This window comes from Pezoporus flaviventris, unplaced genomic scaffold, assembly GCF_033815535.1.
Source record: "Pezoporus flaviventris isolate CSIRO_AGI_PZ_B2104156 unplaced genomic scaffold, CSIRO_AGI_Pfla_v1 ptg000025l, whole genome shotgun sequence".
NCBI classification, from domain to species: domain Eukaryota; kingdom Metazoa; phylum Chordata; class Aves; order Psittaciformes; family Psittacidae; genus Pezoporus; species Pezoporus flaviventris.
In genome coordinates, this window is record NW_026892573.1 from 19,380,449 (window position 1) to 19,643,832 (window position 263,384).

At 40.4% G+C, this 263,384-nt stretch overlaps 7 protein-coding genes and 1 long non-coding RNA gene across 13 annotated transcripts in view; 3 read left to right on the forward strand and 5 right to left on the reverse strand.

The window, feature by feature from the left end:
• POGLUT3 (protein O-glucosyltransferase 3) overlaps positions 1-5,655 on the forward strand; it is a 13,811-nt gene extending 8,156 nt beyond the window's left edge. For all 4 annotated transcript variants that reach the window (XM_061457755.1, XM_061457758.1, XM_061457757.1 and 1 more), the window contains 3 exons: positions 470-664; positions 1,678-1,782; positions 2,611-5,655. In XM_061457755.1, the coding sequence (XP_061313739.1) occupies positions 470-664; positions 1,678-1,782; positions 2,611-2,736 (426 nt within the window). In that variant the 3' untranslated portion in view covers positions 2,737-5,655. The remainder of the gene's footprint in view (positions 1-469; positions 665-1,677; positions 1,783-2,610) is intronic.
• Positions 5,656-24,103: 18,448 nt separating this feature from the next.
• On the reverse strand, positions 24,104-85,071 carry ATM (ATM serine/threonine kinase). 2 transcript variants are annotated; one of them, XM_061457764.1, is made up of 63 exons: positions 84,937-85,071; positions 82,777-82,878; positions 82,582-82,694; positions 81,213-81,358; positions 80,638-80,802; positions 78,408-78,573; positions 77,882-78,120; positions 76,868-77,031; positions 76,326-76,495; positions 74,538-74,909; positions 73,788-73,982; positions 73,360-73,455; positions 72,131-72,356; positions 71,391-71,522; positions 70,642-70,767; positions 70,440-70,529; positions 69,282-69,453; positions 67,898-68,097; positions 67,334-67,416; positions 67,070-67,225; positions 66,647-66,722; positions 66,365-66,495; positions 65,019-65,139; positions 62,746-62,922; positions 61,813-61,982; positions 61,264-61,510; positions 60,555-60,670; positions 58,935-59,061; positions 57,781-57,980; positions 56,677-56,851; positions 55,962-56,126; positions 55,540-55,672; positions 54,476-54,571; positions 53,000-53,171; positions 52,489-52,630; positions 51,656-51,823; positions 51,127-51,298; positions 49,914-50,001; positions 49,431-49,586; positions 48,410-48,521; positions 47,554-47,642; positions 47,356-47,458; positions 46,155-46,303; positions 44,578-44,682; positions 43,930-44,049; positions 41,700-41,934; positions 40,942-41,109; positions 39,543-39,662; positions 38,328-38,545; positions 37,367-37,574; positions 35,418-35,531; positions 34,863-35,021; positions 33,623-33,761; positions 33,195-33,277; positions 31,599-31,739; positions 30,711-30,827; positions 29,127-29,276; positions 28,262-28,427; positions 27,301-27,387; positions 27,107-27,221; positions 25,519-25,582; positions 24,719-24,855; positions 24,104-24,593 (listed from the first exon to the last, which is right to left on the reverse strand). In XM_061457764.1, exons 2-63 carry the CDS (start codon positions 82,846-82,848, stop codon positions 24,413-24,415), a joined length of 9,195 nt encoding a protein of 3,064 aa, XP_061313748.1. In that variant the 5' UTR covers positions 82,849-82,878; positions 84,937-85,071; the 3' UTR covers positions 24,104-24,412. The 2 variants fall into 2 exon arrangements, with proteins under 2 accessions (XP_061313748.1, XP_061313747.1); XM_061457763.1 differs by lacking the exons at positions 24,104-24,593; positions 24,719-24,855; positions 25,519-25,582; ... (54 more) ...; positions 78,408-78,573; positions 80,638-80,802 and adding an exon at positions 80,873-81,102 and having other exon boundaries at positions 81,172-81,358; positions 84,937-85,069.
• A 39-nt stretch (positions 85,072-85,110) lies between these two features.
• Positions 85,111-111,139, forward strand: LOC133271560 (protein NPAT). 2 transcript variants are annotated; one of them, XM_061457760.1, is made up of 18 exons: positions 85,111-85,288; positions 89,292-89,410; positions 90,780-90,840; positions 92,134-92,206; positions 92,653-92,693; positions 93,571-93,801; positions 94,284-94,368; positions 96,097-96,223; positions 97,085-97,176; positions 97,260-97,347; positions 99,069-99,165; positions 99,688-99,819; positions 100,626-102,308; positions 103,953-104,068; positions 104,157-104,265; positions 105,279-105,336; positions 107,409-108,564; positions 109,849-111,139. In XM_061457760.1, the coding sequence occupies exons 1-18, from the start codon at positions 85,252-85,254 to the stop codon at positions 109,924-109,926; spliced, it is 4,383 nt and encodes a 1,460-aa protein (XP_061313744.1). In that variant the 5' UTR covers positions 85,111-85,251; the 3' UTR covers positions 109,927-111,139. The 2 variants fall into 2 exon arrangements, with proteins under 2 accessions (XP_061313744.1, XP_061313743.1); XM_061457759.1 differs by lacking the exon at positions 109,849-111,139 and having other exon boundaries at positions 94,287-94,368; positions 107,409-108,694.
• Positions 111,140-112,417: 1,278 nt separating this feature from the next.
• On the reverse strand, positions 112,418-128,857 carry ACAT1 (acetyl-CoA acetyltransferase 1). Its single transcript, XM_061457762.1, has 12 exons — positions 128,739-128,857; positions 127,174-127,221; positions 123,926-124,043; positions 122,899-122,994; positions 122,338-122,438; positions 120,623-120,766; positions 117,444-117,594; positions 116,798-116,893; positions 115,569-115,682; positions 115,107-115,171; positions 114,009-114,166; positions 112,418-112,787 (listed from the first exon to the last, which is right to left on the reverse strand). The coding sequence occupies exons 1-12, from the start codon at positions 128,793-128,795 to the stop codon at positions 112,667-112,669; spliced, it is 1,269 nt and encodes a 422-aa protein (XP_061313746.1). The 5' UTR covers positions 128,796-128,857; the 3' UTR covers positions 112,418-112,666.
• A 5,905-nt stretch (positions 128,858-134,762) lies between these two features.
• Positions 134,763-167,295, reverse strand: CUL5 (cullin 5). Its single transcript, XM_061457765.1, has 19 exons — positions 166,928-167,295; positions 160,286-160,395; positions 157,885-157,984; positions 156,331-156,507; positions 154,823-154,964; positions 153,661-153,806; positions 153,504-153,584; positions 152,172-152,265; positions 147,650-147,780; positions 146,799-146,906; positions 146,133-146,197; positions 144,376-144,508; positions 143,720-143,851; positions 142,945-143,068; positions 142,011-142,186; positions 141,731-141,892; positions 140,912-141,030; positions 139,576-139,699; positions 134,763-138,398 (listed from the first exon to the last, which is right to left on the reverse strand). Exons 1-19 carry the CDS (start codon positions 166,949-166,951, stop codon positions 138,204-138,206), a joined length of 2,343 nt encoding a protein of 780 aa, XP_061313749.1. The 5' UTR covers positions 166,952-167,295; the 3' UTR covers positions 134,763-138,203.
• Positions 167,296-176,716: 9,421 nt separating this feature from the next.
• Positions 176,717-189,813, reverse strand: RAB39A (RAB39A, member RAS oncogene family). Its single transcript, XM_061457800.1, has 2 exons — positions 189,491-189,813; positions 176,717-180,643 (listed from the first exon to the last, which is right to left on the reverse strand). The coding sequence occupies exons 1-2, from the start codon at positions 189,811-189,813 to the stop codon at positions 180,217-180,219; spliced, it is 750 nt and encodes a 249-aa protein (XP_061313784.1). The 3' UTR covers positions 176,717-180,216.
• Positions 189,814-210,706: 20,893 nt separating this feature from the next.
• On the forward strand, positions 210,707-232,069 carry SLC35F2 (solute carrier family 35 member F2). The gene is made up of 8 exons (XM_061457766.1): positions 210,707-210,884; positions 216,793-216,968; positions 217,528-217,655; positions 222,544-222,703; positions 224,358-224,514; positions 225,272-225,324; positions 225,978-226,132; positions 230,972-232,069. Exons 1-8 carry the CDS (start codon positions 210,745-210,747, stop codon positions 231,188-231,190), a joined length of 1,188 nt encoding a protein of 395 aa, XP_061313750.1. The 5' UTR covers positions 210,707-210,744; the 3' UTR covers positions 231,191-232,069.
• Positions 232,066-236,462, reverse strand: LOC133271565 (uncharacterized). Its single transcript, XR_009744189.1, has 2 exons — positions 233,761-236,462; positions 232,066-232,152 (listed from the first exon to the last, which is right to left on the reverse strand). It is a non-coding gene; the product is annotated as an uncharacterized LOC133271565 (long non-coding RNA).
• Between the last annotated feature and the right edge of the window lie 26,922 nt (positions 236,463-263,384).

Below are 263,384 nucleotides of genomic sequence, written 5' to 3' on the forward strand. Positions count from 1 at the left end.
AGTTCTGTTCAAGAGATTAATATATCAAATGCTGTAACAGCCAAGAACATTTACTGCCAGAGCAGTACATTCATGGTTATTTTTACTGTAATGTTTCAGATTATTTTATATATGTTTCAGATTATTCTACTTAAGTGCATAATTTTAAATCAGAATAAATTTAATCTTTTTTAATTTAAGTATAGATTAGTTTTATTTCATTCCCAGCTTTAATAGAATACCCCTGAGGCAGTTCATGTGACACAAACATTCTTGACTGTCAGTCTTGGGTTGAAAACAAATCTTTTTTTTTCAACTATGTTATCCAGAACACCTTGAAACTACACCTGATTAACATTAAAACAGGTTTGAAGATGAGAATTAATAAACCCAATTAAGCCTTGCCTCTGAAAATGAGCTTTTATACAGTCAATGTTCCTGTTCTGATTCACATCCTTTCATCTTTTTTTCTTCTATCTTCATATTGTAGTACAAATACCAAGTGAATGTAGATGGGACTGTAGCAGCTTACAGGTTTCCATACCTCTTGCTGGGTGACTGCCTAGTATTGAAGCAAGATTCCCAGTACTATGAACACTTTTATATTGGATTGAAACCTTGGAAACATTATGTTCCTATCAAGAGAAACTTAGAGGACTTGCTGGAGAAAATAAAATGGGCTAAGGTAAGTTCCATTACTAATTCAAGTTCAAAGTGATAAACAAATATGTAAACTATTTATCTTAATATTCTCTTTTTCATATGCATGAACTTGATATTGAGATCCTGGGATAAAGGAAGTACATTTTGCTGTTAATATAAGCTGGGAAGGCGTTATTCAAGTAACCACCTCTATTGAGGGAAATGCTTAAGAATTCATTTTAGGTATATGCAGAAATGTTTAGTGAGTCAGAGTCTTGGTATACTGACTAATGCAGCTAATCTTCAAAGAAACACCCAGAATCCTAGATACCATATAAATAATTCTATTATCTTTTTTAGGTCTTGACTAGAACAGAAGTCACTGCATGTTTGGTTTGAATGTACCAAAAATTGCTGCTCTGTAACATGCTCAGAATGAGACCATTGTGTAACCAAACAAACCAATATCATTGTGAGATTGAAAACACCATTTGTGCTTGAAGTTTCGCTGTCGAGTTAAAAAACATAGGAGAAGTTTATATTCTGAGAGTACTGTTGTTCATCATAAAGAATCAGATGAGAATACCAAAAGCTTTCATACAGAGACCTAAAAAACTTGGGAGTAATTACATGAATTCAAGTGGAGTTATTTTTTTAAAGGAAGGCATCAAATTGGATTGTGTATGAGAGGACAAGTGCTGTGGCTTTGTCTTCTGTAAAACTAAGTATGTCTGGGAGATGTTGGACCTGATTTTGAAGAGGCTTGTGGCTTGGACAGAGCAGTACAGCAGTAATCAACTTAGTTTTCCAAATGGTGCAATTACCTGTTGTATGAAAGCTGTTACTGATAGCCCCAAGGGAGCGGTTGTGACCATAAAAGCAATCTGGTATTTTTTTAAAATCTGCAGTTTGAAATGTGCCTTTACAGTCTACCAGTAATTGCACATAAAGTTGCAGATTTGAATAGCTTCTTTAATAAAACTTCTAATGCCAGCCAGGCTCTGAGTAACTCGCTGATTGCTCTATTATTCATTCACTTCATCTCAATTTTTGCAGGAAAATGATGAAGAAGCGAGAGGAATTGCTAAAGAAGGACAATTAATGGCAAGAGAATTACTTCAGCCTCACAGGCTTTACTGCTACTATTACAAAGTGCTCGAGGTTAGTACAGTAGATCGTTTTTATTATTTTCCCCAACTGCTACTGGTGCTACAAACTTCATATTCAATCAGCAGCAGGCATGGTTCATATTATTCACAGTTCAGTTTGAAGAACTTTCATAAAACTTACTTCATTAACTGACATAATAGTTGATTTACAGAATCAGATGCTATGTTCTTTTGCCCCATCCCCACAGTCCAGACCTGGTTTCAGTGTCACTTGATATGTGGTTTCTAATAGGCATAGGGGATAATCTGTACAGAGCTTTCTTCCTTTTTCCCTTCATGCGTAACTCATGAGTTACTGTGCTGTATTACAAAACAGTGAATATATGAAAAAGAAGTTCCAGAAGTACAACTAGTAGGGTGGTAAGGGGTGAAGCAGGCCGAACAGTCATTGCTTCCCAGGGAGATGCAAATCTCTGGTGAAAGAAATTTCTGTTCTCTGAAAGTACTAATTTATTTTTCCTGTTTTCCTGTGCTGGGTTAGATCTCAGCCTCAGCAGCCACAGGTTGGCACAAAGTTTGGAACTGTTTAGTGTACAAAAATGATAGCATTATCTGTGTAAAGTGGTTAGAGGCACAAATAATGGCAATATTGAAATTACCATTAATAATAGGACAGGAGAAGACATTAAAGGAGGGTTTCAGAGGTAATGTAGCCTATTAGTAGGTGTGTTATAAAGACACCTTGTACACAGGTTGTAAACAATGACATAAGGAGCCTGGATAAAGGCAAGCTTGTGAGTGGAAGGGAGGAGGAAAATTCTGTTTCATGAATTATACGTTGGAGCTTATAGCATCCTTAAATGTTGTTTACATATTTCAGAAATATGCCAAACGCCAAGCCAGCAAACCTGAAATACGGGATGGAATGGAACTTGTACCTCAGCCTGATGACAGAGACTCAGTATGCAGCTGCCACAGAAAAAAGCCTTTAAGGGAAGATCTGTAACTGTACCAGATGAAGAAAATCACCCACTTACAATGCAAGAATTCAAATAGGAATTAAGCTGTGAAATCTAAGACAATTATGCACTAGCAAACATTCTTACTTATGTATTCTTCTTGTCTTAACATACTCTTTTTCACACTGACTCTGCTCTACAAGGTTGGTTCCCACAATTTTGTAACCTTGACCACCACCAGACAGATACTGAACCTGTAATGGGGAGCATCTAGGGGTTTTGTTTGATGTACTGCAGCATCAGGAGGAAGAGCAGAGTGCTGCTTTTGTTCCAGCTGGGACCTAGTTACCAAAGTTTTATGAAGAACCAGTCATCCACAAAAGATCTTCCATGAGTCAGTGAAGGTTATTCTAAAGGAGCATTTGCAACATACTAAAACAGTGTTATGATTTCTTCATACAGTTTACCTCAGTGTTAGATTGTTTCTTGTATACAAAACAATTTTCTAACTAGACAAAGAAAGTATTTGAGATTTACAGATATCAAATCTGTTGTTGTTTTGAGATTATTTTGTGGTCTATGACAGATGACAGAATAAAGAACATGATAGACTATTTATCAATTTCAGAGGGAAAGGAAGAGGAGGGGGAGAGATCGGAATAATATTTTATAAGCACCATGGCTGTGAATTACCAAAGTTAAATGCTGATTTAAAGCAAACTGTGTAGCTATAAAAATCAGAGGGCTTTGAGTGCCAAGACACCACTGTGAAAACCTGTTCTTGCCAGTAACCATGTCTGTGAATATAGGCACAGATCCACAAAAGGACTTAAGAACTTCAGGTGAGACCAGCTGAAATACTGGTGCCTTAGTTTAACAATACAGTCTACAGTATTCAAGGCTACTTGAATATTCCCACACTGGAATTTGTTAGCAGAATTGTAGACTGTAGGTTTAACTTCTGTGTAGAGCTAACCATCTTTTCACTTGGATTCATGAGCTACTCTCTCCTGTGCCTGAGTCCCTAGAGGGATATTAGCCATTTTCTGAATTTAGTTCATACCTAACCTTATACTGAAATCAGACAGTAGATCAGACTTCATTGTTTTGGTTCAAACATGACAGAAAAAAAACTGTGCTGCCTTTTCTAAGAGTCTGAGTGTTAGAGACCATACTAAGCAATTGGGAAGTCAACTGTCATTATTGGTTTGATTCAAAGCCTTTTTTCCAGAGTGCCTTAGCTTCAGTCTGGAGGTCTTCAGGTCTTCCACTGAAGTTGTGCAGCCGTGAAGCTAAGGATACAAAATTCACAGGACCAGAAGGAGCTGGTCATACCACTGCAATAAAGTATGCCTTTGGGTGTGGGGAAGAGGAAAAATGCTAGTCCTGGGTGCAGCTCTCAGTACCTCTGCTGATTTTTACCCAAGGTTCTCCACTTCAGAATGCATAAACAGTCCTGTAAGGAGACACCAATGCCTGTACCAAGACCAATGCCCACAAGCACCCATTTTTGTCCTCTGCATTTTTGGCTTGGCTAATGTAGCCTGCCTGAGCAGCCTCACACTCAGGTACACTCAGATAATGGCTTAGGAATAGGATTGTCTTAAGTCTGTGGAGAATTGTCTTAAGTCTGTGGACTTGTCTAATTGGTGCACAAAGTCTAGTGCTCTGCACTTCATGCAGGCTTCAGTCTCGGTTCTACACTGCAAATTACTCTTACAAAATACATGAAACAACATTTCTGCACTACAACAGGAAGAAAGACTAGATTTTTCAGTATGCTAAATACAGAAAGAACTTCAGGTTTCTGAAGAGGTTCATGCAGCTCTCCATCATTCATTTATTACATTATGCCAGTTAAGAAAAAACCTGGAACATGTGGCCCTGCCCATCATTCTCTTTGTTCTGGTTCTAACAGTATATATAGTGGTTGTGTTTTTATTTAGCATGACAATCAGTCCTAGAATTTCAGGCTATAAATACATGTTCAGCTCATCTGCCATAATATTTTCTATACCAAAATTCAGGAACAGGGTTCCATTGCTGAAGATGATACTAAAAACTGAGTATGTGCTCCTCTTCCCATCTCTGTATACAGTAATTTTTACTGTATGATATAATCGTATTTTGTGATATTGTCTATTTTACCATGTGCCTTTTATATTCACCAGTATTTGTGGAACTGGTGTGCTCCGCAAAGGCAATTAAGCAGACCAGATGGTTGACGGCCCGAGGTTTTTTTCCACCTCTCACACATGTATTTCAAACCAAAAGTCCAAAAACGATCTGTTTATATTTTTAAAATGGGAAAGAACAAGGGGAGTCATGACTCATACTTTAGAGTTCTTTGGAAATATCTGTGTAGGAAAGACTGTCTTGAAACAGAAGTCTTTCAAACTGGAAGAAGAATCAGTTAAAATTTAAATGGTCATGAATTCAAATAAATGTAAACATTTTATCCCTCCTTTCTTCCCTCCTAAGAAGAAAGAAACAACACCTATTTTAAATTCTCCTCTGCCAAAAAACCCTCCTTATTTTTTTAGTAAACATCACTTCAAAGGAAAGACTAGTTTGTCACAGAATGTCTTAGAGATGCTTTTATAGCTTAGAGGCAAGAAATATCCTGAAAAATACTAATATATGCATCTTCCTTCCAAAATTAAAAAACAGTAGAGACACAGTAGAACTTTCATTAAAAATGCTTAGTCATTTGAGAAAACCTGCTTCAATTTATAACTACAGATCTTCCAAAGATAAAAGGTAAGGCAAAGAAGCCTCTCCTCTTTCCACTGGTGGTACTATATGCAATTTAAATTATAATGAACAGCAATTGCAACAATTGCCCCTCCAGGCCAGAAAAATGTCAGATCTATTTTAGTTTGATGACAGGATGATACACTTTAGGCTCGTGTGTTACAGGAATTGCTAAATATTCAGTAAAACCTGTCTGTACAAGTAAAGTGTAATACATGCATTATGTGGTATTTTTAAGGAACATACATACACTAGAGTTTCTGTTATTCTGTAGTAGTTCTTAAACAGCAACTGAGTAAATTTCTTGTACACCTAGCAGTTCACGGTAATTTTAAAAATAGTTACCATAGCACAGTACAGTAACTTCAGATTTTAATGCAAAACATAGGATTTAAGTCAGAGTAAAACCTGTCCTGTTTTCATCAATGGCAGTCATTTTTAACACACTCTAGAATTTATCACTGATGATGGAGACACATTTATTTGTTTGAAATAGTATGTCCTGACGTCCAGGGCCAATATTTTCAAACACACGAATTCACATAGAAATGGTCTGAATTAAAAAAATGTTGGTCATGCAGAGCTTTTACTGCAGGTTCCTTACTTTCAAATCTCTTTAACCTAAACAGTAGTTTCATACACTAAACACTCCAGAAAATTAGTCCTTTTGTGTTATGTCATATACATGCCCTAATATATTTAGCACCCACATTTGGAAATACTCACCCAACCTCAGTTTCATCTTGAAATGAGAACTAGTAAATCCTGGTCTGTTGAACATAAAGGAAATACAAATTCAGTACATTTTTAGACTGTCTTTTTTGAGATATACCTGAAGATAACTAATACACTAGTTTCATGAAAGTATTGTGCCAGGTCTGCCTTGTAGATCCATAATTAAAAAACCCCTATAATCAAAGCTTGCCTGATGGAATGTTAGATTCAAGCATCCATCCTGGGAAGCATACGCCCGGCATTTATTACATTAGAAAGTAAATTATTTAGTTAGGGAGGAGAGCTGACAGGGAAAATATACATCACCTGTTTGAGCATGTTTGAGAAGCTTGCAAAGAAATGATAATAAAGAAAAGAAGCATTGCATAAACCTAGGATATTATCAGCTCCTTTACTGCTTCAGCTTTTCAAAAGCATTCTCTGCAAGTGCAGTGATGAACTGCAAGATTTTATATGAACATGTTATTGTTTAAGTTCACAGGATTCATCCACTAGAATCTCCTTGTCTGGATACTTTTATAGCATTTTAGTGAGGCTATATGAATACTAATGCTTGGCTTTTGTTTGAGTTGTTAATAATGTAAGAAAATCTGTACTATAGAGTGTTATGGCACTAATTTTGTATTTTGCTGTAAGAATAAGGGAAAAATGATTATTTTGCATGTCTGTTTGAAGACATTTGAGACATCTGTAGCATATACATTGAGTCCCATCATGGAGTTGTGATAAGCGAGAGGTGTATTAGCAAGAGTGTTGCCAGCACATCAAGGGAGATGTTTCTTCCTTTCTGTTTTGCAGTTGTGAGTCTGCAACTAGAGAACTGTATTCAATCCGGACTCCCCCATACAAAAAGTACATTGATATAGGGAGCAGATCCAGCCAAGGACCACCAAGGTGATAAAGGGGTTGGGGCACATAAAGTAATAGGAGGAGCTGAGTGAGCTGGGTTAGGTCAGCCTTAAAAAGAGAAGCCAGAGGAAAAATTACCGTGCTGAACTGTAAAGGGAGGGTGTAGGAAAGATGAAGCCAGACTTCTCAGAGGTACACAGCAGAAGGCCTGCAAATAACAGACACAATATGCAACATGGGAAATTCCAATTAGGTAAAGGGAAAAAATCTTCACAGTTAAAAATCCCAAGGAGATGAAGCTTGGCGTACATGACCTCCAGATGTTCATTGTCCTATGAACTACATTTCAGTCACAGACCAAGCTTTTATCTAGTCACATAGTAGGAGGATCCAGCTCCTGAGTGTCTCCAAGAGATAATTTAGTCGTTCTGTGCCGACACTTCTGACACTGCAGTTATGTCTCCCTTAATAATATTGAATTTGCAGATATTTTAATGTTGGCTTACAAGGCTGTAAATTATATATTAATATATGTACTACAGCTGAACCCAGGATATACATATTACCACAATATACCATAGTTATGCAGTACACAGAGAATTCAACAGAAATAGGATACACTGATTTGGCACTACATGCTTGGACTGATTGAAAGTGCAAGACCTGATCTTTGAAGATGCTGAATATACACTTAATATGTATGAGACAATTACGAAAGATTCTGGGTACAGTTATGAACCATCAAAGTAATTTTAAGGAGTCGATGGGAATATTAATATACTTTATAAGTTACACATACACTTAAATGCCAGCATACTCTGTAGGTCACTGATGAGTGAGCATGACATATTCCCACCCTACTCCCAGCACTAAAAGAAATTAGTCAGGATCCATCTGTACCACAGATATGTAGCAGAGAGATAGTCAAGACAAATAAGCAGAATACCAGAAAGGCCCGCGTGAAATGGGACAGAGCTCTGCATGGTTACCTTCCATGGTTACCCATGAAAATACATTATTCTGGCTAAAAGCTGAGCAATTGAAGCTGTATTTGTGAGACTAATTTCCACTACAGCTTATGTAACTCGAACGGGTTGTTCAGCATTAGCAGATGTTGTTGTTTACCTTTGGGTCAACAGTAACCACACTTCCAGCTACTCTTTCTCTCCCAAAATGTCCAGCCAAGTTGTTACACCACTCTGACTGTAGAGATACGCCAGCTCACAACTGATAGCCAGGAAAATACAAAATGTTTGCTACCAAGTTAGCATCCTGTACATGCGACACCTGGTTTCATCTTGCATGTTACTCCCACCACATTTTTTCACTGTTGCAACAGAAAGAGGTTTGAGTATTTTATTAATTCTGCTGAGAGAGTGAAAATGGTTTAGAGTGAAAATTGGCTTTGCTTCCAAATGATGATGGTTTTGCTCGTATGTTCAAAACCATCAGCTGTTACCTCAAGAAGAAGGTAATTTTGTCAGTACACTTAATTTTATATAATGAATTTTAAAAGAATTACAAAAAATAATATCCAAAATCACTCTGGTGGTAAAAGTTGTTAGTCTTTAAAAAAAGATGGCTGTTACAGATACTTCGGTCTTTTCTCTCTACTGAAAGCAAAGCATGAAATGAACTTTATAAACAAAGTTTAAAGGGCTACTTCAGAAATAGTCTATACTGCATTACTGTACACTAATAGTTAACTCCAAGACAAGGTAATTCACAACAGTGAAATTGAGTCAGGTTTATACAATAAGATTTTATCTGCTAAAATAAAAGATAAAGAAGAGTCAAGAGACATCAAATTTCTGACATAACCACACAAGCAAAATCCTATACACAGATTAAACTCACTCTGGCAGGTGTCCTTAAGATCATGAACTTATGCTGTTTGGTAAGGTGAGTTCTTTAAAACACATCAGGAATATATGTTGCTGATAGAAGATGCATCTCTGCCAATAAAGTCTGCTTTCTTCTGCCCTATGAACAAAGCTACTTGGATGTGGACTAACTCCTGTTGACCAACTCCAGCATGCCTTTTCACACTACAACCACTCCACCTTTTTTGTAGACTTCAGGATGTCCTCCATTCCCTGAAAGGTTCACTTGTGTCTGCAAAGTAATCAACAGCCACACTGATCCAAAACTTCCTGTAACTGAACCTGAAGGGTAGGTGTAAATTTGAAATACCTCATTTCCACTTGCTTATCTTTTCACTCTTAAAAAATACCCAAACAACAGGCATTTAAAGTTGGTAGAGATCACACAGATATGATTTCAGAGCATATCATTAATGCTTGGCAATATTTAAATGCAAGTAGTACATATGTAAGATGCACAATAATTCCCAGCATTTCTTATGAAAGAGTTTCTAAGACTGCAGGAAAATGAATTTTCTTGTGATAAAATGTATCAAATAAAAAATATTTCCAGGGTCCAGAAAAACTGCAACTTTTTCCTGACTATTAATAATACTCTATGTATAGTTAATCATTCACTGGAATTAAGACCATAGTTATCCCTATTTACTCTTCTACAGGATAACAACTTTCATCCATCACACTTCCATTCCAGTCATAGAAACATACAATAGCAATTGGATCTTTTATTTCAAAATGAATAGCAACACAGGAAAATTGTGTAAAACTTGACCTGATCAACAGGCAACACGTGCACTGGAAGATGCCAACTTGAATGAGGTCTCCTTTAGTGATACCTACTATCATACTCCTGTTTATGAACCAAATGAAATGAAATCTTGGGGAAGTCCTTCATGAAAACACTGCTCTAAGTATCACTAGCAGATTCAAGCATGAATCTGTTTGCTAACCAGATCTGTTCAATCTAGTGATCGAACTACCATCATAAGCAGTAGGTGTTTTCTCATTCTAGTCATAGACAATATTACTCCGAAGCAAATTCTTCTGCTCCTAAGTTATCACCTATCATATTCTCAAGCAACTGTGGTCCACTGTCAAATGTGTTTGCTACATTAATTTAATATTACGTTACACCCTGCTTTGATGACATGCACTAATGTGTAATAGTCGTCAAACTGGATCTGTTAAGTATGTTACTAGATGCAGTTGTCATCAGTTCCTTGATGGGTTGTCTTGTTAAGGAAGTCATTATAAAATCACTTCTAATGAGGAATACAAATGATAGTCCCATAGAAAGGCAAAATTATGGTCCCATTACAGTAAATGGCATAGGATTTTTGCTGAGTGCATTCATATTTGTAATAAAAAGTAAGATCTAGGTTACTTATTCCAATGAAAAAACTATGTGATGGAAATGCACCTACTGTTCTTTGGCAAAATAGAAGCTAGCTTTAACATCTTTGGGTTCGAGACACAGGCTATCTTCTAAGCAGTTTCCTATTTCTAGGGACTTAATACTTTGACAAGTTGTCCCCCAAGGGAACTGATTTAGTTCCCTTGAATCACTCCATCATGTGTCAAGACTAGCCAAAAACCTAAAGAAAGTAGGAAAATCATATGCAAAATTGGCAAAGTTACAGAGAAGAAACTTTAACTGCTTTCCAGTTAGGGTTACTGTTACACCATCGGTACGATTTTAACAATCTATAACCAGATGTGAAAAGCCTAATGAATGTGGCTGCTAAAACTATGTAATTTCCAGGGCAACAGAAGCAACGTCAACGTTCACTGAACTCAGAAGACTGGCCCTTGAAAATTACATCATATCAGACTGTAGTCTGCTACATGTTTCTGAGAATAAAATGATCTGTTCCTAAGGAATTCTCAGTTCCACAGAAAAATGAGAAAATATGGAATGATGCTGGTCACTTCAATAACCTTATTTAATAAGTGAATAAATTCAGACATTTTGGAGGCTCCTCACTTAAAATGCTTTGGCTTTTACTTTTATCTGGCAAAAATCCTCCTTCTCTTATCGAAAAATTATCTATTAATGAAGAATCAATTGTTCATTGGCTGCTGACACAGACTTTTCTTTGGAAGAGGAAACAAGTAAAGCAAACAAATCCTAAGTGGCAAAATTAGCTCTCGGGCTTCACAGGAACACTTGTTGCTGGCGTGGAGCTGGCAGATACTCCCTTGGTTAGCTCCTCTTGATCCGAGAACCACAACACCTCTCCTTGCATTTCCCTGTTGCCAAGCAGAATTCACTTATAGTAGTGAAACTAGTCCCTATATTTTCAGTTAGGTTGGCACCTATTATATTACAGGGTCCTCTTCATCCCTCCATGAACAATGCCATGTATTTATCTTTACAGCTACCTGTTCATGTAATAATGTACATACATTTGTATTCTTCCTGTGTTGTCAAACTAATACTTGTCTGGATTTAGTTTTGCATTTTAATTTAATATGAAATTACATGTAATTACTTTCTTTAATAGATTTTAATTTGGAGCACTGATGAGGACGAAGGCCTCTGGCAAAATCCGGCTCTTAAAATTGGCCTGAGCACCTTTCAAAAGCTATCTGTGGGTTACATAGTTGGGCCTACTTTCAAACAGAATTTAGATTACTTACAGCTTTTTGATCACTGTTTCAAAGTCTTTGTCTTTGAAACCAAGTTGCAATGTCAACTGATGTCACTGATGTAAATCAAGGGTTGGTTTCTGCATGTGCTTTATGTCTTCTTCATTCAAGGATTCTGAATCTCGTTCAGAGTACCGGCAAAAGCTTTCGTGAAACAGTATCTCCTGGCTTATTCAGTACAGGCATTCTTTCTTCTATCTATCTGATTTTATCTATGTAGCTGATCTAACAGCATTAATTATGCTTTAAAGATACATTTTAAAAGTTATTTTTTTGCTCTTGATAAAATAATACAGGATAATATGCTACATGATAAGAAGGATTAATAAATACAAATGAAATAAAGTCTTTTCTTTCTCCGATTAAAACTGCCATTACCTGGGACTGCATCTACAGTGTGAATATGAAAGTCATCTGTCACTTTACTGACAAAGTCAGTGTAGTATACTTATCTACAATATCTAACTGATCATGGGACAATTTAGTCTATTGAGAAATATAGGGACTGATCAGGTTATCAAGCAGTCTCATTTAAGAAACAAGAGATTCTACTTATCAAAGTGATCAGCATTGTATGAAAATAAAAATGGAAGTACACATTCTTTTAAAAAGGGATCAATTGAGAAATTCTACTGAGTATCTTCAGCTGTCATTGAAATCAGTGACAAAACTTACCTTGTTGGCAGGGAGTGTTATTTCCTTCTTCTAGTTCTGTAAGAAGTGTCTTTACTGGCAAATGCTCTGACCACACCACCCAAGTCTTGGAAGGCAGACGCAGGGACTGTGAGAATGAAGAGCTTAGGCCCACTGTAAGAGAGGATCTGGTTCAAGACCATCTTAAGAACCTGAACGTGCACAAGTCTGTGGGACCTGATGAAATCCATTCACGGGTCCTGAAGGAGCTGGCGAATGAAATTGCTAAGCCACTGGCCATCATATTTGAGAAATCATGGCAGTCAGGTGAAGTTCCAGACAACTGGAAAAAGGGAAATATAGCCCCCATTTTCAAGAAGGGGAAAATGGATGACCCAAGGAACTAGAGACCCCTAGTCTCCCCTCTGTGCCTGGCAAAATCTTGGAGCAGATTCTCCTGGAAGGCACATGAAAAACAACAAGGTGGTTGGTGACAGCCAGCATGGCTTCACTAAGTGGACATCCCACCTGACCAATTTGGTGGCCTTCTATGATGGGGCTACGGAACTGATGGACAGGGGTAGAGAAGTTGAAATCATCTACCTGGGCTTGTGCATAGCATTTGACACTGTCCTGCATGTCTCTAAACTGGACAGACATCAATTTGATAGGTGGACCACTCAGTGGATAAAGAACTGGCTGGATGGCCGCACACAAAGAGTTGTGGTCAATGGCTCAATGTCCGGCTGGAGGCCAGTAACGAGTGGTGTCCCTCAGGGATTGGTGTTGGGACCGGTCTTGTTTAACATCTTTGTCGCTGACATGGACAGTGGGATTGAGTGCGCCCTCAGCAAGTTTGCCGATGACACCAAGCTGTGTGGTTCAGTTGATATGCTGGAGGGAAGGAATGCCATCCAGAGGGACCTTGACATGCTTGTGACGTGGGCTGGTGCCAACCTTATGGAGTTTAACCATGACAAGTGCAAGGCCCTACACGTGGGTTTGAGCGATCCCAGGCACAGCTACAGGTTGGGCAGAGAAGAGATTCAGAGCAGCCCTGCGGAGGACTTGGGGGTGTTGGTTGATGAGAAAATGAACATGAGCTGGCTTCAGTGTGTGCCCGCAGCCCAGGAAGCCAACCGTATCCTGGGCTGCATCAAAAGGAGCGTGACCAGCAGGTCAAAGGAGGTGATCCTGCCCCTCTACTCTGCTCTTGTGAGACCTCACTTGGAGTACTGTGTACAGTTCTGGTGTGCAGTTCTGGTGTCCTCAGGACATGAAACTGTTGGAACAGGTCCAGAGGAGGGCCACGAGGATGATCAGGGGACTGGAGCACCTCCTGCATGAAGACAGGCTGAGGAAGTTGGGGCTGTTCAGCTTGGAGAAGAGAAGGCTGCGTAGAGAGCTCATAGCTCATAGCCCCCTTCTGAAGGGGGCCTATAGGGATGCTGGGGAGGGACTATTCATTAGGGACTGTAGTGATGGGACAAGGGGTAAGGAGTTAAAACTTAAACAGGGGAAGTTTAGACTGAATATAAGGAGGAAATTCTTTCCTGTAAGGGTGGTGAGGCACTGGAATGAGTTGCCCAGGGAGGTGATGAACGCTCCATCCCTGGCAGTGTTCAAGGGCAGGTTGGATGAAGCCTTGGGTGACATGTTTAGGTGAGGTGTCCCTGCCTGCGGCAGGGGGGTTGGCACTAGATGATCTTAAGGTCCTTTTCAACCCTAACTGTTCTATGATTCTATGATTGTGACAGGGAGGGCATTCACCAATGTTTCCCTTCCTGAATGTTCAGGATTCAGTGATAAACTCTTGAACTATTTAGTAATAGAAGTATTATACTAAACAAATATCAAATTAAAACAAAAAAAACAACAAAAACACCACTTTTTTTTTTTTGCTTCTCCTGTTGACAGAATTCAACAGAGTAATCAAAAGCCCTAAATCACACATGCTCAGTTTGGTCATCAAACTTTGGTACATGTTTAAAAACTAACAAGGGAGAGGGAATTGTGTGGTTTGCCCCCTGTGGCACCCAGCAGTGTTCAGAAGAACACCGATTTCTTTGTAGTCTGTCTTTTCAAGTGCTGAAAACACAAAGCAGTCGCATTTCACTGGATTCGTTTTCTGAAACAATTGTCTTTAAGCCCTTGTAGCTGTTTCTGGTAAAGAAATGAGAGTTCAACAAAGTGCCATGAAGATGATGAAAGAGCTGGAGCACCTTACAGATGAGGAAAGGCTGAGAAAGCTGGGACTACATATAATGTATAGAAGTATCTGAAGGGAGGGTGTAAAGAGGACAGGCTCTTTTCAGCGATGCCCAGTGACAGGACAAAAGGCAACTCTGAAAGCACTTTTTTTTAAATTTTTTTTTCCTTAATGTAACTTGTTCTATTAAGTCTTGGGAAGATAAAAATCTCACAATCCATACAGGTGTAGCTAGGGCACCATTCACTGGCTGCAGCATGAGTGCTGCTTTTCTCATGCTGACTTTTATATAAGTTTGGAGTCTGGAAGTGAGGTCAACCTCACTATCTCTACATGTTTCTAGATTTCAAGTGGGATGCACTAGTCAAATGAAATTAAGTGGTCATATAGAAACCTTTGGCAACTCTTGGCGAAAGCAATTTTTACTACAAGTTCGCTAAGGTGTGTCACCTCTAAAGAACACAAAAAAAGCTGGTAAAGCAGTGTTGCAGAGGCTGAGGTATTGAGACCACTGATATGCTTAAACAAAATTTATTTTACAAAACTGGTTAGAACTCTGTCAACATCTGGTGGAGAACAGATTCTATGATTCTATTTCCCTGCTCTGGAGGAGCCTTCTGTGGCCCTGATCTCAGCTGGCTGCAGCCTTTGGCGGAGGGGGCCGAGGTCTCTCCCGGACCTATGGCACACCGTGCCCGGGAGTGCTTTGCTGCCGGACGCTGTGGCGGCACCCACCTCCCCACCAGCTCCCTGTAAGTCACCCTATCCTCCTCCGGCTCCTCAAGGAAAAAGGGAGATTCCTCCTCGCATCCCCTGCGTCCTGCTCCGTGAAACGCCGGTCTTACCGGTGCTTCCTTGGCCCAAGGCCCGCCTTAACTTTGGAGCATACTAACAAAGCTCTTACCTCCTCTGCTGGAAACCGCTGTTCCTACAGGCTGCCCTTCAGGGACCGGAGAGCGGGGCTGGCGACACGGACACGGAGTGCTTACTGTGGGTTCGAACACTTACTGAAACCACCCTTTTTCCAGAGGGGCTGCCAGCGTACCTCTGGCCAGCGGAGGACGCCGCAGCTCCCGAGAGCGCTGGCCCGGGGACGAAAGACCCTCAGGAAGCATTCCCCACGGGAGGGGGAGAAGGTCTGGCCCGGCCCGGCCCGGCGGACCTGCAGGGGAGCCCTCATCCTGCTCCCGCTGCCACCGTGGCCTGCCCTGCCCACCGGTTCCCTGTGAGGGAGCGCGGCAGCCCGGCCGCCGGCCGCTCTGAGGTGGGCCCAGGCCTCCGCAACCCCCCCGGAGGCCCGGCGGGCGGGAAGCACGTTTGTTACGGGGGAACACGGGTATCAGCTTGTGAAAATCGTAGAACCATAGAACGGTTCTGGTTCTGCAGTGTTTCTGACGGCCCTGCTCTTCCGCTAGTAGACACAGATTAACCCATGGATCAGTGGGGACTATGTCTTTTTCTGATGTAGTCCAGTGTTCAATTTCTCTTACACAAATACAACTTATCAGACCACTTCAAAGACTGTGATAATTAAATTCTGTAAGGTTGGACATGGGAAAATCTGTTTTCGCCTTTTTCCCATAATTGTAAAATACACAGACTGGTTTTTTGGGTGTATTTGCACATCTCTACAGGACATGCATATATACAACAAAAAACATACAAGTTTCAGAAGAACAGATCCTCCTTTTCCGACGAAGAGCATTTACCCTCAGGAGATAAAGGCTGAAGTTCCACAGTACACTGCAAAGTCAGTTACTTACATACTACTAGTGACTTGTTGCGTTCTACTAGTGGCCTGTATCATTGTTTTCTGTTTGTGGCATAGTATTGTAAACCAAGGCTCATTACAGTAATGTAAATCAAACAGTACTTTTGCTTGCCCCCAGTCTTTTCTGGGTCCCACAGTTACAGATACTGTGAGGTTGAAAACTGAAACTATGATCTAAGGGAAAACAAAGCTGAACATCAAAGTAAAGACAAGTGAAATAAAGTGAAGAAAGAAAGGAAGAAACTAAGGACACAAAAGGCAGCTGTCTTTTAGAGTTAATTATAATGGACTGGAACTCATTTCTTACAAGCCTCTTGAAAGCAGTTTGATAATTATAAAAATATTTATAGGCCAAGTTGACTTCCTTTGCTTATTCCTGGGAGACTGTAGATGGTGTATTCTTTAACTAGCTTTGTCTTCTTGCTAGAAACCTCATTATGTTTTGCATGTTTTCTAGTTTCTCTAGTAAAAGATCTAAACCTGATCAAGAGCTTGTTTTTGCAAGTGCTACCAAGTAATTGAAACAGAGTATTCACAGTAACATATTGTTTCGAACTTAATTTCTCAGTGGGATGGGAGCATTATAGATGGCTATTTTTCAACTTGCAGGCAGAGTTGCTAGGTGTTGCAGCAGATGCTTTCATCACGTTCAGACTAGATGCTGTAAGTATTTTATGGTATGTCATATTCACTGTGGTATTCAATCTGGATGCACAAAATCCCCACTCTATGAAAGCATTAAGCAGATTTGCATACAATAAATGTATTCAACTAGAGCAAGTTAAGGTGGATTAAACTAGATTCCTAAATCCACAGTCTCTGCAATCCTAAGTGCTTGTCAGGCTAATTGACTCAGAGACTTGTGGGCTGTCTGCTCCTACTAAGAGCACAGCATTTTTACATCTCAATCAGGTTTTTTGTTGATTTCAGTTGAACCTGTTTTTTTACGACAGACTTTTAGCAGCCAGATTTATTTTCCCTGTCTTTGGTCACTTAGCAAAGATACATCAGCGAGGAGCATAGTTGATCAAGGTCCCTGTGTAGTCAACAAGAAGAAATCATTATCTTTTTATGGCAATTAATACATTAGCTGTTATAAAGTTGCTCTGGGGAAGTACCTTTCTAGTTCTGGTAGCTACAGAGTGAACCTGTGATTCATAGGTTCCTGACTTCAGTGCTACAGTGAGATTTGAAAATGGTATGAAATGCTTACATATTCTTTTACTTGTAATGTCATGTAATGCATCTGCTTTGATTTAGGCATAAAATACTTGCTTCTTGATTTCTGATATTTAAATTACTTGAGATACTGTAGCCCTACTTCGTGCTTCAAGTTTTTAAGGTATTTAATGAAGAACTAAGAATTACGGCTACAACACCTGAAATTGCTGGAAGGAAGCTAATTTATTGCTAAAATTATTGCCCCCAGCTGTCTGGCATTTTTACTAAATTTCTGCTTTTCTTCCATAATTATTTGGCTTCTGTTTTAAACCTTCACATCCTTATTTAAGTTTGCCTTATGAACAAAACATCATTAGCGTACATTAGCCTCAATTATACATGAGGCTAATAAAGCAGTAAGCATTACTTGGACTTCTGTTCAAGCTGTAGTATAGAGGCCAAGGCAAAAGTTAATTTATTTTTACAAGGTGATACCCTTCAGCAAGAGTTAGCATGGAGTAAGGAAGAAGTATGCAGGTAGGAACTACAGAACCACTTCATAACTTTCTAGAGAAATAAATTAATGTATGATCTGTACAATGAGTTAGAACTCCAGGTGAGAGTACTCTTGAAAGGCAGGTATTTTGTGGTGGACTCGTCATTGCTGTTTAAGGTTCAGCATTTATTTCTGAAGTTCAGTGATCATTGCTCCAGACACAGATAGTTTTCATCTTTGATAAAATAAGCCAATACTAGGCCAGGTATGTTGACACTATCTAAGAAAATTGTCTTTCCATAGTGAAGTATCATATGTAGTTGTTGCCATGAGCCCTCCTCTGTAGCAATATGCAGCAAGGTAATCAGTCAGATCAACCCCAAAGCTTTAGCAGTCCATTAAAGTGTGGTTTAAAATACACAACTCTTGCAGTCACCAAGATTTCTGTATACTTTATTTATCCTTTTGAATTACTCTAAGGATTAACTAGTGTTACCATCTTTTATTGTTGGCATGCATAACAAAAGTTAATCAAGGTTGTAATACGACTGTATGAGCACTGAATGTATTTTAGGATTACATTTGTTTTATTCTTGACTGCACTTTTTGAAGAAAAAAAGACAATCTTATGAAGGCAAATGCAGTTCTTTGCAGCACTTTCCTTCTGTTTATATTTAGCACTTCCAGTATTAGGAAATGGGTGTCTTTTTGCACATAACAAAAAACATTACAAAGGCCAGACATCAATACATGGGAGTGATCTCATGACTCCTTCAGGAAAAACAGCTGATTCATATTATTCCACAAGGATAAATCACTCTGACTGTAAAAACAAAATTGAGCCTGCTACAAGGAGGCCCTAATTTTCTTCTTAGAGGATGATAAAGCATTTTAAAGTAAATTCTAATTAGTTCATAGAAATACTTGGAAGACCAATGTCAAAAATAACGAGTTATTCATAAATTGGATATGTTAAGTGCATTGTGACAGCCAGCATTTAAAGTAAATGACCTATTTTATATATGGTACATGTTGTAACAGCCTCCTCCTCCAGCTAAGCAATCCATTAAACTCTTCAGTGTATAGTCAGTTGGATCACTTGCATACTGAGACAGTCATATTTCTAATAAAAAGTAATTGGACAATGCAATAGGATAGAAATGTAGATTTTTTTTTTTATACCATCAGATTAATTTATTAAAATGATTTTACAGACATATGATTTCTTAAAGCATTATTTAACTTCAGAAGCTTCAAGTATGCCTATAATTAAATGACGAAAAGTTCTTTCACAGTAGCAAAATATAAAAAGCCCCCTCAGCTACATCTGTTACGCAGATGCTGTAATGAAAACAGGAAACGAGTGAAGTAGTGGAGAGACAGGCTGAAAGCTGCATCCAGTAAGGCCTTCTGAAATCAAAAAAAAGAAAAAAAGATACTTTGAAACTATTAGAATCAAGACTCAAAGTTGGGATGGAAAGCGGCTGAGGCCAGTGGGAACAGTGCAAACACGGAGGCCACAAGCTTACTTCTGTGTTTTACATAAGGTAAAGCTGGTAATTTGGAACTGAATGATGACAGAACACTTCTGCTTTAAGTAATCATTATATATCCTGAGGAGAACCACACTTTCAAAGGTCTGTTTATCTTTCTCTATATAATGTCTGCATTAAAACAATACCTCATGTATAGTCATCATTTTAGGTGACCTTGTGTGTAAATGATAGAATTAGGATAAGCAGATAAGACATAAACAGCTGTGTGTCACATGGAGGTTTGCACCCACAGTGGTTTTCACAGACCTAAATAAATTGATTTTAAACTGGTTTTAATTACACTGGTAGGACTGCTGTGTGCTGATAGGGCATCAGTTAGGCCTCAGTTTCTGTGTTTTGACATAGCCAGAGGGCTTTTAGTGTGCATCATCTACTTACATATTGTGCAATGTATAAGTGTGTTAACAAACATTACTGACTGATTAAGGTAGTGAGGCAAGTCAAGAAACCAAAACAAAATTATATAAAGAGCCAGATTCTCATTTGCACTTACATAATTGAAAATGCTTGATGAAATTAAGGACTTACAGCACTGTCTGGAAGAAAATTGGCCAACAAACTGATTTTGTGAAAAACAGTATTTTTTTTTTCACAAAAGCAGAGAAAATTGAGCTTATGGACTGGAAATGTTGTGTTCTGGAAATACAAATGGCATAGCAGGAATGAAGCAATTTCCCAAAATGTAGTTCTGTTTCTGCAGCACACCTAGAACTGGTTTTATAGAGTTGGACAGCTATTACGCATATAAAGTTCTTCAGCCTGTAATGCCTTGATCAGCATTATGGAATAGATTTTTCTGGATGGAAGGATTAATTTCTTAGTATTTGGAAAAACTCTTTTATGCTGTGTGAGATGTCAGCACCTGGAATGCCAAAATGGCGGTTCCTTAAGCTTGAGCAAAGTCCATACAGTTGCAATTTTGTTGCATCATTTAACAAGGGCCTGTAGAGTAATTTTTACACATCCATTATATAAGCATATATATATTACTGAAGTATCTACTTAAAATACTTCCATCTAAAAAAACCCAAGCAAACTACTCTAGAGTAGGTTGCTCCAAGCCCCATTCAACCTGGCCTTGAACACTGCCAGGGATGGGGCACTCACAGCTTCTCTGGGCAACTTGTGCCAGTTCCTCACCACCTTCATGGGGAAGAATTTCTTCCTAATGTCTAATCTAATCTCCTCTCTGCCAGTTTAAAGCCTCCCTTGTTCTGTCACTACACGTCCTTGTAAAAAGTCCCTCTCCAGGTTTCCTGTAGGGCCCCCCTTTAGGCACTGGCAGCTGCTCTAAGGTGCCCCTTGAGCCTTCTCTTCTCCAGGCTGAACAGCCCCAGCATTCTCAGTCTGTCTTCATAGGAGGTGCTCCAGCCCTCTGATCCTTCTATACATAGCCGCATATTCTTATCATCCCTCCTTCTTTGCTTCAAGCACACATGGTATAAAGCACCTAAGGCAAATAAACAAGCTCAGATCTTGCATGTTGTCTGTTGTATGGCAAAATGGATGTGTAGAATGAGGAGCTGTTTTGGATGTAGCAGCAGGAAATCTGCAGGGCAGACAAGGGTGTAGTCACTTTGCATCACGTTTTTTGTGGATACATACACAGTAGTGAGGGAAGAATGAGGGAGCAGGGAGAGAAGCTATGTGCACCTTTAAAGATATCACTGACATTATTCACTATAGTGCTCTGAAAGCTGACATGTACTTAAAAGTGTTGTGGGCAGGACAGATGATGAGAGCGTTTGTTACGTGAACAACATGGTAAGTCTTCTCATATAATCAGGATACAAGTAAGATTTTGAATTGTGTTGGGAAGAGAACCTAAATGCTCATTTTGCACACTTCCCAGCTTCCTCGCTGAGGCTTCACTCTTCAACCTACCTGCTGAAATGATGAGTTTTATTTAATGCTAATATTAAAGTGTCATCATTAAGTGCTAATATTAGGTAATCTCTCCCCAAGAGCTGTTTCAGGCTGTCTACAGGTTCCACAAGACACCACAGCTGCCACACACGGTTGCTTTGAATTCACAGGGGTGAAAGTAGTAGTCAGAACCTAAAGAGTCATCACTTCCCAATCATGCAACCAAATTCCGCCCAGGCAGATTTTGGAATTGCCCATTTACGAAAGCAACCCTTTGTCATTGAAGAATTACCACTTGTACACGCATGGAGTAACAACATTCATGAGGAGTACAATTAGTGACGATGTATAAGAGCACATTATCCCCTGAAAATATGAAACCTAGCTTTTCAGTGCATTCAAAAAAATACAGTGTTGAATGCTTTGTATAAACTCAGGAGTTTCACAGTAGCATAGAATAGTGACCTAGTTAATTCAGAGTTACTGAGAAAATGATTTTGGGTTGTTTTATCTGTAAGAACAAAAGGAGTTTTCAGATCTGCACTCATGAAGGCTGACATCCTTTTTAAGTATCTCACCAGGTGACCTGTTCAATAAGATTCCTATTCATGGGACAGCTTCTTGCTGATGGAAAAGTTCAGTCAAGGTACATAATTCAAATTGGTTTACCTGCCAATGCTTCACTTTTTCCACAGTTCATACTCCCGAGGACATTTCTCCAACAGATGGTTCAACAGCAAAAAGCCCATTTCAAATAAGTATGTTCCCATTTAAAAACTCTTCTCCTATCATACTGGATCACAGACTCATTTTTCTTAGAAATTCTCTTTTCCAAATGTAAATGTTTACTGTTACTAAGATGCATTCCAAGGATAAAGAAAAAAAAACCAACCAACTTGTCTCACTTATTTCCATTTTACTATTACAGTAAATACATTCGAGGCTCATGAATACTGATCTACCTTACCATCAGTAGCAGCATTAACAGCATTTCCATCCAGGTTTTATTTTTCTATTCTTCTACAAGGAAAGTGTGTACCTATAGAGGATACATTTTGCAAACCATTTACTTTCTAATTTTGACTTCTAAAAATTAAGGCATTACTGGAGTAAAAAGAAAAGCAGTCGCTGATGGTTGCTATTTGGCTATATGAGGCTTTGCACTGATGACAATTATCTCAAGAATGTTAGATTACTCAAAACAGATCTCACAGTAACAGGACTGTGTCACACGGATTTTGACAGTGTTTTGGAGACACTAAAATTTGTTAATAGGTCAAACTGGTTTCATATGTTTGTCAGCTAACTGGCTTTCACTGCTACAGGGGCTTACAAGTAATGTAAGCAGGTTTAAAGTACATTTACAATATCTACCTGCATTTTCATTTGCATTTCAATCAGCTTTAACAATGAAAATGTACAGACACTCAAAATTTAGGCACTAAATACGGCATTAACAGCATTGCAGAGGAATAATTTTTTCCTCTGAAGTTAGACTTTCCTGAGACAATCATATTAATATTAATGGTTCCCCATTTGCTGGAAGTAAAAAACCTAAACTGCAGCCCAGCATGACAAAATATTTAAATGAAGCAGCAGTAACTCATGATGGAGGGAAAGGATCTGTCATCTGCTTTTATGCACTATTCATTCATATGTCACCTAGGAGTTCTAGTATTAATTACTGCAAAAATGCCTAAAGAACTTCCTCTACAAGAAGCATGAGAAATATTTCCAGAAATGCTACCAGATTTTTTATGTCTGTGCTTTTTGTTTAGTCCTTACCTACCTGCCATTCTGTAATTGCTTGGTAGGACTTTTCTCCCTTTCCTAAGTGTCATTCAAAAGAGTATGTGCTCTGTCAGTTAAGTTTCATCTTCAGAGAACAAATCACTGTACCCCAGGACGACAGTTCTTCCCCACAGAAAAGCCAGGATGCACTTTCGGTGCCAAGGATCAACAGAAATTTATGTCAGCTTCATGAAAACATAATCACATGAAAACAAAAGATTCATCTTGCAGTGTTGACATTAACTTATAAAACAAAGACAAAGCATAAAAAAATGTGGGAATACTGTACAAATAAAAATCACTGAAATGCTAATTAGAACAGAAATCCTTCACTATACTCCTGTAAAAAGCATAAGGTGCAAACTAAGGTAATGTCAGAGTATGCCAAATTTTATTCACATTTTTATATATAAAGACGATTCTGGAAGATTTATTAAACATACTAGCACGGCTGTTACTTGAGTGGATTCTCCTATTACCTGTATTCATTGACTATCCAATTACAGTAGGTATTTTTATTTAAGGAGTAATGTATTCTGTGCAATCAGAATGGGATTTTTGTGCTCAAAATACAACTTCAGTGTTTCCGACAAGAGTTTACTGCAGATATAGAATGACTGTTAGAGGCTTTAGAGGCATATTTGGTATGCTGAGCTTCATTGTACAGTCAGTCTATTTTATCAAGGAAGCCTGAGCTACAAAAGCTAAATATTCATTGTTTCATACTACTAACAGTATTATAAAAATAAAATACCAACATAATTTAATTTACAACAGGAAAAAAAAGCAGCGGTACTATACTTGACTCGAAGTTTGTATCTATATAAAGAAACATCCATTTAACTAAGCTAAAAACCAAAAAACCCAACCCCAAGAACCCTCAGCTCCTTAAACATTTGGTTCTTAGGTTTTCTTTTATATTCACTGTAGCATTATCTTTCAGGTATAACCCCCCTTTTGAAATGTACTTTAGGTAGTTATTGCATGACTCCTGGTTTTTAGATCATCCATTCTGCACGGTCACGTAACCATACAGAATTATTACACACAAGGCTCCAGTGATGAATCTCAGGCTTTACAATTATAACACACCCAGTATGCCCAAGCAAAGTTCTTGCAGATCACAAGAAACATCAAACCCCTGCTTCATGCCTTGTGCTGTATGGTGAACATAAGTGGACAAAAAGTATTTTCTTGGTAACAGGTTATTGAAGAAAAAAAATCTCCAGAACATCTGCCAAACACTGATGAGTAGAAGCCTCATGGTTGCTCCTGCTCTAAGTTTAAACTGTGAAATACCGACTCAAACTGTTATGACACTTGCTGCATAGAAATAAGTTTCTTCTAAAAACGTGCTGGATCCTTCCAAGTCACACCCAAGGTTTCCATCCAAAAAAGAGTTGGCTCAGATTTTTGGGATCCATGGCCTGCTGTATGAGGAGGTTCACCTGTCCTCCCACACTGAGCACTGTTCCATCCTCAACACCTTTCAGCTTCTCCTGAAGTCTCAGCAGAACACGCTCAGCCACTTTGTTAAAACTCTGGTCATCTCTGCTGACAGAATGAAAAACCAGAAAAACAAGTGCACTTGGTACGGATCCTGATCAACATTCAATAGGAAACCACAAAGCAAGGTGATGGGGCAGGGGGCACGTGGTAAGAAAGAAATCTTGCACCTGGCTTTTCTTTTACATTCTTGTGGATCAGCATTGAGTGTGGAGTTCATGTCAGCCTCATCCTCTGGTCGCTGCTGCAAATACAAAGCTTTCAAGGGGTTGATGGTCCAGTGGAAAAGAGGATCATAGAGCAGCACCTACATGGTAAATAAACATCTATTTAATTTAAATCGTTCATTTCAGCTAGTTCAGTACCCAAGCAGGAAGAGAGACACTCCTAATGCTCACACTAATCACAATATTAGGAGATGTTTTGGGGTTTGGGGTTTTTTCTTAATCCCATAGAATTGAGCTAAATTGCTTGGTAGACAATCCAACAATTAAATTCCATCTGACCATCTGCAGGTACTGGTGTTGTTCACCCCTGACTCAGTTTTGCCACTCAGTCCCATCTCAGCAATGAAAAGGTCATTTTTTAATGCACTAAAGACCATAATTAGTTTTTAATGCATAGTATAAGCTGCTTTTAAAAACTAATTCTCTTTGTGACTTATGCAAAGAGGATTTAATTCAATTGGCACTGCTCATGCTAAGAATGTTGCACCATGGCTAGAAGCATTTAGATACTGAACAGGGAAAACTGCATATGCCTGAAAAAAAGAGTTCCCATAGAAAATGCAAACTGGTCATAATTTTACTGAAGATTACATTCACTCACAAATCTGGCCAACACTACTGCACTCAAATTCAATAAAACCTCCCTACATAAATATTTGGTATAGCAATGCATACGAAGACAAAGAGATGAAACTAAAGATATTCTGGCAGGTTACTATCAAAAAGAATGACAAAATGCTCACCTCTACAATAGTCAGCAAAGCTTCTTGGTTATTTCTCATTACGGCCATTGTTTTCTCACAGCATCTAGAAAACATTTTACTGTATTTTTAGGTTCTTTTTGTCAAAAAAGAACAGTATTTTTATCATTTAAATTATGGATATTTGTACCCTTTTTAAAGGATTTCTAACATATGAGTAACTTCTCTGATACTTCCAGTTTTGAAAAGGAAAAAAAAAAAAAAAGGAGAAATTTAGAAATGTAAGACCAGAAGGAGACTGGGTAGTTCATTGATTATATTCCCTATGGGAAAACGATTACCTGTTTCACTATCTCGATATGTTTCTACCTGCAGAATTAACCACCAAGTTAACACAGATCCTTGGCTGAAGGAAAGCATGTGAGAGACTTGTGGGGCTGCTCTACACGAAATGAGCAGATCCAGTGGGCAGACATTAAGCTATTTCTGAAATCTCTCCAATGAGTTTAGTTACCAAAGTGGTAAGTAAAATTTTACATGCATTCCCGAGCAATCTAAACTTGCGGAAGGAATACGAAACTCTGCCTTATGGGACAGGTATTCCAGTTAAAGATGGATTAGGCCTCCCATCTACTTCAGGATAAGAACACACCCAAAAAAGGTAACTGACTGTGTTCACACCCAATCCTGAGATGACTTGTTTATGCACTTACACCTACACTGTTAGTTACCAGCCAGTCTGGCTGAGGCAGAAACAGTATCTGCACCAGTGCCTTTCATACTGCATTTACTTCAGCTGGAGCCAAACAATTCATGTTTTTCTATATCATGGGACACAGGTTTCAAAAATAACATGAAATTATGAATTTGACAGCATCATGTTTAGAATATAAGTGGTAGTGACTGTCCTTCACAGGACAAAGGTATATTAGGAACCACTTGTTAACGGTAATTACTACCATACAAAGACAATACTTACACTATGTACTTTTTCAAAGACATGAAACCTGGGGTTTGCAAGCACTATGTTCATGAACATCAGGGATGTCCTGAATGAGAGAAATGTTCTGCTTTTTAGGGCTCTCTTGGGTCATTTCCCGGAGATAGGGTGGAATTTGACAGAAACTCAGCCCTTTTGGGATGTTTCTGGTTTGCAGCTCAAACCTGTCGTGGGATTTATATTTTGCACTTGCAAAGTGATATCAAATATATGATCCAAAAGAGGAAAAAGACTTCAGGATACAGAAAAATGAACAGAAATAAGAGATAGAACAAAATGGTTCAAAGAAATAGTTCTGAATAGATAGTATAGTTCTGAAAGAAAAAAAATCTGGCAGTCTAGATCAAGTGACGAAATTTAGCTGTAGAACCTTTGGAAGCACTGAGCCATCCTTGAATTCCACAAGAGGGTGACAATAACCCATTAGTTAGTGAAGAATATTAGGAGTTGGGTAACAATAATGAACTTGCAATTGATCATATAAATAAGAGCATAAGAGTTGAAGTAACATTTAGCTTGGATACCATCAGCAGAATGATATCCAAGGCACAAAAACTATTTAACATGTCACAATCCTAACGCCAGGTGCTCTGCTACCTCCTCCCCACTGTGTGATACAGGAGCACTTACCTTCTGAAGACTCCTTCTACGCCAGTAATACCCATTCCATCCACAATGTCCCTGGTTAATCTAAATGGAACAGTCTCTGGTGTGGGAAGGATTTTACCTTGCTCAAAAGCAACCCCTAAATGAAAGGATAATAAATGTTTTTAAAAATGTTAAAGTACAGAAAAAAATACAGTCCTCTTGCCTGTTCCACTTACCCAAATCTATATGCACTAGTTCTGCTGTTTGTTCATCTATCAAGATATTCTGAATATGTCTGTCTCCAAGTCCAAGGATGTAGCCAACTAAAACAAAAAGGTAGGTGCTGAAACCATAGTTACATACCATAAAAACAGAGGTAAGATTTAACAGAGAGGATTATTAGGATCACAGTAACACGTGCAAACAAATTAAAACTGCGAATATTTCTTCACCCATGTATACGTATTACTCCAGTAAAGAGCAAATGCCATTCCACAAATCCAAAAAGAAAAGGTTAACTGGATGCAATTGCAAGAAGGTTATTCTCATACAGACATGTATTGTTTTGGCTACTCCACAGACTTCTTGCCCATTTGTCTCCATGGATAGGTTAAGCAAACAATTTCACAGCTTTCAGAAAAACCCAACAAATCAAAGGCATAAAGCAAGTGCACAACAAATTAGGGTTTGTTATTATTACTGTACTGCAATTTGTGTTTGCTACTGGTTTCCTATTAGCTGATGGGCACAGAGAGCAGTAACATTTCCTACAAAAATCTTTCATCTCAGTTCTGCTAAACTGTTGATTTACTTCAAAGTAAAAGATTAAGCTTTTCAACTCAGTTAAAATATTTGAGGCTACAGATGAAATGAATAAATGATAAATCGAAACATCAGAGTTAGGTAGAAACTTTAAAAAAAACCCAACTAGAACCTAGAAATACAAACCACCAGAAATACAAAACCGATAAACACAGAATTTCATTCTGTATTTCTACTGCAGAAAGGGAGGGTGGAGAGAAATTAATCAGAAATCTTCATTACCAAAATAATGCTGGTGTTCTTGCTAGCTTTTTTTGCCCCTTGCTCCTCCTTTGCTTACGTGTGACAAAAGCAGAACAGCCATTACCTTGGAAATGGTATAAACCCCTTGTTTACATAATCTAAAAAGCTAGTGTTAATAATCTAGTATCATACCTATAGAAGATGTTGCCACACTGCGGGTATACGCCAGTCGTTTTTCAAACCACACAGCTGGATCCAGGAATTTTTCCATGCAGAAATAACGAAACACAGGTTGGAAATTCTCACAGAGTTCCATGAAGATGATGTATTTCTCCTCAGAGCTTTTCTTTTGTGCAGCCTTTAAACACGTAAGAAATATTTTCCCCATGACTGACTGCTCTGGAAGGCAACCACCTCTTCCTTTGAAAGGACTATGCTCCTTTTTTTCTACTCCCCTCCATCAAATGCTGTTCTCAGTCCTTTCTCTGACCTATGCATTACTGTCTTTTTTACAGCAATCACTAATGCACCTATCACATTTACTAAACAACTCTGTTTTCATACATAACTCAGAGGCTACATGGAAAAAACACATTCCTTTTTCTTTGGTTGCAGTTGTATGTACTTTATGCGCATGTACAGGTAAATGCATCTTGTTGGGAGCTATTTCCCTTTGCAACTCTGCTGGTACCTTTGCCTATCTGATAGTTTCACGTCACTGGGAGAATGTCGCTCTCACATGCACAAGCTGCACAATGCCAAAATTAAATATACTTTTATCCTGTTAATAGTATACAGATATAAAAGGAAATAATTTCTTGCACCATCATGGCTTTATAAAGTAACAGGCAAACCTGTCTGCAATTTTCTTAATGTCTGGTGAGGTGGTTTGTGGAACTAAACTAAACTAAAAGTCTGAAGATCTCTTAATTGTCTATCTATGCCACTGGTCACACTATAGTACATTGAAAGAATAGTATATAATTCTCCATAAATTTCAGCCCCCAGTAAAGAATGAGCTAGCTATTTTATTACTTTTGTAGTTGTTATGACTCACCATCATCATTTTCTGACAGTGAGAGCTGGAGTAATCTTTTGGCCTGTATCTCTTGTGAGCTCCCTCTTTGACATCCACAAGGAAGTTCCCGATGGGTGTTGTTCTTGAGCACCACTCAAGAACACCACTTCTCTGAGACAGGGGAACCACCTGTGAAAACAAAACCACTGCTGCATCAGGGAGGGTCATACACTCCACCGTGAATATACATACTGCAAAGCATGGATGTGTATTTCTGGGGCTTTTTAAAAAGGCAAAAGACCAAAACATACAGCTGACCACAATACATGTTTTAAATACACATGTATACACATTTAAAATACACTCAAGGTTTTTCTCCCAAATACTTGCATTTTTTTCCTGGCACAGAGACCCTTCCACTGCCTACTTGACTACAGTATTTCTACTCAATTTGCATGTTTGTATCAGTATTTTAGATGACCTCAGAGTGCCCAGAGCTTGCCACGTGTGACTGCGATCATACAAGCATTGTGCGAACAAACACATAGTACCTGCGTGAACATACTAGGCTCATCTCTGCTTCCCACCCTTCATAACCGCCTGTAATAGTTACCTCAATTGCTGTAGCAAACAGAACTGGCCAGAACAAAGAATCTCCTGTCCTAAGAGAAACAGCTACTGACGGTTCCTTCAGTTTTCTTATGAAGGTCTCTCTTATCATAGAATCATAAAATAATTAGGGTTGGAAAGGACCCTAAAATCATCTAGTTCCAACCCCCCCCGCCGTGGGCAGGGACACCTTACGCTATGCAACACCCGTTCTCTTTTTCCCTGCCCCCATTCATTTTTTCACACATAGAAACCTGAGTCTTCATTGAAAATTATTCAAGAAATGTGACTCTAACTCCACCTGTGAATTCTTAAAACTAAGCCAGCAATTCAGAATAGCTCCTTCAGAGATTCTGGAGAGCACACTTCCCATTTGTCAAAGACAAGAGCTTTTACTTAGAGAGTACTTATTCAGAGGTCACCTTCACAGCTATTATTATAATCCAAGCACATAAAAAGGAAGGAGGAGAGGAAAGTTCCTGTTCAAACACATTTTCTGCATTCACCATAAGAATTTATTGCTGTATTTCCAATTCCAATAAAAACAGTTCTGCAACTCAAATTCTGCATGAACAGACCCTAGATGGCTCTTCTGGATTTTCTGGATTCAACTGTAAGGCATACCACAAGACTAAGATTAATTATTAATTAATCAAGGAATACTGCAAGACTAAAATTAATGAGAATTCGTAAACAACTTGTATGCTCAAGTAGCAATTTACAATTCAAGGACAGTGCCTGCTTTAATTTCTTTTCAATTATAAGTTAATTTAAAGACAGCTTTGAAGAATATTGAAATATATATTAGGCATTAGAATTTTTTTCTAAGGATTTGGGAAAAAATTGTAATAATTATTTTAATGACTAAATTGTACTGTTTATTGCATACTTTAAGGAGTAGTGACTATGTTAATAACATAAATAAATACACTTCATGTCAAAAAGAGGAGACTGAGGAAATATGCTTTTATTGGTAGTGCTTATTCCTCTGCTGCAGTAGCTGATCATGGTTACCTTGTATCTTCGGATGGTTAATTTTCTCTTGCGTGTTTCAGTGTTTTGCTGGAGCAATGTGTTGCACATCTGGAAAACCTGTTGCATAACAGCATCTTGTCTCAAGTCATCATGCCCCTTTAGAGTAAGCAGAAAAAGCAGTTAAAGAACACTTCCAGCATTCAACTGCTTGTTCAGTAACTTTAGAAGAATTATTTAAAAAAAAATCCACAAACCCCAATTTACTTTTCCACTTAAATCAGTTGTAATAAAATGTTATTAACATTTTTTTTTTCTCTTTGTTTTTCTAATAGTGCTCAGCTCCTTAAGTGGAACCATTATCACCTTAAATCATTGCCTTTTTCTTCTGTTTTGGACAAATGCTATTTGACTAAGGTTTCAGTCACCCCACCTGCTCCGGTACCCTTCTGAAAACCAGGTGTTTCATTCACAACATTCAGCAATGCAGCACACAGGTGAAGAGGCAGCTGTTGCTACTGCAGCTCTGATTACTGGATGCAGATGTAGCAATGCTTGCCTCTCTTGACAACTTTCAAAACTACCCATACTAAACAAAAAAGCAGAATTCTCCAAGCAGCTGCTGAATCCTTACATTCAAAGACAGATAGAATAAAATCAACTCCATTTCAAAAGGTCTCACTAGTTGAGACATGACCACACAAGTTGCAGGTCTGGGAGTTGTCAGGTAAGCTACTGTATATTACATACATTGTTGAAAAAATAGTTACAAAAATATTATCATTCTTCTTCTATGATTATTTATATTAAATTGTTATATTACTTATTACTACCTTGTAATTTCCTTTACTAAAGCATTCCTGAACTGAGAAAACTGAACTGTGAAAAGCCTCCTCATGGCACAGAATTCATACAGATGACAGAACCTACCTTCACCAACTGCCTCCTTTCTTTACCATCTGATCCTACACAATCTATTATTTTAGGCAGATTCACGCCTCCTGCTAAGTGAAATTCTGGCTTAAAAGACTTTATTGTCACCAAATTTTCATATTGTCCTGTGGGATCCACCTGAAATTATAAATTAGTTTAAAATTAATATAAAATCACTAAATGGTTTGGGATGGAAAGGACCTTAAGATCATCTAGTTCCAACCCCGGTGCCACTGGAAGGGGAACCTCACACTAGACCATATCACCCAAGGCTCTGTCCAAACTGGCCTTGAACACTGCCAGGGATGGAGCATTCACAACTTCCTTGGGCAACCCATTCCAGTGCCTCACCACCCTCACAGTAAAGAACTTCTTCCTTATATCCAATCTAAACTTCCCCTGTTTAAGTTAAAACCCATTACCCCTTGTCCTATCACTACAGTCCCTGATGAAGAGTCCCTCCCCAGCATCCTTACAGCCCCCCTTCAGACACTGGAAGGCTGCTATGAGGTCTCCACACAGCCTTCTCTTCTCCAGGCTGAACAGCTTCAACTTTCTCAGCCTGTCTTCATATGGGAGGTTACCTCCATTTCTCTCAGAGAAAGTTGTAGGAAGTTGTTTGCAAACCTCATTAGAATAGTAGGTGTTAAATATTAATATAAGCACTGCATCATCTATAAGGATAATACCCACAAAGACTACAAAAATATACTGAACAAAGGAGTGAGCTTGATTCCTCTTTGTTTTCCTGGTAGGGAGGACACGGTGCTGCAGACAGCCAAGCTCTAACAGAATCTCAGCATGTCCCAACTGGCTTTTTCCCAAGAAAATGTTCATGTACGGTTGGAGGGCATTAAGTTTACATTAGGCTGCAGATGGACCCAATCTACAATCCTAAAACTGTTACAGTCTACAGGATCCGTATTTAATCTGTGGCCTGAGGGACTTCAGGGAAGTTTGGCTGCATAACATTTGAATTTTAGGTGCCTGGCCCAAAAAGCATCTCCACACTCCTGAAAATGGTATGTATCCTCAGTAGAGTGTGGGGCATCTGAGTGCCTATACACTCATCCCACCAAACACTTAAAATGGATTATTTACCATTACTGAATGGTAAAAACATAAGCTGGCCATTTAGGAACAGAAGAAGCATATCTATTAATTCTCACTCCTTTCTGAACAAACTCTGAGCTAGCACATACAAACCAGGATATTCACATTCCAAAATAGTCTCTGTGATTCAGGTAGCCCATCACCCCTTCTGACAATGAAAAATTAGTCAGTGATAATAGTGGCAAAGCCATCTTCATACAGTAAGGCACAGTAAAACACTATCCATCAAATATGATACTTAAGGTCAAAGTATTCTAAAGTCTAAGGAAATAGGATACTTAAGGTTAAGGTATTCTAAAAATCTAAGAAAATCACCTCACCCTCATCTCCCACCTGACAGGAAAGTAGCCCTGGTTTGCTGCCCTACAACAAACGCAGGAATTTGATGAAGCGACAGATGTCCTGACTACCACTATAAAAAAATTGAAGTTGATTCTACAATTTGGCATTATAGTGTATATTTATTTCAGCTTCAGTCACCTTAATTTCCATGGTAGGAACCACAACATCATCCAAGTCCTTCAGTTTAACAATTGGCTGGTTAGCAGGAATACTTATTGCTTCTGTAATTAAAAGGAATTCATGTTTTTAAATTCAGAACTACAAACATACATCAAAGTTCACAAATACCATGGATTTTGAGACCCAGAACCTCACTGCATACTTATGTTGAGCTGACGAAGATGACCACAGACAACAAGAGTTGTCTGGAGTTTCATACTTGGCGTATGAACCTCACAGTGCAAGTAATTACTATGACTTTTAATCCAGACTAAGTTTATCAAAAACAGGACACAGTGCTAGCACAGTACCTCCTTTAAATAAATATCAGTATTTAGAAATATACTTTTAAATAAAAGAAAATATAACTTCTCTACTAAAAAAAAAAATGTTTTTCCAAGACTTACTTCTTTCAGATTTCCATGGCGTAGCATCTATATTTGCTAATATGATGTAAGCATCACAAAGTGCTTCAGTATGTCTAACCATACGAGCTCTCGTTTTTCTTACGATATTGATTATATTGCTAGCGGCCTCCATTCTGTCCTAGAAAACCCCAATGGAATACAAACATCAGATCTTGCAAACTACACCTTGTAATATTAAAGATGCATCATAACATGCAGTCAAACAAGTAAAATTGAGACACATCCCATGAAAACAGTGAACATTGTAATAATGGGCAGCCCTTTGCGATGTGAATAGGAATAAAGTGAAGAAATGTTCTGTGCTGTCTAATCTGAGATAATGAGTGAAGTAAAATATTACTGGGAATGGAGACAGTGCACATCTGTCCAGACAATGTGCAAAAAACCTGCAAAAAATTCTTTAGGAAGAGGGACAAGCAGTTTTGGGTGTTCTTCCACCATCTTTCTGTTTCCATTGTTTCCTCCCAACTGGAGAAAAAGCCTGTATGCAAAAGGCAAAAATCTGACCGTGTATCCCTTCTGTGCCTAACTCTGAGACACTTGCTGGAGATGAGTGTAATCCTACTCCTAAAGAGTGGGACCACAAAAAACAACAAATCTGAGAGCAACATGAAAAAGGCCACATGAAAACATGGTGAAAAATTGTATCGGGGCAGGGAAAACGGTAATGACAAACAACCATGCCAGGTCTGTAGAGATGGGGTAAAGAAGGGGCATTAATCTAAATATGAGATGATTCCAAAGACAGGTTCCAGCAAAAATTAAGCCCTAACAACTTTAACGTGAATCCATAGTTTGGTATAACCCATCATCATGGCTTTTAACATAAAAATGTCATATAAAGGAATGAAAGATACACTGCACAAGATTAAATACTTAGAACAGCTGTTATCACTCAAAGCAGAAAAAATACTCAATTCAGTATTATTTTGTGTATTTTTAACAATAAACCCACTTAAGTCTTTGTTGCATCCAAAATGCCTTTTACAGAATCACACATCAAGGACATTTATCACAAAACTCTTTGCTGTTTTTTGCAGGAAATGTTAAATATGTTTTGTTCAATCCCATAATTACTCCTTTCAATAATAATGACCAACGCATGCATAAAAGTAGGTTTTCTTATTATTAAAGCACTTTTTTCCTCCTACTACTCTTTCTTAAAAAATAAAATGAAAGGACTGAATCTCATTGATAGAATAGAAATTTTTGTAGTCACCACATCAAGCTGGGAGATATCTTTCGGTGCATTTTTCATTAACTCATTTCTTCTTACTGCATTTCGTTTTGTGAAGAGTTCATCTTTGTTAGCATTTGACAAAGCTAGTATTATAAACAAAGTATGATGGGGATGATCCAGTGAAATTCTAGCTATTAGCTGTGGAGAAAAACAGTAAGATCCCATTATTGAAAACTGTGAAGAAAAAAAAAAAAACCACATTAAAAATTATCAATTCCTTTGAACTTCTAAGTTTCCTAATAAGAAATAAGAAGTAAAACTTAGATTGCATTTCCACAGCTAAAATATGTTCACAGCATACTCCTATACCTGCATATGACTATTCTTAAACAACAAGGAAATCAATTAAGTAGCAAGAAAAATGTCCCCAGTCCTCTTCCCTCTATACTGATTTTGCAGCACTCATTGTTAATACACCTTTATCACCTACATAACTCCTTTAGCTGTAATTGCACAAAGGAAGATATGTATCATTTAGAAGTATGCATGATGAAGCCAATTAACTTATCTTTAGCTACAACAAGCATAAATTACATTATTCAGAACTTCATGAAATCCTAGACCACCCATCAACTTGGTTCCCATCCGAGCAGCCAGCTGGTACATCAGAGGCAAGAACTTGTATGAAGGGATCTTCTTTGCATTTTTCTGTAGTAGAAAAAAATGAGTTAGAAAGCTGTACAAAACACAAAAACCCCTGTAATCACAAAATACCAGGTAAGGGCTAGCAATTTTGGTCTTGCTTTCTTTTATAAGCTGGGAATATTCATTGCTGTATGACCAAATGGCAATCCAGTGAGTATCACATCATCTTGGTCTGTGTCTCCTAAATGCTGCAAGTCCTTAGTAAGAAAACTATTTTCTATTCTATCAGAGCAGAGCTTAGATATGCTGATTCAGAATTCATTTCCAGATTCTTTGTGGCAAGAGACAATCCTAACTAACAAGTACAATATAGTTTAAGACATGGAATAATTGTTCGTCAAAAATATGAGTAAAGAAACACTTTCTATTTTTCAAAGTTAATTATAACACAAAGCAATTATACAGACCTCTGTTATAAACAATCATTCAGATTAAGAACTATCAGATTTCCTGCATGATTCTAGAAATGATAGAACCAGCTTAAGAACTGGCCCTACACCAGGAACTTTGCTGGTCCCTGGCTACTATGTTATAGAGACACTCTGAAAGTATATCCTTTCACCTAATATTATGTACAATATTAGCTAGAACAAAGTTCTAAAGGATGCTGGAAGATGATCGTCTTCCAAGGTTTGTAAAGAACAAGGTGATAACCGTGAATTACAGCTCTTTGATGAAAAACTAACTGATAAGCAATGACTGAAAAAATTAATTTTTGAAGGAAAAGTTAAGGAGATACACAGGAAAGCATACTGCACAGCACTGTATTTCATCTTCTAGAAACAAGGAGGACAAGAAGTTATGACCAGTAATGAGTGGTGTCCCTCAGGGGTCGGTGTTGGGACCGGTCTTGTTCAACATCTTCTGCTGACATGGACAGTGGGATTGAGTGTGCCCTCAGCAAGTTTGCTGATGACACCAAGCTGTGTGGTTTGGTTGATACCCTGGAGGGAAGGAATGCCATCCAGAGGGACCTTGACACGCTTGTGAGGTGGGCTGGTGCCAACCTTATGTAGTTTAACCATGCCAAGTACAGGGTCCTACACCTGGGTGGGAGCAATCCCAGGCACAGCTACAGGTTGGGCAGAGAAGAGATTCAGAGCAGCCCTGCAGAGGACTTGGGGGTGTTGGTCAGTGGGGAAATGAACATGAGCAGGCAGTGTGCGCTTGCTGCCCAGAAAGCCAACCGTATCCTGGGCTGCATCAAAAGGAGCATGACCAGTAGGTCGAAGGAGGTGATACTGCCTCTCTACTCTGCTCTTGCGAGACCTCACCTGGAGTATTGTGTGCAGTTCTGGTGTCCTCAACATAAAAAGGACATGGAACTGTTGGAACAAGTTCAGAGAAGGGCCATGAGGATGATGAGGGGACTGGAGCACCTCCTGTATGAAGACAGGCTGAGAAAGTTGGGGCTGTTCAGCCTGGAGAAGAGAAGGCTGTGTAGAGAGCTCACAGCCCCCTTCTGAAGGGGGCCTATAGGGATGCTGGGGAGGGACTATTCATTAGGACTGTAGTGATGGGACAAGGGGTAAGGAGTTAAAACTTAAACAGGGGAAGTTTAGACTGGATATAAGGAGGAAATTCTTTCCTGTTAGGGTGGTGAGGCACTGGAATAGGTTGCCCAGAGAGGTTGTGAATGCTCCATCCCTGGCAGTGTTCAAGGCCAGGTTGGACAAGGCCTTGGGTGATATGGTTTAGTGTGAGGTGTCCCTGCCTGTGGCAGGGGGGTTAGAACTAGATGATCTTAAGGTCCCTTCCAACCCTAACTATTCTATGATTCTAAGAAACATGGATAATACCATGTCAAAGCATAAGGAAAAGCAACATCAGACATATACCTTCATCAGTTCATTGACTCTATCAACTCCAGAATTTTCAAGCCATAGAGAACAGAGTCGAAAGATCCACATATCATGTTCTTCTCCACTTAGTAAACAGCTGATATAGTTCTCCACTGCTTTACACAAGAAACGTTTACGATCCTCAGTTAGGGCATGCATGGCACATTCATCCAGTTGAAGTTCTCGCTGAACTTTCACTGTATATCTGTGTAAACAGAAATTATTTTTAAGCAACAAATTATTTCTTAATGAACTTGCAGCAGGTCTGTCAGAAGTTCTGTCGCTAATTTAACATTTTTTAACTTGTTTTGTATGTACAAGCACAATAAATTAGACAACTGAGAAACCAAGTTGTGGGAGCTACTCCTTTAGTGTATGTTCACACAGACCCACCACTTTAAGTAAATTTTCAGTGGTTTTGTTTTTTGTTTTAATGATTTAATCTCAGTGTTGGGTCATAAATGTGAATATCCAATACCGATCACTTCTGTAAGGACTTTAGTTTCCAACAGCTGAAGTTCAATTTTTTCTGCTCATTTGCAACTGCATTTACTAAATCTTCAAGAATTCTGTATTAAGATGAATTCTACTTTCATCAAATGTGCAACGGAGAAAAATCTCAAAATTATTTATTTTCACTCTGTAGTATTCTGTCAACTGAACAGATCCAGGGAATAAATGGGAATTCTGGGCCACGACCATCCGTGCTGTTTAATTGTTGTAATTCTCCTTGGCTTAGTTTTCACCCACACTACCTACCTAGCACTCTCCTAGACCATGTTCAAGCACATTTCAGAAACTATTTGCAAGAAGCACTACAGATTTGGCCACTATTTTGTGCAGAAGGAAAAATTCAGCTGTAGAGATGTGACTCATGCTGTACCAGTTGTTCAGAGAATTAGTAAAGATAGAGCCTTTGACAGCTCCATAGTCACCACCTCTCCATTTGAATGCTCACCTATTTGTCTCAGCTTTACACTCCTTGAGAAGAATGACCTCCTCCTGGGCCTTCTTCAGTAATGTCTGCTTATTTTCAAACTCTGAGGATTTCATGTAATTCTCAATTCGCTGGTACTGATTATCTGAGAAACGAGCCAAAGACAGGAAAGCCTTCATCTTCCCTTTCTTTAGCTCATCACTGCTGTCTCCACTGTGGCTTGAAGCAACTTCCACCGCCTAAAAGGGAGGTTACAGTAACGATGAGACTGATAATCAAATTAATAGTGCTGCATAATACTTGATTAAAATCATATTATCAGAGAAAACCAGAATGCTTGAGGTTGGAAGGGACCTCTGGAGGTCATTCTTTTCAACCCCCTTGCTCAAGCAGGGTCATCTGCTCAAACAGGTTATTTAATGTTGCCTATGATGGAATATGTATGCATATAAAATAAACCTACCAGCTGAATATTTTTCTCTTTGAATTTAATCTTTGAGGAGTGTTTCAGTGAGAACAGTCTAAAAGATAATGCTGTATGAAACAGCTTTAATAACCATACAGAAGTCTCCTACAGTTATCTTTTAGAGTAACTAGGCATGAAGTTTTACAATGGTTTTACAATAATTTTACAACTTATAAGATGGTAAAAAAGGCAGTCGCCAAAGTGCAAAAACCAAAAGGAAATTCTATGTGAAAGTCTTTGATTCAAATCTTCAGAGTGAAGAAAGCATGTACAGAGTAACAGAGAACAGCAACTATGGAGAGTTTCACAAGTTAGCATGAAATAAATTCAGAGTGGACGAATATTAATAAAAATATTTCTATTACTAAGAGTTAAAAAAATACAGTATATAGAAATACCGGAACAAGACTTTCCAGCACTTGGCGAAGAATATTACAAATACAATACCCATACTGAAAAGACAGTAAGTGAATCATCTTTCCTGAAAGGGAAAAGATGGGGATGGAGTGGAATAGAGGAAAGGAAAAGGGGACTAGTAGTTGTAATCACTGCACTTCTAAACTAATATTAAACATAATTTTTACTGTGAATTTTATAAAGACATTCTAAATATTTTATAAGATTCAGTGTTACACAATACTACGTGAATACTTTTATAAGACGACGTATTTTCAATCCAGAAAAATAAAGGCTGCATTGAAAAATGTATTTAACACATATTTTAGCACAGCATTATCTTCAAGACTGTATATTTCAAAGACTGGATGCACCTTTTCTAAGTATTTCTGCATGATGACTGTAGGGTTTTCCAAGCATGTTTCTGCTAACCAGGTTCCACATAGCCTCAGACACTCTGTATATATCAATTTCAGATGAGGATCATTCTCAACCTTTAGGAAAGCAAGTTAGAGGGGAAAAAAAGAAAAAGAAAAAAAGAGGGAGACATCAAATAAAAATACCTTTTGCATATGAGGTAAGCAATTTACAAAGCTTTTAAACCCTTAATATAACTCAATCACTTGGGTCTCTGAACGTAATGTATCTACAGAGTCATTTACCATCCACATCTAAAGTAGTCAATAACCTTAAATCACATTCACATCCTATGTGAGTAAAAAAAAGAACATATTTTTAAATACCTGAGAGTTTGAACAATGAAAACCAGAATAAATCAATGATAAAATGTAATAAAAATTAAATAAATTCACAGCATGTTTCCAGGATTGCATTTGCTAATGTTTCCATTTAATCTGAAATACCACAGTACATCCTGTAGGAAGCATTCAGGAATTGCAGTAACTATGTGTGACCATTAAATTTTTCAGGCAGACCTCTACACGGAAACTTGATTAAAAGTGCTCCAGAAAGATGAAGGAGCAGGTTTCCAAAGAGTATTTTCCAAAGGTCTACATAAATTCGCAGATTAAATAACTGAACTGCTAAAAGAGGTATAAAAGCTTTTGCTTAAAACTGCCTGAGTGGCAGGTGGCAGATGTGACACCAATATTTCAACAAGTTCCAGGAAAGCACACATCAGTAAGACTTCAATCAGAAGTGGACAAATTAGCAAAAAAATATTGACTATTAATTTCCAGCAAGAGAGATGCCATCACTTCTTTGGGCAAACTGGTCACAGTATTTATAGGTAAGGAATTTTCTTCCTATATCTTAATCTAGTGGCTACACTCTTGGTGATGTTCACCTTCATAGCCACAAAGACACGCTGAATCATTTTAGCTTGCTGTTCACTAGGACCAGCAGGTCCTTTCTGGCAGTTACACTCCAGCCAATTAAAACCCTCCCTGTAATGCTGCTTGAGATTATTCTATCTCAGGTGAAGAACTTCCTACTCATCTAAAGCAATTCCTATTGGCACAATTTTCAAAACTATTGAGGTCCCTGTGACTGGTGGCTCTTCCTTTGAGAATCTCTCCAGTCACCTGTGGTGTTCAAGATACTAGTCTTGAGGAGGCAATGAACAGTGAACACAAACACTGATGATGATACCAAGTTATGCAGAAAACAAGGACAGATGAAGAACTGTAAGCAAAAAATAAATGACAATAAATAGAATTAAAAAACCTGATGAAATTACAAGCACAAAAAAAAGTGATGCATGAAAGGGGGAAAAGAGACTTCCCGTAACTTTAGAGATTATGTAACACGTACCTGAAACCAATTTGCATCTAATTTTTTTATCATACTTTTAAGAATATTCAGTGCAAGACTCTCTTCCTTTTTAGCCCAGAAAACCTGAGCTTCTTCTAGTTGCCAATCAGAAACTCCATATCCCGTTGGATTGTGTTGCTTGATCTGAAACATAGCCCTTTCTGGAAGCTGAAATTGAAAAACACTATAATCAATTCTTTAAGTTAAATACATGTATCTCACAGCAAGTTTTGTTTTTAAACTCCATCTTCCTTTGCTCTACTTGTGCAGCATATTCTGCCTAGCCAATTCTAAGAATTTATCTGCAGCAAAGAGATGAAGTTATTCTCCTACACTTGCAGAAAATCCTGATTTGTAACAAAAATGGACTATGGAATTAAACTTGACAAACCCCAAAATAATGTATCACGTTCTTTCTGCAGCTTTACTCTGGAACACTACAGCAGTATGATGCAAGTGGAAGCTGGATATATAAAGCTGCACTAAAATAAAGTACTAGAGCTATAAGAACATTCTTCACTAATATTTTCTTTTTGATATTATATTCCTCATAGAGTAGCTTATAGTTATGAACAAAACTTGGACAACACAGCCATAAATACAATTAATGAATTAAGTTCTACATAGTTTAAGTCTCCAACTAACTGACTATTGAATAAACTTAGAATACAGTTCATCGTTGGTACTGTTGAAAAATGAAGTTCTTTGGAAAACTAACAAACTAAACATCCATCACTGATCTTTTCTGCAATTCGTACCTGAGTATTTTTAGCAGTTCTTGCCAATCTAGACAGCTCCACTAGATGTTTGGTCAGGATGTCTTTAATACATTCTCTTTTCATATTTTCATTTTCTTTTTCAAGCAAGACTTCCAAAACTACAGTGCGCAGAGCCATGACAGGTTCCTGGAAACGGAAGTCGCTGTCCTTGAGAAGCTGGGACTGCCTCTGCCATTTCAAATAAGTATCATTCAGTTGTTGAGTAGTAACAGACCTGTAATTGCCACCAAAAGAACACAAGACCTGTTATTAATTCTTGCTAAATATTAGTGAAATGCAAAATAAGTAACAAAAGTAAATTACTGAGGTAGTTCACAATCTACAGTTCAAAACCAAGAAACAGTCCATCAAACCCTAGAAGATTAATATGCAGAATAAACTGGCAGGTAAATGCATCAAAAACTGTTGTGGTTAAAGGTCTATCAGCAATGGGAATTGCCTTCAAACACAGGACTACTGAAAATACTAGAGAGCAAGATTCCTATTGTATAATATAGGTCATATATGGATTAAAATAAGCATATATTCTAGACTGTGATACTGTAGCTGTGTAGGCTCTCCTTATATGTATTATTTTCTTAGACAATTCATTAACTGCAAATAGCAATGGTTCATAATGTCCTGGACATGCTAAAGGACTGTAGGATAACTATTAGCTACTAGGCTGATTAAGGGTCTGTAGCATCTCCCGTTTGAGGAAGGGCTGAGGGAGCTGGGCCTGTTCAGCCTAGAGAAGGCTCCAGAGAGATCTGATCAACATATATAAGTATCTGAGAGGATGGTGTCAAGAGGATGTGGCCAGACTCTTCTCAGTGGTGCCAGGTGACAGGAGAGGAGGCAACGGGTACAAACTAAAACACAGGAAATTCCACCTGAACATGAAGAAAACCTTTGTTTCTGTGAGGGTGGTTGAGCACTGGAATAGGTTGCCCAGTGAGGTTGTGGAGTGTCCTCCCTTGGAGATATTCAAGAGTCATATGGACACAATACAGATTAATGTGCTCTAGGTGACCCTGCTTGAGCACAGAGGTTGGACTTGACCTCCAGTGGTCTTTTCCAACCTCAACCATTCTGTGATTCTGTGAAACTGATACCACTACAGCAGAAAAATTCCAACATTAATAGCATTAGAGATATAAATACTCTCCTATGATTAAAAAATTATATTAAGAATTCAGGTAGTATACTGATATTAGTAGTGTTCCTGAAGAAAGTGATTCAAACTGAAGCAACGTTCAATAGATCTATGAGTATCACTAAGGAAACGGAAAACATTTTTAGAAAGGAAACTAGAAGAGAATAACTCAGTTACTTTAGTAAACCAAAGGCTAGAAGACATGATGGCTACCTTGGAGTATAATAAAAAAAAAAAAAACAACCAAAACCCCAATTATTTTATATTAGTATTGGCATAATATCATATCATAGAATAGTCAGGTTTGGAAAGGACCTTAAGACCATTAAGTTCCAACCCCCCTGCCATGGGCTGGAACACCTCAAACTAAACCATGTCACCCAAGGTTCTGTCCAAACTGGCCTTGGAACACTGCCAGGGATGGAGCATTCACAACTTCCCTGAGCAACCCATTCCAGTGCCTCACCACCCTCACAGTAAAGAACTTCTTCCTTATATCCAGTCTAAACTTCCCCTGTTTTAGTTAAAACCCATTACCCCTCGCCCTATCACTACAGTCCCTAATGAAGAGTCCCTCTCCAGCACCCTTATAGGCTCCCTTTAGCTACTGGAAGGCTGCTATGAGGTCTCCACGCAGCCTTCTCTTCTCCAGGCTGAACAGCCCCAACTTTCTCAGCCTGTCTTCACACGGGAGGTGCTCCAGTCCCCTGATCATCCTCGTGGCCCTCCTCTGGACTTGTTCCAACAGCTCCATGTCGTTTCTATGTTGAGGACACCAGAACTGCACACAATACTCCAAGTGAGGTCTCACGAGAGTAGAGTAGAGGGGCAGGATCATCTCCTTCAACCTGCTGGTCACTATAATTAAAACTAAATCACAAATAAATCCAGTCTGGAAATAAAGAGAATCTAGATTTGTCTTCACATAGTAAAGCTAAAATCTGTATCATTTTAAAGACGAGGTTTGAGATGTTCATAAGCGAATTTGTTGAGGTGATTTTATTTTTTGTGCTAGACTCGATTACCAAAAATCTGAGAACTCAGAAAGGAGTATGAAAGAAACTTAAAAAATACCTGGAAAACAGCAGACCTGTATTTTCCAACTCCCCAATTAGCTGTAGTCTGCAAAGAGTTGGATATAATGAATAAACAGACTCAAGACTGCCTTTGCACAGCTCTTCTACTTCATTCACTCTATGGATTTAATAGAGAAATACTAAATTAGGGTTTTTTAATATTCACAAGTAATTCCAAATATCCATAACTTAATTTCCTTATAGTGAACAGAATTTAACCAGCAAAACTATTAAGTTCAGTTCAGAATTATTCGTATTACCATAAGAGTTCAAAACATTAGTTTTTTAAATAACTGAAAACACTGTAAGCATATATCAACTCCAAACTGTAAGTGACAGATCAGCTAGAGTAGTCAGCAATCAAATCCACTTAAGATGACCATGAAGTAAGGGATGTAGGCCACAGGAAATGCATTTTCAATTAGCACACAAACTGTATATGCACAGAAGACAAACTGAAGTTAAAAAAAAAAAAAAACAACAAAAAAGCTTAGAAACAAAGCTGCACTACAGAAATATTCATTAATTCTATGCACAAGTCTTCATTTAAGCCCATAAAATCCCACAACAGTTTTTTAAACGTAACTTGTGACTACAGACACACATTCCATCTCTCTCTAACAGCACAATATTTGCATGCAGTTACCTGGCATCTTTAAGACCATCATAGAAAGCAGAGAATTCCTTATCTCGTAAAGACTGAAGAGCATCATACAGTGATTCGTGGTACCCTGGTCTTCCTGTGTCATCGCTTAGAAATAAAACAAAAGTAACATAAAATAAAAGGAAAATGATAGTTCTTTTGCAAAGAAGTCCATTTTACCTTTATAACAAATATTTTCAGTAGTACATTTTCTGCAGTTGGATGGATTGCTGTCTTGCATGATAATCAATAATAAGTTTTAACTAAATTTAGTATTTTACAAATTCAAGATGTGCTTTTAAAATAAAGAAAAAACAAGAACTGATAGAATGTTCGGAATACATACGAGATGTTCAAGGTTGTATCAAAAATACGGCACAAAACCAACTGCACAGTAAAAAAATTAATCATAACATTTCTCACAATGTTATGCTAAAAGATACCTATAATGGTATGTATACAACTTCAGTTCAGGATGTACAATTTTTTACATTTAACTTCAGAAATACTTATAAAAGGAATAAATAAAGAAAATCAAAAGGCTGAAAAAAAACCCCACTGAACCCAGAGTTCAATTCAATTTTCTCTTTGTCCTTTTCACTTTTCCTTCTGCTTCTCTCAATCCTCCTCTTCCATGCCATCTCATTCTCTCTCATCTAACATGTTATTTTTTTGATCCTGTATTAAAACTGAATATTCTATTTGCATAAGAGGTTCATAACCCAAGAGGTTTACACAAACCCTAATCCAGAGACAAAGTACGCCCACCTATATGAATTTTGTTGTGACTGTGGCATGACACATTTGACAGGATATGTCTGTGAAGTCTTTCAAGTGCTTCTAAACAATGATCTAAAGACAGTGCAGGAGGAAAGAATGAACACACCAGGAGCATGTTACCCAGACCCATTTCTTTGTACAAGTCTTAGGAGAAAAATCCTCCATTCTCCCAACTATTAAAAGTTAACATAGAAGGAGTTACTGAAGACCCCATCACATAACTTCTGCTTTTGGCAAAAATGTAACAGATCTACTCTGTATTCCTCCTAAAATGTGTGATGATGTGACTGTATTAGGAAGGCTCAGAGTTCATACTAGATCCTGGCCAGCCATATAGAGTAACTAATGCCAGGGATCCAACATTACACAAGAGAGGAGATTGCTCCTTACAAGGGAGGAGCCATGAATCAACACTGGTGTTTGCTTATCCAGGTCTTGATAACCTCTTGTGGCTTACCAAGTAATATTTTCCCCATTTGCTTATAAATTAAACATTTAAAACTATTTCTCCCTCATATGTACTTGAGACATATCTATCTGAGTCAAAATGGAAAAAATTCAGTTTATAATTATGGACAATCAAAAAGAAGAATCAATGTGTACAATTTCCCAAGAAAAAGGAAAGTGATTTGCTTAAAGGACAGCCAGGTCTAAGTGAAAAAAGACTACTTTTCCATTCAGTGATTAAGATAAATTAGGTGACCTGCTTCATAGAAATGATATTCTACGTTATCCTTTTGTTTGGAACTGAAACCATTGCCTTTCACTTAAAGAACTAGCAAAAAAGTAAGTCAATTTACTTGACAGAAGAGATATGGTCCCACTGCATAGTCCTCCATGCTGCCTGATAGCGTATTTCCTGTAGTTCTGCACTCCACTCAGTGTTTTCATGTTCCAGTCCTTTTAAATACGTGGAAAGAGTGTGGCGAAGGCCAAAATTCTGCAAAGCCTGGAATTAACAAAATTACTGAAAGTTGGTTTTCCTCCTTTAATAAATGGAACTGGTTTTTTTAGAAGGCTTTGTTTTACCTTAGGAAACAAAAGAAGCTGTTGGGGGCAAAGCAGGACCATAAGTATTTCTAAACTCAGCACTATATAAGGTGAAAACTTTTACACAAGAATGACTACTAATCACACTACTGATAACTGCAAACCCAGAAAAAGAGTTTTGTTACTACTGTGGCTGGCATTTTTTTGAAATAAACTTCCATGCTGTCTTTGAAATGAACTATCTGCTCACATTTCTCCATTCCATCATTCCTGGGCAGTAAGTCTAAACTGATTTTACTTCTAATGAACTTTTATTTCCTGGGGGGGGCACTTGGAAAAGTTTCCCAGCACTCTAAAACTACTAGCTGTTTGCAGACCATAATGACTATAATTATGACCACTTATCCAAATGTGTGCAGCCATTATGAAGGAGGGACACGTGGAAGTTTTACAATGATACTAAATTATTTGGGGTAGGAAAAGTACCTTAGGAAAATGAAATTAGGAGAAACACAGATATATCTGTGTGATGTTATTACAGAAGTAGTGTAAATATTTTTAGGATAAAAAGTCAAAATATTTTTAAGGGCTCGAAACAAGACAACATCAATTCTATTTATTTATTCTATCAGAAGTACCACCGTTTCAGTACAATAGTTGCCATAATGGAGAGGTCTAAAGAATGAGATAGCAAAAATAACTGCTTACATTACTTTTTATATGCTGTCATTTTAGGAGCTGGCCAAATTCTGTATAAAATTAAATATACTTATTTTGAAATATTTCACAAAAAAATTCACTACCTAAAATAGGGACTACGGGTGAATGACAAGAGGACTAGAAGCCTTCAGGTTTTCAGGACAAATATTAAATTGCCTTATGTTATACGGCTTGTAGGCCTACAAGAGTGGGCTCTTTTCGTCCTAAAACAAATTTGCATTTACTACAAATGACTCTCAGTATGATGGATATCAATTCTTACATTCATTTCCTATTATAAAATAAAATTACCTCTATTATTCCTGCCTGGTGAGTAGACGGTGCGAGGCTTGCCTCAAGGTCATGTGTTACAAGGGCTTTCTCCCAAACTGCTTCATGCTCATACGTTCTTATCCTGTTGTAAGTTAACAAGAAGTTTTCAATATAAGTTTCTTACTAATAAAGGAAAGCAATGACTTTAAAGAACATAAGAACATTAATAAATTATACCGTGCTAATGGCTGTAATATTCTTCCTCCACCACAACCATACAGACTGTCAGGTTCTCCAATGCTTCTATATATGTCCATGAGAAGGTCCTAGAACATGTGCCATAAACCAAAGAATTAGTTCTTTGCAATCAGTTCAAGTGAGTTTTATACATAGCATATAAGTTTATAAACACTAGTCCTTCCATGTAACATGGTGCTATCATTGCTTAATTTTCCTTTATCATTGCTTATTTTCCTTTATCTGAGCCTGGTACCACCACAGGAAGACAAGTTTTTTCGCCTAGCAAAGCTCCTCAGGCCTATCTAACTTTTCTGCAATGTTACTAAAAACTAGCACTTGACCTTAAGCGGGCAGGTTGAAAAGCAAAAGGCAGTAACACTGAATGAACATCTGACATACCAGCTAACCCATGCACTTTAAACATATGCAAGCACAGTTCTGGAATAATGAACTAAGCAGTAACTTAGACAAGACTACCAGATTTTATCTATCCAATAAACTGGATAATACCACTTCGGCTTTGATTATTACAACTTGCTACACCACTTGCTGACTTTTTATGAAAATATCTCTCTGACAAAACACACTGAAAAATAGTCACCTGGTTACCACCATGAGGTCAGCTTTTTCGGGAACAGTCTGCTTTGCTGCCATTTAAAATGCATCAATTAATTAGCTTCAGAAGAACAAATACTCCATTTAACTGGAAAGGCCATTGAGTCCACTTTTAATTAGGAGAACTTTCAAATACTGTTTTTGAAGTTCAACTAGATCTGACTTCAGCTCAGATGAAACCTACTAATTGTACTTCTATGAGAAGACTGCTTTCAGATTATGAAGCACACACATTTACCTGTAAACTTAGGCCAGTTTCTTCTTTGCTTTTTTCATTCAAAATAGTAATAGTTGTTTTTTGATCTTCTTCTTCTTCAAATGCCAAACTCTTAGCTGCTTTAAAGGAAGACCTAAAAGAAATGTTTCAACCAGTAAAGTTAAATGAAATTTCATACAAAGAACTAAAATTCTGAAACAACACTTAAGCCCAACACACTGGGCCCAAATACAAAATGCAAGATCAGGCCTGTTGTATCCTTAGGTTATTCAAAATGGTTCTCCACCAGAATAACAAAGTAATCAGCTGAACTATCAACATCAAGGGATTTCAAAATCAAGGTGTTTTGGGGGAAAAAAAAATCCCACGCCACCTTATAATATCTAATCTTATTAAATCACACTGCTTTTGTGAATGCCTGAAGCAAGAATGCTCTTTTGGGAAAGAATAAAAGCAACCACATAATATATATGCTTATCACCATACTTTTGTAATACATTCACTGCCTTAGAGCTATTTGTTGCCAAAGCGAAGCTAGCAAACTAGCTCCATGTTTTAATCTTGCTACAACGGAAGACAAATATAACTGTCTATTACAGAAGAAATCTCTTTCTACAAGGATCGTTCAGGTCTACCTACGCAATTCTGGTATTCTGTGAATTCACTTCTGGCCATAATTTAACTACTGGAACACTATTAATTATGTGAAACAGAATCTGAAAAGCGTTCAACATAAAAAGTGAGTTTCAATACATTTAGTATTCAGAATCACTACCTTTACTGAAGTTTCTCCAGAACACACACTACTAAGAAGACATTCCGGTTAGAAGTCAAAATGACACTATTTTGAGTGTGTCAAAGCTAGCAAAATTAGCAAGGTTGGGATCACACTGGCAGAAACATTTTCGATGTCAATAAACACACCTACAGAATATTTTTAAAGTTTCCTTGACTTCTCATGGAATAAAATACTACTGGGACACAAAACCCATGATCCATTATACCCAAAATGTCAAAAAAGAGAATTTCTCAAGCATTGTACCTTTCTTGCTGTTTGTCTCTATTTATCTTGTCCGCATAGATTTCTGTGTAGAGCAAGGCTGTGAAGTGAGCAGCACAAGACTGTGCTGCTATAGCAACCTCAAGATAATTCAGATCTAGCCAGAAGCTGTCATCAAAAACTGTACCTGAAACAGATCTGATTAAATAAAAACTTCAAGATTGCTGTAACAGACCTCTCTGACGCTAAACAAAATAAATCCAATCTAATTATAAAGCCTTGTAAAGGCTAATTTTACCTTACTCCCCTCAAAACCCATACCAAAACCAGAAAGTTTTTAGAGGAATCTTTCAGCCTTTAAGGCTAGCCACATCAATTCTGTAAGAAATGCAAGGTCACTACTATATCCTCAATTCTTTGAAAAGACACGGTCTCTACCACAACCTTGTCCTTTATCTACAGTGTCAACTGATCTCAGACAGTCATAATTAAATTAAAGCAACATTTTGGAAAGCTATAATTTACCTGTTTTGTCTTCTTAAGTAATCAACAACAGTAAGCATGGCTCGCCGAGATACTTTATCCAAACTTTTAAAATTATGGGTTTCTTGGTCTGGGATATAGATTTCAAAAGAAAAAACATAATGAACTTTCATCAGAACAGAACCATTTAAAAAATAAAAAGGTGTATTTCGTACTCAAGAAAAACATAAAAAACCTTGCTTGGACAACATTTCCAAACTTAAAATTAATAGTTTGTCACCAAATGTACTTCCTCTCCTTATATGATGTTAGTGACATTACAGCAGTTTATGCTGCAACTTTCTTTATCAAATTGTCTTTGTATTAATAATGTATATATTCTATCGCTCCTTATAGAATTCAGAGATCATCCAACACCATTGCACGCTCTTCCCTTAGGCCTGAGACATGTAAACTTATTCCAAAGCCACAGAAATACTTTTTAGTAGCTTTATTGTAGACTTTATAACATGTATGCTTGTACAAAACCCACTATTTCCCACATACAGACACATACTTTTAAAGAATTTATATTTCCATGCCTTGCTCCTAGTTTTCAAAAATACCAAACAAACAGATGGCTACAAGCTGTGTTCTGGTCATTGGGTTAATAGTTTTTTCCTTTTTCTGGACATTTTTAATTAATAAATCACAAGAAGCAAGAAGCAGGGAAAGCATAAGCAAAGGTTTGATTAGTACTATGCTATAGTAAGATGCAGAACTACAAATCTGTGTGTTCTTAATAAACAGAAATGAACAATGCTACCAAAGACCTTACAGAAGGAACATCACCTCCTTCTTTGTACATCATCTCCCATGTGCTTAACATATATAGACATATAGTGGGGACATGTGACTACCAGTTCCTAAAGCATCATGACATTTTGCTCTCCAGAGTCAGAGAGGAATTTAACTGCCAACTGGTCATTTTGAGTGGCAGTCCATGACTCAGTCTCGCAGCACACAACATTGGATGACATCTAAATTCAGCAAGTAAAAACATTATGCAGTGGTGAATAAGGAAAGAAGCTATACCGAAGAAGCTACTTTGGTGCTGCCAATGAACAGGCATCTCCACCAAAAAAGATCAAACAATTGGACAGAAGCTTCCAAAATCCTGTCTGCCTGCAAGTGCACATCGTGTTTGATGTCAGAAAATAATCTTTTCACAACCAGAATCCTTCTTTCAGATGAAACAAAAATATTATGACATTACCTGAATCTGAATTTGGAGGTGTAGACCTACTAGATGAGGCAAATCTGCAACAGGCTGTAAAAAACTTCTGGATATGAACTGACAAAAGATTTCTCCAAGATTCATCTGAGTCATGAAGAAGGATATCATGAATCAAGTATGGAAGCAAAGTTTGACACAAGTCTGTTTTCACCTAGGGAACAATCATGCACAGCAGCTGCTAAGAAAAACAACCAAAAGCCTTTCTTTCTCAGGTTATACTCAGACTGACAACTACTCAAACAGCTATTGCTTAAGAACATGTAGTATGAAAAATGTAAACCACTCAATGGAGCTATGCTGGCATTGAGTTATGTAAAGTTCATCTATGTTTACAATTGTCTCAAATCTTGTATTTCAGGAGTGTATTTTTTAGGTATTTGCAATATCTGACTATAAAACACCACTATTAATGTTAAGAAAAAGTAATAACTCAGTAGCAGAAATTACTATTTGCTATCAAGATGATAGCATCACATATTGCATACATGTACATACACATATACCTCACCTCACATAGCGGCTTCATTAGCTGCAGAACTTCATTCTGCACACCTCTACTGTCCAGTATTGAACTAGTCAGGCGCTTGATCCAGGTCTCATGACTTTCTCCCAGAGGAATCCATAAGTTTGCATCATCCAAAGATGCCTCTGTATCATTAGCAGGTACTACAAAAAACTAGAAGAAAAAGAAAAAAAAAAGAAAAAATTGCAAATGGAAACAAATTCTATGCATTTGAAAAAAGATACTGCTATCTGCACAGATTAAAACATATTAAATATTAACTGTGCTTTAACTGATTGACAGTATTTTTTCATGTAAATTTAACGCAATTTTTCATGTAAATGTCATTTTGTTCATGTAGAGTTTTCCAAGGAAATATGAAAATATTAGAAATAAAATTTTACTGTTAACATCAATAAGGCCACATTAGACATCACATTTAGGTTATAAAACAAGTTTGAAAACTTAATTATTCATTATTTATGGTTCTTTTTGACCTATCTTCCATTGACTTTTTGTAAGAAATGATACTGGAATCCTCAGAAAGAATGTATTACATTACCGAGTAGATAATCAAAAATTGTCTGTCTCATAATGAAAGTACAGAGCTTTCTAATGCCAAATTGGTAATTTCCTATGTGAAGAAGCCACAAATGCTGAAACAGAAAGGAGAAACTGATGGACAAAAGCAATCCCATTTGCAGTCTGACTGCAATCTGAATTTTACATTCAGCAAAGCCTATCCCAAAAATATTTTCAAATTTACTTTTTTAAAAATATGTATTTTCAAGTTTTCTCTGCCCCATATCCATCTAAATAAGGTATATCAGAAGAAGTACCTTTTTCCTAGATATTCTGAAAGGCTGTAGATAGATTAACATGGGATCAGCTTTATTTTTATAAACTTCCCAAAATTCACTGCCAGACTTGGTGGCTAGTATGTTTTTCAAACAGGAAACAGCAGCAGCTCTAACATCAATACTGAAAGAGTACAAAATGTTGTCATTAATTTCATTCAGATATTTTACTTTTAAGATCACTTTTATAAATATAAAAAATAAGTAACTCTGCAATCTGACATGTCTATCAAATCAGAAAACTGTGGGCTGGGTTATGCCACTGCATATTTTGTTATAAAGCAAAGCGTCGGTATTTACTCCACAGCACTGCTATTCTCTGGCTCAAGCCCAACTGCAGAATTTCTAAGAAACATCTGAGCTTGACGGGATAACTAATCTAAGCCTTGAAGACACACACCATTGGACATTAATTCTGAGGTGATTTGAGCAATGCACAACTTAGAAACTCCCATTAAGCTTTGAACGAAATAAATTAAGCAAGTATACTCACCAGTTATCTGTTAAAGCAATATTTATTTGATTTAACATTATGAAGACCCACTGAAGTCTCCTATCTTCAAGTAAGTCCACTGCTTTAGAATCCAGTGCATTTTCAGCACGCTGAAGAGCTATGGTGGAGAAATCCATTGGACCAATTTCTCCCAAACAACTTCCAACAGCCTCTGTAAATGCAGGTAATTTTATAATCTTATGCATGCTAAAACAAGGTCCCACCCTAAAAGTTGCAATTAATACAAACTAATTTTGGAACTAAGATTACTATGGGGTAAAACCTGCAAACGTTTATAATCACTTGAGGAACTTTATGATTAAAATTACATGCATAAAAATTTTGCAGTTTAAGACTCAGTTAATATAGTTATGCTCTCTAAATTTTCTAGGAGTGCCTATGGCTCTGGGTTTTGCAGTTTAAATCACATATGGATTTTATATCTGCCTGTGTCAGAAACAGGTAACTGCAAAAGGCCACTAAGAGACACTCATTTTCATTCCCTAAGGATATGATAAACAGTAGCCTGTAAACTCAGTGAGAATTAACCTACATTTCACATAAAATGATGTATCAGTGTGCTCCTCACTTGTTTTCCAGAAAAAAATAGTGTACAGAACCACGACTACATACAACAAAAAATAAAACAAAACTGACCTTAAAAACAATTTAAAAAATAGGTGTTAATGTTCGTCAGAAAGAAACCAAAATCTATTTCCCTGCTCTTCCCCCATAATTGGCAGGTGTCTTCAAAATGTTTCTATTATCTACAACATTGTATTAGCCACCAAAGCAAATAAAGAACACACTGAAGATACTCAGACTGTATTTTTAACTAAATTTAATAAATCATCTAAGAAACAAGAATCACAATGCAGAAAAAGCTGAAACATACAGCTTGCAAAGATGCTGAAGAATGTATCATACTGAAATCACTGCGAGCTTTGGGTGCTCACCATTTCTAATTATCAGTTATTAGTCTTTTAGACAAGTATCTATTAAGGAAATGTTCTCATTACTTGTGTTTCTGTCTAGTTTAGACATCTAACTTCAGTAAACATCACCTTCATGGAGGTACTCCCCGCTTGGGGAAGACGGGATTTGGGTATTAGCTCCAGTGCTCTGGATCAAACATTAATCAGGTACTCAGTAAACAGTGAACAATTTTAGTAACACATAAGAGGCTCCAAGATAGAGAATTTTCAGTTCCTCCAAGACATGCTTTCCAAATTTTCAGATAAGCTCTCTTCAAATTTTGCTTACTATTTCTCAACTTAATGAAGTAACCCACATAACAGCAGGTGACTCTTTACTTAGAAGAGACCAGGGTCTAAACTGATGAGAAATTAAGTTATTAGTCAAGAAATTAAGTCATATGCAAAAAAAGCAATGGGAAGTAACATTGAAAGTGGTCACACCTTCAACCTGGGGTTTGCAATGGCAGCCCTAGAATGCCTGTGGGACTAAGGAACTTACCTAGCACTGCTTTTTCACCTGTATGGTTAACTGCCATCTTGGCCAGCTGCAGTAAGCTCACCACCAACTTCACTACTACACAATCTTCTGGCTTTTCTATCATTCAGAAAGAAAAATAAACCCAAAAGTCTCATTGTGTATTTGTAACGTGAACGTATAAGAACACACTGCTTTAGAATCTTTTATCTATGAATGTCAACATGCCTTATTAATGGTGAAGTTGGTATTAAGCAGTACATTGAAAAATTAAGCATTTTGTCTTACTGATCATGTCTTGAAAAAATTTTTATGCATTTGACTATGCCAAAGAATACCCAAAACTAGAATACACAAACGTTATTATTTTCAGTATTTTGATGCAGAAATGACCATTAAACACATGAAATATCAGTATCAGCATAAAAATATTACTTGAAACAGTAAAATCACACAATGTGACTCCACTGACAGCACTTAAGCCAATATCAATGTTTCTGTTCTAATCACAAAACCAAGGAATATCCAAAAATAAAGGTTTCTGCCAGAAACCTCACAGAATTTGACTAGCTTTCTAAACTCCCAAGACGGGTACTTCCCTATATATCTGCTGCCTGGCTGAGGTCTCTTTTTTTGAAATAAGCATTTTGCCTTTTCCAGGAACAGTCTAGGAAAAAATATGATGATCTGCCAATGGAAAAAAAGAATAAAAGTGGTACTTCTTTTAAAAAAAAATCCTGCTGCCCTGTTGATTGGAATGGAAACATGGAATCAGGCTTTATGTTTGTTGACATTTTTATAAAAATGAATACACGGGTCCAAACTGCAGTAATTTCTTTCTTAAATGTCAGTTTTCAGAATACCATTTTATAGCCTTTACCAGTGACTATTTTTTTTAATTCTTTTTAACAGCTAAAATACTTCTACTAATGTTACAAAAGCGCTTCATAGACTTTAAGGCAAAATGAAGGCAACAGGTTCGTCAAGCCTGTCCACCTGCCTCCAAAGGAGTAAGAGTAAGTATTTCTTCCCAGGCTTTGCCCACGATAATTTAATATATGATAAAATACAACAGTAGATGTCAGTACCCTGGAAACTTTTCAGGAGATCCTTCATCTGATCCTTATATTGTTCCAATTGTTTGCGTAAATCATACAGTCCTTCAAGTCGTGTTAAAGGCAATGAATCACAACCACCAACTGAGAGAAAGTGATTAATTTCCTGCAAAGCAACATTTTGTATTAAGCATATACAGCATACAAATAAAAGCTTCAAGTAAAAAAGTGGCTCTCAGTAGTACAAAACGTGGATATGAATAGATGCAAAATAAATGGAGACCTACAAACACCTTGGTGTCTGAAACTGGCAAGAGAAAGAATCCCCACCTAACTTTAAAACTTTTTCAAGATTTATTTTTTCTCTAGCCATATCTACAGCTAGAGAATTTCCTTTTGAAAGTTTGCATTACAGAAACCACTCTGCCATGAGATATATTTTAAAATGTAATTACCTCTAAAAGAGAATATGGTCCTTTACTGTATTTTATTTTCTGTTGAGTTGCTCGCAAATCTTTAAAAGCAGGATATTCAGGAAAAGGATCTAAGCATTTGATTGCTTGGTAGAGATTTTCATTATCCTTGTTATCTATCACCAGATACTTCAACACGCCTAGGACCTGAACATAAAAAGTAAATGAAAACCAAAAAATACAAACATTTTTGAGCCTTGTTTGTGTGGCAAGGTTTTGGTAGCTGGGCGCTACAGAGATGGCTTCTGTGAGTCGCTGCTAGAAGCTTCCCCCATGTCCAATAGAGCCAATGCCAGCTGGTTCCACCACTGACCAAGGCTGAGCACACCAGTGATGGTAGTAGTGCCTCTGGGGTAACATAGGTAAGAAGGGGAAAAAGTTACTGTGCAGTACCAATTGCAGCCAGAGGGAGAAGCGGGAGTACATGAGAGAAACAACTCTGCAGACACCAAGGTCAGTGAAGAAGGAGAGGAGGTGCTCCAGGCACTGGAGCAGAGATATATTCTCATGCAGCCCATCGAAAGTCAGGCTGTGTCCCTGCAGCCCATGGAGGTCCATGGTCGAGCAGATATCCACCTGCAGCCTGGGGTGGGCCCCACACTGCAGCAGGTGAACATGAGTATAGATACAGCTTTAACGACAGTGAATATGAACTGAAAAGCTAATAGCTAAGGAACAAGCAGCAACTCAAAACTACCTGTTCCTGAATCTCAGGCTGTTCCACGGCAAGAGGTATTAGGGTTCCTACAACAACATGAAGGTGGCTGTCCAGGGCATCACTGCAACATGTAACTGCTGTGTGGCAAACGTGATGAAGAAGATCACAACAGAGTGAAAAGCTGCGCATGGATATGTCTCTGACAGTTACAGGTCTGTCACAAGAAATAAAAAGTGAAATTAAGGAAATGCAAATTGTCATTGTCTCAAGTATTAAACTATTATACAACAGGAAAATATAGGGGTAAAGGGGAAATATAAATAAACTTTATAGGAGGAACTGATTCTAAACTTTAAAATATATCAAATCTATCAGCTCTAGGGATTTAGCTCTCATGTCTTGCCTGGAGTGGCCTGACATTGGACATGGTCCTACTGCAGCTTCCTAATACTCAAAGAGGAGAATGGCTATTTCTTCCCTCATCTTGCTGGCTACACTATTACCAGCACAGTTCAGTACACAGTCAACGTATGGTAATGAAAGGCATGCTGCAGATTCATCCAGCTTGTCCTCCAAGACTCCTGAGTCCACTTCTGCAAAGCTACTTTCTAGCCAGTCAGCTCTCAAGCCTTGACTCGCACATGGGAGTATTCCATCCCAAGTGACAGACTTCAGTGTTCATTGCAATAAATATCATAATAATGGGATTTACCATAAATGCCATCTCTTTTCAATATTCCAGGGTATGAAATGCTTCCAACAAGCAAAGGAATCAACTTACACGCAAACCAAATGACATTTAGATGAATAACTGTCTTGGAAATCCAAAGCTAAACCTCAAGGAAGAGAGTATCTCTAGTCCTTACGAAAGGTAACAATCTCCATCTAAATCTTAAACTTGAGGAAGTACCAATTTTCTCGATCTGAACACACGCATGTACCAATTTTTGCTCATTTTGTTAGCTACTTTTTGGTGAGAATGTAAACGTCAATACTCTTTATTAATTCAATAAGCACATTTTGACATTTACTTTGCACTTAAGTCCGCGATCTGAGTATTTCTCCTGTATCCTTCTAAGTCCCAAAGATGCCTTCTGTCATCAAAATCAGTCAGGAAGAACAAGATGAAATTAATGTATTTACCTGCTATTAATGTGGTGAATCAGGGTGTAAATTACATCTCGGAGGACAAAAGCCCATGCTCCTCCTAAACCATCTTTTATCTCTTTAAGTAGAAGACTAACAAACAAGTGATAAATTATAAGAGCTCTGTGCTTCTTGTAAATGTTGGTTGTATCTGACGCATGCTTACAAAGGGCTAGAAGGATTTTCTGGAATGAATCCTAAAAGTAAATGTGTGTAAAAAAAAAAAAAAAATTGTAATACCAATACAGATGTCCTTTATAAAAAAAAAAACAAACACTTTCAGCAATAGCTATATATAGATTTTTTTAAAAGACATGGGCAAAAAGGCTTTATTATTTTTACTCCTTTAAACAAACAGAAGACCTTGACTGAAAGTCATTCTCCAAGCAGGACTGTAAGCCACATACCTCCTAATTTTCTTTTTCCTGTGTCATTCCTCCCTTCCCTTCCCGCTCCCCTCTCTCCCCTGCCCCAAGAAAGGTTATGCAAAAAACAGTTATGGTAGTTTTCACTAACAGGAAAAACATCAAATGAAAAACATTAAAAACCTGAATAGTGCTTCAACCTATATTCTTTCAAACTTAATGTTCAGTTATTATTTCATAGAATATACCAATACAGATCGCAACTATAAAAAGTAACTATCTTCCAGTAGTAGACAGGTTGTATTAAATTTTAAAGAATTTATTCCACAAGCTGGCAATATTAACTTTTACATTCAAGACATTTAGACAAACATGGTAGAGAAAAGGTTTTTTTTCTTATTGTGAGACTGCTTATGGATAGACAAAGTAAGTTGCATATGCAGTAAAACAGTGTACTTTGAACAGATCTTTTGCATCTGAACTATGTCTGGTACACACAGATTTCCCCACCCTTTAAAGTAATTTTCTCTATTTATACAATATTTGTTATTTTTTATATTTATATAACACATATAATAGTTCAAGCATGTGATTTGCACAAGGTTACTGTGTCTCTGAGCTTAGGACTTCTTCCATCTCAGAAGACAAACAAAGGAACAGAAAGGTTTCTAAGGTTGTATTTTTTATCTCCTATATACATGCCAAAAATGTCCAGTTAAACCAAAATGTACCCATAAAAGAAATGTTACATTCTACAGAAAAACAAAATCATCATTACATACTTACAGGGCTTTTAGAAAGAACTGCTACAAGATTTTTCAATTTGCTTTTATGACAGTTATTAATATAGTCCAAGGTTGCCTTAATCACATAAGATGGAAAATGAGGAGGATTAGGAGCAGGATCCAGTTCCCTAAATGAATAAAAGAGACTATTTTTTTTTTTTTCCTTCCCAAAATCAAACCCCATGTAAGTAAGTCTCACTGAATAAACTCATAACTCCTAGGAAATCTTTTCTGCTTTCAGTAACTAAGTAACCAAAATCCTACAGCAGAGTGAACTACATCTTATTTTTTGCTGTTTCCTTCTATGCCAGCTTTATAAATTGCACTTTCTTAACATTATTTTACTGTTTTTTGAAAGATCCTATTTCTAAAAACCCACACATTCATCTCATCTAAGCTACCTAGTAGGAAATTATAATTGCAAGTCATGGAAAAAGGCTTCTGCGCTTTGCAATTATGGGAACAATTTGCTTGAGAAAAAAGTAATCATGAATCTTCCCATTAAAAATAAAGTAGTTGACTCTGCTGGGACCTCAAAAAGAAATGCATCATGACAGTACCAAACCAGCAAGATCTAAGCTTCATTACTCTCATCCTTACCATTCACTTCTTGGAAAGAAAAACTTCAATTGCAAGCAGACACCACAGTTAATAAACTCACTGAAATTTCTTTTATAAAGTTCTGAAATCTTCAACCATTTAATTTTTAGCAGAATTTCATAGAAAAGCTTTGTTTTTTTCAACTTTACATTTCTACAATAATAGTATCTTCTTCAATAACTTCAGAAAGTGTGATATTTTTCCACCTCGTTTGTATCTAAACAAAAAAATCTGTAAAATTATGTCCAGACGCAATTATGCGAATAGTGGTATTTTCGTAACAACAAAGCCCAAAAAGCTCAGAAAAATGAAGATATTTATGGCATTAGAATATTTCTATCATTTATTTGACATTGCTTAAGCAATCTCCTTACCAATGGCAAGAGTCGACACTACAAGAACTACTAAGAAACGTTTCACTTCACTTCTCAGTGACTTCTAAACATTTAAAGGCCTTTAAAAGAATCATATAAATTTAGACATTAAAAGCTAACCAATTTTACATTCGAATTTGAACTAATTTAAATTGGCATTGCCGTAAGTCCAGCTCACTAACATACAATGGCATTCCCTGGCCCACCTATTCATTCTTTATAAAATCACAGAATGGTTTGGGTTGGAAGGGACCTTAAAGTTCATTTAGTTCCAACCCCCCTGCCATGGCCAGGGACACCTTCGACTAGACCAGGTTGGTCAAAACCCTGTCCAACCTGGCCTTGAACACTTCCAATAATGTGGCAGCTATAAATTCTCTGGGCAGCCTGTTCCAGTGCCTCACCATCCCCTCAGTAAAGAATTTCTTCCCAATATCTAACCTAGCTGTAGTATTATAGAGGTTCTCCTTACTGATACTGGGGAGTAACGCTGTGAGAAAGCATGCCTATGATACATCATTACTAATGACAATAAAATACATGAATTCTCAACTTCAAGGCCACCTCTTCTTATACATGAAGGGCACATTTTAATGCACTATATTATACAAACACACTCAGTGTTTAGAAAATACACAAACACATACCTTATGTATTTACTTAGCTGAGCTCCTCCTTCTGGAGCATCAGGTGGTTCATGTAAGGTCATCAACAGTTCAACCACAATCTCTGGCAAGTTATTATGTGACAAATTGTCAATTTGCTAGAAGAGGAAAAATAGTGGTTTAATGAGAAAAAAAAAATTTCAGCTAAAATAATTTAACATGTCTTTTCTGAGAAAACCCTTATTTTCCTGTATGGATTTTCTATTCGTTCAATCATCCATGCCATACAATTCAATAAAAAATTAAGCCTGGTAAAGTCTTATCTATCGCAGTTGCAGGTAGAACAATTTACTTTCCTACAGTATCTAGAAGAAAAACCATTTTACTACCTGACAGTTCTGAATATAGTCTGCCTCTAGAGAAGATGACTCCTCATAAAGCATTAATAAAATATTTTATGAGGAAAACATGACTTTCTTAAACACATATATGACCAGTAAACTCAGGGTTGTAAATGAATGGTAAAAAAGTTATTACATTCTGAAAAAAATTATACTTCAAGTCAACTGTCTGCCTGAAGGTTTCTATTGAAGAGCTACTTGAAAACCCTGGGATAAAAATGTGGCTAGCTTGGTTGTATTAAAATAATAATTTTGAACTTGAGCTATTTGTACTTTCACAGAATATAAAGAAGTTTCTTTCAAATCTGTTAAATGCCAGAGCACTCAATTTACAGATTTAAAATGGATACCTGTTTTCCTAAGCAGTTTTCATCCTTAAGCATGTCATAGACTTTAGAAGCTGCATCTCTTTGCTCTGCTACTTCACTGTTTCCATGGCTTTGATAGGCAAAATACGGGAGGATATTCACAAGTATCTTCGGAAAACAGTCTCCTAGCACTTGCCTCCAGTCTTTTTCAATCTTGTTGGCAAGTGATTTCACTTCTTCAAATTGACTTCTAATCACCAGGTGTGGAACCAAAACTTTGTAACAAGACCTACACATAGTAAATACATTTCCTGAGTGTCCTTGTAGTACATTTTCAGAAGTCTCAAGTGCCATACAGCAAACACCATCCTCTACTGCATAACTGTGTGATTATAGTCTAGCTACTACTATACAAAAAAAATTAAATCTTGCCAGTACAAATATAATACAAGATACTTGGAATACATTTTAGAAGGTCTCAATATGTCACATTCCAACAAAAACCTCATGTATTAATACATTTAGAAACTTGAAACCTCTGTCATAATTGTAAATAAATCTAAATAAAATGCTTTCATGTAACAAATTTACCTGTAGAATTCCTCGAGGCTAGTGTGGTTCAGAAGAACATAAGGAAAAGAAGACAGGCTATATCCACTGTCATTTATTTTCAGCCACTCCATCACCAAATAGTCTAAATGTGAAGTCATGAAGTCTTCTATACTTTTATAGCCGAAAATATCGGATACTTTTTCCAAAACCTGTGTATGAAACAGGATTGCAGAAACAGCATGCAGAGTACACAGTACTATGGCAAACTGGCAGTACTACACCTCCATGCCCTCCCCAGCCTTTTAATGACTGTTTTTATAACTCAGCTCCTCTTTAGAATAAGCAATTTATCATTTGTATTGCTGTATCTCAAAATAGTTCAATTAAGAAACTACAACTACCCAGTAAGAGGTGGTACACAAAGAAAGGACAGACAGTACACATTTTGAGGGTAGAGACTGTGTGTAAAAACAACAGGCAACAAATAGAAAGAAAGCATAAAAAGGACAAGTGCACTAAAAAATGACTGGCATGAAAGGCTGATGTATAAACAGCAATTACTTCAGCACACCCTTGTGAACTTCAAAATTAAAGTACACAAGATACATACTATCTTCCAATACATTGCATTTATTTTACATGTTTTAACACTGGAAAGCTCATTTTACTTCCACTGGATAGAAAGATTTATTTTTTTTTTTAAATGAGATCTGCAATCTTCAATGTATAAAAATCTGTACTTCAGATACAGATTTTGACATGGAAAATTTACAGTTAAAATTGCTTTTATGATGTCATTATTTCTACAGAAGTCATTAAATATAATGACAAATATATTCAGATATTTAAGTCCTACACTAGTCACACTTTTACAAAACTTAACTTTCAGTACTGACAAAAGCGTATTTTACCATTCCAATTTTAAACTAACCTAAATTTAGAACCTAAGTATAAAAGGAAGTTTATACTTGCCTTTTTCACAAGGTGAGGTTCTAATCCATTCTCTTTCATAGACTGGCAAATAGCAAACAAAGCTTGCTTTTCACAGACTGGACTGCAGCACAGAACCATGGTTATAAGCATCAGCAAAGTAGCTTTTCCATTACACTGTTTGTCCAAAAGATCTTCAGGACTTGCATCACCTCTGATCTTCAATAAGAAATAATGCACTCATACAAATATTCTGTTAAAGCAATCTTCTAATTAATAAATACAATCATAGAATAGTTAGAGTTGGAAAGGACCTTAAGATCATCTAGTTCCAACCACACTGCCATGGGCTGGAACACCTCAAACTAAACCATGTCACCCAAGGTTCTATCCAACCTGGCCTTGAACACCACATTCACAACCTCCCTGAGCAACCCACTCCAGTGCCTCACCACCCTTACAGTAAAGAACTTCTTCCTTATATCCAGTCTAAACTTCCCCTATTGAAGTTTTAACCCATTACCCCTCGTCCTATCACTACAGTCCCTAATGAAGAGTCCCTCCCCAGCATCTTATAGCCCCCCTTCAGATACTGGAAGGCTGCTATGAGGTCTCCACGCAGCCTTCTCTTCTCCAGGCTGAACAGCCCCAACTTTCTCAGCCCATCTTCATACGGGAGGTGCTCCAGTCCCCTGATCATCCTCGTGGCCCTCCTCTGGACTTGTTCCAACAGTTCCATGTCCTTTTTATGTTGAGGACACCAGAACTGCACACAGTACTCCAGGTGAGGTCTCACAAGAGCAGAGTAGAGGGGCAGGATCACCTCCTTCGACCTGCTGGTCACGCTCCTTTTGATGCAGTCCAGGATATGGTTGGCTTTCTGGGCTGCGAGCGCACACTGAAGCCGGCTCATGTTCATTTCCCCACTGACCAACACCCCCAAGTCCTTCTCCACAGGGCTGCTCTGAATCTCTTCTCTGCCCAACCTGTAGCTGTGCCTGGGATTGCCCCGACCCAGGTGCAGGACCTTGCACTTGGCATGGTTAAACTTCATGAGGTTGGCATCAGCCCACCTCACAAGCATGTCAAGGTCCCCCTGGATGGCATTCCTTCCCTCCAGCGTATCAACCGAACCACACAGCTTCATCACAGTGTCATCGGCAAACTTGCTGAGGGCACACTCAATCCCACTGTCCATGTCACCGACAAAGATGTTGAATAAGACCGGTCCCAACACCATAAAATAATTTAAAATTAGGGGCATTGGCATAAATACTGCTGAAAATGTTGCACACTTGTAAGAGAAATGATGGAGAGACTCATAAAAGAAGCCTCTTTTCTGCTCCTGATGCATATAGGAAAGAACTATGTTGTAATTCAAATGGAGACCTTCCCTTATTAAAGCAAGGTGCTGACAAACTGATAAACACTGAAAAGTAACAAGAAACTGCAATGAAAGGGCAGAAGCTAATAAATAGCAAGCTAAGGTGACAGAACAGGGAGCCAAGGCAACAGACAGACAAGACAGCAAAGAACTGGAGGCGATGGTACAGAGATACGAAATGAGATGACAGAGAGATAAGGCCTCAGCAGCAAGCCCAAGCTACAAGACAGCAGACAAAGGGAACAGAGACAAAACACAGCAGAGAGACATATGATAGTGTGACAGAAAAAAAAACAGAAAATGTAGGTGATGTAGATGACTTAGCAAGGTACCAAGGAAGGATGAAAAGTTAAGACACTAATAGAAAAATTAACAGTTAAAGAAATTTCACAGTAACATACTCCATGGCACTTCTAGCGACTGCAGTGAAGTAAAACCATTCTTTCATCTTAAATTTCTTCTGACTAGTTTAGATTTTTAAGCAAATTATGGTTTTGTGAAAACCACTGCTTTTAATACCACTGGAAACATGATCTTACTGGAGCTTATAAATCTGTTTTTATATTATGTGAACACATAATTGAATTTACATTGCCTCTTATTCACTCTATGTCCTCTAGAATATTGAGGCTCCATTTTAATTTGACTCTCAACTGCTACAGTACACAAACCTGCAACAATAAATCGTATGATACAAAAGAGCAGTCTGGAACATACAGTAAAAAAGTTCAGAAAGTTGTAATATGTGCTAAATAGTGAGTGACTGGATGCGTAAGGAATTTCCTCACTACCACCTTTTTTCAGCAGCACCTCAGGATATCATAAGCCCAGAAGAAATTATGCTCTTGGAAAATAAAACATGATCTTTTTGAAATGACCATCTTATTCATAAAAAGAAAACCAGGTAAAACTAATGACTAGATGTTGGTACCAGATTTTTCATTCCTTCCTGAACTCTGAGATACGCATTCTCAAAAGCTTTTTGCTGGAGCTTCAAGGGAAGAGGTTTTGACATTCCAGAAGAATCTCTCTGCTTCACATCTTGAAACAAACTTTAAGAAAAGAATAATAATTATTAGCATAACATTCAGACCACAGAATTACTGCATATTGTGCACATCAAAAAAGCAGCTTCCAATTTTCTGAATATCACCATTTTCTTCTTAACTTTCTTGTACAGCAGTCTTTCCTTCCTCTGCCTCAAACATTATCAATAACACTATCTGTTAGGCCAAAATGGTAGAGAATAGCCTGAAAATACAGTTCTATAAATAACTATGAAAGTTTCACAACCTCTGCCAAGTGCAGGAAGCCAAACTTCAGATGTCCATTGTAATGCAACATCTCATGTCATGAATTACTTTGGGAATACGAAAAATGTGTCTGAAAGAATTATTATTATTTTTTTGTAGATAGAGGCCCAACCCACTTTGCTCTTTGTAAAAAAAATGGCAACATCACAGTGGATTGGACAAAATGTTACTCTAGCCATTTATTTCTACATGACTATTAGCAGATACCTAAGAAAGATCACCATATGCTTGCCTTGTATGCAAAATAATTTCTTGAATATAACATTCGTCCACAGATGCTCTAACCAGACCATATTATGATTTTCTCTTTCATGAATTTGTTGCTTTTTGAATCCCTCAAAACATTCAGACAGTTGAAGAAGGTAGGATAACACTCAGGATAACTGAATGCTGTATGAAGAAGTAAACCATATTTTCTTAGCAAGAAATTTTCAAGAGAACATGTTAGCTTCACTTGATGTCCCCTAGTCTTTAAACTGGAAAAGACTCCCAATCTTCACTTTGTTCCACTCCTGATTTTGTAGTTCTATTATACCTCCTGCATTTCAACTCTTTTTGTGCTAAAGAGCTCTAGTTTATGCAACCAATAGCTATGCATAAAGTTTTTCATAATTTTGAACATCCCTCCTTTACTCCTATTCCAGTTCAATTATATCCTTTTTTATGCATGAACAACTATATATATATATACAAAACCTAACATCCTTTGAAAAGCTTTCTATGCTACACAATGCACATAATCTATTTCTAGAGGATTAACTATTTCCTGTTCAAGTTTTGCATAATAAACCTAGTGCAAAATTTGCTCATACATAGCTTTATATATATACTGTTTATCTCTCTCTACATATACGATTAAAGCCCCAGAAGTACTGAAAAGAGCAGCTGTAGAGTAGCAGAAGTAACACTCAGTTAAGTGAAATTAAGCATTATTATCATCAGAAAAAAAGAGCTACATTATCACCTGGTAATTGACTTTGCAGCAAGAATGCGAACTTGATGGTGGCTATCTGCGAGAAAATGGGGAAAAGCATCGCTCACAGATAGATCTTCATTTATCACATTAAGGATCGCCCATTTGCAGTAAGGATCAGCCTGAAGAATATTAACATTGTGGTTTAAAATATACAGAAGATCTACAATAGAATATATACTAATGTATACAAAAGATCTTCAGATACTGTTTTCAGGTACACCTTGAGTATATACTTGACATGCTAATGAATGCCAGAAAATCTGGGATTACCTCAAGCAGGGCTTTCATGCACTTTAAAAGGGCCACTCTTACTGGGGCTGTGCATTTCCCTCCTTGAGATAAATGCCTAAAATAAAGAAGATTTGAATAAATGAAAATATTTAAATAAACTAAAAACAGTTCTAAGAATAAGTCTGACAAGTTTCTGCTGCTCACAGTTCAGTCTTTTGTGCTTAATAGGCAGTCTTTGTCAATATACAACAGTGCAGAATTTACTGTTCTAATACTATCTTAAGGACAACATGATTCCTTGCTACAAATACAACACAGAAAATCTAGAAAGTTAAATGCTGGATAAAAATATCATAGGATACCAAAAGCAAGACAAACAATAGTACTATAGTCTTCACACTGATAGCAAAAGTTAAAATTTTTATGCCCAACAGACTTCTGCATTAAACAGACAAAACATACCAAAAGGCTCCAACAACTGTCAAAAATTGTCCTCGCGCATGTCTTGTCTTTTCAGCATCTGTGTTGGACTGGGCCAACTGTACTACTATAGGAAGCAAATTATTCAGAATTACTTCACAAACTTCTTGATCTCGGCGGTACAAAGAACACAGGGAACTGTGACAGAAAGAAACAAAAAGCATCCTGAAACACTGAACAGCTCCCAAATCCTCTGGCTGTTCAACTAAAATAGCTCTAACACATGCTGAATAGTTTCTCCCTTACGAAAGAGACTGAAGAAGCATATGAACATCATCTTCAGGCAAGAGGTGCTCTTCAATAGGGAGCTCCTTCAAAAGGACCAAGTACTGGGGAACAAAAAAGAAAAAAGAACCAAAATGGAAAATAAGTAGACAAAACTCTAGCACATTTTCAGTAACTCTTACATGAAATCATGCAGTAAGGATACCTATTGTATAACAGATCTTACATGTTAGACTCTGACCATCTTTTCATGCAAATACTGTCACACAGTAATATGGCGCATGAAATTTTTTGGTTTGGTAGTCAAAAATATTTCCTTTGTAACCTAAAACACAGAGCCTATTGTACCACTATTTCTAACTATTTAAAAATTAATTAATGATAAAGACAGGATGTTTACACTTATCAACTCTTTATTTTCTGGCCTACAACACACTTCCAAACACTAAAAGTAGCTGGTTTAATGTCTTCTCAGGGGACATATAACAAGACAAAGACAAGAATACATAATTGACAAGAATATGCAAGTTTAAAACCAGTACAAATACAGAGATGGGTCTGCTGTAAGAAAAAACTCACGCTCACCACATGCAGGTGCAGTGGCTTAGCACCGTCAAAGACACTGCCATCAGTAAGCATTAACAGCTTCCTCCGTATATCAGAGACTCCAAAACTCACTGTTTGAATTTGGACTGTAGTTACACAAATACATAAGAATCTCAGGATTTCAAGGAGAAGTAAATCCTGCTTTGTCAACTGTTCTTCAGCTAATGGACTCAAAGCACCTGAAAATAAGATTTTCATGTAAGAAATGCTTCTCCAAGGACCATAAAAAACCAACAACAACCTGATCACATTTCAGGTCTTTACAAAACTAATTTATATTTCCAGAATAGATAGAATACTAGCAACCTTTATATTTATTTGTTATTAAGAAGTTACTGTATCAGTAACAGCTTCTTGAGTGTGTTTCCCACTTTTTCAAATGCTTTCTCTAAAATGGAGGCTTTTAATTTTTTTACATATGGCTGATTTCTCCATCAAGGTTACAGTCTGCCGAGTTCACTATCTACAACTGTGCTCTTTTGTGCTGTTAACTATAACTCAGGATGTATTTTAAACTACAGATTCAAAGCTTTCCCAAAATTGAAACTATTATAACGAATGCTACGCTAATACCCTCATTGAAATGTCAATTATAGCCTAAACAAAGTAGTTTCAAATGCAATTTTTCTGTCACATGTAGAACTCTTGTAACTTTCTGCAATTGCAAACTTTATATATTAGAATTATTTATTAGATGGTTCGAGAAGATACATCATGAGATAATTCAAAATGATAGGGAAAACAGACTAGCTGCTGTTTGTGGCATTAATAAACACCCTGATTTCCTTCTCATTCAATAATAATTGGAAGACATAGTCCTGATTATAAACTAAGATACATACCATTTTAAGAAAGAACTTAAAAAAAAAAGAACATCAGAACTTGTAGCTCCTAACAGGATTCATGCTCTTGTACCTCTGCAGGTCCAGAGATACAAGAAAGCCAATCCTGTCAATAACTACTTATCAGGAAAAGGAGAAAGTTAAATAGGAATACTTTTGAGAAAATTAAGCTCAGTCTAATGACAGAGAGAAGTATCCTACAGACACACCTTTCAGTCTCCTCTTTGCCAACAATTCTGCTTGACATTGAACAAGTCTGCCAGCTTCTCTGCTTGCATTCTACTATTTATAAAATAAAAAATAAACTCCCTTCTAAACGAGCTAGAACAATTCATGAATATCTTTAAAACACTAATGACGTACAAAAGAATTATTGTTTAGAAAGTACTTGGTTCAATCAATACCTGCTTCAACTATTAATAAAGCAACACAGTTTTGTATCTCGCTGTCTTTTAAGCAAACAAAGAGCAATCTGTAAAAATTAGCTTTTGTAAATAGTTTTGGACACAAAGAAGACTTACCTGTTACATTTTGCATCTCACTAGATTCACTTGTATCACTGATGCCAGTCACAGCAGGATCATCAAACAGATCATCAGATACCTGGTTATCTCCTTCCATTATACTCTCCTCAGGATCATTACTGACTAGATCCACTTCTCCCAGTATGCTTGGTTTTCCAGTAAATGTCATCTGACAAAAATACCACATACTTTTAAAGTTGGTGTAAGACAAGGAAATACACTACTGTTTCCCAGTGACCTAGAATGGCTGAATTCAATATGGGCTACACTGAATTGATGAATTTCAGCCTTTGGAAGAAATCAATCTTCTACACATGTGAATTCTTTGATTTGAACTATTCTCTTTAGGATAGAAGCTTCCTAAGCCAGGTACTAGTCTCTGTGTTTTAGATGGTGCCAAGGATATTGTCAGTATCTGAAAAACAATTCTCCCTATGAGACTCTCAAACTTCTCACTACATAATTACAGAGAAATTACAAGAATGCATATGACATTTTCGAGGGCAAATTAAGTACTGCTTTCCCTACCAGATGACAAGCTAACAGAAGGTAAGACTCTCAGCTTCTCCTCATCTGAAAAAAAAGGATTTTGCCTACTCAAATCTGATTACAGGACAATATGCCAAAACAAGACATTTTAAGAGTTGTGCTAAACACAATGATGTGCAACCGTATTACTTTTTTCAGTGAGAAAGGAGTCATTTACAGTTAGATTCAATATCTACAAAATAAACACCTTCAAAGTGTTCTAAGGCACATAAGTTCATGAAAATACAAACGAAACAGAAGCTTTTAGAAGTTTAGAAGTGCATTAAAGTGTTATATGTTATAGAAATTCTTCCCGTGGCATAAAACTTCTACTTCAATACAGTATTAAATAAAATTCCAAAAATAACATACAGTGGTTTCAAACGTCAGTTGGCATGCTAACCTTCATCAAACTTTATCCATCTGCTCTCATTTTTCCCCTATGCCTGTGTTCAAATGCTAAATAGAAAAGTTTCCAGTTAGAAATCCTCTATAAAACTCAATGTATTTTGGTTCAGTTTTTCAGTAATTTGGTTTTCCTCCAAACTATTATAATGCAAAAACAATCCTCTTGCAGAAGAGCACTGAATTTAGAAGCAGACATCAGAAACAATGGAAAATACTTACCAGATTTTTGCAAGTATCTACAAGGTCATTCATAAATTTCGATGTTAACAAACGCAGGAATATACCAGAGTGCATTTTATTAGCACTGTTCTGTAAGAAAGCAAGATAGGTTAATTCATTTTTTTCAGGTACCATATATATGATATTCACTTCATGATCCCATTAATGAAGAAAGAAATATAAATTCCTTGAAAAGCTTTACCTTCACACAATTGCATAAGCATTTTGTACACTGCATTATCAAAGTCCTCAGTGAGTTGATCTGGGCATCTTCATTTAGTTTGTTGTTAGAAAGAGAAATGCTTTCTCCAGCATAATGAATGAGAGACTAAAAATACAACAGTTAAAATACCAGTTACGTTCCTTTATCCATTGGTACAGACACAGTGCACACAGAGACAAAAGGTTATGATTCTCACTTATACACTCTCATTCATATAGCTTTATATGAAATACACACTATATAGCATATAGTGTGTATTAATGAGTTTTGACCTTTTTTCTTTCTTTGATTTTTGTTTCACACTTTCTGTTCTGTGACAAAAAAATGGCCCAGACCTGTCTGTAACACTGACACTTTCATTACAAAAGAAAAATATAGCATCTCTCCATGATGTGTAAGTTTGAGGTTTCCATATTTAGGCAAGAAATAACTTCTGATAGCAGTAGTAGTATCAGCAATAATAATAATTATAGCTGTCTTCGTACCAGTTGAAACCACCAAATGATCTTAAATTCCTGCATGAAAGACCTAAGGACATGTCTACATGTCCATTGTTATTTATTTATATTTAAAAAGGGGTGACTCAGAAACGTATCAGTATTTAGAATACTTTGCCCTGCAAAACTGATGCATTATTGGTGTACTGACAATATGAATAGAATTTTTAAATTATTTCTATTTAATGGTTTATTTCATTTTTAATAGCTCCCAAATGCATTGCCGCTTACCTTAGCCTTCTGGAACAGCTCTGATTTACAGACATCCTCTTCTTTAAATATACCAGTGTAGCAATAGCAGCCAAGAACACCAGTCAAGAGACTGGCACATCTGACAAGGTGTTCTGCTGTAACCACCTTAGACTAAAACACACAGTATAAATACCAGTGGTTTATCATGAAACTTCTTCATCAAAACACAGAATTGTTCAGAGCTCCTACCATCTCAGTGGCCTCTTCTGCATGCATGAAGTGCCTTGCACTGGGAGGCCTAAAACTGGATGCAGTATTTCAGATGCTGCCTAAAGTCACTGTTAATATAACCCATACTTGCAGTTTTCTTTTACAACTAGTCCTTTACACATGCTGTGTTTTTTTACAAAACCTAAATATTTGAGACCTCTGTGTCTCAGGCTATCTTGGCTGAAAACTGGCAAGGGCTTAAAGCATTACAGGGGCACAGAAACTGAAACCAACATCACAAAAAAGCAGGGCAAGTGGTTTATGTGGCAACTTTTCACACATTTCCACTTCTATACAGCTTCTGTGTATTCCCATAATTTTGAAAATAACATCATTGGCAAAATATCCATAAAAGAAATGCAGACTTCTCTATTTTGTATTATTGGATATAGTTTTTAAAATGCTTGTTGTTCAACTTTTCGTGGCAAAAGGAATTAAAATCTATGTACTTTGGCCTTGAAAACACATTGTTTAGAAGCACAAAGATGTAACAGTCATTTCCACCTTACCTTAGAAGCATGGATGCTTAAAAGCTTTTCTGCCATTGCTAAAAGACATTGCTCCAATGTTTCCCTAAGATTCTGGTTAACAGCAAGTCTTGAACCAGTCACATTTTTATCTGCAACATTTACTGCAAAATTAGTGAAAATATCCATTTCATCAAATGTTGTCTGCAGATACAGCTCTTCAACATCGGAAAAATTGCTTTCTTCTTTCCGTTGCAAGTGCTGCACACTTCAAGAGGAGACATAATTCTTAGCGGTCAGTATACAACTTACAAGACTTTAAAACCATCATTTATATACAAGGAAAAAAAAAGCAAAATAAAGTATTTTATCTTTTTGTGTTTCCAAACTCTGGTTGATTTCTAATTTCTGAGGTGACTTTGATTTGGCAATGGATACAACTTTAGCTCTATCTGAAGAAACTGCAGGCAAAAGTGAAGTCTGCACACGCATCCTATGTTCTACTGTAGTTCATATAGCAGCATCTGTTTTGCATTAAGATGGCTGACCTCAATCTACTTCACACAACTGGCACAGAAATTCAAAACCACCCTAAAAATAGTATTTTTAGCTTCTAGTAGGAAGGTCTTATATTTCATCAGAACAAGTTATACACATTTTAGTTTATTAGGAGGAAACTGGATATAGTCCAAGGGCTTGAACATATGAATCACTGAAATATGCAACAGCATTTGTAAGACTGACTCTGACAGAATCAAGCAACGTGAGGCCAGGGCCACAAATACAGGTGGAGTGGCATGAGGATGTATGAACAGTAAGCATCTAGCCAAGTTTCCACTTAGCATTAATCTTCAAGAAAAATCTTTAGATATATGTTTCCTTTAGAATGGAAGGTAATGTTATAAAGCATGAACAGGTATTTCTATAAAGCTACAAATTATTCAAAAAATATAATGAGTTGATATACCTAGTGTACTTATGGATAAAGAGACAAATATTTAGCTAAATCGCTGAAGATAAATAATACACATAGCCCATATAAGGTATTTTGTTCAGTACCTGAAGCTTTGACTGTCAGCAAAAGACTATTTTAACACACGCTTAAAGCATCTTAACAAATCACAAAAGCACTGTTATTTTCATGGGGTCTCAAAGGTGTTATACAGAAAGATGCAAAAGAGCTTGAGGAATTACGCATTTCATTATCTCTGCCTGCTAAACTGACAAATATAAGAAGCTTAAGTATCTATAAAGATTGATTAAAAACATACCATTTAGCATCATTTTGGAAAAAAGTCATGGCAGCTCTACAGTTCTTCACTGTAAGGCTCACAAGAATCTTTTGTAATATAAGATGAGGAAAATCACTGTAGAAAAAGAAAATCATTTTGTAGTTTCTTGCCATCAGACAAGCTCTTGGGATTCCTGAAGTACACCCAACAATTCACCAGATCAACTGCATATCTTCGAAGCAGCTTAAGTTTTCACTTAAGGTTTTAAACATAGTTCAAGTATCTGCTGTGCTATGGACAGATAAGTAAATTACGGCCCCAGAATGACATTCCACAATAACCTTACAAACTCTGTAAGCTCTACCAAAGCACTAATATTATGCAATTCTGTAAATCCACTTTTTCCTGTGTAATCTCCTGTGTCACAGAGTGAACTTACATATAAAAATAGGCCACAAAGACTTTACCTGCAGAGCACAGGAGGCAACTCTGCACATTCTTCCATTTCTTCTTCCAAACAGCTGGACAGTAGCCATTTCATTATTGCTTGCCTTAACACGGAACCCAGATTTCTTTCAGAATTATTCTGTTCCATTCCTACATCTAAATTTTCTGGCACTGAATAGGCAGTCATCAATAATGATAAGCAACATACAGCAGAACTGTAACAAAAAGAGAACACAGGGCATCTGTGAGAAACAATGTGGTACTTAGCACTCTAAAGCGAAGTCACTACTTCTACATGCTCAGGGAGCATCAAGTATATAAGCAAGTTATTAAGCACACATACTGGAAAGCTCCTTTTTAAAAAATCTGTGGTTTCAAAAGCCACATTTTGGCTATTACAGACATTTCCTGTCTATTTTAGACTGTTTCCAAATACTCATTTCAGAATCAAAATCTAGAAGAAAACGTACTTTTTAACTTCCAAAATCAACTTTTCTTTCACTTTCCATTTGATGTTTTTAGTCATTTTACATTTGAAGATGCTTGCCTCTTCTCCTCTGCCTGCTTTGAGATTTATGTCTGAAATTTATGTATTTATGATTACCTGTATTTATGCCCATTTCAAATGCTTAAAACACAAATTTGTACAGTTCTTGAACAGAAATACAGCCACAACAATAATGTTATTTTGAATAATACAGTGATTTTGGCTGCACAACAATAGCAATGTGAATGAGACACAAAAATATTATCCTTGCTTCCCATTTTACCTTGAAGGCTTACATGCAGGTCCTGAAAATATTTTCCAGAGTTCTTTATCTGTCACAACAAGATTTCCTTGAATCATAGCTCCAAGTAGCCCAAAGCTCTCCACTTCAATTTGCTGGAAACTAACACTACGAATGGTAAGAGACCAAATCTTTGCCCAGATTCTCTGGAGCTCCAACTTGTGGATACTTTTCAAATCAGTCTTCCGGTTTTGACACAAAGCCATCTCTCTAAGACACTTCAGCACATACGGGGTCCTTTCTCCTCGGCGCTGCTGAGGCAGCAACTGGTGAAGTACACTGAGTAAGGGAGGTAGCTCACTGTTAGGAAGACTCAGGGGATACTTTGATACTAATTGAGCTGTAATCTGTAACCTTGAAAACACAAAGTGAAGCAATTAATATCAAACATATGTAAATCTGTGTCTTCAAAAGCAAATGAACAAAGTGTTCTCCAATTGTCATTTTACATTTATACTTTCCAGTATTGAGCCTATTTGTTTACTAACAAAGGTTAAAGATTGTGTATTAGTACTGTTTTCACTTGTAAAGCCTGATCACCTTGCTTCACTATCACCAATAATTCCTTACAAGCCGACTTCATTGATTTCTGACTACAAGGGAAGAAAATTTCAGGAAAAAAAAGATTTTTTTTCCTTCTCCGGGACTGGCCTGTTATACATTCTGACCCACGGGGTAGCCTTAAGGGTGAAATTACATAAACAGAACATTACAGCAACATCTCTTCAGATAAGAGAAGTAAAATTCATCAAATGAACAAAATGTTAAGCTGGGCATGGTACGTTGGAAGGATGCTGCTCTTAGCAATGGTTGCAACTCTACTCAAATTACAATACTTGTGGTATTTCTTGGAGATGGCCACCTCCACACAAATGGCATGTTAATTACTCAAAACAGGCACTTTGCCTCAATACTGAGAGCAATAAACGCACATACCTACACACACAGAAACCTGCCACCCCAGCTCAGGACTCAGATCATAAGCAGCTGCACTGCTGTGGAGCCTTGTACAGCACTTTTCCAAGAAAAGTCAGAAAGACAGAAAGGAGCACTAACGGAAAAAAACATCTGGTGTAATCTATTGCAGCTAAAAAGTCAACATTTTTGGGCTTAGGACTACAACTGGTTAGTTCTGGAAAAGTCTAGCTGTGGTCTTTTAGCTTGATTCCCTGTCAAGCTCTCTGCTACAGAATCCTCCTGCAGCAGTCAGTGGAAGACGGTATGTAGCTATACCTCAAGGGCAGAAGACCCTCATCAAACAAAATGATCCCCTATCAAGGTCCAAGCTAAGGTGCTAGGCCTTGCCCCTCAACAGTTTTTAGGCCAGATATTATGACAAACTGTGTGAACCAGCCCAAACTGTTAACGGTTGCTGTCCTGTGACACAGCCAGCTTAAGAAACCAGTAAATCTCACGTTCACTTCCCAATACTAACAAGCTGGATCACATACACAACACTTACATAAAGAATGGCAATATCTAGAACAAGAGACGAGGAAAAAAAAAAAAATCAGAGGCAGTAATATCTTATACACTACCACACAGTTTACCAGGCCTCATGTTATTTCTTAGGAAACCAAAGACACAAAATTTTTACAGCAAGAGTGCCACAAACACTACTCATTACTTTCCAAATGCTGTGATAACCTAATCTGAGTGCTTAGATCTATGTCTGCATGCCCAGACACTTCATCTGAAAGCACATTCAGAAGTATGTAAATGTAGAAAGATGTCTGTAGTGATATTTATTTCACGTAAAGATGGTATTACCAAGGTATGACATCAAAATCCTTCTGGGATCTTTGCAGGTTGTCTCGAATTATCTCCCAGCCTAGTTCAATCCTCCTGCGCTTGCTTGGTAAGGTTTCATCATTGGGCTCTCTTTGTGAAACAGCATAAGACTGGGTAACTTCCAGAACTTTGGTATCCTCTGTAAAAACCTTTTATAAAGAGAAATAAAGAAGTATGCAAATAAAAAAAAAAATGTAGGGAAAACCGAAATGATAAGATAAACTGGTCTATTTTTTACTGTGCATAAAGCCTCTTAAGACGCAATCAGAATTATTCTTTACTACAACAGAACCTTTGTTTATAGTCTAATAAACAACACTAGTGAAATCTAGTGTGATTTAGGAGCCACACACTTCTAAACTGCACAAAAATTAATAATTAAACACAACAGAACACAGACAAAAGGTACTAATACATCAGTAAATGATTCTGAGGAAATGCTAAAGCCTATTACTCTAAAAAAGTAAAATGCACAACACAGCAAATAAATAGTCAACTTTATATTCAAATAAAAACGTTACCTGATGACAAATATCAGCCATTAATTCAATCAAATTTTCCTTTACAGTAATATTACGTGAGGCTGAAGAATACTTTCCTCTACTGCTGATGAGATTTATTTCATTCACCAGCAGATCATACAGGTTATATAAGATACTTTGCCATTTTTCTGAGTCATATGCACCTGTACCTGCAAAATCAATGAAAAGATAACCTGTACCACATTGTATGGATACAATATGCAAACCTACCTGTATGATGTAAAATACACACCTACCTAGACGATGCAAAGTACAGCCAAAATCAGAGTAAAGCACAAAAAGCTTAACAAATGCAGACATGCAAAACAAGCCTTATAATGGAGAATGAATAAAATAAAAAAGTGGAAAAGGTTAAAGAGAATTTAATCAGTGTATACAAGTAATTAGGGAAGGAACAAAGTTTGTAATAAACAGTTCTTTTTCTAACTGGAAAGACTACTATGATATGCAATGGATAAATTTGGACTGATTATAAACTCTTTGCCATTTGTAGACAATGTAAAAAAAACAACACCTTTAAAAAGATGCTGCAACTGAAATAGGCCATGACAGACAAGCAGAGTTACTGAGTGATCTTCTGTGAAAAATTTTATACAGTAAGTCAGATTTAGACCATAGTAGTAATTTTTAGGCTTAAACAGACCTCGTAAGATATGACCACATGTGACAATCTAAAAACAATCCAAAATATTCTTTCCCTTCCCCAAATATTGTATGCTTTGATTCTTTAAAATCACCTTTTGATTTAAAAAATTTAAACCCCAACCCTTAAAGGACTTAATACAATTAATATTCTCTTACTGCATACAATTTGAAAACTCATTTTCACTTTCACTCAATATTAATCTATAGCATAAAACTACTGACAAGTAATCATCACTCCCATTAATGTTTCCAAGACTCAGTATCAAAATTCAGAAAGCTGGCACAATTCAAACAATCGCATACAGTGATAGAAAAAACTTCAAAAAACTCAAATAACTTTTGCTGTACCTTTTCCCTGAGCTTTTGCACCCTTTGGATGATGAATATGAACTTGGAAACGAAACAACTCAATTATTGACTCCTTCAGGGAATCCTTTGGTCTATATTGAGTCCATATATAAAGGACTGTAGGCAAAATTTCTTCCCCTAATTTACAAATCCGTATGCGACAGTTGACAGCAAACTTATTGCAGAAGATATTCATTGCTCCAACAATATGATCCAGGCCTGCAGCACTCTTCTCTTGCCTGCAACATAAATCTAACACTCAAACTTCCAGAATAAATAATCTCATTTCTTTTCACAGGAATTGTTTAAACATGAATACTAGCAAGTAACTATATTTAGAATATTATTTGCCCACTAAATCCAGAAGTTAATATTTTCAGTAATTTATTAAATTGGAATTCAAAGACAGAACAAAATATGCCTGAAGAAGTATTACCTGCTATTATGCAGGTATTATCCCAAATACTTAAAATGAGCTATCTTTATAAGTAAGTATTAGCATACAAAAGGAGCACTTGCAACATACCTTGCACACTGCATTGCTTTTGAAAAGAAGATAAGCATATCAGAACTCGACCCATCAGTTTGGAAGCAGTACCCCCTTGCAAGTGTGTGAATTATCCTAGCCACCAAGACTCTATTAATCTTCCCAGAAGGTTTGAGGTACAATTGGCCATACAGGACCAGCAACTCTGCAAACATATTAAAAAAAAAAAGTCTTTATGACATAATGTGTAAATATGTTATAAATATAAAAACATGTATATGCATATATACTACAGAGGATTACATAAAAATGCTGGAAGCAAACTATTGCATTGAATACATAGAAATGATCATTCTGAATTGAGCTGCATTTCGCTATTCACAAAAGTTAACAGGGCAGGGGGAATGTGCACGTGGGAAATAAAGCATGTAGTCTACACTGGAAGTAAAGTTATATTCATTCTGAACTGTGACACAGTCTGCTTTGTGTTACACTGAGCAAAGTACCTACCACCGCATGATCAATTTGCACAACTACTTCCACGCTCAATTTCTACTCTACATCAAGTAGAGCAGAGGCTCCATTTGTTGCAGAATACACAATAAAATACTTGGAAACAATTTACAGCCACACATACACTAACAAAGAATTTGGTGTAAAAGGAGTAGGTAAACCAATCAGAACAGTTGAAACTGAGGCTCCCCCATATTTCCATTACATGGAAATTCACACAGCTTCGAGTTTCTTTTAGTAAGATTAAGTTCAGCTTCTACTGGCCTCACAGGACTCCTTTGATAATGCGGCCAATATGACAGCTTGTCATAATTTTCACAAACACGACTATAAACATTCAGAAGCTCAGAATTTCCAGCAGATAAGAGCGCCTTGTGAAATCAGTACTTGTTATCTAACTTTGGCCAAGAACTGGAATCCATGTTTACTCTCAACTGCTGTACCGGATCACTGATTTTGTAAGTAGAAAACAGACTTCTCCATTGTACTCCAAGAATTATAAACAAGGTGGAATTGCTAAAAAAGGTTATGATAACCTTTACAAAGCTCATATCTCTCCTTTAATAAAAGCAAATTGCTTCATTTAATGGATTTAAGTCTGACTTCCTCTAGATTTATGACCATTAGTCCAGCCTCAGTTCAGTAACTGAATTCAACTGTGCCCCTTAAGATCTAATGCCAACATTTCTTCTGTCACTTTTCCAAGCTTCCACCCATACACAGATTCAGCAAACTTCTGTGTTCCTAACCTACCTAACTGCCACACAGTAACTCTCATAGGCTCCTCATGCAATCTGCACGTATACTTCCTGTGACACTCAGTCTTAGCTTCCCTTCTGTGACTTCTTCAACATGTCTTTAACATCCCTGGTTACTTGTCTCATTCCCTACCCACCTACCATCAGTTCTACCCAAGTACCCAATTCTTCAAATGCCTTTCCTGTCTAGTACTTTGAATTCCAGCTTCCAGCCTCCCTATCTGACCAGCAGGCTTACAGCCCTTTGTCTTCTACCCCACTCACTGGCTCCTCGTCACGGGCAGCTTTCCTATGCAGTTGAGGCTTCAAGTTCTATATCCATGGTCAAATGGTACCAAATTCTTTAACTTCTGAGATCTCACCCTCAGGCTCTCTAACTACCAAACCACACCTCTCAATCTGAATGGTTCCATTTCATTTCATCTGTATTTCCACTCAGTTCAGGTTACATGCATTGCCATCACTCAACTTTTAAATCTGCTTTTATCTATTGAAATCTTAAGCTTTCTAGGTTGTCTTTTTTTTTTATATATGAAATATGTGCATATAACAACAGTGACACAACAGGCTTTTTAGGACCTTCATAAGCCAACAAAACTCTGATAATAAAATTCAATAGTAATGCTTTATCAAACCTACACCAGCCACTACCTAATAAATTGTGAACAGGAGCACATTTGCAGCGCACACATTCCATGGATTTGTTACACATATTAAGCCCTGTGGAGACCATGTGTTCATATATTAACTCATATAGAACCTGATTCTATATGAGTACACATGCTCAGCAAGCAAGAGGCAAACAGGATGAAAAAGAAAAAAAAAAATCAATTCCCAATCTTTGCTGCTTTAATTCAACTGTAAGCTTACAAGGCTGACACTTTTTTAGTCCACTTTTTGTGTAGCACCTCACACAACAGGGCATAAAGAAAGCAAAATGTACCTAATCATGCTTCTATAATAGGAAAAGACATTTGCTGTACGCTTAAAAACGTTACCTGACCACTGCTTCTGGGATATCTCACACCAATATTTCCTTACTGAGAGAATATCTTTAAGGAGTATACTACTACAATCAGATCCACATGCAGCACAACTTGTTGGATCTCTTATAATTTCCAGCACATAAATCAGAAGTTCCTGACATTTCAGCCTGGGTCTTCCTATATGAAGAAAGAATGTGAGATTGTAATTAACCTAAAGTGTACCAAATAAATCTGAGTACCAAACAAATTATTTGTAAATGTTTATTTAAAAATAATAAAAAAAAAAACACCTCAACAGTTCAGAAACAGTTCTCTTAGGAATCACCTAAAATAGCTTCTAAGGAATAAATTACTTACGAGAGGACAAAACAGTTATATACCCATTGAATAATTAGAAAAAGGCATTGTGAACATCAACAAGGACAGAGAAAGAGCACAAAGGACTGATTCACATCAAGATATTTAAATTGTGAACACCTGGAAGTGTGTGAACCCTACCCTGGTAACTTACATCAGAGTAAAAACTCAAAGTTGAAAACAAAGCACCAAAACAAAAAAGTAATTCCGTATGAACAGATGTTACTGACTTTTATTAGCACATCTGATTAAATATTTGACCAAGCTTCCAACTTCTTGCACTTTTTTCTGTCTGGTAGTTTGGGTTGAAGCAGATGCATTTGGTTTTGTCAGCTGCAGGTTTTTCATTTCTTTCTGGAAATACTTCTGCAAGACACTTCAAAAACAAAAGAGATTAATTATCTGCACGTTTATGACTAAACAAAAATAGGCAATTACAGTTTTAGCCTACAGTGTCAGTGCTTGTTCTTCTCACAATTCTAAATAATGAAGACTAATTGAAATATATTACAGCTTTAGAATGACAGAAATAATCTATTAAAGGAGCTGTAAATTCTAAAATAATCCAGAAGCACCTTAGAAACCAAATTTTCCTTTAAACTTTGTATAATGCTAAACATACAACTTATAATTAGGGAAAAAATACCCAATGACAAGTTTTTCTATTTAAGCTGCAACATTGTACAACAAAACAGTAAGAAGTATTCTTCACTGTTTTTACTGGGGAAAAACTTCCAAGTCCTATTTCACTATTGTTAAAAATTAACATGATTACATTTTAGATCTAAAAATAGACTTTTCACTGGCTTTGTCGCTAGCAGTTACTGTCAATTTTCTGGCCTCCTATTTATATTCAGTTCAGAATCTGTATTTCTGTATTTCTCCTGTGCATTTCTAATGTATTTCTGGCCATCTCAAAAGAAACATACAAAATTTATCAAATACCTCTTGTGGTATTACTGGTATAGCTTTGAAACAAGAACTACTCCAATGCTGAGCAATTAAAAACATAATGGAAAGCTGACCAGCCTATGAAAGCTAACACTTCAGAAGCACTTTTAACATGAAATTTAATACTGGGTCCACTTGCTCCAAGAAGAGATTGCACAAACACTCAGACCAGTCTCACAGTACACCTAAAGCACATTATATAAGAAAAGGGACTCTACAAACCTGAGCCCAGCTTCTTTAATTCACAAGCCACACTCCTTCCACTGTATCTTGAAGAACTCAGGAACACAAAACATTCTAATGAGCTATCTACAATCTACATATGAACTACACATTGAAATTCAGATGCAGAGGATAATTTTCAATAAAAGAAAGCAACTATTATTTTTTGCAAGAAAAAACAACCAATTAATTAATGATCAGTTTCCTAGCAGTTAAGTTTTCTGCATGTGTTGCATTTTGGCTATTTTAAATTTACTTCCTTCAGAGACTAACACAAGTCACTTCTTGTTTACAAGCTGACAAGAAGACTAAATCAATCTGTAGAAAGATCAGCATTAAAAGAGTCCCAATAAACAAAAGAATGATGTTTCAAATAAGAAAACTGCAACCATTAAAAAAAGGAAAAAAAAAAACAATGAAAACTACCTAAATACAGCATCCCAGTTGAGCTGCTTTCCTTGTTTAGAATCAGAATTCCGGTCCAGCTGGAGAACTGTTTCAGAATCACGGAGAAGTCGCTTGAAATTTTCAATTTCCTTCTGAAAATGTATTTCAAGAAGAATTATTAATGATTCCCTTCACTGCTAATTGAGGCACACACACCAAAAGAAAACTTGTTACCCTTCGCTCCACAGCTTTCTCATTTTCAAGACGACGACAACAAACAAGCAGATTGTGTAATGCAAGACTCATGGTTCAGTTTAACAGAAGGGTCATTTGTATCTGCAAAGAGAAGAAAATGATAAAACAGTAATTATTTTATTTTATACAGAGCCAAGTCAACCAGTCAAAAACATAGCTATGTGATATATTTAAAATTATAAAATGCATTCACTTGGAAAGGACCTTAAAGATCTTCCAGTTCCAACCACTGCCATGGGCAGGGACACCTTCCACTAGACCAGGTTACTCCAAGCCCCATCGAGCCTGGCCTCGAACACTGCCAGGGATGGGGCAGTCACAGCTTCTCTGGGCAACCTGTGCCAGTGCCTCAGCACCCTCACAGGGAAGAATTTCTTCCTTATATCTAATCTAAAACTACCTGTGTTCAGCTTAAAGCCATTCCCCCTTGTCCTGTCATTATATGCCCATGTAAAAAGTCCCCCTCAGGGTTTCTTGTAGGCCCCTTGAGGTACTGGCAGACTGTTATAAGGTCTCCCCTCCAGTATCAAAAATAACCACAGTGCCATTTCACTGAAAATCTCATTCATGTCTGGGTTAGTCTTATTGATCACAAGACTGAAGCAAAATCTCATGCCAAGAATATAACCTATTCCCAAATGCAATGGTCAAAGAATAACAGCAGAAATCCCCTTCACATGACTGACTTTCTCCCTTTTTCTCAGTGTTAAGAGTAGAGTTGGTCAGGCAATATGGAGTGACATTTTAAGAAGATTCAAATGACACAGAGCTGAACACACTCAAACAGCACTTTCAATAGCCAGCTGTTGTCAGTACCTGTCTTAACCTCATGCTGCCAGCAGAAGGCAGCACTTTGAAAACTCTTCCTCTCTCACACCACGTTTTTATAGGCATGCACTACCACATTGACAAATCCTTCTGGACTCAATATGCCAAAGAACGCTCAAGTATCAATCATAACAGAAAACAACCTTTTTCTTCTGTAGCAACTTAAAATGATGCCTCATCTTCCTCAACAGAGGCTGGAATTAGCTAGATCCTGCATTTCTACTTTACATAGAATTATGCTGACACAGAACACAACAGTGACATTGTACACAATTTTTCTACTTCTCCTTTTACACCTTTAAAGGAGACCCAAGAGAAACTCAGTCAGAAAAAGATAAGACAAACTCAAGATAACTCCAAGCACATGCTGCTGAGGCTTCAGCAAGCGACTGAGAATAGGCATTCATGATACACAGCACTGCATCTTGTGCACGTAAATGTGAATATAAAAACACACATTTAGAAAAGCAAAACCTGAAGTATCTACTGCCTTTTATTTATTGCTTTTGGCTTCAGTCAAGATCTGGCTGGGACTAAGTATAATCAAGAGATACACTGACTAATAGGTATGTATGAAAATAAAATGTAAGCAGGAACGCTGGCTGTACAGTACAGCTGAACTCATTTAAGTGATGAAATGAAATTAAAGTTGATGCTTTTGCTGAAAGAGAAACTGAAAGGAGGAAGTAACATTTTAACACTAACAGTGTCTAAAAAGCTGATGGGCTGAAAAATGGTGGACCAAGAACTGTAGCAACATGGGTTTTATGTTGTAGGGTCTGGGTATCAAACAGGAAGATGTTAGTCCTCTAGTTTGTACTTAAGGGCATTTCAACAGGCATAATAACAACAGTGAAAAATTCCTAATACTGAATCCATCTACTATTTCTCTTACCAGTTACACAGTTTTCCAACTACCCATTATGACCACCGTCACCTCCTGGTAAAGACCACGTCGGTCAAGGTGCGCACACATCAGTAGTACATAAATCACCGCCCCCAGGCATATTTCCCCCCCCACCCCCAGATGCTCCCGCGCCAGAGCACGGGGCGTTACACTAACGGCCGCCATCAGGCCCCTCCCGCACGGGGACCTCCCGCTCCGGTACCCCCGCAGCAGGCGTGAGGCCCCTCAAAACAGCGTCACGACGGCCGCTGGGCTAAGCCCGGGCCCGTCACCTCAGCTGCCCAAGGGCGGCAGAACTGGGCTCACCACCCGAGAGGGCGCGAAGCCGGGCAAGGGAAGGGGAGGCCGAGCAGCCCCTCAGGCGAGAGCCGAGGGTCGGAAGAGGGGGACAGGAGCGGGCCCACCTCCGAGCGGCGTGGCGGGCGGTGGGAGCCGGCGGGGTGGAACGGGCGCCCGCGGCTGCGGTTTGCGACCCCCTCTCCTCCCAGCAGCGCGTAGCTGGGAGGTGCAGGGCAGAGCAACGTGCACGGACAGCAGCGGCTGCGTGCGGACCTGGAAGTGGATGAGCGGCAGCAGCGAGTTCCGGCGGAAGGAGCTGGGCCGGCGCTAGCAGGCAGTTTCCGCGCCTTCGCCTCGGTGGCGGGGCGGCTGAGCTGTGCCTTCAAGGAGCGGTGCCCACTGCCTCCCGCCTCCCCCCGTTCCCGCTGCCGCCTCGGGCCATGTTGCTGCCGTCCGACGTGGCCCGGCTGGTGCTGGGTGAGTGAACGATTGAGCCAGCGAGGGCGGGCGGGGCCGCCTCTCGCCCCTGTGGCGCGGCGGGTCTCCCGGGGCGGGGGCAGGCGGCGGCCGCGCCATGGGGTCTCCGCTGAGGACTGTCAGGTGCCGGTAGCGCCCTCGGCGCAGCAAGAGCACGGAGCGCCTGCGTCCTTGACCCTCGACCGCGCCGTGATCGGCTCCCCTAGGCCGGGGTTGTCGTTGCTTCTGTCTCCGAGGCGTAGCCCCATGGCAGAGGTCTCTGGGCTGCCCCCCTCTCTCCTCTGGCCCAGTCTCCTTTGGGAAGCAAACACAGCTCGGTCTTGAGGAGCTCTGGGGCCTCTGGAATCGCCGTGGGCGCAAGGGACCCCGCCCGGCGGTAACTGCTCCTCAGCTGTGACTCCACGAGAATGTGGTAGTCTCTGGTGTGCACGTACAGACAGCTGTCTGGTGAAGGAGCTGTTAAAAGTATGCGATTCCAGAGGAATATAAGGTGATCCAAAACATCTTTTATGAAGATAGGCTGAGAGAGCTGGGACTCTCAGCCTGGAGAAGAAAAGGCTCCTGGGAAGCCATAGAGCAGCTTCCAGTGCCTAAAAGGGCCTACAAGAAATCTGGAAAGAGATTTTTTTACAAGGGCATGTAGTGACAGGACAAGGCGGAATGGATTTAAACTGGAAGAGAGGAGATTCAGGTTAGATATTAGGAGGAAATTCTTTACTGTGAGGGTGGTGAGGCGCTGGCACAGGTTGCCCAGACAATCAGTGTTCAAGGCCGGTTTGGAAAGGGCTGGGAGCAGCTTGGTCTAGTGAAAGGTGCCTGCACCCATAGCAGGGAGGTTGAAACTGGATGATCTTCAAGGTCCCTTCCAACCCAAACTGTTCTGTGATTCTATCAGCACCTTTTGGCACAAGTTGCGAGGATTACCTGGCAGCTTGTGTTGAGATTCGGTTTTCAGTTGTCCACATGTTTTTGAACACAAAGCCATTAAGCCTGTATCTTTTCTTCAGTGTTCCACTGGCACATTTTAGTTTTAAATATTACCTGAAGTGTTTCTTGCTACTGTCCTGAGAAGCAAGGCTAGTAAGAGGTGTGATGTTTTTATTATTAGGAAGTAAGAGATGATTGTTAGAAACCCCATGTGTTTTAATAGAACACTTAAAATCATAAAAGAGAGGTATCTTGCTGTACTTTTCTATTAAAAATATGGCTAAGTTACAGGTATCTGGGTAGAAAACCTCACTCATATGCTTACCAGGGACTTTATACAACTGAGCAATATTAAGTGCCCTAAGGATGATCCATCCTATCTTGTTTCTGTTGTGGCATGGTGCGTGTATCGTATCTGTCGATCTTCTTAGCATTTAAGGTTGTAGAACAGGATATTCACTGTAACTCTTTCTGTCTTCTGATAGGGATTCATCTTCTATGAGTCATCTTTGAATTTGGGTGGATAAACAGGATTCCCAGTGCAACAATTCTTCCTTTTTGTTTTAATCTTTTTTTTTTTCCCTCTGTATATAGTCTTTCTGGTCCTGTGAAGATTGATGAATATTGGTTTAACAAACAAAACTAAAATACGATGAGCTCACCCATAGAAAAATACATAAGAAAATATATCTTTTTCTAATTACTACAAAAGTGAATATGTACTACAAGTTAGATGTGTGTCATTATGTTTCTTAAGATAGTTCAGAAGGTACTGTGCCTTTTGTGCCCTTAATTTGGTTTTGGTGACATTAAACATTGTGTACTGTTATGCCATTATACGATGTGTGCACAGGAGCTCAGTTGCACCGATCTTAATTTAGGCATTTTTAAACTTGGGAATGCCTTATTTTGCAAGAAATTGGTGTATGTGCGAACTTTCCCTGTATGCAAGCATTTGGTCATGCCTTGCAATACTGTAGTAGTAGGTTCAAGAAAGAAAAATTCCAACACTATGTAAGTGTCTACTTGAGCTTGACTGTAAGAAAGCTGTACCAATTGTCCTGGTTTCAGCTGTAACAGTTATTTTTCTCTTTCTTAGTAGCTGGTGCAATGCTATGTTTGGCTTCAGTCTGAGAACAACGCTGGTAACAGACCAATGTTTTAGTTGTTGCCCAGTAGAGCTTACTCTGATCAAGGACTTTTCAGTCTCATGCTCTGCTAGTGAGGAGAGGCATGAGAAGCCGGAACGGAGCAGAGACAAGGACACCTGACCCAGACTAGCCAAAGGGGTATTCCATACCACAGCATGTCATGCCCAGTATATAAACTGGAGGGAGTCACCCAGAAGGCCCAGATCACTGCTTGGGTCGGGGCTGAGTATCGGTCAGCAGGTGGTGAGCAACTGTACTGTGCATCACTTGTTGTAAACCAGCTTTATTGTTGGTTTTTTTTTCCCTTCCCTATTAGTAGTAGTAGTTTTGTATTATGCTTTAGTGTTCTTATCTCAGCCTGTGGGGTTTACATTCTTTCGATTTTACTCCATCCCGCCTGGGGGGGGAATGGAAGAAGTGGAGGAGTGAGCGAGCAGCTGTGTGGTTATGAGTTACCAGCTGGGCTTAAACCAGGGCAGTCCTTTGTGACACCCAGCAAAATGCTGAGATAACAACAGATCTGACAGAGTGTGTCAAAACCATGACACCAACACAGATGAAAGCTTCACCTAGCCTAACACCCCATCTCCCATCCTGGCCAGCAATGGATGGTGGATAAGCATAAAACTGGCATATAATTGTGTTTTCCCAAAACACCCTTTCAGCTTCCAGCAATTTGTGGCTTGAGAGTTTTATAGCAAAATGTATTTGAAAAATTAAACAGGACAGCCCTTCCTTTTCTACAGGTATCGCAAATGCTTTGTGTCAGATAGGCCAGCTCATACACTGTGATTAAACTCACGGTAGTTATTCCCAAACTGTGTTTAACTTTCAAGTTTGCGTATTTGTTGAAGATCTGAACAAGGGCTTATGTGTCTGAAATATGATCTGCTTTTTCCAGCTATGCTTGTATCTGCTGAAGGGTATTTCTCTTCATACAGACTTAATGCTGCATTTTCCTATAGGCATTCCTGAACTGACGTGGATCATTCTGGGGCCCCATTGAAATAGATATGCTGATGTATATGTATCCTGCATTGTATAATTAGGCACATATTTTATCCTCTCTTTAAAACATTGCATGTTCAGTTCTGCTACAAGCAAAAAAGAAGAGACATTTTCCTTTGTGGTTCTTTGTTCTAGAATCCTTCATTCAGATTGGTCTATTTCTATCTTTTAATGTTTAGAGTATTTGAAGATTAAAGCAGGTCTTAAAAAGTTTGATTAAAGCAGAACATATTTGCTGAGGAATGGAATTTTGGAAAAGTAAACTTTTTCAGTGTATGTCCTGTTAAGGTAAGTTAGGAGTCTTGGGGTGTGTGCAGAGCACAAGTTGCAGCTGGTACATCTATTCGAAATGAAAATTACAGTTAAGTGGGGGGAAACATTTTGCTGTTACTGATTTTTGCACAATGCCTTTTTTTTAATAAATCTTACACACTGTTGTAACAACTACACACGTTTTACTTGTTTTGAAACAGGAGGATGTGTGGAGAGCTATTGTTACATAGCAATGCACTTTATTAACAGAATGTTAGAGAATTCAATTTAATTATCAGACTGAGTTGTTCAGCCTGTGCGAGGGTTGGTTTGTCAGCCTCCTGAGCCAAGAACTTTCATTTTCTCGTCTGTACAGTATTGTTTGTGCTAAAGATCAATCAGAAATTTTTCATATTGCCTCACTTCCAGTCTTGACGAGATTGTAAATCCTGTGTGGTATCACTAATATATTTGTGCTCTTTCTGATTTTAACTATTACAGAAATATTTTGATAGATGTATCTTTTTTTAAAATAATCTCCCTATCCTTGACAACATACAAATCTTATTTCAACGCTGCATGCAGCTGGTTGTGTTAATGCTTTGATACCTATTGAGCAGGAGTAGTGAATAAAATAGCAAAAATTTCCATCTGATTTCTTGCAGGGTATTTACAACAAGAAAAACTTCTGGCTACCTGCCGTGAATTTATTTTGGAAAGCTCAGATTTGAAAGAATATGCAGAGCACTGTACAGAGGATGGGTTTATTCCAGCCTGCTTGCTGGTGAGTTTGTATTTGCAAAGCAGAAAGTTAAATTGTCTTGCATCCATGGGAAAGAAAATTGAGATATCTCAGTGTAACAAGTATTTCTCAAATGCTGCTTAAATTTTTTAGTTAGGTCATGCCCTCTGGGTTTTGGGTATTTTTTTTCATCCTGTGGTATTAGCAGTTACTTGGTTTCTAGTTTTTAATCTTACTAAGAAGCATTTAAGTGTAAAATATGCAAATTGGTTTCAGTATGTTACATTTGGTCTGCTTTATAGCTTTGAGGCTGATTTATGGAAGGGTGTTGCGAGAGTTTTATTGATTTCAGGGCTGCTGTTGTAATTTATTAGAGATCCCTTTTCTATCCTAAACAACCATTTCAAGTACATATTAATATTGAGGTAAGATACCTCGGCTTTATCTTAGGGTGCCAAATTCTGTTGACAAAAATTGATTCAGTTCAACTTCCTCTCTGGTCAGTATCATCTGCTTTGTCCCAGGTGATATGTGGAACTTTGGGTTTGAATAAATACAGAGTGTATCTATCTATGTATGTACATAAGTACATACTGCATACAGGGTAATTAGATACTTTGCATTTTTAGTATATACAGAATGGAATTTAATACAGCGTGCATATTACAGGGCTTAGATATTGTTAAGTATTAACTTTTTAATGTTTATGAGTGCATCTTCTTCCTGTTTTCAGTTTCAGTCCTCTAATACGTCAGTTAAATATGTGATCTGGGATTTTGTCCACAGTGTTCAGAATTTGTGGAAATCTCCTCCGAGATCCAAGGTTCTGATGCATTTATTCAGAGCAAGCCACTGAACTTACTTTATTTACAACTTTTTAGTGTACTTTGGGAGTTGGAAGTGGCGAACTGAGCCATGGCCAACAAAAATTAGAAAAACCAAATGTAAACAAATTACCTGGATTCTTAAGGAAAAATTCTCACTAGCAGAACAAGTAAATATGATAGGAAAGTGTGACTTTTAAGAATTTTACATTAGACAGAAGTTCTCTTCATGTTTGCATCCTAACACATGTTGTGTTCCAGCATGATACAAGCTCATTATTCTGTTACAGCTGTTCATCATCTTATTTTGGGGGTTTATTCTTAACAGCAAAGGTGAGTGGAGGTCATGCAGCTCTAACTGCCATATCAGTGTTGTGCAGAGATGCAGCACTTCAGATTCTGTGTTCATAATGGCATTTTGTTCTGTAGGTTGCCCTCTGCCTAGCTTGAGACCAGCATAAATTACAGTTCCTGTGCTGAGTGTCAGCAGGGTGTAGTATCCTAATGAGCTGCTTAAATATAATGTGGTACAGCAGATGAAGTATAAGTTACAAGTAAAGGTTCTAAGACCAGTATTTTTTTTCCAGTCCCTGTGTGGAAAAAACTTGACGACTATTCTTAATGAATACGTAGCCATGAAAACAAAAGGTAAGCCTTGAAAATGAGATTTTGGTTTATTTTTCTTATTGGTTCGTTGTGAACTCCTTGATGAAGAGGCAACATCTTCACCTGTATATGGACATATATTTTCAGTTCAGCACACACCATATATTTTCACTTCAAATTTGAGCAGAACTTCTAAGGTAGTAAAGTACAAAGATGTAATAAAATGTGCAAATGGTATGGGTTTATGCTTGTAAAATTGTGCTGTTTATAAATAGGAGGGGGAGATGCTGATTTCCTCTCTCTGGTGACCAGCAACAGGACATGGGGAAACAGAACGAAGCTGCATCAGAAGAAGTTCAGACATCATTAGGAAAAGATTCTTCACTGAGAGAATGGTTGGTCACTGGAACAGGCTCCCCAGGGAAGACGTCATGGGAACAAGCCTGTCAGAATTCAGGGAGCATCTGGACAATGTTCTTAGTCATATGGTTTAGGTTTAGTTAGTAATCCTGCAAGGAGCCAGGGGTTGGACTAGATGATCTTTATGGATCCAACTTGAGATATTCTGTGATATAACTGGGAAGAGTCCTATGGTGTGAAATCTTTCTTGTCTTGTTTTTAAACTAACTAAAATAATTTCAGAATAACTTACCATTTTGTATGAATATTGAGGTGGAGTTAGAGTGTTTCCTGATTTTAAATGCAGTTACTGAGCTTCTAAATGTTTCCGAGTCTAGCAATTCTTTGGTACGTGTTGTATGATCAGATTGTAGTGGCCCTAGTTCTAAGACTTGCGATTTAAGACTTACCATGTTTGGAACATTTCTGATTGTTTTTTTCTTTTCACACTAGGTTTCATAGAAATGGTAGCTAAGACACATACTTTTTTCAAAATACTTTGTACTTGGCACCTTGAAAAACATTATAAATTGATCTGCTTACGTCTTTCCATTTTTACTTTTAATATTCTCCACTTCAAATATACCAAGTGATTTTTTTTTTTTTTTTTTTTTACCAGCTCTGGTGACACCTTAAAATAAAGCGTTACTTTTAAAGGCCTGCCTGCCAGGTTACAGTTTTCAAAAGCACTCAGGTGATTTGGAAATATGAATACCCTTTCCAGAAGTTAATTAGGTTACATTAGCCTGTGTATGCCCATGGCACTGTGTGCAGATTCCATTGAGAATTATAATCATGAATGTCTTCTCCAGTTTCATTTAGGCTTTCAAACCCAGGAACTGTATCGATAATAATGATTTTACTTTTTCTCAGTATGTGTCTGGTTTAAGCATTTGTAATTTTGTGTTTTCTTTTTGGTTTTATGGCTTATTTTAGAAACAACAAGTGAAGTTCCAGCAATGATGTCATCTCTGTGGAAAAAATTAGACTATACACTTTCTCAGATCAGGTAATATAGTTTTGAAATAAAGACACTAAAAATTCACTCTGAGTCCCTATGTTGATCATTTCCCTTTATCATTGTATGAGAATTGTTTTGCTCCCTATTTCCTCTGGTGAAAAAGATAGGTATGTGAGAGCTGATGGCTGACATTTCAAGGCAGGACCAGCAGATAAGGAGGGCATTAGTTTGAGAACATGCCTTCCTGTAATAAAACAATACACTATGACTCATTTAGAATCTGATACCATTGTGGTTACTTGATCAAAAAAATGTAAGCTTCATCTGAAGTATCTGTGAACACTGTTTGAAAGAAAGCAATCAGTAGATTGAAGGTTTCTGAAGTAATGTGAGGTTGGGACCAGACTGATGTAATCATGATAGATACTGTCTCCTTGTGTAGCTGAGTGTTTCTGTTGTGCTCCTTTTATTGATGTCACGTACTTATTTTTTAGGAGCATGCAGAATTCCACAGGATTTTCTGCTAATCAAAGGAGTAAGTAACTGTTCCAATTCCATGGGATCAGTAGGCTTTATGTTCAGATTATGTTTTGCAAAAAATGAGGGAATGCTACAGTAATGTAGCCTTGCTCTTAAAATGTCAGATCTCTTCTGCAGCGGGGCTTTTTTCAGCATGTCTAATATCTTCAGTGCAGTCTGGGTTACAGTAGTGATCAAGGAAGGAAAACAAAAGCTGAGCTTTTTGCAAGGCACATCAATTCTCTATATAACATTTTCTTCTCTGCTGAAAATCTTTTAGAAGTTTACAGGGTTAAAAGTTTTAAAAGCTGCTGTTTCAGTCCTGAAGCTGTTGACTGAATTTGTGGTTCTTAGAGGAACTGAAAACGTAATCAGTCTAATTATGATGCAGTTGCATTTCTGTAGAAGGCAAATATAAAAACATTTTACAATCTTGAAACAATTTTTATGCTTACAAACATGTAGCTGATAAAAATATTAGAAGATACTTGTTTTATCTAAAATTGTTTCTGATAAATGGAAACTTATATTGGTTTAGCTGTTTCATTTAGTATCAGTTAATGAGTGATATATTCTATAATAAAGTGTATTTTTGCTATGATTTATCCCTGTAAATATTTAAGCAGTGATACAAGCATGCCTACTATGTCTATGGAAGTTGGCTGTACTTGTTGAATTAATTTGAATTATTTTTAATAACTTCTTGAATTATTTACAGGCTCAAACCTGTAACACAGAAGACATGAAAGGGTGTTGGTTGCTTTTTGAGTTTCATGAGTTAGTTGTTGTACATAAAAAAGTTTCTGTGGAGTGTCCTTAATCAGGTCTTGGAAAATCAGCAATCTTTTCAAATTCTTGTATCGTGTATTTCCATCTTGTCTTATTATCTCCAGCACGTACAAGAAGTGGAATTGTGGAAATGAAAAGACAGAGAATGCTTCAGCAGTCAGCTCCTACGAACTCCGGATTGTTATCAGTAGCCTGTCAGTCAGGGCTGCAGAATTCCTCTTCTGTTATATCTCCGCAAGTTATTCACAGGCCAACAATAAATCAAAGCATATCACAGACAAGACTGAACACATTGTTTGTGCACCAGTCACAAACCCAGGAAAACAAGGGCAGCAGTAAGTTACTCATATTTTTAACCTGTTTTTTTTTCTGTGAAAAATCTATGAACATAGATGGAAGTTGTCTGAAATCAGGGCTTACCATCTTCCACCAAAATAGTTCCAGAATTCATGCTTTATTCCCCTAGCTCTTCAGACTGGTTCAGATGATTAAGAAAAAAGAGAAATGGCTCTTGTGTACTTGCTTGTTAATGTGAGTACAGAGATCAGAAGTACATTAATCTGTCATTCTATCCTGTGGTCTCACCCTTAACCCAAACACTTGTTTTAGTAGGTAGGGATGATCCACATCAAGTGCATGGTTTTTTTCAAGATACATTTAAAAATAATAATTTTCATGGTAATACCAAATTATTTTTATGAATTCCCAAGAAAATTGGTTGGAGCATAGTAAGTAATGTGTAGATATCTGTAGTGCTTTGACAGTGTCACTAGAAAAAGTACTGGCATCAGGGTTGTTTTTTTTTCCCTTTATGAAGCAGGAGATTTCATCCACATTCAGGTACCAGCATCACAAGAACGAAAGCTTCATTCAAACTTGCTCTCTCCAGGAAGACGGAAAAGGTAAACACGGGGGTTTTTTGTTGTTTGGAATGCTTCACGTTTAAGATCCACTGAGAGTGGCCAGTGTGTGTGATGTTTCACTAAGGAAAGGAAAGTTAAAGAACTTAACATTAGACAGTGTCGTGGTTTAAGCCCAGCCAGTAGAGCCACACAGCTGCTCTCTCACTCCTCACTCTTCTTCCCCTCTGCTCGCAGAGGGATGGGGAGTAGAATTGAAAGAATGTAACTCCCATGGGTTGAGATAAGAACAGTCCAGTAACTGAGGTACAACAGAAATCTCTACTGCTACCACCAATAATAATCATGATAAGGGAAATAACAAGGGGAGAGAATATAAAAATAAAACAGGAAAGTTAAAAAAACAGTAAACACAAGTGATGCACAGTACAGTTGCTCACCACTTGTCGACCGATACCCAGCCTGACCTGAGCAGAGATCTGGGCCTTCTGAGTAAACACCTTCCCCCCGAGCCCCCTTTATATACTGGGCATGATGTGCTATTCCATACCTCTTTGGCCAGTTTTGGTCAGGTGTCCTCTCTCTGCTTCCTCCTGGTTTCTTGTGCCCCTTGTCACTGGCAGAGCATGAGAGACTGAAAAGTCCTTGGTCAGAGTGAGCGCTACTGAGCAAACAACTAAAACACCAGTGTGTTATCAGCATTGTTCTGAGACTACAGCTGAAACTGCACTGCACCAGCTACTGAGAAAGAGAAAAATAACTGTTAACAGCTGAACCCAGGACAGACAGAAAGGAGGCTGTTTGTGCTTCTTTATTGCCTACAGCTGGTCTTTACATTATTCCACTAGTAGACGTAGGGAAATAATTTTGGATCTTGAGACTTAGTGTTCCTTCCAAAATATTAGTTATAAAAATTCTCAATATTGATTATAAATGTGCATTTTTTCTATTTTTAATGTAGAAGAACTATGGGCTTCAGTAAATTTTGTCAGCAAAAACTTTCATATTCACACTGAAAGTGGTGTAAAAAAGCCTGTTTTTATGCTAGCTTTCCTTTTTTGTCTTTGCATTCCAATATCCTTTTAGTGAATTGACTGTTCTTGTGTTGCATTTGTTGTCTTTATCCCTGACTAAATCCCAGTAGGTGGTTTTGCGTATCATTTTTCTTGATCCTTACTCATATATACTCTTTCCAAGTCCTTTTCTATTGCTAAATGATTTTTTTTTTGTATTTAAGTGATTTTAGTGCCCTTGCTGATTGATGGTTTCAGAAGAGTCTATACCCTGATCTCATATAAAAACATTACATTTCTTTTTCATCATCTAAATTCTTATGCAACATAACATTTGTTTGCTTCTTTGACAATAGCTGCTTCTTGAAAGGTCTTTATTTTCAATTGTGATGTCCAGATCTTTTTCTTGAGTCACAGTTAATTAGAACCTGTGACACCAGTTAGTCATGTTTACTAGGAGGGGAAAAAAATCCCAACTGAATAGTGGGCTTAGAATTAGAATTCCATTTGCCATTGTGCTGTTTATCCACAGTCTGCATATTTGTTTGTAACCTCTGTGAAGTGGGGGACAATGTATGCATGTGCATAGTGAGTCGGGTATTGGCTTTTATTGTATTTCCAATATGTAGTTAATTTTCTGTTGATTAAAATTTGTCATTTGCTGAGAAGGAAGAGAAACACTGGATTTATTGACCATTAGGTCTATTGTTTGCTATGTTCTCACAAAATACATCATAAATTTCCTGGAATGTTTCAGTGAATCTCAGAAGAGGAAAAGTATTACAACATCTGGACCTCTTTCAGCAACTAGAAGTTCTCAAGACACTGATGAAGTAATAACAGAAAGTGAGCCTCTTGAAGAATTCATAGATGGTAACTTCCCAGTGAGTATATACTTATGGAAGGTACTTACACTTACGAAAAAAATTCAGACTAAAGGGAAAGAAAAAAAATTCAGACTAAAGGGAACTATGCTTACAAAAGGGTGAGTGTCAGGATGATGGACCTAGGTTTTTTTCAGTGATGTCCAGTGACAGGACAAGGGGCAATGGGTGTAAACTGGAGCATAGGAGGTTCCATGTGAACATCAGGAAAAATTTCTTTACTGTGAGAGTGGCAGATCACTGGAACAGGTTGCCCAGGGGGGTTGTGGAGCCTCCTACGTTGAAGAGATTCAAGGCCCGCCTGGACAAGTTCCTGTGTGATGTACTCTAGGTTACCCTGCTCTTGCAGGAGCGTTGGACTAGATGATTTTTTGAGGACCCTTCCAACCCTTAGGATTCTGTGATTCTGTGAATTAGTCTTCTATATGTTGTTTATCTTGGGTTTTATAGAAATTGCATTTAGAAGATAAAGTTATTCTTTTGAATTTGAACTATATTCTGTGTAATAAGTTAGTGAGAATGGCATGGCTATGTAGAGGTTTTTTTCCTTGATATATTGGCTTTGTTAAGATACCTGTAAACTGTTACAATATGGTAATTTTGTAGAGAATGGAAAACAAAGCAGAATAAACCTTGCTGTACTTTAAGAGTAGAAGTAGAGGAATGGTTTTTGGTACTGTTTCTATAGCAATGTCATGCAGTCACAGGTTGGCTGTCTCTCTGTTACCAAGAGTGTTCTCTTTGTTGAATTGACTTTATTGATTTTTTATTTTTTTTTATTACCACTAAGTTGGAGATCCATGCTTCTTCTCTAGTGATGATAAAAATAGAAACCTGACCACTTAAAACTGTGTTTTCCAGCAACTGGTTATTGAAAATGCCAGAGAAAAAATCTTGAGCAACAAATCTCTTCAGGAGAAGCTTGCTGAGAACATTAACAAAATCCTGGGCAGGTAATAAAATGAATCTCTAAATTTCATATGTATTCTGATTTGATTTATTTTTGTGTTCTGAACTAATGAATAATGTGTTCCAGTGATGGCAACATTGCTCAGGCCCCTAAACAGACAGACAGTGGTCCCTCAGAACAGGAGACTTCAATTGATGAAATCCTTGGACTCCAGGTAGGTGTAAATTGCCATGCTCACAGTTTTTTATAAGACCAGGCACATGAGGATGATAAATTATGGGAACTATACTGAATCTCTGTCTACTGTCTAATATCTGAGATTGCTCTCCTCTTTCTCTTCTTTCTTTTTATTCATTTGCTTGTTTTACAGTACTTCTAAGCTTATCTAACGTCTAGCTTCTGCCCAGGGGCAGTTCCACAACTTCCCTTGCATAGACATTAACTCATCCTGTTTGGTAGTGGGCAGGTTCCAAGAGCTGAACTAACAGGATTGTTTTGAGCCAGTTTAGCACTCTGAATTCATTTCCAGTGCCTGTACAAGGCAGCACAAGCATGCAGCAGAGTTAAAAGCCAAGGGAGTGGGACTGCTTCTGGCAGTGGTTAGCTGTTCACATTACCCTCAGACTGAAATTTAAGTATGCTTCCCACAGTTGCCTTGTCACTGCATCTTTGGTACTGGTAGTTGGGGATCAGGTTCTGACTGGGGATCTGATCAATAGCCTTATAAAAAACAAGGGAATTTAAAATATCTTGGCAGTCTCCAAACATTTTTAGTCTAATCTGATACTCTGATTTGCTGCAAGATAAACATGGAATGTCTAGTATAGCAAGAGAAACTGTCTTTGGAGACTAAATAAGGATGCTTTTTCTTCAAATTTAGTATTTTCTTGCTTTTGGAGGAAGTGTACTTTCTGCAAACTAAACTTCTGGTGTTTTTCCTTTGTGCTCCTGTAACACTTAACCTGGCAATCACAGAGTTATGAAGGGCTCTTAATGAAGGTATAATCTTCATAGCCCTCATGAAAAAGGCAGGAGAGTAGAGGCAGTTGCCTGCTTATGAAGTAGAGGTATCTGTTTTTTAAAAGCTATTCTTCTGTCACATGGTGATTTTTAGGTCAATTGTTGTGAAAATACATAGCTGAAAGCTGTATCCCATTTTTTCTGAGCAGAAAAAATCAAAGCAGTTTCTTGGTTTAGTTAGAGTAGCTGAGACAAAATAATCAAGTCTGTCATATGGGATATCCACCCTTAGAACCACCGTAATAAAAGACTGTACAGAATCTCTGGGAAGTCAGGAGAAACTTTGTATTTGAATGCTAGAATACGTACCGAGTGCTCTGCTCATTTTCCTCCTGAGCTGCTACCAAACCAGTCAGCTTGAAAAAGGACCCATAGAGCAGCATCCAATGTAGTTATGCCTTCCAATTCTATTCCACAGAAAAGTAGTTGGAAGTTATAGTCTACAACTTGTAATGGGTAAAGGAAACAAAACTTGGCTTTGCTTAGTATTGTCTTCTAGACACATGCATAACCAAAAAATGCAGGTTAATTTAGGGATCTTTTTCCTCAGTGGTTGGCTAGTGCAGGCTTATGGCATTCATACTATCTGCATAAACTGCCCAGGTGACCTGAGATTTAGACCTTCTTAAACAGTGCTGATCATTATGAAGAGAATACTCCAGTGTGCATGTGCAGGGTGTAAGGTCTGATGAAGATGTTTGAGGGACTTTATTTCTTAAACTAAGTCACTAATATTTTGTTTAACAGATGTTAAATTTGTGGCAGAAGTATTTCCAGTGTTAGTTTTTATGTTTCGGTGCTGAGCAGAAGTAATAGAACTAAAAGCAATCTGAAAAGAAAACAGTTCTTGTTTGTTTTCCTTTTAAGTTACGGAAGTAGGTGTCTGACAATTCTTTATGTCTTGTCTTTTCTCAGGGTGAAATCCATATGTCAGAAGAAGCTATACAGGACATTCTAGAACAGACAGAATCCGATCCAGCTTTTCAGGCACTCTTTGACTTGTTTGATTATGGTAGGACATATTATACTCAATTGTACCATTAATATAAAGCATCATGAATGATGGGTTTCCCCAGGTATTGCTTGAAGAAGCGAAAGTAATTAAGCAAGCCTCTTTTGCAACAGGAATGGACTGTAGGGCATCTGCAACCCTCAGTTCAGAATCAGATTTTTGTATTTATATATGACTGTAAAGTACAGCATTTTCTTGTGGCTGAAATTCTGGGTTTGTGCTGGTTCAGTGATTGGTTTATTGGTGTTGCTTTAGATTCTTCTGGTCTGAAGGATGATAGTTCATACTTGGTCTTCTATGCTGTTGCACATTTTTTCTATCTGTCTGATCAGGGATATCCTTTTATAAAAAGGACATTTTAGTGCTATTTCTGGATTTGTAATGAATATAGACAAATAGTTCTTTGAGTGTAGGATTGCGTTTCTTGAGTATGAAATCTCCATGCTTCATTTAAAATGTAATAATTGCATTTATGTGTAAAGGCCATATTTAATCATTCTTACTGCTTTCTTTTTAAAATAGGAAAGAGCAAAGTAAATAAGAATTTACCTGCTGGTATTTCTGGTCAGAGTGGAGTAGAAAATGGAATCCTGGTGGATGAGGATAACCTGGAAACACTTGAAAGTTCTTTAGGAACAGAAGACTCTAGTATATGTAGGTTGTTGTGTTTTAGTTCGGGTTGTTTTTTGGTTGTTTTTTTTCTTTAAGATCTTTTCTAGTCTCTTTTCATTATGAAAATATTTTCAGACAACTTGTACATTTCCAAAGCTTTTTATTTTCAATGGTAATATGGAGTCTGACTTGTACATTGCATGAACATATGGATATACCTGTTCTGTTAGAAAGTTTGTCAAATTTAACAGTAATCCATCAGTGTACTTGAAAGTTGTACTTGATAAGCTCCTAAATGGAATCAAAATACCTGCAAATCTGTTTTCTCATTCAAAATAGAGATGCTTTGCAATATTCATTGTGGAACACATAAAGTTAATATCTTACATCCAAGCATATTAATCTTTCTATTCTGTAATGTATTGGTTAATTAATACACAAAAAGATACTTGCTCTGGACAAAAGGTGCATTTAGTCTGTCTACCCCATTCTTAGCAACTGTCCATCAGCAGCAACTATTCAGCAAAAGCCTGTGAGAAATAGAGCCAAAGGTCTTTATCCTGAAATGGCTTTTTGTGCTTGTGGAAGTCTGATTTATTGACTTAAGCCATTTGCTTGTTATTTGTATGCTTACTACTTATGTACAAACTGATTTACCAGTTTGCCTAATATACATAGCTATCCATTGCATATACTTTCTGATTAGCTTGAAAGTAAGGATAAGTAGCATTATTCCCACTTACCAGTTCAATGAAGACTGTTTCACATGAAACTAAGTTGCTTCTAAAGCACTGTAAAAGGATCATCTGTTTGATAATTATGGAACTAATTTATTTTTTGGTTTACAGGTGATAATTCTAGAGAATCACTATCCTGTAAAGGTTTTCAGTTAGGAGAAGCATCATGTGCCTTGAAGACCAGCATTAACAATGATGATACAGCTAAGAAAAATACAACTAGTGACCAGCTGCATGGGAATTGTGGACCAAGGAAGCAGACTGAAGTACTTAAAACCATTACCCCTGAACATATTGGAGAGCTTGAAATCGCTTTTGACTCTGTGCCTGGTTTGACTGAACCTGACAAGAGACAGAGTTCTGATAGCAAATGTAATGAATGCTGTGGAGATTCTTGTGATAAAAAAGAGTTGCCTGCATTAGTATCTGAAAGTGAAAGAGCTATGGAAATTGGAAAAGGACCATTAAGTCATAGTGCTCAAAGTACTCCTAATTTAGAATATGTTCATTCTGGTAGTCCACAGATGTCTTTGATTTCATTGGCAGAGGGAAGTACAGCCAGTGAAAACAGAGCACATTCTGGAAGTAAATGTCACTTATCACCAGATACATCACTATCTGAAAAAATACTTACTGAAAGCCCTTCTAATGGGAGCCCTGGCCACAGTGTACTGCTGAGAAAAAACAATTCCTCAATTTCTAGCCCATCAGCAGATGCAGGAAAGGAACACGACACAACAAACGGTACAGCTGCCTTACCTGGTATTTTACAGGAGAACTCTGTCCATCAGGAACAGAGTATGCAATCAGACTGTGCTGCAAGAGCTGCAGTGAAGGTTTCGGATCTTGACAAAGCAGAGTTGCAGCTTGAAGTTGTTGATACCTCTAACAAAACTTGCTCAAATGATCAGCATACGCTTGATAAGCCTTGTAAGAAATATTTAAGCTTCCCTTCAGGACTGTCAAGCTTGGAGGGAGCACAAGGGGAAGTGCAGGAACCTTCATCTTCTACAAAAGTAGATGCTGATAATGTATATTTATCTTCTGGTGATGACGCATGTACAGAAATTTCTGTAGTACCCAATGAAAATACTCTTACTACATCTGAAATATGCCGCTCTCCTCTCCCAGAAACAGCATCCTCAACAGATGAGTCAGGTACTGAGGCCAAAAGTATAAGCGGCGTATCTTCTAGTAGTCAACCGATGGATGTTGATCCTTCTAATATAATGTCCCTCAAGATCATCATCAGCGATGATCCATTCATTTCATCTGACACCGAGTTAAATAATGCTGTTTCCAGCATCACAGGAGAAAATTTGCCAACTATAATACTGTCTTCTCCAGGCAAATCCCCAACCAAAACTGCAGGCCTGTCCAAATGTCTGACTTCAGAAGACACTGAAAAAAATGTGGATTCAGATTTGACAGAGCAGAATCTTCTTGTGCTTAGACCTAAGGATCCTGTGGTCACCTCAGTCAACACTCAGAATGAAGACTGCACTGTTTTTTCAGTTGCAGGTACAACTAACCTTTCCAAGGAAGGGGGATTTATACAGTTGATGCCAGCAACAAGCACAGCTTTTGGGAATTCAAACAACCTTTATATAGCCACCTGTGTGACTGATCCAGCTGCCTTGGGCACAGCAGTAACACCGTCAAATGTAGTTGTATTGCCTGGCAATTCTATGCCACTTGCTGCCCAAGCTCCAGCAGTACAACAGTTACGGACTCCTCCTAGATCCAGCAGTACATTTGCAGCAAACCAGGCTGTCTCCCCAAACTTCGCACAAGGTAACCTCATTGTTAGAAAATGAAAATGTGGCATTTATATAGTGGTTTTATTCCTTTTTTGCATGAAAAGTAAACCATTTTTTTAAACACTGCTGTATCTGCCCCTTGAAACTATCCAGGAGTTATTATGTAGCTTGTGAGTACAGTAGTTGCTACTAAAAATGAAATAAAAACTACGAAGAGTCATCAACCAGGCTGCTTTGAAAGAAGTAGTCTTGTATTTCAGAAGCTTACATGATACAGTTTTAACAGTGATAAATTTAGGAAGCATATTTTGGCTTATACAAGAAAAGATTTTGTTGTTTTGGCTAAATAAACCATTTTTGTTTGTTTTGTTTTAATAAGTTTCATGTTACAAATTGAATGCTGTGTTACAGGTATCCATGTTTAGCTTTGATAACTGGCTAGATACAGATGATCCTTCCAAAATTACTCACTTGTTTTGTTTTATTCAATTTTCCAAGAACCTCTCCTACATTTAGACAGTATGTTCTGAAAGTATAACATTTTTTTCTTTCCATAATGTAAAATCTCTCCTAGTGCAAACATTTTTATTACCACAGCAATAAAAAAAATCAGTGCTTTTTAAGGTGTGAAACCAAACTATAAGCCAGCTGTGTTTACACATTTAGCTTTCTTTCCAAAACTAAAAACTTGTTACACTGATCTTTGAATTTCTCTGTGTAGTGATTTGATTGTGCTCCACTGCGACAGTATGTGCAAGACCTTGGAGCACTGAGAGGCATTTTCTGTCATGGGGATTTCTTCAAGCAGCTATTACCTTCGGTTTTTTTTCAGAGAGAGAGAAACACAAGTTTGCCTTTTCTTCTGCATGTGATAGTTTTCCTGGTAGTGCTCATTTAACTGAAGAGCAACATGGAATGAATTTTCTGTTCACTTTTGGAATTTTTCTTCCACTTTTCAATGAATGTGCTATAATAGTTCCTGTATGTCTGGCAGCCATACGCTAACAACTTGTTAGAATAACTGAAAATAACTATTTTAACAGCAATTTAAATAGTTAAATAGGGAACTTTGGCTTCAGTATTCCAAATTAGTTTTATTATGCTTTTTTTTTTCCCAGTAATTAATCTCAAACCCACTAATTAACTAAACTTTGTGTACTACGTTTAACACCTCCTACCAGCCAGGAATATCCATGATGGATCATGGATACATAGGGACAAACCTATCCCAGCATGTTGTGTGCTTGTAAGCAGAGGGTGTTATGGGTACACTGGAAGAAAAGAAACATAATTCTGGTAATAACATTTGAGCATCGTAATTGTAGAGGGCAGGATGCAAAGAGTTGTTTGTTTTTATTAAGCAGCAAAATGAGCTTTTGATGTTACTGTTTGTTATAAACCAATTCAAAGTTCAAGCCTTAACATGGGTTTGTCATACTTTAAGCTTCATTTTGAAACATGTCTTAAAAAGGAAAACAGACTTTAACGAAAGAATTCAGTATAATGTTACTATTCTCTAGTAGTAATGTATAGTAAGGACAGTGAAGGCTTACTAAAAAGCCAGAGCTTTTCTTGCCACAGGTTTGAGCATGCATTGTTTTAAGAAAACCTGTTCTGAAGCTTTTCTTTTCAGTAAAGTGTTGTTTCTGTACAGTTGTAACACTTTGATGTCTTTTAGGTTCTGCCATTATAATTGCATCTCCAGTGCAGCCTGTTTTGCAAGGAATGGTGGGAATGATACCTCTCTCTGTAGTAGGACAAAACGGAAATACATTCTCGGCACCTGCCCGCCAGGTAGCTCATCACAGAACTTTTCAGAATTAAAGCTGAGGTGATCAGGAATCTTGAGATAAATTATAACAGAATATTTTGATTCTTAAAGGTTCTACATATGCCTGTGGCTAATACAGTGTGCAACAGAAGTGTCCCAAAACTACCCATCCCTCCCAAATCACAAAAGATTCCTGGAGCAAGAAACAAGACTAATACAGGTACCTGACTTGCCTTCTTGAGAAGGGTGCAAGAAAAGGGAGGGGCTCTAAAAACATGTCAGTTTTATGCATACCACTGCTACTCTGCCGGGTAACTGCTGGGATGGCTTTGCAAGAGGCCTGTATCTACAGTTAGTGACTGCATCTGCTCAGTTTACAAAGAGCTCCCAGCATATAAAATAATTCCAGTTTGGGATCAAGCTTATTTTGCAATGTAATGTTTCAAGGCTCTAATGCAGTTTCTGAAAATTTAATTTTCTTTATATTTCTGATTATTTTTAGTCTTGTTGGTTGTAAGTACTGTTTACTGCTGCCATTGAAACCAAGCCACATAGTAACAAAGAAGTTACTGGAAGAGTCAGCAATTCTAAACATTTATTAAGGAAAATATTTAATAGAAGGGATGCATATACACTCTGCTGCCTGTTTTCTCTTTGCCATTTCATGTGCTTGTGTATATTCATTTCATTGACATCTTGCTTCTTTAAATAGGAAATTGAAACAAGACTGGAGTTTGATTCATTTCTCAGTGTTGGGAAGGGGGTGAAGAAAAATAATTGAAAATGGAAAATAATGAGTTGTAAGGACAATTTATGCTTTAGCCTGTCTACCTTTTTGAAACAGAGACAGCTTACACATAAAATGGAACGAAGCTGCAAATGAAGAAAAAAGCTGGGGTTGTATAGTTAGTTCTGCATTATACTTTGCTGATGGATAACTGAGAGTTCCCTGCAGTTATTTCCCACTTGGAAATCCCTGCCATGTGTTTGTGTCCTGGGTTTTGTCTTGCCAGGCCTACCTGTTAGGTGTAGGCAGCAAACTTCTTGTCTGTTCTTAGTTGGTGACCTTTGCTAATCTATTAATCTGTAAACTTGAAAATTACAAAAATAAGGCAGAATTCTGTCCTGGGTTTTTCTTTATTGGTTCTCTGTCAGGTGAAATGTCATTGTACTCGCTGTGAGGTGATTTCCTTGGAATATTGTGGTTTATTAACATTTCATCTGTTGTTCCAGGAAAACTGGTACCAAGCGTAGCTGAGCCTTTGAACCACGCAAGTTCTCGAACACAAAGGTCAGTAGAGCCAGCTATTCAAACCTGCTTTCTTCTTCCTGCCATGAATTGCTTTGAACAGTACTGGTGGAGAAGAGAGCAAGTTTTATTAATGGTGGCACAAGCACCCCCTTTATTTCTCCTGCTCTGCTAAGAGCACTGGAACATATGTGTGCTAGTACTGGTGCAGCACGTGCTAGAATTCTGGTGGTACTGTTCCTAGGCTAATTTTGAATGGCTTTGTGTTTGTTTCTATCTCAGTTGTCAAATAAAAATTGTTTGAGGGGAGTGCAAGCAAGGAGCAATTGCCTGTTACATTTACTGGGAGATTTTAGTGACTAAAACCTTTTCTTTTTTTTTTTCCCCACCTTTTCAGATGAGTATTTCCCACGTTTTGTAGTACAGCCTCATTGCCTTTACTGCTCTCTGGCCTTTACTGCTCTCTGGCCCAAAGCCCATAGAGCTTGTTAGATTGGGTTCTGCAGCTGTGTGTTCTAGCTGTGCAGATTAGAGCACTGCTTGGTCCTTTAAAGTGAAAAGCCAAAGGAAAGATGGTGAGGAGAACAGCATGCTAACTTTGTAAGTGATGAGTATCACTGAAGTGCTAGTTGGGATAGGTACTCGTTTTCTGTTGGGCAAGTGAGAGAAGAGAAGGCAAGGCTTCAGTAATAACTCTCCTTGTTGTTAATGGACTTAAGAAACGAGAAAGTTGGAGTGAGCAAAAGTGAAGGAGAAGATAAGAAGCTCAGTGGAAATATTAGACGTGAAACATCCTTTTATTGTTTAAAAATAAAACATACTTTTAAAAAATCTACCTATTCAGAACTCAGTTAAAATGTCGGGGAAGTGAAAAAAACAGGAACAATAAAGTCAGCTTATTAAAAAAAATTGTATCTCAATGTATACAGTGTATGTGCCTGGAAAAACTAGCAATTTTTAAAAAGCCACAGAAGCAAGATTTTGGATAATACCACTTTGATAATTCAGCTTTCTGTTAGTTGTAGTCAATCTCCAGACATATGTTTTGCAGAACAAAGAGAACAAAATGTTCCCTGTAAAGAGATGTCATTTCCCATTTCTACTCTCTACACTTTCTGCCTCATCTCAAATTTCACAGAAATAGAACAAACTGTTCCCACCTGTCCTTTCTTTACTACCCCAAAGGTACCAGAGTTACCATCCCGAAGTTAATTTGCTATTTCCTCTTGCAAACCATAAAGGCTGATCTGCACCGGCGTGTAGCAGAGATGAATATGAAGAGGCTTTTCTTGGAAACACAGTGTAAGCAGGAAGAGGGCACAGACATAATAGTGGTATGAGCTGACAGAACAGTAACATCCTTCTCTTGATGTCAGTACAGCGCAGTGGTGGCTTTTTCATACTCATTTGGCTGGTTGTCAGGTGCAGACCCAGCCTGAGGGAGTTTGTGTGCTCTCGCCCAGATGCCCACTGAAAACTTTGTGTCTTGCTCTGTGTCCTGTCACCTACAGCAGTGCATAGGGGAGAGTACATCTGATGATACTGCCCAGAGTTATTCTGGCAGCCTCTTGGCAGCTTCAGCTCCAAGGGCTTCCAGAGCCACAACCAGTACTCTGGGGTGGACTATCTTGTCATGAATGCACTGTTTGTTTTGAACTCAAGTGAAGTACCAGCATCCAGAAATACCCCAGGGTAAAATGTTCCCAGGATTAATTACATTCACTTCAAAGCCTCCTTGTTTTGGTTTGACCCTGGTACTACTTTTACTTGATGTTCCTAGTTCTTCCATTGGAATTAGTTTCCTTTTATTTGGCTTTTTCTCAGAGTTCGTCTCAGTCATCTCTCTTTCCAGGCTGAAGAGCCCCAGTCTACCTACTTCTTCTTTGTACAGGCTCTATTTTGTACTTTTCTTGTCATCCTTTTTGGCCTTCTCTGAGATTTCTGCGGTTGTCATCCCTTACTCCTGGTGTTTGTGTGTTGATAAAATACATTTAGAGAATAGTGAGAGCTTTAAGCAGGTGTTTTGAGGGGCAGGTGAGGACTTCCAGCCAGATGAAATGGACTTGACTAGTAATAACAGGTATGTTGCTGAAGTGTTTTCATCTCATTTTCAGGACTGGAAATTCAGACAAGCTTATCACTGCAGAGCTAGGAAGGAAGGTGGAGGAGAACTTACCTGTTGCACCAGTAGAAAGCACAAGCTCAAGTTCAAGACAAAGTGAAAGCCACAGAAGAGTGCTTTGCTTTGATAACGTCCTACCCGCTGCAGGAGGAAACACCCAAATTCAGACTACTAAGAGTTTATCCCAGAAAGAAAGAAATGAAAATACTGTATTTGCTGTTGACTCTGCATCATCCTCTGCTAAGACACAGGTAGCAAAGAGAGAGAAAGATAAAACATTGCCTAGAATTCTCTGTAAGCCAGAAGTTGGTAGCAACAGAAGCGCATCTGCAAAGGAGCTGCAGCCTGAGCGGAAGGCATCAGCTGCAGGGCTTCCATTAGATCCCTTCCACAAGACTACAGCAAATAAAGAAAATGAATTACAAAGGGATACTGATGAAAAACAGAAGAGCCAGGACACTGCCAAACTCTCAAATGGCCAACAGAGTGTTAGCTTGTGGAATGAGAAGACAGTTGCTTCAGTGCCAGAGCTGAACAAAAAGCAAGGTTCACTGTCGAGTGGAAATGGCAAATCCTCAGTGTCTGTTTCTTTGTCTTCGAAGGAGCCAAAGAGAGAGACACCTAAAGTTTCCAGCCAAGGCCTTTGCCTGTCAAGCCCATTCACTAAGCAGTGTGTGGAAATGCTGCAAGACATTCAGTGGCACAGCCCCACTAGTAAAACAGTTGAGAACGGAGAATTGCCCGTGCCCCGTACGCCATCTGGAGTCGGGGACAGGCACACAGATGATACTACAGACAGCATGCGGACACCAATGTGTCGGCGCTTCAACGAGGACAGCACCACCCCTAGAATCATGGTGCCTCCGGCTACACCAGACCTGCCCGCCTGCAGCCCAGCCAGCGAAACAGGCAGTGAGAACAGTGTCAGCATGGCTGCTCACACGCTCATGATCCTGTCCCGGGCAGCCATTGCCAGGACTAGCACTGCAACCCCCCTGAAGGACAACACCCAGCAGTTCCGATCCGTAAGGAGTGCAGTAAAGAAAAGGAAACTGGAGGACTTGAATGAAGGTGAGAGAAATTCTCGTTCTGCAACTAGGAAAGACCTTCAAAGCTCTCCAACGCCATCAAAAAAGAAGAAAATAAAGGCAAGTGCTGGCATTTACTTGTTAATTCTAAACATACATTGGTTATTTATATAGATATTTATAAAGAAATGGTTCAGAGGTGCTAGTCCAAATCCCAGATACTCCAGTTATATTTGTCAGATTTACTAACTTTGCCTCTTCAGCCTCCTCTGAACTAACAGTTTTCTTAAGATTAGAATAGCCCAAATACAAGAGGGATGTGGACCTCTTTGAGTGAGTCCAGAGAAGATTATCCAAGGGCTGTGGCACCTTTCCTATTGAGACAGTCTGAGAGAGTTGGGCTTGTTCAATCTGCAGAAGAGAAGGCTCCAGGGAGACCTTAGAGCAGCTTCCAGTGCCTAAAGGGGCCTACAAGAAATCTGAAGAAGGTCTTTTTAGAAGGGCATATAGTGACAGGACAAGGGGGAATGGATTTAAACTGAAAGAGGAGAGATTTAGCCTAAGTATTGAGAGGTTGTTTGCCACTGTGAGGATGGCGAGACATTGAAACAAGTTGCCCAGAGAGGCTGTGGCTGCCCCATCCCTGGCAGTGTTCAAGCCCCTCCTGAGCAACCTGGTCTAGTGAAGGGTGTCCCTTGCCTGTGGCTGGGGTTTGGAAGTAGATGATCTTTGAGGTCCTTCCAATCAAAACTATTCTGTGATTCTATGACAGTCTTCAGATACCCACAAGTAAACTCCTGCTGGCACTGCACATACCTATGGAATCTGTTAAATGAGTTTCTGAATTCTTAACTTCAAACTATGTTTCCAGGTGGAATGTAGGAAATAGGACAAACTCAAACTAGGCCTTGCTAGAATTGAAGCCATTCTTGCATCCCCATTTACCATCAGGACTAGGAATCCACATTTTATGTATTCCCTGTCCCTGCAGTCCATAGCACCATTCATTTGACTTGAGGATTTAATGACAAATAGCAAAGATGAGTTGAGAAAAGGTGATATATGCAAAGAATCCAAAAGAAAACATGGTATAGCTTTGTAACTCACCGGGCTTAGAGCACACTCCTGAAATACTGAGAAACACTGACTTACTCTTACGTACATGACAAACCAGAAGCCATGCCCTCCTGAAGCCTGGATTGGCTCCTGCTGGACCAGAACATGCAGCTACTCTACTCCTGTCCCCTAACCTGACGGCATACAGCCATTCCCATGTCTGTTCCTATGTGAGCTTGGTGCATTTATGTCTACAGCACAGATGGAAGGCTGAGGAAGAAAGCGATGCTTCTTCAGTAGCCCCAGGCTCTCAGTATTTAACCTAACTGTTCTCTTCCTCTCCTACAGAAAAAGAAGTTACCAAATTCTTTCCCAGCAGGCATGGATGTGGACAAGTTCTTGTTGTCTTTGCATTATGATGAGTGAAAAAATAAAGAAGCTGGGCTGTGACTGTTCAAAGCCAGATGGTATTTGCCGAGGTTTTGAATGAGAAGTTAATTCTAAAGGGTGAGTTGCACTTTCAGTGCACTGGAGTTTCACTTTATAGCAAAATCATGCTGTTCCTGAAGCAGGTTTCTAAGTGTAAATATCATTGAGTTGGTCTGTGTTTGTTTCTGAAAAAGCACTTGCGTAATTATAGAGCCATTTAATTTGCAAAGTTGTAAATTTGTATAAATGTACTGTAAGAAAAGTTGTATGTTTCCTGTTACACCACGTTGTCTGTGTTCTGCTGCATTCTCTACTTCCCCATCCAAACCGCTTAGACAGTTTGGTAAAGGCAGTGTTTGTAGTTCACTGTTCTGAGACAGGGGCCACTTCCCATTGTCTTATTGAATCCAAAAGGGATTTAATCTTTGGGTGAAACCGGCTTGTACTAACCCTCCCTCCTAACTGTCAAACCCATGCTGTAAGGCTTTGAATGAGTTAACAAAAGTGCTGGTAACTAAACATAAGGCCAGTAAAACCTCCAAACATATTTCTCATCTAATGAAGCTCTGCCCAGCCAGTTATCCAGGTAAAGCTTCCATTTGGATGAGCCTCTGTTTGCAGTGGTGGCAGTTGAATGCAGAAGCTGTTTCCAGACAGTGTGCTGTGCTGTTGGGTTAACTCCCTTATGCCTACCCCAGTGTATGAACACTGAACCTGTTGCAACAGCCAGACAAGCATTTTGGGGTGTTCTGTTGCAAAAGTCGGTTCTTTTAACTGCCATTTGTACTGGTGAGTTAGCGTTTGTTAACCCCCCTTGTGCTTTCAGCCAGACACAGAAGAATTGGCAGCTAATCTTTCTGTTCAATGTAGAATTTTTCTACAAACTCTTTTCCAAACAGGCCCAGGAGAAGCCCAGCCTACATTTGAGTAATAATTAGCATGGGTAAAAATTCCCACACTAGCCTTGCTCCAGTACTGCAGGATTTTCTTTACTGGTATTTCCTTCTTTGTTCTCAAATTGCTGAGGTCTTAAAAAGTTGCAAGTTTTCTCGTAAGAGATCTGTACAGCGACAGGGCAATGGTTCAGATAGTATACAAGGATTCCTAAGGAACCAATATATTATGCAGTAGATGTTTATATTAAACCCATCCAATAACTGAATACTGCATAGCGTTTACAGCTTGAATAAATATTTTTGGTTTAATAACAGCGTTGTGTGTTGCTTAATGTTTTGTACATCCATGAAGCAGCTCTAAGGAGGCTCTATAGACGAGTCACGTTGATCGGTCATTTTTAGAGTTCAGTGTTAACCACTATGGTCTAACAGCAACTGTCAGAGGGGCTCAGGTTAGCAAAGAAAACCGTCTTAAGCATAAAAACTGCGTAATAGTTTTCTGCCAGTTGGTAGGTGACATTTGTAAACAGCTTTGCTAGTTCTTTGAGACCTGGCATAGCTCATACATGGGACAGCTGCTATCCACCATAGTATTTTTCAGTTCAGGTAAACTTGTGATACTAAAGTGCATTATCACTTCACTTTCAACTGGAAAAAACATCTTCAGTTCCAAGCTGCTGTCACAGGGCAAAGAATTTTAAGCAGAGCAGGTGTCAGAGAGTGAATGAAGGTGTTTTCTTATCATGAAGCATTTAAACCCCACTGTTCATCTGCTCCCTCCACACATACATTCCTTCCTGAAAAAAACAGATCCCACTATATCCCAGTCAATGTATTTATTCCCCTGTTTCATGGAGGAGCATGTAAGTGGGTGAAGATGACTTCCTGTTGAAATCCCTGTGAAAATTAAGAAAGCAGCTGTCATAAATCCCAGCTAAGAAACTTTGAAGTGTTTGCTGTTTGTCCCTTGAAGAAAAGGTTAGGGGAAAGAGGCTTTATACTGGGGCAATAGTCAAGTTTTGCCCCCTGGTAAAAAGACAACTGAGGAAACTCCATGGATTGTCAATGACCTCTTGAACACAATTCATTCCAGGACAGTATTTTCCTGTCTCTTCACACCTGCAATACAAACACATAACTCATCTCTGGAGTCAGGAGTGCAGCAGGTGCTGGGGTGTGCCTAGGGAAGCAGTAGTAAGGGCAACTGTACTCTTCCAGTCCCAGTCTGCCTCTATTTGAAAACAGCTGAGAGAACTGACATCACAGGGGTTTATATGAACAAATATGGAGCAGTAGCATCTTCAGCCCTTGTTCGTACTTGCATGTGTAATTTACAACACTGTCTCTCCTACTTTGCTTTGCTGCTGCCCCCAGGGCAGCAAGTATTACAGTAGGGCTCTTTGACTTGGCTTCAAGGTACATAGCAGTAGAAACCCAACCCTTGAGTAAAGTTACTTTTTCCATGAGAATCACTCAGTAGTTAAGAAAATCAAGCAACAAAACTGCAAAAAAGCAGTAACAGCACAAACTGAGTTACCAAGAGCATTCCTTTTCAGTGGCACTTGAGAAACCATACATCAGTGACAGGGAGCCACAGTTAACAAACATTCTTTATTGTCAGGTCTCAAGCCATTAACATAATTGGACATTTTTTTGACTGTATAAAAACTTACTACTTTAACTCAGTGTAAAAGCTCAGTTGTCTGTATGAATGATAGCTTAAGAAATTTTAGAGTAGCAGTTATGGAATTCATCCACTTATTTATGAATAAGATGTAACAGGTACCATTCATGCTTTGATCCGAGAGCATTTACAGCTTTGTTTTTGGCACTGGTTGTGCCTACAGCTTCTGTATCAGAATTGCAGAAGCACCTCCTCCACCATTGCAAATTCCTGCAAGGCCATATTGTCCTTGTTTCAATGCATGGGCCATGTGAACAACGATTCTGGCTCCAGACATTCTAAATAAAAGAAAAAAAATGCATATAGCTTAATTTAAAGGAAATTCTTAATTTGACCTCTGCAGGACAGTTGGCAGTACATAGAAGTGATGCACTGGAGGGGAAAAAATACAGAAAACCCCTTTCACCTCCATTCAGATGCAATAGAGGTTATTTTTCTCAAGCTGTACCAGAAAGATTGTTACATACACACACACAAAAACTCTGGTTTATCTAAAGTTTCTTCTGGAAAAGGAAACCACCATATGTTATCAAGTAGGTCTACAGGTAGCAAGGCTCTTTCAAAGACAGTAGTCAATGTACCACAGAAACCAAACAATAGTAATAATTAACATCAGTTTCTTACTCGCTCGATACACTGCAGTGTCCTACTTTGATCCCCCTAATGTGTAAAATCAGATATTTAAATTGTGTCATTAGACTGACAAGATTAGCTTTTAAGACAAAAAAAAAACAAAACCATATTCCTCTCTCAGAAGCTGATATTGCAGAGACGTCGTTATGTCTTGCGGGATTAGGTTGTGGCCAGAGCATTTTATGAACCATGAAGTACTCCTGCTTGTTCCTGATGTATAACACAGTTACTTCATACCTATATTTAGTTAGAGGTTTCCTTACATGCCTTGACAGTGGAGCATGATCACTCTTAGGGAGAACTAATGGGATAAAGTCAAGTCATAAGTTACAACTGCTGAGGACACAACAGGTGATGTGACTCCTCTAACCAGAGGATGCAACCTCAAATGACCCACCAACATCCCCCAGACCACCCCATCTGCTGCCCCAGGTGCTTGGAGCACTGCCAAAAAATGCTTTGGCAAGACCTGGAATTTCACTTTGCTCAGGTAGGAAAAATACAAGTCCCTGTACCCATATCCTTCACTATTTTCACAAGTTTACCTGTAAATTTGATTATCTACTTGATGGTTTATTCTATCATGTTAATGGTGATTTTGTTTTAATACTTCCTAAACCCACACAGCTGTGGTAACAAGCAAGCTCCTTGTAAAAGTAGGTGATAACTAACAGTGAAGAAAAAAATGGGCTTCTGTTCTTTTCAAGGTACTCTGAAACACGCAGTGCCTGAGTTAAGTCACTACATACTTGACAGCCAATTTCTGTTTCCCTTCCTGCTTCCATTACACTTGAAAATGAAGGTGTGTCAGCAGTATGGCTAGAAAATAGTGCCTCTGTGTGTAAAAACAGTGCTCCTCTGCTTACCCTATAGGATGTCCAAGAGAGACAGCACCTCCATTCATGTTTACTTTTTGTGGATCAATACCCAGCATTTTAATATTGGCCAGTACCACAACACTGAATGCTTCGTTGATTTCCCACATTGCAATATCTTCCTTTTTCAGGCCTGTCTCACTCAGAATCTAGAAATAACAACAGAAATAATTACTCTGATTAAAAGATTGGGAAGATAATTACAGAAGTAACTAGGTCGGTTTTGAAGTGGGTGACTCAGGCTGTCCATAGTCTGATTCAAGTTCACATTTTGCAACCTCTTTCTTTGCCAGATGGGAAAAAGCAAAACTGGGAGACTGAAGCACAAACTTGAGCTTTCACAAAAGAAGTGGGGAGTACCTTATGTTAAGAATATGTTTTCATCACACACACACCAAGACCACTGGTACAGAAAGTGCATCTAAACTGGTGCAGTGTTGCCTCAGACCACACACTTGCCTTCAGTTCCTTTTTGAACTTGGCTGTTCATTTTGTCTATTTAGCCATAGTAGCTGCAAAACTTCAGAAGTATGAAATAAGCCCAAGGTTGGTGAAAGCACTATAAAACAACCACAGAACCATAGAATCAAGAATCAGCCAATCAATGAGAGAATCATAGAATCCAGAGTACCTGGAAAAGACCTTTAAGATCGAATCCAGCCGTTACCCAAGGACTGCCAAGTCCACCACTAACTCATGTCACTGAGGGCCTCAACTACACCGTTTGTGAACACTTCCAGGGACGGTGACTCCACCACTGCCCTGGGCAGCCTGTTCCAATGCTTGGTCACCCTTTGGGGAAGAATTTTTTTCTAATATCCAGTTTAAACTTCCCCTGGTGCAACTTGAGGCCATTTCCTCCTCTCCTATCACTTGTCACTTGGGAGAAAAGACCAACCCCCACCTCCCTACAACACACTTTGTGGTAGCTGTAGGGAGTGATAAAATGAACCTCTGAAAAAGGTGTTCTGTGTATTTATGTTGTAATAATTTCAGTCCTAATTAGAGGAAGACCCACTGAGGGATGAGCCAATGATCAGTGCTAAGGAAGTCTGCTGGGTTTCAGAAACCCCTCAGTTTTATTCCTACCTTGGGAACTGCATATGCAGGCGCAATGGGGAAGTCAATAGGATCAACAGCAGCATCTGCAAAAGCTGGGAAAATGGCAAAAGCTATTTCAAAACCTTTGGTTTTTACCACACATGATTTTTACTTGTGCAAGCAGCAAACCCAGCTAAGAAAAATTCTGAACAGAATGGTCCCAAAAATAGATACAGCTGAAGTTTAGTGCCTTAAGTGAGCCACATAATAACGTGTTCAGATTTTTAATGTTATTCCATATAGAAAATTCTGTTTATGGTCAACAGCTGCTGGCGCAACAATTGAGATTGCTAGAGCTGTCCCGAGAAGATATGGCCATCATGCCCAAGGGCTCACCTGTTCTGTTGCAGGGATATCAGGTAACCACCTGAGCAGGACTCCCAGTCAGACAGTAAACTATGGGAGTTGTTTCCAGGACTGTACTCAAAGACAGGAAAAGTTACCTCTTACCTACTACCCGTGCCAGTGGTTTGACATTCAGTCTCTTGGCTGCCTCTGTAGTCATCAGCACCAAAGCAGCTGCTCCATCATTCAGAGTACTGGCATTGGCAGCTGTAACAGTTCCTGGAACAGGTAAAGCAATGTTTAAACTGAGGAGAAAGCGAAATACAACTTACATACATTTTGTTAACAACTTTTGTAACCTTAGGCCCTTAAATACAAGGTCTTGACAATATGGTGATACCTGTTGCACTGAGTTTACTAAAAATGAGTGTTGTTTAGTTTGGGGTTTTTTTGAAATTGATTAAACAAGTAAATTACATCTATTTGTGGGTGGTGGTTTGGATCATCCCTTCCGTGTCAGCTGCATTACTGCCATTAACACTGAATTAACTCAAAAATGGTTGTGAACAAGTGGCAAGTTGGTACTGGCAACTGGTACTGGTCCAGAGAAGGGCCGTGAAGATGCTCTGAGGGCTGGAGCACTTCTCCTATAGAGACAGGCTGAGAGACTTGGGCCTGTTCAGCCTGAAGAAAAGGCTCCAGAGAGAATTTGTAACAGTCTTCCAGTATCTAAAAAGGCCTACAAGATAATCTGGAGAGGGACTTTCACAAAGGGCTGTAGTGACAGGACAAGGAGGAATGGCTTTAATCTGAACAAGGGTAGTTTTAGATTAGATAATTAGGAAGAAATTCTTTACTATGAGGGTGGTGAGGCCCTGTCACAGGTTGCCCAGAGAAGCTGTGGCTGCCCCATCCCTGGCAGTGTTCAAGGCCAGGTTGAACACAGGGGCTTGGAGCTACCATTTGAAAGAAACTTCTGGTCTAGTGGAAGGTGTCCCTGCCTGTGGCAGGGGGTTGGAACTGGATGAGCTTTAAGGTCCCTTCTAACACAAACCATTCTATGAACTCTATACAGGCACTCCACCTGCCACGGAAACAAGGGCTTACATCTGGTAGAGGGGAAGGCAATAGCTACATAGAAACCAATCTGTTCCAGTCATGTTACAGTGAATGTCCAAAACAGAGGTTGTCACTGGTTTAAGTTCTTGGACCACCTTTTAATCCAAACTAAGTGATGCTGTGGTGAAGCATCAGCTGGTTATCTCAGATATTTGAAAGCTAATGGACTACTTACTGTTCAGCATTCAAGCTCTGCGGACTGGACTCTTGTGGACTGTAAAAAAAGAATCCTTGCACTCAGTAAGGAATTAAGCAGTCAGTTTAACCATATTTACCATTTTCTTTTTGGAAAACAGCTTTCAGCTTTGGAACTTTACTGAAATCAACACGTTTGTATTCTTCATCTTCATTTACTTCTGTGTCTGGTTTTCCTGAAATTCAGATTTGGTTTATTATTTCACAGAACAATCCATTATTAAGACATTCCAACATAGTACTTTGATTAAATGCTGCCTTATTTAAACAACCTGTTTCAGTTAAAAAAAAACATAAACACATGTAAAAATGCATGTCAAAAACTGAAAGAAAAAATATTAGTCCTTAATCCTATTTATTCATAGCAAATCCATTTATAATTCCCAATGGCTGAATGAAAGGGACAAGGAACACATCTTTATGGTAATTACAATGGAAATTAAACCACAGATGTCCTCAAGCCGTATTAGCTATGTTCAATAGCCAGTGTTCCACCCATATAAAAGAGGAAGAAGATACGGCATGTAACACTAAAGAACATTAAAGAAACCAAAACCAGATGACACTGCCTGCAGCTCACCAGAATGCCTGCATAACAGAACTCTTAGCTAATCCAAAATCAGTGTTCCTGGGATCCGCATATCTAAACACCACACTTTGCACTGAATACAAAGTTACAGCCTTTGATGAGAGACACAATTCATCTATCACACCTTCCTATGGTACCTTTCTTTGAAACAGTGACAGGAACAATTTCATTTTTCAGTATTCCTGAATCCCAGGCGGTTTTGCTTTTGGTGTAAGAGCCTATGGCATAAGAGTCCTGTTCCTCACGTGAAATGGTGAACTTCTTCGCAGTGTTCTCAGCACAGTTGCCCTTGGAAAAAAACAGGCACGTTAGGTTTGGTGTTTCTGGAGATGGGAAGTAAAAATGTAACTGAAAAAACTCAAACAGCAGATTTCCAGAACTGAATGGGACTAATATCTGGTGTCCACTTCTAATTTATAGTCATAATCAAACAGTAACTTTTGGGTTTGGAACACAATCTTCAGATTAAGGAAATGCTTTCTGGATCCAGATTATTAAATTTGGTTCCATGAAGGAACCATCCCATTTTTTTTTAATTAAAAAACTGCATGCAAAGTAAGTTGTAAAGTGTGTGGGGCTGACATCTTCAGAGGCTGAAGGTCTTTGTTCAGCCACAAAAGACTCTGTTCACATCATCTTACTGGTGTTTTCGTTCCATTACTAGCTTGCCTATTCCAAAGGTTAAGAGAACAGCTCAGCACACAGGGCTTGATCAGCCTTCAGGGTCTCATACTCTAAAAACTGTACAAATAAATGTATATACCTTTTGGCAACTAACTGGAATGAAGCAAGTAGAATGAAACAATCTTATGTTATGTGCAGGTCAAGCACAATGATAATTTACAATCATTATTCATCACCAATACTGCCTAAATACCTGGTGACAAAAACCGAAAGGCACTCAGTCAACCTGAAGGATTTGTTCTTTAACAGGTTTTAAAGGTTTCACCTTTAATTTCTGTAGAAAACTCAATGAATCGAGAAAAAACCCTTTAATATCACATTCCTCAAACAAGCAGGTTCACTTCTATGCAGTTATTCAAGAACTTTAAGCCTCTGTGGCACCAGCAGCTTAGTCTATTGCCAAAGCACAGACCAGAGTCAGTTCTTAATGCCATTGGGTGGGCCTTCCTGGATATTATCACACAGACTGTTAAGGTGTTCTGAGCAACCTGCAGCTGCTATAAAGACAAAAGGTTCTGAAGTATTGCCCCAGTCTGTTAAAACTCTGTGTATTAAAACCAACTCCTAGAGTCTCTCCCCACATACAGGAGCTAGCAAAGCCACTACCTCCATACCTATAGAAATCCTCACAATCAAAACCTATTCTAGCTGAAACGCAGGAATGGATTTCAACCAACAGTCCAGCCAGAGTACCCTATAATGCAAAACAAATACAATCCCACATAGAAGCAGTGAGGCCTGTATCAAATTTGGTGGCCTTCTATGATAGGGCTAAAGAACAGATGGACAGGGGTAGAGCAGTTGATGTCATCTACCTGGACTTGTGTAAAGCGTTCAACACTGTCTCACACGACATCCTTGTCTCTAAATTGGAGCGACATCAATTTGATGGACGGACCACTCGGTGGATAGAGAACTGGCTGGATGGCTGCATGCAAAGAGTTGTGGTCAATGGCTCAATGTCCAGCTGGAGACCAGTAACGAGTGGTGTCCCTCAGGGATCGGTGTTGGGACCGGTCTTGCTCAACATCTTTGTCGCTGACATGGACAGTGGGATTGAGTGCGCCCTCAGCAAGTTTGCCGATGACACCAAGCTGTGTGGTTCGGTTGATACGCTGGGGGGAAGGAATGCCATCCAGAGGGACCTTGACACACTTGTGAGGTGGGCTGATGCCAACCTCATGAAGTTTAACCATGCCAAGTGCAAGGTCCTACACCTGGGTCAGAGCAATCCCAGGCACAGCTACAGGTTGGGCAGAGAAGAGATTCAGAGCAGCCCTGCAGAGAAGGACTTGGGGGTGTTGGTCAATGAGAAAATGAACATGAGCAGGCTTCAGTGTGCACTTGCAGCCCAGAAAGCCAACCGTATCCTGGGCTGCATCAAAAGGAGCGTGACCAGCAGGTCAAAGGAGGTGATCCTGCCCCTCTACTCTGCTCTCGTGAGACCTCACCTGGAGTATTGTGTGCAGTTCTGGTGTCCTCAACATAAAAAGGACATGGAACTGTTGGAACAAGTCCAGGGAAGGGCCACGAGGATGATCAGGGGACTGGAGCACCTCCTGTATGAAGACAGGCTGAGAAAGTTGGGGCTGTTCAGCCTGGAGAAGAGAAGGCTGCGTGGAGACCTCATAGCAGCCTTCCAGTATCTGAAGGGGGCCTACAAGGACCGGAGAGGGACTATTCATTAGGGACTGTAGTGATAGGACAAGGGGTAATGGGTTAAAACTTAAACAGGGAAAGTTTAGATTGGATATAAGGAGGAAATTCTTTACTGTGAGGGTGGTGAGGCACTGGAATGGGTTGCTCAGGGAGGTTGTGAATGCTCCATCCCTGGCGGTGCTCAAGGCCAGGTTGGGCAGAGCCTTGGGTGACATGGTTTAGTGTGAGGTGTCCCTGCCCATGGCAGGGGGTTTGGAACTTGATGATCTTAAGGTCCTTTCCGACCCTAACTATTCTATGGTTCTATGAAATGCATGGATCACAGCAGAATATTCTCCAAGACGTTTTCCTGTACACCAGCAGAAACACTAACAAAGCAGTCAGTAATGTCCCACAGTTGTGAATTACTATAGGCAAAGGTCAGAAATACTCATAAACTGAAAGTAGTCATTCTCTTTTCAAACTGTTCTTCCTTTGTGCTTGTTCTTCACTACCTTCATATCAGTTGTTTTCCAAACCCAGCCTGAACTTGCAGTTGCTGCCATGTGATGAATAAGCTTATCAGCCAACTCAAACCTTCCAACAGAAGATATATGTACATTGCGGGAGGGGAAAAAGTAGGACAGCCTCCTGAACTGTACCAAATACGTACCCTCAAAGACACCAAGTAACTTGACTGCTGTCTCCCAAAGACAGAGCAACAGCAATATATTAGTTGCAGATTATTTTTGTTTTAATCCCTGCTCTAGGCTATTCAGACTTCAATCAGGGACAAATGAATATTAACACACAGTGTCTTCTATCTATCCCTCCATTACAATTCTTACAGGAAGCCTGGAAATGGAAGACTTTTTCCTTCTCTGATAAAGTTATTCCTCATTTCTAGGTTGGCTAAATAAAGCAGTTTCATAATGATCATAAGCAAGCTCTTTAAAGCTGCACCAGGTCTTCAGTAGTGTACAGGAATATTTACCATATGGATATGGTTATAAGCATCTGTCAGCCCATCTTTTACTATCAGGTCTTCCAGCTTTACTCCTCCATAAGGCGTTGATCCTCTGCTCATTGTATAGGGAACATTAGACATGCTCTCCATTCCACCAGCAACCATCACATCCTGCTCAAAGGAAACAAGTTTAAATTAACAATAATGCAGTGTGTTCTCCGTAACTTCTTGTAGAGACAAATATTAGCAAAAACTTAAAAATGGATTATTTATATTTCTGAGGAATCTTAGAGAAAGGGGAAAAGAATCTTCATGCATTTAAAAAGAAACAGCAGGAACAACAGCTGAAGACAGTTAACCCACCCTGGCGGAACAACTGGATTTTTGTCTTGTGGAGCACCTCCCCTGTGAAGACAGGCTGAGAAGATTGGGGTTGTTCAGCCTGGAGAAGAGGAGCTGTGTGGAGACCTCATAGCAGCCTTCTGGTATCTGAAGGGGGCCTACAAGGACCGGAGAGGGACTATTCATTAGGGACTGTAGTGATAGGACAAGGGGTAATGGGTTAAAACTTCAATGGGGGAAGTTTAGATTGGATATAAGGAAGAAGTTCTTTACTGTAAGGGTGGTGAGGCACTGGAACGGGTTGCCCAAAGAAGTGGTAAATGCTCCATCCCTGGCAGTGTTCAAGGCCAGGTTGGACAGAGCCTTGGGTGACATGGTCTAGTGTAAGGTGTCCTGCCCATGGCGGGGGGGGGGGGGGGGGGTGTGGAACCAGCTGCTTACCTCAGCTATACTGTTATTTTCACAAAAGGGACAAGAAAACTTAAATACTATACTTTTGTTCTAAACAACAAAGACCAAAAAGTAAGTACATTTCTCACTTAGAAACCACTTACTTTATAAACCAAAAATACATACTGAACTGACAATACTTTCACTTCAGGGAAGGGGAGATGTTGCCAAGATGCTTTGAGTATGGAATTAAACACAAAACTGCAACGTCTTTCTTCACATTCACACTTCTCCCACACTTTGCTGCACAGCATTTAGTGACTTGCTGAACAAGGTGTTCTCCCATCGTCCCATTAAGTAAGACTATTTTCCCCATCGTACTGAGCATCTTAGAACACAGTTGACAGAGACAGGCAATTCTCTTCCATCAACCTCTTCAGTGAAAATGCTCAATCAGCAACAATAGATTTCACATCTTCTAAAACAATAAAAAAAGCCTAAAACATCTTTAATGTAATTGGAAACACATTGCTTTAATATGCATATTGAAATTACTGAAGTGTTAGAAGTGTCTGAATGTCAAGATTAAATGTGCTTCAGCAAAAATCAAATCTATAAAGATATCTTCAATTTTGCAAACTACAAAGCTTGAAAATTATGTTTTAGGGGTTGGGGAAGGGCTTGGAGAAGGGCAATAGGAAGAACATGTAAATATCTCCCGGCCCCTCAAAAAATCCACTTTATCTGCTCAGCTCAAAAAATACACCTGACAATTTCCTAACTTTAATATTTCTTCTTTTTATTCTTTTTTTCTCTGCCTTAAACCAAAACACATTTAAGTGTCTATAAAATTCAGGTTTTGCATAAGCAAAACAGAATCTGGCTAATTAGCTTCCTTATCCTAAGACAAAAGACAGACCCAAATCAAAGATCACTCTCATTAGTAAGACAGGATCTACAACATCAGTTGTGTGGGTTTCTTCCATAATCCAGCACTAGAATTCACCTACCTGACTCCCACACATCAGGCTTTGTGCTGCCATCATGATTGATTTCATTCCTGAAGCACAGACTTTATTGACAGTTGTAGTAGGAGTGCAGATTGGCAGACCTGAGTAAAGAAGTTGTACAAACAAACAACTGTATTATTTAAAGGGTAGACTAATACCTTACTGATGTTCAAGCAATATTTCATGTGGGACCAATTTTTATCTAAGCCCAGGGTGTCCAGCTTGCACTATTTAGCCTGCCAGGGCAATTCCCCTACTCTCACCCTTAGTTACTATCTTTCCTGAAGAATCCTGTTTCTCCCCTTCCAACACAGACTCCTGATGAAGGGGCAAGCAAGTGAAGAATCAGAGAGACAAGAATATCAGCAAAGCGATTCCAGAACTATTCCTCCTCCTGAAACCCCAACCCCCGCCTCTAAGGAGTATTAAAGACTGAAAAGTATAAACAGGCTGTTTTGGAAAAAGTCTGGGCACAGCTCTGCTTTAACTCGCAGCTCAGTAATGGACACTGTCTACAGAAAGACAGAAAACCTTTAAACCCAGTATCAAGAGAATGAATACCTGCACCCAAGACTGCTTGTCTTGCTGGAGCTTGTCCTTGTCCAGCCTGCAAGACATTACCCATATACGCTTCTTTCACTTCCTCTGCAGGGATACCTATAAAACAAAATTGTTTCCAGCCAGGACTCTTTGCAGAGAAGATGTAACTCCCTACTACCAACCCTCCCATTGAAGTTTTCTACAAAAGACTGATGAAACATGCCATCTCCAACCTGTGTACTAACAATACACAGGACCCTTTTAGGTGCATCCCAAAACACTACCCTCATGTTCATGAGCCATGATGAACTGGTGACCCTGCAGGAAAGAATTTCTTTGTTACCCTACAGAACAAGCTACAGTTAGCTAACTAAAGCAAACAATTCCAAGTCTCACTAGTCACCTGAGAAGCTCAATTTCCATGGTTAAAGGCAGAAAACTTTCTACCTGCCACAATTACATGTAAAGAAACAGTTTTGTTTGTTTAACAGGGGCAAGCCAAGGCCACAGGTAGCTGCCAAGAGGCCTGCTCTCCCACTGCATTTCTTGCAACAACCCTGGTGTCCAAGTTCCTCTAATATGCTGTTTCAGGAAGAGCCAAATGTATAGAAAATTAGCCCTCCTTTCCCCCCAAAAGGCTTTTTTGCCAATTTGAATCCATCAATGTACTCACAAGGCTGTCCTAGAAGTGCCCATGGAAAAAATGGGCAGGGAAAGGAAGGGCCGCTGGTTTCAGCAGCAAGTAGCCTCTGCATCAGCTTAGTTGTGTCATAAAAACCACACAAGAAAAACAACCAGCATCTTTATTCAGATTTAGATTAGCACAGATATCCCTAAGCAATATTCTGCTCTGAGAAGCAGCACTTAATTCGGACTGAAACAAAGCCCAACACTTTACTTAAATATCATTTGTGGATAAAGACTTAAGAGTGCCACAGCATCAAAAAAAAACCAGAACCTTCAGTTTACCAAGCAATTTAAGACACACTGATACTGTTTGGAGCCACTTGAGCTCTTGTTTGCCACAAAATAAAACATTTACATATACCTGCTCTGTCAATTGCTCCCTTAATTGCAATGGAACCAAGTTTAGTGGCTGGCAGTGATGAAAGAGATCCTTGGAAAGATCCAACTGGTGTTCTTACAGCACTTGCTATCACCACCTCCTAAGAGGAGAAGAATGGAGCAGAAGTCACAGTGTCTCTCACATACGCACATACGTACCAGTGTTTTTTAACTATATCAACTTTTACTCTTTCATTGATGTCACAACTCCCTTTTTATCCTGCAAGTATTTCAGAGAACTAAAATAAATCTTTATTAATGCTTGCAGCAAGGGAAATAAATATAAGGAGACTAGTGTGCAGCTACAGGACTCCAACACTGGGACCGTGGAACTGTGGTGGTATGGCTCCCATGGCTGAAGTGCTGGCATGCAAGGATATGGGCTTTTTAGGAAAGACAGGTGAGAAGATAATGGGGTGGGGTCTTGTCCTTGGTGTGACAGAACAGCTGGAGTGCATTCAGCTTCAGAGAGATCATGCCTGCAAGAGTCTCAAAGGCTCTGGAGCAGAGTGGTGGGAGGGCAAAGAGGCTGGTTCATGTTCAAGGATTACACCTCCAAGCTCAAGAGCAGTCCATTCCAAAAAGCAGTAAGTCAGGTGAAAATGCCAAGAGGGCTGCATGGATGACAAGAACTCATACACAAAAAGGAAGCACACAGAAGGTGGAAACAGGGACAGGAAACCTGGCAGATACTGTCCAAGCATGCGGGGACAAAGTTATGAAAGCAAAAGCTGAAATGGAATTGAATCTGGCAAGAGATGTCAAAGGCAATGAGAAGTGCTTCCATAAGGATCAAGGAAGCAAAAGGGCATCTATGGAAAAGTTGGGCCTGCTGCTGAGTGGGGCAGGGGACGTGGTGACATGGAGAAGGCTGAGGTACTGAATGCCTTTTTTACCTGGCAAGTACAGCCTTCAGGAATCCCAGGCCCCACAGACCAGGGAGAGGCTGGAGCAAGGAACATGTACCCTTGGAAGAAGAGGATCAGGTCAGGGAATACTTAAGAAGAATACTTAAACAAATTGAACATAGGTAAATCCACAGGCCCTGCTCAGCAGCACCCACAAGTGCTGAGGGAGCTGGCTGATGTCTTTGTAAGGTCACTCTCAATAATCTTGGAATGGTGACTGCAATTGTGGAGGTGCCTGAAGACTGGAGAGAAGCAATCATTACTGCTACCTTCAAGAAGGGCACGAAGGAGGACCCAGGGAACTACAGGCCAGTCAACCTCACCTTGATCCCCAGGAAGGTGATGAAACAACTAATGCTGGAAACCATTTCCAGGAACATGAACAAGAAGATAGTCATCTGCGTGGATTCACAAAGAGGAAGCCATGCTCAAACAACCCAACAACCTTCTTCTGCAGTGAAATGACTGGCTTGGTAGATGGGAGAAGAGCAGTGGACATTGTCTGCCTAGACTACAGAAACACTTTTAACACTGTCCCCTGGAAGATCCTCATACAGAGGATAATGAAGCATAGGCTAGATATGCAGACAGTAAGGTGGACTGAAAGCTTGCTGAACATCTGGGCCCAGGAGGTGGTGATCAATGGCACAAAGTCTGGCTGTAGGCCAGTAACTACTGGTGTTCCCCATGGGTCAAACCTGGGTCCACCCCTGTTCAACATCTTCACCAGTGATCTGAATGATGGGCAGTGTTTGCTGGTGATACCAAACTGGGAGAAGTGGCTGATACACCAGGGGGTTGTGCTGCCATCCACAGGGAACTCAACAGGCTGGAGAAATGGGTTGACAGGAACCTCATGAAGTTTGTCAAGGAGCAAAGTCCTGCACTGGTGTGGAGTAACCCTGGGCACCAACATATGTTGGGAATTGCCCAGCTGGAAAGAGCAGTTTGGAAGAAAAGGTATTTGGGGTCCTGGTGGATACATGAGCCATGAGCTCTTGCCACCAACATGCATACAAGGCCATGAGGCAGCAAAGGGCCCATGCAGCAAAGAAGGCAAACGGCATCCTGGACTGCATTGCCAGCAGGCCAGGGGGGTGATCCTTCCCCTCTACTCAGCTCTGGCGAGGCTACACCTGAGTACCGTGTCCAGTGCTCAGCTCCCGGGTATAAGAGAGACCTGGGAATACTACAGAGAGAGAGTTTAAGTGCCACTAAGACGATTGAGGGCCTGGAGCATCCATCACACAAGGAAAGGTTGAGAGAGCTGGGACTGTTCAGCCTGCAGAAAAGAAAGCTCAGGGGCACCTCACCCACATGTATTGATACCTGAAGGGAGGGTGCAAAGGGAACAGAGCCAGGCTCTTTTCAGCGGTGCCCAGTGACAGGACCAGAAGCAATGGGCACAGACTGACACACATGAGCTTTCCCATGAACATTTCACTGTGACTGAATACACGTTGCCCAGGGAGGTTGTGGAGTCTCCATCCTTGGAGATATCCAAAAGCCCAGATTCCAGCAAAACACATAAGCAGTAGTTTAAGACACGGTACGACATTCAGCTCTATACCTAGTAGCCCCATAAAACAGATTTATTCTTAATTTGCTTCTTTGCTTTTTTACTACATCAACGTGTCCACCTGCTAACCCTGTGAGAGCAGCATGAGGAACTGGCATCAAGATGATACACATTTCTGACCTCTGGCTGCTCCAGACAGCAGCATTTAGAAGCAGCAATGAAGACCTCCAGCTGTGCTGGTTTCTGTGGAAGTTAGACACAAAGCTTTACAGCATCTCACCACGAGTTCTTTATTTAGAGAGAAAGGCCAAGAAAAAGAAACTCTACAAAAAGCATCAAACAAGCAAATAAAGAGACAAATTATACCTGTTGTAAACTAAGAAGGGCTGCCTGGTTCTGTAACCCCTTCTTCATCATGATTAACTTCAGTGATAGTAACATACTTGTCCTCATCTTTTACATTGTACCACCAAGTTCCAGGACAACATTCAAATAACCTAAAGGGGTCAGCTGGCATCAGCTGTGTTTTCCAGGAACAGGCAAATAGTTGCATCACACAGCAGTTAGCTGACACACTCTGGCCAATGTTGTCCCACACTATCTAACTATTAGCAAGCCATAATAAAAAAAGAAATCTGACTTTTATTCCAGATTTTGCATTGAAGTGTGACTTGGGCACAAGTTACATTGTTTTCAATAGGGATTTTTTGGTGATAACTTTTAAAAAAACTTCATTGATTAAGAAGCAAATTTAAACCAGTGATTTATAACAGTCAAAATGTACATCAGATGCTTTGTACTTACATTTAAAGTACGTTGTGATGCATAGCCACGGCTTGTGTACCTCAAAGCCTGAAAAGAAGAAAGTCCTCAGAATTTCACATCAAGAAAGGCAGTGCCATGACATTTTAGTAATGTACCATTTTCATAGAAGTCATTATTTAAAAAAATAATATCTAAAAAACACTGGAAAAATACTGAACTAAAAAATCATAACACCTCTCTTAAAAGGCTTGTTATTTTACTGTAACATCTGTGATAAAAAACTCTCTGAAAAATAAACAGGCACTCCTTTAAAAACAAAACCCAATTCATTTTGGCCAAGTCTGTTACATGCACATACAATGTATGTCTAAACCAGGAAGTGAGTGGTGCTGTCTTGGAAAAGTTTACTAGTCCCTCTGTCTGCTTCTCTGGACTTTGGTTTATTCATTCCTAACATTAACTTCACTGCTTTTTAAACAGTAGCAGTTTGCATCTACAGCTTCATTTCACTGGTGTTTCATGAACAAAAATGAGGATAATGAACTCAGAATGCTGCAATAAAAGATAACATAACCAAGAAAAAAGACAAATCAACTGAGCAGGCTAATTCACCAGCTACTAGATTTATCTAAATATGCAGTGTAAAGATACAAATGTCTATCTGTAGGCATTGTTACAGATGTTAACAGAATAATCTTTCAATTACTGCTTTAAACCACTTTGTTAGCCACTTCCTTAGACAACATTTCAGTACACTGGAGACTTCTGGTCATTACTGAATTACGGTTAGATAAATACTAATAGAAATAACCACTTCAGGACACCACAAAAACACCACCAGTTTTATAAATCAAAGAATGCCTTCTGCCATTGTATCCACAATGTGGGAATTTAGTTTGTTTCTCCCTTCATTTGACAACCTTCAACCAACAAAAGACAGATTTCCCCCCCCCCCCCCCCCCCCCAGGGCAGGCGTGGGCAGGAGCACCCAGCACCGCACCTCAGCCGCCATTCTGATGGCCCTGCGCGATTCCTCTCCTGGCCTTGGCTAGAGAAAGCCTCTGGCAGCTGAAGGCCTCTGACATCCCCACCGCTGCGCCGGGTAACAGGCGGATACAGGGGCCCTCCAGGGCCCCGAGCTGCGAAGGAACGGGCTGCAGAGCCGGGGGAGGGCCCTGCCCAGCGGCTGCGCCCCCGTCGCGACAGCCGGTCGTGAGGCAGTGGAAAAAAGCCACTCTCAAAATCGCGGCTAAAGGTCCCGTCGGCTTAGCGCGGTGCCGGCGCGCGGATGAAGCGTGGGGAGCCGTCTTCACCGACCCGCCGGCTCTGCGGCGACACGGCCCACCCAGGCCCGCAGGCCGCGGCCAACACCGTTGTCCCGGCCCAGGCCCCGCGGCAGGAGCCGGTCCGAGCTCCGCTCCCTCCCGGGCCGGGGCATCGCTCTCGCCCTCTCTCCCGCCGCTCTCAGGGGTGAGGTGGTGGGGGCGCGGCCCTCCCCGCCGCAGAGGCAGTGTGACCTTGGCGGGGCCGGGACCGGGCAGGGAGGAAAAGGAAAAGGAGAAGGGAAGCGAAAGGAAGGGCTAGAGCGCGCACCGCCGCCTCACCCGCAGCAGCTCTGCGGCCGGGCGCCGCCACCCCCGGATCGCCGCCGCCACCACCATGCTGCCACCGGCCGCCCCCGTCACCTTCACCGCCGCCCCCTCCTCGGCCTATAGACGCCGACACTCCTCCCCTCTCCCAGCTCCCATTGGCTCTGGCGCCGGAGGCGGTGCCAATCGCGGCCCTGCCATCGGCTGGGCTGGAAGGCGGGCCTCAGTGTCCCCGGCGCAGTGAGCCCGAGCGGTGCGAGGGGGATGTCGGTGCGTGCCCGGCCGGTGCTCGGTAGCTCCTGCCGTCGCCACGGGCCTTCCGCCCTCCCTGGTGACAGGGAGGTTTCTTTCGGCTCCCGTGCTGCGGATTAGGGACCGGGGGGAGCGGGGCAGGCAACCTTGGTTTTCGTTCTGAGTAACTTAGTAAAGGAATGAAGGGGGCGTGGAGGATCCTTGCGGAGCGAGAACCAGCGCTCAGGGTTGTCTGCTTTCACCAGGGAAGGGAAAACAACGGTGAGGCCGCGCTCCGCCGGCCCTTGGCCAGTCCGCGCGTCCGCGTTAAACTGAAATGAGGCACAGAAATGAATCCCCTCGGGGAACCCGTGTCAGAAACACACCTATGCAGTTACTAGGTCTGTGGGATGCAGGTGCTGGAGTGCATCAGGGCCTTGCATGCCCTTGTGCTGTAGCTGCGTGCTGTCTTCACAAGAGCCAGCAACTTAATTCCCATTAACTTCCTCCTGTCTGGCCCCGGCATAAATACCTACCTGTTACCCCAGAATTCAAACCTGGCTGCAAGCTGACTTGGTAGCTGCCTTTACAGAGAGGCTGATACCTGCTTGACTGCAGATCTCAGGATGCCCATAGTGGTTCCACAGTCTTACACTTTGTTTCCCCCTCCTCATGCTCTCTGCTCTGGATTTCTAGATGAAGGCCAGTATTAAATCTCTGCAGCTGCCTGCCTGCCTGACAGTGCCCCTCTCTCCTCTGTCTATCCAACATGCATTGAGCTGGGCCAGGAAAAGCCTGATCCTTCCTAGTCTTGAGCTTTACATCTCAAAAGAACAGGTTCAAAAGACAAGATGACGTCCCCTGTGTCTGTGCTGCTGCACACTTTGTAGGACAAGCAGCTCTGTATTTGTTTCTAATCAGTTTTGCTTACCTTCTCAGCCACTTTTGATTCCTGGAGGAGTCTGTTACAGTAACCCACAGCTGACAGCTACATTCCCTGGAGCTGGTGTCTGCAAGCCAAGTAAAACAGCATTTACTTACTCCTTCACTTCAGCCCACAGCTGAAACTCCAAAAAGCATTTGGACATAGCATGGAAACATAAAATCCACTAAGTTGGAAAAGATCTAAGATCATCAGGTTCAACCATTACATCTGAAAAGCAGGAGTATCTCAACAATTTGTTACTATCCACTTGCTATCTTGACTGTTTTGGTTTTTTTTTTTAAGTAATTTCTTTTCACATTGTAAAGCAACATTCATCAAAACTGCTTCAGCTCATTTTCTGTTCTCATTCGTTTCCCTTTGAGAGAGGATTTCATTTTGTCTGTTTTCAAAATTAAAATACTTCTTGCTTTCCATGTGTGTGTACAGTTTCTCTGGACACATGGCAAGAGCCTGATGGGGACTGGCACAGATGGAGGAAGCGTTTGCACCCTGCTTCCTTGGCTGTCGGCAGCTGATGGTCTGAGTGTTTGACCAATCTAGTCCAGCCCTTTGGTTTAGAGCCAAAGTTATCAAGTACAAGCCAGAGATAACACAGGAACTCACAAATATTGACTCAGGAAGATCTGAAGATTTTACCTTGAAAATATATATGTATCATGTAGGAAAGACATCCAGCTTGGTTAGATGAGGATATTTTTCAGACAAGTAATGCCAAAAAACATATAGAACAAAAAAAGAGGAAGCTCTTCTTTAACTTTGCCTTTACTCCTGCAGTATAAGGCCCTTCCTGCAGTATAAGGCCTGGTTACAACCTGCTTATGCCCCAGGACTAACATTCCTATAATCTCAGCAAAAAAGACACAAGGACCCTCCAAGATGTTAACAGGCCCTTTACTGGAGCTCACACAAGAAAGAAAAAGAGGCTGGTAACGTGGGAACTGCAAGCCATTCTGTTCCTGCTGTGTGGATGAGTAAAGAAGAAATGCTGATAGTGCACCTGGGTCTTGAGCAAGCCAAGGAGTGTTTGTGTGCATGGGTGCAAGGTCAGGATAGAAAACCACCTGGGGAGTGATTGCTTATAGAATGGAATATATAGTGACTGAAAACAGTCACTGTGGTTGATGTGGTTTCTGTTTGGCTTCGTAGCTCAGACCTGTATCTGTATGCTATATATCACCATGCTGTAGTGAATAAAGTAGAACTGGTGTGTAAGCACGAGGTGTGTGTCTGTGTGAGTGTGTTTAGCTTCTTGCTTTGCAGACTCTGCAAGTAAAGAGAATCGTACTTCCCTTCAGACACTGTGACCCCTGAGATGTGCAACATCTCCAGCTGGGGCACAGCCCGTGGTGCAGGTCCTACATGAAGAGGTTTCCCAGCTTTCTGGTCTTCAGAGCTCTTTTAGGATCTTCTGAGAAGAAAATAATTCTGTCCATCTCTCCTACTGCCAGAGGATGTTCACCTGAGAACAGGTGGCTTTGTTTTCAGGTAAAGACAACACGCAGGTGGTGCAATTGCCAGTGCCAAGAGGGAGCTCCTACAGGTTCCTTAGTTACAATTAGCTGGCCACATATTTTCTGTGGTGGGGGGATAGGTGTAGCACAGGAATGGCCAGAAAGCCAAACTGCGTCCAGGCCACATCATGGCATAGCTGTGCTGTAGGGTAGCCTACACCTTCCCAGATTAACTGGTATGTGGGCCACTGACTCCTTAGAGTACAACGGTCTGCTGGTTAGGATAGTGCTGAAATACGACTACTGTACAGAGCATCCTGTCCCTGGCTAAAGGATGAGCAAGGACGGGCAATTTACCAGTTTTCAGCAAGGTAATGATTGACTCCATGGAATTCAGAAGATACAACACAGCACTATAATAAAATGATCTAATTATTCTGCAACTTTGAGTCTCCAAGATAGCAGATATTCTTGAAATAACATCAGTTTAAAGGAAGTTGAGCAAGAACTCCAGTGCTGAGAGAAGTGAAGAAAAAAGAAATGTTCCCTCCCCAGAGTCAATAAACACATTTCAGGGTACAAATCTCCTAATCTCATGCAAAAAAAAGCCCCCAAAAGGTAAAGAATGCCTTTCATAGGCCAGGCAAAAATCCATTGCCGCCAGCATTCCCTGTGCGCACAGGAGCACACTGGGACACACGGCAGTGCTGCCCATCTCCCTGCAATTTGGGCTGCACTTTCCCCCACATCTGCTTCTTTACATGGCACCCCCCATGACCCCATACTGGCGGCAGGGTGCCCAGGCCAGCCTCCTCCTCACCCTGGCCAAACAGCAGGAGGAATTGGGAAGAAACCCTTTTTCCTGTGGGATTTGTGTCCCTGCCCATGACGCAGTGGCCAGGGGCTGCTTGCTCACCTTCAGGAGAGGGTCATCACTGACAAGGGTGCTCTGCTGGGCGCTCCCCAGCGATTTACAGATTCAGTCCTGGTCCGGTGATCTTCATACATCTTCCTCCTCCCCTCCTGCATCTGCTACTACCTCTAGTCTATTGGTTGGGGGTTTTAGTTGGGTGTGTTTCCCCCATCTCCCCCACCTCTCCTCTGTAGTCCTTTTCCTCTGGGAGGGCTTTAAGATGTTTCAGGATAATTAGTATTTAGAATTCCAGATCTTAGATTGGAATCTAAGGAGATGAGCACCCCCTACAGCCACCACTTGAGGCTGAGCATAAGAGTCAGGGCAGTTTCTCTGGACTTCCCCAGCATCCACCTTCACTGGTTAGTGATGAATTTGCCTAGCCCCTTTTGAACTCACTGATCCCCAGTGTCCCCTGGAAACAGGTCCTCTGTCAGCATTTTAGACCAATCTTGTGCTGGTTTTACCAAGCAGCCCTAATGATGATGTTACAGGGTTCCGTGAACATGTTTCTGCCTTATTCTCTACCTTTCTGCTTTGTGAAGCTCAGTCACGCCCATGTTTGGATTCTCTCCCAGCTGAAGCCCTGGCCATTTCCTTCATGCCACTTGGTGCAGAAGCTAGTGAATAGCTGCTGGCAACCAGGCACTCTGCTGCCACTACGGCTGGCTGCAGCACTGGGGGATACACCTCAGCCAGGAGCATATTTCACACCTCCTCTGCTCCTTCAGAAGTGATGGCTCAAGCCAGGGCCCGTCTGTTCAGTGCAATATATCCTGCACTTTTACATGGGCTCAGCCGATATCAACTGCCTGCTACAGGAGATGTGGTAAGTTCTTGAGTGCCTTCAAGAAGCAGAAATCAATGACTGCAACAAAGGGTAAATCCTAACCTGTGTGTATATAATATTAGACTGCGGTCTTAAAAACAAAAACCACAGTGCACTGCCTTCTTCAATGCGTTCAGCAGCTCTGCGCACCAAGAACAGCTGTAACAGCACTCATTTCAAAGTCACTAATTTTCAGTGTTCAGTCTTTCAGACTATTAAAACTAAGCACACTGTACGGCTCTTCCTCAGCTCAGGAGACGAGATTTGTTTTGATATGTCCTAGATCAGCAACTCAAAGCAGCAGCCTACACATCCCCAAACATTCTCCCTTACAGGTGCATTTCAGATCACATGTGGGACTTGGAGCACAATATCCAACTGAAAGTACACAGCAGATCTCCATCACTACAATAAATGAGGGTGAAATGAAGGCACCATGTCTGCAGCTACAGAGAAGTTGAGAGAGATGTTTTGAGCGGAGCACAAGTCCTGTGAGGAGCAGCTGAGGGAACTGGAGTTGTTCAGCCTGAAGAAAAGGAGGCTCAGAGGGGACCATATCATACAGCAAGGTGGTGCTGGTCTCTTCTCCCAGATTACAAGCCGTAGGGAAAAGGTCAAACTGGCCTCAAGTTGTGCCAGGGGAATTAGGGAAAATTTCCTCACAGAAACGGTTGTCAAGCACGGGAACAGGCTGCCCAGGGAAGTGACTGAGTCACCATCCCTGGAGGTGTTCAAAAGACGTGTAGATGCGGCATTTAGGGACATGGTGAACTTCACAATGCTGGGTTAATGGTTGGACCTGACACTATTAAAGGTCTTTTCCAACCAAAATGACTTGATGGTTCTATGTTGACATGTAAAGGAGAGAGAAAGCAAACAAGCCATGTTCTTGGTTTGTCAGAAGAATGAAGCAGGTTTAGGGTTTGGGCGTTTATTTTTTTCATACTTAGGTCAATGATTCTACCTAAATAGTGATACATTTACACTGGTAGGAGTTGATTCCGCCAAGGAACTCCTGTGGCAAGAGGCGTACTTCTAGAGAACAACTCCACCTGGAAAACCATTGCTCAGAAAGACCGCACTGCCCTAACAGACTAAACACACCTTTGAAAATAATGTCAGTCCCCATCAACGTCCTGCCTGCAGGAACAGAACAGTCACCCAAAAATAGCTTTGTATCCTGTACAAGTAGTTCTAACCTTCGCATATACCAGAAAGCACAAACCACTGTGGGCAGCTGGTGCGCTCTGGAAAAAAGGAGTTGAAATGTAAGAACAGATTCACATTGAAAGGCAAGGACAGTCAGAGAAGAAACATTACATTTCGTTACAGTGAAAGCACCAGTCAGGCCATCGACTGGCCTCACATCGCTGTTTGTCTACTGTTCTGGCACGGCAGGCTGTGATATGCTTGAGTTGAAAGACTACAGCTCATCTTTAAATACAATTTGGAAGACTAAATAGCTCTACATATAACCTCAAGTACTTGAAAATTCAGAACAAGAAAGGAACTGGAAGTCTTTACCTTTCTTTTTAGTACTCTGATCATAAGAGACTTGGGGACCTGGAATCAGGCAAATTTCATACAGTAGCATTTTGCAGGAGCAGCACCTGAACTGGACTTAAAACTTTTGCAGGGGAAGACACCAAACCAGCTCACTAAATGAACAGTCTTTTATATTACATTTTTATTTTGCAAGAAAATAAATTATACAACTTAAAAAATAAAATTCAAAAATTAAGCAGTACATCAAAATAGTTCAGCTGGACTGCCATACAGAAACTACCACCATTCAAAATCGTACAGCATTATTATCTTGGTAGTGGCACACATTCAAAATTGGAAATACCATACGTAGATAGATATTACAACTCAGGAACTCAAGTTTGCTCAACACTCCAGACTACATATAGTGTATATGACAGGAGAGCTCTCGGGTGTTGTTTATTTCACAAATATGACTTCAGAGATAGCATCCCAGTCATTTTGATGACAATAGAAAACAGCTGAGAGTTCAAGATAGGAAATCTTTCTGTAAAACTATCAAATCTTTTTTGTGTGCCAACTGTATTTCTAAAATTTGCACTTTACAGGACAATGGCTTCCCAATGCAACTAAATGCAACATGTGAACATTCAGAACATTTGGAATCAGTTAAAAAGGTGAAAACGAGAAAGTCACATTGTCTTTTGGAAACGCAATGTCATTACAGTCATAACAAATGAAAGGTAAATGAGTAGGAACAGAAGGGAGGGCCACCGACTATGGAAAGAGAAAATGGAAGACTTCAGAATCGAAACTGAGATCCTCATCAAGTTGCTGGGACAGAGAAAGATTTAACAGTATTTCTTCATTAAACCCATTAAAAATGATTTTTTCGCTCCTCTCTTCTACACCAGATTTCATTCCATAGCTATTCACCGTGGCAGTGTGCATGGCAACATGCTTTTCAGATGCAGCACCTCTTTAAGCTAGGTCTTTGGACATATATATTCATAGCTAAAAATTGCAGCCTTAAAAGTGCGTTGTTGCCATATTGCAAGTGAACAATAGTTCATTTTCATTTAGGTCTGAACTTTGCCCTCCCCAGAAGAATAGTTTACCCCAGGTATCTTCCTGTGCCCCAGGTGATACTAGTTTTAAGTGCATATTGGTGAAAGTGACCTGATGAATGATGCTAAACATGATTCTGCATCTTGAACAAATTTGCTGGTGTGAGTCTCAAGAGTCAATAAAAAACCCGACATCTATTTCTGGTATAAAGAAAAACAATCATGTCATAGGCACATTACCAATTCTATTTCTGCATCCCAGGTGTTGAGAAATGTAGAGATTAGGTTATATTGGTTCATACTTATCAGTTGAGGAAACATGCAGCTCTTTAGCTTTTAGCAACCTGTTGCTTTCTACACACTCCAGCTCCCTTGACAGCTATATGAGATGCAGCCTCTTAAACACCTCTCAAATCTAAATCAATGGCTTCAAAATTGGCATCATCCCCTTTGCAACTCTTTCTGCATGACAATTTCACACCTCTTGTTCTCTGGTTAAGGGCTGAATTTTTATGTTGAAGAGCATGCTCAGACTGTCCTGTCTTCCCCCAGTAATCCCAAGTGAGCATTTATTACTTCTAAATTACAAAGACTGAAAGTCTTGCAGCAGGGTCTTTTATTAGAGTTTCCTAATGTTCAAACAGTTTTTACCAGTTAACTATACAGAGCACCACTTGCTTTCGATTCTGAACTGCAACACCATAGGGTCAACATAAAAAGATGCAGTAGTTTTAAACAGCATCTATTTTTGAGTAACCATAAAAGCATGTAACATAAGCTGTCGGATTTCAATCAACTGAAACTGGCCAGGTCTCGGTTTCTCTCCATCTTTCATTCTCTCAAACCTGCACTACCAAACCCCTCCTACTCAAATAGATCTCCACGTACACACTGTTCTTGGGCAGTCACACTAGCATTTACATTAGTAGTAGAGCGTGTAGCTTGTTTAAGGGTCCAAACAGCCACCCCTGCAGAGTCTGCTGTCCAGCCACTTTTACTGTACACTTTAATGAAACCACGTGAAAGCAAAACTCCTCTTAACCAACTGGAAGGTTTTCCTTTTTGACTGAAGTTAACTGTATCTTTTTCCCCCTTTCCATTGAAGAAGATGAGACTTTTAGATACTGTACTTGAACTGGTTAATTAAAAAACATTCTGCACACTTGTGATTTATAGAAGAATATTCATACAGAACTGAGTAGAGCGCAACTTACCTTTTGTCCCAAGACAGCAACTCTGCTCCCGTGACTCATATTATCAGTCCAGCACATGCTGGGACATTTCAGAGGAGCAGAGAGGCAAGGCAGTGCCAAACGACTACTTCAGATGATTGAAAATAGAAGAGGTAACATTAAAAAGCTGAAATTCCTGATGCATATTTGGCACTCTCTCTGCATACACTAAACAAGGTATTTTTCCTTGTTTTTTTACCATTTCCATTAGAACTGTATTTCCTACCCTGCCAGTTTAAAAAATAAAAAGCAAAGGGTTTTTCATATAAAGATGTTGACTTCTAAGCAAGAAACCAGCCCAACAGCATTAACCTTGCATGTATATGAAGTTACCAGTGAGGAATTAGTCCAGAGATCTTCAAGTGTTACTTTCTTTCTGGGGTAGTTGTGCATCAATTACTCTTTAATGCATTCAGGTATATGTAGTCATACTTAAATATCTGCAATATAAATATTAAATGTACAAGTAAATACACTTAATATTTCTGCTCGGTATAGCAGGCCCAACCATGAAAACTGCTTTCAGAGTGAAGAGAAAAAGTTTTACCTTCCCAAAAAGGATTGTAGCAAATACCTGTCCAAATCAGGTAACAAATAATGTATATCCACGTGTTTACAGCAAACAATTTAAAAACAATGATCGCTTGCTTAAGGAAAAATATCACTCATGACTTGGAATTACTTTTATGTCACTTCTGTGTCAATTTTTAAAATCCAGTTACTAGATTGAAGCACTGCTCTAGCCAACAGGTTTTAACTGTAACAAATACATATCAGTTGTGATGCATGTGTTTGTGTCTCTCAAATGTTATTACATAAAAAGGATCAAAGGTAGACAGTACATTATTCTCTTGATCCAAAACACAAAAGTGAAAGTGCTACTTCTAGTCCTAATTGCATTAAAAAACAAAACAAAAACAAACCCCACCCCCAAAAAAAAAACCAAACCCAAAACAAAACTAATAGCAGTTCCTCAGTGCATGAATATTTGAATAGTTTTTCCTTGTGCAAGTACTGGTCATCTAAAAACCCAAACCTGTATTCTTCCTGGTGGGTGTAAAACAAATCTACTTTAAAAAGTTCACAATGGGCTCTTCATGAATGCAAGTTTCCCACAAAACAGCATGCTGTTAAAAGTGTGCAACATGAAGGGAATGCCATCATGCTAGCTGAATGAGATTGGCAAAATATAGTCCTCTGTAAGGTAAGGCAGGGATTTTAATGCGTAACGAAAGTCAAAACAAGTCCTTCTGCAGCACAACTGGTGCGGCTGTCTGTCCAAGCACCCTTCTGGCTGTGTCCTCAGCATCCCGCAGAGTCCTCCAATTATGCCATATATATGAAGGTGTTGATATCCGACTCATCTCTTCTGATATATTTGTGCTCTATAAGCCACTCAATTTGCTCTTTTATCATTTTCTTCTGTGGCAAGAACATGTTTTTCAATATTTCTACCAGTTCAGTCTGAAGCTGGGCATTAGTAATTTTCTTCCGCATTTTCATTATTTGGATGATAGCCTCCTGGAGGGGACAACAGGAAAAATGAGTAATGCTTTTCAAAATGCCTGGGTGAAGTGACAAAGTGACCACAACATAGAATCATAGAATAGTTAGGGCTGGAAAGGACCTTAAGATCATCTAATTCCAACCCCCCCTGCCATGGGCTGGGACACCTCCCACTAAACCATGCCAACCAAGGCTCTGTCCAACCTGGCCTTGAACACTGTCAGAGAGCTCCTGGTAAGGCAGGGCAGCAAGGAAATCTGTATTTTTTCAACAAAAATAAGACATATGCTGCCTTTCTTAGCCTAAGTAGATACTGATATGCTTTCAAAGAATTTGATTAAGGAAAAGAAATGAACACTTGCAAGATGCAAGAGATGTAAGTGCAGTCAAATCTGCAGTTAAATCTTATACCTAGAGTGTGAATTGCTCACTAAACCCTAATGTTAATTCAGTCTTTGAGCAGAAGTAGCCATTTCCAGCAAGTATGGCCAAGATGTTGAGTCAGGTGTTACAATCCACACGGTGCATGGCCTGGAATCTAATTTGACTGATTAGACCTGCATTTGAAGGTAAGATGAATTTTTGAGACTCCAGTATAGGTAATAATCTCTGATGTCTAGAAAAAAAAATAAATCGTTTTTTTAGAACTGTCAGCTCAAAAGACCTGACTCAAGTACAGCCAACCACAGAGAAGGAAGCTGCAGTCTGTATGTCTAAGATGGACTTGTAATGCCTCCCTCTAAAGACAGGGCCTCTCAAAAACTCATACTGCTACTATAAAGTGTGCTCCCATCTCTCAGATAACTCTACTCTCTTCATACAGAGCAATCAGAGATCTCAAGACCAAGAGGACTGTTTGCTCCTGCTGGTGGCTCAGGTTAGTCAACTTTACCATTTGCTGCTGACACCCACAACCACACACAGCTGTACAGCTTGCTTTGAATCTGCTTTGTCCTCTTTAAAAATTATGCCCTCGCACATCAGACCAAGAGGCTGACAACTACAAGTGCACAAACACACAGGCAAAAATCTGGTATTCACAAAGGCTCTAAGCTAAATGGCAAAGGTAAGTTCCAATGGGATTCAAAAGCATTTGTTCCATACATCAACATTCAAACATGGAATGCATGCAGGAATGATAACACAACGAAAGAAACAGGGTCATTCTATGTTCCTCTAGCAGTTTACTTGCCTGTGTTCGTAATATTCTTAGCTGGACTATTCCTTCGTTCTCCTCTTCCCGCATTCTCTCTGTAGTAAGTTGCAATCGACCAATCAAGTTTATCTTGCCCCTTTTCTGAACTTTAGCATTTTTTCTGAAAGAGTTGTATTGTATGAAAATAAGCAAAAAATACATTTTCAATGAAGGAATTCCTGTCAAAGTGAAACTGTAGCAGCAAGAAGTGCCATCACACATCAGATATTTACAGGCTATCAGCATTGCCGCTGTGAGATGGCTGGATCATAGCTCAATGGCAGCGTCTCTGATGATAAAAACCTGAATATACCAGTATCAAAAAATCCATCAGCTGAAACTGGCAGCGCGCAAAGTGGAAAAGTTACCAGGACTGTGTTAAATGGCAACATTTCAGAGAATTAGATTTAATGATAGAAAACTAGGGTTCTTTGGAGGAAGTTTTTAAAACAAAGTTTAGGAAAATGGACTGGTTAATGGTCCATCAAAAGAACTGTCTGTCTAGCAGAAAAAAGGGCCAAAACCCAGCAGGTGTAACAAAGAAAGCTGACACCATTTCTTGTGGGGTTACCCACAAGCTTTCTGTACAGCCTGTCCCTTCTGTCATTCCCTCCCATCATTTCCTAAAGCTCATGATCCTGATGGCACAGACAAACATCACGGCTCTGGGCAAGAAACTGAACCCCAAGAAAGCAGATTTGTCACCACTTTCTCTTCCCACAGATCCAGAGGTCCAGCTGCTACGGAGAATGAGGCCCAGATTCTAAGACTACTAGCAAGGAGCCAGTTCTAATCATAGTCACTGATAGTAAAGAGAGGCAAAAATCAAAGTAAAACATGCTGAATGTAGTTTTTACACTTCAGATGTTCTCTCTTTATACTACCTTATGCTCTGAGGGATTTCAAAGCACCAGTAAGAGAGCACTGCAATTCTCACTGAAATAAAGACACTCCTCTAGTGCTGCTTTTGACAGCATAAAATATTATTATGCAGTTTCACTCCTTTTTTTAACATACCATTTTCTTTGGAAATTCATTAGAACAGGAAGACAGCAAAGCCTCCAACTTTGCACCTGATCGCTAAGTGACCCTAAAAGACATTTTATTTCAGAGATAGAATCATAGAAACACGTGTCTGAAGGGGCTGCTGGAGGTCAGCTAGTCCAGCCACTTACTTGAAGCATGACTATTGCCAAAACTAAGCGAGGACAGGGCAGCAAAGCATGAGTCTAGCTGAATCTCGGAAGCTGTCAAGGGCAAAGGTTAACTTGAAGTGAATTCCTCTAGTTATAAAATTGTAAATTGTTATTTTACTTTTCAAACATCATCTTACATTAAACTGAACTCCTGGTTCACCGAGAAGAGGGTTCCTTCTGTAAAGTCTTTGGGTGAATTGACTTGAGGTTCATACAATAAAACCTGACGTTTCAGCTTTGGAAATGCTACAAGAGACTACAGAGAAAAGGGAGGGGGAAAGAATGAAAATAAAACACCAGACTTTCCAAATTAAAAAATTACTTTTTAAGAACACAGATCACTGCTGTGCAGACTGTAGTGAGGAAGCCACATAGCTGTTTGCAGCTGCTAGAGGGCAACATGAAGATAAAACCAGAGAGCAGACACAGTTTACCCAATCTCCTTCTGAAATAGGTTAGCATAAATTACAATCACAGAAAGCAGCAAAATGCAGGAACTCACAGCTACCTAAGTGGTGTTAAGTCTGACTTACGTGATTTCTCTCTTTATTCTTGAGCTAAATGATTAAAAGTCTGAGAGAGCAAACACTGAAGTTATTTTAAAGCAACATACATTTATCAGGTGCTGCTGATTTCCCCGAGTTAGACCAGTCCAACTCCACAAACCACAATCATAACTGTGTGCTTTAGTCAGTATATGGTCAAAAGGCTCTTTTGTTTCCAAAAACTTAAGTTAGATAATACTGGGTAGAGAAAACACGTTAATGTAAAGGCTGTGTGCTCAGCAGCAATGTGAGGAACCGTTGTCACAACTGATTAATTAGCATGAAAGGTATTCACATTTCAGTTTCAAAGCCTCATCTGACAGTGCTTTAAAAATACTAATCCAGTATTTCATAGTACTGGAAAAAACTCCAAAACCAAGCAGCAATCTGTTTGAAGAGAAAGGGAAATACCCATAAAGTCCTCCTAAGTTCTGCATCAGGGAGTTCAGTTGCCAGTTTAAGATTTTCAAAGCTGATCTTCTCTCTAGGTCTTTGGTTCCATGCAAACAGCACAGCTAGCTGAAATGTTGTTACCTCCAAGTCATATTGGCCAACCTCGTTCTTAAATGTTATCTGTGAACAGAAAGACAATTTTACATATAAGCCTTTCTAGATCACAAGCTTTCTTACTATTATAAATACACAGAAAATACAGTCATTGAGACTGATACACCAAAACCTACACACTTACAATTCCATTAGACATGAGGTGGTGCCAGTGCAGTTTTCTACCACTGTGATTCTTTTTATAGAACTCTTCAACTTCTGGGATGAGATCCTCCAGCTCCGTGGGCAGTGAGACAAACACTTTTTCAGAACTTCGGGACCAGGCGCCAGCATTTAAGATTTTAATATTCACAGAGTCAGCTGTAAGACAACATTGGGTGATGTGACTCTCCAGGTATAAGAGACAGACAAAACAAAGTAACTAAATGCATTTTTTTCCTCCTCTAAATACAATTATGGAGGACCAAGTTTTCAGAAAGTCGCAGGGTGTCACCTACTTAAACATGAGGGTACTCCATCTATCACTGCTGGCTTTCTGCCAGCAACGCTGATTGGAATCTCTGTTGTTTTGCCTTGCCTCTGCAGAGCTCCTTAAGCCCTGAAGCAGCTTTATAGCTGATGCTTGTAAGCACTGCTCAAGGGTTTTCAGCAGTAGCAGGTCCAAACCTGGATGTTCCTCAACCTCTCTCATCAGTGAAATTTAATCTCAGAAATGTGATTTAAGCTCTTCATAGCGTGCATCCAGCTCTCCTGCTGGCAGATAAAGGAGGAGCACAGCATGAAGCACTCATGAAGAATGATGAGGGCATAAAAGAAGGGAGTAGTTCAGGCATTCACCTGGTTGATACTGATTCAAGCCCCTGCTTGGAATTTATTTACAGGAGTAGGGAATCTATCTACAAGATTGCTTATAATGAAAACCCACAGTAACTTACTGATAATGATGATATAGCTCTAGTGTCAACTGTAAGAGAAAGTAGAGTCTACAGACACTTTCAATCTAGGGGCAACAATGCCCTAAAGGCTACGGTCAACCCATGGTTGATTTAACTCAATATTCAACAGAATTATTTTTCACTAAGAGCAAGGAAAATTAGCAAATCATGTGAAAACCATACCTGGTAAAGCAAGTTTATTATTTTTGTGCATTTCTTTGAAGGCTTGGTTCAAGTCTTCAGACACTTTGATATCCTGGAACATTCTAGCCAGCTTGTTTACATAGTCTGCTGGCATTCCTACTTCCTGTACAAACAAACAGAACACTAAACTATGACACAGACAACTACGAACAAAAAGCTTTACTTGAAAAATAAACTAAAAAGAAAAAATGAAGAGCATGAAAGTACACAGGTATCAACAACAGAAATATAAATGCAATGCAATATAAAGGGCTTTTTTTTTTCCCCATGGGTCATAGCTAGTTACCCCTTCAGGGCATATGATGATTCTTTTAAAGAAATCCAAGTGCTGAAAAGCATGTGCATGCATTAAGGAATCAAGGAATTCAGAGATTTGAAAGGATCATGAGGCATGCAAATCATTCTGATTTACATTCAATTTCACAATTAGAACACATCTCCAATTAATTTACACACCTACACAAGTACTCTGCATTTTGCTCATTTGCATACAGAATATATAAAGCCTTCAGATAATCAGATGTGAAATACTTTCAAATCTATCACTATCACTATTAGGATTAACAATTATTTTAGAAAAGAGCTAAACTTTTGCTTTCAGGAAGTACTGCAATGAAACAGAAGTAGAAGTAGTCCTAAGTAGCCTGCAGTTTAAGATAGAACTCACCTAAGCAAGAGGGATATCAAGAGTGTAAGAGTGGGAATTAGTACCACAACAAGAGGCACAACCAAAGAAAGATGTCAGGCTACTTACTCTGAGCCATTCCACCATATTCTCCTCAATTTCACTATCAGCTGATATATCTAATATCAGTCGTCTTGTTAAATGAGCTTTGTGATACCGCATGAAAACATCTTTATTCTGTACATATTTAAGGACCAAAAGCTGTCAAAAAAGTAGATTTTAATATATTTGTGTTATCAATCAGACAAATCTTTGAATGCTGATCTAATGCCACTGTAGACAATGAAGAAGAAAAAGGCTACTTGATGTTGCCTTAAGAGCAACTGTGTTAATACTTTTCAGAGGCATCAGTTATGAATCTCTCACCACACCTCCAATTTCTTCATTTGCCAACCATCAAGAGCCTTCTCTTAAATCAGAAAAGACATTGACATTGGTATGTAAAAGTCTCCTGTATTATTTTCTAACTAATATTAGTTACTGTAATACATGACAGTCTGATATAGGCATTAATTTAGCATGTTCAGTTTGTGATCTGACAGAGACATGAAACACTGTCCACATTACAGGTTTTAAACACACATAGGCTGAATGACATAATAATCTCTTTCCCCTGTTATTACACCTTGCATAACTGTTTTTGAAGATCAAGGCCTCCACCCACACAATGAAATAACCCAAATCCATTCTTCAGAATAATCAAGAAGTAGAAAGCAAAAACATACCACTTCTTTAAGTTTTGCTTCAATTTCTTCAGAGGTTAGTTTTTTGCTTAGTGGTGTTTTTCTTAGCAACATGTCACAGTAATTAGCAAGAAGCTCAGGGCATTTGGATTCAGGCTGTGTTTTCAATCCAACACTAAATAAAAAGAAGAAAAATGCATCTTCAAAACGTATAAAATCTTGCTATTCCAGAGTAGTCACACTGCCAACAAGACAGACCACTCTTTCCTGATCACCTTGGCAAGGATCCTGGTGGTGAATTCATATCCTTGTTAAACTAATAAAAAATTAGGGAAAACTCCCTTTTCTCCTTGAAAGAATAAATTCTACCAAACATTTTCAGACAACTTTTAATTTTAGAATTCTAACAATGAGGGATTACATTGAAATTACAGTTTGAAACAACTAAACATTGCATGGCAGTAAATGTTCCAGTAAAGGATTAACAAATGCTGCACTGAAAAGCCCCCATCATCCTGTCAGTATGCTCCAAGGAAAGTCCCAAGAACAGCTTCCTGCACTGCATTTCACAGACTGCAAAGCCCAACACATCTGTCATACAGTAACAGGATAAAATTGTTTTAGAACAGGTATAAAAGCGGGCTGGCTGCTTGGAAATTAAAAGCAGGTTAAAGTTAAACAAGAAGATGCTACAGTAGACAGACTTGTTCCTCAAAATGCATGCACATGCAAGCACAAGGTCGTGTTCTGCACCCATGTCTAGACTGGTGAATAAAACAGTGCCAAGGACCAATCCCTATTTATAGAGTCAGACGGCACCAACTACACTGCTACTCTTAAGGGCCCAAACCAAAGGCAGCAAGTAAAATCATAGGCAAGTTGTAGGGATTCTCAGGAACTGGTGTTCTTGCTCATTCTCCCACCCTGCCATCAACTAGTGTAGACAGTGCTGTATCTCTTCAGACAACCTGCCCTTTTTAACTCATGAAGCAGCTTGCAGTCTAGTGACTTCTGCCCTCCTAAATACCATTTGGAGTAAAAGCAGATCAGTGGTCTTTTGGTTAATACAAGTCAGAACCCTCATTTAAACAATGTGCTCCCAGGGATTTCTGAACAAATCAGACTATACATATAAGCAACCCCAACCACCTAAATATATACAAATTCTTACCCAAGTGCACACCACATATTAGGTGTTAACAATCAAATAACTGTTTGCTACATTCTTTTGGCTGAGTTAGAAGAATGGCCAGAGTAAGCATGGTTTTCCTTTTGGAGTCTCAGGAGCCTGCTAATCTACTGCAAATTGTTTAATCTAACCTGGTTAATCCTGCATTGAAACAAAAATGTAACACCCAGCCAGGCCACACTCTCAGCTGGTGTAAGAGGAGGTAGGAAACAGCTCCTGGACAGTTACAGATTAATCTGCTACAGTTATTCCCATAAAGATTACTGCCTCTGTTTTCCCTCAGGCTTCTACTGAAGTTGCAGCAGTTATACAGCTCAGGTTTTCGGAATTCATAACTTGGGAAGGTATTGTTTAATTAAGCTAACAAGCTGACTTATTACTTTACTATAAAAGAATAGATCCCTAGTTACTGCAAATAAACTTGAGTTTAAACAGGCTGCTATTCACTGAAGAGTCTTACCGGAGAGGTTGATAAGGAATCTGAAATTCCATAACATAAAACCCACAAAGCACTTTTAAACACAGTGTTACTTTCTGAAGGCATTTTAAGAGAAGCTCAAACTTTCAACAACTTTAAAATCTTGATTCAATTGAAGTTTGCATGTCTTACCCCTTTTGCTTCAATGGCAATTCAAGTTTAAATATTGTAGCATCATTCACAACTGCTTTGTACGCCTGAAAAGTAATTACAGATTATTAGTGCTTCACTCAATTTCTCTCTTAAATATACAAATCACAAAGGTTTTATATCTTTTTTAGATTACTATAACATTATTTTTTTTAAATTAGCTCAAAGTTTGCAGATTTGATTTTCAACGTGAGAGTTTAAATCTTATGACTTAATTTCCCATTAACTGCTGTTCTGTGTTTTCCTCATTTCCATTAACATCCAATTCCCTTTAAGCAACAATTTAGGAAGTGACTGCATAGAGCAGGTTGCATATCTGAAGTCATGAAACTACACCCAAACATGTATTAAGTTCTAAACATAAATATATTGCTGAATCAGACATTGAAGTGCTCAACATAAAGATCATCTGCTGTGCTCTACAACATCACAAAGCTGAACACAAATGCAACTTCATGCATGACTACAGCACAAATTAAAAGCTAATCAGTTTGAGGCAAGTGTCTTCAGTATTTTCAGCTACACTCTTCCTTGCGTAAGAACAGCTTCTAGATTTAACAGTGAATGGGCACACAGATTTCAGAGACATCATAATATGAACTACACCAATTCTTAAACTGAAAACAAATGAACAGCAGAAATACATACCTTATCTCTTGCAGTTAGAAACCTTGGGTCATCTTGAAACGCTTCTTTAACCAACTTACTAAATCGATTAAATAGTGTGAGCAATTGCTCTACGTATTTCTCAGAATCCTAGAGTGGCAAAAATCAAATTAAAAAAACAAGCTCTAGAGAATTCAGGGTGAGCTTTCATATAATGCCCTAATCTATACTAATGTAGTATTCTCAGGCCTGCGTACTACAAATGAGCATTTTATCTTGGTTCTTTGTATTGAAGAGCTTTACAGCATCTAGGTGTCAACACAGACTTTCAGATAGTATTCCAACATATAAGCATATATATAGAGATAAAAAATATGTAACTTTCAAATATTTTGTAATAACTTTTAAAATAAAGCATGTTTTCAAGGACCAATAAAAGGCACATCCTAATTGCTGTACACACTCAGGCCTCCTAGACCCAGACAAAAAGATGATAAAAGGCTGAAAAAGAACAGTGCGGGGAAAAAATGTCTAATATCCACACTGAACAACCCCTTGAACTTTGAAAGTAAACTGCAAATTTCATCAGCAAATTAGAATGCTTTTAATTAAGATGCTGACATGATCCTACTATGTAAATATCCCATGCACTTCATTTATAACCTTTTCTATACTACAAATTTGATTCATGTTTTAAAGCTACAACTGAGAACAAAAGGAATAAAAAATGATTTTTAAGACATCTAAAACTTTCAGTGGGTCAAAATTTGAAGTTTAAACATAAAATCTTAAAAAATTATTTCAATTCACATTATGTCCCCAAAATAGAGAGTATTTTAACTTCTGAAATGTTGGTTTTTCATTGTTATTTTATTAAAACCCAATAAACTTACAGTAGTAATAGTTTCAGCAGCTGCTACCATATCTGCAAGTCCGGCACTAACAATATGTTCTTCCAAGTCTTTTAGCATAGGCTCTATGCCATTGGGAACTTTATCCATGAGTGAAAACATTAAATGCAACTCTGAAAGATACAAATACTGATAAAGCCACCGGTCAAAGACCTGTATAAAACCAAACATACTGCATTTCTGCAAGTATCTCCCAAGCAGAACACTGAATATGTACTCAACAGATAATCCAATTCACCCCTTAAAAGGAAAGATGTTTTCAACAGTGTTCTAAGTCTGGTCCCAGAAGGAAATTCTTCTGAAGGCAAAAAGAGGTATTTATTACAACATAATACTTGCTTATGCATGCATCATCATAAGCTTGAATAAAACCCACTAAAGTCAATCGCAATTTGGACTTAGTCCAGGTTCTCAGTATAACTGCCTTAAAATCCCTGGCAAAATGGGAGTCTCTTAGTTGGAAGCCTACAGGAGTGTATGAAGGAAATTGTATGGATTCAAGTTATTTTTGATTTTTTTTTAATTAAAGGCCAACAGAGCTGTCTTCCATATCTTCCAATGCCATCTACAATGTTTTGTTTTAATTAAAAGCATGCCAAATTCTAAAGTAACAAAAACTAAGGTAAACCTTTCTGTTTTCCCAAAGAGTTTATTTCGTTTTTCTGAAAGTTACCAGTTCAAAAACTTTAAAAACTGATCTGGTTTACTTGTCTGCTTTTTGTGGAGGTATTTCAAGACTGCTAAAAACCCTTTTCAAAAGTACTGAAACATCAATAATCATCTCATAAAAGCTTTCTACAAAATAACACCTGGATTAAGGTCACCAGATTGTTTTAGAAAGACCACAGACATTTGAGCTAAACACAGCAAAGGACTCTGCTTAATGAAGTAGAACAAACCCATCATGGACTTTGATTCTTTTTTTTTATAGAAAAAAAGAATCTGATAGATTCGCTTAGTTCCTCGATGCTGTTTATCTACTGTGAAATGAGACAAAAGCCAGACGCCCATCTGTTTTATCCTCCACCATACTTTTCTCAGCAACCCCACTGAAGAGGAAATAGATGTTACCAACTTCTGGATCCCAACAACTGTTGCAGGAACCAAATAGAAAAGCAGTGCACACAGAAGGAAAGGGGAAAAAAAAAAATCTATTGTACGTTCATCTAAATGTATATAATGTAACAATGCAAATTTAAGAATGGAAACTGCAAAAAAAAAACTCAATAAGAACTTGCAATTCTACTAAAGACCACACAAAATGGCTTAGGAGTGTGACTCCCTACTGCCTCAGCAAGTTCTCTGCAGTTGACATGCTGGAGGGATGTCATCCAGGGGGAGCTTGACACACTCGATAGGTGAGCCAATGAAAACCTCATGAAGTTCAACAGGGCCAAGTGCAAGGTCCAGCACCTGGGCCGGGGCAATTCCAGGCACAGCTACAGGCTGGGTGGAGAATGGATTGAGAGCAGCCCTGAGGAGATGGACCTGGGGGTACAGGTTGACGAGAAGCTCAACATGACCCAATAGTGTGCGCTTGCAGCCCAGAAACCAACCGTATCCGGGGCTGCATCAAAAGGAGTGTGACCAGCAGGTTGAGGGAGGTAATTCTCCCCCTCTACTATGGTCTCTTGAGACCCTTCCTGCAGTACTGTGTTCAGCTCTGGAACCCCCAGTGTAAGAAGGATGTCAACCTGCTGGAGCGAGTCCAGAGGAGGTCATGAAGATGGCTTGCTCAGCTTGGAGAAGATAAAGCTCCAGGGAGACCTTAGAGCAGCTCCCAGTGCCTAAAGGGCCCTACAAGAAATCTGGAGATCGACCTTTTTAAAAGGTCCTGCAGTGACAGGACAAGGGGGAATGGCTTTAAGCTGACAGAGGGGAGATTGAGATATCGGGAAGAAATTCTTTATTGTGAGGGTGGTAAGACACTGGCACAGGTTGCCCAGAGAAGTTGTGGCTGCCCCATCCCTGGCAGTGCTCAAGGCAAGGCTGGATGGGGCTTTGCGCAACCTGGTCTAGTAGAAGGTGGCTCAGTCCATGGCAGGGAGTTGGAACTAGATGATCTTTAGGTCCCTTCCAACCTAAACCACTCTATGTTTCTGAGATTTCAGGAACCAGACAAAAAATGGTGACAGAGGTATTCTCAGTGCAATTTAAAAGTACTATAAATGATGGCAGCACCGTTTTCCACAGGGTAAATCCAAAAATCTTACTCAATGTTTACTGAATCTTTCCACGTGTACTTTAAAAAGGGTGAGAAGGAGAAAGAGATGGTGGGGATAAAAAAAAAAAAAAAGGAACAAAATGATATATTAAAGGGTTCTACATCTGTTTCTGTAAACAAGTAATGGCATGAATAATTCACACAAAAAATAATTCAGTGGTTTCTCCTAATAAATGGTGGCAAAGGAAGACTTCAGGTGCCTCCCTAAAACTGTCAGAACCCAAAAACCCAGATTCTTCAAAGACAGATTTCAAAGTAACAAAAGCAAAAGGAAGATTTCACTGGAACTTTGTTCAGCAAACATGACACTGAGAATAAAGAAATCCATCCTGTTGTTGTTGGGGCACTTCAGAATTCCTGTTTTCATTTTGTATTCAAAAAAGCCAAATGTCCTTTTTATTTCTGTCATGAAGTACTTCAAGAATAAAATTTAAGCCTCCCATCCCCAATACTATAAGCCAACAGAAATGCACTAAGCCAGTTCTGAAGAGTATTTGCAAGTTATCTTCAATAGTTTTTAGCTGGAAAACATGATGCCTTCCTCCCTTTGTATGGCATGGAAATTTTAAGCACTTAATATTTAAGAACATTTTAAAGCAGTACCCAGCTCATAACCAAAAAAAACAAAACAGTCTTTTTTTGACAGATGCTGTTCAATTAAAAAAACAGTCATGAAGTTCTTCGGGATGTGAGGTAATGGCCTCAAGCTGCACTAGGGGAGGTTTAGATTGGATATTAGGAAAAAATTCTTCACAGAGAGTGTGCTCAGGCATTGGAACAGTCTGCCCAGGGCAGTGGTGGCATCACCATCCCTGAAAGTGTTCAAAAACTGTGTAGAGGAGGCCCTCAGCAACATGAGTTAGTGGTGGCCTTGGCAGTCCTGGGGTAGTGGTTGGACTTGATGATCTTAAAGGTCTTTTCCCAGCTGGTTGATATAATAGTGAAGAATAGCAGAGGATATTATTAGATGTAGGTATTCACATGTACATCTCCAATCTTTAAATAATTTTTTAATCATCTGCACCTGCATCCTCTATTAAAACATTTTAAAGAGCACAGGTAGGCCTAGGAAAACACAAAAGGTTTGAAATTGATGCTTAAGCTCTTATACACTAAACAGAAGTATTTTGCAACTGAGCAGTACAATGGGGCAGACATAGCCAAAAAGAAAGAGGACTGTGTGAACATTTCACCAAGTTTCTAAAGTTAGATGCTTCAGATGCTACAGAGATGAACCTTTCTGAAGCTCTGCATTTCAATAAGCCTCCTGTATTCTCCCAAAGGCTGTAACATATACTCATAAGAAGTTTGTTGGCTTTCTAGATTTAGTTCTGGACTATTGCCAGAAATCACGCTGCTAGATGAACAGATCAGTAGGACATAGTTTTGAGGTCAAATATTTTCTGAAATGCTAGCATTTAGAAGTATTTTGTACACTGTTCGAGTCATAAAACAGTTTTCACATTTACATAGAAATGAAAACTTCATATAGACATATAGCATATATTCCCCGGCTGCAGGATATTTAAAAAAAAGAGGAAAAAGAAAAATCAGCCCCAAAACCTGTGATTTCAGCTTTTTCTGTTTGTTTTTAGTTTCCCTACTTAAATTATGATAATTTAATGATTTATCTATTTTGGTTTATCATACAGGACCAACACAAGACTTCTGAATCACACTAACCTCTCAAGTTATGGAAGCAGAGTTAAAAAAACCTTGAAACTTTACCAAGGCATGCAGAGCTAACTCTAGTACTCACAGTTGACACACTGGCTATAAAACCAGCTTAAAAACTTGCAGAGTTTTTGTTCATTGACCTATTGGTCCTGCACAAATATTCAGAATAAGAAAGTTTTCTCCTTGCTTTTCAGACAAACAACTTTGCAAACAGATGCTTCACTTTTTTCAAGGGAAGGGGCATAGTGGGGGTAGAATGAAGGGGCAGTGTTTGTATCTGAATTATTCAAATAGAAAATAAGATATATGCAACACTTAACAGAGCTGTTCAACACAAGGAAAATAAGCTGTAAGAAAACTAAAGAAAACAAAATAAAATACTCTTTTCTTTCAAGTAAGATGAGAACTATCCAGTCATTCAAATCGGGGTGTTGTACACACAGATTTCAGAAGTGATATAAATTGCCCACATGCAGTAATATTTTGTCTATGTAACACTGTCACCATCTATTTAAAACAGTAATTTGATACATCTACAAACAAATCTATTTTTACACAGTGGATGCTGAGTTCATCCTGCACTGGTCTTGAAGCTTCACTTACTTTCTGTTTCATTTCGTTTGATCATGCCTTGGCATTCAGCTAAAATAGTCTCTTTAAAAGATGTCACCAGGGCATTGACGCAGCACTCCATTAGCTGAAATACATTAAACAGAATTAGCTCCATTAGCCATCTGACCACCAAAGTCTGATATGTCTGAAGTCTGCCATGACACACAATCTAGCCTGCTCTCAACAACTGTGCTCTATAAAATAACTCATTCATTCACTGATTCATAAATATCTGTATACTTTGATTAAAATCTATACAGGAAACCATATTTCTTCTACACATATAAGTTAGTAAATATGGTAAACTCCCTCCCAAACCAGTAATGAGTTCAATATTTCTGTTGCTTCTTTTCTCTCAAGGGAGCCACCACTTTCGGAACACCAACTACCCTACTTAGTTTCCAAATATATACCCAAGAGCTAAGAATAGTTCTCATTCCAGCATACCCTATTTGGACCAGGCTGGTTTGCTTGAACAAGACACTAGGGCTAGACCTAGAACAGAAACTGCTTCTACAGGTCAGGACCATGTCTCTTTTGTCAGCCTCTTGATATGGGACACAATTTATAGCTGTTCAAAACTAATGATCTATAACAACAAAAGACACAGAATACATTTTGATCCACTGGAAAAAAAAACACAACAAACCCCAAACAAAAACCAAACTAAACCCCCAGATTTAAAGCATATTTAAAATAACCCGTTTCATGAACTAATTTCAACACACACTATTATGAACGTTCTGTTGCAGTTATATCTTCCCCCAGAATCGGAACTGTGTAAAATATTGCTCATGGGGGAGAAGAAAAAAAAGAAGCAGCATCCTTTATATTAAATGGACATATTCCAGCCTAAGAGGAAAGCTACAGAAGTTTTAATGAAACTTCTATTGCTCCTTTTGACTGCAATGAACAATAACTGTTTCAGATATTCTAAATGAGAACTGAAAAACTCTTTACTTAATAGATTAGACAACTTATTTTCAAATATTCTCATCCACTGGTAAGTGTATGAAGAAAAATAAAACCAAACCAAATTAAAAATGAAAGAATAAAAATCAACCTAAGTAAACCCCTGCCTTTCAATCTGAACTTTTGATCCACATTTACTATTAAAATATCTACAGAAATTTTAAATTGCCAGATTGGAAAGGAATACAGATTTTTGCAGGAAAAAATAGTGGATTCTTAGAAAACATAAAATAAACAGTTTCATCTCAATCTACTGCTACAAGTAATACTTTAACACACAAAATTAAAATCTGCAATGTAGTAATACTATATGAACACAAAATACACCAGTTTTCAGCACATTATACTTACTGCTTCTACTGAGTTACATTCACGCCTTGTTTCTAAGTATCGTAATGCTCTTTTCTCTTCTTCTTTTAGTTTAGCATCTGCCTGTGCAAAAGTAGAACAGCAATCATTTTAAGTACTAACACTTCCAGAATAAAGTTACAACAGAAGTTTTACTTACATATTTCATATAATTCTGTACACCATTTTGCTGCAAATAAGAAGGAGCCTGTGTTCTATAAAATCTCTCTGTTGAATCCAAATATGCCTTTTCAAAGTTATCCCGATATATCTGAAGCTTATCTTCGGGATTGGAACAAAGGTTAACTGCAAAGAGAAAGTCCAAACTTACTTTCAAGTCTTGGAAACTTAAGTGGCTATTAATGAGCAAATCTCTCTCATTAAGGCAAGCCTTGTATTAAAAGTTTGCATTGAACAATTTGAAGTACCCTATAAACATACTCTGACCCCTAAAGGTAACGAAAATTGTCCAGTCCTTGCTCTAAAAATATTTAGATTAATGATAAGGAAACTGGAGAGAACTTCATATTTATCGCCAGCATTAGAGACATTCAAACACGGTAACCAGAAATACACATACAACTGCAAAATAGGAAAGAAAAAAAGAAACAAGTAAGGGCAGTTCAGCATAATGCCTAGTGAAGTGAGAACTCTCTGCCTGACAGAGCAAAAAGCTTTTCTTAGACACTGTTCTTATACTCCCAATGTCTTAGGGTTTTTTTCCCTCTTTTACCAGAATGTTGGCAGCAAGCCTTCTGCAGTGCTAGGAACTATTTGGAAAAAAGTTTCCCCCTTCCTCTCAACTGTTACAGATGAATAAATAAAGACTTTAAATGGAATATGTTTTAAGAAAATAGAACTGGACACTATAAAACCATCTGAGAGAGTATTAGCCACAAGTTTAATTCAACAGGCTGCAAAGTGATATAGAAGCACCAGGCAATGGTGAAACGTCACAAAAGTTTCAGATACACAGATGTGTTTTTCAAAGAAGAAAGTCTTAGATACAGCCTGTTTAGCACTTTTTCTTCAAACTGCCTGAAGAATCAGAAAGAGTACAAAGCACAAAGTCATTATCTGCAAACCTAAAAGGTCAAGGAATAGTTTGCTTTTTGAAAACACCCATTTTGTAGTAACTGATACACAGCTAAATCACTTTGAAGTTAGATTTGAAACTGAATTTAATTGGTATCACATATCAACATCAATATAAATGCTGAGATAAGCATCCCAACCCTACTACCACAGCTGTCAACTCTGCATGATGAAAACTTATTTACTGAAGTGAGGAGGCGACATAGATGGGTCAGTGCACAACATACCATATGATTCTCGAACTCCAATAACGAGCTGAGAGTCGAAAGCTTCTCCTAGCCTTTCAGCATGAACTAGCTTCATTGCACTGTCCTGAAGTCTGTTTTTTATATTTGAAAATATGGATTCATTCCACGTATCTAGCATGAGCTGTGTATTGGGAAGAAGAAGAAGAAAAAAAATCCTGTGAGAAAGGTACACGCAGACCTCAGTTTGTGCAAAAGAAATACAGGGGATCAGAAACAGAAATCAAGCAGTTTATAATGCACTTCTCAGGTTATATACAGCAGTTCAACTACCTTAGAACCTGATCTTGCTCTGAACTTGTTATGGAAGTAATATTCAGCTTACATTCTAAGCTTACTCAGTGTAACCAGACAGCCAATCAATGTTTAATTCATATATTAATTCCATAATTCTGTATTATTCCTACAGTCCTCAGTAATCAAGTAATTTTTCATATGCTTTCTCCAATAAACAATGGAAACAAAAAAGCTAAGTGGGAGATTCCTCTCTTTGCTGCTATTCTCGCCTCCTTTTCTTCAAGAGGAACAGAGGATCAGACATCAAAACAGGAGGGTGAATTAAAAAAACTTGCCCAAAGTAATGCACTCAATCTATTTTGTTCTTCCCATCCTGGAGGCAGGGGGACAGTTGAGATGCTTTTCACTACCAAATGAAAGATTGTTAAAGAAATTTCATTTCCTTACAGATACTATCTGCAATGGAAAGGGATAATGAATGATGTTAAACTAAAGGACTGAACACTTTACAACTGATGTGCTTCGTTTTTCTTAGAATAAAAGACTAAAGCAATTTCAAGGACCATTATTCATGGGATCTGGGACACTGAGCACTCCATACTCAAAACCCTAGACTTTCTTTACGTGGATATGAAACAGTAAAAAGATCATATTCACAAGATTCTACATGCCCTATCTTTTCATTGGTATGCTGACAGCGTGGAGAAAAAAGGGGAAATTAAGAGACCAATAGCTATATTTAACTTAAGATGACAGCATTTGATTGGCCATTTATAAAGTGCAGAGATGTGCCTCCATTAAAATCTTGGCCTTGGCAAATAAAATAGGAGTAGAAAAACTAATTGCTTATATATACAAGTACTTGCTACTCACAAGTATAGAAACAGTAGGTGAATTTACAATTGCCTCCACCCCAGGATTCAAGTCATAATTAAAACCAAGCAAAAAACCAAAACCAAAGACAAAACCAAAACACCCTGAGCGAGCCCCCAAACAATCCCAAAGCCCAGTAAAGAAGTGCTTTACTCATCTGAACAAAATTGTTAATAGCCAAAGCAGAAGTGGAGAAACAAGAGTGAAATCGTTCTGGAGAGAAAAGAAGAGTTGCATGGTTGTTTTGACCCTCACACTGAAGCAAAGTGATACATCATATTCCATGATTGGTGCTATTTCATCTTCAGCTACAGAATCCCTTCTGTACTACTACTGCAGGTAGAAGAGCGTGCAACTAAACTCTTATACCTATCACTTACCTTTCGAACAATACTGTCTTCTACATTAGACTTCTTGTTGCTGCCCTGCTTGCCCATTAAAGTAATCTCTAACTGACAAAATGGCTTGGGCAAAATATCACACTGCGTGAAGAACTTGCGCCACTCCACTATATATGCTTTTAGTAAAGCTGTATCATCTTGATGACTCAGCACTCTCTGGAGGAGAAGGGAGGACGGAATTCATAAACACATTTTTGCACAAAATACAGAATACTTTGCTTATAGTGAAAAGAACTCCCCATATAAAATTCAAATGTACAGATATATTAGAATAAGAAAGTACCATTTATTTCAGTGAAGCAGTTATCAACCCATACCATACGGACCTTTTCTAAAGGGTAAAGAATAGTAACAACAAGTAAGTAGTCGTAAGTTTAAATTTTCTAAATGAATCTGCTTTTTTTTTTTTAATTTTATTTTTAAGCCATCTGCAGCTCAAAAAGATTAAAACACCTTTGGTCTAAAAACATGTCCTGGTACAGCCATATGTACAAAAAAATAAAAATAAGTAACCTGTAAGGACTACATTTTCTTCTATACAGTGAAAAGTTTAATTCAAAGGCACCTACCAACCTTTCATTAGACCCAGACTACTAGTTAACATGTATATTTTACTAAAGCCTGGAAATTGCAACTACACTGTACAATGGCTATCATAATACCTAAAAACATGCCTCTCAACAGCCAATGCAGACCATGCCAAAGGCCTCAGTTCAGCATAGCATTTATGTAAGCAAGCTGATGGAATTTAAAAATCAACATGTATAAGCCTGGTTATACAAAGGCCTCTGTAAGACACTATATTCCTTTAAGCAAAGCCTCAGTGGTGTAAGTCTCCTCACTAAAGATTTTACAGACTTTTCATTTTTTCCTTTCCAATGTCATAAGATTCTTTTTTTTAAATTTATTTTTTATTTCTCAACAATCCCCTCTTTTAAATCCCTTATTACAGAAAACATCTTTTGTTCTACTTTTTACAAACACAAATATTTCCTTGGAATCTATTGACAACTTCAACTGTCTGGGGGAAGTCCATAAAACTGGACAGCTCAGCTTGCTGAGTCGATAGCAGGGCTATTTCTAAGTACACCACACATATGGCTTATTTTAAAGCCATCCATGAACATGTCAGCATTGCACTGAAGCTAGACAAACAACATTTCTTTTTCAGACAGTAATTTCTTATATAAAATTTTGCCTCAAGACTTTTCAAGTGAATGAAGATACCGTAAGTACTGTTGGATAAACAAAAATAATGCTGGGTTTGGGTTTTTTTGTTTTGTTTTTTAGTATACCACAAAAAAAATCACTGCCCAGCCCAATTTCAAGGACTGTGAGAAAACAATGAGCCAAGGCAAATGCTCAAGGCTAAATCTTACTTGTGTCAATAGAAAATCACAGGGTAATTAAGATCTCCAGGACATCACAGAATTTCAAACAAAAAAGCTATGCATTTAGATCCAATGAAAGTCAAAACTATTTGGTTATTTTTCTAACAATATGAATAGAAGTTATGAAACGTTAAGAACTTACTGCTTGTGCCTGTTTAATAAAATCAAGGATGTCTTCTTTCAGAGCCTGATGGATTTTTGCTGGACCTTTATCATCCCACAAGCAAACTGCATGTACATCTCTAGAAAACAATTCATCCACCTTTTAGTAACAACTACTCAAAGTTTAATGCTGTAGAGCATGAGGTTTAAAAAGCCATAATTTCACTATGTCTAAGACATTAATACACTTTTAATCTATCATTGTTAAAAACCACACAGTTAGTTCCCAGCACCATGTGCTAGAAAACACGTTTGGAGAAGAGACTGAAATAAGACTGAAAGTCTTTGAACCAAGTAGCGGCAACCTATCTAGGAAATAGTATGGTCACAAAAGAGATGTAGAAGCCTATTCTGGTTTCAGTATCCATTCAATACTCCTTTTTACATTAAGGACAATTTCTAAAGCTTTTCTTTGACAAAGACAGAAACCACTTGCCAGTAGAAGCATTACTACTCAGCCTGTATTATTCTATAATACTCTTTATTACAATGCAGCCTTCACTCACAGTTTTACAATCCAAGCACAACATCATTCTTGTGCTACAAAGGAAAGAGATCTTACATACGAGAAATCTGAGCTCAGGGGCATCAGGTAATTTAAAAGATGTCTTAATTAGTTTAATGCCATCACTGAAATGTTTCATGACAGTGACAGCATTTTAAAGTGGAAACCTACTGCAGAAGAACTCTCAAACAGCAGCATAAAGCAAAATTCTATTTATGAGTTTTAACAACATCCAAATAATCTTTTTCCTAGCTTACAGCTCAGCAAGAGTAACTTAATTCCTACTTTTGTTCCATACTAAAGAGCTAGACTCCTAACCACACATCATATATAATGCGGACTAGCAAGCCATTTCTTGACTCATTCCCTTCCTCTGTTTTTTATTCTTCCTTTCAATAATAAGGCCACATCTTTGCAGAAAAGCAATTACATAATCTAAAGGCATAACTTTGTTCCAATTAAATCAATACAGTTTTTCAGTTTAAAAGCAGCTTTTTTTGTTTAACTGAAAAGACAAAACTTATAAGGTAGAAAGTTCCTTTACCACATGCTGGTGCTGGCCCAGGATTTACAGAGGTCTACCTAAATTGTGAGGCTTACGCAATGTTCACATGCAGAGAAGGTGTTACTGCATTTAGAATGCCACTGTTTCCTGACAGGAGTGGAAAAAGCAATACTGGATAATTATACTCAAAGGGCAGGTAGAAGACACCTATCGATTTGAATTTTTATTAAAGAGCTTAACAAAGACCACTGTCCAAAAATAAAAACCTAGGAGAGTGGGATCCTTTCCTTCAGTATCCTGAATTCAGCCACAGAGTTACTTCAGTTATACTGAATAGTTCAGCTACAAGAAAAATGAACTGAAAATTTCAATACCAATGCAGAATTAGTTGTTGTTATTAAAAATGAAACTAATGGCTCAGGACTGAATTTATACCTGAAATATACCATGTACCTGGCAACCACTATAGGTGACACATCATCAGATATTAAAACTCATTACATGGTAAACTACTTTTCCTTTTGGTTGGCATAGAAGTGTGACAGGTGCAGTAGGATGGGTGTAAAAAGAATCACTGCACTGTCCTCATCAAAAAGAGCAATAAAGAGAATGACTGCAGCAGACTGTGTTTGAATAAAAAACACTTTCGTGACAGATTTTAAAAAGCAGAAGGAGAAGCTGCAGACTTACGCTACAAGTATATCTGAGGGAAAATAGCTATGTGTTGAGACAAAGATTATTTCAGATATTCTTTCAATATATGTTGTTAATTTCCACATTATTTTGGCAAAGGTCACAAGGTGTATTTTAAGAAAAAAATCAGGAAGCAACTTCTCTCTTTTTGGAAGAAGTAAAATGTGAGGGGTTTTACAAAGTACAATAATGCAAACACGGTCTGAAAAATATATTTTATTGTTAGGGTATAAGGCTATTCAAATTATACCAGTTAAACTGCACTGCCCTGCTACTTCAGTAGCATTATTATTTTAGAAGAAAGCCATTCAAGTCAGAATAATGTGACATTCAGCAAACTGCCTTTAAATGAACTGCCGAAGCAGTAAACATTTTCTCTCTAAAACTAACAAAAGGTTTGTGGGTAGGTACAAAACTTGTTTACTATGATCAGCTTAAGTCAAGAGCTCTGCTGTTCTTTCTCCAACCTGTCTGCAAGGATCTGAATCTCAAGAAAACTCTACTTTTGTACATTTACAGTGATGCAGGCACACTTACCACTTAACAAAACTTAAACTCATGTTTTTGTTCTGTGTGTTCCCACATAGACCATGCCACACCTAGCTGCTGTATCAGAAGTAGTACCATAACTGTATTCCTGTTATGCAGAAAGATGAAAGATAGTAAAAAATTACTTACGAAAACAGATCAAACCATTGCTGTTTTGTGACAGACTCCTGACGAAGAAGTTTCAGAACGATAGGGCGCATGAAATCCCATTTGTCTTCAAACTGAAGCGAACCTTTGTTCTGAAAAGAACAAAAAAAAAATACTGTTAATAAAACATTTTCTTAAACTTATCTCTAAGGATTGCACTTCCTATGGTAAACTTAAAAATATCTTCTGAGGTGTCTCCCATAAGCCAGCCTTTGAGCTACACCACCACAGCTGAACAGCACTTATCACAGTGTTTATTACTTTAAAATGAGACAGAGCTATTACTTGTTTCTTAGAGAAGCCAGACTGCCAACTTTTTGCTTTATTCACTGCACTAGCTACAATGCAACAAGTTCTAGCAAGTGTTCTTCACCTGTTAATGGAGTTATAAATGGACAACATAAATGATAGTCAGCTTCGCTGCCCCAGCCAGGATACATGCAACAAAAGTCATGAGGCAGAGTTGGAAATCTGTCTTGAATGAATTACCATTGCCAAAATGGCAGCCAGGAATCAGGAATAGCACCTGTGGATGCTGCCATGTACCCTTCTTCTCCGCTGCGCATTTGGAGTCAGCAGCAAAGAGGGAGGAAGTAAGCAGAGTGATGTAGGAGCTGCTGTACTACAGACTCCCTTCCTGTGGGTTAACTGGCCGTAGGCAGTTTGATGGCCAGGACTACAGCTGATGCAGATGAAAATGGTTTCCACCATTCTGAAAAATCTAATCCAAGGTAGATTTTTTCAATCCTATGGTAAATATTAAGGCAAAACTACAGAAATTAAATGCTCCAATATAATTCTGATTATTTAAAAAAAATATCACTGCAGTAGACAGGCTTCCTTTATTTAAAAAAATAAACAAAAAAAAACCAAACCAACAGCTTTAAAAATCACTATTTGCTTACAGCTCTACATTTTTAAAAGAAAAACCTGCAATTAAAAAATAAACAGTTGATTGACAGCTCTGTGGCAGAAATACTACTGGTTATGTGCAATGTTATCTTCCAATGCACTGTTTACTTTTGAACAGATCATTGCCTTGGCCAGTACTACTACATTTGACACAATTCACTTCACATGCACCAAATAATACAGTCTAACTGCTTGAAATTCTGACAAGTGCGCTGTTCTGCCACTAACACCTCTTCAGATAAACAAGCACAAGCAGCACCACACGTTCTCTAAACCATCTCCTTCTGATTAATTTCTACATGGAAATTTACAATTAAATCTGTCATTTAGTATTCAGAACAAGCGCAGTTTGGAAACTGTATCCCCTGCTACTCTAAAGTGCAAAGATGTCTCATCTTCCAGTTAAAAAGATGCAACAGGAATCACAGTAACAATTTTTATAGCAACATCACCTGGAGGCCTCACAGGATTATCATACTATTAGGTACTGAACATGGGCTTCACAGAAGCACCCAGTTTGATGAAGCTTATAATTCTTTTAACATTAAAAAAAAAAGGAAAATAAATTATTTTCCAATTAGAGAGAGACTTTTGCCTGTTCCCTTCCACTGTAAAAAAAAATTTGAATGCATCATCTTTGAAAATGCTCAACTACATGCTTCCTCCCCAGAGAGCCAGCTTTATAATTATTCCCTAAACTTTGAGGAGTTGCTCTCATCTTTCCTAGTCCTGTGAAAATGGTTAGTTTCTACTTGTAGATGCTTCTGTTCCCAGTCCCCTTTTGCAGGATAATGAACTTGAAAGACCAGCTACTGTACAGTTAGAAGTTGTAGAAAAGACATTATAAAATAAGTAAAACCAACTTCCTCCAAAGTTTTCCTTTGGAGTGAAACTTCAGAGTAGATCCCATAAGTTTTCTGAAAGAGGTAAAAAGCCTGTTCTGCAATTTTGGAGAAGTGCAATCCAGCCCTTTGCTGAAAAGAGCTGAAGATAAAAAATAAATTCTCTTTGTGAATAAGACTAGTAAAACATGAAGGGGGGGGAGACATTAGGCTGTCTTCTACCTCATTCGAAGAAGCACACATAAAACTCCATTTCAGTTGTAAAAACTCCATGTGCACTTGTAATGAGCATGTACCTACTGTAAAAGAATTTCCCAAATAAAGCTTTGCAGAAAATGCCATTAGAGAAGTTTAGAACTCTGTTTTCTATACATACAGAATTTTTTTTCACTTCCCTCTATATTAGACAGAAGAGGAAATAAAACTAATGGATTAAAAATTCCACTCAAACTCTTACTTATGGGCAATAAAGGATTCAGCATCCTCTAGACAGACACAAGCTTCCCTGACCTACCATTCTTGTGCTGAAATTACAAAAGAAAGAGTGCATACTACCACCTACTGTGTGCCACTCACATTCATTAATTCTACCCCTAGTAGGGCATCAGACAACAAAATTTTATAATGGCAGAGGAAGTCAAACAGTGGCAACTCTTACTTGTGACCAAAGTCACACATACACCAGTGGCACAGACAACACCAGGGACCCATGGGTTCCTACAAACCCATGCAACTTCTGAGCTGTATTTCCTGGGTAATTTGTTTTTCTTAGCTTGTTGCCTCAAACCGCAGCTCCCAAGGGAAGGAATTCACACCTTAACAAAATAAAATTACTCCACTTACCCAATCTTCTCTGAAAACAAGGATGATGATTGATAGCCATACCCTTGCAAAGTGACTATTCTAGGAGTTTCAAATGTAATCCTTTGCAAAATAATTCCACTTAACAAATATTTTATGTTTCCAAAGTCACTTCACTAAGTTTGATCAAAGAGATTTAAAGTTCCATTTTAACACTAAACTTCACTTGAAATACATACTACTTCAAACACTATATTGAGCTATATACTACAACTTTACTCTTCAAACTTACTTTTCCCCTTTTCTTCACTTTTATGCAGAAGCACCTAAACATAGTATTTTAGGATAGCAGGTAAAAAACCCGTTGGTGGGTATTACATAGAATTAGTAAGTGATGCAAGTGGAATTGTTCCACTAACCAGTTTTTCTGATTTGGGTATTATCGCACAATACAAAATTCCTCACCTTAACTGTAAGCAAGTTGAAAAGCAGCACAGCAGGCATGGAATATGGTACAAGAGCCTAAATAAATGTGGAATGTAACAAAGCAAGGCAGTATGATGTGGCCTCTAAGCCACTGTCCCTCTGAACCTTCAAATGTCTATTTGGACATTCCGGTCTCTTTAGTGTACACTCTATAACACAGTACACTTTCAGGCCACATATAAATTCAGCCCTAATCTCCATCAGATGCTCTAAACTGTACTGTAAGAAACCCAACATTCTTGTTATACATGTTAGCTATATATAACATCTTCACCATTACTACTTCACCATTTACAGATGATAGATTTATATTAAGGTTAATTCCCAGAGGGATGAAATAGGAAGTACAAGGTCCTAGACTGAAATAAGCATGAAAATTCACTGTCTGATTAATCCCTGCTACCAGCACCTTTAAAAGTCAGTGTAGTGATAGCACTGAAGTTACTACACAAAGCAGAAAAACTCCAGAAAAAAAGCTCTGCTATTTAACTAACCGGCGTGCAACTTCTAGTGGATATCCTAATTGGAAAAAGCCAGGAAGAAGCAATGTTAAAACACAGATCTGGAATACTTACTTTAAGTTGAAGAGTTCCAAAACTTCAGATCTGTTTCCAGTTGTCAGTGACACAGACATGACAGTAAAAAAAAACCCACCAATCCCACTTTAAACCAATGCAAAGGTAAATAATGGTTCTCATTTCACTTAAACCTACAGAAAATCTGCTGCTTCATTTGCTGCTTCTCTCCTAACGCCAGGCTCAAGCTGCAAGTCATCTTGCAAGGACGGACTCTTCCATTTGCTGGCAGCCCCAGTAAAGCTCTACAGACATGTAAAGATTAGCCAGCATGGATACAACTATGGCTTTTCTTTGTGCTGCAATAAGCTGAGGTGCTCTGTACCACAAACTGCAGAAACACTCATGTATCTTCACATCACGAGTGAATTGGTTTAGACTACCTTGCCACTGCAAAGGCAACAGGTTACTAGTCCAACACACCTCCCAGAATGAAGTACCCCACTTTAAAAGTGCCCAAGTCAAAGGTATGTTGAGAGAAGAAACTCTGGGGGACTGGCCTCATAATGGCTCATCTACAGGAAAGCCATGACCTCAGTGTGGGAGAACAGTTCTGCACAGTAGGGTTCACACTAGCTTACCATGTCATAGCTAGCTCTTACTAACTACTTCAACATTTTTGCCACATTACAGCTTGTTGTATCTCACCAGGATTCAGCATATGATAGGTCATTTTAATTTTGCATTTAAAAGAATGTTCTCTGAGAATACGCTTCTCACTAAAAAAAATATTTACAATTAGGAAAGTCATGCACTAGTGGAGTTCAAACAATGCCCTTTAAAATAACATCAGTCAGGTTTGGATTCAGCTAGTACCCATTACTGGAATAAGAAGAGTACTACACTTCATTTTCTCAACTATGCAGGAAGCCAAACAAGGATGGGTAAAAAACAGAGAAAACTCTTAGTTCCTGTTTATCCTAGCAAAACCAAGACTTGTCTAAACCAAATTTAAGATTTGATTATGCAGGCTCATTTGGAAATTATATGAAAAAAACCCTTACAGATTTTAACACCTCTTCTTTCTCAGCCAGGGATTTTTCTGTGCTGAGACATTGCTTTTTTTCCCAAAACATTAAAGCAGAACACATGAAGCACTGCCAATCAACACCAACCTGGAATCAACAGTTTCTCTGAGAGCACAGAATTAGGGAACAAAAGACTTCATCTAGTTCGAACACATTGCTTTATTGTGTCATTATAAATGAAGTCAAATCACTGTAAAATCTTTCCTTTTGTAATGCAGGGTTCATACATTACTGTCGTTAGAAAACTCACTAATTAGTAAGTTATAGTGCTTAAAACACTCCAAGTGACCAGGAAGCCCTGTTTTAGAATAGGTATCCCTGTGGCATTTTTCCCAAAACACACTGTGCATATATATATATATATTGCTGTCAACATAAAATACTCATGATTCAAAGGCCAGTTGCAAAAACATGACTAGTCAACACAAAGGCAAGAGTTCAGCAAGAGTAATCTCACAGAATCAAGGACTTTGACTCTATTTTCACTCAGTGTACACTTACTATTCTTTCAAACCATCTGCAGTGGAATGCTGACATACCTTTCAGGCCTGCTCCTTCTGTCTTCTACAGGCTATACAACTACACGTGTCTGGTCAAAGCACGCATTGGTGTCTCCACAGATACTTAAACATATAGCAAAGAGATGGACTAAATCATTAACAAGTAGATAAGACTGTCTGTTCCCTGCTCCAAAACCACGCTCTTCCACAAAAAACACATTTCTTCTTATGCGAAATTATTCTTTTCACCAGTGTCCTTGGATTCTTCAATTTTATTTTTTCATGTTAAGTCTTATCTGCTAAAAAATCGAACTACTTAGACATAAAAATATAGAGAAATTAAATTCATTTCAATTACATTTCAATTTCGGTAAAGACTTTTAATATCTTACTAATACTAAACCCTTTTTTTGGATACCAGGAAGAAAGAAGGTTATCAATTATTTCTCATTTCTTCACACTGATCATCTCCGAGTAACACAACCAGCAGTTTCAGACCAAAGCTGTACTTTCAATATAGGTCAGATTGCTAAAATGTAAGCAGCACTCCTTCGGAATCACATTTAACTATAATACATAGTGTTGACCACATGTATAGGTCTATGTTCACACATATTTTAAATTGCTAACGGATAAAGGGAAGCAGATGGCCTTCCCAAGGCTCTTCACCTTAACCTGATGTTCTAGGAACACCTTCTGCAGACACTAGTTAGCAGTTGTTTAGAGTAGGCCTGTCTGCCATATGCCGGCATGGCCTCAAAGGCCACATACAGTCTTCTCCACACACATGCCACAAATACCAGGGCAGGCAGCCCTGAGCTCCAGTGCTGGACTGTCTTACTGAAAACTCCTGTTCAAACCTACAGGGGGTCACCGATACGGCACCGAGAGCGGGGAAAGTGCTTCAAAACGTCTGCCTGTAAGAGCAAAGCTGCTTAACGTAAGCGAAAGGCCTCCAGGAGTTCTTTGCAGAAAAACTGTAGTTAACATAACCGATGGAATACGGTGGCACTCCAAACAACACCACCTGCCAGCGGCGAAGACATTTTTCAACTCTTTGTTAAACTTAAAACTCATTTTCCGTACACCCAGGTCTTTTAAATAAACAAAGGGACGACTCCGTACCCTGTCTAACTGCACGACGCAACGCTGTTTCCCAACGACGCGTGTTTGGGAGGAGAGCGCAGGGGTGGGGTGCGGGGTGCCGGCACCCAAGGGGCCACCGGCCGGACCGGGCCGAGGCCGGCGGTCCCGCACTGAGCGCGGGGCCGAGGCCGCTCACCTGAGAGAGGGCCGCGGCTCCCGCTCCCGGGAGCGGCAACTTCGGGGAGCGACGCCCGCGGCCTGCCCCCGTCCTATGGTCTGCCCAGCCCGGCCGCCTCAGCCACACGCCGGGCCCAGCCGGCGGTGGGGCAGCCCTGGTAGCCCGGCCCCCGCCGCCTGCCTCCTCAGGCAGAGAACGGCCAGGCCCCGCTCTCACCTTTAAGAGATTAGACGTCGCCATGATCCCCCCCCGCGGGGCCTCCCCGGCCGGCGGCGGCTCCTCTCCCCGAGCTCGGCTCGGCTGCCCCCGGCCGCTGCCGCTTTACATGGCCCCGGGCCGACCGCCCGCCCGGCCAGACCCGCGGCGGCGGCAGTAGCAGCGGCCGCACCGTTGGGCTCCCCTGCCCGCGAAGAAGGCCGGTGCCAGGCTCAGGGCGCTCGGCAGCACGACCGACTCGTTGCTCCGCACGCAGCCGCCCCTTAGAGCCTCATGGCGGAGTCCGGGCAGGAGGCGCTCGGCAGCAGCCGCGACTCCATGGAAGGGGCCGGCCCACATGATGCGGCGCCGCGCAGCCGGCCCCGCCGCCGAGAGCGGCCGCTCGAGCTGAGGGCTCTGCCTGCAGCGCCCCCTGGCGGCCCGCCGCCGTCGCCGCCCGCCCTGCACTGCCGAGCTCAGCCAGCCGCGGGGGGGCCTTTGCCCTCAGGGCCCCCCGGGACGCGCCCTGGTGCGGAGCCCCCGCGGCTGCGGAGGGCGCCGGGCAGCGCCCTGGGGAGACGGCGGGCGGCAACCGTGCGGGGCGGCTCTGCCCCCTCAGAGACATCCCCCCACCAAATCGCGCCCTCTGATCCCAGTGCCTCCTGCCGGCAAACACACGGGAAGTTGGGAGACGTGAGCAGAGGCCCAGGTTTTACAGGGGGATGCAGTGACAGGACAGGGGGAATGGCTTTAAACGGAAATAGGGGAGATTTAGGCTAGATACAAGGAAGAAACTCTTTCCTGTGAGGGTGCTGAGGCACTGGCACAGGTGCCCAGAGAAGCTGTGGCTGCCCCGTCCTTGTTAGTCTTGAAGGCCAGGTTGGATGGGGCTTGGAGCAAGCTGCTCTAGTGGAAGGACTACTTTTTCCGTGCTCAAGATCGGAGCATCCCGACACGTAGGAAGTCAAGGAAGAGGGCCAAGAGACCTGCGTGGCTAAATAGGGAATTGCTGGGTATGCTCAAGTGGAAGAGGAGAGTTTACAGGTCATGGAAGGAGGGGCTGGCCACTTGGGAGGAATATAAGGCTGCTGCTAGAGGATGTAGGAAGGCAGCTAGGAGGACTAAGGCATCCTTAGAATTAAACCTGGCAAGAAGGGTCAAGGACAGCAAAAAGAGCTTTTTTAAATACATGGCAGACAAAACTAACACCAGAGGCAATGTAGGCCCACTGATGAACGGGATGGGTGCCCTGGTGACAGAAGATAAAGAGATGGCAGAGTTACTGAATGCCTTCTTTGTCTCTGTCTACTCTGCTGCGGGCAGTCCTGAAGAGCCCTGTACCCCTGAGACCTTAGATGAAGTCAGGTCGACGGAGCGGTTTGCCTTAGTCGATGAGGAATGGGTTAGAGACCAGTTGAGCAATCTGGACATCCATAAATCCATGGGTCCAGATGGGATGCACCCGCGGGTGCTGAGGGAACTGGCGGAAGTCATTGCTAGACCACTCTCCATCATCTTTACCAAGTCTTGGGAAACGGGAGAGGTGCCTGAGGACTGGAGGAAAGCAAATGTCACTCCAGTCTTCAAAAAGGGCAAGAAGGAGGACCCGGGTAACTATAGGCCGGTCAGCCTCACCTCCATCCCTGGGAAAGTGATGGAACACCTTATCCTTGGTACCATCTTAAGGCATATCAAGGATAAGAAGGTTATGAGGGGCAGTCAACATGGCTTCACCAGGGGGAAATCATGTTTGACCAATCTCTTAGCCTTTTATGAGGAAATAACACAGTGGATGGATGATGGCAGAGCGGTGGATGTGGTCTACCTTGACTTCAGCAAAGCATTTGACACAGTCTCCCACAGCATCCTCACGGCTAAATTGAGGAAGTGTGGACTGGATGATCAGGTAGTGAGGTGGACTGCGAACTGGCTGAAGGAGAGAAGCCAGAGAGTTGTAGTCTATGGGGCTGAGTCTAGTTGGAGGCCTGTAACTAGTGGAGTGCCTCAAGGGTCAGTACTGGGACCGGTATTATTTAATATATTCATCAATGATTTAGATGAGGGAATTGAGTGTACTATCAGCAAGTTTGCTGATGACACTAAGCTGGGAGGAGTGGCTGACACGCCAGAAGGCTGTGCTGCCATCCAGCGAGACCTGGATAGGCTGGAGAGTTGGGCAGGGAGTAACTTGATGAAATATAACAAGGGAAAGTGTAGAGTCCTGCATCTGGGCAGGAACAACCCCAGGTTCCAGTATAGGTTGGGGAATGACCTGTTAGAGAGCAGTGTAGGGGAGAGGGACCTGGGGGTCCTAGTGGACGACAGGATGACCATGAGCCAACACTGTGCCCTTGTGGTTAAGAAGGCCAATGGCATCCTGGGGTGTATTAGAAGGGCGGTGGTTAGTCGGTCGAGAGAGGTCCTCCTTCCCCTCTACTCTGCCCTGGTGAGACCGCATCTGGAGTATTGTGTCCAGTTCTGGGCCCCTCAGTTCAAGAAGGACAGGGAGCTGCTGGAGAGAGTCCAGCGCAGGGCAACTAAGATGATTAAGGGAGTGGAGCATCTCCCTTATGAGGAAAGACTGAGGGAGCTGGGTCTCTATAGTTTGGAGAAGAGGAGACTGAGGGGTGACCTTATCAGTGTCTATAAATATATAAAGGGGGAGTGTCACGAGGACGGAGCCAGGCTCTACTCAGTGGCAAACAATGATAGGACAAGGGGTAATGGGTACAAACTGGAACACAAGAGGTTCCACTTAAACTTGAGAAGAAACTTCTTCTCAGTGAGGGTGACAGAACACTGGAACAGGCTGCCCAGGGAGGTTGTGGAGTCTCCTTCCCTGGAGACATTCAAAACCCGCCTGGACGCATTCCTGTGTAACATTATCTAGGTGTTCCTGCTCCGGCAGGGGGATTGGACTAGATGATCTTTCGAGGTCCCTTCCAATCTCTAACATACTGTGATACTGTGATACTGTGAAGGTGTCCCTGCCCGTGGCAGGGGTTGGACCTGGATGAAGTTTAAGGTCTCTTCCAACCCAAACCATTCTATGATTCTGTGAAATTCAGTGTGGCCGAATAATGTGGTTTGTAAGCAGAGAAATAAATGTCTTTGCTGCCAGAGGCTGGCAAGCATGGCCCCCACCCCAGCTCACCGACCCCATTGCTGTGAGGCTGCTGGTGATGCCACACCTGCCCATCTGCCTGGCTGTTGGGAGTGCTTCCAGCAGAAAGCACCAAACACTCACTGGCACAGATCTGTGTTTTGTGACACCAAGTCATTTCCTTACACCCAAATCTCCAGCTAAGCCGTCACTCCTCCTGCCAGTTCTCACAAGTTTTTGATTTAGTAAGAAAAGTTTGGGTGTAGGTACTTTTTAGGAGGGATTTGGAAACTTTCAGGTTTTATATAGGGAAAAAAAGAATTTTACTTTTCTATTAAAATGTTTAGCCTCCATCTAAAATGTGTCCTGGAAAGCATTTCAAGGAGCTTTTTCTTACAGGTTAGGAAACCTGCAAGGTGATGCCATCCAATCCACCTGCCCTGCTGCATACCACCTGGGTGGACAGCCCTACTGCCTACCGCTGGGGATGACTGCTCCCATGTCTCTTCTAGGTAGTGGGTGAGGGACATGACCTGAAGATTCATGTTATAGGGGATAGGGACCCCGAGGTGTTAGAAAAGTTGTAATAAAACAAGTACACTATGGAACTTTTGATAATGCTGACTGAATATGGTCTGCAGCTGTATTAATTAATTAGGTTAGCCATATTAAAACCTTTTCTTAATTGAGCAGTAAAAAGGAGGTACTGAATAATTTCCTGTTTTGACAAAGTTTCCAGCTTCTGAATGCTTCAATTAGTTAATAATTCTTTTCTTTGCTGTTATTATATACTGTGTGCTCTATACTATGTTTAAGTATATCATAAGAAAAACCCCAGCGTGACCAGCAGGTCGAAGGAGGTGATCCTACTCCTCTACTCTACTCTTGTGAGACCTCAATTGGAGTATTGTGTACAGTTCTGGTGTCCTCAACATAAAAAGGACATGGAACTGTTGGAACAAGTCCAGAGGAGGGCCATGAGGATGATCAGGGGGCTGGAGCACCTCCCATATGAAGATAGGCTGAGAAAGTTGGGGCTGTTCAGCCTGGAGAAGAGAAGGCTGCGTGGAGACCTTATAGCAGCCTTCCAGTATCTGAAGGGGGCCTATAGGGATGCTGGGGAGGGACTCTTCATTAGGGACTGTAGTGATAGGACAAGGGGTAACAGGTTAAAACTTGTAACAGGGGAAGTTCAGATTGGATATAAGGAAGAAGTTCTTTACTGTGAGGGTGGTGAGGCACTGGAATGGGTTGCCCAGGGAAGTTGTGAATGCTCCATCCCTGGCAGTGTACAAAGCCAGGTTTGACAGAGCCTTGGATGACATGGTCTAGTGTGAGGCATCCCTGCCCATGGCAGGGGGGCTGGAACTAGAGGATCATAAAGTTCTCTCCAACCCAAACCATTCTATGATTCTATGCTTCTATTAATTGCAAATATGCATGCAGTTATACAGTTGTATGTATACCACATAATTATGCAGTATAGATCTAATTGCATTAGATACTGTCCATTGTGTATGTATTCGACAACAGCGCTGAAGCTACAAGTTCTCCAGCAGGGTTAGTAAAACGTGTGCATTGTGTATTTGTGCACTGGCCACTCGACAGCCTGCCTGTTATGTTACAGGTATGTAAGTACTAGAGAAACTGAGATACAGGTGAACATTTGATAGAGTGTGATACGGAGGCAGTCATTTCTGGGAGCCACTACACTATGAACTGATTTGTCCTTCTTTCCCTAAACCGTTTTAAAATGTGATTATTTCAAATTATTTGAGACCTTTTGTTCAATTTCTTTTGCATCCATTCATTTTTTGATATATGCTTGCTGTTAATGCCACAATTCAGTGATTTTTTTTAAACTTCTTTTGAGAAATAATTTAGACATCATTCAGCCAGAAAGTAAACTAACTCTAGAGAACTTCATCTCAGTTACCTTTAATGCAAAGCTGAGAGTGCGAAAGCACAACACACATTATCAGAATGTTATAATTGCAAATTTTGCTTAGCCAGCATTTAAGCTCAAAGAATTGGGCTGTGTTTTAAAGTGCTTTAAAATCATTTTAAAGAAACGATGGATTTACCTATACTTTCCACACAAACCTACCAAATGTAAGAATACACAGGACGCAGCAGTACCTGAGCACCTTCCATGGTCTTGTCTGTTCTAAGTATCCTTAAGCACCCAGTAGCGCTGCTGTAACATTTATGCAGTTGGCCTGGAAGTGTCAGTGATGGAAGTACTGAGTGTGTGAGTTCTTACATACTGCCCAGATATGCTCTTGTGCAGCAGCTGTGAGTAGTGCTAGCCAAGGAATAAGGTACTTGAGCACCTGAGAAGCAGTGAGACAAGGAAACTGTGGTACTTTTTACTGACATTAAAAGTAATGTGCATCTCATTTTGCATGGCTTTGCATGACTCTAATATTTGCTGAAGATCTGTGCATTAATTTTCTGGGAAGACATCCATGAGCCTCAAGGTTTTGTGATATTTTAGTACCGCTTCAGGGTGCTTTGACAGTACAAAATGTTACATAATCTTGTTTTATTTGCTTTTCTATTGCAGATGGATTATTACCAAATGCTGATGGTAATGAAGATATATATATTATACACCGTATATTACATATATTATATGATACTACATTGGCCCACATTTTTATATCCTTTGCATGGATTGTAAAAGGCAGAGTGTACATTTAATTCCAGAGCTGTCCGTGGGTTTGCAAGAGACAGCTCATTCAGAATTGGATGATCAGTGAAATTAATACCATGCATAATATCCTGGTTGTCTTGGAGTGAACTGATTCAGGAAGCAAATCTGTTGGCTTTGAATGCGTTGCCTCAGACAGAAATATGTACTGCTATGTTCTCTTCTTAATGCACTGAAACACTGTTTAGCTTCTTCTAATCTTCACTTTGTCCACGATGGAAAAATCATGTGATGGTTGATTAGTCAGTTTCAGACTGCTCTCCAATCAAACTACATATACTCAGTAGGGTTACCAGCACTAAAGTCTCTTTTATTTACTCCCCTGGGCAGTCACGATGACTGCATGCACAAACCATGCTATGACTCTCTAAAGACAACCTGTTTAAAAGGGTGAGGACACACAGACATCTACCTGTAGCTAAAGAAAGAAGCACTGTCAGTGACCAAACTTTTCACACGAAACTTTTGTGTTTGTTTCTGTTTCAACAAAAAAGCAAACATTTGAATTTCTGGTGTTTACTATCTGGGCTTCATGTCACCCTCACTTCAAGTCACAATTACATTCTGGAGACATTGCCTCTGTATGGGAGTGAAAATTACAGTAACTTCTCTTAAAGTTGTTTAAAGTTTTGGTATCTTAGTATCACCAGATCAGCCTATCCTGTGCATCTGAGAATGACCGGTTTGTTCTTATGCCAACATTGTCCTTTAGCTTAAAGAATTTCTCTCTCCCCAGTGTTTATTCTTTTCTGATGTATTTTTAGACAACAGCGCTATTCCCTCACAGTTTCCTAGCTGGAAAACTTTGCACTTTTTGCACTGAGTTCCACTGAGGGGTGATGCAGGGTGACAGTTTGCAGGCAGAACCTGCAGGAGAGTTTTTGCTGAGACCAAATTCCTCCTGGGACACGGAGAAGCACATGGCATGCATTAGGCAAAATGTGTCCATTGTTCCATGCCCAGGCACAGAGCTGCAGAGGCGAATTACATCTGATCTAATTTTTCCTGTTCTAGCCTTTTTTTGACGGCTAGAAATTTACTGTTCCATTCACTCTGTGTACTCAGGAAGCTATAGCTGGTCTGTGAAGCATGGTGGAGTGAAAGAGGCTACAACATGAAAAATGAGTGTTCTGCTTTTCTGACACTTGTTCACATGTGGAAGCTCTTTTCCAGTGTTCAGTAAGTCTTGTCTCTTGTTTGTTTTAAAAGTTTCTCTGAGAGTCAGACTCTTTTCCACAGAGAACTGGGCAGAGGAAAATCCCAATAAAATGAAGTGTGTTACTGTGGATGTCAATGGTCTAGCTGACCAGAATTGAGATTTACATCTTCTAAACTTATGTCCTGGCATAGCTTGCTCTTTTAATGCATGTAACACTGGCTGTATGCCAGGGAAATGAGAAAAATGATCTGCACAGAGGAGGCTTTCCCCCCTGAATAATAATCAGTAATTACTTAAAAATAGCCAATTAATATAAGTTATGACTAAATAGCTCGACTGTTTGCTCAGCTTTGAAAACCAAAACATACAATTCTCCAAACTGCTGCAGAGCAGTGCCAGCCCTGCAAGGTTTTTATTACTAGGATTATGACTGAAATATATTCCAGAATCCCTCCTTTCAGTTTTAGTGCCTTAATACTTAGCAACTACCACTAACATTTTAAACTATTGCCTTGCTCACTGTCAGACCTTGGTGCCAAATATGAATTCTGGCAGTTCCTTCCTGCCACACAGGGGAAAAGGTGAAAGAGGAAGAAGCCTGCAGTGTAGATGTAGTGCCAGCAAATCTTCAGGCACAGCAAACTTCATCTTCTGCAGCTGTCCCACTGAAACCAACCCTTGGGAAGCTGCTGAAGTTGGGGAGTCAATAGCCTGAGACGCTGTGCTGACTCCAGGTCCTTGGTGCTTTCCTTCATCCCACAGGTCCCATAACAATGATGGAAATTTCTGTAGGGTCTTAAGGCCTCTGGCAATGGTTGGTCTCATGGCTCCCCTGGGGCTGCGCAGGGATGGAAGAAATTATCTGTGTCTTCCTTTCCGTCCTTATCTTGTTCATTCATTTCCCTGGTGACTGAGTTTATTGCTACTGGAGGCTCAGTTTGTCCCTCCACAATTTTCATGGAACAGGAAAAATCAGTTTGCACACAGGTGGATTGCACACAGCGATGAGGCATCACAGCAATTGAACTATAGCTGAAACTTCATCTTGTTTACCTAAGCATTGATTTTATTCATAATACATAGAATTTGGTTTTGTTACTTTTACATTTCTGTAGAAGCTCTTTAGCTGCAAGTAGGCCCTCAGCAGCCTGTGAAGGCAGTCAGGATTATTCTTAGTTTGAGCTACTTGTGAGGCTGCTGAAAGTTGATGTCAGATGGTTTACAGCATTGCTCCCATGGAGTAGTCTCTCAGCAGGTTGCACACTGACTGTCCGTCCCTGTGTAGCTCAGGCCTAGCCTAAAACGTGACTTTCTCAGAGAAATGAGTGAACGAAATATCAAATCCATTCTAGCAGATAGGGACTGGGATTTTAGATTCCTCAGTTTGAGTTTAAAAGAAGATTTACCTACCCTTACATAAAGAACCTGCTGCTCCCCATTCCTGCTGGCCTCTGTGGGCGAAGGGCAGTCGTGGGAAGAGATGTCACGCAAGTGCTGTGGTGGTGTTTGCTGCCAAACAACTGTTCCCTGTTTCCCCAGGGGCAAAAAGCCCACAGAGTGTATATTATATTTTGGGGGATTTGTGCAATCAAGTTCTTTTCCTGGATGCATTTTAGCTGTGTTTGCTGTTCTACTGGTTGCTTATGGGAGCAACTCCATGAAGAAAAACGATTGCTCTGTGGAGTCCTGTGTCTTCAGAGCTGGCTCTTGCATGTTAGAAGTGCTGCTTAGCAAAGGCTTTTTGGGTTTGCAGAACCAACTTAGTTTTCTTCAAACATATGCTACACTCCCACTAATGAAGTATTATGCAAGGCAAATTGTCTTCAAGAACCTGTACAACTCCACAGTCTTTATATTATGCTCAACTAGCACATCCTCACTCACATTACTTCCATTGGCTTTGCACATTCAGTGAAAAGCAATAAACAATCCTGCTGTACTCAAAAGTAAAATTCAGCTTTTCCATAGCTGTATTCACTTTGTAGGGAAGAAAACAGTGCAGAGTAAAATGACTACGTATGTAGTAGTTGTTTTTCAGAGGAGAACCTCATGAAATGTAACACTAAACCCAGACACAGAATTACTACTAACAATGACCTGGAAAGCAAGTACACATGATTCAGGAGGTGCAGTCTTTTTTTTTGAATTTTTTCCTTCAGAGGATCAGGCAGATGAATTTTTGGTTGAATTCTTCTAATTTTAAGTACATTCAATGATACCATTATTATCCTTAAGAAACTCAGGCATTATAGATACTACTGCATACAGTTGTGTGCTACAGCAAAGGATCATTCCACAGCTAAGGCCTAAAGCGAAGGATCATTATGCAAATACTTGGACTTTATTCTTTCTTTTTTTCTTTCAGGATCTGTTTATTTTGTTTGCACTCCTACCCATCAGGGTTCTTAGAAAGATCTAGTTTTTACAGATTCCTCTTTTAGAATTGTCTTTGGACTCTGAGAAATGAGCAGTGTAAATGTTTGCTAATGACAACTGTGTGGGGGTATTTAATGATTTCTTATACAATCCAGCATGTTTGTGGTATGGTTCCATGCTCATGTAGAGAATAAACCTTCAGCCTTCCTCCTTTCTCTTCCAGGCTGAATAAAGGCTGCTGAGATTGCTGTGCCAGCTCAGGTGAAAGGCAAGGCTTGGAGGAGCTGATGGCATGTGCTTTGATCTACAGCTGGATGTTAATGATGTCAAAAGAGGAAATGAAGCATGTATTCTATAAGGCACACTGAGACTGAACTATCTGGGAGCATCATGCATCACCTATATTTGCTTTAAGGTAGGCAACTTGGGTACTGGTAACAGCCTGGCTGTGGCAGAAGGGATCTCAGCACAGAGCAGCTGCAGTGTACCTGGGTGCTCAGTCAAACCTGGATTATTTTCTGTAAGCACAGGACAGTTACCAGCTTGATGCCATGAATCTATGCCATACCAAAGGTATAAATGAATAGTATGAACATATGGTCCACCCAGTCTAATGGAAGGTGTCCCTGCCCATAGCACAGGGTTGGAATTAGCTGATCTTTAAGGTCCCTTCTAACCCAAATCATTCTATGATTCTGTGATAGGCCCCTCAAGTTTTTATCTTGGTTACGCTTCTTGTACAGGACAGATGCAATTATAAGCAAGCCAAACTTTCTTCATGTGCAAATATTATCTTAATGTGTAAATATTTAAATGAGTAGAAGAAGATATTTATTCTTATCAAACTAAAAATAAACATTTTAGGAGTCCAAACCAGTACTTAATATCCATTCGTCAGGCCTGTGAATCCAAATACAAACTGTTTACTATTTCAACAGGCTTTTCCTTTTTCTAACTGGGATTTACCAAACTTTAATTTGCAAAGATGTGGTGTTTTCTTAATAAATAATTTCTACTTATTGATTTGACTGCCTGATGAGATTTCTCTAACTTCTGTGATTTATGAAAATTTCATTCTGGTATCACTATTTGCCCTTCATTGGTTTAAAAAAGAATATACATGCACTGAAATATAATCCATTCTACAGCCTATTCGAGCTGTTACTTATATACTGTACTGCAAAGTATCTGAGAACAAAATGATATATTTTATCAAACCATCTATCAGATATTTCTATTAACTGCAAGTGTGTAGTGAAAAGGTACAGTAGTGGTTTAATATATCATGAAGACAGACAATGTTTGAATGTACATGTTAATCTACATTTTTAGGAATTACAAATAAGACAACTGTATGTACAGTGAACTTGTCTTCTAGTTGCATTGACAATACCAGCTCCTTACACAGTTGGTTAAAAGCTCTATTTCCAGTGTAATAAATGTGACACTGTAGGTACAACATTGACAGCAGAGATCATTAAGGCTCTGTTCTGGTGACTGTTTATTTCTCTGTGTGTACCTCCTCTCCACTCCCCTCTTCTCCCAGTCCCTTCCCACTCAACACACCCGTTTTTTTTTTTCATACAAAATGAAAAGCTCATTGGTTCCATAGTATTCAGGAAGAAAAGTTTAAGATAAAAGATTTTAACCTGAAAGTACTGAAATGTGTAATGAAATGCAGGTTCACAGTAATAGCAATACCTGCTACTTATAAAGCTGTTTTAATATTTGTGATAATTTTTTTTTTTTGGTATGGCAGAGGAAATTAATATCCACATTCCAGGATGCTAAACACTCTACAACAGGCTGCACACAGAGAAAAGAGTCCAGACTGAAGATCATACAGTCAGATTAGGTTTTAGCAGTCTTTGTGAATTCGGGGAAGAATGATAATCTTTTTGAGATACAGAAAAAGGTGAGGCACAAAAAGTATAAATGCCTTGCTCAGAAACACACAGTGAACCAGTGGCAGACTTTAGGGCTGTTGACTCCCCACCCACCAATTTATTTGTTGACCCATTTTGTCCTCTTAAACAACTAAGAGAAGATCTTGAGATATGCAACATCAGCCTAGCATCATAGGGGGAATCAGCACACAGCCTGATTCTGCACTACCTTTGGCATCTATAGTCGTGTTTACATTGTAAAGAGGGCCTAAAATGCCCTCAAATCGAAACTGATTTGGTGTAAATGACTAATATATGTAGTTTAATAGAGAATCAGGCTCACAGCTGTTGCTTTGCGGCATGCTGAGACTAGAATTAACTGAATTAAGGCTGATTCCTGTTTATATTAAGGCCTTTGAATCCTTCTATGACAGCGTAACTGTGCCTCAGTGCAAGTGAGACTCAGGCTAGAGGTAATTAACTTTTGAGTTCCCTTTGAAATCAGTAATTTTAGTGGTTCTAAATGAATAAAATAACTGGAATAACTATGGAATACTTACAAAAAGATTGTAAAAGTTCTTAAAAGTAACCTCAGGGAAAACCAATTATATGTTTGTTAGGAAAAAAAAAAAAGAAGAAAAAGTTAGATTAGACAGACTTGTTGCCTGGTCTTGAAAATGGAGAATTGTAAACATGGTAACACACCTTTGTATGAAGATAACTGGCTTGATGTTTGGTGGCTGTGAGTATGCCCAGATACATTGTGGATGTTTACCAACTCTGGAGATCAAGTCATCTTGTTACACTACTACAATAAAATAGACTTATTTGGTATTTAAGTGCTAAACATATAGGGCATAGTTTGCATAAAGCTAGTGTTTGTTATATTCAGAGGAGTAGGAAGATGACCTCAAGCCCAATAAAATGCTACATGATCACAGATTTCTCCTATTATTATTGTTATTAAAAGCTATTATATGTTGCTTTCTCACAATAGAGGTTCTCCAACTTTGCCCTCTGTAGCCAAGCCATTATCTTAGAAATTTTCTTCTATTCATAACACTTTTGGTTTTAAAACCTTCATTTTTTTAGACAACAGTTTAACATTTGCTGCCTGAGAATAAACAAGTCCTTGCTCTATTCAAATTTAAGGCCTGGGTCTCCATTAGTTGCAGCACTTTTGGATTTGTTTTTACTTCTAGTTAGAAGTAGATTTATTTTTGAAAGCTAATATGGAATTTGTTTGTGTAAATCAACATAAGCCCTTAGGCATCAGTGTGGCTGTGATAACTGCCCAGCTGAGAATCCGGCCACCGAAATATAACTCCAGTGGATGGGAAATCTGTTCTGTGCATGAGTCACACAAGAGTTGGGTCATATGTAATGTTACATCTAGTTTCATTGGCAATTGAGAAAATATTTCATAATAAATTTCATTGCATCTATTCCCCATTTTCATATACAAAAAAATCATCTTTTCTGAAACATTCCTTTAGTAAGGCTCATATTAATAGTCATATCAAAAGTGTTTGCTATTGGAGCAGTCTTCCAGCTTGCTTTCTTTAGAGTTACCTTTATTATGAAATTCTATAGCATTCTAAACTTCAATGGTCATTAGCAACCCTGCACTTGAGTAAAGAATCACATTTTAAAAGTATAAGGTACAGTATTTTCTTGTTCAAAACTAAGGCAGGATGAACAAAAGTAATGAGCTCCTCTGATCCTCACCTAGCGAGCCTTGATTTTAAACAGTATTCAAAATACAAAGCCCAGGCAAGGATGCTGTCATGATGATTACTGCACTTCTCAGTGTCTTGCTATAGGATTAGTTTTTTCTTTAGTAAGATGTAATTTCTTTTCCTGAAGACCACACGAAGTTATTATACTCTGAAAAGAAAGCAAGCACTTAAAGTTTTATAAAATTATGATCTAGTCAGAAGGATTAAAAAAAAAAAATTACCATTCTATAATTCAGCTATGGCATGATATAATATTGTTTCAAAATTATTATTCTGTTATTTAGGTTAACATCATCTTCTGAACACGTGACTTGCTCTTTGGCATGCTACAGATTCAGCAGATACACTGTCTTCTGGGCTTTACAGCTTCTTCTGACGAATGCACAACATTTGGAACAAAGCCGCTCTTGACACCTTCCCATCCATCTTGTATTGAGATTTCTCCTTTCTTTACAAGTTCATAGATGTCTCGTGTAAGAATCGTAAAGGATTCTTCAACATTCGTGGCATCTTTTGCTGAAGTTTCTATATATTTCATGCCACAGTCAGATGACAGTTTTTCAGCTTCTTCTCTTGTAACCTCACGCTGTGACACTAAGTCACATTTATGTCCTACTAACAGGAACACAATCTGAAAGGGCTGCACATGCATTTTTGCTTCTTCCAGCCAGTCTTTCACGTGCTCAAAAGATCGTCGATTTGTGATATCGAACACTAATAGGCCACCCACTGAATTGCGGTAATAAGAGCGTGTTATCGATCTGTGAAGAAAAAAAAATGTGAAAATTGATTTACATTTTCACTTTATTCATAAATAGATCACTTTTTGAAGTGGCAATGTGGTTTTATCTACTATAAGTTTTATGAAATACCTTTGCTTTTTTAAAACTACTTTGACTTTGTTAATTTACTTTCTACACACAAAAATGTTCCTTTTTCATTTTGTTTGTACATTCAAAAGTCACTTTCTAAATGTTCTTGAAGCCAGCCCCTCTAGTGCAAATTCTGAATGCTGAATTATTCTGCAAAGTACTCTGCATTAGCAAACTGTAGCATATGTTCACAGAAGAAAATACGCATATATGTCAAATACTTGTTGACGTTGAATTCTGAGACCTTCAGTTCTATACAAACGTGTACTTTGCTTTGTTCTAATCAATTATTTCAAACCAAAATATGGAGGCAGATAATGAGAAACCTGGAGCCTAAGCTTGCCAATGTACAAGCATATCCTTTTGCATTCCCTGCAGAAAAATTCTTAGACAGAAAAGCTTGTAAGGATGATCATAATTTCTCGTGCTTGCAGAAATAAACAAGTAACAGACTCAGAAAAGAAATTCCCTAAACAAAACTATTCAAGAGTGACTGAGCTGGGCAAATACAAATTACTTACAGCATTGGCAAGGAACACTTCTACACTTCTACCTCTAGAATCTCTCTCACACAGAGGTCCAAAAGCCCTTTATAACTGCAGTTACTCTTTTTTGGCATGAGAATTCCAGGACTGGCAACAGATATTTTCTACTTTTGAGCCCTCTATATTTCAGAGCATTCACTGGAAGGAATCTTGGAAGAGTTGAAAACATTTCTAATATGCTCTAGACAAAGAAAAAGTGCTTCTTAGAATGGAGATAGAGAGAGATACAGGGACTAAAAAATTACTGTAATTCTTTAATCTTGAGAAACAGGGGAGAACAGAGAAGGTGAGAAGAGACATTTTAAAGGAAGTGACAGCCTACCAATGAATGGACACAAGCACTCGCTACTAGCATAGATAGCCAGTGTATCCATAAGTATTCTCCAGTGGAAATGAGATGCACAGTCTTTATTACAGTCATTATTTGAAATTCTAATTTAGCCAATTTAGCATTTCATCTTATGAAGAGGATGCAGCCTCAAAATTTTTGGAATCAGGATGAATTGTACACAGTAACATACCTTTCCATAGCAGTAGCTCCTTCTGATTTTTAGTTCATCATGCTTCGTACAGTGTTTTATAACAGTCTGAACACAGAAATATAATTTGGAGTAGTCGTCATATTACAGATAGATAAGTGCACAGCTGGATAAGCCTTAGGTTTCTTGGCATATCTAAATTCATTTAGCCACAGCAAACAACGTTTGAAATGGTTTTATTTAGATAACAGGAGGGGTTGTTTGTACTAATGTTTAGAAAGATGTTTTTTACATTCCCAGCAATAAAGTCCATGGAGTGTCTCTCTGAACAGTCTGAAAGTGAAGATAACAGGATCTTACCCTCAGATTAATCCAAGTAGCCTGGATATGCAAAATGATTTAAGACCATAAATGAGGAGTGTCACATTTTCTGAAGTATTAAATAAAGCTGCCATAAATATCTGTTTCGGATTTTCTTAAGCATTTTTTGCTGTAGAGCAGCTGCAAACGCAATTGAGTACATTAAAATAATTCAAGTGGTTCTAGAAAGAGTGGAAGTGGGTGACAAAAATGGGATTCGATTTGGACAAGTGGAAGCTAATACAACCCATTTTCATGAGAAAAATAATCCTGAAAACAATTATACCAAAGAAATTCATTATCCAGGGAAGAAAGTAGGTTAGTATTGAAAATGCAGTCCATCGTTTACCAAGCATATCTACCTAGAACAATGTCATATCATGTATCTATGAACTGAAGTACTGAAAAACAGCCCTCCATGTGTTGCTGGGTGCTAATACACAGCAGGCAGTAGCCTCACCTGCTGTAACTCATTTCTGCAGAGATATGCTAATTTACACTTATGATCTAAGTCATTATATTGCCTGTAACAGAGATGATTAAAGAGTATCCATAACTTCAGGCTGTACATCACAAAAACTGGATGAATATATGGAAGAGACAGCAGTTGTTCCTTCTGTGGTTTTGGCATGTATAATTTGAACCCAGCTTTCTCATTACCAAAAAAAGCTTGATACAGAGGCTTTAGAAAACAGTAAGAAAAGAAAAATAGCAAAACATAAAGTTTTAAAGAAACCTATGATACCTATGATACCAGTTATATGATTGTCTAATATGAGAAAAGAATCATAGAATCGTTTAGGTTAGAAAAGACTTTTTAAGATCATCAAGTCCAACTGTTAACCCAGCACTGCCAAGTCCGCCACTAAACCACGTCCCTTAAGCACCAACTACACATCTTTTAAATACCTTCAGGGATTCTGACTCAACCACTTCCCTGGGCAGCCTGTTCCAATGCTTGGCAACCCTTCTCGTGAAGAATTTTTCCCCTAATATCCAATTTAAACCTCTCCTGTCACAACTTGAGGGCATTTCCTCTCATCCTATCACTTGTTATTTGGGAAAAGGGATGGACACCCACCTTGCTACAACCTCTTTTCAGGTAGTTGTAGATAGCGATAAGGTCTCCCCTGAGCCTTCTCTTCTCCAGGCTAAACAACCCCAGTTCCCTCAGCCATTCCTCATCAGACTTGTTCTCCATACCCTTCACCAGTTCCATTGCCCTTCTCTGGTCCCATTTCAGCCTCAATGAGGTTCAGAAACCTCAATGTTTCTCTCGTCCTGAGTGGCCCAGAACTGAACACAGGATTCAAGGTGCGGCCGCACCAGTGCTGAGTACATGGGGATGATCACTGCCCCAGACCTGCTGGACACACTATTTCTGCTACAAGCCAGGATGCTGTTGGGTTTCACTTGGGCCCAAGCTGGCTCATGTTCAGCTGCTGCTCACTAACACCTCCAGGTCCTTTACTACCAAGCAGCTTTCTAGCCACTCTTCCCCAAGCCTGCATTGCATGGGGTTGTTGTGACCCAAATGCATGACCTGGCACTCTGCCTTGCTGAACCTTATACCATTGGCCACAGCCCATCGATCCAGCCTGTCCAGATCCCTGTGGATGATATTTATTAAAATATGATTGAAAAATATTTGAACAGTTTTATTATTAAAAAATAATAAAATATATTTTTAAAAGAACATGTTCCTGACAAGACAAAATTTTGAAGCAGAAAATTTTGGCCATCAACTGGGAAAAACATCTGGGCCTGTGAACGTGGTGGTTGCTAAAGATTATAGGACCTTTAAGTGCTTTCCATAAGGCATAATTGTACACCAACACCTAAAGTTGTGCTCCACTCAGCTGTGTATCTAACCTCAGTGCCTGAACAAGTTCCGCTGGGACCTGAGCACTGTGCCCTGTGCAGGCTGTGAGCTGCTCACCAGGGACAGCACTGCCTTCCCTCTTAGCTCAGCTGAAAAAAACCCACTGCTCCAGGTGAGTGCCTGGAAAGCTTCTGCCTGTGAGGGCTTCCCAAGAGCATGTCAGCACCCTCAGATGGGTTCAAGCTCCTCATGAAATGCAGAACTTTCTCTTAGCACAGTGGAGGTACCTATCTTTCTAATCTATACACAGATTCCTTGTACACTACTTCACAAGGCACAAGTCAGTGTTCATGGAGCCCATGGTACAAGAGGTTGCTTGAGGGGTTTTGCTCAGAAGACATAAAGCTTTATAGACTTTACAGGCCATGTCAATGTATTGCATATGTCTTCACTGCAAAGCTTGATGATAAGAGTGCATGGTGGCCAATGGGAGATAAAGGCTAACTAACTGTAAAAGGCTCTTCATGCAACAGCTGGTAAACTTATAGTTCTCCTGAGGAAAGATGTTATGAATACAGTCTTTATCACTAATCTATGGAAGACTGAACAATTCCTGAACAAGAGACTGGCTGAACTCTAGCAAATAGACAAAACGCATCAGTTTCCAGAAGTCCCTCAAGTGAAAGTAGAAGATAGCAAATTCAAACACCCTATCATAGACAAGATATCCAAGCATGGACCATACACAAAATTTGATTGGCCTTGTGTTCTTTCAGAAGCAGGGAATCTACTTGCATTTTTATACACACTTTGGAAGTGTTGCAAGATCAGACTCTAAAAGTAAAATTAAGCTTTTAATTCCTTTACTGTTGTCCCTTTTTGAACAGAAGAAAAACAATCCTAGGGTCCTGCAAGGTTTTCAAGTCAGGCTGAGGAACTGGTGACGGGTCAGGTTTGATGTAGTCCAACATATTCATAAAGGATATTTAAATTTCCACTTATAAATCATCCCCATGCAGATCCTAAATTCCTGTGAAATGATGGCTTCTTCTGTAACCCTTGATTTAGGTCATTACTGCTGTTAGGCTAGCGTTATGGAAGGGAATGTGTTACTTGCAGCAGCATGATTAATTTTCTGTGGGGAAGGAGGAAGAGAGAAGTACTTCCTTTAAAGAGGGAAAACATTAAGTTAGGGAAAGGGGGGATTAGGGTGAAAAAGTAATGGTCAAAGAGCAGCCTTTCTTCTACACCCGGGGAGAGCAATGAAGCCTGCCGTCTCCTTCCAGGAAACTGTTCAGAGGAGGTGCTGGTTGGAAGTGAGAAACAGAACTTTGCTCAGATTTAGAACCTAGCAAACCTGTCCACGACTTGAAATGAAAGGGGAACTGAGCTACGAAATCCATCCCTGCACCTGTCTTTATTCACACCTCTGTCTAAACTTTTGGTTTTCTTCTATTCATTTATGCCCAGTACTTTCTTGCTGCGTCCTCTCTCAGCTACTCTTTCATGGAAGACCCTGAACCGTAGCTAATGGAAGTGCCCAAACTAATGTATCATCTGCCTGGGCTTCTGTTTAAGGTGCACACTGTATTTCAGGAGGGAGTTTGCCCACATCCCATGGCTACACTAAATGAAGGGAAACAATCCTCCTACTTAATAGAGGCGACTGTGAACAGAGGCCTACAGTGTCTGTGCAGCTCCTTGTCTTTCAGGCTGGAGTAAGTATGTCCCGACAGCAACTGATGATGGGTGTGCTACAGCCTCCAGCATGTCCACACTAAATATGTGAACTATTATACCATTATTGCCTGAAAATTACAAACACATTATTGAAAAGGTAATTCTTATCTTCTCTACTACTCCACGTAAAGATTACAAATCTCCTTACCTGAGATATTGTTAAGTATGGACTGTCCCAGCATCCTCAAGACCATCCTAAGTTTTTATTTTCAGCAAGGATAGTTGTATAAATAACATTTTTGCTCATTTCATATAATGCTTGGCATTTGTAATAAATGAAAGGTAAATACAGATAAAGGGTTGAAAAAAATTGTATTTTCCCTATGACAACATGCTAAAAAGGTAAGACTGCACTAAGTATTAAGAGGGAACAACAACACTTTGATATTGAATGCTGTGAGGTTCCTCCAGATGGTTCTATATTTGAAATTGCTGGAGGTGAGACTGGTCCTCAAGAAGTTGTACTTTATGATGTGCAGTAATGATACTTGGAATGTTCTTCCAAAGGATAGCTTTGAAGTCTCTACCTTTAACTGGGAATATTTGTTAAATGGAGATTGTAAATTCTTTTGTAAATTATGGCTTTCCATGCAGAGTATGTGGTAGTTCGGCTAATTAATTCTGCCTAAACTACCATTATGGAAGGGGAAAATACTGTCTAGAACAGAAGTCATTCTTTTAGCTTAATGTCAGGTTCAAGATGTAAGACCCTAATGAATACTCTCAAGAAAAGCCTTAGTGATGACCACTGAACAACTGTTTCTGAAAATGAAGGTGTACTAATCACATCAGCCTGTGGCTCAAGGGTGACTTTAAACCAGTCACAGTGTTTCTTTCTCATTATGACCTTGCTGATCTTTACCAGATGAACCAAACTTTCACTAAAAGCTTTATCTAATTTTGAGGACTGGTAATAGTAATAATTTTGAAAATACATGTTGCTTACTCCAAAAGAATAAGGGCAGTTTTTTATTTTCAAGCCATGTGTTAGAACGAAACATATCCAGTATCACAATCTACTAAAAAGTGGGTTAATATAATTGAGGCATCCCTATAATATTTTGTCGCTGTGTTCTTGAAATGAGCTCTCAGTCTTAGCATTACTACCAAGCACTTTATAGCCTTTGGAGAGTTTCATAATTTAAATATATTGTTGAATTTAAATACAGGAAAATAAACAAAAAAATAAATCACAGCCAAGTAGACAATGTGGAACACAGCCAAAGCAGCAGATTGCTCTCAATGACAGCTAACCACAAGATAGAAAGAAACATTGGGTATCCCCCTCATTTACCTTAGTCTGCACTGCTGACCTGTCTGCACTAAGCAAATCTGCAGGTTCTTGTTCTAGAAAGGTGTTTGATTAAGCTGTTGATTATGTTGTTGTTGTCCATATGGCACCTCGCCCAATGAGAGATGCTGCTTAGTGATGTCTACTGATGTCAAAATACAGTCAGTAACTGCCCTGTCTGGGCTCACAGTAAACAAACTGTTCTGCACCAGCATTTGCAGCTTGCTCATCCTTCTTGTGGAAGTGGTGAGAATGACCTTGTTTGAGAAGTAACGCAAGCAGTATGTGTTAAAGATGATTTCTAAGACCAAACTAAGTTCAACTACAGCAGCAGCAATGAACTAGACACATGTAAGAATTTTTCCAAAACAATTTCTCCAAGGAAATAAGTGTGCTCTTTCAAGAGCATGATGGCAGGTGTGTCACACCTTAATTGTCCCCAGGGAATGTCACTAATGCCTGGAATCAAAAGAAGGGGGTTATTATGCAGCCAGTAGTTTGTTCTGGATGCAAGGAACTCCACAGGCAGTTTTAAAGCCTGTTTTTAACTCCTGTGAAGTCCCACTGCAAGTAGCAGAACAGAACAGGGAACAGAACCGCAATCTGCCTGGTGTTCCACAAAATTAGATTACTTCTTGGAATAATTAGTTCTTCCCCAAGACCATCTTTGCTGGTGATCTGTAGTTTTCTCCATTAGCAGAGAGCAGAATGTGCAATATTTTAAGCTGTGGTGTGTAACTTAGTATAATATTTATAATTTACTCGAGTAAGTGTAAAACAGACTATACAATAAATGCTGATATTTGGTACAGCAACTGACAAGAAACTCTAGGCAGAAACACAAACACAAATGTTTAAAACTACTTTCTTCAGTTTGCAGGGTCTGGGTATTAGAAAAAACACAGATGATTTACCATTTACTCATGGTAAATTTAAAAGCAACTGACTGCATGACTCATCACTGCACATCCCCTGAGCATCCCCAGGTTAAAGGATGGCTATCGTTTGATTTTAATTGTATGCAAAACTCTACATTTGTACTCCTTTTGATCAAGTGCCTTGTCATTGGCCATCCTGACCATTTGTCAGCAAATTCAAACTAAAGAGGTCACATGTTCTTAGTTACTTGTTTGTAACTATTTTACTTACTTCGCTGGAAAGCACAAGGAAGGTGAAAAACGCTAAGAGCTTGCTATTATCACTGTTCATTACTTTGCTAACCCTTCAGAGGCCTGTCTGCAAAAGGACTCATGCAAAAAGACTTACGAAGTTGTGACTCATGCCAGCTCAGGGAAGTTTTTTGTTGTTTCACTGCAATGCTTGTTATTGGAAAACAAAAAGGTTGGAGTCCCCTGGTAAAACAGTGAAATCCCAAATCCCACCTCCTCAGCTGAGTGTAAGAACAATTGTTCAACAACTGTTGCAGCTGAACATAGGAAACATGAAAGAATCAATTCTGGCCAGTGAGAAGACCTATTTCAGCCCTCCTGCTAGCACCCAGACTGTGTGTGGGTCAGGTACCACACATTAGCCTTTCACCTGAGTTCATACCTACAGAACCACAAGCCCAAACTGAAATCCACACACAACTTTCCACAGGTGGCAAGCACCACAGACAGAGCAGAGCCACAAGAGTAGGGAAATGGTAGTAACAGTTTGCATGTTGGGGAATGACCATGACTCTTTGGAGAGCAGGAAAAGAGGGTTTGCTTGTGACAGTGAAGAGAGAGGATTTAATACTCAGTGCAGCATTTGAGGTAGTTTAGCTATGACAGAGGTATTAGTGAAGGCTCCTGGCAATCATCAGTGCAGAGCAGGTGCAGAAGGCAGATAACGTACTAACAATGGTCTGTAGCTGGCTGGCTGGTGGCTTCCACACCACGGAGGCTGTGCTGGAAGGGGTAAGAACAGGGAGGTGACCTGCTCTCTCCAGATCACATGGGAGGAAGAGTTAATGGCAGAGGGAAATTACTGCAGGGGAGGCCGAGTTTGGAGGTGATGACAAAGTAAGAAATGCACAGTGAAGCAGGGGCCTCCTACTGCAAAGAGGGAAAAAAATGTGGAGAAGGGATTGCTACCCTAGGTCCAGGGCTTCAGGGCAGAGATGGGGGAGGGAAGGAGAAACAGGACAAGGCCACTTGTTAGCCCCTAGTGTGAGCTGGGAGGAGAAGGGTAGATGTTCCCTGGTGGGTGTGAAGGGAAAGGGTGGGGAAGGAGGAAGCTCCTAGCTGGGGGTGAGAGAGCACCGGCAGGCAGTGAGGCAGTGAGGCTGGATGGCAGTGGGGTGGTGCAGGGCTTGTTGGGGCACAGCAGCCAGGTGGATGCAGTGAGATGTGCCGGGGGCAAGGCGAATTCCTGGGAACAGGAGATGTGTCGGACGACGAGGGTATGGGGCCAGGCTGCGGACAGGGTGTGCCTGGGGTCCAGCAGGTTTGGGGGACGATGGTAGAGGATGGGGGGGGGGTGGGGGGTGTGTGTGTGGAATCCTGGCTCCTGTACCTGAACCGCTCCTGCCCCGCTGTGTCCCAGAGCTGAAGCTTGACCCTCTTGCCGGGCTCGATCTCCACCAGCCGGGAGAAGAAGTCCACCCCCACGGTGGGGTCGGAGTGCAGCGGCCCCGGGAAGCGGCCCTCGGTGAAGCGGTGCAAGAGGCAGGACTTGCCCACGGTGGAGTCGCCCAGCACGATCAGCCGGAACTGGTAGATCCAAATCGCCGCGTCCATGGCGGCCCCGGCCTGGCCCGGCTCCGCCTTGGGGCTCTTCCTGGGGCTCCTGCGCGGCCGGTGCCTGCACCGCGCTCCGACCGCCCCAACGCCCGGCATCGGCGCAGGGGAGCTGCTCCCGCAGGTGCAGGACGGGGCCGCGGTGGCAGCCGCTCCGGGCAGGGCGGTGGCTGGCGGGAGGAGGCCGGGTCCCTCCGCCCCGCTCCCGGGGCTCCCACTGGCGGCCCGGGCGGGGCGGGGCGGGACGGGCGGTGCCCGCGGGCGCTGTCCCTTCAGCACCGCGCTGCCCCGCTCCCGCCGCCGGACCCGGCCGCCCCCGGCGCTCCCGCCGCGGAGCACGCGGTCTGCCCGCCCCTCACTCCCGCTCTGCGGTGGCGCGGCCAGCCCGGCCCTCTCCCGCGGCGCGGCGGCGGACAGCGAGGGCAGCTCGGCCCCGCATCGCGGCGGGCTCTGCGAAAGGGAGCTGCGGCGGGGACGCTGCCCTGCGGCTGCCGCCCGTGCCCAGGGTCCAGCTCACCCAGCAGAACAGCTCCTCCCGCGGGCAACAAGTGTAGGGGTGGTCCAGGAGAACGGGGGTGCTGCGGGAGTGGCGGATCAGGCCGGAATGGAAAATCGGGTGAGAGAGAACCGGTCTGTTAAAAGAGCGAGTTCTGCGAAGAAAATGGGAGCTCAGAGGAAATACTGGTGAAGGAGTGGAGGAATCAGATCGGCTGGTGACAAAGGGGCAAGGAGGTGAAAGGGAGCTGCCGGGGGGCGGGAGCTGGGGAGAGGCTGCCCGCTGGAGTGAGAGCTGGAAAACAGATGGACCAACAAGCAGAGGAACGTGCCAAACGGTAAAGTTTGGCTGGGCAAGTGGCGAAAGGGAAAAGAGTTAGTGATCTAGATACTCCCAGACAGAACCATGCAAAGTGGCTTGAGAAAAGGCATAATACTGGAAATGACAGGGACACACACTTCTCATTTCCCAGTGGAACAAAGTGAATGTATTTGGCCTCTGTGAAAGTACCTTTATCTATGGCAATAGAACAATTCTGTCAGTAGAGATGCTTGCTGGAGAAATGTCTTTGCCCCTCCTGGGAGCTTTAGCTAAGTATCATGTTCTGACAAATCTGCTGAGCAATAGATTCCTCAGATTTCTTTTGAAGTCTGAGAACCACATGGGATAACAATCACTAACAGCCCTCAGATGGCTGGTAAATGCATTAGAGCCAAATAAGCAGAAATCCCAGGACTTCTGGTAAACAGAACTGCAGCAGCTGCTTCTGCAGATTGGGCTGTGGTGAGGGAGCCCTGCGGGGGCAGAGAGCCTGAGAACCCAGGAGAGTAGGTTGGGGTGAGCTGGGAAGTAGGTTGTTGCTGGCAGAAGGTCATCAGCAAGTGGACACTCATATGAATGGGCACTTTGACAGTGGAAAGGACAGGGAGAGAAGATGGGTGGCATTTTTTATCACACAGCCTGCTGTTTCCCTCTGTTAATGGCAGGCACGGATGCAACTAAAACCATAACTGCCTGTGGCTGTTTAGGGGCATATCTGAATCCATATTTCTTTTGTAACTCTAAGGAGCAGTTTGTTATGATGAGTATTCTTATCGCCCGAGTCTGGTTTTGTTGTTTCTTCAATGTGTTACGTGGTCACCAGTTTTGCCTTGTAAGCTTGGTTAGACCTTGCAGCTCCACAGCATGGATGACAGAGACTAAGGGCACCTTGGCCTTCCCCTGACCAAATGCAGGGTGAAGAGGGGTTTGTATGCACCACTCAGAAGACCATGTCCTCCAGCCCCAAAATGAGTTTGGCTGTGATGTGCACATGTGGCTGGCCCTGAGAGACTTGCTCAGGTGACCCCAGAAGCTTCCAGCAGAGGCATGGCCTGGCTGCCCAGAATGTGTAAAAGGCACAGCCAGGAGCTGCCACACTGAGCTGAAGCTGCAGGATGCTGCCTGCTCCAAGAATCTGGACCCCACAGGGATCTTCTGGGCTGGCCAGTCAGTCCCCAGGACTTCATGATTGTGTGTCTGTGTGTGTCCCTCCGTGTGCTTCCTCCTGAACACTGCTCATTTCTCCCCCCTACTTTCACCACCCATTCTTGTAAAAAATAAATTGAACATAGCTTCATCTTGACTAGTTGCTCCTTTGAGTAACAAGTAAAACAACCTTAACTCAGATAAATGAACCTTCAGAAAGGTAAAATAAGTGCAGATCTTGCAGCTTTACATGAGACATGATTACAGGTAATTCCTAGGGATCTCTTCTAAGTGTTCTGACAAAACTGGCACTTAGATACAGGAAGTATCTGCATGTGAAACAGAGACATGAGGGTGGTGAGGCACTGGCACAGGTGAGAGAAGCTGTGGCTGCCCCATCCCTTGCAGTGTTCAAGGCCAGGTTGGATGGGGCTTGGAGCAACCTGCTCTAGTGGCAGGTGTCCCTGCCTGTGGCAGGGGGTTGGAACTAGATGATCTTCAAGGTTCCTTCCAACCAAAACCTTTCTATGATTCTATGACTCTATATGATATCAGCAACTCTGAAAGTACACTAAATATGCTTGTAAATATCTCCAGGCTTCCAAAGTCTGCTCTATCTAGCTAAGCTTGTCATTGTAGAAAGCCAATGGTATATAAATTCACATATATCCAAAGCACAACCTTATATATATATATATATACCTTCATTTGGGACCTTTTGAGTGTCAGATGTTAAATGCTACCTAGTGAACACATATTTATGTCTACTATGGCATGGACAAGGTGGGTGAAATTTTTCTCCAAGTCATTCAGTTTTTGTTAGTTTAGCAGTGAGTTCAGAGGTCCTGACAACACGCAGTCCATCACAATAATCTCTGACCAGCAGGCAGAAGCAGTGATCAAAAATGAGTATGCTTTGAGGAGCTGGAATAGTTAAAGTGGAGTGGTTAAAGCAGCAACATGAACCTGACTTCCCTTCAGACACTCTCCGCTACTTGGGTATTGGCAGCCTGAATCTGCTCTTCCCAGGAAGGGTAAAAAAAAAAAAATAAATCCAAGTTCTAGGAAATAATAAAAAAGCCAAACAAACCCAAGCTTCCAAATCTACTGCATTATTAGCTAAATGACTGTAGTAAGTCATAAATCCAAGACCTTTCAATCTAAAAAATCTTTATTTCTTATCACATTTATGATTTGCCATGGATTTTTATCAACCTTTGGTAAGTAGGTAGGTCACCAAGGATTACATAGATCACAGTGCTGAAGAATGAGCACACATGATTAAATGAAAGTCTGGAGAAACACAGATGAAAGTTAATTGATTCTCAACCCCAATCAGTCTCAGACTGAAAAACTATGTGTTCTGCTGCCACCCAAGAGAACTGAGTGCCCAGTCTGGAAGAAAGATCCTATCCTTGCCTGTTTTAATTGCCTAGGCTATTGGTCTAGAGGCTGATAGAGCTGCCAATTTTGTCACAGAGTAAGTTTCAATAGAAGAGCTCTTCACATATGAAGGAGAAAGGAATATTCTAGAAAACATGGCAGGTGTTATTAGCTTCTATCAGTTGATGGTATTATTAATGACATCCTGTATAAATTTCAACAAATAAATGGTTTGTGAGTGTAGTTTTATAATGTTCTACATCTCTGTGTGGTAATATGGTTGTTCACTCAAGGTTGACCTCTTAGAAGATGTTCTTGTTTGATGAGGGTGTTCCTTATGTTAAGACAGATATGTTTATGGCAGAACATAGTATATACCTTAGGGGAAAAAAGCTGCACAACGAGTCATGAAAATCCATGGACAGGTTTATAGATAATAAATATCTAAAAAAATAATCTAAATAAGTAGTTATCTACATACAGATCCACTTTGTTCATGAGACATTCAAATATCTCTGTGGAGATGATGCAAGTGAAATTACTCCACACAGAGGCAGTCAGTGAAGAACAGAAACACACAGCTAGGACAAGGAAATCTTCTAACTCCTCAGACCCGATCTTCCAGAAGGACTCACAACAAAACTTCAAAGACAACCCTGGGAACTAAAAGTAATAACTTTTCAGAATATTTAAACCAAACTCAATAAGCATTTTATAACCATTAAATATTTTTATACTTTCTCTCACATCTCAGCAACTGTTAAGCCATCCCTGTTCTACACAGGTTAACGACCTATATCTGATCTATAGGTCCATCACTGTCTCACCCATCTTTGTCAACTATCTCCTCCCTCAAAATGTTGGTAGTATTATGTTAGAGCAATGACTTCTAGCTTGATGTTTGCTGTGTCTAGATTAGATGTACAAGAATTGTATTTCCCTCTCAAACATCCATTTACTCCAATGTAGTAGATGGTATGTATCTCTGCAAATCTTGCCATCTTGGACATCTAAGACAGCATCTTAGATTGTCGCAGTTACAGAAGCATATCTAACTCAATATAGTGTCAGGAAATTACAGGATCATGAAACCTGCTCCACTGAAATACTGAACTGAATTAATGCACATTCAGAGTTAATGCCTAAACTGTGTAAGAATCTGTCTTTAGGTGAGTTTAAGACTGCCTTTAGATGAGGCTAAGAACCAAACCCAAACTAGCAATTTATTCTACTACGTAAAATAAGTGAAGTATTTGTTCTCCTTTCCTCCTTTTTGTCATTTATTGATCTTACACTTCACTTTGATTTGTTGTTTGGAATGACTGCTTCTAGTCATTCTTTGCTGTGATGAAGTCCATCTCCTACATCTCTTTTCTGTTTGGGAAATGCTGATGTATGAAACCACATAGATTTCCACTAACAAAGAATACTCTTTGAGCTTTGTGCCATGGACCCTTTGTGTACATTGATCAAAGAGGTACTTTTTCTGTAAGAACTGCATCTCTGAGGAAACCCTACAATTCACTGCCCCCTATGATGGTCATCTGTTTTTCCCAGATTCCCACTTTTGTCCCAGATGCACTCTCTGATTATTTCTGAAGAGGAGTATTATTTCTCTGTCCTGTCCAGTGCCTGCCACAAAGGACAGAGAAGACACTGATAGGTAAATGTAATCACTGAGTTAATTCAAACAAGTCACCCTGCACTCTGCAAAAATTAAACAAAGAATTTTCCTGTATGGTGCCACTGAGTTCAGCCTACCTGGAAGAACTGTCCAGATGAATGAGCTGTGATTATACCTGCAAGCTTGAATTGACTGGATTAATCCAGTATGAGCTGGTAACACAGGTAGTGTTTCTTTTCTTGTAAATTACTTAGGTGGGAGAATGAATGTTTATATAAACTGGTGGCAACAATTAATTGGCCTCAGGGATGGAAGACATAAAAGAGATTGGGCCATGTGATGAGCAGAGCCATTGTCAGATTATATCAGTGATCTAATATAAAAGGTAATAAAATGTTATGATAGCCCTTTGGGAGCAACCACCATACACAGTCATCTGATACCATGTAGAAGATGAAGCCCAGAAACTGCAACACACAGAAACTAAGCTGCCATCCATAGACCCACCATGTCAACCAGTCAGTATGAGTGACCTGTTCCTCTGGGGTTACTGATAGAGGACTGGTCTAAACTAGACCTGTGGGGCTGAAGCTCTCATCTCTGTGTGATGTGTTTGCAGAACAGGAATAATTATCCACTTAACCTGTCCTCTCAGGCAAAGATATACTAGACCATGTATCATTGAGTACAGCAGCACACCATCTAATGTCCTTGTGACCACAGGATGCATACTGTAGATTAGAGACAATTTCAATTTCAAAAAAGTGACGCAAATGCTTGTCTTAGGCTTTGCAGCTGGAAGTAGGTCCCACGGTCTTTCACCCTGAATGCCATCCAGTTTGAGCCCAACCTTGTTTACACGGGAGACAGAGTGCCTTCAGGGCAGGAAGTCTTCACTCTGCCCATGGGAACCGAAAGCCATTTAAAAGTGACTAAAGAGAGAGAGGGAAGAAGGGGTGGTTTTCTATGAGGGTTTTCTTGCACTCCGTTAGAGAGCCAGCTCTCTGACCTCCCTCCCAGGGTTTCACTTCCGCTACCCCTTCAGATTCCTTCTGTATTACTGTCGGGGATATTACTGTGCTTCCAAACTAAACTGTTCTGTTTCAGAAAGAAATACAGACAAGCCTTTCACCAGTGAAGTCCTGTTCCCAGCTAAAACATACTTTGAATTGAAACAGAACTAAGCAGATCTGCTGACCCCAGGAATAAAAATGAAAACTATTATCAACAGGACAAACCCTCACCCTAACACACCTGTCTGAGGTCTCTCAAAGACTATTTGCATATGTGTGCTCTCAGATCTTCAGTTTTTATGCCCCAGATATGTCTGATTTCAACAGGAAAACTCTTCGGTTTTGCAGGAGTCAAAGATGTTTAGGGATTCTTAGTATTCAAATCCTGGAATTCTGCTACTCACATGCATGTTGTTCTTTTGTTATCTGCTGAAGGATACGGTGCTGAAGGACAAGAAGCTCCTTAAAGCTGCTTTGAGTGCCATGGTAGACAAAGCTGAGAAGCAGCATTATCCACTGGAGGGCAGTGAAAGGCTGGGGAATACCTCTGCCTAAATAAGCCCCGTAACTAGAAAGATCCTGAGTTGCCCAAGGCTGAAAGAAAACGGTAAAATGGGCATAACTGGCAGAGTTTTGGTAGCAGAGGAGACTACAGGAGTGAACTGAGTAGGAGAAGGTCATGGGCTGCCCTCCATTCACAGCTGGTTCCAGCTGGCTTGGCAATAGACACCACTAACCCACCACGTGCGAAAACTTGAACCAACCAGACAAACATAGAGCACCTCTGTGAAAACACGTTTAACAAAGAGTGGCTGCCAGGAGGAGACGTGTGAGGATACACGGGACAGACAGTGCAGAGAAGACACAGGAGCAGATACAGCCTGAGGGCACTGCAGGCCATGAAGAAATCCCTGTGGGAGCAGGGACCAGTCTGGGGCAGCTGAAAAGGGTAAAAATTGTGGAGTGGCAGGAAAGGACTACAAATGATGCCAGTCTCCTGCGCTGCATTGTGCATTGCTGAAGGGGCTGAATTTAACACCCAGCAAAAGCAAGGGGAAGAAGGTGTCTGGATTGAAGTGGAGGTCTTTTCCCATGGCACTTAATTTTTATCTTGTTTCACAGTACCCCTGACTCAGTAGTTAAAAAGTACATAGTTGGTTATGCATAGGTATATGTAGTGGTTTAATACATTAAAAATCAGTGCAATCTCCCAACATGAGACATGGCAACTGAGCAGCCTAGAAAAGGGAAGCGCTCATCTTTCTTAAGATTATGTTCTATTTAGGAGCCAGACTGGCTGCAAATGTGTAATGTGGTGCAGAATGTGGATCTCTGAGCTAAGACTGGCTGTGGAATGGTTCCTAGCAAATTCAACCTTTTGAAAAAACAACAGAGAACAAACGTTAAGGGCAGCAAACTGCTTCTTATCAAAAAGGTTTGCATGCAGCTCCTGCATATGGGTCTGGCTTTGCTCCTAAAGATATTATCAATACATTTTCATCTCCTCCCTCGAAGCCCAGGCTCCTCTGAACTTGCGGGAAGCCGCGCTCCCACCACTGCATCCCAAGGCACAGAGCCGGGAGCTGTAAGCACAAGGCCAGCCACGCCGGGTACCACTACACCACAGATCGGTGTGCAGGCTGCGCACGGCACCGAGCCCTCCTCAGACACCAGCGGGAAGACAAAGTGCCCCCGAGAGCCCGAGTCAGGTCGGGCTGGAAGGACCAGGAGCACACAGACCTCCTGCCCTCGCTGTCCCATCGAGCAGCCAGGCCGCTCGCACCCCTCGTCCCACAAACATCCCTACTGCCCAGCCCCTCAGGCCGGCGCCACGACTCCAGCGGCGCATGCGCCAGCCCCTAGTGGGCTGCCGAGCCCGAAAGGCGGGCAGTGGAGGCGCCATTTTGGCGCCAGGGGGCGCCCGCCGCCGCTCTGAGGGGCGTTAGCTCTGAGGGGCGTTAGGGGCGTTAGGGGCTCGGTGAGGGGTTACCGGCTGGAGCTCTGAGCACGCGTAATGAAGTTCAAATAGAGCTTTTTAACAAAAGCTTTGACACAAATTGTAGAAAAAGTCTGTATTTTACCTGCCAAAAATCTATGCCTTGCCTTAAACGCATGTTGCATTTAACCCATTGCATCTTATAGAACACGCAGTGTTTATGTGGATGCATTAGTGATAATTAATCTTGGTAAGAAGTTGTGATGGTGTGTTGTGGTGGTGGTGGTGTGCTATGCCAGAGATGTGTTCGCATGTCTGTGATAGATGGCTTTTTAAGATGTAAAGAACACTTTGACAAAGTCCTTTTTGCTGAGACCCTGGTAAACCCCTCAGTGCTGAGGAGATTGTCAGTGGTTCTCAGGATCAGAGTCACAGACAGGTTTAGAGATGAATCATTTTTATTGAAAAAAAAACATTTTCTCAAGAAATAAATTCCAGCTGCTGTGGTTAAGATGCATTCTGTCTTCTCTGCAGTCTCCTGAAATGATGGTATCTAACAGAAACACCACGATGAATGTTACTTAAAACAAGCAGTTGTCCATATGAAAATATCAGTTTGGAAGACAATTACCCAGCTGCTTTTTAAGAGGGTTATTTTCTGAGCACAGGCCCCTTTCTGGGAAGTGCTAGGCATGCACAGTTTCCCTCAGCCTTGCAGGTCAGTCACCAGCACTCTTTGAGCCAGACCTGAAGATAAAAGCTAGCTTACTTCGGTCAAAACTTACTAAGCTTCAGCAGATTTATCAACCAATTCAGGTTTTCCTATTTCATAGAATCATAGAATAGTTAGGGTTGGAAAGGACCTTAAGATCATCGAGTTCCAACCCCCCTGCCATGGGCAGAGACACCTCACACTAAACCGTATCACTCAAGGCTTCGTCCAACCTGGTCTTGAACACTGCCAGGGATGGAGCATTCACAACCTCCCTGGGCAGCCCATTCCAGTGCCTCACCACCCTCACAGGAAAGAATTTCCTCCTTATATCCAATCTGAACTTCCCTTGTTTAAGTTTTAACCCATTACCACTTGTCCTATAACTACAGTCCCTAATGAAGAGTCCCTCCCCAGCATCCTTACAGGCCCCCTTCAGATACTGGAAGGCTGCTATGAGGTCTCCACGCAGCCTTCTCTTCTCCAGGATGAACAGCCCCAACTTTCTCAGCCTATCTTCATACGGGAGGTGCTCCAGTCCCCTGATCATCCTCCGGACTTGTTCCAACAGTCCGGCCCTCCTCCGGACTTGTTCCAACAGTTCCATGTCCTTTTTATGTTGAGGACCCCAGAACTGCACACAATACTCCAGGTGAGGTCTCACAAGAGCAGAGTAAAGGGGCAGGATCACCTCCTTTGACCTACTGGTCATGCTCCTTTTGATGCAGCCCAGGATACGGTTGGCTTTCTGGGCTGCAAGTGCACACTGAAGCCTGCTCATGTTCATTTTCTCATCAACAAACACCCCCAAGTCTTACTCTGCAGGGCTGCTCTAAATCTCTTCTCTGCCCAACCTGGAGCTGTGCCTGGGATTGCTCTGACCCAGGTGTAGGACCTTGCACTTGTCATGGTTAAACTTCATGAGGTTGGCATCAGCCCACCTCACAAGCATGTCAAGGTCCCTCTGGATGGCATTCCTTCCCTCCAGTGTATCAACCAAACCACACAGCTTGGTGTCATCGGCAAACTTCCTGAGGGCGCACTCAATTGCACTGTCCATGTCAGCGACAAAGATGTTGAGCAAGACCGGTCCCAACACCGATCCTTGAGGGACACCACTCGTTACTGGTCTCCAGCTGGACATTGAGCCATTGACCACAACTCTTTGTGTGCAGCCATCCAGCCAGTTCTTTATCCACCAGTGGTCCATCCATCAAATTGATGTCTCCCCAATTTAGAGACAAAGGTCTCTTGGCCCTCCTGGTGCATTTCCTTCTAGCTGTGATGCAACACTCCTGAGCTTGTAGCAGGTGATCCTTGAATATCAACTAAGAGTCTTGGGCCCCCCTGCCCTCTAGGGCTATATCCCATGGAACCTTACTAAGCAGGTTCCTGAAGAGGCCAAAGTCTGATCGTTTGAAGTCCAGGGCAGTGAGCTTGCTGCACACTCTTCTCACTGTCCTGAGGATCTCAAATTCAACCATCTCATGATTTCATTCAAGTAGATGCATTTATGTCAAACATTTGTAGATACATTTTTTGCTGTATCTTTTTTTTGCCTGCCTCCAGTAGTCACAGATAGCCAAAGCCAACTGGCAAGCTCAGCTACCTGGTCGTTTGATTTAAATCATTTTTCTCTTCAAGCACTGGTGATGATCCTGATGTGTAACTAGCTCAAAGTTTGAGTTCAGAGGTGTATGCAAAGTATATGTTGTCAGTCACTCTGAATTTATACCAGTCTACCTCAAATCAAAATCTGGCTTGTGATTTCCAAATAGCAGAATGCCTTGTTCTTTCTTTTGTTAAAGTTCTGACTTGTAAGGAAATGGGAAAAGGTATGACAGTCCCAGGCAAGTCAAAAAACAAGTAAATACACATTTGACTACAAATTTAGAAAGTTCTTTTTCTCAAATATGCAATGTCCAAGATACTGTACTGTTCATAATTTCAGGAAGCACAACAATCTTTTCATAAAGCAAAAGTAATCAGAGCTATTAAAAAAGTTTTAATGCACTGTTAATGCAAGGTCGGTATCAGAAGAGTACCCTTTAGCATGCTGAGAGTTATTGAACAGCGATTGATTTGTAGATACTGATTATAGAATCAGAATGTGTCTTGGAAGTGGTCATTGTAACCTAAGGTATCATGAAGTGACTGCTGAAGTTATGGCTGAAATCACTTGGTTTGATACGGTGGGTAATGGTGGCAAGGGGTTTAGTGGTATAAGTAGTCTGATAGTGGTGGACTAAGGGATATTGATGGGTCAAGTGGCTGTTGGGAGTGGAGGGCTCCTGAAAAATCTGCATGCCAAAGAGACATCACACAGAAAAAAAAATGTAACCAAAAGAAACAGGACACACAACAAAAATTAGAACAAAAATTACAGTTTCCATAAAACAGTGACAATAGTGACTTTGTGATAACATCATGCAAGTGATTTCAGTGTATCAGTCTAGCCATTCTTTTTCTTCTTTCACAGATGTAATAGTAATCTTCCTGCATGGGATATTATATTTATCATACCCGAACAAAATGACAAAGCAAGAATCGCAGTACTCTGTTACATGGTTATTTACTCCTGGATAACTTTTCACCTGTGTGTTTCCTGTGGGAAAACCTAATTTGTAGTTCTAGGGCTGAAGGCCAGCTAAGGAAAAGTTGTTAAAAAAAACCAACCAAAACCCAAACAATGAACCCAAATGAAATTCTCGTCAATGTTGTAAGTTGCAAGTCTCTGGAATAAGAATAGCACATTTCATAGATTTATTGCTACCTTACACTGTTATAAATGAGAAAAGGTTTTGAAACATAGAAAGCACTTTGCCATGAAACAGCTACTCTTTCAGTTAAGAACCTATTTTATTTTTGTAAAAAAACCTCCCAGAATAATTCCTCTATCATTAACTTATTTTTCAACATAACACTGATTTTACTGAGGTTGCATGTATATTAACACTGTCAGATAAAGAGAGAATAATGATTCTGTGGTCAGTCTCTGTCCGAATGGAATCATATACATGAAGTTAGTGGGTACTTAACATTTTCCTAACCTGGAAAATAAGCCTTGCAAGTGCCTGGAAGATTAATATTTTCTTAAACTCATGTTGACAAAAAAACCAACCACCCCAAACAAACAAACAAACTTAACATAGCTTATTTTGTGTTAAATAATGTTAATTTACGAGAACAACCATTTTCCTTTTGAATGTATATTAATCTGTAGATTCAAAATGTGCTCCAATATCTTTCCCCATGGTTAAAGTTCAGCTAAAGAAATGCTATGTTAAAGGTGCAGTTTACATCATTTACTCATTAATGGAATGTCTTGCCAAGATTAAAACAGAGGGTGGAATGCTGTTCCACAGGTCTGGTTGACATCTAACCTCTTTAACTTTTATTCTGCTTTTACAAAATGTTTTTTTGTCTCTTCTCACTTAAAATGTTTAGGAACTGCTCAGAGTAAAAGTTCTAAGACCTAAACTTCATCATAGATAAAAGAACAGACATATTAAGCCCCTCCCCATCTTTAAATTCATAACCAAAATAGAATGCTCTTGAGAAAAGGTAATTATTTTTCAAAGAAGGAATTGATATGAAACATGAGCATGTTATTTAACTAAAATTTCTTCAAGCAGGAACTTTTAATGAAATGGCTTTTGTGTATGTAGGAACTTTAGGAAAAAGAATTTAAAGCAGTTTACCTCTGCATTATTTATGTAACCTTATAGTATCTGTTTTCTATGGTATCTTTTCATGTGTGGAATAGTTTTATTTTACACTATTCAAATATCTGGTATTATTTGTGTTTTGTTGATACTGACAAAAATGAAGAAAAAATAATTTGATCTCAGTTCTACATTAAACTTGATACTCAATTTCTGCTTTTCTTGTGTAACACCTAATGTGCTTGTACAGAAAGTTTTTCCTCCAAGTATGGTTTAAAATGTCATAAGGCATATTTTAATTTTAAGAGTCCTTCATAGGAGTAAGTAACACTTCTTTCAAGACACATGTGAACAGCAAAAAGAATGAAGAAAACTAGATAAGTAAGACAATGTAGGACTTCAGAAAGGAAGTGGCAGAAACTATGCTTCTGAGATTTTAAATGTTAAAACTACCATAATCACTCTGCATCACCACCTTAACAAGCATTATTACTGTGATAAAGTTTGGGCTCTCCAGTACAAGAAAGAAAATGGCATACAGGCGGGCGTTCACTGGAGGCCACCAGCATGGTCGGAGGGTTGCAGCATATAACATCCAAGGAGAAGCTGAGAGAACCTGGAGAAGAGAAGGCTGAGGGGGATCTTCTTGCAGCCTTCATGTTCCTCATGGGAGAATGTAGAGATGACAGAGCCTCACTTTTCTGGGAGGCATGCAGCAACAGGACAAAGGCCAACAATAACAATCTGCACAAACTGTCCAGATATAAGGATTGTTGTTCTTTTTTTTTTTTTTTTTCACCCTGAGGGTACTTAAACACTGAAACAGGGACCCAGAGAGTTCTGGAATCCTCAGCTTTGGAGATATTCAAGCTTAGCAGGACATGACCCTGAACAACCTGTTCTAGCTGTTACTGCTTTAAGTCAGGGGATGGGCTAAATGTCCTCCAGAGATAGAATCACAGGATCAGAGAATGGTTTGGGTTGGAAAGGACATGAAGATCATCTAGTTCCAACCTCTCTTCCACCAGACACCACACCCAGTTGCTGAACGCCCTGTCCAACCTGCTTCTAGACTTCTGTGAATATCTTTTGATAAACCCTAAGCAGCAATCTGAAAGGAATGTTCATTAGGGTGGAACAGCTGGAGAATTACATCCATGTGCTTACCTTATTACAGTTAGGACATTAATGTGGAAACTAAATAAAATTCAGAGAATATTTTAATAGTTGTAATACTGACTGGAGACTACAGAGACTCACAGTATGATTACTGGAAATGTAATGATTTAGCTGGGTTCTTATGAATATAAACCCCACAAATCCTACAGAGAACATTTCAGGCTAGACTAATTGTTTAAAAGGAACCTGCTGTGCCTTAAATACATGCAACATAGAGATACAGGATTTGATACCTGAAAACAAGAATATGGCAGGAATGAAAGAGCTAGCTATTCTTCACTTCTCTCAGATATAACCATTTACCTGTGCATCACAGACTGTACAGCTGCATGATACACTACCTCACATCCTGCCTTTCACTGATGACGTAAAATGTGCTGACGCAAGCTCTTTCAGAAAACCACTTTCTCAATTCCCTATCTTAATAATACCTCATTGATGCAGCCCAAATCTGCAACATGCAAAACCAGCTGGATGAGCTGGTTGTGTGTCAGACTAAATCAACTTCAAATTATACTTGTTGATCTAATGAAACAATTTCTTCTGCCTGGAAACCACATTTTGTTTGTGGTAGACCATCACAACGCTGCCTTGGACGTTCTTACCTACACCTCTCTTGTCAGGGTGTGAGGAAAAAGTGATAGTGCTAGTAAGGTGTAAAAACAAGCATGGAAGGACTGTCCCAGCTCTTCTGCTAGGTTGGGGTGGAGTGGAGACAGAGGTCTTGTCTGCTTGTAAAATGCTATTTTACCCTTAGCCTGGTTTTGGCTTTCTCTTCTCAGTCCTACTCTGTAGCTGGATGGTAGGATTTAAAGGAAAGCCACACAATGCAGTCTGGCATTCACGCATGTACAGGACAGATCAGTCGGGGATTCGGGCCTTCACCACACTGGGTTTAGTGTCTACCATTATGACAGTAACCCTTCGGAGATAAGCAGGTAATCTGAAATGAGTACTACAGAAACAATGCCATCTTAGTTAAGAAAAATATCAGAATGGCAAGTTTTGCAATTAAGTATACACTTATTGTGTTTTTCCTGTAATATCATGGCTGAGTGCAGTGTCACAGGGTATTTTGATAAAAAATAGGATCAATGTAGTAAATGGAATACTTTATTAGTGATTTTCTTTTAAAGACTGTATTTCTTCATCTGGTTATATTAAAATTAGGGTGGGAGCACAGGTAAAATCTACTTCCCCAAGAAGAACCCAATCCTCTCAAATTGGATCTACATCAGAGCTGCTCTTTTCCCCCTAGCCCCTGACCCGTTATGCCTCTGCTGTTGCACTGGAATTGGAAGTCTTCCTTTTGACGGGAATCTCATTCTGAGAGCTAAGTCAATAAAGCACACATCTTATGTAAGAACTCCTCCCAGATCCCAAGATGTTTCCTTGTAGCTGAGCCAGCTTTATGGGCTCCCTCTAGGATTAGATGAGTGGAGGAGAAGGGGCAGGCCCACACAGCCAGAATTAGAAGGCTTAGCACAGTGGCTCACCCCAGAAGAGAAAAGCCAGTCAGTCCCTCGGAGCAGGGCAGAGATTCCATGCTGAAGGCATGAACTGAGTGGTGCAACAACACACACAGGATTACAAGACTCCAGGCGTACAGTGCAGAGCAGAATAACTATCATGTGTGCTTTGCCCAGTCTGACGGAAATGCAGCCAAGGGCACTCCATGATCCACACCAAATTTGTATTTCCAGGAGTTTCTCCTTGGAAAACAAAACACAAAGTCTTCCCAAACTTTGAGACTATTCAGTTGGCTATAATTCCTAAATAATAATGGAAAGCTTTCAGATAGGGTTGTACCCCAGTCTGGATGGAGAAAACTCTAGGCAATTTGCTGGGTCTTTGTAAGTATTATTTTCATAAGTCATCAGAGTGATCAACTGAAAAAAAAAAAAAAAGAAACTATTCTGTTCAGTCCAAAGAACAGAATATGCCTGTTGAAGAGGTTGTGTTTTAGGCTGCAGCTGCACAGTCAGAGATGTTAAGTGTTATTCTATGAAACCCCTGGGAGAATATGATTCTCTTAAGAGAAGGAAATCTGTCACATGGTCGAAGAACAGTTTCCTTCATTTCAGGGACAGAGAGTTTGGGGGAAAAAAAAAAGTCATGCTGTCAGCATGTGTTAAGTGGATTGAAACTTTGATGGTCCTTGGGCTTTACTATGTCTGCCTTTCTGAGGCATAGCTCAAGGTTTGAAGCTGTAATCTCCAGTTTTACCATTAGCTCTATCAGTATCATTTACGTTGGTCTCAGTGCTGGAAGACTAAAGATTTGAGGGAGCTGTGTTTGGGCTGGGTGAGAAGCCAGTGTTGTTTGAGATTTTACAGTTATTACTGAAATCAGCACCCATATCAGTTACTTAGGCCTCAGGGGCACTATGCTTGCAACAAACACACATTTTTTTGGCTGGGTACAGTTCCAGTCAGGGGTTCACATCTCAGTTGAGGGCAGTGTGCAAGACCTGAATTATTGAAGCATAAAGACTTGTGTAACCTCATACTGATTGCCTTCAAAATGTCACCCTTTGTCTTACTGTTTCCGTTGGGTCTAGGGATTTCCAATGACAACTGAGTACCTAAGTTCAATTCTTGATATTTTTTTATAATATTCTCCACATATTGAAATTCAACTTCCTCCTTACTCAGTCGCTTTTGCTTAGTTAATACCTTTTTTGATATTGTGATACAGAAGTGCATCCTGCTTCACATTTCCTTGGCAGAGACAGCAGACCCACCCCTGCACCACAGGAGATGGCAGTGCAGCCATAGGGCATGTTTTTGCACTGAGTAGCTTACCATGATGTTTCTCAGATTCACTTGTTATGGCTCATTTTAGAGAGTGTTAGAATACTTTAATTTTAAAATTGTGATTTCCTTCCTTTCTATACATACAGGACAGGAAAACATCTTTTGGCTATCAGGGTTAATGCCCAACTGCCAGGTAGTTATTTTCTTGTTTCTGCTACTCTTGTGCATTTTTGACAGCAGTAGTGTCCCATCTCAGTGCCCCTTGCTAGACTAACAAACCAAGCTGTTAGGGTGCATATAGACCCTTTTGCATCTTTCTGCACATTTTCCTTGAATAATCAGCACATATACCATATTTCAGAAAAAGTATCCCAGGATTTTGTACAGTCTAACACATCCCTGTCTTGGTTCCAGCTGATGCATCCTAGGGTTACATTTGCCCTTTGTGCAGCTATTAGGCCTTTTCAGCTCATGGCCATTCTGGGAACAGCGAATATTTATTTCACTTAGTTCCTAAACATTTCCAAATTATGAGTTTATGCCACAAATCTCTGTTACTGGTTCCCCCATACATGACGTTGTGTTCTATAGTGATAAATTTAATCTCAGTCCCAAGGCTGCCCAGTTCATCCAAATAGTTTTCAAACACTTTTAATAATGGCTTTTAACTAGGAAAAGTAAAAAGAAACTAATGAAGCAGAGGTGAAAAACTACCTTAATCATTGTTTTATTGTTCCAGTTGTTCATCCTAATTTCACTCATTAGTTTGACCTTTGCTTTCTTCCTTTATTTTTCTGTGAGAAAAGTGGGCATGCTGGAGAGGTGGTATAAGATGATGAAATATCAAAATTGTGCAATTGTGCAATTGCTGAATTAAAAACAAACAAACACACAAAACAAAAACCAAAACTTTATTTCATAATAAACCAGGAGCTTTTATTAAAGAAATTCTATTGGAAAAATCCTTAGACTGGTATTTTCCCAGAAGTTTAATAAAGGAAAAATCACTCTATTATTATATACTCTGTAGTGTATACTCTATATTATCACTCTACAGAATGCATTACAGTAAACAAAACAGATTTATTTAGAGACAGTCATTCTTATATGTAGTATGGATAAAGAAATAGAAACAAAACCTCAACACTGGAGGAAATCACAGTCTGACCATGAAGGACCTCTAGTGGCGTAAGTACTTCCAATTAAAAAAAAAACAAACCTGAAATTATGCTTACTCATAATTTTACAAGGAATTCCTTCTGCAGCTTCAGATTTTAAATTCAATTTGTATGATAGTTTTTGTCTTTTCTTTTGTCAATAAGGTAAATGTAGAAAATACAGTTTTGTTATAGCAATGCACAGTAATGTGTCTAGGCGTAAGTGGCATTGCGCATTCAGTTCCCTGTAACTTAAAGCAGGTACTCTAAACTTAAAAATTATGTTCTGTGCTTTCACTTATCATTATTATTTGCTTTTATCACCTACTCAAACTTACGATTTTCGGGATGAGCAGCCTGATAGGACACACTGAAATAAAACTTTAATAAAATGGGGCTGAAAGCAGCTGAGGATATGAGAGCGGTGTCCCTATCTCACTTGTTATGGCTGTGCTAATTATTCAGCTAATTCTTTTAATTCAGCTCAAAAGTAATCTTTTTTGAAAAGCAGCAAAAAAGCTCTGCCATTACTTTCAGGTTATCCTTCAACCATGCTAGAAGATAAGCAACTATAAGAAATATTTGGATTCTTAGTTCCTTTCAATCACACTTCAAAACAGTTTGATATTTTACATACAAATTTAGAATGGAAATATTTCATTTTTAAATAATTCTACAAAGGTATTGCTAATAGTTCTTCATCAACATTTTTTCTGAGTCAAAGAAGAGGCCTACTAGTCTAGAGGCCCAGCAAGCATCTAAGTACATCCTGTGTGCAGATAAACTGTAGCTGCTCCAAGGGATTATTTCACTCATCCTGGAAAAGACACCATAAACCATGTTGCAGTGCAACCAGTTGCTTTTGTGGAGCACCAGTAACCGAGTTTCTATCTTTGACAGAGAATGCACAGCCTTAGGTGAACATACTGCTGAATTTCCACTGGTGAGCCAGCGAGGCAAAATCCAGAAACACACAGCCATGGGCACACCTGAGGTGAACCACGACTTGCAGTAAAAGCAGGAGCCTGAAAGAGGACTAGCTGAACACAAAGTCATGTTTACATGTCTCAGGTATCTCTGCATTCATGGCCATGTTGTCCACAGCCATAAAAATTTCTTGAGACAGCAAAGTTTATCATCTGAAATGACCTTAGTCCCCAAAGTCTAACAGAGGGCACTGTTAAAAGATGTTGCTGTTTTTTTTTAACCACCTTTTTCCTTTTTTTTTTTTTTTTTAGTTAAATTAAAAGGCCATCCCTGCCTGTTTAACTTTTATTATTTTGTTCCATATTTTTGCAGTAGACAGCTACTGCCCTGGGACTGCAGTCCTGCAGCTGAGCAGCTCCAGTGTAAAGCCCCAGCCTGGCAGTGGCTTTCTGGTGTGAGGCTCCTGCAGTTGATCTGTAGAGAAGAATTCCAAGAGCTGAGCTTAAATGGAGACAAAAAGTACCTTAAACATGATTTTTCATCTTTTAAGAATTGGCAGCCATGATTCCCCCTCCATCTCTGGAGAATCGGCAGCAGATTGCAGATATAGGATGAATAAAATTAAAGGCAAAGATAATAGTATCACAGTTGTGGAGCTCAGATATGACGAAATATGCTGGATCTGATAGTTCTGCTTCTTTTAAACTTATTGTTATTATAGATTATGAAGAATTGTGATCAGCATGACCTGACTCATAAGTATCACAACACTGAAATTAATTTTGACAGACTGATTTCTTGTGGGAAATCAGTCACAACAGGACTTTTATTGGATTAGGAATTCAAACTTTTCAATTCCATAAACTGTTCTGTTATACAAGTGAAGGAAAAATACATAAAATGCCAATGTAATATAGAAATGGGTACGAATTTTATAAAAACAGAAATATATTTATGAATGGTCTTTTAAGACATAATTAATTGGCTTTTCTCTCACACTGATTTACAGCTTTAATATTACAGAATCTCAGAGTCAAAGAGGGGATTTGGGAACCAGCCCTCTCCCATGTAGCCTTAGTGGCTAGGGCCTAGCCTGCGGAAGTGAGAGGTTAGAGTTCACCCATCTGCTGGTAATGGACTGGCAGGCACATGAAGTTATAAGGATGACCTGTAAATGGGAGAATAATGCCTCCTTTATGCGCCACACCAAATGCTATAAGGATGGATGTGGGTAATTGCAAAGGGAGATAAAACAGAAAATTTTTCCAGAGGAGGGCCATGAGGAATGATCAGAGGCCTGGAGCAGCTCCTGTATGAAGACAGGCTGAGAAAGTTGGGGCTATTCAGCTTGAAGAGAAGGCTGCATGGAGACTTCATACAGGCCTTCCAGTATCTGAAGGGGGCCTATAATATAAGGGTGCTGGGGAGGGACTCTTCATGAGGGACTGTAGTGATAGGACAAGGGGTAATGGGATCAAACTTAAACAGGGGAAGTTTAGATATAAGGAAGAAGTTCTTTACTGTAAGGGTGGTGAAGCACTGGAATGGGTTGCCCAGGGAAGTTGTGAATGCTCCATCCCTGGCAGCGTTCAAGGACAGGTTGGACAGAGCCTTGGGTGATACGGTTTAGTGTGAGGTGTCCCTGCCCATGGCAGGGGGGTTGGAACTAGATGATCTTAAGGTCCTTTCCAACCCTAACTATTCTATGGTTCTATGATTGTATCATAAATCATGTGTGAAAAAACTGTGGTGGTGTTGGGGGAGAAATATTAAACTACTGTGCCCTGTGGGGGCCAGTGAGGGCAGAAAGTAACACTACCTTGTGGCAGAAGGATGCGGACACGGCCAGGATGGTGACAAATATTTGCACCACTGAAGGCAGAGATTGCTCTTCCTGGAAGCAAATCTGTGGTTTAATTCCATCACTTGTGACAAATACAGAGCACCACTAAAAGTGAGGGAAATTAAAAAGAACACCAGGGTATCCAAAATGCTACCGGTTCTCCCGGTAAGTTCAGCTGAGATATGGGTTTAGCCAAATAGGAGAAGATAAATTTTGAGATGTGGGAGTCATCAGCAAAAAGGTGGGAAGTGAAAGCCTTATAAATAGAGGAGCTCAAGGCTGCACACAAACCTGGGAGAAGTTAAACCTTAAGGGTTTACAGTAACCTTGACTCATGTAACTGGCAGATGAGACCTGACCGGCTGCACATGCAGCCACTTGCACTCAGGCCTTCACATGTTCTGGAGGTCGAAGCCTGTGGCCGGACTGGAGCCAAGGTGGCCTTGCAGGGACCCGCACCAGGGAACCCGGCTGGGGCCGCTGCCGGGAACATCCTCGGGTTGCCTGAGCTCGAGAGCAGAAATGCGAACTTCACGCTGGCGCTTCTGGAGCAGCCAGCCCTTTGCTGCTCCTCTGCTCTGCCCTCACGTGCATCAGCGGGTGCAGGAAACCTGCAGAGCGAGACTGGGGCTGGTTAAGGGGAAGGACAACGAGGCGCATCCCGGGCCAGGCAGCAGTCCTCCCGCCCCAGGACAAGCCATGCTCCTCCCGGGGGCGGCCCCTCGTCGGGCACAAAGCTCAGTGCGACCGCCGTCAGCGGGGTTGTGCTCCTACATCCCGGTGCCGGCATTGCTTCCTTCTTCTGCTGTGCGCCGCCCGCCGCCAGCGCAGCGCCCTCGGTCCCTCCCTCTCGGCGGGCGCAGGGCCGAGACATGGAGGCGGCCGCTGACGGGGCGCCGCCACCCGGTACTGCGGTGGTCGCTGCACCCGCGACCGAGTCATCGCCCGCGGCCGCTGCCGCCGCCCCTCCGCGCCGGTTGCTGGCGCTGCTCAGGGACAAGCTCTGCACCTGGTGAGTGCCCGGCCGCGGCCCTCCACCTGGAGCCGGGCACCGCCGGTGTCTCCGTTTCCGCGGGGGAGGCAAAGGGAAACAGCCTGTGTTCTGCGCCCTGGCCGGAGACGCGGTCAGGATGCGGTGGCTTATCTGTGCCTCCCGGTGAAGCCGTGCGGTGCCCGGACCGGAGCCAGAGACGGCCCGGTGCGGGCTAGGGGTTGCTGCGGGGAGCGGGGAGTGTGCTGAGCTCTTTTCCTTCGATCCTTCTGGCGAACCCTGGCAGAGACGAGACCGGCGGGTCCGAGTGGCAGCCCGGAGAGTTTCGTCTTGTGCTGGTGAGGAGGGTGTGCTTAGATCGTACAACGGGCTGACGTGAAGCACAGCCGGGCTGCAGCCTGGAACCGCTGTGGCGTGAGTGCGAACAGTCACTTCAGGCTCAGAGAGCTGGGATGGTTCAGACTTTTTGCAAGGGCATATGGTGACAAGAAAAGGGGATGGCTTTAAACTGAAAGAGGAGAAATTTAGATTAGATATGAGGAAGAAAGTATTTACTGTGAGGGTGGTGAAACACTTGAACAGGTTGTGCAGGGAAGTTGTGGATGCCCCATCCGTGAAGTGTGCAAGGCCAGGTTGGGCGGGGCTTTGAACAACCTGGTCTAGTGGAAAGTGTCCCTGCCCGTGGTAGGGGGGTTGGAACAGGTTGAGCTTTAAGGTCCCTTTGAAACCAAACCGTTCTATAGCTCTGTTAAGAGTGGAATCTCACATATGCACACATACACTTGATATTTTTTTAATTATTATTATTTTGTAATTTTTGCTTATATTGTTTATATATATAAATATATATGTTTTGTAATTTTATCTGCTCTGTACTCTTAACCAACATTGCTGTGAAGAACAGGTCGTGGAGGCCAGAGAAGATAACAGAACAAAATAGCTGAGATTGAGGAGGTGCAGCATCCAGAAAGACCAATATCCTCTTTCTCTCCTTCCTTGAATCAGCTTATGCTAGAAACCCATCCAAGTACATCACTTAAAATGTGAGCACTGGTTAAGTATGGAAAACTTCAGGAAAAAAAATCTGCCAAGTTTTTGGCAGAAATTGCATGCACCCCAGAGCTGGTCTTTGTGAAGCACTGCCTTTTGTTTAGAGCAGAACTACCTCTTCCAACCTCAGCCTGCAGGAGCTGCCATTCACTTACGGCTTTATTTTCCATTTGGGGAAAAAGAAAATATCCCCGTTTAAAAAGCTTTGTTCTGGCTCTGGATTTGGTCTCTGTTGCATCAGACACCAGACAGGAGGTGCTGGAGCTCTCCTGCCAGCCCTGGGCTCGTAAGCTGGAGTCTAGTGAGTGCACTGCATGTAGGTGCATGCTGGCCAGGCAGTCTTACTCCAGAGGGCAAAAGCCCGCTTTTCTCTGGTCGTTAAAAGTTTTTCTGTTTTCATTCCTCATGCCTGTCGGGAATGCTCACAAAAGCAGGATAGGAACTTACTGATCTGTTCAGTAACCTCACCTATGCTAGTAGTTTTGCCAAAATGTTGCCAGAGGGCTACACTGAGTGACTTTAGTGATGATACTTGAAAGCAAATAAAGAGCTCTCAGTGACTTTTGCCAGGTATTGTCTGAGATACAGAATTGATTTCCCCCTCCCCCTTCTTTTTTATTTCCTCATGTGGCTGGAGGCTAAGTCACTTCAGTTTTGTTAGAGACCTTTCAGAGTCATAGGAAGGTTTTAATACTTCTGTGTAATAAACTAGATTTCTTGGGATTGTTTTTGAGTAAAACCAGTAGGAAGTGTGCTTTCTGGTTCTTGAAACCAAACTATTTTTTTTGTCTTCTATTTTTTTTTCTTTTCTGTTTCTTAGCCTTTACAAATTAAATTGTTTTCAGTTTTAAGGCAGAACACTGTGAAACATTAACTTCTCAAAATGTTAGTACTTAAAAATAGTTTTTTTTCCTGTCCTGAACTGTCTGCTTATCATGTTGGAATATGGCTTCAATGTGAACCTGCATTTCCTTTAACTACTCACATGAAAATGTGAGGTTATTCAAATGAAATGGCTACCCACTGCTTCCCCCCACTTCAACATTAACTACTGAAGCCTTCCTGAAGTGCAAGTGAACTGTGGAGAGTGTTTAACAGGCTTTGCCTGTTAGTGTTTAACTGGTTGCATAAATACATGTAAGTTTAGAAAAGCTGTATTTATTTTCATGGAAACAATCCCTATTATAGTATTTATTAAACTAATAGCCAATATAATTGTTAACTCTGGGTTTATTAGGTTTTCTTTAACTTCCTGAGATATTGTATTTTAATATCAGAGTCTTTTTCTTCTGCATTTCACATGGAGCCAACAAAAGCCAGTCTGATTCCCATGATGTCAGTAGCTGCACATTGTTCAGCATTAGTGTTAGACCAATTTGTGCCAAACTTTAACATTTTATAAACAAATCCCCAAATGACTCCTAGTTTTGCTCATAGCCATGGATATAGATAGCTAAGATGTGATGGCTGAGGGGAGAGGAGGAATAATTACTTAGTAGTCAACTACCAAGCAGTAAAAACCAGCAACAGCAACAACCCCCCAAACTCTGAAAGTAAAAAGGCATTTCAGACCACTTACCTTGTGTCATCTGAGAGTCCAAAGTGATTTAGTCCTTACCAATAAATTTAAAAAAAAAAGAGCAGAGAGGATCAAGTTCTGGCACAGAAAAGTTAATAATTAATATATTTTAAAAAAAGATTATAAATTATCAATAAGAAAATCATGGTTATCAATACTCACGTCGATACTGAAAAGAATGGAAACTCATGTCTTTGAGGTGTTTTTCTTGTAAGAAATTGTCTGGTGAAATGAAACCAATAGGATTTGAAGTTTGCTCTCTAGTTTTACAGAGGGTCTAACACTGCCAGAATACTGTGGTTTGGGATTCATAGAGGACGTATTTTGGGGGCAGTCTTCTATTGTCAGTGAATGACGTCTTTTTGAGGCTCTTCTGGTCTTAATATTTGAATCTGTTCAGGAGAGAAAAAACTCCTGGAATTACAATAGAGAAAAATAAAGAAGGGAATGAGGCAGTACAGAGCCTGCTTTCCTTTGGTACCGTGGAAGTGAAAGTTGCAGGTCTGTTGAGACATACATTAACTAAAGAGCAAAGTAAGAGAACTCCATGGGTACTTTAAACTGGAAAAACTTAAGTTATTAGAAAAGCTGAGGATCAGCTTAGTGGAATTATCCCGCTGCAAGAGGGCAGCCAGGTCTTTCTTGTTTTTAATAAATGGTACCATATGCTACCCTTTACATATCATATCCTGGAGGAGCCTTGCCTCGCAGAAGTCTATGTTAAACAAGCCAGATGCTTGTGGGCAGCACTGTGTGTGCTTCTGCCCATCTCTCTGGCACTTCCTAGAGGTGGGTGAAGGGGAGTTTGCATCCAGGAGAGCAGAGCTTCTGTCAGCAAGGCAGCTTTGACCTCTCCTGGTAATGTGTTGATGAGTGCAGTTCATTCTGTGCACTACGCAGGCTTTGCAGCTCTGCTCCAGTAAAACTACATCAGTTTTGTCCAGTCACAGCTCTACTTAGGTTTGATTCCCACCTCCACACCCTCGTCCCAGCTAGTCCAAGCACGAGGTGAGGTTAGTCCAGTAAACTACTGAAGGCTTTCTCTGTGCCTCCTGCACTGAGGAAGAAGTATTTTCTGCTTGTTTAGAGCAAGAAGCTCTTTATTTGAATAATAAAAAGGACATACGCATTTTTTTTAAAGTGCCTGAAGCATCATTTTTCACGCTTTGTTCACCATGTTACTTCTTCCTTAAAATTTCAATGGGTCTTCTGATAGAGGAACCAGAGTTCACAGTGCTGGCAGAGAGTGAGCTGAGGCTATCACCCATGCCTGCTTGAGAGGAGAGGTAGCACAATCAAATCTTTGACCAGAATAAAAAGAAATTCGATGTAACTGAAGTGAGGTAGCTTCAAAGGTTTTTTCGGCCTTTTTATTTTGTATTCATATATGGATTTCATAGCACTATTTACAGTTAATGCTGTGCTACAAAGTAGCCATGATAAATTTCTACCAGAAACATGGTTTCTGTTGCTTAATTCAACATTCAGAATGCTGGAAATGACAGTGTTCTTTTGTGAACAGAAGAGTTATTCACACAAGGCTGGATAGGACCTTACATGGTATATGAATACTTAATGGGGATGTGCACCGTTGCTGGCATTGGCAAAGCAACCTGTAGCAAAACATGGGGCTCGAATCTCTTTGAAGTGCAGCATGGCTGAACTTTGCAGAGGTTTTCTGTCTTATCAAAATGGACTTGAAGAGAAAAATGTGCCTCGTGGCATTTTTAGTCAGAAGAGCTTTGGAGTCAGGCAGAATTGAAAGCAATATTCATGCAGCTGAATTAGAATCCATGCAAGGAATATTTCTCCCTTTGAAAAGGAGGTGTTGCCTTTATGATTGTAGTTGGTTTTAGCACCCCTAAACCCATCCTTCTAGTTGCCTGGTAGCTAGATTGCACACCATAGCTGGGTGAGCTGGTGTTTAGTATGTTCAAGTCCTGTTAGGATGGTGGCGCACCACCTGTTAGGGTGGTGAGGCACTGGAATGGGAGGTTCACTGCCCAGGGAGGTTGTGAATGCTCCATCCCTGGCAGTGTTCAAGACCAGGTTGGACGAAGCCTTGGGTGATATGGTTTAGTGTGAGGTGTCCCTGCCCAAGGCAGGGGGGCTGGAACCCGATGATCTTAAGGTCCTTTCCAACCCTAACGATTCTATGATTCTAAGTCACCCACTTTGGTAAAACAGCCGGTGTTACTGCTTTCTTCCCTTGCTCAGTTACTTTGAGTAGGAATAAATGGGTCAGTTGTGAAGACAGCTGAATTCTCACCAGTAGTTTTCAGAGTAAACAGATTAGATGTGAACTTTGCAGATGTCTACAGACAGCACAGCACTGAGCCCCTGTCACTGTATATTGTGAGTATGCAGGTAGAGACTGGAGTGGTACAAATCTGCCTAGCTCCACTGGCAGGAAAAACAGCAAGCCAACAGATACATAGTGATCTACATTTGTCTGGGAGCATCTGGAATAATTCATTTTATATTAGTTGAAGAATTGCTACTAAAAGAGCATGATCTTGGGCCAAAGTGTGTTCTTAACTCCATCCTTGATTACAGCAGGATGTGATGGAATATGGCAGAAAAAAATCCAGAAGTAGTATTAACGATAAGGATTCTTACAAGAAAGATTTTTTTCTTCAGTGAGAGAAATCAATCATGGGAGCAACCTCCCCAGGGATGGGGTAGAGTCCCCATTGCTGGAGGTTTTCCAGATGTGACTGGACAGGGTGCTAGATAATCTCCCTTTCTGACAAAAGGCTGGACCAGATGATCTTTCAAGGTTCTTCCAACCTGGGCTGTTCTGTGATTCTATGGTTAATACCTTTGTTTTTCTTTAGCACTGCTCATCGTAGGGTTTCAGCTCACTCTCAAAAGCTCAGGTCTCGGAAGGTCCTGCAGGCAGTTGTGCCTTACCTTGATCTTGAAGATTTCTGTTGACCAAAGTCAGAATGTGATTCAGTGGAGGACAAAGGATTCAACTCAGTCTATGTGTATCAAAGCCTCTCTTGATAAGAATAGATCCTGCCATTGGTTTGAGCCTGCCCAGAGGAGCTGCTTGAAGATCCTTGCAAACTTTTGTAGTATGCATCACTGGTGGTTTGAACTGGCCTCATTTCTTACATGGCTGTCCTGACGTTAGACTAGATCTTCTGTGTGGACAAAACCCTGTTGATTGGTAAATCAGAACAGCATTGGTGGGGAATATCTATCTAAAAAATGGTATTTTCCCTCTAAAACTAGCAAATGTTTTTTAAACAACTTGAATGTTTAATCTTACTGTGTTGTCTTTTATATTCACAGGTACATTTTGAAAACAGTAATTTTGGGCCAGATGCTTTCCTTGTTTATCTGTGGGACTGCTGTTACAAGCCAATACCTAGCAGAACAATACCAAGTGAATACTCCAATGTTTCAGAGTTTTATCAACTATTCTTTGCTTCTTTTAGTTTATACAACAATGCTGGCATTTAAGACTGGTATGTAAAATATGGGATGGAAGATTTTGGTTCATAATTTATTTTTTCCTCTTCTATGTTTTCCTTACAGATTTTGAAAATAAAGAACTCAAAACTCATCCTAGTTTTTCTAAAGTTACTGCTGAAATTCCTGCTTTGTAATAACACATGGAAATGAATTTCACAGGTTAAATGAGCATTTAATCTTTATTTCAATTCATTTCTGTTTGGAATTATGTGCTCTTTGGTTTCAAGTGCTGTGTGATATTAAGGAAAATAGGTTTTGTTGTAATAACAAGCTTCTTTACCAAAGGCTATTTAATATTCCTCCTATTCCTATTGATTTACTCTTTAATCAACTCTAGTCTTGATGTTTTTTTTCTTATGTGGAGGACTTTCTGTGCTTTTCAGCATTTGCATTTTCTTGTCCCTGGCTGCATTTTGCTGTTACTGTATTTCTTTAAGCAGGGGAAACCACTATTGAGTGTCTCGGTAGTATTTATGGTTCTAAAAAGCAAGATTCCTGCACAGCATTTGGTGGGAAAGAAGCACATACTGACTACTGCTTTTTTCTAAACAGGGAGTGACAGTCTTTGGCAAATTCTGAAACAGAGGTGGTGGAAGTATGTTGTTTTGGGACTGGCTGATGTTGAAGCCAATTACATGATTGTAAAAGCCTACCAATACACGACCCTCACAAGTGTACAGGTAAGGACTGACCTCTCTTTTTGAACCGTAGCTTTTATACAGTTTTGGTCTGGTTTCTGAAATGAAATTCACAGGACAGACCTGGAAGCTATTTAAGCCTGAAAAAACTTTCCAATATCTATTTTTCTCTCTGCCGTACAGGGAAGAGCATCCTGCATCATGAATAACATTTCCAGGAAGCAGAGAAAATTGACTTGTATTACCCAGTGCCAGCTTTAGAGTTGGACTCAAATTATTTTGATAGAAAGCACTTCTAACTCTTGCCAGCAGCAAGAGTTTGCTGATAGCCACTCAGGTTTCTCTCCTGACACAAAATAAAGCTTTATGACCTGGTAGCACTCAACTCAGAGCAGGCTGTTACTGATGAGAGTGAAGCAGATCTCTTGCCTAGTCCTAGGAGCTATGGGAGGCTTTGTGAGATGTAACTCCACACATGAGGACATACTAGTAGTTAGCTGGTGTTGCTGACCATGCATTGAGGGAAAGCCCTTTGGCTTTTGGATGTAGCACTTCAGACCTCTTTCTGGAAGAGATGGAAGGGAGGTAAGCTTGCCAGGCTCTTGAAGTGACAGTAGACATCCTCTGCCACACCAGCGCTTGGAGCTGTGTCACTATACTAGGATGGATCTTGTATTAATGAAAAAGCTTTACAAGCAAGATGGCTAAGGATGGATTTTCTTTGTCACCCTACACAGACATAAGCTGCTGGAAGAGTTAGTGCCTTCCTCCTGCCTCCAGCTGCATGCTTCTGAGTTGAGGGCCAAATCCCTTGAGTAAACTGGCTTGGGGCACTGAGCAAAGTGAGAGTAAACCCTGTCTTTTGCTGGACTAATTGCTGAGCTGTGTCAGGCCCAAATTAGCTCACTGTGTGGCTCCACAGCTGCTGTTGGAGCAAGGGAGGAGTGTGTGTGGGGCTGTGCCAGCCTATGCCTGTTCTTGCCAATGGTGGATCCATGGCTGAGGTCATGGCCCCACTCACCTGAATAAAAAATGTGCTGTGCAGAATTGGCTGTTAGTTAGAAAGGAGTGTTTAGATGTCAGTGTTTTGCAGTCAAAGTAACAGGGTTAATATTTAAAAGAACCACCTGTAAAGCAATAAATTCCTGTGCTCTGGGCTGCATTTAAAAAAACGCAATAACTTTTTTGTACTACCATTTGCAAGACCATTAATATGTCCCTGTTAGATTATTATGGTCACATTTCCACTTCATACTTACATGTTATAACTCATTAGGCCTTTAATTTCCTTACAAATAAGAAATCAAAGAAATCAAAGCTTTAAAAGTGACACATTTGAGTCTCAAGATCAAGTTAAGCTGATAATTGAGACACTGTCTGATTATATACTTTATAGCTGAAAAAGCCAGTACTTTGATCCAAGTTCCCAGAAGCAGTAAAGCTGTTCCCATGATTTCTTTCGTAGAAATTATGACAGACTAGAGTGAGTAGGTTGTCCAGTCCAGTTGCCAAACTGAAGCATTTGCTGAACTTTTTTTCCATGTGGTAACCTTCAGACTGATGCTGCTTTTTGTCAGTTCAGTAATTGGAATTTGTTGTAACTGCCTGTGGCTGTAAGGTTTCTTGCTTATTCTCTGAAGTCACCAGTTTCTCACCACTGGTAGAAATCAGATACTGGGCAGAAAAAAGCCTGTGATTTGGTCTAGACATTTGCTGTCAGTAGCAGGCAGTTCTGCAACTACATCAGAACCTGTGGTTCAGAGCATCTAGCCTGAATGGCCTGTCTGCAGCACTGGCTGTGAGTGGATGCCCAGGCAACATAAAGCAATGCAGGAGTATATGTCATCTTCCTGGATACAGGGTAGTCACTGTTAAAATACTGGCTGGCTAGAGCTTCAGCTCAGCCCTGTGAAACTTATCTTCAAACATAAGTTTTCTCAGCTCAGCAAGGAACTTCCATGTATTTTCTCAAACATACATACAAAAGCAGAACTGATTTCCTTTAGTTGTCAAATATTAGCATTACATGGAAAGGGTTGGAAGATTTTTAAGGTGATAACATTAGGATGGGAGTGTTAACCTCAACAGGCGAAAATGCAGGATGAACTCCTGGGGCTCAGCGGAAGGTTACCCCAAGGGAGCCTTGTGGGGAGGTGAGCAGGATGAGCTATTGAGTTTTCTTTGTCACAAAGCTGTCTGGAGCTGGCAATTATAACCAAACCAACCATACCAACAGTGTATGATAACTTAGTAACCATGTATTAAAACATCTTTTAATAATTTACTCACTCAGCCTTTAAAATCTCCTACAAACAGTATGGCCAAAGCCAAGTTTTGAGTCAAAGCATCTGTAAATCAAATTACCAAGTTATCTGTCTTTTGCCTTGTAAAAATAAAGGGTAGAGTTGAGTAAGATGAGTTTGCTGAGGCTCTACTGGCAATAGTAATCAGTGCCATAGTACTTTTGTAAATGTCATAAAATGTGAATAAATAAACTTTATTCTTTTAACTGGTTCCATTGATATAATTCATTGTGATATTACATCTGCTCTGCACCTCTTTGATCTTGATCCTGTACAGAAATGCTCTGCAACATAGTAGATGAAAGGAAGGCAAGATCCAGTAGCTGGAAGTCAGATTTCTTCTGTGTGTAATTGAGGATAACTGTCACCTGGAACAGATTAACAGGGCATGTTCTTCATTATTTGGTGCCTCTGTTTGTTGGTTGCAAGTCCTCTAACCAGGATGCTCTAGCTGTACAGTATGTTATTGGTCTGGATGCAGCAATTCCCCATCCAGTGTTACTGAAAGCGATTCTTGTTCATTATGTACTACTCCCTTACATCCTAATTAACAAACCTTTTTAAAGGTTTTTTCTTCCACTCTTTGGGTTGAAAAAATGTTTGGAGGTTGAAACGATACATAGTGACATCTCAATTAATGGGGAAGTAAAAACTTACTTATTAGTAGAAGGGACGTCTACTACCAAAGGGGTAAAAATTTTGCTTACTAATGTTTCTAATATTTCTAACTGTCAAACCAGTCAAATTTGGAGGAAATGTTAGAAGTTTTTCTCGAGCCTAGACTAAAAGATAAAGGCCTGTGACTAAGTAGAAACTCTCAGCATGATATTTTTTCAGTAGAGCAAAGTTGTATTTATTATATGGTATCACATATTAGGACTTGTCTGGTTGTAATGTCTCATAATACAGCTTAGGCAAGTGCTTTTGTCCTCCAGGACAAGCTGGAGGCAATCTAAGGAGTAAAAGCAAATTGACGGAAGGATAGAGGCACTGTTAGATTTAATCTGTAGTAACTCCCCTTAATGCTATGCTTGTAAGACTTTAATATGTGTAGTTAATAACAAATAAAACCAGATTTATCATGAAAGTCTTGCGAGTTTGGTTAAAACCTGTGGGGATGGTGGCTGAACTAATGGAAGCAAGCATAGATGATGACTGCAGTGGTGCACTTAGGCAGGCAGAGGTTGGAAATGAACATTAAGGACTAAGGGCTCTTGTAATGATTATGCGTCAGTCCTATTGACCTGGACCTAATACTCTTTAGGGACTTCAAGAGGCCAAGTTTTAAGGCTGACATTTGAGAATAATTTGTGAGCAGCCTTTGGAAGGCTGACTATATGTCCTGTGGTAATGGTTGGACTTAATGATCTTAAAGGTCTTTTTCAACCTGTCTGATTCTATGATTCTGCTGTAAACTGTTCCCTTCTGTAGTTTCAGAGTACTCTACTGATGAGGGTCAGAAAATGCACCTTTTTTTGCCTCCAGACAAATTCGGAAACAAAGTCTTCTTTTGTTAAGTATTAAACCAAATATGATTAGCTTAATGTTCTTGGTGTTACTTGGTTATTCTAGAACATAATGCTCATCTTACCCTGCAGCATAGTTTTCTGTATTAACTACACAGCTAACTTGTTGATATTTTCTGTGGTAAACGAGATTGGGTAGAAGATGAGTGGGTCTAACAGCAAGGCAAAGGCACATAGGAATTTAGAAACATGCGGAATGGGAATATGCAATAGAGGAAAGAGAAGTCAGTGTCACTGCTTGTCATGAAATGCAGATGTCCTTGAACCATAGCTGTTCAGTCTGCTCAGTGTCTGCAAACACATCTGAAGTGCTTCAAAGCTCCGGCTGCCTTGTGAGTCTCTGCTGGTGAGGTGTGGGTGAACTAGAGTGGGTTACCTGCTGCTGACTAATTGAGAGTCAGCTCTAAGAAAGCAATTAAAACACATTACATGCTTTTGTGGGAAGCTGGAAGGCTGGAAAGGTGACTTCAGGAAAGCTGTTCTTCCCTTCCTATCTTTCTTCTACCAGTTTTGTACATGGCATCCAGCACGTGCATTTTTATTTTTTTTTTTTTCAGTAGGATCCAATTGAGGGGGAGAAAATTAAAGCTAAAACTGCAGGGTCAAATTCTTGTCCTAATCACTTCAATATAAAAAAGATTACTTGGATCTTTCAGTACTTCCAGATTTTTACTTTGTGGTCATGGAGCCTGAAAGTCTAATTACAGATTTGGAAACAAAAGCTGCTGGGTAGAAACGGAAATGTTGGTGAACCACCTCCTTGTATTGCTGTCATGGGGAGAATGTGGTTTGAGAACAATACCTTAGCATTCATTTGTGAAGCTGCAAAGGTTGATTAAATCCATCATTAGGGGAGTTTCTGGATCAGTGCCTTCCTACCAGGAGAGGATGGATCCTCTGTCCCAGGTCTCCTTTTACTTGTAAAATGCTTTTAATGGTAAAATGTGGGTCTGCCCTCTCTTCTAAATGAATCCACTGGGTTGCTTTGCTTTCATTAACATTGGATAGTGAAAGAAAGTAAGATCCTGTACATTTCCTCTCAGGATAGTGCAGTTGAGATTTGGAGTGGGTTTCTAATTCAAACTTTCTCTGTACACACAGCTGCTGGACTGTTTTGGGATTCCTGTGCTGATGGCTTTGTCTTGGTTCATTCTCCATGCAAGATACAGGCTGATCCATTTCCTTGCTGTTGCTGTCTGTTTGCTGGGTGTAGGAACAATGGTGGGTGCAGACATTTTGGCAGGGAGGCAGGACAGCGAAGGTAAGGAGTCCTTTATTGCGGGGGGAAGAGCGGAGAGATGGTTCCTGTGGTGGGCTAACTTGTTAAGGAGAAAGAGGAGCAAATGCAGGGGGAGTGGGAAGAATGCAGAAGAGGAGAAGACACACAGCTATTTGTATTTCTTGTCCAAGAAGGTAGTGACTAAGGAGTTGCTGATTCTATAGGGAGCTGTGGAATATCTTTGCTTATAGGTCTGGATTACCTCTTAAAAGAGGAAGACTTGTGTTAAGCTTAAATTTTGTTGCTGTTCATCAGCAGCATTCAGCGCGATGAAGGGTCTCATTCTGAAAGCTTGTTCAGTTTTACTAATTGTGTGAGATAGTGTAATAAAAGATGCTGCCTCTCCCTCCAAACTTTGGCTTGCTTACATGGAATCAACCTGCTGGCAGCTGGGCTTCTCGTGTGCAGTTTTCTGTGAACACAAATAGCAAACAAGAAGTTACTCAACAGCAGCTGACTTTCTCTAAGTTACCTTCAGCAGACCCTGTAGAAGTGGTCCACATATTCCCAAGGCCCATGGGTGAGAGCCTGGAAAGCAGGGACTTACTGTGTGAAAGCAAGAGCAGACATGGGCAGGATGCTGGGATTCCTGGGACCTCTGGGAGGGAGGCTGGGCTCTGGGGACTAGGATACAGCTTGGTGCAGATAAGGGCAAGTCTTGTCTTCTTTATGACAGATGCCTAAATCAACCCATATCATAGTGATCTTATTTTGAATAAGAATTTTGAATTTTCAGAGCCAAAGTGTATGAGGTAAATTTCAGGGCATTGCCTTCATCAGGCAGTATAGAGATAAGCCTGTTTGGTGTTATTTAGGGGCCTTTGTGCCTTACTGTAGATAAGACAGTAAGACAAACTGAGGTTTAGCTTTAATGCTGTGTGATACAAGTATCTCAGTCCTGAGGGAGAAAAATATCTTTCCCTGAGACTTTAAGGCAGTTGCGCTTTATTTGCTGACCTGGGTATTCTTGCTACTGCTTACCATCTCATTTCAGACATATTTTCTTAGTGATTGCCAACTGGCTCAAGAAAGGAAATTTTAAATCAATTCAAGGATTTAAACAACAGTGATCCTTTTGCCATTTAGCTGATGCATAACAGCATTTACTTGACAAGTGGCTGTATCACGGGGAGTCCCATATAAGTAAATTGCAGCAGGACACACAATATACCTATCTGCAGTGCCCACTTAAGGCCTGTCATAAACCTGAAGCTGAGTTCACATCTTGCTGAGATCGATAGATTTTTGCAAGGCTTGAAGTAGGCCTTACTGCAAAAGTGGGGGCAATATTCAGAAAGTTCAAGAGCATCTCTAACTGTGAATTTTCTCTTACTCCCTAGAGTGCCTTTGGTCAGCAGAAGTAGAATTGGACCAGACTATACAGCAATGGCTTGGTAGAATGCCATGTAAATGACAGGTTTAGCTCATTCCAGACTGTGCAGGGTGAGGTGAGCAGGTGGCAGTCTGTATTAAGACACCAATCCACTCACCTGCACACAGGAGCTATTTTCTGTCCCCTTACCCTGGAAGGTGCTAGGAAGATGGAGATGTTGGAGATAAATTTGCTTGTCTTTTTAAGCAAAGTTAAACAGTTTTTGAAGCATTACCCTTATTGTGGATTAATATTTCTGTACAGGTAGTGACGTGGTGATTGGAGATGTCTTAGTGCTTCTTGGTGCTTCTTTGTATGCCATTTCTAATGTGAGTGAGGAATACATTGTGAAAAATCTGAGCAGAGTGGAGTTTCTAGGAATGGTGGGCTTGTTTGGGACTATTATCAGCGGTCTACAGCTGTAAGGATCTAATATTTATTTTAAAACTAATTATTTATCTGTTCTACAGATGATTGCTTGTCTATCATGAAATGATGTTGTTGTTAAATTAATTCTTTGTTATGTCTGCATTTGGCCTATATGGCAGTCCTTCCACTTGAATTTTATATTTGTTACTGATCAGCATCTGTCTTATATCCATTTTATTTGCACTGCTCTTATTACAGCAATTCTAAAGCTGAAATCCTGCAGTTGAACACATATGATACTTGGCTGTATTTTGATTTTGTTGATCTTCATGAGGACACTCAGTATGCTGAGGAGTGTTCACAGGAATGAAATTCTTAATAGATTTTCTCTGTGGTATAGTTTAGGAGATAAGGTCTTCCATGTTAACCTTCAGTTTAAAATGAAACCATATATACTCTGACAAATAACCACGTTAAGAGTAACAGACCACATGCACTTAAATCTGTTGAATTTATGTTCCTCATTTCTTATCATTAGAGTTAATAATTTCCTTCAATTGTATATCAAATAAAACAGAATCTCTGAAGGATGAAAAAGCCTGGAAAGAAGGCATAAGAATTAACTGAAAGTGCTCTTGACTTTCAGGCACTTTAAAGTCTTTTTCATGCTTGTTAGATGCTGGAGTGAGTGCCATTCAATAAGATTTCAAACAAAAAATTAAGGAATTGTAAATAAAAATTTGTCTTATTAATTGTAAATGATATCTTCTTTTCTTTTTTACTGTATTCTATCTTTTCTCTAACTCTAGAGCCATTGTGGAACATAGGGAGATAATGCAAATTCAGTGGAACTGGAAAATTGGTATGTGTGTGACAAAAATGTTGTGCACTGGAAAACTATAATCATTTAGACGTCAAATGCTGGGGTTTTAATTTTCTTTGTGGATTTTAAGCAGCATTCATATTGTCACAGATTTATTTTATGCAAACTTTGCAGCTCAGCAGAGAGATCAGGTTTGTAGGATTGAACATGAAAGCTTTGAGCTCAGATTTTGCATTTTACATATAATATGAAATAATTTCTTAAAATAAATTAAGTAAAACCCAGACCTGTTCAATTACAGACATGTGTTTGGTGTTGGAACATCACAAGAACATTTTCCTGTTGTCCTTCCTAAATGAAATGCTGGAAAAAAGGATTTTGTGACATGTTTTGACCTCAACAGAACTGTACGTTATTAAGAAATACGCCTCTGAATTTCTTCAGTCAGCTCTTACATTAACTAGGAAAAAGCGAGAACTTCCTTATATAGCTACAGTAATTTTTGCAATTTAGGTTAATCTTGGAGAAGAAGTATTTCTTCTGTGTTTTTCTTAAATTTAGATTCCCATATGTTTTAGAAGACCTTATCCTAAAAGATAAAAAGGCATAGTTTTAAAGTGTCTGAAGAATATTGGTGTTCTTTAAAATCATTATTCTGTGCCTTAGGACCCAAATGTCATCTTGTTTTGCAGCACTGCTGTTCACAGCCTTTGCCCTGTGCATGTTTGGGCTATACAGCTTCATGCCTGTAGTGATTAAAGTTACCAGTGCAACCTCGGTCAACCTGGGTGTTCTGACAGCGGATCTCTACAGCCTGTTCTTTGGGCTTTTCCTCTTTTTTTATAATGTAAGTACCTGAATTCTTTGATAAAATTTCAGTTACTTTTTAATTCCAGAGCTGCAAATAAAGCATAATGCTCTTAAAAGCCCCTGAACAGTTGTTTGCACTTGTACACTTGTACGGCTTGCGTCATTCATCATTGGCAGATGTCAGTCATACCTATTTAATTACATAGCATTGCATCATTAGGCAGATACTGATTTTCAAACAACCTCACACTTAATGGAATACATTAGAGTTAATAAATAGTAAATAATTTCCTGGTGTGTTCAAATGGTAGAGTTCTTGCTCTAAGCCCTATGTGGAAGTGTACATTAGGTTTGATTCATCTCTCCAAGTGTCCCAGGAGAGGATTTGAATCTCCCTGTCCTGAAAGGCATTTGGTGTCTGAGAGAGGAGCAGTTTGGCTTGATTTCCAGAAATTAGTATTTTCTTTTAGAAATTTAATCTATACATTACTAATATCTTGGATAAGAGTCAAGCTCTCTCAGTGCTACTGCCAAGGAGAGACTAAAGGAACGGGCAAAAAAAACCCAGCAGGTAAATGTGTTATCTCTGTACACTCTCCAAAAAGCAGTTACTTTTATTGTGCTCTAAAATATTTTAAGTAGTGTCTATTCAAGGTAAATGACAGTGCTAAAAAGATTTCATTCCACCTTGTGGTTTCCATCCAGGATTGTTTGTGGGAGCCTAGCTTGTTACAGCAATTGGAGTAATTGAGTCAGTTGCTCAGTGACTGGAAGGGCTTAGTGAGAAGCTTGTGAAATTTGCTTAAGAGCTTAATTTGTGTTATTCCATGTGGTTGCTTTCTCTTCAGCATTGTGGGGAGCCAGAAGCTCTTAGGTCAGATTTGTTTCTGAAAATGAAGGCCAATTTATTTTACAATGTGGAGGACTGGTAATGGTAGGGTCTGACAGCAGCTAGGTTTTCCTTTTCAAGTATCTTCTAGCTCAGCTTTTCTCCCTGTTTTGGGTTCCAGCGTTTGCTCCAAGCTACAAAGGTACTCATTAAAAATATATATAGAAAGCAAACCATACTTAGAATCATAGAATCATAGAATCGTTAGGGTTGGAAAGGACCTTAAGATCATCGAGATCCAACCCCCCTGCCATGGGCAGGGACACCTTACGCTAAATCATATCACCCAAGGCTTCGTCCAACCTGACCTTGAACCCTGCCAGGGATGGAGCATTCACAACCTCCCTGGGCAACCTATTCCAGTGCCTCACCACCCTAACAGGAAAGAATTTCCTCCTTATATCCAATCTAAACTTCCTCTGTTTAAGTTTTAACCCATTACCCCTTGTCCTGTCACTACAGTCCCTCATGAAGAGTCCCTCCCCAGCATCCCTATAGGCCCCCTTCAGATACTGGAAGGCTGCCATGAGGTCTCCACGCAGCCTTCTCTTCTCCAGGCTGAACACCCCCAACTTTCTCAGCCTGTCTTCATAAGGGAGGTGCTCCAGTCCCCTGATCATCCTCGTGGCCCTCCTCCGGACTTGTTCCAACAGTTCCATGTCCTTTTTATGTTGAGGACCCCAGAACTGCACACAATACTCCAGGTGAGGTCTCACAAGAGCAGAGTAGAGGGGCAGGATCACCTCCTTCAACCTGCTGGTCACGCTGCTTTTGATGCAGCCCAGGATACGGTTGGCTTTCTGGGCTGCAGGCACACACTGCCGGCCCATGTTCATTTTCTCAACCAACACCCCCAAGTCCTTCTCCGCAGGGCTGCTCTGAATCTCTTCTCTGCCCAACCTGTAGCTGTGCCTGGGATTGCTCTGACCCAGGTGTAGGACCTTGCACTTGGCATGGTTAAACCTCATGAGGTTGGCATCAGCCCACCTCACAAGTGTGTCAAGGTCCCTCTGGATGGCATTCTTTCCCTCCAGCGTATCAACCAAACCACACAGCTTGGTGTCATCGGTAAACTTGCTGAGGGCGCACTCAATCCCACTGCCCATGTCAGCAATGAAGATGTTAAACAAGACCGGTCCCAACACCCATCCTTGAGGGACACCACTCGTTACATTCTAACAACTAAAAAAATACTAAGTCCCTTCCAAACATGTATTCTGGCATCCAGATAGCTTAACTCAAGTGATTATAAATTTATGTTCATAGTAGTAAAGAGGAAGAAGTAAGCTAGAGCCTTGGAAGGGGTATAATAAACTTTTGTTCTTCATGATTTTTAGCTTATTTTAGGGAGAGGTTTTTCTGGGAGCAGATCATCTCATCATTACTATCTGCAGGGTATTCTGGTACAAAAAGGAAAAATGAATTAGAGGAAGCTTTGGGGTTGTACTATGAGAGAATTTTGGATCTTTTGTTAAGACATGAACTTCCCTTGAAGTATTAATAGTGCCACATGGTTAGTAATCAGAGGCAGCCCTTAGTGACATGGTTTAGTGGTGGACTTGGCATTCCTGGGGTAATGGTTGGACTTGATGGGTCTTTTCCAATCTAGCTGATTCTCTGATATGAGATAGCTTAGGAACCAAGAACTGAGAGCGCCTGATTTTGACACAGCTTTTAACATAACTTTTAGCAATAGAAAAACCTCACTGCCAAGTTAACTGTATAGTTTCTTTATCAATGGGACAAAGAAACCAGGCAGAATATTTTCTGGATTAAAAAACACCCTTGACACAGGAGTCTACAAACAAAAATGCAAGGATTCACTGTGTTCCTTTACCAGATGGTATTTCATAGCAAGCCAAGCTTGGATGGGCTACAGAGTGGAGCAAGACCTGGAGAGCTCTGGAGAGCTCTGAATTGCTGTGCTCTGAGCCTGCTCTGAAGCAGAAGCAGGACAAACATGCAGCAGCTATGGCAAAAACTGGGCCCCAAAATGAACAAGGTTTTGACTTGTGCACAGTGTTTTGCTGACGCACTTAACTTCTCAGCCCCAACCATGTCTGCTGAAGGTGGAATGTGAATTTGGCACACCTGTTTTGAAGAGCTCTGTTTTTAATCTTTTACTCCATAATGGATCTTTGCTGTGCTTGTTCCTGATGAGCTCATTGTATAGAGATACCTGTAATCCCTCAAGAGATCCTAAAAAAGGTTTCCAAATGCTTCTGTTGTATGAACTGCTATGGAAGGGAGTATACTGCAAATACAGACACTAGGTGGAGTTACAGGCCTCCAGTAACACTTAAAGTGGTCATTAGGCTTGATAGTACGTGGATATAAATTGCACAGGTACAACTGGAATCAGGGTCTGAAGCAATGAACTTGCTGCAATATCTGAAAACAAAACAAAACAAACCCCAAAACAAGCAAAAAACCCTGCAAACCACCCCAACCTTCCCTCCTCCCCCAACCCCCAAACAAACCCAGCACCAGCAAGATGGTTCAGGTTCATCTGTATCAATAGCTCCAAACAGGCAGGCCTGGAATCACAGCTGTGCTGCAAGAACTTTGACAGCCTGGCTTGGTGACTTGCTCCCTGAAGAATTAATTCTGAGCAGGGTCAGAGGCACCTACTGCTTGTATGCACTGTGAGAGGGGGTCTGACAGTTACTGTACAGTCTTGCCTGCTGGCCACATGTCCTTGGCTACAAGCACATGTTCAGTCATGGCCTCAGCCTGCACTCTAGAGAAGTTGTCTTGCCTTGATGCGGACCCAAGCTCTGCCCATTTCATGGGAATGGGTCACTTAGGGGTAGGACAACGCACACTGCTGCTGCCTCCATCAGGACATCTTTGGAGCTTGGTACTTCCTCCTCTGCAGAGTCCAAGCTCCTCCAGGCAAACAGCCAGCAAGGTAAGGAGAGAGGGCACTTACCACAAGGCCACTGTGTTTCAGTCTGCTTTTCCTTTTGCATGGTGCTGTCCAAGGGTTTTTGAGCCAAGTGACTGCCAGCTAGGAATTGTGATGCCTTAACTGTCTACGCGTCAGTCTTTTTTGGATCAGAATCCACTGTCCACGTCCTGCCATTTGTTTCGTCCAGCTCTGCTGTTTGATAAATGAAAACATATTTTTCAGGCATGTTGAAGGAAGCTAAGGAGGTTAGGGAATATTGATAGTGGGATGTACGATGTGGTATGTCCTTCATCCTACTGTTTAATCAGTATGATTTGGCAAAGGCAATATGGAGGATTTTAACAAATGTGCTGAAAAAGTGTTCCTGGCTGTGTATAACTTGAACACTTCGTATTACTGAATCTCGTGTTACGAAATAAGCATTTATTTTTTGGTCAAGGTGAGTGAATCTTGGCAATTGTTGGGCTTCTAACAGACAAGTGAATGACAATGAATGAAATGCCTCAGCAGTTCGTATTCTTACCTCACAAGACCCTTAAAAGAGCACAAGTGCCAAGCTTGTAAAAGGAGCCCCAGTCTCCCTCTCTTCAGGAACTTGCTGGGTGTAGAGAGCAAACTGGTTTTAGCCCAGTAATAATATTTATCTAGCCCTGCAGATGGTTGGGAGCTGTGCAGAGAATGACCTGCTCTGGTGACTTGCAGCAGGATGGAGATAATCATCTCTTGTCAGGACCTGAAATACTTGGCTGTGCTGAAACATTTTGTTTGGGTGTACAGTGTTTCATACTCACATGTGTAAACAACTATTCTACAGTATCCTACTATATAGGTGTAAGGAAATTCACTGTCCAGCAGCATTGAGGATGAGATGCAGAGAAAAGCAGCCAGCAGCTTTTGACCATTAGTGAGTGGAGGTGTTGAATTTTGATTTTTGGACATGAATATAGATCATGATGATAATCCTCATTAAAATGGTTTTAAAAGGAAGGGTAGCTTTCACATTCTTAAAACAAGGTAGCATTGACATGTTTTTACATCAGACAATATTTAATGCATCTCTTTCTTTCCCCTGCTAGTTTTCAGGTCTTTATATCATGTCCTTCATTATCATCATAGTGGGCTTCATCTTGTATTGCTCCACTCCAACTCAGACAGCAGAACCCGCTGCCTTGCCACAGCCCAGCAGCACTGGCTTGGACAACGCTGCGCTGAAGCTTGATGAGAATGACAGTGAAACGCCTGCCATAACCGTACAGTTCACAAGTGGAGAAGCTATGGTGGTCAGCACTGGGTAAAGAAGTGGCAGTGTTCCAAAACAGAGCCTTTTTCTTTTTACTGCCAAATTTCCCTCAGATTTTAATCTGGAGAATTGTTCTACTGCCAAGGCATATGCCATGCTGCACTGGTTTTAATGCACTGAACAGACTTTTAAGGCCAGATCCTCAATCAATGAAACTCTATTAATTTACCCTTGCAGCAAATCTGGCCCTTAGAAGAAGTCAAAATAGTGTTTATGTGGAGCCTCTGCAAAGTGAGAGACTCTTATTTTTAAATGCTTAATTAACTTAACAGCAAATGCTTGGGGGGAAAAAATAAGCCAAAGCAAGCTCCCTGGTCACTAAGTGGAGCAAATATATTTTATATTGCATTAAGGACCTAAATCTGCGCTATCCAAGGGCTTCATGGTACTCACCCCTCAGTGCTGGGTACCCTCAAATAGCATCTTGCAAAAGCCACTCAGCTTCTCACAGGATCTAGTTCTGCAAGCCGTATTACATATCTACACCTCCCTCGTGCTGATGGACTTCATTCCTCCGCTGAAGGACTTGCTTCTTACATTCCACCCAGATGTTCATCTCTTCATGTTCCTGCACTCCCTGTTGCAGCTGGGACTGCTACAAGTATTTTATTTTGAATTGTGTTAGTAAGGGAAGTTTGGATGTGTTTTTATAATCCCTTCTTTTTCTCTCAGTGACCTGTTGTTTGGTGCATTCCCACTAGGTGGATGAGACCAAATCAGGCCATTGCTCTGTTCAGTAAGACCTGAATATTTTTTTTTTCTGGATGGGACAGCAAAAGGGTTTGAACTGAAGTTCACTTCCTGGTGCATTTCTTCCTGAAATGGGACACATTTCTGCAGAAAGATTCAAATAAAACTGGCATTTCTTAAAAAAGCATATTAGCCAATCTTCATTGCAGCAATAGTGACATCATCTCCAAAAGGTAAAATGCTTCCAGTAAATTCATTGGCAGCTTTCTTCTCCCTCTTCATATTTACAGTAAATGATTAAAAAATATGAGGCTGTGGTTTTAACATCAGTAAAATGGAGTTTTGTTTTATTTTTTGTACAAGCCTTCATAGCTCAGGTGTATGAAGTAACACAAGAATAAAGTTTTCAGCAGTTGAAGAGCTGCCTCTTGGTTTATTCATTTTTTTAAGCTAGAATTTGTTGCTCAAAATGGTACTGATTGATTTTACTGACCAAATGATTCTTTTAGTGCCTGAACTTTGCCATAAGGAGTAAATGTGACCTTTTCTGAATATACTGGTGATCAAAGGACAGAGACTGGTTTTGTGTACTTCTGGTGTAGTTCATGCAAGCAAAATAATTCAGCAAACCTCAGACTTTATTTAGTGATAACAAGCAGGAGAAACGTTCAGCACCTCCTACAGGAATGAACATTGCCTTTTCACTGAGTAGTTCATGCATGGAAGGCTGAAGAGGTGCTGATGTTTCATGAAAAACATTTGGGCCCAGTTGTCTCTTGCTTTATCACTGGAGTAAGATTCAGGTCATGGATAAAAGACACCTAATCTGGTGCATCTGCCATCTGAAGCTGAACAAGCAGCTGGAGGCCAGGTGGGGTAAGGAAGTTTAATGGCAGTAGATACATAAGAAAGGCCATCTGGATGAAGCTGTAGTTCTCCATAGCAACTTTTAGTTACCTACAACCTGGAGCTAAGTCCTACCCACTCTTAACCTGTGTGATCAGTTAACTATGTGCAGTAACAAAGCAAACGGCAAGTAAACTTATAGGACTATAGGTGAATGCTCCAGAACTCAGCACTTAATGGCACACAGTGGGATACAGCTCCTCAGTGTGGCTAGTTATGGTCCTGTCTAAATTGCCCCTCTGTGGGGCATGATTCAGTTGCCTCAGTGTCAGCTGGGACACCCTATGGAGTCTGTGGTATCTCTTGGTGCTGGCAGATAGGACCCAGGGTCTAGAGAGGCCTGTGACCTAGAACGAATTATGGAGAACAGATGAGATGCCCTGGGATCTCTTAAATGGCACTGCAGCCTATGGTTGAGACACTCAGTGCTTCTTTGATGGCTGCACAGGGTCTTATGTGATTAGTTTAGATGCTTAGCATTTCCGCAGCTAAAATTGGATGAGATGAATCCCAGATGAAGTCTATGGGCTAGCCTGCAGTATGTTCCTTCTGTGGTCGCTGGGTGGCATCTGAGCATCTCGGGTGTTTGCTAGCACAGTTCTGTGAGTCCAGTGCTTGTGGAGGCAGACTGATGTGCCTGCACATGCTATTTGCAGTCTGATACGGGGATCATTCTCATTGTATGCACCTCAGGAAAAATAGCAGGGTCCTTTGCACAGATGATGACTGAATTGCTGTGCAATGAAGAGAAAGTACGAGGCAGCAGCTGGAGTTACAGTAGAAGCATGATGGAAAGTGTGGACAAAGGCTGGTGCCATGGGTGAAAGCATTGTCTTTGCAAATGGAAAAAGTAAAGATAAGTTAGCTCCTAAGTTCACAGCGTCCCTTCGCATAGTTCCCAGCCAGAGAAAAGCAGGGGGAGGTTTTTCCTTTGTTCCAGAGCAAGGAATAAAGAGACATTTCACCCACCAACTTGCTAATCTAGTAACAGCTCCATCTGAGGATGATGCTTGGCTGGTGTCCTGTAGTGCTGGCATGAACAGGAGGGGACATGGCACCTTACTCAGGGACAATCCTGGAGGTTTTCCTTTAGTATAAAGTAACACAAGCTCTTGCAGCTTGTTTGGGGTGGACCAAGTAGGGTGAGACATCTGCAGTGGTGTGGATCTGGAGCAGCCTGTACCTGGACAAGGGAAGAGGCAATAGCCTGAAAGGCATTTAGAAGAGGCAGAACAAATGCTGAAGACAGGGACCCTAGTCAGCAACTGAAAGAAACAGCTAAAAAAGGAAGACATCCCATGGCTTCTACCACAAATTGAGGCTGTTCTGAGGAGAAACCACTGCAGTGAGGTCCAGGCTCTGGACAGAAGCCTGGCCTTGGAAAGTCCTAAGCACGGGGTGCTGGCGGCCTGAACCTGCTCTGACTGAGGTGGGGGGCTGATATGCAACCCCTGCTTGCTGTCTGTCCTGCAAATTGGGATGAAGTAGGTGCAGATTCATTAAGGAAGATGCATAGCTTCAGAGCACAAGTGACACATGTATTGCTCCTGGGGAAACAAATGTTAGGTTAATGATTCCCATATGCCAGATCATCTGGTACCTCTGCAACAAGGTGCATGGATGAGTTTAACATACATCTTTCTAACACTGAATAAACTGGAAAGAAAACCCACAAAACCAGCTGTCACTTGCATTAAGCCCAAGTATCCAAATAAAAATGTGTGACATGCAGCCTCCCTCCAAGGTTTGGCTACAATATGTCAAAAACTATCTGGCATCAGAATGTCATGATGTGTTGGAAAAAGCAAAAATCAGGGCGAAAGTAATTGAATGGTGACATTATCTGTGCTAGAGCTTGAGGGAGAGGATGAGCTTTTGGACATCAGCTATTTTAAGATGTTTTTGACCTTTCCTAAGTTGCACATACTCAGTTCTTTATGATGTAATGTCTGGGACAAAGCCTATCAGTTCTTGTCAGCACTATTCATTTACACTGTATGTGTTGTGGGGTATTTCATTGCATTATACACATCTGTCTTGTAAATATCTATTTCAATCGTTTCAGGAAGTTTGACAGGGACAAGCTGCACAAACTACATGATCAATCATGAGCAATTTTGAGCAAACAGACAGATACCTAAAAATGCAAAGAGCAGAATCCTGGGGCTGTGTTGGTGTTTCACCAAAATACAGCCTACTGGCAGTTTAAGTGTTAGACTTGATGAGAATCTGATGAGCTGTGATGTTACAGCATTTAGTTTTTAACTTGAGGCTGCACCTAAACCTACACTTGTCAGACAAACAGCATCTGAGGAGTCTTGCCCTCCTGAGCTCTCTTTTTGCAGTCCTTGGATGGAGGAATTCAGCTCTTCCTTGGATTTGCCAGTATTTGTTTATTCAGATTTCTTTTCCGGGTGCCTAGTTTTAAGTGGAACCAAGCCAAGTCTAGAAATCCCAACCAAGCACAATGCCCCATTCTTACAGGTAAGGGGCAGTAAGGGGCTATCCAAGCTGGAAGTTTTACAACTTATGTGAGAGATGAAAGAGGCACAGAGAGATTTGCTTAGCAGCTATGGGAAGCCCATGGCTGGTTCAACAAATTTGTGTGTAGTGGTATCCGAAGTGTTCATCCTTCCTTCCTCTCAATTTGATTTTTTTCTCTTGTACAAGAACATTCAAGACTGAAAGTTACAGATTTTATAGAAAAAAGCCAGAAGGAAAAGTATTATTTCTTGTACAACACAGGTCAACACACTGCATCCTGTTGCTCAGAATCAAATGTGTAGGTTTTAGCTAAGTTGCCCCATCACTTTACAATCTTGATATTAAGTTCCCAGAGCAGTATCAAATTCATCTCTTCTGCAAACAGGAGAATTGATTTTTTTTTTCAGGAGCTGGCTCTTAAATGTATAAAAAGCAAAGAGTCGAAGTTAGACTTTAGAGCTTTCTGAGAGTGTGCAGCCTCCAAGAGCAGGTTCCCATGCCCTTCAAGACTGATGCATTTGTGTTAAGCTACCAGCTGGGAACAGTCTGTGATATTTTTGTATTAAACGCATGCCCTGGGGTCAGTATCACCAAACTAAAGCCCGTGACATCACCCTATTCAAAATAAACTTTATTTCAGCAGCTCATCTCCAGTTGGTCTCCCTAGCTGTTAGTGCTGTGAGCAGAGCTTGAGCAGCAATGCAGAAGGATCACCGGGGCTACAGGTGAAAGGTGTGTTTTGTTCTCATAAATCACAGTGTCAGTGTCCAGAGTACTCCAGAAGAACAGACAGTGTATACTGAAATTACATGACAGCCAACTTCCAAAGAAGGCATGTAAAGAAGACGACTAAAAAAAAATAGAGACATATTATTATTGTACAAAATGAAATGTCCATGTTTATTTAAGAAAATTAAGATGTTTTTACAGAAATACCAATGTTTATTATGTACTGATGGCTGGAAACAGTGCAACATCTCCAGCAGTACAAGTCACTTAAGGTAATGTAAACAGCAGCTAATGACAGCAGTTGCAATTCTTTAGGAATATTATGGGTGCTACAGCAGTCAAGGGTGATGTTGCTGCTCTTCAGCACCATCTGTTGACACCGTATCTAATGGTTTCAATTAGAAACAGCACTCTGACAGGCAAAAGTGCACCTTCCATGACACACCAATGTAACTCAGTAAATGTACAACCAAGGGAGAGGTTGGAAATAAGGTAAAACTGTCAGGAAGAGGACTGCACAAGATTATGGCTGCTTGCCCATAGTCCAGAGAAGATTGCTTTTCTTTAACTAGTTATTTAATAAACCAGGTAGTTCATCCATACACAGATCTTTGTAACAAAGGGGTGTGTGTTTAGCTTCAAACTGTTGAGCCAATGAAACAGCCCCTCCTTGAATAAAGTAACCAAAATCATGGCAAAATTTGAACTGACTGAAAAGACTTGCGCAGGGTAGAAAGATGCGACCAACCTCAAACAAGCCACCATCTCATGCTCTGATGATAATATATGTGTGTGCATAGTGTTTGTGCCCATGAAAAATCAGTGAATGCTTGAAAACCTGTGCAGGTACAGGACACTACTGGTGTTCTTCTTTGCTGCAATGTTTGCAGAAGAGCTTCTTCCAGTCACTGCAAGGAGACTCTGATGGTCCTTGAAGTTCAAAAATCTTTGTAGTTTGTCTCCTCTGCTGTTAATTGGACTTCCCTGAAGAAATGACTTTCATTAAATAAAATTGCATGTGTTAAAAAAAGAAACCCTGCTGGGTAATCCTATCTCCTGTAACATCTGTAAATTAATTTGTTTCTTGAGAGCAAGAATGATTTATAACTCACAACAGAGCTGAAGTAGCATGACTAAATTAAGAAGAGCATTCAGGCAGCTGGAATGCAATTACAGCATAAACTCACACGCCGTGTTAATGTGATGGTAAGGTTATGAATTTAGTGAAACAGGAATCGGTGTGCGTGAAGATACGGTTCCTTCCTTCCTACAGTGTTTTTCTAGTCTTGCTAATATGAGAAATGTCTGCATTAGCTAGATATAATCTGAGGACTAGCTATGGATTTCATGCATGCCAATGGGAGATGCTATCTTATCTCCGGGATGCACCAGCTCCTGGACGGCAATGCATGCTGTGCTCTGTCAGGGAGATTTTGCTGTTATTCTGTCTGTTTTTCTTAGTCTAAGGGAGGTGTTTGGCAGGAAGCATGTGGTTGTTCTGTCTGTACTGGTCAATAAAGAGGCTGTTTTCTGCCCCCTAAGCCAAGGCTGCAGGTCGAACCCCAGCCGAGGTCTTGCTTTTGCAAAGAGGAAGGCATTCCCAGCTTCACTGCAACACACGTAGAGGGCTCTGAGAAACACAAGAACACCACCAAGTTCAATCTATACCCATTGTGCTCCTGTGACAAAGAAAGCCAACAGGATGATGGGTTACATCAACAAGGGCATCACCAGCACAGATAAAGATATCATCATGCCACTCTACTTGGTTTTGTCTGGCCACATCTGGAATGCTGTGTTCAGTTTTGGTCCCTGCTATAGAAAAAGATATGGACAGGCTGGAGGGAGTCCAGAGAAGGGCCACAAAGATGACTGAAGGACTGGGAAGCTGTATGAGGAAAGGCTGAGCAATGAGTTTGTTCAGCCTGGAGAAAAGAAGGCTCAGAGGAGACCTTATCACCATGTTCCAGTATGTAAAGGGTGACTACAAAGAAGATGGAGACTTCGTCTTTACCAGGAGTCACGTGGAAAAGACAAAGAGTGATGGGTACAAGTTAGTCCTGGAGAGCTTCCAGTTGGACACAAGAGGAAAATTTTTCATGATGAGAACAATCAGCCACTGGAATAATCTCCCTAGGGAAGTGGTGGATTCTCCAGTGTTGGACACTTTTAAGATTTGGCTGGACAGGGTGCTGGGACATCCAATCTAGGTCATGCTTTGCCTAGAAACAGTGGAGCAGATGACCCTTGAGGTCCCTTCCAACCTGGTATTCTGTGATTTTATGAAATCATGGGTGATTCTAAAATGTTGGTTATTATTTTGAGTGTTTCTTTGGTTGCAGAGTCTGAAAAGGATGTCACAGTCCACCAGCAGAATGGTTCTATCTCCTGAAGCTGAGGCTGCATCTCACAGGCCCTGGCGGGCAGCAAGGGGTCCTGTCTAATGGGGGAAGTCGCCAGAAGTGTGCTGGGAGGCTGCAGAGGGCAGCAGGAGCCCTGCCTGGTGCACCTTATCTGTGCTGCCCACCTGGAGAAGCCCTTGCCAGGAGCCACGCACTGGTTTGGTTTCAGTGGAGGCAGACTCATCCACCCCAAGAGACTACCCGGGAAGGAAATGACCTTTTAGCAGCATGGATCAGGACAGCAGGATCCAGGAATCAGTGAGGAACTGAAAATACTCAAGACCCATTGACTGGCACTGTGTGCAGGTGGTGTGACACAGCTCACAGCCCTACATCTGCTACAGCTGGGGCCTCATTGATCTGCCTTCCAGGATGCACTGCTGGTCTGTGCTGGTGTTCCTTGAATTTGCCTGGGGAAGTCCAGGGAGCCAATGTTTTGCCAGCCTTTATTGTATTTTCAGTGTTTCATCCAGTGATAGCTATGGCAGAAGTTAGCTGTGCCATCTGATAGCTCAGGTGATGTCAGTGGGGGAGGACCCAGCAATTCTACCATGTCCTCAGGTCTAGATGTGTACTGTTATCCTGCTGTGACACTCTTTCAGGAGACCCAGCAGGGATAAATGTACCAGGCCCTCCTCACTCATGCTCCAGACTTCTTTTATAATGTCCTTTGCTCCCCTCTGCTGTGTGTGTTCTGCAACGAATGGTTTGGGTGCCAGGAATCTGTAGGTACTTCATTCAGGAGCAACCAGTGACAAGCATTAGTGCAAACTTCATTAATGCTGGTGTGATGACAGCCTCCTAAATGTCAAGCCCACGAGCATGCCTGGGCACTGCTTTCTTTCAGTGAGGTCTATTTCTGTCAGAAGGCAGCCCATGAATGTGCAGAGCACACACTCTTCATCCCTTAATGCTCCTCTGCAAAGTCAGCATTGGCCACCGCAATGGGCCACAGTGCTTGGGATGAGAGAGGAACAAGTCACCCAGAGGAGTGAGGCAATTCAGATATTCCAATGAACTAATAAAACTCTTGCTAATAAGACATGAAACGTTGCATCAAACACCCACCTGGGTTTTCTGCAGGTGTTTTCAAAACCCTTGTTATTTCAAGGTGTCTGTTGCCTCTCATCTACAGTTCCTCCACATGTTTTGATTGCTTTTGAAGGACTGCTGAGAAAAAAAGATACTGCATCGACGGAAGGGGATGATTTATCCACCTGTGAAAGACATTTCAGAAGACAAATGTCCCAACCCAAGCTGTTAACCTGAAGACTCCAACGAGAGGATTATGGGCTGCTGAGAGCTAGCAACAATTTCTTTTTTGTAGAAAAAAGGGCCTTTCATCTCAGTATTGAATGAGGAGAGTTGAAGAACTGTTGCCCTTTCTTTCTGTGAAAGAGTGCAGCTGTCTTTTAGTAGCATTATCAGGCTGCTGGCAGAACTCAAAGTCAGGTTTGTGGCAAACTGAATTCAGATTGTTTAAAGAAGACCTGCGTTTTGCTTTTTAATTTGCTGCAATGAAGTTTTCCACAGGGACCATCTCAATTTGCCCCAGTTCATTGAACTGATATTCAGTTAGCAGTGATGGGTCAGAGAAATTTCATTAAAATGATCCCATATTCAGTTTTGATTATAATTTTAGGGATGCTGCCTCTTGAGATGTTACTGGATTAGCCTTTAGCCTCAATGAAGAGCTCATCTGAGGGTTGTGCCCCATCCTCTAGACAAAGCTGATGGATTTATGTCCATGAGGTACTATGAACCAAAACCATGACTGATTGTGGCCTTAAAGGATAGGTGCTGACCCTTAGAAAAGGGAAGAGAGAGCAGATGACAGCTGCCAATCTAATTTCTCCCAGTAAGGGATCACCTTATGGATGCTTTTGCTGGATGAATTTTAGTGGCATTACTGGCTTGATTAACTAATGCTGGCTAAAATTAACTTGTATGCGTTGGTCTCCCGTTTCTGTGATCAACCATAGCAAGGTTAGTCCTGCCTGACTATGGATGTGTCCCTTTGTGGTGGCTGCCGGCAGCATGGTCTGTCAGGTGGGATGCAGTCCTGAGCAGCCCTGTGGACCCCAGCAATGAGGATCGTGGCTTTGATGCCCACCTCTGGCTTCACCCTGTGCTGCTGAAGGCCACACGGACAGAGGTTGCAAGGGTGCCATGGTGTGATAGGGCAATTCAGAGTCACCTGAGCAAAAGCTACATCAGACAGGTGCTGTGCCCTGCATAGACAGACCAGAGGCTCGCTGACATGGGCACGGTGCTGTCAGACTTATGACCATCCTGTTGCTGAGATGTAATCCTGCCTGCTTCAGGGATGCAAAGCTGATTAAAACCCCTCTTCACGATGAAGCATACGCACTCCTGGTGCTTGTAGTGGAAGCCCTGCCATTGGCAAAGCATTGCAACTGCGTTTCCATATGGTCATGCAGTTCCAGCTCTGCCCAGCCCATGGTAGCCTTCGATCCAGCAGAGCATCAAGATGCAGCAGAGTTAGGTCCTTCTGGGACTTCTTCCCATCCAATTAAGTTTCTCTGTGCTGTGATCTCTGTCTCAGTAGTAAATTGATCCTCTGGCAGGGTATTCAGTCAGAAATTAATTAGCTGTGAATACATGTAGTGTTCAGATTTTATTCCAATAACCTAGTTAATACTTTGCCTTCTTCAAGCACAGAAAAGTAGCATGAATTCCGGAGCTTTGATCAGGTGGTGACATTTTGGTGCTAAGATGCTAAGATAAGAATCTAGACCAATAGTGTTACACAAAAGCAAATTGAAAGTTGCTTTGGTAGTCTTGAAAGTGCCCTTTTTGGAAGATGGGCCAGGCACTCAGAAATAAGGTCTCTGCTCCAGCATGACACCACTGAAGGTTGGTGCTCTATGAGATGTGCATGTCCTTATTTATAGAGGTAAATGGATTGAGCTACAAAGCACTTAAGACTTTGATTATTCGGCATAATCTCTGTTGTGAGTGGAGGCTCTTGGGAATTTCAGTGATGCAGGCAGGACCATGATTCAGGGCAGGCTGAAGGAGAACACCCGCTCTAATGCCACAGCTCCTTGCTCTGCTATTCCTGCCCAGCCAAGGCAAAACATTCCCAGAAAACCATGTTTCTGCTCCAGGGTCTAGCAAAATTCAGTTTTTGTTTTTTCATTCATGCTCCCCAAACTGTTCATACAGACCTTTGCTATCTGCCAGCTACATTCAGTTCTCTTTTTATGTTGAAATGGCCTAATTGACTCGAGGTCATGTTGCAGTGACAGGTCTGCAGGCAAACCTTGGTCTGGGTCTCATGAAGCTGCAGGACTCAACAGAAGCACTTCCTTCTTGTTTTGAAATGGAGAGAGCACATTCCTGGGAGGGAATAATGACTTGGAGTGTTTACATAGGTACTTATGTGAAGTCATTTAAAATAAACGCCAGAGCAGGCGAGCTCCAGCATACCAATGCCCTGCAGTCTGTGCTCATCAGATAATAATACAAACAATAGCTTCCTGCATTCAGTACAACAGATTAGCAAAGCTCATCTGCAGGTTTACCACAGCAACAGGAGGTGATTTAATGTTGGCATTTTGAAAGTGGTTATTTTGCTGTGGTGGCACAAAGGCAAGAATGTGGGGAGTTCTTTTCTACATCTGGGATTCTGCTTATAAGCTAGCAGAAGCCATTTTGATTCTGTACTTTAATTTCTCTGTTTCCTTTAATTTAAATCTTTTATTGACATGAAATCCCTAGTATTCAGTGCAACCCCCAGGGACACTTGCCCTGACTGGGGCTGCTGTCATCAACAAACAGTATAGGAATTACTAACTATGGATCAGCTTGGAGCTCCTGGGAGCAGAGGGCATGTGGCTCACAACAAAATTTGCTCATGGCCAAGTGGGATCGTGCTTGGAGGAGGTGAGCTTAGACAGGTGTTTAACTCATGAAGCTGGCACCAGGGTGGTGGCATTTGTGCCCTCTGCTTGGCAGAGGGTCAAGACTGGAATACTCCGGGTTCCTTCTCTCTGCAACCCTTCATCAGCTGATTGGAAACCTTGACTCTTTCGAAACAGGAAGATGATTGGAAAAGCTTTGTCACATTTCTCCAAGTTTAAAAACTCGGTTCTAATCATCTGCAACATCATGACTGGCTCCAGAAATGAGATATAGTACTCATTTATTAGATACCATCTGCCTTGATACCCATAAGCTCTTCCTAAATATAGGGGAACTATAATAAGGAAAGTGATGTACTACAGTCTGTTATCTGATTTTGCAGCACTGAAGTGCCTTGAATAACCACTTTCGATATTAGTTTGGAAATCATGTCAATTGCTGCTTCAGACCATCTCTATCTAGACAAGCAGATTTCTGGAAGTGACCTGATAGCATCAAACTTCTGTCATTTGTAAGTGGCTGACATTAGTTGGCCAAACACCAAACAGATTTGTTTGCAGTGATGTTACTGTTCTCTGTTTTGATCTTTAGATCTTTCTCCTTAGGAGTGCTGCCTTGTAGACAGCACACTTCAGTTAGAAGTCCCTGTCTAGAGAAAGACTTTCAGCTGCAGAGGTGTTAGACTATTTTCAAAGCTTTCTTTTCATCAGAGATAAGATCTATACTTGCCTACAGTCAACATCTTTGAACCACCGTAAGCAAAACAGAAGCTGTCAACAAACTGCATTAATAGTTTAGAAACGTATTTAATTATTTATGGTGAAGCTTCAGCATATTCTTGATATAAAACTTCAGTGTAAAGGAGTTGCCTTGAGACACACTTCTCCCTGATCAGTACTGTGCCACTGGGAATAGTTTATAGGGCTCTTTTTTTATCAGAAAACATCAGCAACATTTAGTTAACTTAGAAGTGTGTTAAAGGCGCTTTGCATCTAGGGGTTATGGTATTGTTTGGCTGCTGTTTGAGTATGCAGGAGTTGGCACAGGCTTATTAGGTTTCTGCCTGCAATACTGGCACAGTAGGGGTGCATGAAGCGCAGGTGACTTAGAAAGCATGGAAATAAGCTATTTTATTACAGCTTCTCAGATAACACAATGAAACTGCCATGGTCTGAGCAGTCGTACAGGTAGCTGGGAACCCAGCAGCTGAGCCAAGGAGACTCAGTCTGCCGCAGGAGTGTTAGATGGTGGGGAAAACAATTTGATCTTCCAAACTCAGGTTTACCAGGTATCAGAGGGGGACAGGAAGACACCAGCTTTCTTTGTAAATGCTTCTGGAGTTAGAGATGAGAAGTAGAAGATCTGGTCCTCAGTGATCTCAAACGACTGTGGGTTAGAGATGTGCTAGGAATGTAGCTAGTTTCTAAAAGCTGATTTATCTACCCAGACAAGAACAGTTTTTCCTTCCTGATTTTCATTAAAGGACCCTTGAAAGTGCAACATTAATTTTATGTTGCAGCACCAGTGAATCTGGCATTATAATTTGCCCTACCAGATGTGTGTCTGTGGCTGGGTATCACTCTCCTCTGCATACCTGGCTTTCTGGTGGAAGCTGGAGATTGCATTACAGAGTCAGGGACACAGACTTGTGGTTGAACTTGTCTCCTTGGCTTGCCCCAGGTTTAAATTAAAGTAGGAATCAGCATGGTTGGCATGAGGGCAAATGAGGAATATGGGCTGAAATGATAATACAAATTTGCAGGAGGTAAAAGCTGGTTTCTCAGGAACACTCCTCTCACCACCAGCGGATCTCTTAGTACCTGGTCTGGATACTTACCCTGCCTTTCCAGGTCAATTTTCCCCCTTCTGCAAAAGAATCTTAACATTTCCTGCATTCATAGCATTGCATTCAGATGTGTAATTCCACAGAGTATCAGTGACTTTCCAAAAAGCTCAGATTTACCAAGGCAGAAGATCTTGAATGCTCACTGATGTATCAGAAGATCATTGCTAAACCTCAAAGCTGAAGATTGCCTTCCTGAGGTCCAAGCTGGTGCCTGCTCCCACAGCCTTGGGATGCGTTTCATCTGCTCCAGAGGCATCCAGACATACCACTTTTTGATGGAGCTTGGGTCACTGCATTGGTGGTCTAAGCCCTGTTTGTGGGGAAAACATCATAAACAGCAGGATAATCAGGCAGGTTCACAAGCAGATTTATTGCACTTTTTTTTGGTACAGCCAGTGAAGGTGGGGGGGGAAGGTGCCAAAAAAAAAAGAAAAGATTATGAGTAGAGAATGGTGCAGTCTTATACAGTAGCAGAACCAGAGGGAGTGAATTTCACAGCTTCTGCTCGAGTTCATCTCTTTCACTACTGGTAGCCTATACCTGCTGGGCATTGCTTTTATCTTTGACTCAAAGGACACTTCTGAAGAAGTTTCCTTCCCTGGCAGTTTTTTAACTTGAAAATATAATCTAAGGCATTTCAAAGGGGAAAAAGAGACTGTGGACCCACTTGCAAGGATATTATCACACTATCCGCTGAAAAACACTGCTTTTTCCCCTGTATGTGAAACAGAAGAGTACTGAAGAAAAGAGAAGAAACTCAATCCTTACCCAGGTGACAAGTCAATGCACTTGGAAACCAAAGCAGTGTTTGGAGACAAGTTTGTTTAGCAGTATGCCTGTGATTGTTTTTAGTCACCTTGGGAGCTTTCAGACCTGTGTGTTCTGGAGATGTAAGATGAGGTGAGGGTCTTACCTTTTACAGAAAGTAAGTTTCTTGCCTTTGTGCTTGCAGAGAAAATGTGATCCAAGGAATAATAACAGCTGAAGTCAAGAGGGCTCCTTAGTTGCTGCTATTGAAATAGAATTGTTTGTTTGGATTTGGGGGAATCTGACTCATGCCATGGAAATATTTGAAGCTGGCAGTAGTAACCCAACTTTTAAGTTTCTCTACTTAAAATGTCCACAGGCTCTTAGCAAAATAATCATGATGCTGACAATACACAGGGACTGAGTCTTCCCTATTTGTGCAAGAATTCACAGTAATGGCACACCTTTGACCTTTGGTGTTTTGAGACCGAAGAACAAGAGGAAAAATTAAGCCAAGCTCCAACTCTCCAACTAAAATCCTGCAAGAGCAGAGAGCTGGACTTGATGATCTAGAGGTTTTATTCATCTTTCAAATAGAAATCCAGCTCTTCTAGCAACAAATTTACTTTGTAGGTAGGAAAAGGGAAGTTTCTCGCACTGTTTTCAGCCCAAAAGAATAGAAGGAAGGACAACCATTTGCCATTTTGCAGGTATCTTATTTTGGTGATACCAGAAACGTGTATCATTGAAATTATTACTGCATAAATAGTCACTAAAGTCTCATATTGAGGCATGCCAAGATCCACGCTTGTTGAGCAGCCTTTTGTTTCTGATATGGAAAGCACATACAGAGAATTGGGTTCTTATGGAAGTCTTTCCTTTAGATAGAGCATGTGAGCTCTTGGATTATTTTGTCTTACATGGCAAGTTGACTATTGCTGTTCTAGGCAAATAAGCTATTCCAGAACAGCACTCTCTGCCATCACTGTGTTCCCAAATAATCACTTGCCTATAAGGACAAGTAGAGGGGAAGGTCATTTCTTTTTCTATTCACTGTGCACCTTGTGCATATACACAGCAATTCTGCATGTATGAATTTGTTTCAGAGACCCTTATCATCTAGGGGACAAGTTTTTAGACCAGTACTGCTGCTGTGAACCCAATAGATGTCCATGCACATCCGCCTCAATTCCTGCCCTGCTTACTTGTCATCTTGTAGGAGATAGCCTGATTAAATGGAAAAGGAGCAGCAGCATTAGCACAACCACGCTTCAGCACTCCAGCAAGAAACCTGCCTCTCCTGATGTTGTCAAGCTCGGGCGGGAGCAGGGCTGCGTGTCTGTGACTCACTGAGCTGCTGCACAACACGGTGCAGATTTTGAGGTGGTAAATGTGTTTTAATCTCATTAAATCTGTAATTTACATTGACAGCTGTGTGCATCCCTGCCTTTCCTTAAACTGCAGAATCAAGGGCAATTAGTCTGGTTCAGAACATGACCGTAGAGCAGGCAATATGGGCTCCGATAAAGCAAGCATGCTTTTCCATTAAAGAAATTTGCATAATTTAATTCAATGAAGCATTTTTTCATTTTTCAATGTTGTTTTCATTCACTGAGCTCTGTACTAATTGCTAATATAAAACAGAGCAAGAATTTTAATTTTAAGGGCTTCCTCTGCCTTTTTGAAGTATGAAGCTCAAAGCACAGCACAATTTGGAAGCTTACATTCAGATATAGCTCAGTGCAGACCTCATCCTATTAAAGATGTTTGATAGCTCAAAGGACATTGTAATTTTAGAGTGGATACACAGTGCGTGCAGCCTGAGAGATAGTCCTCTGGTTGCTATGCTATTTAGTGCTTACCTAAAGCTGAACAGCCATGTTAGCCATTCCCTCTCCCTGAGTTGGCTCTGGTGCTGGGTCCAAAGGTAGCTTCCTCCCAGGTCAAAACTGATGTGACAGAAGTAGTAAAGATAGTGTTTATCTTTCTTGGTACCCTACATATTCTGCTCCTAGGGGCCAGTACCTTACCCAAGGGCTGGGGTGGGCCTGCTCTGTGTGTTTTGACTCTGTGCATTCTAAACACCACCACACAGAAGGAGAATGAATGAGTCCTTTGTGTGCTCGGGGTTGAGCAGTCATATCAACATGCAGAACTTTTGGCTATGGCAGTTGCTTTTTCTTTTGGGGAGTAAGGGAAGACTGAATTCTGCCCTTGGTAGACATAGTGGAAAACTCCTGCATGTGGGCCAAGGGACTCTGGCACAGGTTGCCCAGAGAAGCTGTGGATGTCCCACCCCTGGCAGCGTTCAAGGCAAGGCTGGACAGGGCCTTGGGTGACATGGTCTAGTAGAGAGTGTCCCTGCCCATGGTTGAGGGCTCGGACTAGATCTTTGAAGGCCCTTTCCAACCCAAACCACTCTGTGATTCTATGATAAAGTGATGAGTTTGGACCCTGGGACCTGACATGTTTCCTAATGCTCTGACGGAAAAAACCTCAGGAGGAAGGAAAGGTGTGGTAGCTGCTGCGTATTTCATAGAACCACAGAATCATGGAATCATGGAATGGTTTGGCTTAGAAGGGACCTTCAAAGATCATCTGTTTCCAACCCACCTGCCACGGGCAGGGACACCTTCCATTAGACCAGGTTTCCCAAAGCCCTGTCCAACCTTGCCTTGAAGAGGGAAACCACCAAGGTTCAGCTCTGGACACAAAGAAGGTGCTTTCTATGAAAACACAATTAAAAAACCCAAAACATGAAGCTTTGGGTGGAAGGAGTCATGGCCTGCGACAGTGTGTGTTGCTGGGGAATGATTTACATACTTGGAAAATAACAGTCCTCAATTCTGGTTCCTTGTAGAAATAGTTTGCAATTTTATTCATTTTTCTTGGGTAAAAAGAAGGAGCTATCCAGCCAATTCAGGCCAGGCTACAGGCCGCAGCTCTGGTTTCTTTGTGCATCACTGCAGCAGGGGGGTGGGTTCTCTGGTGCTGGGGTGGGACGAAGCAGGAAAAAGCAGCCTGAAGATGAGGGCTGATAAATGCAGCAAAACAAAACCAACATGGAGAATACTGCAATCAGTACACATCGAGTGAGTCAAGTGAATGTGTAAGTTTTCTCTGCTGGACAATTTGAATTGTATTTGATTGTGTCAGTGGAAACATTCCCCCCCTCCCCCAGCATCATCGTTAGTTTTCTTGTGTTTCCTCATACATTTATTTCCATTAAATGCAAACAAAATCTGTATGTTTGACTACCTGTTTGTACTGCTGTGCACAGACAAAAGTTCTTTAAGGTAGGGATATGGTTGTTATTTAACTGCTTGGTGCTTTCCGGTGGTGTTCTGATCGTTAGACACTACCACTGCAGTAATGAAATGGTGATGATAATAATGTTTTTGGGACGGCACCTGCTGAAATTTCTCTTTGTGTTGTGAAGAACTTTTATTTACCAGATTGTGAAGAGATTATAAATTAGAGGTAGCCGTTAAAAATCTGAATTTACCTGAATGTATTTCTCAAGGAGAGAAGGGTTCATAAAATCTACAGTGCTCCATCAGGACTATGACAATCGTATGTGACTCAAGTGATCTATGATATCCAAAAGCAGCAAATCACAAAGCCATGGCAGTTAGCAACAGCAATCAGGTGACAAAGAATGATGGATCAAAATGTGTTTCTGCAAAACATGTCCATTATGAGTGACAATTATTAATAAATATCACCGTTATCATGCATATAAATATCACATTAATAGCCATATTTCTGCTGAGGAGCAGTTCATATTTTAAATACAGTCTGTCTTCCTTGCCATTGTCTCAAACGCTGAGAACATACAGATCTGTGCTGCACACAACCGGGGAGCTGCTGCCCAATCATTGCTGCAGCCTCATGCCTGGCCTTGCCCTCCCTGGGGCTTGGAGACTCGTTGCAGAAGGCTGCAGCTTAGCACTTGTGCACGGGCTGTCTGCACCTTGCAAGCCCTGGTGACAACTCCTCCAGAGGCTCAGTCTCCAGCAGCCCTGGCTGCTGCTGTGCCTGCTCAGCTCCCCATGCGGATCTGGCTCTGTGGTGCATGGGGAGAGCTGTTGGGTCCATGGTGCCATGGAGGGGCATGCTGCAGGGGTACGGCTTGTGGAGAGTCCAACCAGCCACACAGCCTGGAGCCTGCAGCCATGGCATAAGCCAGGGCAGTGCTGCAGCCTGCCCAGCATGGCAGCCCACAGAGCCAGGGGCACTCCGGCCTCTGCTTTGTGGCCTTCCTTACACTCCTGGGTTAATGCACTGAGGGAACTACATGGACTTCACCACCCTTCAATTGAGAAGGAGCTGAGATTCCTCCTTTTCTATCCTTAAAATAGGAATCCAAGCCTTATTCTGTGCCCTCTGCCACCTCCCATAACACCTAATCTTTGCAATTGGTTATTTTTCAGTGTCATTTTTTGTAAATTGCAAGTGTTTCTGAAGAAGGGAAACTGACAGCTCTTACCTGGAAGGTGCTCTATAATCCCAAAGGTAGGAAAAATTATAGTTAGAAATAAAAAGAAAAAATGTCAAAGATATTTATCATCTGTCATCAGAACCCCCACAGTGTACTTGGTCTCTGGAAAGAATACATTAGACTGAAGGGGGAACCCTAGAAAAGAGTAAGGGAAAGATGGGTGTAAAACCAGGGCTGTGGTTAGCCCGTGAGAGCTGAATCCCAAGTACCATGAAAAGGTGGGCAGGGAGATGCTGAGCAGTGCTGCAGGGAGAGAGTGGTGGCTTTTTGCAAGGCTGTTTTTAGGTCAGAATTGCTTTGAAATGAACATTTTTTCCCTCCGTCAATAAGTGAAACCTAAAAAAGGCAAAAGGCATCTTGTAGATCTCCTTAAGTGGAAAACACCCTTTAAAGTATGTCTGATAGCGATCTCAGAAACAGCTGCCAGTCCTGGCAGACAGTGGCAGCCTGAACACACTATTCTTAGACCAAGAAAGCGTAAGTAGGTCGAGTTACAATTGGTACTCGTAAACACAGCCCCCACTGCAATCAGAAATCAATATTATGATGAATCAGCAAGATGAAACGAATGGGGCTGATTTAGCCTCCAACCCCCTGTTCTTTTGGTTCATCTCCATTCTTATCAAATGTGTTTTGCTCCATATGCTGTCAGTGGCTGGAGTCCTCCCTTTTGGAGGGGGAGTTACCATGAGTCTTCCTGAGGGCCTGGCAGAAATAAGGCAGTGGTACAGCTTAGGGATGCCTTTATTTATGTATCCCAAGGTAAAACTAAATAGTTAATGGGACTAAAAAGGAAGTTGCAACTTGTTAAGTGCTTATTGCTTGTAAGAAAACACACTATATGTGTGAGCGGGGTGACTCCAGTCACAGTGGCACTGTCTGGTTTGCCAGACCCCAGAGGGATGCTCAGGTTGTGCCACCTGGGTGCTTGACTCCTGGAAATGCAGTAGGCTGCTCTTGTAGTGCTGCTGGCTGGAAAAGAGGGATGAGGAGCAGCAGAGGTGGCCCTGCAGCTCTGGGAGGCTCCTGACTCCTGAGGGTGGCTGTGCTTCTGCCAAGGGTGTCTGTGGTGTTGCAGGGCACCTTATCAGGGTCCTGGCTCCCCCAAAGCCACTGCTTTCTCCTCTGTCTGTGCTCTCTCCTCTCTCCTTTCCTAGGATGGAAACATTCAAACATTCAGACATGGAGGGACTTCATTTGTAGGCTGAAAAGAAGGTTTGGGGTAAAATGCGGGTAGTAAATCCCTGCAGATTTTAATCCTTCATTTATTTTTGTTTAACTGCCCAATTTTTATTCCATATTTTATTTGCTTTTCTTTTGGCTGGCATTATAAATTTGTTTCTACTCTATTTCACACATGTATTACATTACAGCTCAGGGACCTCCTCCACATCCAGTTGAGCACTGCCTAATTATAGCTTGAGCTGGCCTTTTAAATAGGCATAGCATCTTTTCCATATAACTTCCCTCTTTGTCTTTTTCATTATGAAGGCAGACATACTACAGTTGTTTACAGCCACCTTGATGAAGGAATCAAAATCAGAATGCCTTTAGCAGCACAGAGCTCATTCTGATCACAATAAACCTTCTGCTCTTCATTTCAGAAGATGAGAAGAAAATAACGCACCGAAAGGAGTTTTCCAGATAAAGCTGGTAGGCAGGGCAACATGAGGAGCCTGATCTATCTCATCTCCTACACTCTCAGCGTAAAAGACTGAGGCTTAGCTGAACCTGAAATGACAGAGAACTGCCTTAATTGTGAGTCTGAGCACTTGCCTCGAAACTCAACTGAGTCAGTGGACTGATTTAATTCCTTGCCCTTATTAAAACAGGTTAAAAATGGGTTGGGCTCCCATTACTGGTCAAAAGCTGGTCTTTAAGAACTTGGGATTTTAATTAGAGTAGACTTGCCAAGTCTTGTGATTTATAAGGATTTTCACAGTATCTTTGAATTTCTCCTTTCAGCTCCACACCTGGAAGCATCTTAGCAAAAAAGAATACTCCGTTTTAACTGAAAAGTGAATATGCATCTACTGTAGTTAGAAGAGCTTGAAAATAGGACTCCCAAGGTGCAAACCCATCAGGCAAATTACCTCCTGACCCAGCCATTTGTGTTTCACCTTTGAAGCAAATGTTCTTTCCAGGTCCTTAAATCAAAAGGCAGTAATATCACTGTTAAGTACATAAGTAGCCACTGGCTGTACTGCAGCTTTTAATGTAGGAATAAAATTTTACCTATATATAGCAGACACAAGATACATTTTTAGCTCGGGTAGGTCCTGCCTGTATATCTTTCACTACATCACTTACAGGCCACTGATGGGAGTGTTTAGAAGACTGGCAAATCATACCAACTTTAAACTTTAGATCAAAATTGTCTAAATTCATTCATTAGCAACACTTGCTAATGGGTAATTCTTACACAGTACTAAGCATTGTCACTACATAGAGAAAACTCTTAGTCCCAAACAGTCTAAATTAACTGAGTACATGATACCATGGGGCTAACATTTCGCACTGCTGGCTGCAGTCTTGGTTGTTCATAATCACCGAGGTCCAGGTCATCGGGCCTGAGAGCTCACTGGTAAGAGTGCTCAGAACCTAAGTGGTCTTCTTTCTTCTCTGATTTTCCTTGTTTACGCCTGGTGTTTTCATGCTACATACAGAGCAAGGCCTACATGCTCATCATTACCATTTCATGTAGTGTCCTCAGCAGCTTCCAGCTAATGAAATGGAAAAAGGTTTTGAAATGTTGAAACTGATGAGACTTCAGCTGTATTTGCATTTCCTTGATATTTCTTGGACTACAGAAAGTCCCTTTATGGGTCAGTGGCAAAATCTCAAATGTCCAGAATATGACCAGACCCATCATTTCGTTAGGAAGGTCACTATTTGAATATAACTTGTCTGCATGACAATTTGCCTGTGGCCTGATTCAGCAGAGCTCCTCAAGTACATTCAACTTGAAGTGGGAAGAGCTATTCCTAAATCAGCAGCTGACTCAAGTACAGCTAGGCATGCACTTAAATACTTGATGGGATGCTGCAGCATGGCTCCTCTCCTCTGGGTAGCTCAGCTGTGGGTGTAGGGAATGGCCACTCCCCTGAGTTGTACATTGGTTTTAATACTAATGTTTTGCCACTAGCAGGAAAGGGGTTGGGATCTAAAAGCCACTGGCACTGATGAGCTTCCCTTCTGTTGTCCCAGTTCCTCCAACTTCACATAGGTGTCAGCTCTCAGAAGAGTACTCAAGTGAAAGTCCCTCCTCTGGAGCATTTAAATGCTTCTATGTGAAGACATTTTTTCAGGCCTAGAAAAATAGGCTTTTTTTGTCATTTACAGGGGTGTTTTGTTGTTGTTGTTTAGTCCAGTTTCATTAGCTGTGTCTATTTTGGGGTTGCCTGTTGGTTGCCACACAAGCACTTTCTTCACCTGAAGGTGACAGTGGATTATTTAACCAGTTCCCTCAGTGAAGTCAGTTAATCCTCCTAATCCTTCTCAAAGTATTCTCTTGCTTTGCATGCTTGGAAGTGTAAAGGCACCAAACTTCAGCTGAAACATTATACTGCAGGATCCTCACAGCAGAGCTAAATAATCCAAACAAGTCCTTCTGGATCCGACAATGCCCAGACGGTCCTTAATGGGATTTTGAAGCAGGAGCTGACACGTGTCCTGTGGCAGGGATGGATGCACATGCTGGGGATAGCTACAGGGGTAACTTCAGTGCCCCAGACCCCACTGCAGAAGCAGCATGATGCTGCCCCAGCCACCAAGTCAACAGTGGCTCTTACTGTACCTTGTACCTTGGATGTTTGAGACAACACAACCACAATCCGGGAAACTGCCAGGCCTCAAACCTGTATTGGAACAGGGCTTGTGTGAATATATATAACTGCAAGCTGTAGAGAATACTTTAGATACTGCTGTAGCAAGAAGTAATGACTGAAAAGCCAAACTCTCCTTGGAATTCTGTGCCTATGAACGTTAGCTTTCACCCCTCTATAAATTATCAGAATCTGTCCTTTGCCTCTGAAAACACCAAAAGCTTCAGATTATCTACCCTATGGCCTACAAACTCTCGTGAAATACCCATATTCACAATCATAAAAGAGCCACAGTACCAAGAGGGAAATCAAAGTTGCTACCTAGAGCCAGGGCAGGGAATTTATGGGTTGTGGATGGCCAGAAATGTGAATGTTTTGGGCTCATACATACCCCTACAGCTGCCATTTTCCTATTGAGCTCCACCAGAAGGCCCGTGAAAGCTGGAGAACTCAACCTGTATCAAGGAAAAGCTGCCCAAGCCCTTCACTGTTCTCAGGAATCTTTGCAGACTTCATCAAACCTTTCCCAGCCATGCAGGGAGCTGAACTATAGCAAGACCCTTCCTTGAAAGTGCCAGGCACAGGGGAAGCCTCATGCAAAGGGTTTGGGCAGGCACCAGACCTAATGAGGTGCACTCGAGAAACCCCATCCCCATTGCTGCAGGGGGACCCTGCAGGTTAGACCATTCCAATGAAGGGTGGCTGGGACCAAGGCAGCTGTCTGCCCTAGCATCACCCCTCTGCCCACCACCTCCCTGTCCACAGTGGCCTGCACCAGCTGAGACCCCATGGAGGGATGTCCAAAGAGTCTCTCCATTGACTGATGGGGATCTCAGAAAGATTGGCCTCATTAGCATGAATATGCACTTTGACTCTAGACCCTTAAGTCTTAATCAGACAGACAGGTGAGCAAAGGAAATATCCTGCTGGTTTTCTGTATACATCTTCCTCATCTTCCCCCCTGGAATTAAGTAGGCATAAAGAAAAGCCAGTGCAACTGTTTATTGTCCATGAACTATTTATAGTTTTTCACTATGGCATTTACCAAATGGAAAAAATACAGCTTGTTTTTTAGTGAAACTTGAAGCTTTGAAATTCAAAACAAGAACTTACTGTATATAAAGAAAACAGATAACAGGCTTTTGATGGAAAAAAGAGTCTAATTTTTCAGTAGAAATAATTGTTCCAAGAAATAATTGTTCCAAGAAATCATTGTTCCAATAATTGCTCCTCTTTCTGCTTCTTTGCAATAAAGCATCCAACATCCTGTTCCAAATATTTTTTTGTCCAAACGAAATAAGCAGACCTGAAAATATTTTCCTCTTTTTGTGATGTCTTTGCCTGAAGGTCCATCCAATTTTTACAAGTGTGTAAGAGGTCCAAGAGAATAAGAACACAGAATAAGTGTTGCTTGAACCAAAAAGCATGGAAGAGTCTCTCTGGCTTTCCGGGGGTTTACGTCAGGCCCTAGAGGGAGCCGCGCTGTGCCAGCTGTGCTATTTGTCCCTGAGCACACTGCAGTTACAATTTGCAGTAAACATTCACTGCTTCTCTACTGAAATTTTCACATTTATCCATGAATACATTATAGGAAAGCCAAGAAATAGCACAGACCTTATAGACCACATGAATTCATGTAAATGTTCATCACCTCAGCGAACAGTTCTCGTGAAAGGTAGTGAGAAATAAACTGTGAATAATTCCTCCCCAGTCTTACCGAGAGGGAGATGGAAGCAGAGATATTTTACCATCTCAGTCAAGGTGTCAGTGATTTTCTCCAGGGCTTTCTTAGCTGAAATGGTTTTTAGCAAATTAAAACAGTATTTAAAAAAATAGTTTTTACAAAACTTTGGAGAGAATATTCCTAATGGAAAATGGTGCATCCAAGCTCCAGTGCAGCCAGTTTAATATCCTGACATTTTCTGGTAGCTGGGATTATGCAGAATGAGGAAATTTGGGATGTACCTTAACCAGGTGAAAGCCATGCAAGCACATGGACCTGTGTCCTCTTACAGCCTTCCTGCCACTAAGCTAGTTTTAGGTTGTAGTGTCCTAGCTAGGCTGAATGACTACTGGGAACTCACTTTTTGATTCACAAAGTAGCAGCTGTCATTGTGTGTGCATTAGCTTTCTGTGGCAGAAGCCAAGATATTCCTGTGTTGCAGAGTCTCTGTGCCTCCTAACACAAATTTCCACCTGTACAGCATGCTACCCTTTATAGACTCTTGCAACTAGAAGATGACCTATTAATGATTTACTTCCTCAGGTATGCATTGATTAGTGTATCTATGCTGCAAGCAGGAAAATGACATAAAATTCACATAATTTGGCTGCCTGAACTTGCCTAAATAGGTTTTGATTTTTACATCACCATGAAAACATAGCAAAGGCTCCTCAGGTGCCGGGCAATTCCCCAGTCTCCCTTTTGGACTCAGTTTCCGAAGAGCACTGCAATGACATGTGAATTACCGAACATTTGGATTGGGCTGGTGTGTTGATAGTATGAGTAGTGGCATCGCTGAGATGCTCCTTTATCTGTGCTCAGCCAGAGGTGTTATTTGCCTGCCATGCACTGCAGCAGCACTGGCTGTGAGGATGGTGGAGCTGTGACATGCTGCATCTTATGCTGCTCCAGCTGCCCCAGCTGCCCCAGCTGTGAGTGTCTTCTCTTCCTGCCCTGGGAAATGGGTATTAAACATCAACATGGGAGGCTGGACAAAGCTGCAGTCCAGTTTAGAAAGAGGGAATATTCCTGTAGTCTGCATGGATGTACAAAAGACAGGAGCATTCAAACCACTAATGATTCCCCCAGAGAGGACAAGACTCTCTCTGTCCTTCTGAGTGGGTGGTGAGACCTGGTTAGGTTTAACACCTATTTCCCCAGGTCTGCAAATGTGGTCATTGCTAATCCTCTGTCTGAACAGCACTTGGCACAAAGGGCTTCTTGACTATGTGCCTACGTACTGCAAATCAAAGCAGAGAAAGGTGGCTTTTCTTCAGAGATGCTCTTTGCCATAGGACTGCGACCTTACAGTACTCGTGCTCCATTAATCCCTGGAGGTGACATCCTGTTAAATGTCCTTATCACATTCCCGAAGTTTATTTCATAAATATTTCATGGACCATAAGTGGAACAGCTGCTCCCTCGCAGCACCGTTAATAGCACAGGTCCCCTCTGCTGGGAGTCCTGTCCTCCACTGTGCTGCCTCAACCCTGCCCTTCTGCATCACCAATGCACAGAGAGGCTGCTGCTGCCAATTTAACACTTTGCTTTGTTTCTCAGTCTGAAAGCACACAGATAATGGTCCAATGAGGTCTACCAGAGGAGGAGGCCTGGGGAGCTGGGCAGAAGCAAGAGGTCAGGCTACACCAAAGCTGACCAGCCTGGTGTGGTGTTAGTCCAGCACGGCTATATCTCTGCTACTAAATAAAACAGGCCAGGGGCAGTCCTTTGCCCTGAGAGCAGGAGGCATGGCCTAGATGCCATGCACATGGCTAAGCTCACTTCCCTGTTAAAATGGAGCAATCATATCTACTGGTGCCTCTGGTGAAGGGTCCCAGTGTCACACTGCCTGAGCCATGCATGAGCATGTGAATCTGTGGGGCTCAGCCAAATGTGTGCCCTGGGTGTGTTTTGTTTTGCAGTAAGATGGGACCTTTGGGACTATTGAGGAGCACAGAGGCAGGGGCCCTCCTTATGGCAGGGGAGAGATCTCCAGGGTTTTGATGAGGAGCAGAGTCCTGCACTGCTCCCTGTGTGCCTGGAGAGTTTGTTGAAAAGAGAATGAGCAGCAGAGATGCAGTCCTCACACATTTAGGGGAGCCTGGGGGTAGGTGAATCCTGTGCCACTCGCTTATTTTAAACTGGAGTTTAGCTAAAGTTTGAGCAAGCCAGTGAATGAGGATTTGCACCCAGCCATGTGGGAAGACAAAGGTCAGGTGCAGCAAGCTGTGTCCTCTTTTAAAAATGATGCTAAACCCTAGCTGATGTTGCCAGACTATGCTGTGGGATTAAGACCTCCTGCCAAAGAAATTGGTGCAACGGCTGGGCCATCACAACAGTCCAAAACACTTAGATCATGACACAGTCAAAGAGCTTGCCTCCTACAGGAGATAGTTTTGGATTTGTGGTAAGCCTGGTGGGACGGAGACTGAATAATAGAGCATGCCTTTTTGTCTCACTCGGTATGTCATGTGCAACCTGGTGTCCTGGGATGGCAATCTGAAATTTCTGAGTCGAACACAGCAGGTACGGAATAACAAAATGCAGAGCAGTGAATATGGCAGGAGGGCAGAGCTGGTGAGCACCCAGCCCTGAAAGAAGACTTTGATTTCAGAAGGACAGATCTCCTTCCCCCATGGGGACAGGACTTGGTGGGTGCTCTGTGCTCAATGGAGACACAGGGTGGGCGCTGAGGGTGCTGCAAACAGATGGCTGCAATTTTCGTCTCTGTGATGCACTCAGAAGGCTGGTCAGAAAACTCATCACCTCCTGCACGGCTTCTGTGATGTGTTTTGGACAAGACATGCAGCACTGAGAATGCAGTCCAAAGCCAAGGTTAGATTTGAAGAGCCCACCTTCAAATCTAACATTTCTTACTGAGATTACAGTTATTTTACAGGCATAATCTGCTAAAGTGCCAAAGGCATTTATGAAATTCATAGCTTGAACAATCAAGATAACCTGGATCTGGGCTGAGTGCTTATGCACTGAAGAACAGAGCATGGTGTTGTGAGGGAAGAAAAGCATCCCAAATAACCCTGATTTTAGAAACAGTCTCTGCAGACTGAAACTGGGGTGGGCTTTTTGTGCTCTCACCTACTGCATTTTTAAATCTGTAATAGTCTGTATTTCTGCTGAAGAAGAGATTTTGAGAGCAGTTGGAAACCCCCCGTTATTTATATAATCAGGTTTTTACTTGCAGTTTTCCACACAAAATTCCCCTGATATTTCCAAACTGATTTGCCAGGCTAGTGCAATATAGCCAGAAGCACCATAATGATAATGGTGCCACACATAATGATAAATACTGTTTTAGGCACTACTACTGAGGTGAACTCAATCCTGCTCAAAACTATTTGTGGCTGGATGCAGAAAGCTTTTTTCCCCACATCTGTTTCCAGATCTGTTCACCCCTGTTGTCAGTGCCCAAAAGCATTTCCTAATACACTGTGACTTGTCTGTCACCAGTTTCCCTGAATTTGAAGAGGCCTCTGCCTCTGCTTGGCCACTTTTCCTTGCAACCAAGTTTAATGCATTCTCTTTCTTAGGGCACTGCCAGGACAAGACCTTTTCTTTCCAAGTCAAATACCTTGGGAGAGAGCAGGCAGGCAAGGGCATGCACCGTCATACCTTTGGGGGGAGCAGGAAGTTCCTTGGCTCAGAGTATCCCTCGTATCCTGCCCCCCCTTGCATGCACACACTTCTCCATTGCTCCTTGGCTGACATTTCCCCAGCAACACCCCTTCCCTCAGGTTGGTCATACCCAAGCCACATGCCGGCAAACCTCAGAAAATAATTGGCTCAGAACCAGTACTTTCTTATTACAAGGAGGACTGCACATAGAAAACAACATGAGCCCTTATTGCCTAGGTAATCATCAGCAACATCAACCCCTGCCAGTGTGTTGGGGTGGAAAGACTGAACTTCAGCTCAAGATAATGAACCAACATCCCTCTAATGTTTCCTGGGATAATGAGTTTCTGGTCTGACCTGGCACAGATTGCACTTCTCTCTAAGAGCATAGTGAGACCCACAGGAGCTCTGCAAGGGATCAGATCATGGATCCCTGGCTGTTTCTGCTGGAATAAGAGATAATTTTGTTAGCCAGGGTTGACACAGGTCAATGTCATGTCACTCAGACTGAGCAGTCTGTTAGGTGTCAGATGGTTCCTAGGTCCGATTGGCAAAGTACTGATTTTGATATATTTATCAATTTAAGCCAAAGAGTGTACTGACCTGCCCCCCTTACCTTCTTCTTGCAGGGAAGAGTTACAATGAGTAGGAATTCACGTTTGCTGCTAGTTTAGCCAGACCTCCAGTCTGGACAGTGTCTCCTGTGTTCCACAAAAGGTCTGGAAGATGGCAGATAACACCTCTTCCAGTCAAGAAGAACTGGAATAGACTTCAGAGGGGCAGAAACCAGAGGTGCTTTAAGCCAGTGCTTTCAACACTGCACTTTCAAGCAGAGCATCTTGTAGCCACCTGTGGCAGCATTTGCACCATGCAAATAGCCAGCACCAAGCAGCACACCCAAGAATGGAGGGGAAGTGGGGTGCCTGGTTCCAGTTTCCATAAACACTGACTGTGCTGGCAGGTCAGCTGCTCACTGCTGCAGGATTACGTCCATGGCCTGATCCAAAGTCATGCTGACAGCTGGTTTGGTAGCACCTAGATTTGATATTAATGGATGCTTAATCAAGCCCTGGAAGGGCAAAACAAGTAGTTTCCTGCTTCAGAGAAAGGAATGAATGATAATGTATTAGCAGAGGATATGATCCTCCCAAAGAAAGGTATGATAGCTGAGCAGGGAGTCAATGTCCTTGTTTTTCCCCTTAGCCATATCACACTCAAGTCTGTAGGCATAAACGTAGGTGTCTGTGTACTCCTCATCGCTATCTGTCTGCAGGTAATGAAGCCTCCATCTGCTCATGTCGAGATGTGTTAATTGATTTTGTAGGAAGCAAAATGTGGACTAACTGTTCGTCAATGACTCACAAATTGTGATTGCTAAGAGAGGAAGAGGGCAAGAAATATTCATCACAAACGAAAGTGGAAGCTTAACCTTAGTGTTGTAGCTATCTATTATTAAAAGACTCTGCTCCCAATACATTCCCTGCCAGTAGTCCTGTTAAATGTTGTTGTTCACTCTTAACACTTGTCTTGCAAAGAGCCCAGACAAACATGTCTAGCAAACTTCCAAATGGCTAATCCTAATAAGCAACCAAGCAAGAGGAAAGAAGCACTGGGGAAACCCAGGCTGAGGGCGCTGGTTTGGGCTGTTCCACAATTTGGCTGTTCAGACTTTTTTTTCTGGGTTAGATCCAGACAGTCCCTAAAGCTCAGCTGCATTTCATTGCCTGGAGCAAGAACCTGGGTTGTTAAGAGTAACTATGTCTGACTTCTCATTTATTCCATAATCATAGAATGGTTTAGGCTGGAAAAGTCCTTAAGATCACCCAGTTCCAACCCCCTGCAATGGACAGGGACACCTCTTCTCCCACAGAGAAGGAGGAATCACACACTGCAGCTGGGTTAAGGGCACCCACACAGGTGAGCAGCCGCATGGCTTCATGTTGCCGCAGAGCTGGGCTGTGAGCTTTCAGGAGCAGACTCTTCTGCCCATAGCCCTGTAAAAGCCCACAGTCTGCTGAAAGCACCAGGCTGTGTTGGCACAACAGCTGGTGGCTACCTAGTAACTGAAGGCAAACCTTCCTCGGAGGGCGTATTTACAGGCTGCCTTATAAATGACTCTAGAGATTTAAGAACTCACACAACAGCTGTATGAGATAGAGCTGAAAGCTTCTCACATAGCGGTAGTGCTGATATGGTTGTTCACAGAGATAAAAATTGTATTTCTACATGGTGCCAGGGCATAGTTTATTAGACTCACTTCTTTTCATGTAAGAGAACTAAGGCAGGCTGTGAGCACATAGACATCTCACTCTGGGATAGAGAAAGGGGAGAACCTGTCTGGCATCAGTGGCAGCTCTTGGACAAACACCTACTCAGAAATAACTTCACAGTAACTCATCCCTTTTTTTGCAGAGATGAGCATCCTGTCTTTGCTTATACAACCAGTTACCAGAGTGTAACCAACAGGACATAAGTTCTCAGACACCCTTGTTGCTTTGTGCCCATTCCTGTTCCAGGGTGGCTGGACCCTTTGCTGGAGATTTTCAGCACGTTGGTAGCTACAAGGGCACCAATCAGTCTTGATACAAGAGCACTGAGCATCAAGGCCTGAGTACAGAAAACTGCACTTCTCTGCCTATGCCTCTGATCCTGCTGCACCAAAGTCTTTCTTTCACCACCGGTAGGAATTTCCTCCACCACTCAGAAATGAGTTAAAAGATTGATTGTGTTTCCTCTTTTAATGTGCTCTACTGCAGCTTCTACCATCAATCCCTGTCGGGTATTTCTCTACTAGTTTGCAGATTACTTTGAACAACTGCTGACTAGATTTTTTTCTCTGTTCCCTTAAGGCTTTGTATCTGTGGGCAGAAGTCTTCTGGTTCAAGCATAAAGCCCAGAAATGACACCCATCACAATAAGGAACTCTTACTCATGTGGCAAAGGCCATGCCTGCTCTGCCCCCGAAGATGTTGGTGTCACAGGGGACCATAGCCACAGGCATTTATCTTGCATATGCCTGCTCTGTCTGCTCAAACCACAGCTCCATTCAGCAGCACGTTATAAACTCTAACAGTGTGGAAGAGTGTGGCCACAGTAGTCTGCATCTCTGTGACCTTGAGCCTGATTGCTGAAATTAATTAGCTTTACAGTGGGTTAAGCTCAAAAGCCTCTCCATAGTTTCTGCCAATAATGGCTAGACAAGAGAGTGGGGTGAGAGCATATCCCACCACACAGCCGTGAATCCTGTACTTTTAGTTCTCTTCCAGGAGAAATTCATTAACTGCAAGGTCTGATGTTTAGCAGCACTGCAAGAAGATGCCTTTTAATGCCTTTCCTTACAGCCCAGTAAAAGATGAATGCTGTGTTCCAGAACTCAGGTCAACTCAGAACGAGTGGGAGCATGTACTGGCTGAGATGTAAAATACATTGATTTTGACTAACTTTCTACGGCATTTCTGTAGGATTTTACCTCTGCTATTTTATCTCCTGAATGCTATTCACCATCTTATTTGTCTGTGGGGATGATTGTGTCACTGCTGTTGCAGGTGAATTGATGTTTTCTATACACTTGACCTGACATTTAAAGTAGTTTGGAGCCAGCTATTAAAGACTAAAATTGAGGTGTCCTTCTCTTTATTCTTCTCTCATTTGTAGTACCTTAGAAGTAATTTCAAGTTGTTTTTTTCCCCCTTTGTCCAGCATTGCATGTAATTTTTTACTGGTCTAACTGCATTGCCAGATGGGTTCGTAGTTTGACCCATATTACTGCAGCTTTTGTCCAGTTGAAACTGTTGTATAGAAATCAGAGGAGTATCTTCTGACTCTAGGCTTGTTGTGAAAAGTCTGAAATTAATAAACTAAAAATGAAAACAATAAAATAAGCCTCATAGAAATATGATAAGAACAAGTCTAAAAATAAATGGACAGGGAAGGAGGGAGTGTGACCTGTCAGCAATCGTAAATGTTCATGTGACCTGTGGCCCATACTTGAGTTATTGTAATCTTCTCTGAACCATTTTTGTGTGTTATCCTGGACTTTTCTGGTCATATTCATCTTGCATGACTGTGGAGGTAAAAAAGATTAATACCATCCAGAGAGCTGTGAATGTCTATCGTTTGTCAAATAAATTGTCATTTGGAGGACTCTTTCTCCCCATTGACTGTAGTGTGATGCTGATTTTGGAAGAGAGAATCCCACTCATCAGACACTGAAAAACAGTGATGATTCCCGGCCTGCCACCCATTCCCTATTGTATTCCTTTTGAGAGCTGGCCTCACTAACAAGTCAGTGTGAAGCATGAATGAAAGATTGCAAGAGAGAGTGCTGTGATCATTAAAATTTGGAAGTCTTATTCATCAATGTCCCCACTGATTTTTAGGATGGAGATTGGAGAGCAGCAAACATCAACAATATGGGGCAAGATGTTCTCTTTCTGCTTTCCACACAGAAAATATGAGTCCTTAAGAGCCATACTGTGCTGATGTCTCATCCTGGAGACACTAGCCATAGGTGCTTACATTTGTTATTACTGAAGCTCCCTAAGACCTGAAAGACTGTTAACAGAGGCAGTTAGGTCTCTACCTTGTGCCTCCATTGCTGTGCAGTACTTTTCCAGTTTTCCCTGAGAGAGAACAGATCTGAATCCAAATCTTCACATCCCATGTGTGCCTATCACAGCGGTCGTGCTGTGGAAATGGAGGTATAGTTTGCTGTGGTTTGAAAAAATGATGCCTGTGGCATCTGAGGATTTGTCCAAAGCATCTAGCTTGCTGTAGATGGTGAGATGCATGCTAATGCAGTTAGTTACTTTTGTGA

Bases quoted from the DNA above. Each gene is read 5' to 3' on its own strand.
- RAB39A (XM_061457800.1), bottom strand. From the start codon at position 189,813: ATGCCGGGCGTTGGGGCGGTCGGAGCGCGGTGCAGGCACCGGCCGCGC. The intron at 180,644-189,490 runs GTACAGGAGCCA...TTTTCTTCACAG, and splicing joins GCGGGGCAGGAGCGGTTCAG to ATCGATAACACGCTCTTATT.
- LOC133271560 (XM_061457760.1), top strand. From the start codon at position 85,252: ATGTTGCTGCCGTCCGACGTGGCCCGGCTGGTGCTGG. The intron at 96,224-97,084 runs GTGAGTATATAC...TGTGTTTTCCAG, and splicing joins TCATAGATGGTAACTTCCCA to CAACTGGTTATTGAAAATGC. The intron at 105,337-107,408 runs GTCAGTAGAGCC...TCTCATTTTCAG, and splicing joins GCAAGTTCTCGAACACAAAG to GACTGGAAATTCAGACAAGC.
- SLC35F2 (XM_061457766.1), top strand. From the start codon at position 210,745: ATGGAGGCGGCCGCTGACGGGGCGCCGCCACCCGGTACTGCGGTGGTC. The intron at 216,969-217,527 runs GTATGTAAAATA...TTTTCTAAACAG, and splicing joins AATGCTGGCATTTAAGACTG to GGAGTGACAGTCTTTGGCAA. The intron at 226,133-230,971 runs GTAAGTACCTGA...TTCCCCTGCTAG, and splicing joins TTTTCCTCTTTTTTTATAAT to TTTTCAGGTCTTTATATCAT.
- ATM (XM_061457764.1), bottom strand. From the start codon at position 82,848: ATGAGTCTTGCATTACACAATCTGCTTGTTTGTTGTCGTCGTCTTGAA. The intron at 72,357-73,359 runs GTATGTTTTTAA...CTCCTCTTGAAG, and splicing joins TTCCAAAATGATGCTAAATG to TGTGCAGCACTTGCAACGGA. The intron at 70,768-71,390 runs GTAAGCGGCAAT...TTGTATTTTTAG, and splicing joins AGCTGTTCCAGAAGGCTAAG to TCTCTCATTCATTATGCTGG.
- CUL5 (XM_061457765.1), bottom strand. From the start codon at position 166,951: ATGGCGACGTCTAATCTCTTAAAG. The intron at 146,198-146,798 runs GTATGTATTTCT...ATTACTTTTCAG, and splicing joins TTCTAACTGCAAGAGATAAG to GCGTACAAAGCAGTTGTGAA. The intron at 141,893-142,010 runs GTAAGTGTGTAG...TTCTGTTCACAG, and splicing joins ACCTCATGTCTAATGGAATT to ATAACATTTAAGAACGAGGT.
- ACAT1 (XM_061457762.1), bottom strand. From the start codon at position 128,795: ATGGTGGTGGCGGCGGCGATCCGGGGGTGGCGGCGCCCGGCCGCAGAG. The intron at 120,767-122,337 runs GTAGGTGAATTC...TCCTTTGAGCAG, and splicing joins GCCTGATGTGTGGGAGTCAG to GATGTGATGGTTGCTGGTGG. The intron at 116,894-117,443 runs GTACCATAGGAA...TCTGAATTTCAG, and splicing joins TGTCACTGTTTCAAAGAAAG to GAAAACCAGACACAGAAGTA.